The sequence below is a fragment of the Corythoichthys intestinalis genome, chromosome 3 (genome assembly GCF_030265065.1).
Source record: "Corythoichthys intestinalis isolate RoL2023-P3 chromosome 3, ASM3026506v1, whole genome shotgun sequence".
NCBI classification, from domain to species: Eukaryota; Metazoa; Chordata; class Actinopteri; order Syngnathiformes; family Syngnathidae; genus Corythoichthys; species Corythoichthys intestinalis.
The window spans coordinates 31,560,923-31,838,802 of record NC_080397.1 but is presented as its reverse complement, the minus strand read 5'-3'; the positions used below and the strand labels follow the sequence as shown (position 1 = coordinate 31,838,802).

General features: G+C 38.6%; 3 protein-coding genes and 1 long non-coding RNA gene across 6 annotated transcripts; all 4 read right to left on the bottom strand.

The window, feature by feature from the left end:
- Positions 1–29,619: 29,619 nt before the first annotated feature.
- On the bottom strand, positions 29,620–46,327 carry zbtb34 (zinc finger and BTB domain containing 34). 2 transcript variants are annotated; one of them, XM_057832879.1, is made up of 2 exons: positions 46,122–46,327; positions 29,620–32,702 (listed from the first exon to the last, which is right to left on the bottom strand). In XM_057832879.1, exons 1-2 carry the CDS (start codon positions 46,188–46,190, stop codon positions 31,140–31,142), a joined length of 1,632 nt encoding a protein of 543 aa, XP_057688862.1. In that variant the 5' UTR covers positions 46,191–46,327; the 3' UTR covers positions 29,620–31,139. The 2 variants fall into 2 exon arrangements, with proteins under 2 accessions (XP_057688862.1, XP_057688863.1); XM_057832880.1 differs by lacking the exon at positions 46,122–46,327 and adding an exon at positions 45,869–46,034.
- A 46,559-nt stretch (positions 46,328–92,886) lies between these two features.
- lmx1bb (LIM homeobox transcription factor 1, beta b) lies at positions 92,887–172,906 on the bottom strand. 2 transcript variants are annotated; one of them, XM_057832354.1, is made up of 9 exons: positions 172,753–172,906; positions 164,277–164,396; positions 163,829–164,015; positions 102,984–103,216; positions 100,003–100,181; positions 96,764–96,841; positions 96,335–96,401; positions 94,842–95,003; positions 92,887–93,918 (listed from the first exon to the last, which is right to left on the bottom strand). In XM_057832354.1, the coding sequence occupies exons 1-9, from the start codon at positions 172,832–172,834 to the stop codon at positions 93,761–93,763; spliced, it is 1,266 nt and encodes a 421-aa protein (XP_057688337.1). In that variant the 5' UTR covers positions 172,835–172,906; the 3' UTR covers positions 92,887–93,760. The 2 variants fall into 2 exon arrangements, with proteins under 2 accessions (XP_057688337.1, XP_057688338.1); XM_057832355.1 differs by lacking the exon at positions 172,753–172,906 and adding an exon at positions 164,605–164,761 and having other exon boundaries at positions 163,829–164,030.
- An 8,317-nt stretch (positions 172,907–181,223) lies between these two features.
- mvb12bb (multivesicular body subunit 12Bb) lies at positions 181,224–241,601 on the bottom strand. The gene is made up of 9 exons (XM_057833080.1): positions 241,509–241,601; positions 234,239–234,334; positions 227,443–227,533; positions 226,370–226,499; positions 225,430–225,540; positions 220,471–220,532; positions 191,158–191,213; positions 187,437–187,496; positions 181,224–181,717 (listed from the first exon to the last, which is right to left on the bottom strand). The coding sequence occupies exons 1-9, from the start codon at positions 241,599–241,601 to the stop codon at positions 181,661–181,663; spliced, it is 756 nt and encodes a 251-aa protein (XP_057689063.1). The 3' UTR covers positions 181,224–181,660.
- Positions 194,437–196,337, bottom strand: LOC130914030 (uncharacterized). The gene is made up of 3 exons (XR_009062838.1): positions 195,978–196,337; positions 195,862–195,912; positions 194,437–195,478 (listed from the first exon to the last, which is right to left on the bottom strand). It is a non-coding gene; the product is annotated as an uncharacterized LOC130914030 (long non-coding RNA).
- Positions 241,602–277,880: the final 36,279 nt, after the last annotated feature.

The following is a 277,880-nucleotide window of genomic DNA, read 5'->3' as shown; positions in this document are numbered from 1 at the left end:
AATCCCGGGCTTCGGCCTTCCTGTGTGGAGTTTGCATGTTCTCCCCGTGCCTGCGTGGGTTTCCTCCGGGAACTCCGGTTTCCTCCCACATCCCAAAAAACATGCATGGTAGGCTGATTGAACACTCTAAATTGTCCGTAGGTATGAGTGTGTGCGTGAATGGTTGTATGTCTCCTTGTGCCCTGCAATTGGCTGGCAACCAGTTCAGGGTGTCCCCTGCCTACTGCCCCGAGTTAGCTGGGATAGGCTCCAGCACCTCCGCGACCCTCGTGAGGAAAAGCGGCATGGAATATGAATGAATGAATATTCTGTAGCCACAAATATCATTCAAAATCTTTCCTTCTTCCAAGTTTTTGTTAGGATTAAGTATAATAATGTATTGCTTAGAACAAGGCTGTTAAGATTATTTTCAGCTAGCTATTTTTCTTCCAAGAAATCTGAGAGAAATACACTTGAAGAGATGGCAGCAGAGGTTGCGCTAGACTTTTTCGTTGTCTGTCATTTTGACTGACAGGGTCATAAAAATCCGGTCATAATCTATTTTTACCTGTCACTTAAATTTTTAAAATGTTAATAATGACATATTCAATAGTATTTAGTTTTCATTCATCTTTAATTAATATTCTGTCTGAACAAGCTTAACAGAGAATCCACACCGCGCCATCACACATCAAGCAGCTGTGCGTTATTAGCGCCTAGCTTGCCTTGAACACGGCTTTTTAGGAAGGGTCGGACTTGACAAGTCATAAAAAAAAAAAAAAAAAAAAATTAAATGATCTCTGTTCCATATAAGCAATATTCCAACATTGCTTACACGGCCAAGAGTCGGGGCAAACTGCTCGTATGTGTGTGTGACATGCACGAACAGTGCGTGCATGCTATCGATCCATATACTTTGAATATAAACCCGTACAGGGATTATTTATGCCTGTTATTTGTGTCCTCTTTTTAATAAGCAAAATATGATATCCCTGGAATGACGGATGACAGCCAGCATGTGTGATTGTATGGTCATTTGTTTTGATGCTTCTGAAAATGCGGGTCGTCTTGCTCAGCGCATGTCGGACTGCGAATTAGTGCGCATGCATAATACTTGAATGGTCTCAATGGACAAAGGCAGTCTGAACGGGCACGCCAAAAAAACAGATATGACAAAAAATCGGATTCGTGCATTAAGACCTGTAGTATGAACGTAGCCATGGGCTTGTTGCTGTTAAAAAGAGGACACAAATAACAGGCATATATTATCCCCGTTTAGGTTTATATTCAAAGTATATGGATCGATAGCATGCACGCACTGTTCGTGCATGTCACACACACATACGGGCAGTTTGCCCCGACTCTCGGCCGTGTAAGTAATGTTGAAATATTGCTTATATGGAGCAGAGAGAAAACCCTTCCTAAAAAGCCGTGTTCAAGGCAAGCTAGGCGCTAATAACGCACAGCTGCATCGCTACCGTAGCTACCGTAGCTACCGTACCGTATCTCGCTTTTGATGACGTAATTGCTGCATTAAATCCGATTTGTGGGACTGGACAGTACAGACCGCCGCGACAGTCTGGAAAAATGTGGCCCAGATCGGATTTAGACCACATACGAAAGTGACCCAGATCGGATTTGAAATGGTCCCGTTCTATGCGACTTGTCACGTTCAGACAGTCAAGTTAATGCCTCACTCGAGTCGGAAAAACCAAAAAAAATCGGATTCATGCATTAAGACCTGTAGTATGAACGTAGCCTTAGTTCGGACGCTCAGTTGCCTTGACATTTTTCCGAGTAAGGCCAACGACGTCATGCATCAAGAGAGACAATAGCTAATTAATACGCTCACTCGCCACCCTGTGGTCTGGGGTGTGAATTGTAACCTGTCAAAATGACAGATGGACTTCATTTTTTTCCGTCACCGTTTTAAAAAACCGGTCAATGATGGAAAATATTCGGTTAACGCGACCCCTGGATGGCAGATAATTTCACTTATTGCCAATAGATTTACACTTAAAACTGACTAGTTTTAAGGAGGTGTGTTTTGCAGTGTATTAATGTTATATATGTTAGGAATGGCTTACTTTTAAAGGCATTTTTGTGCAACTTAGGTATTTACACTTTAAGTAATTGTTGCCAAAAATTTACCATTACACAATGTCAGACAATCTGTCATTATTTAGATGTTTGAACTGACGACTTGTTCATATTTTATGTTGAAAAAAAGAGCAATAAATTATATTTTTGCACAGTAATATTTTCTTTGTGTATACTTTAAAATTTTACACAAATCTTTTAATAGAATTATCGGCTTGACATTATCGGTTATCAGTTGGAATGAGGAGGAAATTATCGGTTATCGATATCGGTTGAAAAATGTATTATCGTGCATCACTAACTGGAAGTCTCATTGGAGTGTATGTTAGATTAGGTGGTGGAGGTAGTGGTGGTGGTGGGGGGGTTGTTTACTGATCACGGGCCAAGAACAAACATTATCCCTTATAGCAATAATAAAATAGAGAACAAAAGGCTAAATGGGGATCTACTGACATAGTTATTCTGATAAATATAGCCAAAACAACAAAACATAACTTGTTTCCATAACCTCTACTATCACTACCAATTCATTAAAGGTTTTGATCCTCAGTATTATATTTGAACGACTTGTAGGTGCAGCGAAACTGGGGGGAAAAATGTGACTTATATTCCGAAAAATATGAAAAATGCAGTGAGACTGTGTAAAAGGTAGAAATTAATATTCAATGATAAGAAGAAACTATGAAATAGTTGTTAACACATCAATAGTCCTGTCCGAATGTGGGCTATACGTGGACTTGAAATGCTCTCCCCGTGCTTGTGCCGGTCTTCTATGGGTATTTTTTGGCTTTCTCCCATAAACTTTGAAATCCATCCCTCCGCAACCATGACAAGAATAAGCAGTGCTGAAAATGGATGGCTGGACTCTGATTATACACTTCATAATTAATATTAGGGCTGCAGCTATCGATTATTTTAGTAGTCAATTAATCGATGAACTAGTTAGTTCAAATAATCGAGTAATCGGATAAGGAACATGAATAATTAAAATACCTGAGCTCAGCCTCAGATGGTAATTAAAAAAAAAAAAATCTGTGTACAATAAAAGAACAATTGGCTAACTTACATATCAAAAGTCCACGAGCTTAAATGCTATAAAATGCTAATTATTTTTTACAATGCTTTTAACAAATGGTTCGGACACATATTCCCACAAAAATGGCTAACTATACCCATAAACTAAATTACAAATGCATTAAAAAAACATTAGCTCAAAGAAAAATTTAGCTTATGTTGATCTTAACATGGAGCAGCTGGTTTCAGCCACGTAAAATGAGGCAGACTAGAGGGCAGTGTATCCACCCAAAACAATAAAACTTATTGTAAATACTTTCAAAATAAACCATTACACCGCCAATTTAATTAAACGAATACTCGAAGCAGCAAAATTCAATTCGAATCTTTTTTTCTAATCGAATACTTGAGTTAATCGATTAATCGTTTCAGCACTAATCAATATAATAAATAATAGTGAAGTCTATGCTCTGATATATCCATAGTATGAAGGATTATTTGAGTAGTTTTTTTATGTGGTTACATGTTCTCTGTTACATTTACTTGGGCAACTTTTTGAGAAAAATGTACTTTTAAGAGTAGTTTTACTAAGCCATACTTTTTAATTTTACTTGAGTAGATTTGTGAAGAAGGAAAAGCGCTGCTCTTATTCCGCTCCTTCGGGCTACAAATGAGTCGTTACGTTTTTCCTCTTTATTCTACATGCAGTATTAGATTTTTTATGTTTTTTTGCCAGCGACGCCATTGCCAAGAGTAGTGCTACTAATTTCACCAATGAGACATCGCAACAATAATCAGATGACTCCATTACACACCAATCAGACGCAAGCTTGCCGTTCTAAGATCACGCCAGCCTGTTCAACCATGTTGCGTCTTTGAAGCACCATAAAAAATGATGTATTTGACAGAGTGCTGCCCTCAACATGACTCGAAAGCGCAGTTTTTATTTGGCACCGATTGACCACGGAAAACTGGAGATATGATTCTTTTAATTTCATAATAGTAACTATGAAGGAACTACAGTATTCACTATTTAAACTAGGAACTATTTTCTCCACTAGAGGGCACTCATGCTCTTTGGATAAATAATGCTTGATAATGCTGTCTTTTTTATTTTCTCTAGCCAGAATTCAATTTTTTTTTTTTTTTTTTTTTTTTGTATTTCTTTGGCTTGATGTGGTTATGTAATGGTTTGTTGTAAAGTATCATAATAACAACAGTTCATATAGATACGTTTGTGCTGAGAGAAAAAAAAAACATTGTTTAAAGAAAAAAAAAGTTAAACAAAAATAAGCGGTTACTCACAAAGTTACTCATTACTTGCGTATTCTTTTCACTAGATACTTTCTTACTTGTACTTGAGTACATTTGTTGGATGATAACTTTTACTCGAGTATTATTATTTTGAAGTAACGCTACTCTTACTTGAGTAAAATCTTTGGCTACTCTACCCACCTCTGACTGGCGAACTGCTCAGAATGTCCCCACGGCCAAAGTCAGCTCCAGCTTTTGTCTAAAGAGCTGAGGTAGTACAGAAAATTGATGGACAGAACACTGGTTACTGTCAACCCTCATTACAGAATTACAATGCTACTGTGCAAGGAAGTATAAAAAAAAAATAAAAAAAACGAAAAAAAAATTGTTCGCTAAGCCTTTTGAAAATATAATACACAAATACATTACAAAAACGAGATATCAAATATTCAAACCTACAGTAATTTTGGGACTACAAGGCGCACTTGACTATGAGCCGCCACCCACCAAATTTGACATGGAAATGGCATTTGTTGTGGATAAACTGCTCCGAACTATAAGATGTAGCTGTCCTCACTGTAATATGGGATATTTACACCAAAATATATTAACTGGTAACACTTTATCTGACAGCGGTGTCATAAGACTGTCATATTTATGACATGACACTGTCATGAGCATTACTGAATGCTTATGACCGATGTCATTTAGTGTAATGTGGCAAATTATCTCACTTTTGAATGGATTAAAAAGATCCGAGCTGGACATAAACGGAGTTAGTGACAAAATTTGCCGGATGACACTTAATGACATCCGTCATAAGCATTCATTAATGCCAATGACAGTGTCATGTCATAATTATGACACTTATAACACTCTGATGATGCCGCTGTCAAATAAAGTGTTACCTATTAACCCAAATAAATCAACAAATAAGCCACACTGGACTATAAACCGCAGGATTCAAAATGAGATTAAAAAAGTAGCGGTTTATAGCCTTTGATTAACAAACGTATTTCGTGTTTTGTTACGTTTCATACAACATGCCAATTTATTTGTAATTGGAAACCAGTATTCCACTTGAACCTTTCATGTATTCCCCAACAACCTCCAAGTATTGAAGAAAATTTGCAATGACTTCAAACTAACACACACGCATGCACATCCACGTACCGACATGAATGATTAGCTTCGCTTTTTACATGGAGTGGGAAGAGAGGTTTTGAAAGCTTTTTGAAATGCAGCATTTGTTCATTGTTGGCAAGGATTTGGCATCATGGCCACATCATTCCTAAACTATTACAGTCATTTTCCATTTATGAACTAGCCTTTGATATGCGGACTGAGGTTTAGGGATAGGGAGAAGGTTAATCCTAAGTAAATACTATATGCGTGGGCTAAAGAAAATCCTGGACAAGCCACACCTTTTGTGATTTGATTTGACCCACTTAGTGATGTCAGCGTTATTAAGTGCATTTAAAGAGAGCATAAAAAAGCCTGCTTCTGAGACTACTTCAGCTCAGGTGTTAAGTGCTTTGACGTCTACTGCACCAAAAAGGAAGAGATTTTTTTCCTCTTCGTCCTATTTTTCTATGCTTATGAACAAACTCCACAAGTTTAGATCTTGCACTAAATATACCAGTAATTGATGTTAGCAATTCACCCTTTTAGTACTTTTCAACTCCCGTGTCAAATCATTGTTGAAAGAAAGGCAGCATCTACATAATCCTAAACATATTTTTTAAAACAATTTAAACAGAAAGAACAATAAACACTTCACGCTAGGAGGTGAAAATTATGCGTTGCCTTTCATTCAAAGTCACCCTTTTGCTTCTGTAAAATGATTGCGATGCATATGGGAGTTATTAAGGATGCCTGAATTTGGAAAAACATAATAATGTGGTGAAGCGTCTCTTTGGAAGAATAGATACTTCATTGTTTGGTCGAACTTCAAAATTCCACTTTCTTTCCATTTTTCCAAAGGCTCAGCATTTGAGCTGATTTCCAAATGTGGATATGTGCAAAATTGTCTATAGTCTATCAACCTTTGACCATGGTTCCATGCTCCGTCTGATGCTGTTCCAAAGCATCACACAGTTCTAAACACAATCCTCTGCAGGAAACCAGAGGGAAATCTCTAAAGATGGTCAATTGATATTTTCCTTCGCAGTTTTATTCTTTAGAGGATTAAGTTAAAGTTACCATGATATTTTAGCCAAAGTTTCAACCATATCCGTTTAAAGAAATCAAAGAAATCATCAAAAATTGAAGTTACTGTAAATGCACAAATGTGTAAGGGCACAAATCTGTCATGGATTAATTTGGTTTATAATAAATGCTAATATTTAGAGTGAAGTCCAATCTACGTGATTACATCACATTTATATAAAATATTTATCACCGTTTAAAAATGCAAAGAAAAATAAAGTAAAAATCCATTCACAATTTTTTTCCCAAATGAATGTTTCTCACTGGCTGTTAATGTGGACAATTTAGTCTAACATATTTACAGCAGTACACCAACGGCCTCCAGACCATTTTTAGTCAATGAGTCAAAATTACAGGAAACATGGATTAGTTCCAGTACAGAACAAATAGGCTCTGTTTGAATAAAAGGAAAATATGAACAAGGACAAAACTCTTACATCAGCAAAATGATTCATTTCTTAGAATTTCACTGACAGTTATTGTGTCTCACACTCTTTACAGTATGTCATCAAACTTTCTGTTGGTATGTTAAAAAAATTGATGGTAAAGATTTTACAGGATTTTATCCTTTCCAGGAAGTTCAGAAAGAAGGCCGTGAATTCATAATCAAAAGTAAAGAGGAGTTCGGACAGCTACAGTTTTGGCACTTGAAATTTGATGTGTTTTTGCTAATACAACAGAAGCTCTTTTTTTTTTAAAGGTTGTATTTCAAGCAGCAGTGTTAGAAAATATGTTAACATTAAATATGTTTTACACACTCTATCAAACATTTTAGATTGAATTAAAAAAACGTACTATTTTCTATACTATACTATACTATACTATACTATACTATACTATACTATACTATACTATACTATACTATACTATTTTCATTGGTCACATGATATTTCAGTGGCCAAATATTACACAATCCGTTCAGTGGACTGTGTACAGTATAGTTGTAACTATTGAAAGTAGATCTTCCTTCCTTGCAAAGTCAACAGAATAACAAACATCACAAAATCAATCAATTTAATATAAGAAAAATCTTACATTACCTTGACTTCTGGCTGCTGCTATATTTCCTTTTTCCAATCTTTTTAGCCTCCATATGCAGAGCCCACCTGGGTCCAGCAGTCATGTCATGCTGGGGATATGGTCTCAGGCCAGGATGGGGGTACTTTACCAAATTGTCTCTTCTTCTCAATGAAATAATGTAGCACACAGCTCACAGGAAAAAGAGAAGTGTAAATCTATGTGAACACATATAGTACATAAAAGTACACCAATATGACTGTAGATAACTCAAAACATTTGTTTGTTTTAGAAGGAGAAATTTAATGAAAAATCAGAGTGATGAAATCAATATTTAATGTGTACGTTCCAGGTTGGTGGTGATTACTGTATAATTTAATTCAGGACTGGGTGTGAGTCTCAAATGACAGCACTAAAGGCATGGAAACCTGCAAGTGGAAGGCGTGGAATCCTGTCGTTCCTCCAGCAACTTAATTTCTTCGATCCCTGCAATGCTGAGGAAGGAAGCATGAGAGTTATGTCCACTGGCATGGTGTCAGCCCATTTTATGGCAGGATGCTACGAGAGCTTCCCAAAATGAGACACTCCACTTGTGCTGTGAAAAGAAGCATGGTTATGTAAATAACCGTTGAAGGATCTCATGTAGTGGCAAAGCTGTCAAAGCCAAACAAATGATCAGGGAGACTGCAAGGACACAAAGGTATTAGAGAATTTGTGTTGCAAAGATGTCATAAAGCACATCATCTGAGATCATCTAACGAGCCATTCAATAATTTATTAATTGCACATCAAAAGTGCTTTGTGCTATACAGGCTGAAGATATCTACTAATTTAAGAAAATGTCAGCAGAGAACACAACTGACCAGCCCAGAACTTTAATAGACATTTGGCACTTTATTGACTGACTTATTGTGAAATACCCATGCAGTCGTAATTTGGGAGGCAGCTGTAACACAGCTGTAACACTCAATAAATATATATATATTTAATGTGGTGCGTATAAGAGCAAAAACATGGCTGAGGCTTTGTCTGAACATGTAAGTTTAAAAAATGACCTGTTATGCGGCACATTAATTTTATTACCAGTCACCTGAGACCAGTACTTGTTATTTTGTTTTCTACATCTTAGCTTTGGCTGTGAATGGCCTACATTCCCTAAACATATATACGTAGTTCAGTGGAACCTCAAAACAAAGTAAGGATTTACTCATGTCAATAATGGGGCGTAAGAATTTGGAGTCTGTGAATCTTTATTCCACAGGTCAAAAAGTTAAGCTTCCAAGGTCAAATACTCTTTGGAAAGAGTGTTTCCCGTACAAATGTCGTGGACACAAATGATTTAAAGAGAATGTAAAGGTGACTACTAATTGGCTGCGAGTGGCTCGTTCAATGATCACACCCAAAGCAGCACAAAACACTTACTTTCAAATGCTCCTGCCTGTGTGTGACAACCAGTGAGCCAATATACAGTACATTTGCGCTAGTCACGAAAACAGAACCCTTGTTTTTTTTCATTAGTCGCTCAAAGCAAAGTTCTACAATGTGCTGGGATTTTCCACGTACATATTTGCAAGAAAAAGTATTTGAATTTTCAGAATGACAGTTTTTATATTTTTTACATCAATTGATAATTGAACGTGATCACATCTTAATGCAGACAATTACAATAAGCACACAGATTTATTAAATTATAACGGCAATGCCACAAACTCATTTCCGTGCAAACTAAGTGAAAAATTGTGTGAACCTTTGGATTTAATAGTAGGTGAGTATCTGCTGGAAACCATCATCTCAACTAAATGTTTCCTGTATTTGTAGATTTGCACATTGGTCAGCAGGAATTTTGGAGCATTCTTTTTAACAAACATTTTTCAACTCAGCTCTAATTTTAAGATGTCTGGCGTGAATTGCTCTTGAGGTAATCACAGATGCAACAGAATGTTGAGATCAGCAGTATAACCGCGCTACTCCAGGGAACATCTTTATTTTTCCTTTTTCATCCTTTCAGTTGTAGTATGCTTGTGAAATTGAATCGAGCGAGACTTTGTAATACTGGTAAATTGTATCCTTACAAAAGCAATCAATATCATATCATAATGACATTGGTGATTTAGGGGAAATTAATTTTCTATTGGTAACGTGACATTCGCATTGTCCATTACCACCTCGATTTCAGTCCACAACAGAAGGCGCAATTGGACAATATGGAAGCTCATTGAGATGGATAAAAAATTAAGAATTTATCTGATCGTTATTTCACACGCGCAATATTAATCAGAATGCCATTTTTTTTACTAGTTGTGACTCATACAACTATTTTACAATGAAATTGCCGATCACAAATGTTTTTGTTATTAGTTTAGGCGGACTGCTTATCAGTGTTTCAATTGTATAATAGTTACACATTTTATCCCTAACTTGTGCATCAGTGGACGTAAGCAGAGGCACGCATCTTTAAATCCTTTTCTAAATTGCTGCTCAGTGATTTGGAGGATGCCTTATGTCTGTGATTATTTATTTGGCGAAATTTAGCGAACTCCAGGTGTAGAATAGCACCACATTAAGAACCGGAGAAGATTGAACTGTAGTTCAGAATCTCGTGAGATTAAATACAAAGAGGCGGTGAAAATTAGTACAATTTCAACTAAACTGTGCACATCAGTGCTTCTGATAATTGCCAGCAAAAAAGGCTGTCTGTAAACTCAGTTTATTCTTATAAAGGGACTATGCAGTAGAAGAAGGGGTGAAAGTGGACCGGAACAAGCAGGAACGGAATTCCGCTATGAGTTTATTAGGCGGAACCGCCCAGAACGCCGCTTTGATCCCGCAAATATGATGGCAACTGTCCAAACAATGTTTAAGAAAAAAAACAACTCTCCCACGCTGCCACACACGCATCTCCAATAAGAATCTACTCACGTCAGATTTACATACACAAGTGTTAACAACAAGCCTAATAAAGAACTTGTGTAGCGTCATCCATTTCCACCGATATTATTCATTTATTTCCTCGACGTAGTTCTTCCCAGCGTCTCTCTCTCTGCCTCTGACAAGAGTCACGTCGCAGGCAGCAAAAAAATTTACTTAATACTTATTTTTTGTTAATGTACGTTACTTATATTTCCATTATTTAAAAAAGTCAATGTTTACATTATCTTCCATTTTAAACTACATCCTATGTTATTGAATAGTTAAAATTGACGGTTTTCTTTTAGATTTGAAGAAATGAAGGGAAAATAAAAATTAGATGGAGTTTTAGATGGAATTTTGTAAATCAGGGAAAAAATACAATTTTGAATGGAAATCATTTGCTCATTTATGCCTTGTTCCAGTGTAATGAAGTAGCATAATGCATTTGTTAAACCTTTAATTCATTCATTTTCTGAGCCGCTAATCCTCACGAGGGCCACGGGGGCGCTGGAGCCTATCCCAGCTAACTATGGGCAATATGCGGGGTACACGCTGAATCAGTTGCCAGCCAATCGTGGGGCACAAGGAGACGAACAACCATTAGCGCACACAGTCATACTTAGGGACAATTTACAGTGTTCGATCAGGCTACCATGCATACTTTTGTGATGTGGGGGGAAACCGGAGTAAACCCACACAGGCACAGGGAGAACATGCAAACTCCACACAGGAAGACCGGAGCCCGGGATTGAAACCTTGATTTTTTGCATTTTGGTGGTTTTAGGAGGTTTGACACCCCCACCACCCCGTTAAAAAAAAAGTAGAAGTCAACAATAATAAATTATTTGATTATATATTGTTATCAGGATCCCTGAATTAGAATACAAAAAAAAACTAGGCCTGCAAGCAGGACTGAACGGGCCCTCGCAATCTAGCGCAACTCGGACGTCACGCAACTCGGACTGTGTGCAGGTCAGGGTGGTGGCAGATCCTCCTCTCTAATCATCTCATTAGAACCTAACATGCTCGAAAGTCGCCTATTTACATTCCCACACCCAAGAGATAAAAACCCCTATTGGAGAGAGTACTACAAAAAAGGAGCCACTACTGAGCTGTGCAGCCAAGCCCTTATTCAAAACCAAAATTAATCTTCTAACTGGGCCAATTCGACCAAGTGTGCCAACTATTGTGGCTCTATAAGCTCCCTGAGTCTCTGAAAAAAAATATTTCCTTTAAATGGCGAACAAAGGGTCGTCACGGCAACAGACAGAGACACGTGGACATGGGCCGTAAAAAAGTATTTTAATAGGTCTTGAAACTACAATGACCAACATGAAAAGAACTGGACATGTTTTGGAAAAACGAGTGACTTTATATCGCCACTAGTTGGCGCTGTAGGGTTGATGCAAATGACCCCTACAAGGCCCTTCAGGGTATGACTCTCAACAAGCACGGGAAGTTTGGCGCAGATATCTTGTATATCTGCCGAGTTATGACTGTTCAAAGTTTTTGGAGAGAAAAATTGTTGACAGTCATTTTCACTTTCCTGTTTGGACCCCTCCGCTTCAACGAAACTTCAATATTTTTCATCAGGCACCTGAAGACAGGTCTTAAGGTTTCCCTTATGCAGGTTTGAAGTAGATTGATTTTTTCCCTTTAGAGGAGGAGTGTGTCCCGTAAAAAAGGGCATTTCCTGTTCCCACTAGGAGGCGCCAGGCACAAATGGTAAATTTTCAATCCAGTCCTGCTCAGGCTGGTATACCTCACACACATGCCAGATTTAAAATAGATTGAACGTTGTATGAGGGAGTTATCAGTCATTTTCCGAATTCGGTGTTTTGGCGAAAAAATGGAAGAATTTGGCGCCCCGCCCAGGTCAGGCCCGTGAATGAAAACACACCATTTTTATAACTTAAGATTTCATATGCCTCATGAACAGTCTCACCAATTTTGAGAATGATCAAACTAATTCCCTAGGTGCCAAGGTGTAAAATGTGCACACTGTAAATCGATAAAAAGTTCACATTCAATCCAAAATACCCGATTTCCTGTAGGATTTGGAATGTGTGTGCAAGAGACTTTTTGGAGCAGTTTTGCACAAAGTTTTGACTCTCCAAATTTCATCACTCTATGTTAGAAAAACCTAAATGGAGAGGCCTTTTTGAAAATTTCAAGGGGGCGCCACTGAGCCATTTTGTTAAATTGTTTCGTAACGTTGCAAGATTATCGAACGTTATCCAAAGCCGCATGTATGTGCAAATTTTGGTGAGTTTTTATGCATATTCAAGCCTCCAAATGTAAACTCTTACTGTGAACCCATGAAAATTTCACATTCGACCCAAAATACCCGATTTCCTGTTGGATTTGGAATATGGGTGCAAGAGACTTTTTGGAGCAGTTTTGCATAAGGTATCTACTCCCCAAATTTCCTTGCTCTATGTTGAAAAAACCCAATAGGAAAGGCCTTTTTTAAAACTTCTTTCTGTCGCCACTAGTTGGCACTGTAGAGTTGATGCAAATGACCCCTACAAGAACCTTCAGGGTATGACTCTCAACAAACACGGAAAGTTTGGCGCAGATATGTTGCATATCTGCCGAGTTATGACTGTTCAAAATTTTTGGCGAGACAAATTGTTGACGGTCATTTTCACTTCCAGTTTGGACCTCTCCGCTTCAACGAAACCTCAATATTTTTCATCAGGGACCTGAACACATGTCTTGAGGCTCCCCTGAAACAGGTTTGAGGTCAATAGATTTTTTTCCCTTGGAGGAGGAGCCTGTCTCGTAAAGAAGGCCATTTCCTGTTCCCACTAGGGGGCGCCAGGCCTAATGGGTAATATTTCAATGCAGTCGTGTTCAGGCTGGGATATCTCATATACATGCTAGAAATGAAAAAGATTGAACGTTGTATCACGGAGTTTTTAATCATTTTCTGAATTTGGTATTTTGCCCAAAAATGGCCGACTTTGGGACCACGCCCAGGTCAGACCCTTGAGTGAAAACTCACCATTTTGAAAACTTAAGATCTCATATGTCTCCTGAATAGTCTGACCAATTTTGAAGACGATCCAACTATTTTCTTCAGCGACAAGGTCTCAAATGTAAATCGATAAAATTTCACATTTGATCCAAAATTTCTGGCTTCCAGTTGGGTTTGGAATATGGGTGCAAGAGACTTTTTGGAGCAGTTTTGCACAATGTATCGACTCGCCAAATTTCATCGTTCTACGTTGAAAAAACCTAATAGGAAAGGCCTTTTTTAAAATTTCAAGGGGGCGCCACTGAGCCATTTTGTTAAATTTTTTTGTAGATTATCAAATTTTACGCAAAGTTGCATGTATGTGCAAATTTTGGTGAGTTTTCGTGCATGTTCAGGCCTCCAAATGTAAACTCAAACTGTGAACCGATAAAAATTTCACATTTGATCCAAAATATCCGATTTCCTGTTGGATTTGGAATATGGGTGCAAGAGGCTTTTTTGAACAGTTAGGCATAAGGTATCTACTCCCCAAATTTCATTGCTCTACGTTGAAAACCTGAGAGGAGAGGCCTTTTTGAAAATTTTAAGGGTCAAGGGGGCGCCACTGAGCCATTTTTTGACATTTTTTCAAAACGACACAAGATTATCGAAATTTACGCAAAGCCGCACGTTTGTGCAAATTTTGGTGACTTTTCGTGCATGTTCAGGCCTCCAAATTGGCCATTTTCATTTGCCCTGAAAAAAGAATAATAATAATAATAATAACTAGGCCTGCAAGCAGGACTGAACGGGCCCTCGCAATCTAGCGCAACTCGGACCTCACGCAACTCGGACTGTGTGCAGGTCAGGGTGGTGGCAGATCCTCCTCTATAATCATCTCATTAGAACCTAACATGCTCGAAAGTCGCCTATTTAAATTCCCACACCCAAGAGATAAAAACCCCTATTGGAGAGAGTACTACAAAAAAGGAGCCACTACTGAGCTGTGCAGCCAAGCCCTTATTCAAAACCAAAATTAATCTTCGAACTGGGCCAATTCGACCAAGTGTGCCAACTATTGTGGCTCCATAAGTTCCCTGAGTCTCTGAAAAAAAAAATTTCCTTTAAATGGCGAACAAAGGGTCGTCACGGCAACAGACAGAGACACGTGGACATGGGCCGTAAAAAAGTATTTTAATAGGTCTTGAAACTACAATGACCAACATGAAAAGAACTGGACATGTTTTGGAAAAACGAGTGACTTTCTATCGCCACTAGTTGGCGCTGTAGGGTTGATGCAAATGACCCCTACAAGGCCCTTCAGGGTATGACTCTCAACAAGCACGGGAAGTTTGGCGCAGATATCTTGTATATCTGCCGAGTTATGACTGTTCAAAGTTTTTGGAGAGAAAAATTGTTGACAGTCATTTTCACTTTCCTGTTTGGACCCCTCCGCTTCAACGAAACTTAAATATTTTTCATCAGGCACCTGAAGACAGGTCTTAAGGTTTCCCTTATGCAGGTTTGAGGTAGATTGATTTTTTCCCTTTAGAGGAGGAGTGTGTCCCGTAAAAAAGGGCATTTCCTGTTCCCACTAGGAGGCGCCAGGCACAAATGATAAATTTTCAATCCAGTCCTGCTCAGGCTGGTATACCTCACACACATGCCAGATTTCAAATAGATTGAACGTTGTATGAGGGAGTTATCAGTCATTTTCCGAATTCGGTGTTTTGGCGAAAAAATGGAAGAATTTGGCGCCCCGCCCAGGTGAGGCCCGTGAATGAAAACACGCCATTTTTATAACTTAAGATTTCATATGCCTCATGAACAGTCTCACCAATTTTGAGAATGATCAAACTAATTCCCTAGGTGCCAAGGTGTAAAATGTGCACACTGTAAATCGATAAAAAGTTCACATTCAATCCAAAATACCCGATTTCCTGTAGGATTTGGAATGTGTGTGCAAGAGACTTTTTGGAGCAGTTTTGCACAAAGTTTTGATTCTCCAAATTTCATCACTCTATGTTAGAAAAACCTAAATGGAGAGGCCTTTTTGAAAATTTCAAGGGGGCGCCACTGAGCCATTTTGTTAAATTGTTTCGTAACGTTGCAAGATTATCAAACGTTATCCAAAGCCGCATGTATGTGCAAATTTTGGTGAGTTTTTATGCATATTCAAGCCTCCAAATGTAAACTCTTACTGTGAACCCATGAAAATTTCACATTCGATCCAAAATACCCGATTTCCTGTTGGATTTGGAATATGGGTGCAAGAGACTTTTTGGAGCAGTTTTGCATAAGGTATCTACTCCCCAAATTTCCTTGCTCTATGTTGAAAAAACCCAATAGGAAAGGCCTTTTTTAAAACTTCTTTCTGTCGCCACTAGTGGGCACTGTAGAGTTGATGCAAATGACCCCTACAAGAACCTTCAGGGTATGACTCTCAACAAACACGGAAAGTTTGGCGCAGATATGTTGCATATCTGCCGAGTTATGACTGTTCAAAATTTTTGGCGAGACAAATTGTTGACGGTCATTTTCACTTCCAGTTTGGACCTCTCCGCTTCAACGAAACCTCAATATTTTTCATCAGGGACCTGAACACATGTCTTGAGGCTCCCCTGAAACAGGTTTGAGGTCAATAGATTTTTTTCCCTTGGAGGAGGAGCCTGTCTCGTAAAGAAGGCCATTTCCTGTTTCCACTAGGGGGCGCCAGGCCTAATGGGTAATATTTCAATGCAGTCGTGTTCAGGCTGGGATATCTCATATACATGCTAGAAATGAAAAAGATTGAACGTTGTATCACCGAGTTTTTAATCATATTCTGAATTTGGTATTTTGCCCAAAAATGGCTGACTTTGGGACCACGCCCAGGTCAGACCCTTGAGTGAAAACTCACCATTTTGAAAACTTAAGATCTCATATGTCTCCTGAATAGTCTGACCAATTTTGAAGACGATCCAACTATTTTCTTCAGCGACAAGGTCTCAAATGTAAATCGATAAAATTTCACATTTGATCCAAAATTTCCGGCTTCCTGTTGGGTTTGGAATATGGGTGCAAGAGACTTTTTGGAGCAGTTTTACACAATGTATCGACTCACCAAATTTCATCATTCTACGTTGAAAAAACCTAATAGGACAGGCCTTTTTGAAAATTTCAAGGGGGCGCCACTGAGCGATTTTGTTAAATTTTTTTGTAGATTATCAAAATTTACGCAAAGTTGCATGTATGTGCAAATTTTGGTGAGTTTTCGTGCATGTTCAGGCCTCCAAACGTAAACTCCAACTGTGAACCGAAAAAATTTCACATTTGATCCAAAATATCCGATTTCCTGTCGGATTTGGAATATGGGTGCAAGAGGCTTTTTTGAACAGTTAGGCATAAGGTATCTACTCCCCAAATTTCATCGCTCTACGTTGAAAACCTGAGAGGAGAGGCCTTTTTGAAAATTTTAAGGGTCAAGGGGGCGCCACTGAGCCATTTTTTGAAATTTTTTCAAAACGACGCTAGATTATCAAATTTTACGCGAATCTGCACGTATGTGCAAATTTTGGTGACTTTTCGTGCATGTTCAGGCCTCCAAATTGGCCATTTTCATTTGCCATGAAGAAAGAAGAATAATAATAATAATAATAATAATAATAATCCTTTGCATTACAATAGGGCCTTCGCACGCCTAGTGCTCGGGCCCTAACTAGGCCTGCAAGCAGGACTGAACGGGCCCTCGCGATCTAGCGCAACTCGGACGTCACGCAACTCGGACTGTGTACAGGTCAGGGCGGTGGCAGATCCTCCTCTCTAATCATCTCATTAGAACCTAACATGCTCGAAAGTCGCCTATTTACATTCCCACACCCAAGAGATAAAAACCCCTATTGGAGAGAGTACTACAAAAAAGGAGCCACTACTGAGCTGTGCAGCCAAGCCCTTATTCAAAACTAAAATTAATCTTCTAAGTGGGCCAATTCGACCAAGTGTGCCAACTATTAAGGCTCTATAAGCTGCCTGAGTCTCTGAAAAAAAATATTTCCTTTAAATGGCGAACAAAGGGTCGTCACGGCAACAGACAGAGACACGTGGACATGGGCCGTAAATAAGTATTTTAATAGGTCTTGAAACTACAATGACCAACCTGAAAAGAACTGGACATGTATTGGAAAAACGAGTGACTTTCTATCGCCACTAGTTGGCGCTGTAGGGTTGATGCAAATGACCCCTACAAGGCCCTTCAGGGTATGACTCTCAACAAGCACGGGAAGTTTGGCGCAGATATGTTGTATATCTGCCGAGTTATGACTGTTCAAAGTTTTTGGAGAGAAAAATTGTTGACAGTCATTTTCACTTTCCTGTTTGGACCCCTCCGCTTCAACGAAACTTCAATATTTTTCATCAGGCACCTGAAGACAGGTCTTAAGGCTTCCCTTATGCAGCTTTGAGGTAGATTGATTTTTTCCCTTTAGAGGAGGAGTGTGTCCCGTAAAAAAAGGGCATTTCCTGTTCCCACTAGGAGGCGCCAAGCACAAATGGTAAATTTTCAATCCAGTCCCGCTCAGGCTGGTATACCTCACACACATGCCAGATTTAAAATAGATTGAACGTTGTATGAGGGAGTTATCAGTCATTTTCCGAATTCGGTGTTTTGGCGAAAAAATGGCCGACTTTGGCACCCCGCCCAGGTCAGGCCCGTGAATGAAAACACACCATTTTGATAACTTAAGATTTCATATGCCTCATGAACAGTCTCGCCAATTTTGAGAATGATCAAACTAATTCCCTAGGTGCCAAGGTGTAAAATGTGCACACTGTAAATCGATAAAAATTTCACATTCAATCCAAAATACCCGATTTCCTGTTGGGTTTGGAATATGCATGCAAGAGACTTTTTGGAGCAGTTTTGTACAAGGTATCGACTCTCCGAATTTCATCCCTCTATGTTGAAAAAACCTAAATGGAGAGGCCTTTTTGAAAATTTCAAGGGGGCGCCACTGAGCCATTTTGTTACATGTTTTCGTAACGTTGCAAGATTATTGAACGTTATGCAAAGCCACATGTATGTCCAAATTTTTGTGAGTTTTCGTGCATGTTCAAGCCTCCAAATGTAAACTCCTACTGTGAACCGATAAAAATTTCACATTCGATCCAAAATACCCGATTTCCTGTTGGATTTGGAATACGGGTGCAAGAGACTTTTTGGAGCAGTTTTGCACAAGGTATCGACTCCCCAAATTTCATCACTCTCTGTCAAAAAAACCTAATAGGAAACGCCTTTTTGAAAAATTCAAGGGGGCGCCACTGAGGCATTTTGCTACATTTTTTCGTAACATTGCAAGATTATCGAACGTTATCTAAAGCCGCATGTATGTGCAAATTTTTACGAGTTTTTGTGCATATTCAAGCCTCCAAATGTAAACTCCTACTGTGAACCCATGAAAATTTCACATTCGATCCAAAATACCCGATTTCCTGTTGGATTTGGAAAATGGGTGCAAGAGACTTTTTGGAGCAGTTTTGCATAAGGTATCTACTCCCCAAATTTCCTTGCTCTATGTTGAAAAAACCCAATAGGAAAGGCCTTTTTTAAAACTTCTTTCTGTCGCCACTAGTTGGCACTGTAGAGTTGATGCAAATGACCCCTACAAGAACCTTCAGGGTATGACTCTCAACAAACACGGGAAGTTTGGCGCAGATATGTTGTATATCTGCCGAGTTATGACTGTTCAAAGTTTTTTGCGTGACAAATTGTTGACGTTCATTTTCACTTTCCTGTTTGGACCCCTCCGCCTCAACAAAACCTCAATATTTTTCATCAGGCACCTGAACACAGGTCTTAAGGCTCCCCTGATGCAGGTTTGAGGTCAACAGATTTTTTTCCCTTGGAGGAGGAACCTGTCTCGTAAAAAAAGGCATTTCCTGTTCTCACTAGGGGGCGCTAGACCTAATGGGTAATATTTCAATGCACTCGTGTTAAGGGTGGGATACCACACATACATGCCAAATATGAAAAAGATTGAACGTTGTGTCAAGGAACTATAAGTCATTTACTGAATTTGTCATTTTGCCGAAAAAATGGTCGACTTTGGCACCACGCCCAGGTCAGACCCGTGAATGAAAACGCACCATTTTCAAAACTTAAGATTTCATATGTCTCCTGAACAGTCTCACCAATTTTGAAGATGATCCAACTAACTCCCTCGGCGAAAAGGTCTCAAATGTGCACCCTGTAAATCGATAAAAATTTCATATTTGATCCAAAATAACCGATTTCCTGTTGGGTTTGGAATATGCGTGTAAATGCTTTTTTGGAGCGGTTTTGGACAAGGTATAGACCCCCCAAATTTCATTGCTCTACGCTGACAGACCCTAATGTTATAGGCCAATTTTAAAATTTCAAGGGGGCGCCACTGAGCCATTTTGTTATATTTTTTTGCAACGTTGCAAAATTATCGAAATTTACAATTTTCCGGACGTATGTGCAAATTTTGGTGACTTTTCGTGCATGTTCAGGCCTCCAAATTGGCCGTTTTCATTTGCCCTGAAAAAAAAAAAAAAAAAAAAAAATAAAAAAAAAAATAATCCTTTGCAAAACAATAGGGCCTTCGCACGCTTAGTGCTCGGGCCCTAATAATAATAACTAGGCCTGCAAGCAGGACTGAACGGGCCCTCGCGATCTAGCGCAACTCGGACGTCACGCAACTCGGACTGTGTGCAGGTCAGGGCGGTGGCAGATCCTCCTCTCTAATCATCTCATTAGAACCTAACATGCTCGAAAGTCGCCTATTTACATTCCCACACCCAAGAGATAAAAACCCCTATTGGAGAAAGTACTACAAAAAAGGAGCCACTACTGAGCTGTGCAGCCAAGCCCTTATTCAAAACTAAAATTAATCTTCTAACTGGGCCAATTCGACCAAGTGTGCCAACTATTGTGGCTCTATAAGCTGCCTGAGTCTCTGAAAAAAAATATTTCCTTTAAATGGCGAACAAAGGGTCGTCACGGCAACAGACAGAGACACGTGGACATGGGCCGTAAATAAGTATTTTAATAGGTCTTGAAACTACAATGACCAACCTGAAAAGAACTGGACATGTATTGGAAAAACGAGTGACTTTCTATTGCCACTAGTTGGCGCTGTAGGGTTGATGCAAATGACCCCTACAAGGCCCTTCAGGGTATGACTCTCAACAAGCACGGGAAGTTTGGCGCAGATATGTTGTATATCTGCCGAGTTATGACTGTTCAAAGTTTTTGGAGAGAAAAATTGTTGACAGTCATTTTCACTTTCCTGTTTGGACCCCTCCGCTTCAACGAAACTTCAATATTTTTCATCAGGCACCTGAACACAGGTCTTAAGGCTTCCCTTTTGCAGGTTTGAGGTAGATTGATTTTTTCCCTTTAGAGGAGGAGTGTGTCCCGTAAAAAAGGGCATTTCCTGTTCCCACTAGGAGGCGCCAGGCACAAATGGTAAATTTTCAATCCAGTCCTGCTCAGGCTAGTATACCTCACACACATGCCAGATTTAAAATAGATTGAACGTTGTATGAGGGAGTTATCAGTCATTTTCCGAATTCGGTGTTTTGGCGAAAAAATGGCCGACTTTGGCACCCCGCCCAGGTCAGGCCCGTGAATGAAAACACACCATTTTTATAACTTAAGATTTCATATGCCTCATGAACAGGCTCGCCAATTTTGAGAATGATCAAACTAATTCCCTAGGTGCCAAGGTGTAAAATGTGCACACTGTAAATCGATAAAAATTTCACATTCAATCCAAAATACCCGATTTCCTGTAGGATTTGGAATGTGTGTGCAAGAGACTTTTTGGAGCAGTTTTGCACAAAGTTTTGACTCTCCAAATTTCATCACTCTATGTTAGAAAAACCTAAATGGAGAGGCCTTTTTGAAAATTTCAAGGGGGCGCCACTGAGCCATTTTGTTAAATTTTTTCGTAACGTTGCAAGATTATCGAACGTTATCCAAAGCCGCATGTATGTGCAAATTTTGGTGAGTTTTTATGCATATTCAAGCCTCCAAATGTAAACTCTTACTGTGAACCCATGAAAATTTCACATTCGATCCAAAATACCCAATTTCCTGTTGGATTTGGAATATGGGTGCAAGAGACTTTTTGGAGCAGTTTTGCATAAGGTATCTACTCCCCAAATTTCCTTGCTCTATGTTGAAAAAACCCAATAGGAAAGGCCTTTTTTAAAACTTCTTTCTGTCGCCACTAGTTGGCACTGTAGAGTTGATGCAAATGACCCCTACAAGAACCTTCAGGGTATGACTCTCAACAAACACGGAAAGTTTGGCGCAGATATGTTGCATATCTGCCGAGTTATGACTGTTCAAAATTTTTGGCGAGACAAATTGTTGACGGTCATTTTCACTTCCAGTTTGGACCTCTCCGCTTCAACGAAACCTCAATATTTTTTATCAGGGACCTGAACACATGTCTTGAGGCTCCCCTGAAACAGGTTTGAGGTCAATAGATTTTTTTCCCTTGGAGGAGGAGCCTGTCTCGTAAAGAAGGCCATTTCCTGTTCCCACTAGGGGGCGCCAGGCCTAATGGGTAATATTTCAATGCAGTCGTGTTCAGGCTGGGATATCTCATATACATGCTAGAAATGAAAAAGATTGAACGTTGTATCACGGAGTTTTTAATCATTTTCTGAATTTGGTATTTTGCCCAAAAATGGCCGACTTTGGGACCACGCCCAGGCCCGACCCTTGAGTGAAAACACACCATTTTGAAAACTTAAGATCTCATATGTCTCCTGAATACTCTGACCAATTTTGAAGACGATCCAACTATTTTCTTCAGCGACAAGGTCTCAAATGTAAATCGATAAAATTTCACATTTGATCCAAAATTTCTGACTTCCTGTTGGATTTGGAATATGGGTGCAAGAGACTTTTTGGAGCAGGTTTGCACAATGTATCGACTCGCCAAATTTCATCGTTCTACGTTGAAAAAACCTAATAGGAAAGGCCTTTTTGAAAATTTCAAGGGGGCGCCACTGAGCGATTTTGTTAAATTTTTTTGTAGATTATCAAAATTTACGCAAAGTTGCATGTATGTGCAAATTTTGGTGAGTTTTCGTGCATGTTCAGGCCTCCAAATGTAAACCCCAACTGTGAACCGATAAAAATTTCACATTTGATCCAAAATATCCGATTTCCTGTTGGATTTGGAATATGGGTGCAAGAGGCTTTTTTGAACAGTTAGGCATAAGGTATCTACTCCCCAAATTTCATTGCTCTACGTTGAAAACCTGAGAGGAGAGGCCTTTTTGAAAATTTTAAGGGTAAAGGGGGCGCCACTGAGCCATTTTTTGACATTTTTTCAAAACGACACAAGATTATCGAAATTTACGCGAAGCGGCACGTATGTGCAAATTTTGGTGACTTTTCGTGCATGTTCAGGCCTCCAAATTGGCCATTTTCATTTGCCCTGAAAAAAGAAGAATAATAATAATAATAATAATAATAATAATCCTTTGCAAAACAATAGGGCCTTCGCACGTCTAGTGCTCGGGCCCTAATAATAATAATAATAATAATAATCCTTTGCAAAACAATAGGGCCTTCGCACGCTTAGTGCTCGGGCCCTAAAAATAAAAATTTAAAAAAAAAACTGCTATGTACCAAGGGTGTAACGGTACACAAAAATCTCGATTCGGTACGTACCTCGGTTTTGAAGTCACGGTTCGGTTCATTTTTGGTACAGTAAGAAAACAAAATGCAAAATATAAATGTACTAGTTGTTTATTACACACTTTTGTGCTTTCAACAAAAGGAACATTAAAGATAATCCAACAACAATTTGCCTTTCAGACCCCGCGTATTGGTCAGCTTTCTTTCTGAAAGAAAGAAGAAAAAAGAAGTGCTGCGCTAAAGAGAAAAGCAGTCCCAGTAACAAATATTTTAACATGTATTTTGCAAATGAAATGCATCAATGAATCGTTTTTTTTCTTCTTATGAACGGTTTTCAAAAGCTTTATTGGTGGATTTTTTTCAAGTTAAAGCGCCACACAGAAATTAATAAATTTGTGTAAGCAGGATCTGTGTATAATTCTTATTATTTAATTACAGATGTTTTAGCTCATTTCAGTTTATTTTATTTAAATGGGCTATTATTTATTTTATTATGTGTTTATATTTTACAAATGTGATGTAGTATTCATTTATATTGTATATTTTATGTTGTATAACTTTAGTTCCTATGTGAATATTAGTTCCTACTTGTTTTGTTGTAGTAGGAGGGTTTTGTATTGAACACGGGGCCGTGTTGGTTATTATTATAGCAGAGAAGACAGCAGTAAATCAACAAAGACAAGTCAACTGTGCCCCGATCTACCACTCAAGAGATCTGATGTCCTCATAAAGTGGGTTACGTTTGCATATTAGTTTGAAAATCGACTGGATCCACCGTATTTTTACACGAGTGACTTCCGGTCTGCCCAATCCTAGCTACCGGTAGTAGTATTGACGCAGAAGGGTCGCGTTTCGCGTCAAATAATAAACTCTGCTGTTCTTTTCACGTGCGTCGTGTTGAGCCACTTCTGGGACACATCTAACAGGTGGCCGCACTGCGACTGGTGTGCGATGGCTGATTGACTTTAACGCCCGCGTTTCACTGCGTTCTTGTGGCGGCCATGTTGTAGCGCCATTGACGTTTCTGGGTTTTACTGTCCTACCGTGTTGGTAGTAGAGAAGATGGAGTAAATATAATCTACACAAAGAAACTGTAACCCGATCGACTCACAGCCTCGAAAAGTAAGGGTTACATTACGTCAGAAACGCGTTCGGTACGCCTCCGTTCCGAACAGAGCACCACGTACCGAAACAGTTCAATACAAATACATGTACTGTTACACCCTTACTAAGTACATTAAAAAAGGCCGGCCAGTCAGGTCTCATACAGTGAAAGCGTGTCTGCTAGCTGTGCTCAAACTACGCTGCGATCAGGTAAATGTCTACTCGATACCAAACTTGTTACAACATGGATTATACTTTGAAGATATTTTTCCCATGTCTACAGAACTCTTTTACATGCCAGTTAGGAATTGTCAGCAGGGGCTATGCGAGAGTGAAACAGACAGCCATCGACGAACAGCGACCCAAAGAAGCCCACGAAGATTTAAGTTTGGGCAGTGGCACTTCATGGAATTGGTTTGACACCAGTGTGTTTGGGTAATCAGGGTTGTAACTTGCTGGCGTAGCTCGACAGCAGAATAATAATAAATGAGGAAGTAACAATTGTGCCGAATAGCCACCGAAGGCTCTTAGCGTTGTATAGTGGTAGGGGCAGTAGTGGAATGTAATGAAGTAAAAGTAGTTCGTTACTGTACTTAAGTACATTTTTGTGTATCTGTACGTTGAGTACAAATATGAAGTGGTACTTTTTACACTTACTTCACTACATTTTACAGCAGGGATACTTTTTACTCCACAACATTTATGTTACTTTTGCTTGTTTTCCTGTTTTCTCATTGTGAATTGATGGTTTTGTTTTCAAGCCTCCGGTGCAATAAATAAACCCCGTCCAAATATACCGTAACTGAGCAATAGAGCCAGCAACACAAGAGATTGGGCAGGTGAACAAGATATTGACCAATAAAAAAAACACCCGCACTCTTGTACAATAGCTGGCGGTCTGCACCTGATAGTTGCTTGCAATCTGCCATTAAGCTAAGTTTTGGAGTTTTTGAACTTGTCAGGCTTCTGTTTACAGTGCAGTCAAAGCAAGTGCTTTTGTACTTTTACTTGAGTAATTATTTTCTTAGATATTTGAATTTTTTTGCACCTTGAGTTGTACTTTTACTTAGGTAAAAAAAAAAAAAAAAGTGAGTACTTCATCCACCACACGGGAGGGGTGGGCCAGCGAGCGTAGTTCCTGGTGTAGAACACCCCCCCCCCCCCCCCCCCCCCGAAACCCTATCTGAGGGTTTGAAATAAAGAGTATCTTGTTACATAACTCACCACAACATTGCTCTCACCCTGTGCACGTTTTCAGCAATTACCTTCAAACATTCATTCATCTTGTGTTCCACTTATGCACACGAGGGTCGAGGGGGTACTGCAGCCTATCCCAGCTAACTGTGAGCAGGAAGCGTGGAACACCCTGAACTGGTTGCCAGCCATTCATACCCTTCAAAACATATTTCATGTATTTAGAAACAAATCAGCAAAATGACTGCACATTCCCTTTACATCTCTTTTGAAGACTCGCTTTTATCCAAGTTATATTTATCAAATATTTTACTTCTTTACCGGTCTTTTTTTCCTCACTATTGTTAGGCACGTTGCAATGTATTTTCTTTTTTTAAAAGTGCACAATTAGTATTATTAAACACCTTTGGATTTTAAATTACTGTGATCACAAACCGACAGGTCTTCGGCTATTTTTTTTGCATTACACTTGTTTAATCCTAACAACAAATATCAAAATTAAGGGTTACAAAGGTCACATAAAAGTGCACAGTGAGCAATGGTTTCCATTTAAGCGTCTGGATGACTTGTTCAATGATTAAAAACACATGGAAATGTGCTTGATCTAGAAATATGCTACAACTAATACAAACACATCACCAGTGCTTGCACTTTTAAATGGGATACACTGTTGTTCTCCATTTTTAAATTAGATAAAAAAATGATTGCATATGAGGTTTATTTAAATGGTTGCTTTTCCATTGTATTGAAAGAAAAAAAGGATAGTAATCGCTAACAAGTCATTTAGCTGCATGTCTAAAATGAATGACCTTGTAATTAGTGATATAAATTTGACTCCATGGCGCTATCTAGAGGATGAAATAATTACTTACAGATGGCTTCCAATCGCTTCAAAGACAAATATATAACATTACAGAAAATGTGATATTATTTATCTGAAATGTTAAAGGTGTTGCTTTCCATGATAGTGAGTTCTGGAACGTGGTGCATGACAAAACATTCTTTTGGTAACACTCAATAAAAAGACAAGATATTGCCAAATCAGCGTCTTTATTTTACAAACGCATTTTTCTCTTGACATTTTTTTCCTTAATAAAAAAGCAATTTACAAGCTTAAGAACCAAAATGAAGCTGCACAGAATGATTATGAGTAAAATATATCATTTGAATAAATATACTTTTATTTCATGCTATAAAATAAAACTCAAATAAATGGCAATAGATACGTCAGCTTGAGCTAGCTTCATTTACTTCATAGTTGTACAAAACAGTAGAGTTCTGAGGTTCACAGTTGGGTTGTGAGGTTGTGTGGAGAGTGGACAAAACAGGAGTTGGGGCACATGTGCTGTCATGATTCAAGTTTTCGTGGCCCTTCACTGGACCTCTAGCTTCAGCTCTGCATGTGGAACATAATGGACTCATTGAGAACTTGAGGCAGAATGTACGGAAACCACTGACTTGAGGACTTTTTCCCCCACCTGAAGAGAAGTGCACGATTACGGACAAAGGATGCTGCCCAATGAGACCATTTTTTAAAACACTATACACCCTGAGTTGAAAGTTCTAAGTTTTTTTTTTTTTTTTGCTTTGTCTCCAAATACATGCGCCAGAGACAGTATAGTGCGTTGAGGGAGTTGATGTTAACCATATGCAACCAGGTTTTTGCAACTGAGGAACCAGAAAAACCCACCAAACCAGAACATGACAACACACAGCCCACTCCCAAAACGTGGCTATACAGCCCCCAAATCCCTTTAGTTATTTTGACACAGCTGGAGGTGCAACTCTGCCCAATGCAGAGTAGATGACTGAGCCACTTGCTCTGGTCTTTTGTTGCAGTTCACAGACTACCACTAGATTTTGATCATCATGAACATTTTTTCTTAAATCCATAGTCAGCTCACAATTTTTATAAAGAGGAAGCCAACCTGTCCCATGTTTTTCAGCAAATACGTATATGTATATAAAAACGAATCAATATCAAATCATCCTGGTTCTATTTGAATTGAACAGCTCCCTGACATTCAGTTTGTTTGATATGACAGGCCAATATTTCAATAGGCTCGATGATCCAAATACACCACTTTTATAAAAGTTTATTGCTTTCTTTTAATAAAACACAGTGGACAGAAACTGACAAAAAAAAAAAGCTATGGAAGACTTAAGATTTTTCTAAGCCGATATCAGTGTTTGTAAACTACCTGAAGTGAGTTTAAGAAGAGGAGGATGAGCTGCAATTTCAAAAAGTAGTCTGACAGCCTTCCCTGTAAACACTTCCTTTTGATTACTTGTGGCCCATAATGCATCTCCGGCATTGAATGTGGAACTAAGAATTGACAAAATGTCAACTAGAGTCTGTGTCAAGGTCAGTTGGTTTTGTGTGTATACTATGACCTAAGTAAATATAGCTACATTAAAAAGCATTTAAACAATACCCCCGCCATTTACCTATACATGGACTTATATACTCATTTGATAAGAAAACAAAACCTTACTAGTCAACAAAAAGCATCTGTTAATGTGGAAAGGCCCCCGCCAAAAGCAAATGAGGCCATTATAGCTCAATAGATACGAATTCCAGATGGACTGTTATACTGTATGTACTATTGACGGAACTGTTAAGTGCACAATCAATGACAAAAATTCAAGAACTCAAGTTTTTAAAGTATCCATTGGCAATTGTATACAATTTTGTGGTTGAGAAACGTGCAATTCAACTATGCTATAGGGTACGCGCTTTTTTTTGTTGTTGTTTTGGAAATTTTATTTAAAATGCACACATACTTTACTAAATATTCAAGCAGCTGCTCCTCCAACAGTGTTGAAGCAGGAGAGGGAAGTAGATCTGCGCTATCCATGCATCTCTTCCTTCATTCATTCATTCATTGAAAGACTGAAAAAAGTACGGCACATAGATGGGATTGTCCTCACTGGCTAGAGTGGAGGGATAAACAAATCTCTCTCTGAGTACAGGGCAATAGCCTCATTTGATTGTTATCACTTGCTACCTCAGATAGTCATTTGTCCTATGACAATAAAATAAAATCGGAGGCAAAAAACGAAACAACAACAACAAAAAAATCATCTTTCATTTGATAAGAAACGAAAGGGTAGGCCGCGATTTGGAAAAGTACAAAATGAATGACACATTGGAGATATCCGATTTCATACTATTTAACAATACATGTGGCTATATTTCATCAAACTCTCGTAATTCAATTCATTTTAAAACAACTGAGGCACATTATTCTAAGTGCCGAACTCGAAAATGTAAAGCTTGTGGAAGGCACTAGGTTAAAATGCCACTTATGTGAAGTACTCTCTCATTTGTTAACATTGGCTTCACACAATTACATTACCTATTGCACATAATTTTACTATCAGCTATTTATGGCTTCAATGAAAGTTGCTAATTATGGTTTAGCCTTCATCTCACAAATTGTTCAGATTTGACAAAAATGATTGTTTTGAGTTGGGAGCGTACATTCCTTTCAAATAGCAATTAAATCGGCCTACAGACTAATAACCCATTCATCTTGAAAAGCATTCACCTATGATATACAGTCAAAAATGTACACACCTAGAAAATGTGCTAATCTTTGGTGTGAACCCATGGCACAAAAGAGTTGAAATTTGCACCTTTCACTTGCAAATCATTTGTGGGCAATCACTGACAGAATCAAGATGATGGAGAAAAAAATGTTAAAAAAAAAAAAAAAATGCAAATGATGTTGATGACAGAGGGAAAAAAAAAAATCATAAATGCATACACACACACACACACACACACACACAAAAACAACAACCCCAAAACAATAGAGTGACCAACACATTCTGCTCAACTGTCCACTGACTGCACGAGAAAATTAAAACTTTGCAACACAAAATGACATATTGCTGCTATACAGCAAAATTGCACCACAAAAAAGGCATGAACCTATTTGGATGGAAAATAAGACAACCATGTTGTTTTAAAGAAAGACCACGAGGTGAGCTTTAAATGACCAAATTTCTGTGAAAGGATAATCAAATAGGGCTTATAAGTGCCTTTTAAAAATCAACTATGAAATTACAATGGATATAAAACAGTCTTCGTATACTACCATACTACTATATGACCCACCGCCCCTTGGTTCAATAAAACAGATAAAATACAACAAAGTCATTTGCGTGATTTGTAGCCATTGCAGAGTCTAATCATATTGTCGTTACTGCTGTGAGGGTAGCTCTGTACTACTCTTGATACAAAAAAAAAAAAAAAAAAAAAAGATTACCAAACTGTCACGGGACATCAATCCCTCCAACTATGCAAAGTGCATCAATACTTTGTATCACGTTCTTTCACGACCTTTAATATTTATCTCTTGTTTTAGCCACGCATGTCAAAAAGTGGTATTGATTGCTGAAGACAACCTTGGTTTTTACATTTATATTTGACCTGCACCAATGCAGAGAACAATCAGGCAGGTAAGATAGAATAAACATGGACAAAAAGAGGAAAGAATTAAATGCAAGAGTCCTTGCAAAAAGAAAAACGAAAAAAAAAAAAAAAAAAAAAACAAATCGGAAGAAAAACCATGTCAAAATGGCTGAGTTTCCTTTGCTTCCTTTTGCATATTATTGGTATTAGAACTTTTGTTATACTGTGCGTGAACTGAACCGGAGTTGTTGCGACTGCTATGAATGAGTGAGTTTTAGCCTACCTAACCCAGCTCGAGTCAAACAAAGTAACACATTCTAATGTGAATTAGAAATCCCAGTGTGAGGGAATATGTTGGACTTCACATACAGAGCCTCCTTTCACAGTTAACAGTATGTAAAATCTATGGTTTATGGTACAGTATGCCACAAGAATTGGTGACATACAAATTCTGTGTTGGGGGGGGGGGGGGTGAGGAAAAACAAACGCGTTAGACAGCAAACTGATATAAATGGATAAGTACACTGGACCATCTATTCTCTCTCTCTTGTCCAATTGTTCCCATAACAAACCCACTAGCATACTAAATGAACTCAGTTTAGCATATCCACTTGGTGCAAGTCTGAACCAGACAATGAAGGAGTTTGACCGCTGTCTTTACATTTCGAGAATTTTCTTTCCATAGTTTGGCAAAATACTGTACATGGATTGTAAAATTGATTTCTTACAGTGAACTTGTTTGTGCCCGGTAGGTTATTGGCCATGAGGTAGAACCAAGTAAGTTCCATAGAAGTGAAAATACTGTTATGAGTGAGTATGTAGTTGTATCATGAGGTATTGAACGGATATGTCACAAAAAGCTTTGCAATTAAAAAATAAAACATAAGAGGAGGAAAAGAAAAGATTATTTCTAGTGAGTGAGTGACCTCCTGTGGCCGTATGTGCAAAAACAGGTCAGGTTAAAAGGTGATATGACAAGCATCTTACCAGAGCTTTCACATTTTCAATTATTGCAACATGCCTATATAACTCTGTAAATATGTTTTTAAAAACATGGAAAGATATAAAGAGAAATCATCTGGGAGCCAAAGAGGGCGAGGAGAAGGGGGGGGGGGGGGGTGTCTACCTAATTGGGACCTCAGCAAAAATAGTTAAGATGCAGCTTCCCAAGTAACTCGCTTTACTCTGTACTTGACACCTAGCGTTCACAAAATTGGCAGCACCCCTTAAAGTAAGAAATGTCTAGAGCAGAGAGAGCTGAAAAAAATCCTTAAATTGATTTGAAAAACATTTCTTAAAGCTTCTTTAACCTGAAGCAGATCCTAATAATCACATCTGGATGCCTGAGCCTCTTCTGGACTGCATTTGGAACTCTCTTCCATATCGTCGACTGGTGCCTCTTCTGCATATTGCGCCTCATATGCTATCCCCTCGGCGGTATCCTCTTGGTCTTTCTGACCCGAGTTTCCCTCCGTCCTCTCTGGAGAGTCCACGTGATTGTTGCCCTCCGATACTCCCATGTGCTTCTTCCTCAGGTGCTGGTTTAGGGTGCCCTGAAATGGGAAGCATTTTCCACAGATCTGGCAGTGGAACGGCTTGTTGTCCGTGTGGCCACGGATGTGATACTCCAATTGGTCTTTCCTTGTATACTTCTTGCCACAGAATTTACAAACAAACGGGGTGATGCCCATATGCAGGCGCATGTGACGGTCGAGGCTCCCTTTCTGATTGAAGGTCTTACCGCAGTAGACGCAAATGAGTCTTTCGTTGTATGGGTACCACTGACTCCTCAGACTACGCTCTCGCACGTCATTCTCCAATATTGTGGGTCCCACAGCGGATTCGGTATCATCCGTGCCCTGTTTGACGTGACTTAATACCGCTGCCGGGATGGCCAAAGGGCGCTTTGCTCTTGCTCTACCACCTCTGAAGCCACTGAGTATGGAACGGGATGGACTGGAGCTGTTGAGGTTAACAAAGCACGGGGAAGACAGCCCTGAGTAGGAGTAGGCAGCAGACTGGATAACTGGACCATAAGAACCCACACTAACAGCCAGAACTTGCTCTCCATCTACTAACTCTGTATGGTAGCCATCATCCCCAGCTGAGGAACTATCGGAATAAGTAGGCCTCTCAGTCTTCTCCACTTTCACATGCACATCTGTGACTTGCCCGTCTTTGCCAATTAACTCCACTTGTTCCATTTCTCCTTCCATTGGAGCATCATGTTCTGACACGCTATCAGTGCTGCCACGATCTGATTGGCCTTCCTCTTGTTGCTGTCGACCACGACCCAGGCCTTTGCCTGTGAGATCCAAGCGTGCTTCATGTCCTGCGTGACTCTGACGGGAGTAGTAAGGGGGGGATATCTGTGTGGGGTTGACAAAGAGGTTGCTGTCGTTGACCCCGTTGCGAGTGGTCTGCGAATCATCCTTCTCTGGGCTGCAGGTATTAACTGGGAGGCTTATTTTGGAGTGGATGCTCTCAAGGATATGAGTACACTTATCAATAATGACCTGCATCTGCAGAAAGCTGGCAGCAGTGAGGAAACTGATAATGTCCTTAAGCTGCAGGGACATATGACCTGTGTAGCAGAACGCAAGTAGCTGCTCAAACACCTCAGGGCTTTTGATGACAGAGATTGAAAGGCCACTCATGGTGCTGAGAGCAGAGTGGTCTCGAAAATAGGGTGAGCTAGCTGCCAGAACAGCCTTGTGGGCGCGAAATGGCTGACCCTGTATGTGAACAATGATGTCACATAACTTGCCCTGTAGTCGCAACTCATTGAGCTGAGTCAGGACAGTGTTGCTGAACTCCGGCACATCAAACTCGATGTAACTGCCGTCGTCCATTTCTTGAATATGTTTCTCCAGTTTGTCAACCACCTGTAAGACAAAAAAACAAAAAACATTAAAGTTGTATGTAATTTCTACAATTCAAACATTTTCACAAGTCAAGGTTTTCTTTATGCAATAATAAAATGTTCTTTTTTGCAGATAAGGGAAGCCGTTGTTGGACATGGGCAAGCAGAAGCCTATTGCAGCCAACTTTTACAGCTGGTGCTTTAGTGGATTACTTATCAGTGAAATAAAATGATGTCCTTAACAAACAATCCTTAACTCCTTCAGACAATTAAGACTTGAATAAACAAATTCAGGGGTGAAAGTGGCCGGAATGGTCCGGTACACTGTTCCGGTATAAAATTTGGGGGCGGAACGGTGCTTTGATCCCGAAAATATGAGGGCAACTGTTAAACCTTTATGTTAAAAAATACCTGCCAGGCTGCAACACACGAATCTCCAAGAAGAAAGCGATCTACTATTGTCAGATTTATATTATTTATTTATTCCACAGAGTTCTCCCAGTGTGTTCTGAGTCTATTGAGACGGTCGACTCGTGTCGATGTGTACGCAGCAAACCACCCTGCCTGGTCTCCAGTTGTCCGTTAAATTTGATGACATAGAGACGTGATCAGCATGGATAGTTAGCTGTGATTGGTTCAAATGCACATGTTGAACTTTTTGAATTAGCGAAATAAAGGACAATGCCACGGAAAATTGATCAGATCTTTAATAGAAAGAAAAGAGGTAAAGAGGGTTGTTTATTTTATTTGCTCTGATGGGGAAGTTCAGAACATCTTCCACATTAACCTATAATGCCTGACCCCTGAAATACTGAACAGAAAATTTATTTATTTATTTTTTTTTAATTTGAAAGCTTCATGTGGTCGTTAAACATAATTTTTAAAACATTTAAAATATATATATATATATTTTGAATGCATGTTCTCATAAATGCATCATAAATGACACATTAAGCATTATATGCTGTTCTCGTGGAAAACCAAATACAGGTAGTCCCCGGTTTACGAACGAGTTCCGTTCCTATGCTGGCAATGTAACCCAAACTTCCGAGTACATTGGAATTAACCCTTTCAGTACCCCTAATTACCCCCTACATCTCAAAATAACTGTCCAAAAACATGTATTATACGTCATTGTACTGTCCTCGCCAAGATGTTGGAGCTAATCTTTTCCCTCTCGCCGTCAATCAGCTGCGCGACTTCTTCGTGGTAGCAAATGCGGTCTTATCGTGTGTGTGCGCGTGTGATCTTATTGGGGTGTACATGTGCTTTTACTCGCCTGCAGTAATACTACCTTCTTTAGGCTTCTTGCACCAAAATAAAAGCATGCATCACAAAACAAATGTCAACATTATAATCAAATACACATTTTGCCAAAGGGCAAAACAGTCATATTAATAAAATAAAGTAAAAAATAAGATACTGTGAGGTACAATAAGGTATTGTTTACATGAAAAAAAAAAAACAAATAATAATAATAAATAAAAATTGGGAGAAAAAAATGGCGTCTTAAAGTCGAAATCAAGCAAGTCGGGTACATCGTAACCCAGGGACTACTTGTATAACAGATTAAACACAATGAGGTTTTAAACCCAAAAAAAAAAAAAAATTACTGCAATGAGGTCTATAAATGCTTGTCTCAAATATGATACACCTTGCAATATAGTTAATGTGCACTTTGGACTTATTTTTGTTCATTTACCTATGTTAAGCCACCCTTTTATTTCCTTATAATAATAAAAAGTTAATGATTGTGTTATCGTCAAAATATATTCCATTTCACTGCATAATATCAGTCCTTTGTACTTTTTTTGTGTACTTTTTGTTCATGTATGTTACTTTAAAAAAAAAAAAATATATATATATATATATACACAGTGGGGAGAACAAGTATTTGATACACTGCCAATTGGGTTTTCCCATTGACTGTAGTAATCGAGTAATCGACTGAAAATTCTATCGATTAATCGAGTACTCGGATAAAACACATTTTTTTTAGGTAAAGAGCAATTATAAATATACATGAGAAAACAAGACATTTAATCTAATATTGAACCATTTTCAGTCAATCAATGTCTTTATTTTCGATGTACATTGTTGAAAACAGCCAACAATTGCATCTCAGATGTGACTAGAATTAAAAAAAAAAAAGACTAATTTGCTGCTTTCACTCAAAAAAACTTTTAGATCTCATATATATCAAAATGTTAATTTCTATATATTAAAAATGCGATTATGCTTGATAACACACATCACTTAAAAGTTAGGTGTTTTTCCCACGTGTTTCAATTGATTTTCCATTTGTGTCAAGCTATTTTTAAGTTCTAGCTAAGTTTTAAGTTCGTCTAAACTGAAAGTCCAGATAGGATTTTGAGTTTTTGCAGTGTTCAAAATGAATGTATTGCAACATATCAGGTTATAATATGGCGGGGATATTTGCATGCGTTCCTGAATGCACCGCGTGACGTGCGGAGGTGAGGGAGGTGCGGGAGAGTGAGAAACGTGCCTTCCTGTTGTTGTCGCTCTGGCAGGTGCGTGTGCGTCAGCTGCGGCAGACTGCAGTCGTGTGTTGGTTGTTCCACAAGTTCCCAAAAAATAAATAATTGCAATCTAACGAAGTGGGTGACTCTTTATCAACGTCACAGTATGATACCTGCTGTATTGGAACACATTAGGGACCAGTGCTACTTGGTGTTTTATCCAGCAATGACTACTCAGCTAAAATTGACAGTTAGCAAGATTAAGTTTTTATTTTACACCCTCATCACTCTACAGCGCTGTGTTTTCACAGATTAAATAAAGCCTGCATGTAAGACATGTTAGCCACGCATTGACATTGGTCATAATTAATAGAAACCTTGCCCTCCGCAGGGCTAATGTTGCGTTAGCAAGTGAAAGTTATTTATTAGCACTGAGAAGTCTACTGCTTCAAGATGGCAGCTGTTTACAAACGCCGCTGACTCTGTCATTTCGCATCTAGTTCAACATACATGTTATATCTATAAGACGCATCAGACGCTACCTGCTAGTGCTACCACCGTAGCATCATGCGGGCTAGTTTTTAGCCACGTCCGCGTAGTTTGTACCGGCTGTTGGATGCTGTAAGGTATTCTTCTATTGCTTCTTCCTCTACGCACGTGACATCAACGCGTTGTCCCGCATTAAAAGTAGTCGGGGCAAAACGTGATGCTTAGAGCTGGAAAAATTAAACGATTCTTCGAGGTGAATAAAATTACTCGGATCAGTTTTTAAACTCGAGTTACTTGAGTATTCGTTTCAGCTCTAATATATATACACACACACACACTGGTAAGTCAATGTTCACTTTATCTTCAATTTTAATGTACTCTACACTAGAGGTGTGCAAAATTTCCGATTCTTAGATTATTCGCGATTCGGCCGTGGAAGATTCGAGAACGATTCACAAACATCCCAATTCCGATTACTGAAATATGCGAAGTAAAGCGGAAGTACACAACACTCAGCGTGCCGCGCGGTCTTCGGGACGGAACGGAGCGAGAGTATCTAAACATCATGCTTCCCATTACCCGGCCACTCGGGTAATGCCAATGCTCAACTCACGGCTCTAGCTCAACTCATGCAACGAGATAAAAAAACACAACAACATACCTGACTGCTGCCGATATAATGTTACTGTGGATATCATTTATATAGGACTAGATGCACTATAAATTTGGTAGTGTTAGCAGCACATCTACAAAAAGCTAGATGCTGGCGTTATAAATGGCCACCATCTTAAAGCAGTACACTTCCCTGCAAGGCTGTTGTAGCGAACCTTCCAAGCATGATACATGTTAACTTGATGTGTGTGGTTTAGCCTGAGAGTAATTTTGAACAATTTTGGAACTAATGTACAAAACATTTAAAAAAAAAAAAAAAACGAGAAAAAAAAAAGGAGGGGGGTGCATCAATAATCGTTTTATAATCGAATCGGAGCCTCTGAATCGTAATCGTAATCGAATCATTAGGTGCCCGAAGATTCCCAGCTCTATTCTACACCCCATGTTATCTAGTTAAAATTGAGGTTTTGCATTTAGATGAAAATATAAATTAGGAGATGGAGCCTGGCGTTACTGTATTGTGTTTTTGTTAACTGATATTTTGCACATCACTGAAATTTTTTTGAATGAAAGTCAGTTTCTTATGTATGTATTACTTTAAGTCTAATGCAGTAGCCTAATGCATTTGTAAAACCAGAAAATAAATAAATAAACAAACCAAAAAAATCTGGGTCCGTGGTGAGCTTTATGTCAGAGAGTTCCAGCAAGAAATTTTAGCCACTTTCACCCCCGCATAAGATGCAAGAAATTATCCTGTGTGAAGCAAGGAGCTAAAACCCACATATCCACATGATCATGCAATACTCAACCAATATAAAAATTATAGTTTTGGTGAGTAAGTTGTATGATAATTGATACCTTTTGGAACACTTTATCAAAGCTAGAAATTCCAGTACTGTCACCACAGTTGTTGTACTTTTTGCAGTGAAGCCAATCTGCCATGACTGCACAAACAAGTTCTTGTCTGGAACTTGGTGTTATTTAAGGCAAAGGCTCCCTGAAGCAATCAAATGGGTGTGTTTTGGAATTTTAAAGACAAAAATGGTTACCAGTATCCATAAAGCCTGACTATTTTCTGTGTCCACCATCTGAAATCCCCAAATGCAATCATGCATCTAACAGATATTAAAGTAAAAGACTGACAAGTTCACATCACTAAAATGCCCTTTATTGAATTGTATGCGTTTTCAGGACCTATACAAGAAAAATCATATTTTGCAGGTTTTAATAGGTCAAAATTAGACCGCAATATGGTACATATGGTATAAGATTGTCAATTTGTCATCTTTGCAGTTTACCAGTTGCAGTGTCAACTAGAGTCGTCTCTTGACAAAAACTCAGCATATAATGTACCTGTAATTAACTCTCACACAAAGTCAAGAATCGTACCCTAGCAACAAAGCAAAATTTGTGTTTGACAATGTATTCTCGAGCACGCATCGCTATACACAGAAACTCAGTGTTGTTGGACAATGAAACACTAAAATTGTTAGATTTATAATGTATTCAAAACAGTGATTTGTTATTGTGATGCTTCCTGACAATCAGCAAAATAAATGCAATGTTCACCAGCTGCAACAGGAAGGCATGATGATTTCTATCCTTTGAAAACAGAAATAAGCCATATCATTATTAAAGTCGCAGGGTTAAAGGAGAGAGAAAAAAGCGCCTCGTACTTCGAAAAATATGCTAATTAATAGTGCTAACATGTACAATGCTGAGAGGAATGACAGCTCTTGCACAGAAGTGGATTCTGGTTTTGGTCAGGGATGTCCCAAATTCCCAATGCCGATTTTTGACTTCCTATCAGATTTTTTTCAAGATACGTTTTGCCAATACTGATCTGATGCCAATCCAAAACCTGTATTTTTAAATCAGTAAAAGTAATTAAAAAACAATTGTATTAAACAGAGCTTTGCTGGTACCTCTTGAAAAATATTACACGATGCCCTGTTACTATCATTAGTTTGTAAAGAGCAGTGGTCTCACTCAGCAGACATATTTGCCGAGTGTTTGATTTACAGCAGCCCAAAAGCATGGGGGAACTGAAAACACAGAACTACTGGATCGGATCGGATTTTTTTCCCACCAAATCCGACACTGTTAGATAGGTGCCGATACCTAAGCCTGTCACGATATGCAATAATTCCATTTATCGCACGGTAAATTAAAATAAAGGCAGTAATTTTCCCGCGCGATTTATCGCCTCACGTGCGTGCATGTGCGGCGGACGTGCTGTTAAAAGTTCGGCTTCTTTTTTACCAACAGTGCAATATACTGTGACGAGGATTCACTTTGTTTTATTGACTTCTTGCTATGTTCGTTTTTATACATTTGAGTTTGCGTAACCATCATTCAATGGTGCTGTCGGCATGCAGCAATGAGCGAGCAGAGTGGGGAAGACAAAAATGGACGGAAAATACTGATTTCCAAGCCAAACACCACAGCCCCGGTGTGGGAATACTTTGATTTTAAACCAAATGAAAATGGCAAGGCAATGAAAAAGGATGAACCAGTCTGCAAAATGTGTTTGGAGGTTGTTTCAACAAAGAGGGCCAACACAACAAATCTACATGCTTATTTGAAACACAATCACCCACTTTAGTTTTCACTGCTTGGTAAGAAAACTGCATCGCAACAAGCGGAGCCTTCCTCGTCACGGCAATCGACAATTACAGAGGTAATCGCTTGATTTGAGAAATACAAACGAGATCGCGCAAAATGGCGTTCCCTCATGGAAAGTGTAGTCCGCTACATTACTGAAGAAATGAGACAGTTTTACCTCTGTTTAATGTTGTTTGACACTTTCTAGGTTCATACTGCTGGTCTTAATGCACGAATCCGATTTTTTCGTGTTTTTCCGGCTCAAGTGAAGCATTAACTTGACGTTCTGAACGTGACAAGTCGCATAGAAGTGGACCATTTCAAATCTGATCTGGGTCACTTTCGTATGTGGTCTAAATCTGATCTGGCCCACATTTTTCCAGAATGTGGTTGGCGGTCTGAACTGTCAAGTCTCCCGAATCGAAATTCATGCAGCAATGACGTCAGCAAAGTGAAAGCGGCAGGCAGGACGGGAGCGATGTAGCTGTGTATTAGCTTCTAGCTTGAACTCTGCTTTTATGCAGAAGCGGGCTTGACCACAGTCATAAAAAAATAAATGAAGAAAACAATAAGCTTGACAATTTTTGATTTTCATTCTAGGCGCCGAATGAGCAGTATTTCAGTATTGCTTACATGGCCGAGACGGGGCAAATTGACACACCCACGTCATGTCACGCACACAAGTCAAGGCTTATGTACGTGCGTGTATGCGTTCTATCAGTCCATGTAACATTTGAATAAAAGAATAAACGGGGATTATTGATGTCTATTATTTGTGTCCTCTTTTTGGAAATCAAAATCTGATCACCCTGGAATAACATACAGCTAGCATGTGTATTTTTTTTAATGCTTCTGCACATGCGGGTCACTTTGCTGACTCTCGGACTGCGAATTAGTGCGCATGCGTGATACTTGAACGGGGAGCCTGGACAAAGGCAGTCTGAACGGGCACGCCAAAAAACCAGACATGACACAAATTTGGATTCGTGCATTAAAAGACCTGCAGCATGAACCTAGTCTTAGTGAAGCCATTTTTTTTGTTATTGCTACTTAATTAATGTGTTTTTCACGTTGTTGAAGTGCAATTGTTTGTGTTACTACAACTTTATACTAGTGATGCACGATAATGCATTTTTCAGCCGATACCGATAACCGATAATTTCCTCCTCGTTCCAACCGATAACCGATAATGTCAAGCCGATAATTTTATTAAAGATTTATGTAAAATTTTAAAGGATACACAAGAGAAAATATTGCTGTGCAAAAATAATATTGCTCTTTTTTTTTCAACATCAAATGTGAACAAGTAGTAGTAGTAGTAAATTCCAACATCTAAATAAAGACAGATTGTCTGACATTGTGTAATGGTAAACTTTTGGCAACAGTTACTTACAGAGTAAATACATAAATTGCACAAAAATGGCTTTAAAAGTATGCCATTCCTAAAGTATAACATTACTACACAGCAAAAACACAGCTCCTTAAGACTAGTTAAAGTCCCTTGTTTTCAGTGTAAATCTATTGGAAATAAGTTAAATTAACTGCCAGCACTTCAAGTATATTTCACTCAGATTTCTTGAAGAAAAATGGCCAGCTGAAAATAAGATTAACAGCCTTATTTTAAGCAATAAATTATTATATATAATCCTAAAAAAAAAAAAAAAAACTTGTCAGATATGTTCTTTATTCAAGAATATGTATGGTTCAAAACATTATTTGAAAGCAATTTTTTCTTGATTTAGGTGAAAAATGACCTTAATGTTTTAGATGTTTGGGCTTAATAAGAACAAATTACAATATTTAGTTCAAGTAAGTGAAATAATCTGGCGCATTCAACTAGTCTTCAACACTCAAACAAGATGGGGAAAATTATTTGACTAGATTTAAGAAGAATGATCTGATTAAGACGTCATAAATTTAAAGCGTACTGAATGCATTACTGACTGGATGACTTCTTTGTGTCGTTTGGTGCATGTTACAATTATCAACTAACCACTGTGCCGTCATGATAAACATGGTTTGTTGACATCACCTGTGTAAATGTCCGTGGTAAAACTGATGTGATCGACATGTCTTTCACGAAGAATCGTGGTCGTATAAACTGCATTATTTTTTCATCCAGGGGTTTGGCTATCGGGTCATTTTGGGAATTTCCTCCCGCCTGTGCCCTTCAGTCCGCCCGGCTGCCAAATTAGCACCCGCGCCAGGCCTCTGTCTTGAACCGGAGTGGCGGCGGCAGCAAAGTTCGTACCGTATATCCGCCCGCCCCGGCCGGCTCGCTGCGGCGCATTCGGTGCATGGCTCTGCTCTCATGCTCTACCCGCCTAGGGCGAGGCGGCGGCCTGCCGGACCGGCGGGCTCCGTCGGAAGACAGCTACTTGTCAACTATCGATCTCGTGAGGTGTTTAGCCATAGATGGGAGTTTACCACTCGCTTTGGGCTGCATTCCCAAACACCCCGACTCCGGGAGGACCGCAGCGTCTCTGTATCGTCACAAGCCCCGTAGCTTCCTTTATAGTTTATTTGTTAACAATAGCTTTAGCATTCGTGCTAGCAGCAGCATATTCGTTCCAAAAATCATTGTGATGCAGTTTTAAATGGCTGCTGGGTCAGTGTTAATGGTGTTCAATGAGGACGCTTTCTTTAGGCCTTGAGGAACTGTTTTGTAGATGGCGAGAGCGTCGTTTATTTCATTTCACACACGGGAAAAGCAACGCACGCTAGTGAGAGCGCCTCAACACTGATGTGTAACACCGCCTCCTCTATGACGCTGTACTCCTAAACCCCTCCTCCCACAGGGGCTTCAGAGAGGGGAGGGGTTGAGCAGGCGGCAGTGAAGAAGTGGAGAAAACTGCTTGGTTGCGCACATTTGGAGGCTAAATCAAGTATATAATTATCGGATTGCATTATCGGTTGATTTTTTTATTATCTGTATTATCTGTGTGACGTCATAATTGCCATTATCGGCCGATAATTATCGGCAGCCGATATTATCATGTATCTTTACTTTATACCTATGTGCCTAAATGCTTAAGTTATTGAAGTGCAATTTTATTTTTTTCTTGAAAAAGACATTTTATTTATTCTGTGTTTCTGTGCGGTATTGTGTAAACTTTTATTGCCTTTGAGTGGGTGTACTTAATATTACTTAGTATTATTAATCTATACTGTATTCTTATTGTTATTGTGAATTGGTTAAAAAAAAAAAAAAAAAAATTGGGGGTGCAATAATATTGCATATCGTAATAATTTATGAGAGAATTTATCGCCCACTAAAATTTGTTAACGCGACAGGCCTACCGATACCTATAGGGAGCCGATGGTGCAATGATATATAAATATGGCTAAAGAACTTCAAGAAACATGGTGGATGGACTTTGATAAGTTGCATTCGTTTAGCCTGACAATACAAAAGGCAAATAACAATGCTAGTTCCTCAGGGTTGAAGCAATCATGTGGCATAAAAAGACCCATGGCGAGTTAGGTTGAGGCACACAGCACATTAGCAACTAGTCACAACATGCACTGTCACATGTCATTCATTGGAGCTCAGCTGTGGGAGAGCGCTGATGAAATATAAAAATGAATTAGTGTTCCCGCAAAAGGAACAACTGAAGACACAGCAAGGCTCAACAGAACACATGATATCACTGTATGCCGGAGCATCCACACAATGACAGAGACAATGACAACCAACGAGCAATGCCTAATTTGTCACTCTACAATCAAAGACACAAACGAAGAAAAAACTTACTATCGCAAAGTCATTATATGTTGACCCTAACCATGTAATTTTGTCTAGCAAAGATTTGCAAGCTTAATGCTAATGTATAACCCTGAATGTCAAAACCTAGTAAAAACTTGTATAGCTGTTATGCTGAACATTTAAAAAACTGCTACTTATTCACACATGGAACAGTAGCGCTCTATAGAGCCATATCTGGCTCTTTTGATGAGTGCATCTGGCTCTCCGTCAACCCATAATTAAAAATATGGAGCCGGCCGGGTCGTTTGACATGAACGAGCTGTGATGAAAATTTTCACCTTCAAATGTGCGTCGCAATAATATGCTTCAATTCAGTGCCCATTGGTGGTCCTCCCGTTGCAGATTGCACGGAGATGGGCGTTAGTAGTTAATTAGCTTGTTTTGGGCGTTAAGTCTCCGCTCAGCCAGCAGCAGAGCTGGCCCCTCCCAACTCAATGCCAAGCGAACTGGAGTATATAAAAAAATGCGTAGGAGAAAATTACACCAAGAAAGTTCACTGCGTGGTACCTCAAGTCACAGAGGCATGCGATCAGTTTCACTTTCATTAATTTTTCGCCTATCAAAATATTTGTCGCGACCTCCAGGAGAGCCTCTACCTGTCTCGGCCACTGTTATTTACAAGTTGCCTGGTTGCGGTTTCCGCTTTCAGGACATATACGCAGCGCCACACCATGTTTCTATTTGTTATTTTCCAAGTGGTGAGTGTGCAACGATTGTAACATCCCAAGTAATGAAGTCAGGCTTTTGTTGTTGTTTTCTAAATATTTATTTCAATCACATCTCTGACTGCTCGTATGCATGCAGTCACACTGGCTACCGCATAATGCATTCAAATGCACTGATACAGCATTTACTGCCCCCCCCCCCCCCAAAAAAAAGCATTATCTTCTTGCTTTTAATTTTACTGAATTTCTTTCAGTAGAGCACACTGCTGCCTGGTATGTACGAAAAATGACGCTGAACATTAAAGGTACGGAACACCTGTGATACTGTATACATTACATACACTGTCTGCAACACAGTGGAGGACATGAATTCAAAAACCTGTATAATGCATTTATTACAAAATCCATCATAATTAATATTTAGTTGATAGTTTGGAACAGTGCAAGGGGGCTCACCTCTAAGGGCGGAAAAGATGCACAATTATCAAACAAGATTCTAATAACATACCTGCCAAACAAGACGTTAAGTAAGTCAACTATCCTGTTTGTTTCCATATCACTTTAGTTAAATCACCATTTAGCCATCAAAGGCCAAACAGGTTTGTTAATTTAGCAGGATGGCTTGTGATAAAGTGGCAGCCATACCACAACCAAAGTCCACATTAAGTAAGTAGTACTGATGGTAGATATGGTCTACGCTAAAGTTGAATAATTGTGTTCATACCGACCGACCACCAAAGAAGAAAGATAAAATGAAGTCTAGTGGGAAAGTTCCAATCTCCACTGTATTAGTTGCCAGGAAAACAATTAAAAAAATAAAATACCAAAGCACAAGATAATAGATTATGATGTCACACAACACAAAAATTTTAATTAAGAAAATTGCTCAGGTATGATACAAAGAGCCACAGCAACAACGCAATTGACAGAATTATACTTTATGTCTGTCTGCAGAGATGAGTGACAAGAGAAACTTTTCACTATTACAAAGTACACACTGAGACATGGTTCACCGTTATACACATTTGCCAACTTTGGTGGAAATGTGTTATTGATTGATGAACGTACGATGAAGGCAGTAGCCACATTATGCTTTTGGTCAGTTTTACTCTAGCTGAAATAAGTGCATTTGTTATGGTGGAGGAGGTTATGAACATTTACATATGCTTAAAGCTGATAGTATCCATCTCAAACAATTTTAGTGTAGTTATATTGATCTATTTTGTTGTCGTTTTGCCCAAAACCCCCTTGCTAATGGGATTCTCATTATGGGAACAGTCTGAATTAAACAAGGGTTGTATTAAAAATAAACTGTATACACACTAAAAATAGATTCCACATTTTATTGCTAAAGTAGATTATATATGACTCACTGTGCTTTTAAATCACAAATACTGATGTGGGCGTGAATGTATTCTAGTAATTTAAGCTGATGTGGCAGGCAGGCTTCATATAAGTCTTGGGAAAACAATTTCAACCAAAAATGTCATAGGTGGACATTTAACGGCTATCCTATAAAGAAAAACAAGAGTTTTTCATAATGAAGTGTCCTTGTTGAACTCAGCTGTATACTGAATAACCTGAGTCTTCCATGCACTTTGGTCAATTCAGTCATAACACTGCAATGACAGGCATGGTAAAATAAAAAGACACTTTCTGCTTATGAAGTGTAACGTAAAGTAGGCTTTACCTCAGGACGTCAACTTAAAAAAAAAAAAAAAAGTAATTATAATTACTTATTTGTTATGTATTAACGATTATTCTAATGTCATCTCATCTGTGAGTCTGTGACGCCCATTGGGACCTTACTGTGATTAAAGGCTACATAAATACATGCAACTTTCCTTGTCTTAAAAAGTATGAATGGCTGTTTACTTAATAGGTCTGCACTGACCCAGACAGTTTGGAATTATGAAAGTGACTCGCGTACACATTACAAATTAATGAATGTCTCAAGTTGATCGATGAAATTCACTAAATCCTAGGACGCCGATTGTCGACCCAAAATGGAGCAAATGTGTGCCCTGTCAAACTTTTATTGTATTTTGTTAGACCCAAACGAGTAGACAGCGTAAGAGATAGGACGTCTGTCCATTAGCGGAACAAACGCCAGTTCAAAGTCGAATCCAATTGAGTAATGTCGGTCATTTCCACTGCTGGCATACTGAATTGTTTCACCATAGTCTATCTGCATCGCCTCACAGGGCCCAAGCAACATCCGAACATTTGCTAACTCCATTAGCTTAGCTTAGCATTTGGCCAGGATTTCGGCAATAGCACCGGACCTTACTCACACCTCGCTATTTTTACCCTGCAGGAAATAACTTGACAGTCGGGTAGCGTTGTACACCATGTACACACGATTGACAACGACACGTTCGAAAATATAAATTATTTCGTCTGCCTTCAAGATAGCTGTGCGGCTAGTCAGCAGACTTAGCAGTCAACCCATGTTAGCCTACGGCGGTTGCTAACACTAGATTTGAGCCGAGGAAGACCAAACACACGTTGACATGACGAACCGCGGCACGCCGTCACCACTCCACGCTACAATTAAAACGAGCAGACTCACCGTGCTGCAAGATTGACATTAAACGTTGTCCATTCCCCTTCTAGTTCGCTAACAGCCACAGCCAGGCCTCCCCCCCTCTCCAGTCCAGATGTGTCAGACAGTTGCTGCTGCAATTTTTGCATCAACAGGAAGTGTTCTTTTGGCTCTTTGCATTCATTCTATCGGTGAGTTTTGCAGCAGCCCCTCCCTTGCTCGTGCCAGTGCAATGTATAGAGACATAATGTTCCCGACACACTATGCAAGTCATACGCACCAGCACCATAGTAAACGAAGAAGATTTGGGATCCAGTTTGCAGTGACCATGCGAATGTTCTTGTCTCATTCACTGCACCCGTGGCGTGCAAAGATATACGACGTACTGTTGTCTGCTTTCATTCCACAATCCCAAGGAGTGCTGTGTGAAATTCTGTACCACACATGCGCACTTACGCAAAGATATAGCGCATTTTAAAGTGGTTTGGTGTTTCTGCTTGCTTATTTGTTCTGTAGTCACACTGAAATGTGGGCTTCAACCTACAGACACTATGTCAGCAATGATTCAAGTATGCAAACAGCTATAATACTTACAGCAGGAGGTGTACATTTTATTTTATTTAGTCTACTAACAGTTAAATTGCGATGTGTAATCCGTATTATACTTGAAAATGTTTAGCTTTTCTCGATTAAAAAAATATACATAAAAATATACATACGGATGTACTGTACTGTATCACCAACCCCAAAGAGAAGGTCTCATGTATACAAATTAAATAATATTCGTTTTGAACTCTCTCTCGAATTATCGTTGTGTACAGTACTTTGCATATATTGTTTCTTAGGAATCGGGTGAGCGCTACATAAACGAAAATGACACTTTGAAGTCTTCTGTAGACATACCACAAAGGGGCGCTAGAGACTAAATGTTGAACAAACTCATATGTACAATCAAAAACAGCTCTTGATTACAGGTCATTGATTTTCATGTAACCAACAAGGGATGGTTGTCTAACAAAAAAAAAAAAAAAATAAAAAAAAAAAAAAATTTAAATAAAAAAAATACTAATTGAACCTTTATGTTCATGATGATTTATGAATGTTGTGAAAATAACAGTCAAAAAACATACCAAAAAATTCTCTTTGTTTATTTTAGATTTATTGGGGGATAGTAAGTACCAACACTGATTAGTATAATTTAATACTGTACCTCCAAAATACACCACATTTCTGTTATGGTTGATAAACCTGTAATCTGCCAGAATACGATCTGCCTCCATCAATTTGTCATTAGCAGTAGTTAATAAAACGGGGGAAATTACTTATGTGTAATTTCTGAACATTTTTATGACATTTGTGTTTATTGATACTTTTGTGTCACTATCTGACGATTAGGATAAAAGAAACATATTAATGTATGGTAGGCAATTAATTTTGTTTAATTATTTCAGTAAAGTATTCCAGCCTAAATATTTAGTGACCTAATTGCTCTCTGTTATTGATTACTTGATTGAATAATTGATTAATTGATTCATCCATTCATGTAAAATATCATGCGCGGATACCACTCTCATCAAGTATGTAGTCAGGCTTCATGATGAGTTCTGACCCTATTTTAGTTGAAAGATTACATGTCCAAGATATATTTGTAATATTCCAGCTATTATTATTATATATGGCGGAAAACACTCAGGTGACTTGAAGTTCTGCTCTGAGACCCCCAATTTGGCCAACTTTCAAAACTGTCCGATATGCATGTGTGATACATCATTAGAAAGCTTACAATCTCAATTTTCTGGGGGAAGAAAAATTTTGAACACGAGGGCATTTTCTAAAAAAAAAATATTTTTTAAACAGCAAAACCCTATCTGGAGGTGAGAGCACGCGAGAGCAGAATTACAGACACCATGACTTTAACGAGATATTATCACGTACTTACCTTGTTTCGATCCAAAAACTCCATGTAGCATATATCACTGAGTGTCAACACTCATCTGTGAATGGCCACAGCTGGAGTTTTTGGGGATTTTATGGGTGAAACATGGTAATATAACAAGGGTCGCGATGCAGAAATCGCAGACATCAAGGAGTGGTCGAGATTTTCATTTTCATATACGTATTTACCCTTTTAAAAAAAAAAGATTCCCAATTTTTCCTTTCTACGTCTGTAAACGGGGGTTTTCAGGGTAAAACGGACAAATTAAAAATAGTTCGGAGGCCTAACGCGCCATGAATCTGCTATGGCAGCATATAGACATATTGTTCTATCAAACTCAACAGTTCTTTTGGCTTAAAATACAGCAGTTTATTTTAAAGAGGAGTGCAAGAGCAGAAACTGCTTTTTCAGTCTTGTCTGTGTTTTCCGCCACTTATATATGCATTTTTTTTTTTTTTTTGCTTGATTCAGTGTCATACACTTGATAGATATTTAACTCTCCATTACAATCACATAATGTTAACTTTACAGTCCAACATTTGCATGCAAGAATTACTGTCACTGCAGGTACTAAAATGTACGTCTTTTTTTTTTTTCTTATTTTTGTTTAAAGAAAGATAAAAGAAGTTGAAAACTCGAAGAGCTGTTTTTTTTAAATTACATGAAATGAAACAATCCTAACACACACACATATATTTTCTAATAATGCTCTGAATAACCCTCCTGACGATCGGCGTGTCTATGAGGATCGCTTGTCTAATTTACAATGTAACCCCACCCAGTCATCTTTTTTCCTTATGTATTTTTATAATATGCTCATCATAAGCTTTGAAATAGTTCTTGTTCTAAAATGTACTTCTTAATAAGTAGCACAGGTAAAATCCTAAAATGTGCTTTTTGATAAGTAGTACAGGTAAAATCTGGTCTGCTGCAGTGTACCCCGAGAGAAAAATGAATTTGTGCCTTTTGTGTGAGTGCGCGTGTGCATGCTTTGCACATTTGTATAATGTGAATGACAAGTTGGCAGCACAAGTGAATATCTGACCTAATCGTGTGCAGGTGGATGATCAACCCTAAGAAAGAATGGCTTTGTCGTCGCACGTTCTCCCTGGAAACGAGTTCCTCTTCTATGCTCAGCTCTGATTCTCCCCCTTCCCTTTCAAAGGATTGACACACAGCTGAAGCCACAGCCAAAGTTTGCTCATAAGAGATTGTTTGTCTGATTGGCAGGAATGATGATGGCATTGATAAGGGTTCAAACTAATTCTTTATCAAAGGGTTTCCTGTTTAAATTGTAATCTTTTTCTGAAATGAGGCCTTGTTAGCTTTTTGTCGTTTGCTTGATCAGGAATTATTTGGCAGTATGTTAATGGGGCTCCGTTTGGGTGGTGTGGCTCCAGGTCATAAGGGGGCTCCAGGTGGTGTGGCCTGGATCTCTTGATGTTTGGCTCCTTTTTAATCCCAGATGACATTGCAAAATCCCCAAACTCACTGCCCTGGCATATAGTGTATAGCAGTCGGGATGGTAGTGTTTAAAGCACACATATCATGTCAAAATGGAGGAATAAGAAGTCCTACAGCTAAATGCTAAGCCTGAAACCATAACATAACACATAACACATACCCCCCCCCCCCCCCCCCCACACACACACACACACAATTTTATGCATTGACAGTTGAAGCACCATACTACCATAGTAAATTAAGATTTGGGATCCATGAGCAAGGCTGTGCGTTTTTTTTTTTTTTTTTTTTCCATTAAATACTTCAACCTTAGTATATATGTTTGCGAAAACACAAATGTGATGTAATCAACTCATACAATCACTTTTTTGTTGCTAAATTGAATGACCAAGTTTATAAGTATAACATGATTAAAACACCAAATTGTTGCCAAGAGTCCCTTGGCTATCTTGGCTGTCATTGCTGTGGAGAACAATGGTCTCCCAGTGCTCCTGGCCAAAAATAGTCCATAGCTCACTGATGGAGAACATATTTCCCAGTAGCAGGTGTCTAAGTCCGTCAGTGCCTGATCCTTACCGTGACTGTATATGAAAGAGCCGCTTCGTCCAGGTGCAGCAGCGCCTCCTTGGCCCTATCAGGTTTCCTCTCGGTGGAAAAAAAAAACGTTACTTGTGACAATGGATAACCATACGTTTAAAGCATATTTCTTAGGGCTGTCAAACGATTACAAATTTTAATGGAGTTAATTACAGGTTAAAAATTAATCAATCGTAATTAATCGCAATTCAAACCATCTATAAAATATGCCATATTTTTCTGTAAATTATTGTTGGAATGGAAAGATAAGACACAAGACGGATATATACATTCAATATATACATTCATGGTACATAAGTACTGTATTTGTTTATTATAACAATAAATCAACAAGCTGGCATAAACATTATTAACATTAATATTAAGCTTAACATTAACGATCCATGGATAAAAAGACTTGTAGTTCTTAAAAGATAAATGTTAGTACAAGTTATAGAAATTTTATATCAACACCCCTCTTAATGTTTTCGTTTTAATAAAATTTATAAAATTTTCAATCAAAAAATAAACTAGTAGCTTGCCATTGTTGATGTCAATAATTACACAATGCTCATGTGGTGCTGAAACCCATAAAATCAGTCTCACCCAAGCGCCTGAAGAGGGCGACAAAACACCGAAAAACACAAGTAACAAGTGGACATTACACTGTGGGTCATTTTAATCTGTTTGAACGGGGCATGTGCTTTAAATGCGTCAAATATTTTAATGTGATTAATTTAAAAAAATAATTACTGCCCGTTAACGCGATAATTTTGACAGCCCTAATATATATTTTTTAAAATTAAATAAAGTTTATAATATATTCTTATAATAATTTTGTCACTGAAAATAGTGACATTTCGATTGTGTAATGGTGAAGAAAAACATAAATTCCATTGTGACATGGAGGCAAAAATGTTATCAATGCTGGTATTATTTTCATGTGGGTATAACTGATGTCACAAAACAGCTGCACTCGTAAGCCGTGTCATTTTACAGTGCCTTGCAAAAGTATTCGGCCCCCTTGAACCTTGCAACCTTTCGCCACATTTCAGGCTTCAAACATAAAGATATAAAATTTTAATTTTTTGTCAAGAATCAACAACAAGTGGGACACAATCGTGAAGTGGAACAAAATTTATTGGATAATTTAAACTTTTTTAACAAATAAAAAACTGAAAAGTGGGGCGTGCAATATTATTCGGCCCCCTTGTGTTAATACTTTGTAACGCCACCTTTTGCTCCAATTACAGCTGCAAGTCGCTTGGGGTATGTTTCTATCAGTTTTGCACATCGAGAGACTGACATTCTTGCCCATTCTTCCTTGCAAAACAGCTCGAGCTCAGTGAGGTTGGATGGAGAGTGTTTGTGAACAGCAGTCTTCAGCTCTTTCCAAAGATTCTCGATTGGATTCAGGTCTGGACTTTGACTTGGCCATTCTAACACCTGGATACGTTTATTTTTGAACCATTCCATTGTAGATTTGGCTTTATGTTTTGGATCATTGTCCTGTTGGAAGATAAATCTCTTTCCCAGTCTCAGGTCTTGTGCAGATACCAACAGGTTTTCTTCCAGAATGTTCCTGTATTTGGCTGCATCCATCTTCCCGTCAGTTTTAACCATCTTCCCTGTCCCTGCTGAAGAAAAGCAGGCCCAAACCATGACGCTGCCACCACCATGTTTGATAGTGGGGATGGTGTGTTCAGGGTGATGAGCTGTGTTGCTTTTACGCCAAACATATCGTTTTGCATTGTGGCCAAAAAGTTCAATTTTGGTTTCATCTGACCAGAACACCTTCTTTCACATGTTTGGTGTGTCTCCCAGGTGGCTTGTGGCAAACTTTAAACGAGACTTTTTATGGATATCTTTGAGAAATGGCTTTCTTCTTGCCACTCTTCCATAAAGGCCAGATTTGTGCAGTGTACGACTGATTGTTGTCCTATGGACAGACTCTCCCACCTCAGCTGTAGATCTCTGCAGTTCATCCAGAGTGATCATGGGCCTCTTGGCTGCATCTCTGATCAGTTTTCTCCTTGTTTGAGAAGAAAGTTTGGAAGGACGGCCGGGTCTTGGTAGATTTGCAGTGGTCTGATGCTCCTTCCATTTCAATATGATGGCTTGCACAGTGCTCCTTGAGATGTTTAAAGCTTGCGAAATCTTTTTGTATCCAAATCCAGCTTTAAACTTCTCCACAACAGTATCTCGGACCTGCCTGGTGTGTTCCTTGGTTTTCATAATGCTCTCTGCACTTTAAACAAAACCCTGAGACTATCACAGAGCAGGTGCATTTATACGGAGACTTGATTACACACAGGTGGATTCTGTTTATCATCATCGGTCATTTAGGACAACATTGGATCATTCAGAGATCCTCACTGAACTTCTGGAGTGAGTTTGCTGCACTGAAAGTAAAGGGGCCGAATAATATTGCACGCCCCACTTTTCAGTTTTTTATTTGTTAAAAAAGTTTAAATTATCCAATAAATGTTGTTCCACTTCATGATTGTGTCCCACTTGTTGTTGATTCTTGACAAAAAAATTAAATTTCATATCTTTATGTTTGAAGCCTGAAATGTGGCGAAAGGTTGCAAGATTCAAGGGGGCCGAATACTTTTGCAAGGCACTGTATGTATTACAGGTACATTGATTTGCATGAGGTGTTGTCTATTCTTTGAAGATGCTTTATAAAAAATATATTAATGCTCAGTTTTAATCCAAACTGTCGTGGAGTTATTAATCCAACATTTTTGCGTGATTATATATAAACGAACCAATATACTGCATGAATATTAAAAAAAAATAATAATAAAAAAAAATAGAAGTCACTACCCAACAACTACCTTACTGCAGTTAATTTGTTATGTCATTCAGCATAGACAACTACAGTATTATATTTACAGAGGTTGGGCATAACTTTGCTCAAGTGTTGGTTCTTGGATTACTACATGTTTATCTAATGAGGTGTCCCGTGAGTTTGCATGCATACACAAGGTGACCATAAATGACAGTGCTAGTTTTATGTTCATGTTTTGACAAAGAAATAATTAAAAACGATTAAAGAGAGCTCAGCACAATTACTATTACATATTGAGCTCCAACTGTTGCAGTAGGAACAAAACCCTGAAGCTAAAGAGAGTTTTAGCAGTTTGAAGCACTCACATTATAAGTATAATGACCTCTCTGATGTGTCATATATTTGCTGGAGAAATCAAGCCAATTTGTGCAAATGGTGGCCCGGGGTTGCGTGAATACAGAGTGGCTTGTAAAGATGAGTGATATCTGGCACAGCATGAAGAGAATGAGAGGTGTGCTGCCTGGTGCTTTGCTCAAATGAAAGCTCTGATTAGTGGAGCAAAGATCAAAATGACGGAGCGGTGGAAGCTTCAGCTGGGCCTTTGTTATTGATAAGTCTGTCATCTCTACTGATATTGGAGCAGTAATGGCAGCTGATGATTAGGCCACTCCTGAGCTATTAACTACATTTCTTATCCTTTTACTGAGGCCCAGGAGAGCCGCCTTGAGAGACAAAGGCCCCTATTATGAAGCTACCTTCTTAAACGACATCCACCTGATCTAAAAGGCACAACTGTTGGGACTTTCGACCTGGGCCAAAGTCTGGGCCCAGTCAGAGGTCGCAGGAACGCCTGTTTGAAATGAAGGGGTTCTGAGTGAGTAAGCTGTTGAAAGATACCTAAAAGAAAATTACAGAAAATTGTCTGTTTTGTCAACATTTCATCAGAAGATTTACAGAAAGCTGAACCTCACCTTTTCTCTCCCGCTCTTTCACGAGGCTAAGGAGATTGAGTGGCTGAACTGACTGACAAACAAATCTCCTCTTTATTTCTTTCTCGCTTTCACTTTCCTGCTCTTGCCTATGACATTCGATATGATCTCTTTTTAATCATCCTATGTGGCTTAAGTTACATGTGATCAACACATATTGTTGGTATTCCATCCCAGAGCACACTGCATGGTAGCACTGACATTTACAGTGATTTAATAGAAAAATAGATAAATTATTGTATAGGGGACCAGATAGATAGAAACCAGGTGTCCCATTTTTAAATTGAAATAAATCATTGCAATTTCTTGAAATGTATTTTTCTAATTAACTGAGTAGTTCAAATAAAAAAAAGAAACCAATCTGTTAAGATTTTAAGTAGATATAACTGTTATCTGTTAAGATTTTAAGTAGATATAACTGTTATTTGTTATTTCGATTATTTGTAACTCATTTGATCAAGTTTATATTATAAAACTTAAACCACAGATTTCACTCTCAGTTGACGAGACAGCTCCTAAAGACATTGCGCCACGACATCCCGTAGGGGGCCGGGCCAGGCAGAGCGTCGTTGCAGCCCTCTCTGCGTTAAACTCAAACATGCTGCATTCTAACGCCGGATTTAGGTGGAAACAGGACGAAGGTTTTAGTGCATACAAGCAGGCATAAGTGTCTCAAGAGTGATTCGGTCAAGGAGTCAATGTAATTATTCTATAAAATAGCACCATGCATGCACTTTGAAACGTTGTGAAATGAATAGAAAAAAAATAGTGTAAGTTTAGCTTGAAATATTTACGTAAAATGAATGATAATTGCCCTTTTTTTTTTTTTTTTTTTTTTTGCTTTTAACCAAGATTCTAGACTGTTTTATGTTAATATCTATAAATATCTATAAAAATTCCGGAATTTACACATTTCAATCTAAAAACGACAAGGGCCAGGTAGCCTGCAAGACAAGCTGAGGCAATAGTGATATCGGAATTCAACCTAAACTAGGCCTGCAAGCAGGACTGAACGGGCCCTCGCAATCTAGCGCAACTCGGACGTCACGCAACTCGGACTGTGTGCAGGTCAGGGTGGTGGCAGATCCTCCTCTCTAATCATCTCATTAGAACCTAAGATGCTCGAAAGTAGCAAAAACCCCTATTGGAGAGAGTACTACAAAAAAGGAGCCACTACTGAGCTGTGTAGCCAAGCCCTTATTCAAAACCCAAAACTAATCTTCTAAGTGGGCCAATTCGACCAAGTGTGCCAAATATTGTGGCTCTATAAGCTGCCTGAGTCTCTGAAAAAAAATATTTCCTTTAAATGGCGAACAAAGGGTCGTCACGGCAACAGACAGAGACACGTGGACATGGGCCGTAAATAAGTATTTTAATAGGTCTTGAAACTACAATGACCAACCTGAAAAGAACTGAACATGTATTGGAAAAACGAGTGACTTTCTATCGCCACTAGTTGGCGCTGTAGGTTTGATGCAAATGACCCCTACAAGGCCCTTCAGGGTATGACTCTCAACAAGCACGGGAAGTTTGGCGCAGATATGTTGTATATCTGCCGAGTTATGACTGTTCAAAGTTTTTGGAGAGAAAAATTGTTGACAGTCATTTTCACTTTCCTGTTTGGACCCCTCCGCTTCAACGAAACTTCAATATTTTTCATCAGGCACCTGAAGACAGGTCTTAAGGCTTCCCTTATGCAGCTTTGAGGTAGATTGATTTTTTCCCTTTAGAGGAGGAGTGTGTCCCGTAAAAAAAGGGCATTTCCTGTTCCCACTAGGAGGCGCCAAGCACAAATGGTAAATTTTCAATCCAGTCCTGCTCAGGCTGGTATACCTCACACACATGCCAGATTTAAAATAGATTGAACGTTGTATGAGGGAGTTATCAGTCATTTTCCGAATTCGGTGTTTTGGCGAAAAAATGGCCGACTTTGGCACCCCGCCCAGGTCAGGCCCGTGAATGAAAACACACCATTTTGATAACTTAAGATTTCATATGCCTCATGAACAGTCTCGCCAATTTTGAGAATGATCAAACTAATTCCCTAGGTGCCAAGGTGTAAAATGTGCACACTGTAAATCGATAAAAATTTCACATTCAATCCAAAATACCCGATTTCCTGTTGGGTTTGGAATATGCATGCAAGAGACTTTTTGGAGCAGTTTTGTACAAGGTATCGACTCTCCGAATTTCATCCCTCTACGTTGAAAAAACCTAAATGGAGAGGCCTTTTTGAAAATTTCAAGGGGGCGCCACTGAGCCATTTTGTTACATGTTTTCGTAACGTTGCAAGATTATTGAACGTTATGCAAAGCCACATGTATGTCCAAATTTTTGTGAGTTTTCGTGCATGTTCAAGCCTCCAAATGTAAACTCCTACTGTGAACCGATAAAAATTTCACATTCGATCCAAAATACCCGATTTCCTGTTGGATTTGGAATACGGGTGCAAGAGACTTTTTGGAGCAGTTTTGCACAAGGTATCGACTCCCCAAATTTCATCACTCTCTGTCAAAAAAACCTAATAGGAAACGCCTTTTTGAAAAATTCAAGGGGGCGCCACTGAGGCATTTTGCTACATTTTTTCGTAACATTGCAAGATTATCGAACGTTATCTAAAGCCGCATGTATGTGCAAATTTTTACGAGTTTTTGTGCATATTCAAGCCTCCAAATGTAAACTCCTACTGTGAACCCATGAAAATTTCACATTCGATCCAAAATACCCGATTTCCTGTTGGATTTGGAAAATGGGTGCAAGAGACTTTTTGGAGCAGTTTTGCATAAGGTATCTACTCCCCAAATTTCCTTGCTCTATGTTGAAAAAACCCAATAGGAAAGGCCTTTTTTAAAACTTCTTTCTGTCGCCACTAGTTGGCACTGTAGAGTTGATGCAAATGACCCCTACAAGAACCTTCAGGGTATGACTCTCAACAAACACGGGAAGTTTGGCGCAGATATGTTGTATATCTGCCGAGTTATGACTGTTCAAAGTTTTTTGCGTGACAAATTGTTGACGTTCATTTTCACTTTCCTGTTTGGACCCCTCCGCCTCAACAAAACCTCAATATTTTTCATCAGGCACCTGAACACAGGTCTTAAGGCTCCCCTGATGCAGGTTTGAGGTCAACAGATTTTTTTCCCTTGGAGGAGGAACCTGTCTCGTAAAAAAAGGCATTTCCTGTTCTCACTAGGGGGCGCTAGACCTAATGGGTAATATTTCAATGCACTCGTGTTAAGGGTGGGATACCACACATACATGCCAAATATGAAAAAGATTGAACGTTGTGTCAAGGAACTATAAGTCATTTACTGAATTTGTCATTTTGCCGAAAAAATGGTCGACTTTGGCACCACGCCCAGGTCAGACCCGTGAATGAAAACGCACCATTTTCAAAACTTAAGATTTCATATGTCTCCTGAACAGTCTCACCAATTTTGAAGATGATCCAACTAACTCCCTCGGCGAAAAGGTCTCAAATGTGCACCCTGTAAATCGATAAAAATTTCATATTTGATCCAAAATAACCGATTTCCTGTTGGGTTTGGAATATGCGTGTAAATGCTTTTTTGGAGCGGTTTTGGACAAGGTATAGACCCCCCAAATTTCATTGCTCTACGCTGACAGACCCTAATGTTATAGGCCAATTTTAAAATTTCAAGGGGGCGCCACTGAGCCATTTTGTTATATTTTTTTGCAACGTTGCAAAATTATCGAAATTTACAATTTTCCGGACGTATGTGCAAATTTTGGTGACTTTTCGTGCATGTTCAGGCCTCCAAATTGGCCGTTTTCATTTGCCCTGAAAAAAAAAAAAAAAAAAAAAAAAAAAATCCTTTGCAAAACAATAGGGCCTTCGCACGCTTAGTGCTCGGGCCCTAATAAGCTATGATTGTATATAGAAAAATGCTAAATTTTCTTTTGTTAAGTAAAATTAAGATGATTCTGCATGCTTTCCACAAGTATTAACTTTCTGACTTGAAAACTGTGTAATTTATTAGCTGTTGAAAGCATGTCAAAATTGCACTAAATAAAAAATAAAAAATTTAAGTTGCTATATCGGGCATAGACTTGTGTTATGTGTTACGTAATGTTAAATATTGCTATTGATCCTGAAAATATAGGTGATTATCTCTGCATTTGGTGATTTTTGTACATGTAGCGTAAAATCTGAGAATTCTATAGCCATTTTAAGTTTTGTTATACTAACATACAGGTAAACAATAATTAATTGGGATTTTATTTGTGAACGAATTTTTTTTTTATGCCGCTGCTCATGGAGACTCATATATGCCCAAGGGAGGTGCCTGTATTTGTTTTAGGTCGCTAGCGGCTTTTGAAAATATTTGATTTTTAAATTTTTGAAAGTAGGCCCCCTACGGAGCGGAACCATGCCCCGTTTCCTGTCAACTGATAATGAAGTCTATGCTTAAACTTTTTTAAGACTAATTAACATAAATTTGGCTTATTTAAATATTGACTTCAAACATTTTACCTGAAGTCCAGTTTGATGAAAAATATTGAGTTTTAACCGATAACTTTTTTTTCTGGCACTACTCTAGTTACTGCATGTACAGTAAATGAAGTGTGTCATGCTTGTTTTTATCATTTGTTTTTATTTCATCAGATATTTACTTTTTCGATTTGATCCAAACTTGTTTTAGGCAAAGCCTCTCCAACATCATCTCAATGTCTGACTTCATCCCAGCCTTTAGCTTTACCCGACAAAGGCCAACAGGAATCCAAGACTTGTTGGTTTAGCCCCCAGTGGCTACAGGCAAAGCATCTTTCATTAAGGTCTAAACCTCAAGAATGAGATTTTGTCATTCTGATAAGATCTGGTAATGCAGTAACATGGAATTATGGAAGAAGAAAATTGCCATTTTGTATATAAACACCTGTGATCTCCCATGAAAGCCCCCTGTTCCCCAGGTAGGGTGAGTCCCTAGAGAGGAGAGGGTCTTGGAACCCAATCCATCTAGCAGAGATTTTCATGCTGAAGGCCTGGTTTGATGGAGCGTCTGAAGTGGAAGGTCAGCTCTGAGAACCCCACAGTAATCCTCTGTGCCTGAAGAGAAGATTCATCTGCCCACAGGAGAAATATACTCTGGTTGTGGTCAGTAAATACTTTAAGGTCAATACAAAACCTTTATGAAACGCACCAGAGCTATTGCCACATTGATTAGTTTAGCTTATTTCCGGGAAAATTTGGGAGGTGCTTGGAAAAAATACATAACCTGTTGTTATGTGAGTAAGTTCCTGCCACCACATTCTGATAGGTGTTTGTTACTGGCTAAAACCTGCCAGAAACAATAGAATTATGTTTGACATGTTGAAGAATCTGTATAGCACGAAGGTCAAAATCTGTATCATTCACGGAGTGGAAGGAATGCAGGTGTTCAGCTTGCAGCAAGTCTTAAGAGAAAAAAATCCCTTTCTTTACCTGTGTACCTCCTTTTCACAGCTCAGTGCACATTGTAATATTTTTGATTTGTAATTTTGCAATCTAAAACAATCTTTCTGTTAAGGAATTATGTAGAAGAAGACAAATTTTTATATCATTTAAAGTTACTAAAGATGTAAATAGGGGCTTTTTAAATGGGGGCATCTGGTTATCCTATCTACACATTTATTTTCCCAACATATTAGGCCAGTAGTGCCAATTCTTAAATGTTTTCTGTCGAATTAAAACATTTAGGGAAATAAATTTGAATGTGTTCAAAACCTTTTCTAATCAAAACCTCTTCTAAGTGCTGCATAGTGAAAAATGAATTCTTTAGAACTTTTTGCCTTCAAGGTTATTGGATAAAACCAATTCACCAAGCAAATATTTATTCTTTATGCATTGCAGTTACGCAAAAAAAACAAAAAAAAAAACCACATTAATTCTTTCATGTCCTGAACTGCTTATCCTCACAAGGGTCGCAGGGGTGCTGGAGCCTATCCAAGCTAACAACCGGCAGGAGTCAGGGTACACCCTGAACTGGTTGCCAGCCAGTCGCAGGGCACATACTGTAAAAAACATTCACGCACACACTCACACCCTGAGACTATTTGGAGTGTTCAAACAGCCTGCCATGCATGTTTTTGGGATGTGGAAGGAATCATGGCTAGCCATAGAAAACCCATGCACGCATGGGAAGAACATGCAAACTCCACACAGGGAGGCTGGAGCCGGGATTGAGCAGACAATCTCAGAACTGTGAGGCGCACGTTAAACAAAACAAACAAGAAAAAAAATACTACATCAAAACTTAATTCCCCCTTGGCTGCTACAAAGCAATAAAACAATCAAGGTGCATGAGAAACGGCTTATTGTGGGTCTTCTCAGACCACGTGGGGCTCTATGCACACTGTAATATGCGCATGTAGGGAGAGATGGCTCTACAGGATCATGTATTATACATTATATAAACTATTTCTGTCCCCCAAAAAGAGGAGGTTGAGTTCAGAACAATATTTTGGAGGCTGGTCGACTGACAGTAATTAAATTAGACAGGAATCCTCGTTCTTTCTTTAGGTCAGAGTTATCCATGTTAATCAGGAGAGACCGGAGACATATAAGCTGCTGGTTTCCTGCTGGGTTTCTTCAGTCTGTGTGCACAGTTATAAGGGTATGCTTTTAGTATGAAAAGCAGTGTTAGTAAAAAATCACTCTAATGCATTCGCAACATAAAGAAATCATTCCTTCATAATGTTTAAACAATTTTTGTTGTTATTGTTATGTATTTGTGTGAATACAAAGAAGTATTCACAAATACTGTATGTTATTTACATTTAGAATGCTATAGTGTTGTACTAGTACTGTAATTTTTGGACTATAAGGCACACTTGACTGGAAGCCGCTACCCACCAAATTTGACACGAAAATGGCATTTGTTCATTGATAAGCTGCTACGGACTAAAAGCCGCTGCTGTCTTCACTGTACTATGGGATATTTATACCAAAATATATTAACGGGTTACACTTTATTTGACAGTGGCCTCACAAGACTGTCATAAGATTGTCACAAGTATGACATGACACCGTCATGAGCATTAATCAATGCTTGTGACAGATATCATTAAGTGTCTTCCGGCAATTTTTTTTCACTTTTGAATGGATGTAAAAGATCCGACCTGGACATAAATGGAGGTAGTGACAACATTTGCCGGATGATACTTAATGACAGCTATCATAAGCATTCTAAATGTCAATGACAGTGTCATGTCATAATTATGACGGTCTAATGATGCCGATGTCAAATAAAGTGTTATCTATTAACCCAAAAAAATCAACAAATAAGCCGCACTAGACTACAAGCCGCAAGATTCAAAATGAGGGAAAAAAGTAATGGCTTATGGCCCGAAAATGACAGTACTTCATCTGGTTATTATTCTTTATTATTAATATTTTTCAAATCTTTTCAAATGAGAGTTTAAACAGTTTATATATTTATTTATTTATCTATTCTTTAACCATATTTCAAGGTCCGAATAATCCATTTCTCCTTTGGCCTTGAAGACATGATATTCATGAGTTCCAAACATACAACATTTTCAGTGTTGCAATCTTCAATCATAGAACAATACAGCATCAGTCCATCTTGGATGAGCTCAGGTCCTTTGAGGCCAGTGGCATTTCAGGGTGTTGTTGATATATGGCTTTCTCTTTGCATTGTAGATTGTTAATTAATATTTGTAGATGTGGTGATGAACTGACAATACTGTAATGTTCAAGCAGTAGTTCACCAAAAAAGTGAAGCTAGAACCATGTGGCTTCTGACAACTTTAGCCTTTTATTTTTGTATATACCAGTAGACAAGGTTCCCACGTACTTCCGCTTTACTTCCTGCTTTCTGCTCGCGACTTCCGTTTTTACGTATATTTACATTTACAGCAATGGCGTTGGAGTGGCATCACTCACTAAAAACCTGAAAAAACATTATTTGGAAATACCGCATCCTTCTGCCATCTCGATATTTGAAGACAACATAAAGAATTGGTCGAGGGTGACCAAGTAAAATATTATCATATTTTATTGACTTGGATGGAAACGGCATCAGGAACCTGAAAAGCTCCGAGGCATCCCAGTATGTGCACAGCTACAAAGTTGGATGTGTCCTCATACTCGAACACGGGAATTTTGTCATAATGAAGGCGGATGTGGATCCAAGTCAGTGCCTCAATACTCCGTACCACAAAGCATGGGTGCTGGTAACAAAGGAGGGGGACGTCGAAACTGCAGGCTGTACATGTATCGCGGGTAGCGGGCGTTCGTGTTGTCATGCTGCGGCTGTGTATGGAAGGTATATTCTCCAAAAATACGAAACCTAAAATCTGGCGCATTGAATGACACATTGCCTTTGCGATTGATATTATGATGATGATTGCAATTCTGAAGTTTAATAATTTTTTACTACAACTACAGCTGCTGCTGTAGCTGCTAAGGCAACAACACAACTGAAGTTCCGGGAAAGGATTTTCTTCGGTGGGTTTCTTATCAATGAAGGAATAAGAACAAACATATAATCTTTTAGGTGGAGCTTTTAAGTTTAGAAAAGCGATCCACATTCTTGAACTATTGTCTTCTGGTTCTGGATGTTAGGTGTATGGAGGGGTATATCCACAGTGGCGCTTTGTAGCTGGTTGGTGATAAAAACATGCCCTTTCAAACCATATATTTAGGCACTTCCAGGAGTTTCCACGGCCACGTACAGCGCAGAAAGTCCCGGACCCACCTTTACGTTGTGCTAATTCAGTTTTCGAAGAACCAGTGGGTTCTTCTATTTTGACATCGTCAACACACTGCTAACTTTAACCGCAACTCATGATGTTTTGTCTAGACCGGAAGTTAGGAGCAGAAATTTTCCAACATGGCCACGCTCATATTCGCTCAGAAAACTTGTCTATAAGATTCAATATATTTTTGTGTCCTTTAACTGCACGTTAAAAATACATTTTGTTTCACTGAGGTCATGTGACAGTAAAGTGAGCTACCACAGCTGTGTGATTAGCTTTATGTTTGGCTGGGATTTTAAACACGTTACTGCAGCCCTTGTCCGACTCAAGTTAATGATACTGAAGCTTTATCAAGAGACACTTCAAGATTAACCAATATTGTTTTCCTACAGCTGTGACACACATGGTTTCAGTTATACTGTACAACTAAAACCCCCCTCCCTTCTTAAAAACAGGTGCATATAATCGACAAGCAGACAATTCGTCATACTATTTTCCAATGAAATAGGAATTACTGTATTATTTTGCATTATTTCCTTGGAATTCCAAAGCAATCAATGATAGAGAAGTGCAGGTTCAATTGAGTGTTGACGAGAGCTCTGAATTCATTGAGTTTTGATGTAGAAAATTAACCTAAATTCTGAACTGATTAAAACCACAAAATATATAGAGGCCTTTGAAGGAAAATGGATTGTGGATGCATGTGTGTGATGTCGTGCAGAAGCATGTGTGCACGTACATATCTTCTAGTGCGTGCGTCTCCTAGTGTTATGGCTGTGCAGGAATGTGCTTTTGTATTTCTTCTCCCATCGTGTCGAGCTGCGGTGGTCCCGCGGCACCAGTCATGTGTCCACAGACATGCTGACTAGGCTAGTCTGGGCTCAGGTATCTCCACTAACCTCTCCTTTGTCCTGCTGTAAAATAGCCTCTTTTGTCTGCTGTTTTCTGCAGGTCATTGTGAGGAGCGCCTCTTAGTGTCAGCTTTAATTCACATTGTAAACCGAGCCACGGTTCCTCCCAATGATCCGCGCCGCCTCCCTGGCTCTAAGTTGGTCCTTAGGGAGCTGAATCTGCATTACCCCCTAATATAACTGCACCCATGGGATGACTTTAAAAGTTTGTTGCTTAAATATTTAAATAGACCGTTAATTGACATCCATCAGGCCTTACCCACAGCACAATTTAACCATTGCTTTGCGTACATTAAGGGAAAATGGTGGTGAGAGTTAATTCCCCATGCAAGGTCTACATATGGAAATTCTTGGAATCTAACAGAATGTGCTTCTTTTTCCATAAACAAAGTGTCTGCTGAGGGACACAAATGTTTGCTGGATGCTGATCTTCATGCCAGTGCAAGGTCCACTATGCGTGTTTGCAATTTTGGCATAACAATCTACTTCAAGCTGATTTCGGTGAAAATAATTGATTTAATTTGAATTTTACTGAGCTCTGCAAACATTTGAATCTTTATTATGCTGTATTTAAGGTTATGTAGCAGTATGTGTTCTAATCAGACAGTACATAAATGCATACTGAAGATGTATTAAATTACATTTTAATTCAAATGGTAGACAGCTCTGTGGCATATAGTTACGTGCCGTATTTGTACAAATTTGTTACTGCAGTATATAGCAAATGTAGCCTAAAATGTTTCTCAAATTACAATGTATAGTATAGGATTTCGGGGCCGTTCATCAAGGTTCATGTCTTTGGTAATACCTTTGATGTATCCATCTGACTGTGAAGCAAATCAAGATGTACATTAAAGAGCCTGATTGTTGCACAGGTGTGCCTTGGACTGGTTACAATGAAAGGCCTCTCTCTAAAGTAAAGTTCAGTCATTCCGTACATGCCAGAGGTTTTTGAGTATGTGCAACTCACATTGTAACAACAGGAATGCTTACCTGAGCCCAGTAACCAGTACATTAAATCTTCGTAAACTTTTAAAATCATTCAACATACTTTGTAGTAGGGTTGTTCCGATCATGTTTTTTTGCTCCCGATCCGATCCCTATCTTTTTAGTTTGAGTATCTGCCGATCCCGATATTTCCCGATCCGATTGCCTTTTTATGCTCCCGATTCAATTCCAATCTTTCCCGATAATTTTTCCCGATCATATACATTTTGGCAATGCATTAAGAAAAAAATGAATAAAACTCGGACGAATATATACATTCAACATACAGTACATAAGTACTGTATTGGTTTAATATGACAATACATCCTCAAGATCGCATTTACATTATTAACATTCTTTCTCTGAGAGGGATCCACGGATAGAAAGACTTGCAATTCTTAAAGTACGAATGTGACTTTGTATATTGTGACTAAATATTGCCATCTAGTGTATTTGTTGAGCTTTCAGTAAATGATACTGTAGCCATGCCCAAATGCATGATGGGAAGTGGAACCGTGACTGTGCGTAGTACTTCCAATTGATATGTCTTCTCTGCGTAGGGAAATAACATAGGGTGTTAAGAAAAAGACCAATTACTACCTTGCTTCCCCACATTGCTTCCCACAATATTTCTAATCTTAGGGAGAGGGATTGTAAGGCTTTAGCCAATTAAAAAAAGGCTCCACTGGCTTCCAAAAGTCACTCTACTCATTTTACGCTGCCTTTTAGCTCTCTATATAGGTAAAACGGCGCCATTACAGATTGAGCGCGACAATGCGTGAGTGGGTCGTGCAGCGCATGCATTAATTGCGTTAAATATTGTAACGTGATGCATTTTTTAAAAAATTAAACCGCCATTATTGGGATAAATTTGATAACCCCACCTTAAGCCAAAACCAAAGACTCTGGATGAGTGTAACATATTATGTCTGTAACGTTAAATACAATTATAAAACGATTTAATTAAAAAATATATATACTGTATATTAGAAAAAAAACACATGTCCGGTATTTTTTTGCCGATTCCGATACTTTGAAAATGACGTGATCGGACCCGATCGATCGGCATCTCTACTTTGTAGTTTTGACAATGTGACCGAACATCCTAAAGGGTCAGAGCCCCTTGTGTCCTTATAGTGAAAAAATGGAAAACATTTGCGATTTTTGTATTTAGTAGCTGCGACACAATATGTAACGTCTAATGTTTCAAATGTGCAATGACTCATTTGCTACCCACTGTGAATCAGAGAATTGTGGGTGGCGGGTCTGAGCACATGTGCTGATATATGCTATTGTACAAACCTAGCCAGAGTAATATTTATTATAAATTCATTGAAAAAGAGCAAAATCAAAACAATTTAGTTTTGAGGATTATATATTTTATTAACTGCTATCCACACATTCCCTGTTTATTGTTTTTGAGTTCCGAAGTGCAGTAATGAGCATTGGCGGTGTTATTATGAATTCTGGAATTTTATGTACTATTATTGATGCCCGCAATACAACAACTGTGGTGAAAATCATCATATGTTTGGTGTGACATTTACCTGTAAAAGACAACGTTCACTATTTATCCCCCTGTCCCTTCTAAAATTAATCCAAGACCCCAGCTGGGGAGATACAACCCTAGGCTATGTCTGCCTGTCTCTGCATGAAGAAAAGAAACAACAGGAAAAAAGAGAGAAGAGGCCCATGTTAAAACAACAAACATCCTAACCTGATATCATACACAGTCGGGTCTGATGTACGACTTCTACACTCACTGCTTTTTTTCCAGAGACGTTAACATGAACAACATTTTTTAAAATTGAAGAGTATACTGTAAGGGGATGGGGAATTATCAAATACATTTTTATTCCAATAGTATAAGCAAAACTCCCTAAAAAGGATGTTATTTTTGGATGAATAAACAGACTTGTTGATCTATTCCTAGCACCACATCCACATTCACTAGCCTGGGTTCAGATTTAAAATGAAAGGCTTTTTGCAAGACATCTCAACATATTAATTCAGACAAGAAAATGTACTTGAACTTCCATTCAAGGATAAAAGGAATAATCATTTTTAATCATCAAAATAATATCTTTTCGAATGGTCCTTTATTTGGGTATTGCCTCTTTTGTGAGAAATACCTAATAAACGCAAATATTTAGTTTACCTACAATCTTGTTTACTATACCCTTGCCAAATAAGGCAAATAATGCATATACTGTATCCCCCGTGTCTGTTGTCATTCGCTAAACAACAAGATATAACACTATCATGAAGGAAGTGGTCAATTGATATTTCATATGGTTCCTTATTGTGCTCGGTGGTGAAATGCATGTTATATATTAGGTCCCAAATTCTCATACAGAGCCTGTGTACATGATCAAAAAATACCGAAGAAATAAGTAATGATGATTACAATGTTAATCTGTAAAAATAAAAAACAAATAGGCAACAAGAGCAATCATGATAAGTTTTTCAATGTACAGTAAATAAAATTCTATGAAAGGTTTCCTTTTATCTGATGGGCTGGTTGTCTTCTGGAATGGAGTGGAAGTTTCAGCTCGTCTCGGACCAGTTCCCCTCCTCAGCTCACATTCTCAGGGTGAACCCGTGTCCTAAGGCCAGTTGGGCAGCACAGTCTCATGTCTCAAGTCCTCACAGTTCACTGGGTCCTTTTAAGTGAGCACAGCCACTAGGGGCCCTTTGGACTACAAATACTCCAAACACTGGTTTTCTGTTTGAAACAGACAGTTGCATGCACACACGAGCATACGCAAACCAACTGTTACACCCCATTTATCTTGGAGGCAATAGAAGACAATGGCAAGAGCAAATATATCATCTGCATCAGTTGTTCGATTTCTCAAAATTTGCAGTTAACAGCCCTATTGGTTTTAATGTTGTTGTTTTTTTTTTAATTCATTCATTTTTTTCAAGAAAAGTGATATACATCCTTAGTTATGGGAGGGAACAAAACTGTCAGAGAACGGATTAGTTTTCAGACATGGCACACTCTGGTGAACATACTCACAAGATCAAAGCAGCCTCTCTGCCTACCGCAGTGCATCCCCAACAGATCTGACAAAGTGTCCCCATTGTGTGACCCTGAGCCATTACTGATAATGGATTGCCTTCAGAAACAACACCCAGCACCGCAACAACTTCTGCACCCAAAGGAGCACATTGACATTTTGATGTATGTCTGACTGCCATTCACAGACAGTTGGTATAAAATATAAAAAGGGAGAGACAACACCAAGAATAAATGACCTACACGTGAAAGACAGTTTCTCAAAGTATTTAAGTATGCAAATCACAAATTTGTTAGACCTCTGATAATGGAGAAATTTTTTTAAACACCAAAGCACGGTTTACGAGCGCATCTTTCTTCTGTACTTCTGTTTATTTCCGGCACACTCGATGCTTACTGGCACATTGCTTCCTTTCTCATTGTGGTCAAATCACGTAATGACATCTATATCCAATTTAACCGGGAGCTAACTAGAAAGTCAGCCAAAGCTCTTATCACTCCATCTTGCCCCTTCGTGGGCCACAACAAATCGTTCATAGTCACAGTGCTTTGCGGCAACAGCCCACTTTTTTTTAAAAAGCTCCTGTCTCTGTTCTCTGTACATTGGACAGTCCATCATACGAGCGCAGCCGTTATGTGACGTCAGTTATACACACGCACATACACACTAATAGAAGCACAGGTGCATGTGATGAATATTAATGACATCTCTAGCAAGGGTGGGCAGACTGCGATACTCACATTTGATTGGCTAAAATAATACCAGCATTGATTAAATGCCCATGTCTGACAGCCACTTCCTGGAAATGGCGTACCGCAAGCAACATGCTACTTCTGCTCATTAATATTCATGACGTTAGCTACTGTTGCTAAGTGGGGACACGCAACCGTTTGTCCCTAATAGGAAATGAATGGAAATCGTGTACAAAAAGATGTTTACAGAGCTAAACCTACCAATTTTCTCTGAAAATTATGTCCCTGGTGCCAAATTCACTGGCAAAGATGTTGGAAGAACATAAAAATGTTCCGTTAAAGAGATGGCTTGAGTGTTGAGGGCTGAAAAAGACGAAAAAAAACGAGCCGACCTAAGCATAGCCTTAGCTTTTTTATCGATGCAACTGACAATGACATTCTCCTGTTTCAACAAGCTATCCTTTACCACCAGCCCTGTCTTTCTTACATTTTATATCCTCTGGTTGTCTTACGTCTCTGTCTTTTCTTGGGGGTAATTTAGTTAGTTTTGTGTAGCGATCCCAAATGCTAGTCAGTGACAGCCAATGAACACTTAAAATTTTTCATTGACAACAAATCTTAACTCTATAATTTATTTACACTTTCCCCTTACTAAAGTTGTTGTTTTTTTTTCAACAGAAAAGGTAACTGGCAGTCATATACTATTTTAATTCTTCTCAGGTAATTCATTGTCGGACAGAAGCAGCACGGTACAACGTCACGCTAAAAAATAAGTTAAAAATATCAAAATGTCTTACCTCTTTGTCCTCTGAAAGACCATGCCAACCCAACAAAATGTTTACTGCATATGAAATGTGAACGGCTTCACCCTGGCTTTACCTAGCTGGCGTTAAAACATCTGCGCAAGTTGATTAATTCTTCACATTTTTCCTCCGAGTTTTGGTTTCGTGAAACGTATGAAGAAACATCCTTCATATCTCGTAATGTCTAGAGTCACTTATACATGTTCCAAAAAAGCAATGTGTGATCGGCATGTTAGTTTTTGAAAGATTTTCGGAGAAAAGTAGCAGAATTAACATTGTTTCTATGGGAGGGCGGGTCTACAATGTCCCACTGTTGCTTTACTTCCGCTTGACGATGCGACGTCACGGTCTAAAAATAGTACGCCATCGTGGCTTTTATTCACGTTTTCTCCACTAATATACATGATAATAATATACAAATGATATACAAATATACAAATGATATACATGATAAAGGCGTTGTTTGTCCCTTGAAATAAATAAATTGGTTATAATGACAATTCTGAATAACTTTATATTGTCCTAATTTAATTGTAGCTTTTGCATTTTTGTATTAATCAAATTGTGATAAAAAAAATTATATATATAAGTATTTGCTGTTGCAGTCACTTCTTTTCAAATTTATTGCTTTTGCTCAAAGTTTACAGTGCTTTTATGTATTTTTTTATGTAACCTTTTTTTTTGTGATTTTGTTTTCAGTTGTCTGCTATTATTAGTGTGATTTGAAGCTCTTAAAATTACCTTGAGCTGAATTGTGCTTTACAAATAAATCTGGCTTTCGTTGCTTTACAAGAGTAATGACAGGAGAACAACATTTTTTTAATGAACCTTTGTCATCTTTTCCAAAATTTAGGGCTGTCAAACGATTAAAAATTTTAATCGAGTTAATTACAGCTTAAAAATTAATTAATCGTAATTAATCGCAATTAATCGCAATTCAAACCATCTATAAAATATGCCATATTTTTCTGTAAATTATATATATATTCTGTAAAATAATTTGTTGGAATGGAAAGATAAGACACAAGATGGATATATACATTTAACATACGGTACATAAGGACTGTAGTGGGCATTTCACTCTACTGTCATTTAAATCTGTCTATGCTGTCCTCACTCCGAAGTGTCTACTTTTTCCAAAGCTAGACAGCTAGTGAACGACGCCTTAATAATCAGACTTCTTCCTTTTTCATCTGATTTATTAATAAAATGGCCTCAAACCATTGTCCTCTTTAGACCGTAGTGAAACTACAAAAAAAAGTACACAAGCATTGCACTAGCAACAACGTTAGCTTAGCACGCTATACAGGTTCACTACACATAAACAAAAAGCGTCTCATACAAAAAATATAACATTTCGCTTACTAACATAATATGTACATTCTTTACAACAACCATACTTACGGACAAATCTTGTCCAAGGATCATATAAGCACAACAACGTCGTGCAGCCATATTGAACTGGCAAGAAAGCAATAAACCATGTCGCAAAGCGACCACAAGAGTTCGCTGTTAGACAGCACAAAAAGCCTTGCTGTAAAACTTATCTAAAGGCAGAGTATTGTCTGAGCGGGACATGTGCGTTAATTGCGTCAAATATTTTAACATGATTAATTTAAAAAATTAATTACCGCCCGTTAACGCGATAATTTTGACAGCCCTACCAAAATTGTTTCCTAAGAAGCTCTGATCATAAAAGATAAGCCACAACATTACCCAACCATTCATTAAATTTTTGTCACTTTGACGTGAATCAAAGTGTGATTTTAGTGGCATCCGGGTGGGGCCTTTTTAGTCCAGACTCTCAGCCAAATCATATATATAAACAGTAACACACACAAGTACATGCACAAGCTGTACTCTGCCAGGTCAGTCGCCTTAGGCATGTTCTCAGCTCCTCCCTCCTCATAATTACTTTAGTGATCAAGGTTAGAGCAGTAGTAAAGCGCTCTAACCTTTTAACCTAATGCGAACCCTCCCATTAGTGCACCTTGGAAACTGATTCCTGGTGTCAAACGTTGTCGCCCGGGACAAGCCCTTGAGTTAGTCTTGGCATGAAACTTCGAGACAGGTCAGAGTGGCTCCAGAGGCCTCCCCGTGACTCAGACGCCGCATCAGAGACAGAGGAAGCGTGAGGGGGTAAAAAATGCAGCGTTAGCAGGCGCTCCCCTCCTTTACGGACCCCCGCTTGGGCTTACAGAAACACGACAGACTCCCACAACGCGCGCTGCCATTTTGCCAGCCCTAAGGGCTCCTCCAGACAGCTCAGGAATTCAGGAGAGGGATAGAACTGGGTCTGCAGCTGGGTGGAGAATTTCTACCATCCTCTGTTCCATGCTTTTACTGTCTGGACCTTCTATCCCACTACTCCCTGTCTGGCTCCCTTGTCTTCCCAGCTCAATGTTTTGATATTGTTTTTGCTCAAGGGCAAGGTTCACATGGGTTGTGACATCTGAGTTTGACGGGAAATGAATTGCAAACAGTGATCATAATAAAGGTGAGAATTAAGGCCACGGCTGACTCGGGTAGACAAATATTGAGCTAAATATTGCCTTTTTTTTAATGAGCAACATTGCTAATCATATTGCTCTCCCCCACAGTGATGAGCAATAATCATTACATTGAATAAGTACCTGATTAGTTTTCTGGCTGTAAATGTTACTAAGCAACACCACTAAAGAGTTTTTCAAACATTTTCTGATGTTACTGTTGCCAGTGTGAGCCCTCAGTGGAAGCATTGGCCGACTAAATGATTGGTCCAGGGGACTGTTGTCTTTTTACTCTCTGATGCTGTTAGTGAATTGCAGTACTAAAACTATTTCCGAGGGGGCAGTGTTGAACTGAGAGAAACAGACTACTCTGCCAGAGTCGCGTCATTGCGTTGACCTCACTGAAGGCAAATAATGATTCACTTGATACCCTTTTGACTGAATTTTTCACAATCATCGGAATAGGTAACACACCGATTAAATTAATTTAAAAATAATTTTGTGACAGTATGAAACAAGTAAGAAAAATGAACCAGTGGGTCATTCCAGAATTGGTGGACATTTTATGTCTTACCCTTCAGACTTGAGACAGTAAACATACGCAATACTAAAAGTGCTGAGTGTAGTGATTAGTAAATTTAGTTGTCCTGAGGCCAAATCTAAAAAAAAAAAAAAAAAAAAAAAAAAAATAGATCAAAACAACAAGAAAATAGTGCTTGGAAATATTTTTAAAATGCCATTTTTCCTGTCTAATCAGAAAATTTGCAATCTCAAATATAAAATTTCGAATTTTAAGTATTTTTTGGGGGGGGGGGTATTATTTGTTTTATTATCATCACTTGTAACTGTGGAAACATTTGTTTTAATGAACATAATATTTGAAATATGAATTATTATTTTATTTTTTTTATTATTATTATTATTATTCGAAAGTGTGTCCCAAAACATATACGCAACCCTCTTACCATAACCTTTTCATAATGGTAGAGGAACATGAAGCAGTGTGTCGCATGATATGCTGGATTTGACATCATCAGATAAAATGGCTCAAGAAATTTTGTTCTACCTTCTATTTTTCTCATTTTTATAATATAATTGGTTGATTGAATATGTCAACCTACATGTTATATGTACAATATATGACCGGAATAATGCAAATTTTTTATACAGTATTTTTTAAAAACTTGTTTTCTATTTGCAATTAAAAAAATGTAATTGATCTGTAAACAAAGGTAGCTTTTGATGGTTTATTACCTATACTTGCTGATATGTCGCAGAAAATCAGAAACGTGAAGGCTTGATTTTCAAGAATTTTGAAGCCAAGGTTAATGAATGAATGGATGAATGAATGAAATATTCTCCTACTGTGGACTGACTCACCTGCTTTTATAGGAAACATTTTGTTTGTGCAGTGAAGCATGCATGGTTTGATATCGAATTGAAAGGCATATAAAGGACATAACAGGTTGAAAAGAGAGTGCACATTTTTTTTTTTATAAACGACATGATATTCTCATCTGAAAAAGGGGGGTCCAATTTGTTGAATTTAGGTTCAAATATACATATTTTCCAAAACCTATAGAAGCATTAAAACAAAAGGAAAAATACCTCGAAACAGATACACCATGATAAAAAAAAATCAAATAAAAATAAAACAAATAAAAACAAAGATTGAATAAACATGAATGTCACGGCTTAATCTCAGAAATCAGCCTGGCAACAGCCCAGACAAAGTGAAAGGAGTGTTCACAGCTGAGGCCATGGTGTTACTATTGCGTAGACTTTAGGCAACATGATGGACAGAAGAGATGGACAGATATTAGCAGTGGGAGTCGGATGAGACCGGGATGCAGATGAGCCTTGTCAGAGCTGGTGTGAGGGGAGCAGGGTTAGTGGGGGTTGACATGTTAAGAGTGGGTGGACACATGCAGGCAGGGGTGGCGGTGACGGCGGGGGTGTTCATTTCCAGGGAGACTGGGCGAGTAGCAGTATGCAGGTGGTGGCTGGCTGGTGCTCCTCAGCTGGGCCCGCCGCCAGCTTGGCCCCTGGGTGCCCTGCATTGAATTCAGCCTTTTGTGCCGCCCCCAGGGAGGTCAGACAAATTCACGTCTCATCATACACACAGATAGCAATGATAAAGGCTAATGACTCAGCTGCAATTTCAACGCAGTCTCTCTGGCCACACAATACAGCTGATATCATTTGACTCAATCAGCAAATCCTGTATACACATTTGTAGATATTGTCATTATTATATTAATACACAATACTATGTGTGATTTAGATAAGGTTTAACTATCATCATTTTAGGTGATGTGATTTAATTTCTATACTTCTCAGGAAATTAAATAAATTTCACTTTAAATCCAGATGGGAAGGGCATCCTGATTCATTTCATTTAAACACCTTTCCCCCCCATAACACTACTGCTAATACTGCTCATTGGGGAATTGCTGGATCTCGTAAAGAGCTGTTCAATATGTAAAGTGCCATAAAATTACTTTTGTTAGGATCGAGTGCTGTGTGTATAATATTAAGGTACTTAGGACTTAAACAACATTAACATATTAATTTGTTGTCCATCCATTCATTCCATGTTTAATTATTTACTAGAACATCTTGTGTGCAGTATTGTGAAATTGTAAAATGTCCATCTCTTCTCAACTGATGTCACTTGACACAGAGCACAATAAAACCTGAATCTTCATTAATATTGTAATATTAACAAAATAATACCTCAATTATTGTCAATAAAACTCGATCTTAAAATATAAATACTAATAAAACCATTAATGATTGTTATTAGTATCATCATCATCAACATCATCATCACCAATCCATTATAGATTTGATCCTACCTATTTAGACGTAGTTGCACAAGTGGACAAGCTCTAATGAGAAGCAGCAGCCGTGAGGTGGCTCTAGGGAAGGGTCACATGGGTTAACTATCAAAGATGAGTGCAAACCTATCCCTGTGGAAAGTACTCAGAAGAAAACATCACCTAGTACATGTTAAGCTCCCCAAACTGGGAGTTCCTTAGCCTAATTAATCCAAGACACAGTCCCCTTCCAAACAAATTTTGCTGGTTTACTTCAAAGAGAAGTAAAAGCTAACACAATGACACGTCATTGAACATCACAACAATTTTTACAATTTGTATGGTTTCAAGTGGCGTTCTGTTATTGGGTTATCATCACTGAAAGAATGACAGGATATTTTATGGTTTTGTTCAAACAGATTATGATTTTTGTCTATTAGAATTTACACCCCTAAAATCTTAAAGAATTAAGAAAATGAATACAGATGTGGAGGTGTAACATTTGTCAAAAACACTGCCAGCAACAACACTTTCTGTTTGTTTGTTTGTTTGTTTGTTTTGGGGGGGGGGGGGTTGAAAATATTGTTTAGTAAAACATTAGTTGCAGAGAAAACTACCCTTTTTTCAATTAAAAGAATCCTGAATAATCCACTAATTCTATTATTTCTAATACTACTTTATCGTGTATTCTGTTGTTTTTTCCCCATACAATTAGAATCTGACAAAATGACATAATGTACTTGTAACAAATGGTAAATGGTAAAGGGTGTTATACTTATATAGCGCTTTTCCACCTTTCAAGGCGCTCAAAGCGCTTTACACCAGCAAACCTGTTTTATTCAGCACACAACCTCATACAAACCAATTGGTGTGAGGCAATCATTAATACTGCTAATGTTTTTGCAGATTTGGAATGTGAACAAATGAAAAAGTCAACATAATCTTAGTGAGCTTTGTAGATCACATGCCAACCAACAGCATTCAATTGTTGGGGATGAGTGTGTTGCAGACTTTGCAATCACTCACTTAAACATCAAACTGAACCTAATTCTTTTACCCACACAGAATGTGACTGACAAGCACTCATCATAGCAACACATTAATTTCCTTCCACTTGTCGAGACAAAGCTTTTAGTCGTAATGACCATATTACCCACAGGTCCTTTGGCATAGGCTCTACGATGGAAACTACATTTTAGAGCAGTCATTTTTGACTGATCATTTTTGTACATGGGCAGTGGCAACCCCAAATTGGTCACTACAAGTGAAAACTGGTAAAAACGAATTGCCCTGTAAGTAAGATGAATGCATGAGCCGGATACTAAAAGTATAAGGCAGGTCAACCCTCAAGATTGTCAGCTTTCGCTATCCCGCACATGTTGGCATGCTGTTGCACTTGCCTCGGAGGAAACAAAGCAGTCTGTTCAGACATGTACAATGCTATTTTGCACTTTCTTTCATATCAAAGAAATATAGTGGAACACACACGATGATGAGTCATCAATTTGATACAATATAGTATTGTAGACATGTTATGAGTATAGCGTAAAATACTGCAAAACATTACAATACAAAATATTGGGCTTATCACATGGTAAGCAACTGCTGTATAATATTGTTTTATTTTTTTTTAACCACCCGCAAAGATTATTAATCATTTCAGGTAGCATGCTATTACCCAAGCTCCCAGAAATCACATTAATCTAACAAGAAACACTAAAGATGGTTGGCACCTGTCCCTGCAGGTATCGGTTTATCGCAGAATCCTGGTGTACTTTGCATATTTATATTCTAATTTTATTGCAACCCACAAGGTGTATTAATGTTGCTCTCTCCAATTGTTAGAATGACACAAAGAACACCTCACATATTTTTCATTCAGACATAATACAGTGTGCATAGAATAGAATAGAATAGAATAGAATAGAATAGAATAGAATAGAATAGAATAGAATAGAATAGAAAGCCTTCATTGTCATTATACAGAGTACAACAAGATTTAAAGCTTCGCCATGAAGTCCACCACATAAAAACAAAAGTAAAATAAGGCTAATATAAAAACACAAGTTACAGGGCACACAAATATAATAAATAATAAAGAAATAAAGTGAATAAGTGACTAGCAGCACGTAGTAAGTTAGTACAAATATAAAAGTGTAATATAACAGTATAAAGTAATTTGAGATGTAACCTTTATAAGATTTTTTTTTTTTGCCAAATTAAACACCACCAACGCAACAATACACGTTTAAGAAATTACAATGATTGAAGCAATAATCAATCATTGAACATTTGATCCTATTTGAGGTGCTCACTGGAAGTTTATTTCTTGAGGAAATTTGGAAAATTATCTGCTTACATGTTGAAGAGGGGATGAATTAAGAGGGCAGGTAAATATAAAAAAAAAACAACACACACACACACACAAGGTTGTGAAAATTAAAGAGATAATTTTGATCCGAAAGAGTAACACAATGCAAGGTGTCTCCATTTTTTCAAAAGGATTCTGCACAGACATAAGGCCTGTGAGTATACGGAACACAAACAGTGATTTGATTCCTTATTTTCTCACATTTTCATTTTGTTTAGGTTAACACACTTTTCACAAGTCTTGGTTCCCATTGAAGTGGCATTGTCTGAATGATATAATGCTTTCAAAGCAAGAAATGTCAAGAGAAGACATGTACCTTTTAAAGGGCAGGCCACAGGCAATAGGTTCAGGCTAGCTGCTGTGTGCAATGACAGCTCTTTGTCAGGGCTTGCTTTTTGAACTTCCACCTACAAATACTGAGAGAGAGAAAAAAGCCATGGCCAATCATTATTTCTGTTTCTGTTGTTATTTAAATAAATAAATAAATAAAATAAGTTGAAGTTTTATTCGTATGTTGGAATTTTCCTTCCATCCAAATTAACATTATTTATGCTTATGCATGTTGCAACCTTGAAACTATATTTTATATACATTTTTTTTCCCACTCAAGCAATGAAGTTAATCAACTCAAATGTGCAGCAATGCTAATATTAGGTGCTGTGTGCTGCTAATCATTGTGGGAGTTGTCTTTTAATGGTTGTTTTCATTGCAATGTTCAATTTGAGTGTGATTTGCTGAAACAACCGCCGTGTTTTTGTGCAGTGAGAAAAACAATTGGTAGTATCTACAGACTTTCTAACCATGTGTTATTATTATATTATTATTATATGTTGGCTATTGCAATTGTCATTGGTCATTTTTTGGGAAATATATCCTCTCTAATATAATTCATCAATATATCAGAAAAAATAGAGCACTCTGTCAAAAATTAAGTTTATTTAACAACAATAAAATACACTAATAAATCATGCAGAAAGCTGTCAAAAACATCTTATTAATTAAAACCAAAAATGTATACACTACATAATGAATTTGACTATAACAATGTATTACTTATTCAACTGCAATGTTCCCCTTAGTGGTGTAGCGCTCAATGCCATGCAGTGTCGTGTCTGGCTTGTCAGCAGAGGAAGTTAACAGAAAACCTTTACTGAGGCAAGCGCAGCAAGCGTGATGACATACACGTAGGCCGGCGTGATGAACATGTGAACTCAGATACCGCCAAAGCATCCTGGGAGTCAGCCAGAAGAAAAAGCCAGAGGGAGCATCTTAACTTTGAGATTCAGGAGCCATATTCACACAAACTACAGTGAAGGTCTGACTTCTCAACGCAGGAGTTCACGGTAACTCGAACCTGCCGTATTGCCGCGCATGCTGATTTCCGTAGCAGAAAGAAATGCAAAGTCTGGAGCCGAGGAAGAGCCGAGGCAGGGATTAGGCTAGATATTACTCCTTTCAAAAATATCACAGTGCATGTCTGTGTTCCAGCGGTGGTTCCACCTAACTGGCTCACTGTAGTATAATCAATGTTTACTCATAACGGCCACTCTGGGAGGTCATGACGTTTGGTATTTGTGACGGTTGTAATGTAGAATTAGTGCTCAGACATTCACTAATAATGCCAGAGCAATCATTCAAAACAAATGGTTGTTAACCTACTGTATGTTGCAGTATTATTAAATAACAAAAAAAAATCTTTCCACACAATTTTATCAATCAGTTCTTTAATTAAACAACATTGTTTTCCAAAAGTATGATTTTAAAGGTCATGCTGTCTTTGCCATATCAACCATTTCATCTCTAAACCCATCTTCATTAAACATAGAAGAGGAACAATGGCCTTCCTTGCGCTTTCCACACTTAACCTCACCAAGAACAGCAATATTGTAAAAGAGCAAATCTCTTGCCAAATTGCCCCACAGTTAATAATTAAGCCATGACATTTGGGCCAGACACCAAAAATCCATATGGTGAAATTTACTAACCTTTTGGAGAACTCACCAGTGAAGGCTGCTCATGTGCAGTTTATTCGGGTCGCTCTAGTCTTCATAATAAAACTGTCAAAAGCACACTAAAAGGCCATGCTGTGCACAAAGAATGATTGTCTGCTGTTAACTGGAAGGGAGCATGAGGCTAATCAATGGGTTTCAAATCAAAGCGTCACTTTAAGGGCTTCATCTCTTGGGGAATTGGACAGAGCCACAGCTGATAAATGATATTCATATGTAACATTATGGATTATTAATTGTGCCTGATGAACTGATGATGAGGTAGGTACATGCTACAATCAAAAAGGTCAGTCAGGACAGAGCAGCACTGACCCGTGTCTTCAAAAAATATAATTATCATGTTGGAGTGGGCCAGCTAAGAGGTCAAATGTTACACAGAGGTCTTTAAATGATCTCAGAGCAATAGGTCCGCTCTAAGTACAGCACTGATAGCCCATGTGCCACTTGGAAAATTTTACAGTTTTATAAAGGTCTGTGGAATTCTTTCAACTGAATCTAATTTATTTAAACATACAGTATGAACATACAACATGACAGATGCGTAGTAGAGGTAGAGCCTTACTTTTAAAAGTGACCTTTAATTATTTAAAGATATATTTTTTTCTTAGCCTTTGGTAGTATTTTTTCAGATTTGCAAGAAAATTTGCATTGAAAATTTCAGCACCACTGCGACCCTTGTACGGATTAGAGGTACAGTAGATTATTGAATGCCCAAAATGTCTTTTCCATGCCATTTCAGTCAGTCATTTTGGCCTCACCTCTGCATACAGCCAGATTTTTTTAATGCGCGTCTGACTCTATGAAATGTTGAATATTTAATATTTTAAACGCTTCATTCTGGCCATTGGATGAGTGGACATGTAGGTGGCAGGTGTCCATCCTTTTTATAGATAAAGAAAAAAACTTGTGAGAGACAAAATCATGAAGGGCTCGTGTAACAAAAACTCTGTAGTAAACCACAACAAAAGAATATGTATACATCCATACACTGCATTTGTATGGCTTGTTGTGACTCAGCAACCCTCTGTCACAGAAACAGTAAATACATTGTTAGCGGTCAATCTTGAAGAAATGGCCTGAACATTTTCAGATAGCAAAATATAACTGGAGCGGACATGGGCCAGATGTACTGCAAATTTTGGCCCAACTTCGTAAAACGGATCCGCCTCAGTGTCTTGGTCCAAAGTAGCAGACACGATATTAATGTATGGCCCAGATATGGCACACATTTTACCCATTCTGGGCCAGATCTGTATCAAAACCGTTTTCAGTATTAAATGTGGAGTCCATTTTGTTCAATGTATCACACTGTAATGTGTTTATATTGCAAATTAAATTTCTCTATTAGAAGCAATAATGACAACACTTCTTTTTCATGCCATTTATTAATGCTAGCATGTTAATGCAACATACAACAACATAACATTGTTTTTTCACAAAATATTTTAATTGGAACAAGCAACTCAACATTAAAGATGACCCATTTTTAGACTGTAAACAACATATTGTATTTGTTAAGGTGCTGGGGTAACAGGGGACCTAATTCATTGACTGTGAGAGGGAGTGGTAGATTGTGTCCAAAGAATCCGTTAGGCAGTTTGGTGATTGAACAGGTAAATGTGCAGGCAGGCTTTTTGCCAGACAAGCAGTACAGGATCTAGGGGGTAAAAACACAAAAATAAGCTCAGTATCAGGATCACAAGATTCTTTGTTAGCTGAAAGTCATATACCTGTAGGTGAGTTGTTGATTTGGCGGTGATGTGAGCCCAAGGACCCGTTTAAGTAAGCTGCTGACGAAGTTTAGCGGCACCTGGTCCCAGGCTCACCCATCTGTGCAATCAAGGCGACAATTAAGGCATAACTATAATTGTGCTGAACCGGGCCGCATCTGGCGCATTGACGTTAAGCGGGAGTTTTAGCATGTCCAATGTGCACTGTCTGCCCTGGAATAGTGTGTAACCTATCATTTAGACTGTCGTAGAGCTGATCCGGGCCCCATCTGGTGCACTGACGTTAAGCGGGTGTGATCGCAATGCGGATCTGGCGAACTGAGGCCGGATCCAGCACCCAGTCGCCTGCTATTGGGGTTGGTTTTGATATGCTTAGTGATTCCTTCTGAAATTACTTGAAGCCATTTATACACTCATCTGAGTTTGGGTGACTTCATCTTTGAACACCATAAAAACAGTGGCGAGACACCTTGACTCTTCAGTACTCTCGAGATGAGTAGGCGTATAGACTACAGACAATGTGAAGTGGATGGGTACTTAAGACGCAGTGTGACGCCACACTGCTGCTCATTTAAAGCTGCTCGTTTACAAGGAAGGTAACTTACAAAAGTCACAACATCCAGGTCACAACCTGATTTTGACTTATCGATGAATAAAACATTACATAGTTTTGAATCCCATGAAGAGTTCAGGTAATAAATCCTTGATGTTCACAAGAAAGCTGCACCTCTCATTGCACTCATCAAGGGCTGATTGTAAACAAGGCAAACATGACAGGAAGTGGGCCCAATAGAGAATTCCAAACGGTTTGACTTAGCTGTTGACTTTCAGATTTACTGTCCACGCTTAACTTGCCGTGTACACTGACAGTAATTTATCTGCCTCACAGATGACTTCTGTCAAATCCTGGAGGGCTTAAATACACAGCTGAGGGCTTACTTTGTCCTTTTCAGTATTCCATGTCCAGAGTTAATGTTTTTAAGAGTTGCTGTGGACAGCAACTTTGCCCTCAAGTCATTCCTGAGCGAGGGCAGCGGTGGTTCCTCTCCTCTTAATCTAGGCAAGAAATGGGGAGTTGACGTGCTTCTAACAACTGAATTGTTGTTAAAAAAAGAGATCAAAAGTTCTTCCTTATTTTATTTGCAAACATGTTTTATGGAGAAAAAAAACACATAAAAGATGACTGGATCATTTGAAAATTGTCTGAGTAACCTGAACTGCACTCTGAACTTTTGTACAATTCTTTTGGAGAGGATGGCTGCCTTCATCTTGCTCACTGACAGCTTTAATACAGTACTAGTGTCCTTGGGCCGATGCACCTCTATGCATCATGTAGAGAGTCCAAAAATTTGCACGCCAAAATGTAACTGGAGTTGAGGTACATACAATTATGTGGGTTGGCTGTTTTAAACCTGCAGCTTCAATAATGCAATATTTACCCTGTGGACATTTATGAAACACGGTAAAGATGATCATACTACATTTTACTACCCTTCAAATTTTTAAATAATCTACAGAGTACTAAAACTACAAGTTTCTGCATACATTTACTTGTGCTTAAACCATCTCTAAATAAATAAATTTAAAAAATCAATAGTCCTAGTACTACTACTACTACTACTACTACTACTACTACTACTACTACTACTACTAATGATAATAATTATAATAATATTCCAGATGTCTTTTTTAGTACTGTTTGTTTCATTACTGTCTCTTAACTGTGGAAACATATGTTTCAATAAATATAATATTTCAAATATGAATTATTATCCATGGAACGCGTGTCCCACAACAGGAACGCAACCCTGTTACCACAACCTTTTTATACATTTCTTTTTATCACAGTAGAAGAAAAAAACAGAAAATCACACGAAACGCAAGACTTGACATTATTAGACAGTTGATGGACAGTGAGGAGCGGGGGAGGGAACAGCGCACCACACATTAGAAGAGGAGCTCACTAAAAGAGGCGGAGGTAGGTACCACCGAGCTTCTCAGCAGCCCTTACCAGCAGACAAGAGAGAGCCGCCGTTTTCTCAAAAATATGTAATTGGCTCAGACAACCTCTCCGACTATGTTTTTAACCAGGGGAATATATAGCATATAGCATGATTAAAAAAAAAAAAAAAATTGCATGCAACCTCCCCTTTAAATAAACTACTAGGCTTTAGGATAACAGTACAGATTTACAACTCTTTAAAAATATAACACGAGATTTCAGTAACAAACGCCAATATATTCAAAATATTGTAAATATCAAATATAATTAATGTTATAAAAAATTACCATTGGTCTGCAAGATGAGGTTTTCCAACCTTTCATAGTTTTTTACCTGCTACTGATGAATATTTACCAGAAACCCAGAGAAGTAATGAGCATTTTTCAATAATTTTGAAGACAAAATGTCTTCCAATTCTGAAACTGCCCATAGACATTTTTCTCCATATACTTAGGCTAGGTCTACACTAGGATGGATAATGGCATTAAACGTGTAATTTGTTGGACTATACGGCATGTCAGCTACACTAGTATGCCTATTATCCGGATTAAATGTTAGACGGATAATGTAGGCGGGTATTAACCGCTGCTTAATATGGACTGCTGTCTCCGTACAACAATCGGATCCTGAGGAAGTGACGTCATGCCGTCGCCATTTTTAGTGCGGCATGACGGCATTGTAAACAATGGAGGCGGATGAGCACGACGTGGCATTGCTGCTCCTCTTTTCTTTTCCACACGTTTCTTGAACCTTCAAAGTACATCTCAATAATATGCTTCAATTCAGTGCCCATTTGTGGTCCTCCCATCGCAGATGACGCAGAGATGAGCGTTTTTTAAAGCTCTGGTCTCCCGCGTTTTCTCCGATCAGCCAGCTGCGGGGCTGGCTCCTCCCAACTCAATGCCGACCGAACATGAGTATATAAAAATGCGTAGAGGAAAATTAAACTCCAAAAAGTGACCTGCATGGTATCCCCAGTCAAAGAGGCGCGTGATCAGTTTTTTTCCATGACATTTCTGGCTGTCAAAACTGTCGCCACTTCCAGAATCACCACTGTTATGCACAAGCACTCCTGGTTGTGGCTTTCAGGAAATATACGCAGCACTACACCATATGCTTTTATATGCTAATTTCCAAGCGGTGAGAATGCAACTGAGCATCGATTGTAACCAGTGTTGTTAATCTTACTGAAAAAAAGTAATTAATTATAGTTACAAATTACTTCTCCCAAAAAGTAATTGCGTTACTAACTCAATTACCTGAATGTAAGAGTAATTAGTTACTTGGCAAAGTAATTGGTGATAATTACTTTTTTTTTTTTTCCCTCCAAAAAAAAAAAAAAAAAAAAACATTGGCCACACTATGTGAAGTTTTTTGTGGAGGTTTTTGGTACAATTGGCCCGAGCCCAATTCTTTACCCTAATTTACCCTTTACCCTGAATCAACTGTTAAAAGTTGTTAAAATTGCTCCCATTATTGCATTAGTTCCCTTCTCTCTACTTTCGACATATGAAAGTTTTAAAACTGTTTCATCATTTAAAGATAGATTCAAGTCAAGATTTTGCCGATTTAGAAGTATTTTAGATAAAAAGTTACTTAGGTTCGCGAGGAAGGTTCTCTACAACAGAGCCGTCCTAAAAAGCCTACTGCTTTAAGATGGCGGCTGTCGTTTTGCATCTAGTTATATCTATATACAGTACATGTGATATCTACCATGTCTACCATATCTACCATAACATGCGGGCGTAGTTTGTCGGCTATCGGCTACAACATGTATTATTGGAGCTACCTAGCATCGCGTTTGCTCGGCGTTACAACTTTCTTGCCTCCTCCCCGCTCTGTCGTCTCGGTGAGTCCGTCTCCCTCAGACTTTTCGACCAATATAGTAACGCATAGTAACGCATGCCTTTCCGTCCTCAGTAACGGTAACGGCGTTGCCAAGATGAGAAAAGTAATTAATTAGATTACCCACTACTGAAAAAAATAACGCCGTTAGTAACGCCGTTATATTGTAACGCCGTTATTAACAACACTGATTGTAACATCCAAAGTAACGATGTCAGGCGTTCGTTGTTTTCAAAAGATTTATTTCAATAAAAACTCGGTGACTGCTCGTAAAAGCTGAGTGTGCTTTCCCTTCACTCTCGCTCCTGCATGATGTGTTCAATTGCGTTAAAAAAAAAAAAAAAAAAACAGTGATCACAAAACAATGACAGTCTAGAAGGTGTAGTAATTTCAAAAGTTGCCGATGGCGAATAACAAGTTTCCGTTCAGAGGTAATCCACGCGGGCGATGACGTAACATATGCGGCTGCTCTTTTTTCCGTATGCGTAGTTTGCGCAAATGCAGGCGTACCTTGCAGAAGCGGGGGGCCTTAAACACACCTTAAATGAAAGTGTGGACAGCCATAAAAATAGTCGGCAAAATACCCTGGAGAAAATTATCCGTCCTTGCGTAGACGTAACCTTATAGCTGTAGCTATAAGTTGTACGGAACTACTGTATACAAATACCGTACTTCAATTATTATGCACTGCTGTCGTTTCAGTAGAAAGAAAGTATGGCTTGTTACTCAAACCAACAAAGCCAGTGACATAATATTCCAGAGTATTTGGGAAAGCCACGGCTTCTAGGATAGGTGAAGGGTGGGACTCGGATTCCAACATCAAGAAAGGCTCCTTGAGGTTAAAAGTGCTGGCTTGTGTTAGACCCTAAGGTCATCATTCCTTCAACTTATGCCCCTGGCATCACCTTCTTCTTTCACTTCAAACACCATGGCTACATTCCTGGACCATGTACCAATAAGCGCTAATAATGCAGAAAAATGAAAACCAAAACAGATGGGCTCCAATAGTGAGGGGGATTACTGAGCCACTATCCAGGGCTCTATCTGCACCCTGGGCACTGAGAGGTGAATCCCACACCATCTTTTCTCAGGACATGGAAACTTTTTTGAGGTTAAAACATGGCAGCATATCAAATACAAAAGTTCAAATGGTCTTCTAGTCCTCAGCATGGAGGGATAAATAATGGAATCCACCTCTCTTATTTTCAGTAAGTACAAGATTTTTTCAAGGGCTCATGTTCTGGGTGTACCTGTGTTTCCTTATGTACATTATATCATACAAACAGCGCCTCACGCAGAGGCAGCAGTACAACTGCAGACTACCCTGATGAAGCAACGCGCCGCAAAGACGCACATGAAGACTCGGCAGAAAGCTCCGTTTCTTGGTCAAATGCAAACTATAGGCTGACATGCGATTACACACAGGCCCTCAAGGCACAAAGAATACCGGTATGTGTCAGCTGCTGGTTAAATATCTCCATTTAACAATTAACAACACACCATGGAAAATGCCCAATGAAAACACCCCAAAGCTCCCCCTTGCTCCCACTGGGGACTCACAGTGAACTCCTGTGAACTCTCTGAAATCATGAGACCTTAAGACTGTATCTACCCTGCAAAAATATAGTTTGGCTAGTGCTCCCTAATTGTAATGCTGACAAATACCCATCTGAAAACAGAACCGCTAATTCTGTTGAGTGATTACCAAATACTGAAAAGACTTTAGACAAATAGAAGTGTTGTCTGGTTTTGTTGTCTTGCTCATGCAGCAACTTTCAATCACCACTACAATAAAACAAGTCATGGGATGCATGTTTTCCATGAGCATGGTAAGAGATTCCCACAACTAAAAGTGGAAATGGACCACAACCCTCTAATTGTATTTCGAGAAGAAACTTTCAGGATTTTGACTATCTAGAGAAAATATTGTCACTAGATTCATTTCCTATGTGGTTCCAGGACAGCAGAAGAGTAAACGTGTGAGGAGTTTACTGAAGGGTGGCTCTTAACTCACCATGAGTTTGTGTGTGTGTGTGTGCGTATGAGGCTTGAGCTCAGGTTTCAGCTCCACTGTTTTCATATTGGGACCACACTTACCTCAACTTCTTAGAGACTTCTTTGGCTGATTCACACCCAACGAACAGTCACTGACGTTGATTGTAGTCATTCATTGGCTCTACTGTTTGCCAGAATAGAAGCTGAAGGAACAGGACGTGAAGGGAAAAACATCTTATGGTATAAGGAGCGCATGTGGAAACATAAAGAACATTTTCAGTGCAGTCTGGCTGATGATGAAGTTTAAACATTTTAAATTTTTGTTCAAGTAATAGTGCAATTATTTTTTTCGATAAATTTAAAAAATGAATTACGACTTCAAGTTAAGAAGTCAATGTAAATTGTCATACATTTTTTCGCCTTTATAACTGTATTGACCTGCTTTTTAACTCATTCACTCCCAGACATTTTCACCGGTGCAACCCACTTCGCTCCCGGCCGTTTTACTGGATTTTGACTGATTTTGCAAGGCCCACAGAAATTTCTGTTCTATTGCTATATAAACAAGGAACCCACCAAAAGAAAGATTAGACTCTCTTCTTTCAGCATTCTTTAGAAATCAGCATTAGAAAATAGCTTAGTTTGAGCAATTTTACAATTTCTGATGAAAAAACAGAGAAATTGAGCTTTTTGTAAACGTATACATTTCAAACATAACTTTGACTTTAACACAGCTATTTTTTTTTTGCTTTAGTTAGATCCCAAACATCTGAATACTGTTTTCCTTTTACAAAATAACATAAACAACAAGACAAATATAGCTTTTGATAGCAAAGTAACAATTTATTTACACATACAGTAACTAACTGAGAGATGACACTGTTGTGGACGCGATGGCCGGGGTAAAAACTTTTCACTCATTGCCGCCTGTCTCATAAAGATGGATTTTTTACATTTGCCCCTTTTTTACTTGCTGAATGTGCCATCCCAAGTTTTTTTTTTTACCTCAAACGCACGTTTGATCGGCTGATGACTTGATCCCCCTCCCCCTCCACACATACACATGCAACTCTCACAGTACAGAATTACGTTACGTGGGAGGGATATTAGAAGTTTTTTTTTTCGGCCAGCAGCCCGCTTTAAGTAGCTTACTAACGGAGTAGGACACTCTAGGAGAAGTGTCCTTTTGTATGTGTTTTCTACAGTGTTGTTACTGTAATCTGATTACTTTTTTCAGTAACGAGTAATCTAACGCGTTCATTTTTCCAAGCCAGTAATCTGATTAAAGTTAGTTTCCCTAGTGCCTGTGCGTTACTATTTTGTTTTTGCCTCATAATGTATATAGAATGAAGAATACTGTAGTCATGTACGAAGAGCATTTCTCATCGGGGAGAAAAAAAACGGGTCACGTGTATTACGATGCTGTTTGGGGCTGTCTGCCACGGCGGTCAACAACATAGCATTCTGACGGGGCAGCGAGGCTAACAGTGAAAGGCAGGATATATACCACAAATGGATGCCTTTGCTCACTGGAAATACAGCCATTACTTCACATTTCTGTCCAGTAATGATGACAAAAATATCCCCGTGCGTTGCAAACTTTACGCTAGCTGAAAAAGACTGTCGGCCGCTAAAAACTCTACATTCAATTCAACAAGGAAGCACTTGGAATTACAGGACAACGCGACAAAACTCCAAGCAAAGCCTACAGGTTACAAGACAGCACTTCTACAGTTTGTAACCAGCCTTTATGCACATTTTATTGTTAGTGTTTGTAGCCATAGGCGGAGTTTTACTTTTGTGGGGCTGGGGGCAAAGCATGTTGATGACTGAAACAAAAGCCAAAAGTTTGGACACACCTAAACATTTTTACGTTTTATATATTTTCCCTACTATTGTAAATCCTCTCTGAATACATCAAAACTATGAACGAACATGTGGAATGGCAAAAAAAAGTGAAATAACTGAAAACAAGTTTTATATTCTACAGTCTTCAAAGTATCCACCTTTGAGTTGTCACCAAACTTTTGGCCAATACTGTATGTATACATATATATAAAACTGTTCAAGCTCAGTTGTTGTTGGTTGCGTTTGAAAACTTAGGTTTACAGAAATTCTAAATACCCATCTTGCCTCCACAGGTGTAGTTTTGGCTTAGCAAGGCAAAAGCTAGTGTCTTAGGTGCTAGTCACATGATCTGCTCGAAAAATAATTTTGACCCATTATAAAATACGTTGTAGGATTCTTGTTCATTTCATTAATTTTTGGTGTTTTATTGCTTTACAACTTTTATAGACAATATTTTAACAGCTAGGTCTTTATTTTAAAGGGGAAGTTCAGAATTTTTGACATTAGGTTTTATCTTGGAGTTAGCCAGGGTTTATTATTTAGTCGTTGGAGTTGATTTGAACAAATTCCGTGCAGTTTGTCAGTTATTTGTTAGTTTTAGGGCTCCTCGGTAGCTAAGCTAGCGCGAGTCAATGGTGGTTGAAATCAACTCCATTGACTAATTAAATCCCAGCTAAGATGAAGCCTTAAGTGAAAATTCAATTACATGCGATGACATTATTTTGTTGTCATTTTTATTTTGAAGCAGCAAAAGGAGAAAAATTGGTAAAAAGTAACTGATAAGTTACTTTTAAAGTAACTTAGTTACTTTGATAGTAAAGTAATCGGTAAAGTAACTAGATTACTTTTTTGGGGTGTAATCAGTAATCAGTAATTAAATTACTTTTTTGAGTAATCCGTGACAACACTGGTTTTCTACTATGTTAACGTTAATTAAACTAACATAGTAAACTCTGCTCAGCTGTAAGAAATTTAGTGTACCAAGGTTTACACCCTTCTCCCCAGTTTTCATTTTTATTTTGCTTATGTGGTCTTATAGCAGCCCAAAGGAGCTTTCATTTTTTGTTGAGTTTGGCTGTGCTTGTGGACAAAAGCAGTAGTGTTTTTCCTAAAAGAAGGCTCCATTTTTATTTATTTTTGTTGTTCAAAAAAAGACAAAGTTTTTTTTTGTTTTTTTGTATTTAATGTATTTAAACAGACAATTTTGAGTGGTAGTAATACAAATGTTTATTATTGTTATTTTTGGCATTCCTGGATACTTAAGATATGTTTAACAAGTTTGTATTTCTTGTGTATGTTAATATAATTTGTGTTCAAATAATGCAATTTCAATTTCCTAATAAAATCTAGACATTTATTCTGGAATTTTTCAAAATGTTTCTTTAGCAGTTTTTGAAAACAAAGTTTTGAATTAAACAGTGTATCACCTGAACCAATACATATGCTTTGCAAAAACCCACTTCCTTAAAATTGAAGAAAAAAAAAAAAAAAAAAAAATTCCCTTGTTTTCAGTGTAAATCTAGAAATAAGTGAAATGATTTTTTTAGTGCTTCAAGTAAATTTTACTCAGATTTCTTGAAATATAAAATAACTAGCTGAAAATAAGCTTAGACTTATTTTAAATAAAAAAAAAAGTATATTTAATCTTTAAAAAATTGTGTTCTTTATTCAATAATAATAATAATAATAATAATAATAATAATAATAATAATAAATTCAATAATACAACTAGCTAATGATAGCACCGGCGTATTCATAGTTAATGTTGGTGTTTAATGTATATGTTGTTATTGTTTGTGCTTCTTCTGTCTCTCTCTCGCTTTCTTTTCTTCTGTTCCCCTCCTGTTCGCCGCTTTCTCCTCATAAATGAGGTACTTTGAATGATCACAATGGGAGTATGTCGTACTTCCATGAGATATATTAAAACTGTTTGGACCAGTCGGACACTCAGATCTCCATTCTCTGTGACGAGCAGCTGAACAGGACAGGTTAAAGAAAAAAAGAAATAAAAACAACAAAAAAAACGTTCTTAATTCAGGAATAGATATTGCTCAAAACATTGTTTGAAAGCATCTTCTTCTTGATTTAGGTGAAAAATGGCCGACTTTTAGATATACCAGTAAAGGCTTAATAAGAACAAATGATAATATTTAAAAGTAAGTAAAAGTAAGTGGAAGAATATAACGTTATACTGTAAATTTGCAGTGTGAAAGTTTTTTTTGCATCAATCATCAAGCCTATAAATTAATTAGGTTCTTATTAGAGAGAAATGTAGCCCTGACGGCTGTTTACCCAATATGTTTAGTTTTGTCCCGAGACTCCGTCCCCAGCAAAATGTGTACATGTAGGTTATGATTAAGGTTATATTGTCCCTACCAATATTGAGACCAAACCTACGCCCTTGGTATCTGAACTAAACATAGCACGGAGAGGAAATAAAAGAGCAATATATTGTATATTTTAGGGTACTATAAATACAACAAAATATTGAAAATATAGGTAAATCAAATCTGATTGTTGGAGATTATTTTGACATAAGAAGGGGAGAAAAACTATTTTTGAATTTTCAAAGGAAACACTGGTTCACAAGGCTGTAAAACACAGAGTAACTGGATTTGTGTGTCAACACAAAGATTGAGGCACTTTTTGGGAATTTGACCACTCTGCCCCGAAATCGGTCTACTGCTGTGAAGACGGTGTGCCATTAATGACATGACCACCAAATGTGAAATTTTGCTGGATGCAAGTACCACCGAAGAGTAGCCTACATTTCAAGGTAGGCTCAGGTGTTCTTTATTTATTCTTTATTGAAAAATCAACTTTGATACAACGTATTTGTAGTTTGATATTTCCCTTGATATCTAAAGTGATTTTGTAACCTGGCTTTGAGACCCTTTCACAGTGAGAAAATACTGTATTGAGATGGAGCAGACAATAATACTGGAGTGTTTTTGGAGTCTGTGCGCGTATGTGACTTTAAAATCGGTGTCTGGAAGCTTAGATGAGTGCAGCGATGAGCTGTCAGCGAGATGAAGGATGAAAGGCGCCCAGGTGGTACTTGCAAGCAGCCGCCAGACAAAGCCTCAGGACCTGGGCGAGGTTTACGCTCCACTGTGTTAGAGTGACACAGACACTCCTTCTTGCACTTCAAGAGTAATAAGATTTATTCATTTTTTTGCTTGTGTTCTACGAGTTCACCTGTTTCACCTGTTGCTGGTAAACAGTGGTTATAGCAGGGGTGTCAAACTCACGGTGCAGAGGACAATTGTGGCCTACGGGATAATTTGGCAGACCCTTACTAGACATCCATTTTAAGTGTTTGTGCAATCCTAATGTTATTGCCCAGGAATTTCTCTTTCTCTTTGTGTGTGTGTTTTTTTAATCACTTACAATACAATCTTGTATACTAGTTCAAAGTTCCACCAATTTTCAGCGGTGTTTGTCAAGCTGTTAGGCGTTAGCCCACGCCAGTTAGCAACAGTCACTTGAATAAAACATAGTTCCAAAGTGACACCAGATGAAAGAAAAATACTTTCTATCACCTAGTTATGTCTTTCTTCAAACCTTCCACTCAGATACAAGGAGAGGATGATGACCAACAAAGCTAATTCCAGGAAAAGTGAGAAACAGAAAAGCTATTAGTTGAGTACAAGAGCATCTCAAACTCCACGTGTTTTATTGTAAATATACAGAAAAAGTTGTGGCGCTCAAGAATTACAATATAAGACTCCATTACTTTATTGAATAATATGTAAAATAGAAGAGAGATGAGAGAGGGAAGCAGGTCAACAATCTTCATGTTTTGATGAATTGTTGTTCTGAACTGTTATTCATAAATATTGAAAATATTTGATTACTTATAATTTTTCTTTTCATACTTGAAGCTTTTTTTGTTGAACACGAGATGGATCACTCAACAAGCGCCCTATCGACACTTTATCTAATTACTTTCTGTTTTTAGCGTGCAATTTCTTTTTCCGAAATATACTGTATTTTTCGGACTATAAGTTGCAGTTATAACATAGTTTGGCTGGGGGTGCGACTGATACTCTGGAGCGACTTATGTGTGAAATTATTAACACGTTATTACAGTATATCCTTTCACATGTTATTTTGGTCTTTTGGAGTGACACTGATGGTATGGTAAACTTGTTACCATGTTCTTAATGCTATAGTTATCTGAATAACTCTTAATAGCTATGTTAAGTTAACATACCGGCCACGTTCGCATTTCATTGTTCATGCATCATGTAACATTATCACACTGTACATTTATTCAGCATGTTGTTGTTCTCTATTGTATTTTTATCTTAAATTGCCTTTCAAGATACCATATCTGTTCTGTGTTAAATTTTATCAAGTAAATTTCCCCCAAAAATGCGACTTATACTCCAGTGTGACATATATATGTTTTTTTTTTTTCCTGTTCGCTGGGCATTTTATGGCTGGTGCAACTTATACTCAGGTGCAACTTATAGTCCAAAAAATACAGTAGCTATACAGGTTGTAGCCAACTGCATAATTTTTCGTTTAAATTACACTGCACTATGCTTTACCACATACGCTTATAACTTCCGGGAGGTTTCCTCAGCAAATGCCAACATTCTTGAGTGCTAGAAAAAAATTAACATCCATCATTATTAAATCATTCTTATCATAATCCCTCTATTTAATGGTTAATTTGTCTCACTGTTGTTTTGCGGTTTACAGTAGCCGCATTGTCCCACCAGGAGTAAGGTTTATCACAAACAAGAGACTGATGTTTGGCCTCAAGAAGAGTGGAAGGTATCAGCCTTCTGTCAGTTTACAAGTCTAAGGGAGTGTCAAATGTTAAGAAGGATTTAGGCATTACTCAACGAACTCCCTCATTAAATACAAATTAGCATTATGCACGTTTGAAGCAATAGAAATATGGCAATAATAGGTTGTCGTTTTAATAATACGTGTAATGTTATTCAATATGTTTTAAACTGGTAACTCAGAATAAGGAGAATCAGGAGAAAGACATTGTTTATTCAACAAATCAGTCAACTTTGGTCAATTAGCAACTTTTAACATTTTGAGGATGCACATATGACAATGACAACAAAGGGTTTATGGTACGAAATAAATAGCACATTGCTCATTTACAGCTAGGCTGGGAAAAACGGTTAATCTTCATATTAGAATGGCACACAGAAAAAACAAGTTGTGAAACTTGCGAACTCACTAATTGTTCAACCAAAAAAGTTCTCCTTTTAAATAAAGCTTTTCATTTTTACTATGTACCTTCAAGAGCCTGTTATAGTTAAATAAATAGAATGCTTTCCATTTTTAACATGCACATCCAATTTGCCTTGGAAAAGTATTTACATTTCACTGATCTTACTAGTCCACCATATCACTGACCCTCTCTAAACTCCTCTAAATGCTTCTCTCTCACCAAAAACTCTCGAACATACACAAATGTACAGTCACTCTTGCAGACATGCTGCACCTATTTACTATTAACACAATACCTAGTACCTATCCATAGTGATCAAAATGCTACTGGTAAACATGGTAAACTATGTAGCGTCAGAAGAAACAATCTAAACACCACATCTTAACCGGGGGGGATGAATTAGAAAAGTTTAATATTGAACATGCACTTGTAAATTCACTGTTTATTTGGTTTGAGAGAGTGTCAGCGGCTTTCTTATCTACTGGTGAACAAAGAAAGAGTAATACAGTATCTCCTGGGAGGGTTAAACCATCCTAATGAACAATTTCTAACATGTAACAAATCCTTTTGTCCCAGGAGTCTTTGCTGTCTTACAAGTGGTTTCACAATCTTGGAGTAGGCACCCACAAAAACCCACGGGTGGCCATCCCAGACGGTTTCTTCTTTCGTATCCGTGCAGTTTATTCTGTGCTTTGTTTTTTTTCTTGTCTTTTCATGATGCAAAATATGAGTTTTGCATGGAGTATAGGCGGTCAATCGGGTTTCCCACACGAGCCTGCATGGAGCTGACCTCTGATGATGCCATGAAGCAGTCACTTAGGCTGGTTAACGATGTGTCACTGTCTATGTCATGGAATGCAGAATCGTTACCTGAGTGAAGATAAAAAGCAAAAAAGCTGTCACAGCCCAGTAAAAAAGTGGGAACAAAAACAAAAAAATCCACAAATCAAAGTAATCTAGCCCTTGATGATAGTACTGGGAAATTATTATAACTAATCGTCACTGTGAGGAATTGTGTTTTCGTGTCATCACAATTGTGAAAACTGTTTCCTTAGAAATCATCAAAGCTCACTTTTTGCTGCCCTCGCTGGGACAATTGTGTTCTGTGAAGGCGCATGTAAACAAGGGGCATCCTCCTAAAAGATCTGGCTAATAGCAACTGTTTACGCCTTTCATAAAACCTCAACATGTTATTTCTCTAAAGGGAATAGTTAACTTTATTACACTCTGGATCTTAATGATAGTGCACAAAATGGGGACAGTGTTTTGAGACGTATCCTTTAATGCCTTGCCAATATTGTTCTTTTCCCCAAACCAAAGGAGAGTGATGAGACCGGGGATTTTGGTTCTTACTATCAAGGAGAACTAAATGGAGGCAAATTATAAGGAAGTTATGAACTTGAGAAAATGGTCCCTCTGGGGATTGTTGAGGACATCACTCAGAAAAGTGTTATTCCAGTTACATCCTGTGGATTCAAACTTGATTGACTGATATTTTCCCCCTTCTCTCGTTTGGAATTTAATGTCTTTGCAAAATTTGCGAATAGTTGCGCTCCCTTCCTGATGTGCTGGCAGATTCGACTCCTGTTATTTGTTCTCCGCACTAACCGAACACGTTTTCAACGCTAACATCATCAGCAACCAAATGATGATCTCCAAAACACAAACGAATAGCCAATGGTAAATTGCCGATACTGTATGCGTACCTTGGTGACATAGCAAGTGGGAGGAGAAGTGATTGATCAAGGAAGGGGGACACATAGGCAGGGGTTATCGAGTTACTGGATGCTCACCATATGGGTTCATGTGGTCTCCGGGCATCTGTGGGGGAGTGAGTCCCTGTTGGAATGGGTCTGTGCTGTAGCCATTCTGATCCATGGCAACCAGCTGCTGTTGTGGTGGCGGCAGAGGAGTGAAGGAACTCATCATCCCTTCCATTCGATTTGACATTACTTCTGCAAGAAAGTGAGCTCAAATGAGGGCACATTTCACAATATTACAGACAGATAGGCTTGAACAGGTACACTTATTGTATTGCGATACAATACAGTCTTGCAGACTCCTGTAAGGATTTTTTTTTTTAACTTTCTTTCAGCACAACCTTTGAAATTATTTATTTTCTGAAATACAAATTTCAATCAATGAAAAGTTCTTTATCGTATATAGTGATGGGCAATATACCTATAGCTTGAGTCGATTGATATTTCATTAAAGGTGGTTGTGGAAAAATGTTAACCCTCTCTGTTAATCCACTGTGTTCATATCCTGATATATACTGAACATATACATATTTAGTATTCATGTTTATCCTAGAGGTGGGTAAAAGGTTTAAAATTTTGAAACAATTTATTTAATAATTTAAGTGCTAACAATGCAATGAAAAGTAAAGTGCAGTTCTTGTAAAATAGCGACATACCTCACTGGCTTGTATTCCTTTGTTAGCATTACCCAGGAAACGTCCTCAAACGCACTCAGTTTAGGTCCTATAGCCAATTCCCTCTACAAACACTGTCTTTAGCCAAGTGACTGATGAAGAAACACTGCGAAGGGGACTTGCTCCTTTTCAAGCCCAATCGCATCACTTTTTAATGAAATACTATTTATTCAACATGCTTTTTGACATTAACTTTTGATTTGAAATCCTATTCTTATCCTATTTCTTTTTAAAAAGAGAAATAGGTGTGTTTTGGTCACATATTTTTATTTAAATGTACTGTATATATTTAACTAATATATATATATATATATTTTCTTATGTGAATCAATAATTCTGAACTGTAAAAAATAGAGGAGGATAATTTTAAGATTCAGTGTTCAATTATATTTTAGTGCTACTTTATTGCTTTTCCTTTATATGCTCATTATGGCTTGATGTTCACGTAAAACACATCCCTCATGAAATATCTCTGTCATATGGATATGATTAAAATGTAAGATTTCAAGACAAGCAAATATTTATAAATTTCTTTCTTCATTAGTAACACTGTCACTTATAGTGTGATGTGTGTAGTGAAGTCTGACATAAAAATGTCAGTGCTTTTTGAATACCATATATATTACTGTGCTATGATTTTAATGAAGAAAAATATTAACACACTGTCAGATCCATGTAAATGAGTGTCTATTGAAGTGTCTATGACTATTGAAGGCAATAAAAGAAATCTCTATTTTTAAAAGGAACACAAACAATATCATAGGCTTATTACTCAAAATATATAATCTTATACAATACAGTAGAAATGCAGTTTTTGAGAGTGAAACCTGTTTGTGTGTACTTATTCGTTACCTTGCCCAAGTCTCTGGGAATTCTGCTGTTCTTGTTGTTGCTGCTGTCTTCTGGCCAACTTCTTCATCTAAACGAAAGAGTCAAAGTTGTGAGGAACTCCCAAAACTAACATGCGCTCTTTAATTTACAAAGGATGCTTCACACTTTTCACCCTGGCTTGAACTGCATAAAATCTGCATCAGAGTGCATTTCATTGTCAAATATCAAAGGATTTCACAAGATAGTTATCAGCCCGAGGGAGGGCGTAGACATTTAGTACATCAGTGTGCTAGATTTGCAACTTCAAGTGACATTGCTTTTCTTTTTGCATTCATGAAAGGAATGTAGTGATAACTTTAACACACATAGTTTTGGTGATTTATTGTCTGGGCTCTGTGTAAATTCAAGACTGAAAAGGGCTGTTTACACATATTACTTGGTTTCTCCCACCTTTGCTCTCTGGTTCTGGAACCACACCTGGACCACCCGAACACTGAGGCCTGTCTCTGCAGCCAACGTCTCCCTCACCTGAGGACAACGAGTTTTATCTTCATTAGCAACATCAAAATATATGTTACACCACCGTGCTTTAACACATGCTTGTTGCAGCATTTAATATGTTTTTAGAGATCAGTTGAAATAATGCATAATTTTTTTTTTTAGCTCTTGCTAGTCAGTGGCCGCTTCAAAACCTTCGATGTGAGTAGAGTCCTAGAAGGTGTCATTTGGTTCTGTGAAACATCTATAATACCAGCTTGAACACACTTTTTATCTTTATTTAGTTTCTTTTTAAAATGTGAAAATCTGATATTTTTTGATGTGGATGGCTGAGGGAGATTCCTGTTCATTCTTAACAAACTGGGTAAGTACAGAAATGACAAACTATGGCCACTGAATAGCAGCAATGGGGCTCTTTCGAAGAAAATGGCGAAGCTCTTTAAATTTGACCCTCAAAAAGCTCCTGCCCATCCTAAATATTTTGGCCACTAAAACTGCGTCTGATTTTCCCATATACTGTTAAGAGTTGATGTTCCACTTTGTCATAACTCGTCATAAAATGAGGCAACTCATCTTAAATCCCCCTGATCAATGCCATTGGCACACAATTGATCATTTTGTATTAAACACATTTTTTTGACAGAAGTTTGAAGTGTCACTAAACCTAAAATGAATAGAATATTGTTGAAGATTGTGATCTCAATGTTTTGCCTCAAATTGGTAAGGGTGCACAATGGAGGATTGATGGCCAAAAATTGTACAGCACTAGATGAAAATATTGACAATCGCAAAACGCCTCCCCCTTCGGGTTGCCAGAATACCGCTTCACATTGGAGAACCTGCAGTAAAAAAATGGCAAGCGACGAATCCTTTGAATAAGGTATTGTATTGGCCGGAATATAAGATGGTGTTTTTTGCATTAAAATAAGACTGAAAAGAGGGGGTCGTCTTATATTCGCGGTCTAGAAATTATATCCATTCACGACGGTAGATGGCGCCAGATATCATTGAAGTGATGTTCTGTCATGACAGATCTCACCTATTCTCCCCATTCACGACGCTAGATGGCGCCAGATATCATTGAAGCGATGTTCTGTCATGACAGATCTCAGCTACTCTTTTTAGTTTAACCGGTTTGCATTATTTTATTGCAGTGTTTTTCCTTATTCAGATTTGTTTCAAGACAACAGTTACAGTTGGACTTCACTTTGATGGTTATTGCAGTTATTGCAATTTTGTTGTTTTATCAAAATAGATAGGTTTATTTACATTTCAAAAACCAGAAGCCATTCATTTAAGAATGTGATTGCACTTTAGTGTACATATTTAAATGTTTAGATATTAAGATTTGAATGAGGCAAAATAACATGCTTTTTCTCTCAAATATATTGTTATAATTATTTGTTTCAGATGTACTGTAATTATTTTCTGTATAAAAATTAATGTGGTCTTCAAAAAGTCTTTTTTCCAAACTTGATTCTTGAAAAGGAGGGGGTCGTCTTATAATCAGGGTCGTCTTATATTCGGGCCAATACGGTATATCTCATTTTTAATTTAAATGCAAGATGTTTTCAATGAAATAATGCCAACATTTAGTAATAACGATTCGAAGAGCCGTTACACGAGGGGCAAGTTAATTTATGTCACTATGACCGAAGTAAGGAAGGGCTACTTTTCTAAATTTATAGGCATACGGGCAAACGAATATATAATTTGGTAATGCATTGACAGTATCCACAAAGACGATTTAATAGCTCCAACCATTTTTTAATTTTAATTACCGACTAAATATATACACTTGTAAAGACTTTATCTTTGCCCTAGTAAATGGATCCACATGCTATGTAATTTATCACCGACAGAACACCGATCAATGGATCCACATGCTAAATACCGTGGAACAACCACAAAATATGCATGCATATCCTTTTTTTTCTGCTCTTGTTGTCTTGAATCATTTTAGATTCGTAACAACTTTTTTTCGCTTGAGAGGGTAGACATAATTCAGACTGTGGTGGCTACCACTACCGCCACAATTTAGTGTTCCAAGATTTAGTTAATTATTCATGTGATTTTTTTTAGACATGTATTTTCTAATGGGTGCACATTTTAGTTAATATTTGTCTGAATACTTACTGGATTTTATTTGCCAATTTGAGGTAACGACCACAGCTGTGTAAGATCCGGCACCTACCATTCTGAAGGGGGGATAAATAAGTTGATTTAATTGTGACTGTTTGGAGTAAAGTTTTCACGGTTTAAATGCACATTAGTTAACTATTGTTCGAAGATATGTATATTTTCCACCTGCTGTCGTTTTATTAAGTTGACAATGTTTGGTTAATTTGTCATACCTCCTTCAGGTGGTCGTTAGTCGAGTCTGTCTTGATTTAAACGGCCACAGAGATATGTCAGAAGGTCAGTTTGGTTGACGCCTTTTGTTATGTTGGCCTCTTTTATGTTGGGCCCAAGATATTTTGTTAAACTGTTTCTTTTGTGACTTTCATTAAATTGAATTTTCACCTAAGTTGAAACACCAGTGTCCATGTGTATGTGTGGTCCACTACACAGACTGTTTGTCAAAGTTGGCGCAACTTTGGTATATGGGGCTTACAGAGCTATGGCAACCCGGACAAAGACTGGAAACTGGTATTGTGATTGGCTGATGATGAACACGGAAGCAAAACGGTGACAAGTTTGAGACGCGTAAATTTTTTAAAATGGGAATATCTCTGCTCAACCAATGAGATTTGTTTTAAAAGTATTGCCAAAAAACATGTTTCTTTAATGTCTATTGAAATATTATCGGGATTTCTTGAATAATTGAAGTGCAAATCTTATATTGTGCACCTTTAAGTTTAGTAGAATCAACCTATGTTGTCGTGAATAAATAATATAATAAATACATTAATAAATATTAATAGGTAGAACTTTTTTTTTTTTCCCCTGATCAAAGTATGGAGTCTAAATTTTTATTTTATAGTCGTTGATAGTGTTTATCTTGTGGGCTTTTCAATGTCAAAATCAATTTGTACTTTGTGAGAAAAATGGCTGGCACTGAAACTTGAAATGCAACTCAAATGTATGTCAGCCTTTACAAGTGACTATTAGCCCAGAGATTATCTAAATTGAAATCACAAATGCTGGCATGAACAATATTTACGAATTGCTTTTTGATGCCTGATACTTACCTTCCTGCAAGGTTTTGAAGAGACCTCAAAGGAGGCCTTAAAGGCTCGTCTCTGCTGAGTGGTCAAAATGGTCCGTGGTCTTTTGGGTCTCCTGGGATCCTTGCTGTCATCCCCTTTACCTTGGCCTCCTATGCTTCCTTTTTCTGGCTTGATGTCCAACTCCTCATCGTCACTTTTTTCTGCAAAAAAAGGTTTGCATCATCAGTATGTGTTTGAACCAACTCCACCCTTTTTGTCAGTGACAGTCGGCTGATTAATAATAGTTTTGTTCTTTGCTCATCCAGGAGATTCACACACCACAAATGCATAATCAAAGGAGACACATGTGTTTTGAATATGGTGTTATCAATTAGATTCAGAGGAAAACTGCCATATGCATGATTGCACTCACAGAAGTATCCAGCATATGCTTGGAGTGCACTGTAAAGTATGTCCATTTGTCACTAAAGTGGACATTGTGTCACCTTTAACATATTATTCTCAGCTTTAGTTGGTTTGCACAAAATCAATCTCTGATAAGAATACTACGTTGGGTGTAACAAAGGCAATGCTAAAGCATATGGGGAATTCATCTTCTAGCTTCAGAACTGAACTTATTTTTCAATCAACCAGAACAGGATATTTGACAAGGAAAAATTAAGTACAAAATACTTAAAAAAAAAAAAAAAAATCGCTAAATGTGAAATAACACCATATAATTTTGTTCCAAAAAATAATGACAGCAAAAAACTGACCTAAATAAGAATCAATATTTTTCATTAGAAGCACACATGATGTCTCTGTGATATGTAACTACATTTGTTGATCGCAAATATATATTCCGTCTCCCACATTCTAAGGTTAACCTCTGTTCATGTCAACATTTTCACCATCTTGAAATTTGGAGACATGCACAATAGCCTGTCCGATACCCTGGGACATGAGCGTACAATGATGAGGCAGAGCAAATATTCCCACAAGTTGACAAAAGTTGACATAGGCACAGATGTATTTGACAAATTCCCCGCTTTTGTGCATGTTTAAATGTGAGCCAGATGGTAGTGAACAGTGAGACTTGGCGAGATGCCTCATTGTGTGAGGAGGCTATAGGCGAGGAACACTAGAGCTGATAAGAGTCGAGATGCCGGCTCTCTGCAGGAAGGCCCCAAATCCCTCTGTCACTCACTATGATACAGTGATTTAATTCTTTCCAGCACCACAAACTACCCACGCAAGGAGAGCCATTATAACAGAGGGGCTTGGATGAGTCCTGGATCCACTTCCTACTGTATCATAAACTTGCTCCCTGCTCAAATTAGAAAGCTACAAAAACAACAGCTCAAGTAATGTTGGAAGCTTTCACAGCGAGTGATGTCGGCTAAATTGCAGCTGTTTAGGGATAAAAACATTGTTTCAGTCTCCCTTTCACACACACCTTTGTTATTCAGTATTTATTTAAACATTTTTGGTAGTGACTAAGTTAAATCAGATTTTCACAAAACTTTTGTGAGGGTGTGGACATAGTGGATGGCTTTTTTTAGTTTGGGAGAAATCTGTGTTACTTTATTAATCCGATGAGGGAAGATTAAGTGTAACAGCAACAACCCTCACAGCATACACTTGTAGTATTACTACATTAATAAAGAAAGCGCTGAGATTAAGATTAAAGAATTAAAATCATTAAACCAAAAAATTGAACACCACACGACAATGGCGTGTGACACACCTTCAAATTATCACACTAATTAGCATATTGTTAAATCAATACCATTCGGGCATGTCAATCTTTTATGTACAGTGGGGCAAATAAGTATTTAGTCAACCACCAATTGTGTAAATTCTCCTACTTGAAAATATTAAAGAGGCCTGTAATTGTCAACATGGGTAGACCTCAACCATGAGAGGCAGAATGTGAGAAAAAAAAACAGAAAATCATATTGTTTGATTTTAAAGAATTTATTTCCAAATTACAGTGGAAAATAAGTATTTGGTCACCTACAAACAAGCAAGATTTCTGGCTGTCAAAGAGGTCTAACTTCTTCTAACGAGGTCTAACGAGGCTCCACTCGTTACCTGTATTAATGGCACATGTTTCAACTCATTATCGGTATAAAAGACCATGACCTCATCACAAAACATCATGCTTTGGGGCTGTTTTTCTGCAAAGGGACCAGGGCAACTGATCCGTGTAAAGGAAAGAATGAATGGGGCCAAGTATCGAGAGATTTTGAGTGAAAATTTCCTTCCATCAGCAAGGGCATTGAAGATGAGACATGACTGGGTCTTTCAGCATGACAATGATCCCAAACACACCGTCAGGGCAACAAAGGAGTGGCTTCGTAACAAGCATTTCAAGGTCCTGGAGAGGCCTACCAGTCTCCAGATCTCAACCCTATAGAAAATCTGTGGAGGGAGTTGAAAGTCCGTGTTGCCCAACGACAGCCCCAAAACATCACTGCTCTAGAGGAGATCTGCATGGAGGAATGGGCCAAAATACCAGCCACGGTGTGTGAAAAGCTTGTGAAGAGATACAGAAAACATTTGGCCTCCGTTATTGCCAACAAAGGGTACATAACTAAGTATCGAGATGAACTTTTGGTGTTGACCAAATACTTATTTTCCTCAATGATTTGCAAATTGAAAATCAAACAATATGATTTTGTTTTTTTTCCACATTCTGTCTCTCATGGTTGAGGTTTACCCATGTTGACAATTGCAGGCCTCTCTAATATTTTCAAGTGGTAGAACTTGCACAATTAGTGGTTGACTAAATACTTATTTCCCCCACTGTATTATAATTTATGATACCAGATGTTTGAGTTTACCTCAAATTGTGGCCAATGGGTGTTTAGCAAGCAAACACTACTTGGCTCAAGTTAGACCTCTAAACTGGCTGTCAGCGCAAAGGAACGGCACGCACAAAACCCAACACCTCAGTGTGATGTGATGATCACATCAAGGTGCTGCTCTCACTCTGCTGTGAGAGGGTGCAGGGAACTCACCTGAGTCTGAGTCATCTGGGCTGACCGAGCTGAGTAAATCCTTCTCCCTCTCGTAGTCGACTTTGCACAGCAGCTGACCCTCCTTCAGGACAAACTCGTCACCTTTCCTTAGCTGGCGGTCGCACACGCAACAGCAGAAGCAGTTCAGGTGGTAGACGCACTCCAGAGCTCGCATCACAAACTCTGTCGGGGCAATTTTCTCCAAGCACCCGCTGCACTTGGTTGCAAACAACCTACGGACCAATAAAAGGACATTTGTAATTCCAAAATGCCGGCATGTAAAATTGTTTTCTTTCTTTCTGCAAAACCTTCTAGAGAGGAGGCTCAAGAGTTGAATATGTCCTATTAAAAATGTTTTTTTTCCTCTATATTTCCTACAAAATTGTATTGAATGTTATTGTTGTCTGTCTGTGACTTTGGTTAAAATGGGCCTGTTGGCAGTGTGTTCAGTGGACATGAAGATGGTGCTCTGGACAAGCAAACTCACGTGCATCCAAACACCCTCACTGATAAATGTTATAAGAGGCCAAAGAGTAATTACCCTAAATCATGTAAGGCAGCGATCAAGATTTTGCCATGAGATAATACATTTATTTCCTATCCCAAAAATTCAATACACATCACATAGCAAATCAGAATCCATGACTCATTGCTGACTGCTGGATGTCACACATCTTTATCTATCTGACATCATGCTACCTCAACCCTCCAACCCATTGTGGTCATTCAGCAAGATGTTTACATTATTTTATTAGTGACCGTAAGCCATTTAATTTGTGCTCGCTTGTTCAGAAGGAGCTACATAAAATAAAGCGAGAAGAACGAGAGCGTGGTTGATGTTGTCCAGCCGTTCAGCTGGATTTATTAGTGGCTTCTTTGTTTGCCTTGGTCAGGAAGACAGCTGGCAGCCGCCTATCTATCTATTTGTGGTGAACATCTATTTCATTGTGCGATCCAGGGAGGCAACGATAGGACTATTTAACATCATCGACTGTTTCGGGGCAGGGATGAGCGATGGTGATGAATATAATGTGTAAATATGAGTAGAGGGTGGTTTTGTTATGGTAATTTTGTTCTAGGTGCTGATTGAGTGCTGATAGGGTGCGTGTGTTTGTCTGTGTTAACACGTGTACAAGCAGCACCCGGCAGCTGTATGCTTGCTGGAAAGAAATGTGGTTTCTATTGTTGTCTATAGCATGCAGCTCTTTTCAAATGATTGCATCACTATTGATCAACAGCATTTTATGTTTTCTACACATCAATAGATGACATACTTTTCATTTATATCATAGAGATTGCTCATCAAGTGCAATCCCCATAAACACCTGTTTTTTCACAGCAAATTGGTTCATACGTCATTAACTTTTCCACCTTTACACAAAAGAAATCTAATCTGGCAAGGATAAAAAAAAAGACCTTTAATCTTCATTTATTACAATGAATTAAGAGGATTATTATTCAACTATGGAAAAACCTTAAGGATAATCTCATGAACAAAATGTTGGCAAGATTCTAAAATAATTAAAAAAAAAATTCCTTGTTTAAGTGTCAAATCGCCATGATTGTCCTCTAGATTAAAAGAACAAAAAGTAAGATTTTTAACTAAAAAAAAAAAAAAAGACTAAATTTAAACAAAGTGTGATCTCAACCCGATAAAACATATTCAGGGACTAGATTCACATTTTTAGAAGGATTAGTGTGTTACATGCTGGGATCAGTGGAAAGAAGTGATGAATCTGTCAAGACGAGTTCCCAGCTCTAATGTTTAGCTAATGATTGACGGCTTAGCCTAAGAAAGAGTGCAAAAAGTTGAGGAAATGACTTGTTAGCACAGTTTTGATATGTCCAGGATTCCACATTCACCTACACCCGCTCCCTTAAATCTTCTCATCTAGATGAAAACATTCTCATTCAGCCCCCTTTTCTTTCTTCTCTTCCGTCCACCGAGTCTAATCTTGTAAGCCATTATTTTTCTATTTCCCCTTCTCTGTCACTTTGCATTATTTTTGCTGCTGTAATTCCTATTTGTCCCTTCTGGAATCTTCCTGTCCTGCTTTGTCCTCGACTCTAATCCGGACTTTCTGCCTGTTTTCAGCCCCTGGTCCCAATTCTCTGCGGGGTTCAGATGGAATAGCCATGCATGACGCCCCTTCTATGGCAACCACACCTCCACAGGAAGGCAACGGCGACTTTTCGGATGGGCAGAGAGAGCCTTTGAGAAGCTGGCAGCAGAAGTAAATCCTTCTCTAAGGAACAAGGAGAATTAGCAGGGAGCACTGGACTAGGGATTTAACCCTACCCCTCTCCTTTGAAAGGCACAGTCAGGCCCACTCCTGCGGCTCGCCACAATCAAACAGAAGAGGAGTGGGGAGGTGGCAGTGGGGAGAGGAGAACACAAACTCCCTGAATGACACAAGCAGTGGATTGTGGAGGAGCCTAATCCCACTTTAATACCTTTCCAAGTTCAGCTGCTAAAGAATGCTCTTTAAAACAACACCGCTGTGTGAGCAGTGAGGGTTGACCAGGGGGAGGCATGCCATTCAACCTCCACAACATTACCTGATTAGTGGTTTGAGGTCCGGGGCCACTGGGCCAACATGCCAGCGGGAGGCAGGGGAGAGGACATAAAAAATGATTTCATGTCGACAAAAGGCATAACTGTGGTAACATTAGAAAAGTTCAAATCTGGACTGGGAAGTCTCGTTTCAAAAAAGAAGATATTAGCCCCGGGGCCTTACAAAACGTATTGATATGGCAATTTATGGTATATTCATACAATGACATTAGTTGATATAGACTATTGACCATGGCTCTTTATTACGCATGAGCTTTATATTATAGTACTCAAACAATCTAGATACTCATCACACAAAATTTTGGTTGTAGTCTATACATGCACTATATTCAATTTCAAAATTATTACGGATACATTCTTACAAATTGGAAGACGAGCTCCAAAATGTGGTTGTTTCTATCCGTCATTGCGTCATTGACAACCTCTGCGTGAACCATTGGCTGACTGTGTGGATCTGCAGCCCCCTGTGTAACACGACTCCCACTGTCACAGCTAGGACCACCAGCGTCAATTCCCATCCCGCCTTTCGCTTTCCTCCTCCCACACCTGAGCGCACAGATCAAGGGATGAGCACCTCCTCTGCAGATCAATGGCCGCATCTCAAGCAGAGAGCTGTCAATATTTATCCAGGCCTCTCGCCGGACTCATAAATGAAAGAAAAAGGGCCTATCTCAGCATATAGCTCGCTCCCAGAGGACTCATCACGTCCTTCTTTTTAATCCTGTGTCCACATACCTGTAATCCCTTGTCTGTTCTTTCTCAATTCATCCTTGATTGGGTTCATCGACTCTGACAGATTATCACAATGGTGGTGAGTCGCTGTTTTTAGTAAATATAAAAAGACACAGCCAAGAGTAAAAGTATTATATGGAAGACAAGGCCAACGGGGAGCGGCACTTATTTTGTCTGATGAACACTTCAAGCTGGCCAAGTGCAGCTGAGAGACTTCAGCATTTTTTCCCCTCTTCTTCTTCTCCCTTTTTACAGGCACTCTGGAGAACTATGCACTCTCCCTTTGAACAGATTATAGGCAACTTAAAGTGTGACAACATCTTAAGCTCTCACCACATGTTGCCAATGATTTCCCTTCTACAGACATTACATTTAATGCTTCTGCTGCAGTGATAAGCATCAGGAGAACTGGGCAGCATGAAAGAAAGGGAGAAGTATAAAGACTGAAGAGGGGAAATCGGGGGCGTTGACTATGCAGCCACTGATAGTTCTTCATCATGCTACATTGAGCAACACGTGCGACACACTCAGATTTTGCTGACCGGTACTCAGAAAAATACCATAAGAGTTTCGGGAACAATGCGCCTCAGCCTCTTATGTCAGCGAATCTCATCCGAGCCTGAGGGGATGAGGATTATCCCGGCAACAGCTGTAAACTATTACTTCTAAGATTGTTTTGGCTAGGCAACCTGTGGCCACGCCAATCATGATAGGGTGTGACATGATGATGGTGTGACGGGAAGGTCTCGTGACAAGACGGGTGACATGACATTAGTCGTCCCCCTTTAACCTTTAACTGACTATTTTGTTGAAGCTAAATTTTGAACAATTTTATAACACAAACAATAGAAAAATATCTTGATGATTTCACTCCAATAATACACAAACAGGGACAGGAAAAAAAAGGTATGTATATATATATATATATGTATACAGTGCCTTGCAAAAGCATTCGGCCCCCTTCAACCTTGCAACCTTTCGCCACATTTCAGGCTTCAAACATAAAGATATAAAATTTAAATTTTTTGTCAAGAATCAACAACAAGTGGGACACAATCGTGAAGTGGAACAAAATTTATTGGATAATTTAAACTTTTTTAACAAAAACAAAAAAGAAAAGTGGGGCATGCAATATTATTCGGCCCCCTTGCGTTAATACTTTGTAGCGCCACCTTTTGCTCCAATTACAGCTGCAAGTCGCTTGAGGTATGTTTCTATCAGTTTTGCCCATCGGGAGACTGACATTCTTGCCCATTCTTCCTTGCAAAACAGCTCGAGCTCAGTGAGGTTGGATGGAGAGTGTTTGTGAACAGCAGTCTTCAGCTCTTTCCACAGATTCTCGACTGGATTCAGGTTTGGACTTTGACTTGGCCATTCTAACACCTGGATACGTTTATTTTTGAACCATTCCGTTGTAGATTCGGCTTTATGTTTTGGATCATTGTCCTGTTGGAAGATAAATCTCCGTCCCAGTCTCAGGTCTTGTGCAGATACCAACAGGTTTTCTTCCAGAATGTTCCTGTATTTGGCTGCATCCATCTTCCCGTCAATTTTAACCATCTTCCCTGTCCCTGCTGAAGAAAAGCAGGCCCAAACCATGATGCTGCCACCACCATGTTTGACAGTGGGGATGGTGTGTTCAGGGTGATGAGCTGTGTTGCTTTTACGCCAAACATATCATTTTGCATTGTGGCCAAAAAGTTCAATTTTGGTTTCATCTGACCAGAGCACCTTCTTCCACATGTTTGGTGTGTCTCCCAGGTGGCTTGTGGCAAACTTTAAACGAGACTTTTTATGGATATCTTTGAGAAATGGCTTTCCTCTTGCCACTCTTCCATAAAGGCCAGATTTGTGCAGTGTACGACTGATTGTTGTCCTATGGACAGACTCTCCCACCTCAGCTGTAGATCGCTGCAGTTCATCCAGAGTGATCATGGGCCTCTTGGCTGCATCTCTGATCAGTTTTCTCCTTGTTTGAGAAGAAAGTTTGGAAGGACGGCCGGGTCTTGGTAGATTTGCAGTGGTCTGATGCTCCTTCCATTTCAATATGATGGCTTGCACAGTGCTCCTTGAGATGTTTAAAGCTTGGGAAATCTTTTTGTATCCAAATCCGGCTTTAAACTTCTCTACAACAGTATCTCGGACCTGCCTGGTGTGTTCCTTGGTTTTCATCATGCTCTCTGCACTTTAAACAGAACCCTGAGACTATCACAGAGCAGGTGCATTTATACGGAGACTTGATTACACACAGGTGGATTCTATTTATCATCATCGGTCATTTAGGACAACATTGGATCATTCAGAGATCCTCACTGAACTTCTGGAGTGAGTTTGCTGCACTGAAAGTAAAGGGGCCGAATAATATTGCACGCCCCACTTTTCAGTTTTTTATTTGTTAAAAAAGTTTAAATTATCCAATAAATGTTGTTCCGTTTCACGATTGTGTCCCACTTGTTGTTGATTCTTGACAAAAAAATTAAATTTCATATCTTTATGTTTGAAGCCTGAAATGTGGCGAAAGGTTGCAAGATTCAAGGGGGGCCGAATACTTTTGCAAGGCACTGCATATATATATATATATATATATATATATATATATATATATATATATATATATATATATATATATATATATATATATATATATATATATATATATATATATTAGGGCTGTCAAAATTAACGCGTTAACGCGCGGTAATTAATTTTTTAAATTAATCACGTTAAAATATTTGACGCAATTAACGCACATGTCCCGCTCAGACAGTATTCTGCCTTTTGGTAAGTTTTACAGCAAGGCTTTTTGTGCTAACAGCGAACTCTTGTGGTCGCTTTGCGACATGGTTTATTGTTTTTCTCCTCTCGTTCAATATGGCTGCACGACGTCTCTGTTGTGCTTATATGATCCTTGGACAAGATTTGTCCGTAAGTATGGTTGTTGTAAAGAATGTACATATTATGTTAATAAGCGAAATGTTATATTTTTTGTATGAGACGCTTTTTGTTTATGTTTAGTTAACCTGTATAGCGTGCTAAGCTAACGTTGTTGCTAATGCAATGCTTGTGTACTTTTTTTTTGTAGTTTTAAAGGGGACAATGGTTTGAGGCCAATTTATTAATAAATCAGATGAAAAAGGAAGAAGTCTGATTATTAAGGCGTCGTTCACTAGCTGTCTAGCGTTGGAAAAAGTAGACGCTTCGGAGTGAGGACAGCATAAACAGATTTAAATGACAGTAGAGTGAAATGTCCACTACAGTCCTTATGTACCGTATGTTGAATGTATATATATATATCCATCTTGTGTCTTATCTTTCCATTCCAACAATTTATTTTACAGAATATATATATAATTCACAGAAAAATATGGCATATTTTATAGATGGTTTGAATTGCGATTAATTGCGATTAATTACGATTAATTAATTTTTGAGCTGTATTTAACTCGATTAAAAATTGTAATCGTTTGACAGCCCTAATATATATATATATATATATATATATATATATATATATATATATATATATAAAATTATCGCGTTAACGGGCGTTAATTAATTTTTTAAATTAATCACGTTAAAATATTTGACGCAATTAACGCACTAGGCCTGCTCAGACAGATTTAAATGTCAGTACAGTGAAAGGCCAACTTGTTAATTGTGTTTTATGGAGTTTTTCCGCCCTCTGCTGGCGTTTGGGTGTGACTTGCATATGTGATGTGGCGTAATGTCGCCCTCTGCTGGCGATTCAGTGCAGCTGATTATTTGGGTTTCGGCGCGCTTTTCTGACGTGATTATATGTCGACGCGAACTCACACTAATAGACAGTGCTATTCAGACCAGCTAACGTCCGCATCCAGTATTCAGTGGCAGTTCTCATAGCCCCATCACACTGTTTGTGTCTAATACATGCATCGCTTGTGAGTTATATTCCTCCTTTGTTTATATTCATGAGCTTTAGATAGTTATTGATGATGTGTATTTGAATTTGTTCACATATATGGTGAAATGCAGTTACACTGTTAGATGCTTGTGAGCTAATTGGCTAGTGCTACTGCTCAAATGGACACGTGTGTGTACATTTTATGTTATTTTGTGATTCATGCAAGTTATTGACACAGAGAGATGACTTCAGTAAAGCCCATGCAACTTTGCCACACCGTCTGATTTCTTTTTGGAACTTATGTTCGCTATCTGTCAATTTGTGTACTCACACATATTGAGGACAGAATAGGGCTACTAGTTTATTTTTTGATTGAAAATTTTACAAATTTTATTAAAACGAAAACATTAAGAGGCGTTTTAATATAACATTTCTATAACTTGTACTAATATTCATCTTTTAAGAACAAGTCTTTCTATCCATGGATCACTTTAACAGAATGTCAATAATGTTAATGCCATCTTGTTGATTTATTGTTATAATAAACAAATACAGTCCTGTACCGTATGTTGAATGTATATATCCATCTTGTCTTATCTTTACATTCCAACAATAATTTAGAGAAAAATATGGCATATTTTATAGATGGTTTGAATTGCGATTAATTGCGATTAATTACGATTAATTAATTTTTAAGCTGTAATTAACTCGATTAAAAATTTTAATCGTTTGACAGCCCTAATATATATATATATATATATATATAGTATCACAAAAGTGAGTACACCCCTCAGATTTCTGCAGGTATTTAACTATGTCTTTTCATGGGACAAAACTCACAAAATGACACTTTGACAAAATGAAAAGTAGTCTGTGTGCAGCTTATACAATAGAGTTAATTTATTTTCCCCTCAAAATAACTCACAATATAGCCATTAATGTCTAAATCCCTGGCAACAAAAGTGAGTACACCCCTTAGTGAATACGTACATCCCTAAATGTTCAAATTGGGTAGTGCTTTTCATTTCCCCCCCAAAATGTCATGTGACTCGTTACAGTAGTGTTGTCGGCATTGCTGCAGAGACTGAAGAGGTGGGGGGTCAGTATGTTAGTTCTCAGAGCATACCTCACACTCAACATCAAATTGGTGTGCATGGCTGTCACCCCAAGAGGAAGCCTCTTTTGAAGACGGTACACAAGAAAGCCCGCCCGTCTCAACAGGCCATAGGACATGGTTCCAGTCATCCATGTGCTTTGTCTACACAGTAATTAATTTTTTAAATTAATCACGTTAAAATATTTGACGCAATTAACGCACATGTCCCGCTCAGACAGTATTCTGCCTTTTGGTAAGTTTTACAGCAAGGATTTTTGTGCTGTCTAACAGCGAACTCTTGTGGTCGCTTTGCGACATGGTTTATTGTTGTCTTGCCAGTTCAATATGGCTGCACGACGTCTCGGGCTGACACCTACGTTGTAATGTTGTGCCTATATGATCCTTGGACAAGATTTGTCCGTAAGTATGGTTGTTGTAAATAATATACATATTAATTTAGTAAGCGAAATGTTATATTTTTTGTATGAGACGCTTTTTGTTTATGTTTAGTGAACCTGTATAGCATGCTAAGCTAACGTTGTTGCTAATGCAATGCTTGTGTACTTTTTTTTGTAGTTTTACGACGGTCTAAAGAGGACAATGGTTTGAGGCCATTTATTAATAAATCAGATGAAAAAGAAAGAAGTCTGATTATTATGGCGTCGTTCACTAGCTGTCTAGCTTTGGAAAAAGTAGACGCTTCGGAGTGAGGACAGCATAGACAGAGTTAAATGACAGTAGAGTGAAATGCCCACTACAGTCCTTATGTACCGTATGGTGAATGTATATATCCATCTTGTGTCTTATCTTTCCATTCCAACAATTTATTTTACAGAATATATATATATAATTTACAGAAAAATATGGCATACTTTATTGATGGTTTGAATTGCGATTAATTGCGATTAATTACGATTAATTAATTTTTAAGCTGTAATTAACTCGATTAAAAATTTTAATGGTTTGACAGCCCTAATATATATATATATATATATATATATATATATATCTCGACCACTCCTTGATGTCTGCAATTTCTGCATCTCGACCGTTGTTATATTACTGTGTTTAACCCATAAAATCCCCTTTAAAATCTGGCTGTGGCCATTCACAGCTGTGTCGACACTCGGTGATACATGATACATGGAGTTTTTGGATCGAGAAGAGGAAAGTATGTGATAATATCTCGTTAAAATCGTGGCGTCTTTATGTATGTTCTCTCATGCTCTCGCCTCCAGTTAGGGTCTTGCTGTTTAAAAAAATATATATATATATTTTTTAAATCCCCTCCTTTTCCAATTTTTTCTTCCCCCAGAAAATTGAGATTTTAAGCTTTCCAATCATGTATCTCTCATGCATATCGGACAATTTGAAATTTGCTCAAATTGGGGTCTCAGAGCAGAATTTCAAGAAGTCTGTTTTCTGTCCATATACACACAAAATATGTTTATTTAGGAAAGAATATGGAAAATGAATGAATGAATGAATAATTAAAAGCTGGCTGGCCAAGACAAATGACCCCGAGTGCCCCAAGTGTCCTCGAGAAGATCTGCCCCGAACTCTCAACACATACACTTTTTGTTATTTCCAATGCGAATAGGCAGGCCACAATGTAAACCCATGGAGTGGCTCACAAGAAGTAGAATTTTACTAGGCAGCTGTGTAATCTGATAATGACCTTGCTTCAGCGTAGAATCTTATCCTGTACAAAATTATATGAAAATGAATGTACCAAGTACAGGTAGTCCCCGGGTTTCGACGGACTCGACTTACGCGATTTCGACTTTACGATGCCTGGGTCTCGTCTGTTTTTTTTTCTTTTAATGTTGACTTTTGTTTTGTGATGCATGCTTTTATTTTGGCGCAAGGTGCGTATAACAGAAAGCATGTACAGACACGCCCACCCAACCCACAGTCCACACACACACACACACACACACACGCACACACACACAGAGCAGCCGAGTGACAGCCTGCGAGCACATTTTATGCTTGTGAAGCTCCACAGGCGACGGCTGTATACAACTTTTTTTGTACTGTTTATTATGGGTTTTCAATTGTGATCAAATACTTAGTGCGAGTTTATGAGATTGTTTTTGAAGTATTTTTGATTATATGAGGACGCTAACTGATACATGCTAATCGTGTTATTGCTGTATTAACAACTACTTGTAAACGCAAATTTGAATTGCTGTTATTGAAGATGAGACTGATTTAATTTAATTTTATTTTATTTTTATCCTGCAAGTGTTGATGTCATGAGCTGCTGAATAAAGTCAGCAAACCACACGGACGTCTGACATCGTCATTTCAGAGTTTAGCTCACTGTCTAGCTAGGACAGTACAAAGACGTATAATACATATTTTTGGAGAGTTTAATGTTTTTTTAATTTCGAGGATGTTTTAAAGTATTTAAAGGGTTAATTCCGACTTACTCGGAAATCCGGGTAACATTGCCAGCACAGAAACGGAACTCGTTCGTAAAGCGGGGACTACTTGTACAATAAACAAACATGTGGCATCAAATATCTCGACAATACTTACTTTACCATTTGAAAAAAGCAACAACAAAAAAAAAGATTATTCTCAAATTTAAATCTTTAAAAATACCAAACAGAATGTGGTTGAATTTTGTCACTAACTCCATTTATGTCCACTCTGCATTTTTTATATCCGTTTAAAAGTAACATAATTTGCCGGATAACACTTAATGACACCTGTCATTAGCATTCATTAATGCTCATAACAGTGTCAAGTCATAAAAATGACGGTCTTACGACAGTCTTATGACGCCACTGTCAATGAAGTTTTGCCAAAATCATTACTAACCATCCTTCATTCAAATTAACTGATTTCTGACTCTTGATTTGATCATTTATGGAAAACTGTACTGGCCCCACCAGCCACCGTTTGTTTACAACTGAGGATATCTGATATATGGTTGAGGCCGACCAAAAAACATGCAACTTTGGTGTAATTTTTAACTATGTTGTCAATCCTCACAATATGTCTTCTTCCAACAGCACACTAAATTACAACTTTTGGGATGCCAACATTGAAGTGACAGTTTTTGAAGTGAGTTTATGAGTAAATCATCTTGAAAATATTTGCAAAAACGTTTTGATGAAATACACACATTGCACGAAAATCTCAGTGGAGCAGCTCACATTAATGATTTATTTAAAAAAAAAAAAAAGTTTATATATATATATATATATATATATATATATATATATATATATATATATATATATATATATATATATATATATATATATATATATATATATATATATATATATATATATATACTGGACTGTCTCAGAAAATTAGAATACACAATATTCTAATTTTCTGAGACAGTCCTGTATATTGTTCTATGTAAAGGACGTCAGCCAAGGTCGGCCCCCCACATTTTTACCACGCTTAATCTGGTCCCCTTTGCAAAAAGTTTGGACACCCCTGCTTTAAATGGTGGATTAATGTACAGGACTGTCTCAGAAAATTAGAATATTGTGTATTCTAATTTTCTGAGACAGTCCAGTATATATATATATATAAAGCAGTTTCTGCTCTTGCACTCCTCTTTAAAAGAAACTGCTGTATTTTAAGCCAAAAAAACTGTTGTGTTTCATATGTGATATGAACAATATGTCTATATGCTGCCATAGCAGATTCATGGCGCAGTAAGCCTTCGAACTATTTCTAATGTGTCCGTTTTATCCTGAAAACCCCCGTTTACAGACGTTGTGCTACCGCTTTTGTTTCAACCCAGCCATAAAACAAAGGTAATTAATTATATTTATATATATTAATTAATTATACTGATATATATTCATTACCATGTTGCATCCATAAAATCCCCCCAAAATCCAGCTGTGGCCATTCACAGCTGTGACACTCGGTGATACATGCTACATGGAGTTTTTGGATCGAAACAAGGTAAGTAAGCAGTGGCGCCTCCAGAAATTTTTCATAGGGGTGGCCGGATGGGGCCACTTAAAATCTTGGGGTGGCACACCAAAACTAAGGTGCCGTTTACATGGTGACTCTCCGAGAATACGAAACATTTCAAATTTGCATTTGAACAATGTCACAATTCCGCATGAAAACGATGTAGTATTCATGCCAGACCCTAGGGGGCAGTGCAGATTTACAGGGCGACAGAGAATGATGCACTTTGACCCCACCAAGCTCCCTCAGCCCGGAAAAAAATATGCCCGCCCACTCGAAGCAATGTCATTTTTTTTTTTTTTTGTTCAAAAAGGCAAAAAAATTTAAACGTTCAACAAATTTAATTTAAAAATATTATTAAAACAGTAAGATAAAGCTGACAGTCTGCCATTTTTGCTGTTTTTAATGTTTAGTAGCACCACTGCGCACGCCCAATGTGACGTGTACGAGTGCTGACGTTACGGCGCGGTGACGCACCCCAAGAGCCTTTGATATGCATGCCAAGGAAGCTCCCCCACAACCGGATTCTTCCACTTTGGAGGCAGGATTCAGAATTTTTCATCTTCGCCGACACCACATGCACGTGAGGCGAGTCTGCTACTCAGTCATTGCGTCTTTGTGTCGCAGAGTCGCCATGTAAACTACCTCTAAAATCCACATTTTCAGGTTTTCATTATATATTGCTGTTAGGGCCTCTGCCCCTCCTTCCTAATTACAGGTCAGACGGGTGGAGTGGCCGCAGCTGTGAGCAGTTACAATCAGCCAGCTTTAAAAGCCCAGCGGACGCACCACCACGTCGCCAGATCAACTTGTCTTTCTTCTCAGTCAGTTGTATCCCGCACCCCTATTGTACACATTGATTTTGACTCTCGGCTCATGACCTCTTTGTCTCGCTTCCAGGACCTGATCAGCGCGCCCCTCGTCGGATACCTCAGCTTATCTTCTGACCCGCTCAAGCCGACAGCCGCCGACATCTCACGTTGGCTTCAACTTGCAACAACTCCTCCTTCCGTCTGAGTAATCATCGTGTGTTCAATAAACTTGTCATCTCCCCACTCACGTTCCCTGTTGTCTGCGTTGGGATCCCCCACCACTTCCGCGATCCTTAACAATTGCAGTAAAAAGGTCAGGGGAAAACTATCAGAAAGACTTAAGGACACGGCTACTGATATACTTTGGTGTATTGTGTAATATTTGATGTTACTAATGATTTAATGTGCATAGTCCATAACTGTCCAGTCAACATTTTGAGTTCCACAACAATTCTGTCTTATTGTATTATGTATATATTAGGCATAAGGTGTAGATTTAACAAAACAAAATAATTACTGGGAAAAAAAGCAGGTGCTGGCAGATTTGCATTTGGGATGAAATGCATAACTGATGCTACAACAATCTAACGATATACTGGCAAGCGGGGTGGCCAGTGGGGTGGCCAACAAATTTATAGGGGTGGCCGCAGCCACCCCTGGCCACCCTCTGGGGGCGCTACTGTAAGTAAGCGATAATATCTCGTTAAAGTCATGGTGTCTGTAATTCTGCTCTCGTGTGGTCTCACCTCCAGATAGGGTTTTGCTGTTTAATTATTATTATTATTTTTTTTTTAATGCCCTCCTGTTCAAAAATGTTCTTACCCCAGAAAATTGAGATTTTAAGCTTTCTAATGATGTATCTCATATGCGTATGGGACCATTTTGAAATTTGGCCAAACTGGGGGTCTAAGAGCGGAACTTCAAGTCACCTGAGTGTGTCCCGCCATATATATATATATATATATATATATATATATATATATATATATATATATATATATATATATATATATATATATATATATATATATATATATATATATACATAAAGCAAACCTTCCATCCTTGTTTTATATCATCCACATTTCTCTTTGGACTTTACATTCATGGAGAGTAATGAAGCCAAATAAAAAGTGCCATCCTTCTGCTCCCTTGGGCTAGCTCCAGTCAGGTCTAAAAGCTGCTTAATCACCATCCCATGCTTACTACATTAGCATAATAATGGCCTTTAAATTGAGGCTCTTTGTTTTTTAATTAAACTCCCAGCAGGTAAAAGTAAAACACATTAACCAGAGACGTGTACGCCGTTAATGGCCCAACAGCGCCTTCTGCATCACATGACTCTGGCCACAGGGTTCTGCTAGTTCCTCTGCCTGAAGCGCAGCACCGAGTGCCTCCAAGGCTCACCGGGGAGGAATGAGACGACCTGATTGCACTTGGCATAGCCAACATAATAGCATAGACGTGTTGGAAGTGTCGGGGTGCACGTGTCTGCACCTGCCTCACAGCTCAAAAAGAGAACACTTAGGGAAAAAGCTACTCAACGGATCTTAACTGAATCTGTAAAAACACCCGGCCTACAGTTAGTTTGGGGCTAAGTGTTTTCCAGGATCATCTATCCCACAAGTCTGCTAGTGTGAAAATAAATATGGCCGCTTTAATTCTATGGCAGCATGAGCTCTCAAACTGAGGAATGTGCAGCTCCTGAGACGTCTCTCCAGCCAAACAGACATCTCAGTCTGATATCTACGCATGGCACAGCTGCACAAAGAAATCCTAAACCTTCATTCATTATTCAAATGATGTCACTTTGGCGGCTGCACATTTCAGATTGCACAAAGCCCTAAAACATGCAAATAGCTTTCATGGGTTAAATAAGCGAAGTGTCTTATGTCTTGGAAGTTGAGCGTGCATGTGATAATGTTACACACGAGGCTGCGTACGGCTCCAAAAGCGGTGTGCTGAGAATTGTCTTGCAGCATCAAGTGAGTGGCTGCTTCTCATTCACATCTATCTGCTAATGAGTCTGAGGGGAAAATAGGATCTCTTGCTTCTCTTTCTCCCTCTCGCTCTCTTAGGGTGGAAATAATCCTTCTCCCAGCCACACAGGTAGAACAAAGCTAACAGAGTGAAAGGGACAGTGTACTGGGCAGCAGAGGAGGCTAAGTACACATCTAAATACAAGAGTAAGCAGACAGGCACATAGGATGCTGTTTGGACAGCTGGTGTTCCTGAGTATGTAAAATGTGAGCAACATAACTTTTAAGCATTTTTTTTTACCACGTTAGAACAAACACTACCACATGAATTAAATTACCATTAAGACATTAATGACTGTAAAATTATCCGCAATATTTTTTATTGCCACCTTTTAACTAAACTCATTATCATCTCAATGTTTTCAATCTCAGTTAACTTTATATTACATATTATGTGATGATTATTAGATTTTTTAAAAATGTTTTTTTTTTGCCCCAAAAAACAATTGAAAAAGGAGGAAAACTGATTATCGCTTGTTGCCCCTTTGTACAATACAAATAAAATCCATTTATAATCAGATATCCAATTCGTCTTTTTTCCCCCCAAGTCTTTCAGATCTTAATTATTTTTACTCTTTTTTTTCATATCACTGCCTTAAAGAACCCATAACATTTTTAATGACATTACCTGACCTTGACTCTTGTTCATATGATGACAGATTAATACATAACTTCCACCACTTCCCTACTATACATTGTTTCATCATTATGGTTTTAAATCTTGGCATATTAAATGCAACCATTTTATGCAAGAGTTTTTATTCTTCATTTGTGAAATGTATTTGACTATTTTTAGGTGCAATATTTCTATAAGCCTTATAAATTTTAGTATTTTGTAGGGCTGTCAAAATTATCGCGTTAACGAGCGGTAATTAATTTTTTTAATTAATCACTCAATCAATTAAAATATTTGACGCAATTGACGCACATGCCCCGCTCAAACAGATTAAAATGACAGCAGTGTAATGTCCGCTTGTTACTTGGTTTTTGTTGTTTGGCGCCCTCTGCTGGCGCTTGGGTCCAAATGATTTTATGGGTTTGGGGAGTGAGCATGGTGTAATTATTGACATCAACAATGGAGAGCTACTAGTTTATTTTTTGATTGAAAATTTTACAAATTTTAATAAAACGAAAACATTAAGAGGGGTTTTAATACAAAATTTCTATAACTTGTACCAACATTTATCTTTTAAGAACTACAAGTTTTTCTATCCATGGATCGCTTTAAGAGAATGTTAATAATGTTAATGCCATCTTGTTGATTTATTGTTATAATAAACAAATACAGTATATATGTACCGTATGTTGAATGTATATATATACGTCTTGTGTCTTATCTTTTCATTCCATCAAAAATTTACAGAAAAATATGGCATATTTTATAGATGGTTTGAATTGCGATTAATTACGATTAATTCATTTTTAGGCTGTAATTAACTCGATTAAAAATTTTTATCGTTTGACAGCCCTACAGTAGTATTTTGTAATCTTGTGGAATTTCAACCCCTTATATTTTAGAAAGCATTCTGTAATATTGGAATTATAATAATAATGAAAAATAAAGAAAAAAAAAATATCATAGATGCAGTGTTTACCTACATGTATTCTGTATTTATAATCATTTTATCTCTTTGTCCTCTTGTTCCAAACTAATATGCATCAGCTAACAATTGAGGGCTTGGTCTGCTTGACGAACCACTGGGAGCAATTGCAGCTTCTGAAAGAGCTAGGAGAGTACAGAGAGTGATGGCTACAATAAGGTTAATGGCTATCACATGTTATAGAGCTCTAACTGACTATAACTGCACACAGAAACATGGTTCCCCCTTGTGCAACTTTCGGCAAATTCTGCCTTTACAACACAAGAGAGGCATTGATTTATCCTCATGTTTGTTTTGATATTGTGGTTCGCAGTGCTGTTAAAATGGGCTACCTTATATGAGAGGTGTTTAGTAATTTGACCACACCAGGATCTTTAAACACATGTACTCAAACACAAAAGCAGGCGCAGATAACCGACTCATAAAGTACATTTATTATCTATCTCACTTGAGGCTGCTGAACAAAAAGCAACTAACTTGGTTTGTCTAAATGACGCGTCTTGATTAGGAAGTTTGTAAGGTTACACATTGTGGCTCAATGATACTACAGTTAAAGGGATCCACGGAGAGATAGACGTGTAGTTCTTAAAACGTTATTTTGAGTTAAAATAATTTGATATTGAAACCCCTCTTGATGTTTTCGTTTTTACACAATTTGTAAAATTAGTTTAACTAGTAGGTCGCCATTGTTGTTGACGTCACAGGGCAGTGACGTCACATGGTTACGCTGCTGGGCTTCCAGAGTATGACTCTAGCGACGTAAACATGTCATCTGTTCAACCTTTTCAATTTGAACCCGATAGAAACATTAATGAGCATGACAGCACTGTCGATATTTCACAAGATGATCAGCAAAAGCAAAATGAACAGGAAAGACGGGATGAGATGACACAAGAGTAGGGAGAAAAAAACGGTGTTCTCCCAAAATATGCTATCCCGGCACTTTCAGCTTGTTTTGTTTAGAGGCATACAGACAAAACATACTGAAGATACCTTAAGAAAATACTTAGATTTGGTAATATCAAATAAGGGTGGTTTAAATACACTACATGTAACGTGACAAATGTGGTCAACAGATCAACAATCTGCTTTAAAACTACCACAAGAAAACACAATACTTAAAAACATGAGAGGGAAACACATGCAAAAAGTATTTTGAGGCCATGAAAAGGTAATAAAAGACTCAATAAAAACACAAATAGTAAGTACTCGCTGTTTTTAACTGATGTGCGCATGTGTTGGATGTCTTGCCACGAAGAAGGAATTGCAGTAAACCGGTAGTGTTCGTCTTGTGACAGTGACAAACTACAGTGGGGAGAACAAGTATTTGATACACTGCCAATGGGAAACCCACGAACACTACCGGGAAACCCATTGGCAGTGTATCAAATACTTGTTCTCCCCACTGTACGTCATCACCCCGAGCGTCCATTGCACGCATAAAACATGGCGCTCTCCGTAGATCAAAACATGTAACAAATATTATAGATTTTTAAATCAATGGCAATATTTTATGTGTTTCTAATAACATATTTTAGTAAAAGAGAACAATTGTGGCTTGTTAGAGCCTACAATTCTTTAAATCTGAGGTTCCCTTTAAGAATTCATGTCTAGTAATCAAAGTCAAAAGTAATTGGTTCAAATTCATCCTTTAAAAAAAAAAAAAAAAAAAAAGTATATTGTTTGTGAAAATAAACTTCCCGAGTCAGTGCCGGAACGGTTAAAAAACAACATTTGGATTGGAGGGCTTCATAATTACTATTGACCTGGAGGTTCTGGGTATAGGAAATAAAACAAACAGTAACATGAGGTGTTCTAAAGCACAAGTCTGCAAATATGCAAAGACGGGGTCTGGTGGAGAGCATCGCGCTTTGGCTTCTTTTCTTCACTCCTAATCTGGGGGTCTACACAATATTAAGACGGCTTTGGAGCCACTTGTGACCCAGCTGTGCACTAATGAAAAATTCCACAGTGCTGCGTAGAGGCCAATGGAGCTTGACCCCTTTCCACCACGAACCAAGCTATGTCCATCTTGAGGAGTTTACCAGAGCTGGAAGATACTGGATTAATCGGTATCAAAGAAGAATGGAAGACAATCTGGAAAGGATACGAAAAGCCCCTATGCATTCCCAGTCTTTTCTTTCCTTGGAATCTTCTGTTCTCCGGGTGTATTGGCGGATAATAAAGTGTTTGACCAGGTTTTAATGGGCTGGGATGATCTGGAGATCATTGTGAATGACACAGCTTCTATTAAGAGCTTTGTTTACTTAACAGAGGTTCAGTCTAAGAACAAAATTAGTTTGATGAGAGGGAATGTGAGGAGACCAGGAATTAAATGTTGTTCACAAGCTCAGTATCGGAGTTGTATGTGTCTAATAGTGTAGCCCTTGATACTATACAACCTCATATCAATGATATGAAGTGTACTGACGGCAGTGAGCAGCCACCGAGGAATGGTCAACATACAGTAATCTGAGTCAATGTCCAAAAGCTGAGCAATGCAGAACAGTTCAGTCGGCCAACTTTTTAAAATCAAGCAGAAATAATAGCTTTCTCAGAAAACCCAAACATTTATTTGCTTATTTTTTTCCCTCTTCTTTTAAATTTATTACTTTTTAAATTATTTGTAGAAACTTTATATTGTTGAATTCTTGTGAATTTGACTTATTTTCTCTTCGAATTTAAGCTTTGCTTGTTTTATCACTTTTGCAACGTTATAATTTAAATATGAATTTATTTTTACAAAAATAGATAAATAAATATAGCCTATATATATATATATACAGTGGGGAGAACAAGTATTTGATACACTGTCAATGGGTTTTCCCATAGGCAGTGTATCAAATACTTGTTCTCCCCATTGTATATATACATACACATATATTTAGCAGAAAACACAGACAAGGCTGAAGAAGCAGTTTCCGCTCTTGCACTCCTCCTTAAAATAAACTGCTGTATTTTAAGCCAAAAGAACTGTTGCGTTTGATAGAAAAATATGTCTATCTGCTGCCATAGCAGATTCATGGCGCATTAAGTCCCGGAACTATTTTTAATTTGTCCGCTTTACCCTGGAAACCCCGTTTGCAGATATCATGCAACCACTTTTGTTTCAACCCAGCCATAAAAAGAAGGTAAGTAATTACATTTATTATTCAAAATGTGTCATTTTTAGCTTAGAATCAATAATTGATGTCTAATATTTTGTTTAAAAAAAATAAAATAAAAAAAAAAGACTTAATAAAATTATTCACTCGCATATTTTAAACTTTTAAACAAATTACGTCACAATGAAAAAAATTGGCGTCTGTAAAAAAGTCATGGATTTCTACCTCATAATTATCTTTTAATTGTATTTTTTTCATTACTGTCGCATTTTCCCCAATATTTTAGATGATAAATAATCGATCAAAACAAAGAAAATTTGAAAAAAAAAAAAAAAAACCTTTAAAAGGATAAATATATGAAATTGAAAATCTCAACCACTCCTTGATTTCTGCCATTTCTGCATCGCGACCCTTGTTATATGACCATGTTTCACCCATAAAATCAGCAAATAAATCCAGCTGTGGCCATTCACATCTGTGTCTTGACACTCGATGATACATGCTACATGGAGTTTTGTTGTTAAAATCATGGCGTCTTTAATTCTGCTCTCGCATGCTCTCACCTCCAGTTAGGGTTTTGCTGTTTAAAGAATATATATATTTTTTAAATAACCTCTTGTTCAAAAACTCTGTTCCCCCAGAAAATTGATATTTTAATCTTTCCAATGATGTATCACACGTGCATATCAGCCATTTTAAAAAAAATTGGCCAAATTGGGGGTCTCAGAGCGGAACTTTTAAGTCACCTGTCTTCCGCCATACATACATACATACATACATACATACATACATACATACATACATGCATACATACATACATACATGCATGCATACATACATACATACATACATACATACATACATACATACATACATATATATAGTACAGTATATATATTAAGGGTGTAACGGTACATGCATTTGTATTGAACCGTTTCGGTACGTGGTGCTCTGTTCGGAATGGTGGCGTACCGAACGAGTTTCTGACGTAATGTAACCATTACTTTTCGAGGCTGTGAGTCGATTGGGTTACAGTTTCTTTGTGTAGATTATATTTACTCCGTCTTCTCTACTATAATGAGGACCAACACGATAGGACAGATTAACCCAGAAACATCAACGGCGCAACAATGTGGCCGCCGCGAGAATGCAGTGAAACGCAGGTGTTGAAGTCAATCAGCCAATGCACACCAGTCGTAGTGCGGCCTTGTGTTACACGTGTCCCAGAAGCGGCTCAACATGACGCACGTGAATAGAACAGCAGAGTTTATTATTTGACGCGAGATGCCACCCTCCTGCATCAATACTACTACCGGTAGCTAGGATCGGGTAGACTGAAAGTCACTCGTATAAAAATACGGTGGTCGATTTACAAACTAATATGCAATCGTAACCCACTTTTTGAGTCTATCAGTTCTCTTGAGTGGTAGATCGGGGCACAGTTGACTTGTCTTTGTTGATTTACTGCTGTCTTCTCTGTTATAATAATAACCAACACGGCCCCGTGTTCAATACAAAACCCTCCTACCACAACAAAACAAGTAGGAACTAATATTAACATAGGAACTAAAGTTATACAACATAAAATATACAATATTAATGAATACTACAACACATTTGTAAAATATAAACACATAATAAAATAAATAATAGCCCATTTAAATAAAATAAATTGAAATTAGCTAAAACACCTGTGATTAAATAATAAGAATTATACACAGATCCTGCTTACACAATTAAATTTATTAATTTCTGTGTGGCGCTTTAACTTGAGAAAATCCACCAATAAAGCTTTTGAAAACCATTCATAAGAAAAAAAAAATGATTCATTGAGGCATTACATTTGTAAAATACATGTTAAAATGTTTGTCATTGGGATTACTTTTCTCTTTAGCACAGGACTTCTTTTTTATTCTTTCTTTCAGAAAGAAAGCTGACCAATACGCGGGGCCTGAAAGTCAAATTGTTGTTGGATTATCTTTAAACACCCGCTACTTTTTGAGCAGAATTCTAGCTTTGTATAGGCTAATGTTCCTATTGTTGAAAGCACAAAGGTGTGTAATAAACAACTAACACATTTATATTTTGCATTTTGTTTTCTTACTGTACCGAAAATGAACCGTACCGTGACCTCAAAACCGAGGTATGTACCGAACCGAGATTTTTGTGTACCGTTACACCCCTAATATATACTAGTTTATAATATATATATTATTTTTGTTTGCGGACACCAAAAATTATCATCTAAATTCACGACTGTTCGTAGGGTACAGTGAAAAAAGTATACTGGCTCCATTTAAAAAATATCTGTTAATCAATCACATCTCAAATTTTACTGCTAATACAAAGTAAACACATTAATTTATTTGCAAACAAATCAATTTATTTACATTGTATTAACAGTAAAAGTTTACTAAAATTAATGTATTTACAAATACATTTATTAACATTGTATTAACAGTAAAAGTTGTGGTTGATAAGCCAATATTTTTTAAATATTTACTTTTTCAGTGTATCATATACCACAGAAAATTAGATTCTGAGCGTGAGAAGTGTTCTGATGACCTCACACCTTTTAATATCATTACATTTATTTACTCGTATTGACATAAAATACCGCTGAATCTACTACATTTCCTACAATGATCCATTAAAAAAACATAATTGCACAGACAATTGGAGAAAATTATACAGGAAAAGTGAATGGGTAAAAATATACAGTATATCTTCCTGATAAAATGGGGTATTTGCGTCCAAAAATACTAACATCAAATTTAGTTTTAGTAAATTGACTAATTTAAGCATTAAAATGATCTGGTGACACACTCTTAAAAGTCTTATTGTATCCTCAAGGGAAGAGATCATCCTGAAAGTTGCGAGCTGGAAGCATAGGCTGGAGAAAATGAAAAAAGGGCTCGTAAATGAAAAATAAACATTTCTTGAAAGACAGGATGCTTTAAAACCCAGGGGCTGGGGATTAACATTCAGATTAGCATTCAATTAATATATTTGAATTTCTGATCAGCAATCCTCTTCAAAGCACAAAATCCCAAGATTAGCAGGTGTTATTCTAAAAAGCCGTGCTTTTTTGTCAGAACGTAGCTACACTAGCCAAACAAATATGTCTGAAGAGCTGACGTGGATGTATGGCTGTAACCGTGGTGACCAAATGGTAGTTAGGAGCCTTGGAGAAGGGTGTAGTGTTGGAATGTGTCAAACAGACAGAGGGGTTCGCATACACACACAGCAAACCAAAAACCTGCTGTTTCACTAAAGAGTATCAGCCACATTATTAAGACCACCTACAAGGTCCAAGGGTCTCTGAGCTGAGAGATGGAAAGGATATTCCCTGACATCATTACATTTTGTCTGTAATAAATGCAGAACCTACCAAACTCTATAAAACCCTCTCGTACGTACGTAAATACAGTAAGGATGCTGACTAAAATATTGCATGTTCTAGTTTCCACTTTTGGAAAGATATATAAAATGCCATGAAATATTGTTCAACTAATCAGTTATTGAGTACTTCAGTTTTGAACATCTTAGAGGTGGTCGTAAGAAGGAGTAATGCCACATCATCAATGACAAAACTCTTTTCAAAACTTTTTTTGTTACATTTCCAAATATCTGCACATCACCGTGCATTAATGTTTCTTAGGTGCTCTATAAAAAAAGTTGTGGTCATTTAATACCACAAACTAAGGTCGAGCTACAATAAATCAAACCTTTCATGGGTTCTACACCATTGCTGACTTGGCTAAAAATATTAGTTTTAATAATATGTTCCTCTACTTGCAGCACTTGCAATTTCATCACTTCAATGTTGTTATTTTGTTCATTTGCACTGTCCTTGTACAGTGTATCACAAAAGTGAGTACATCCCTCACATTTCTGTAGATATATAAGTATATCTTTTAATGGGACAACACTGACAAAATGACACTTTGACACAATGAAAAGTAGTCTATGTGCAGCTTATATAATAGAGTTAATTTATTTTCCCCTCAAAATAACTCAAAATATAGCCATTAATATCTAAACCCCTGGTAACAAAAGTGAGTACACCCCATAGAAACTACGTACAACCCTAAATGTCCAAATTGAGTACTGCTTGTCATTTTCCCTCCAAAATATCACGCGACTCATTACAGGAGTGCTGTCAGCATTGCTGCAGAGATTCACAAGTACACAAGAAAGCCCGCCTGTCTCATCAGACCATATGACACACTGTAAAAAATGTCTGTAGAATTAACAGGGAAATACTGTGAATTCATGACATTAAAACAATGTAAATGGGAAAAATATTTTTCATATTCAAACTTACAGTTATATTCTGCAAATACAGAATCAAGCACAAGTGTTTATTTAAGGATATTTATATGTAAAAATAACTATACTTGTTTGTATAATGTACAGTGTACTATAAATTAAACGCTAAATAAACATAATAAAATAAGCAATACAATACAGTAAAATTTACAATGTAAAGATGCTGAAAATATGTTTTTTGGCATAGATTTTTCCAATAGGCTTTCCAAAAGAAAAAAAAAACAAAACAAATCAATGTATTAGATTTAATAAATTCATTTGTTGCATTTTACAGATGAGAATATATATACTGTATATATACTGCGGTTTCGTTTGCTCTCGCGTAGTTATGACACGTCATTCACGATCAGGTAATGACGTAATGCATTGCATGCAGAAAGGCAACCACGACTGTGATTGGTGGCTGTCCATGTTATATTATGTGTGCCGTCTCATTCAAGAGCGGCGATCCTTGGGGTCGACCAATGTGGAAGGCACAGCGCAGCATGAATGAAGTAAAAGCGAATTATATGCTATTCTTCCACACATCGCTTGATAGATAAACTTAGCAAAGCAATGATATTTTGAAACTGAGGAAATATCTTTTTTTTTTTTTTTGTTAAAGCTATATGATTCTGGATTTACAGTAAATCGCAATTTTTCAATGAAATTAAATGAGATTTGATGTGAAATAAACAAAATATATTTAAATTTTATTGAGCTATTTTGTTTTAAAAGCAGCACGTTCATGCTGATTTAGCAACAAAAAGTTGTAGGATTTACTGGTTAAAAATGTTTTTTTTGTTGTTGTTTTTTTTTTTTTACAGATTTTTACTGTTAAATATACACATTCTTCTGTAATTGTATTTACAGTTGAACTATATTTTAATACGGATTTTCTCTGGCAACCACAGCTGCCAGGTTTTTTCCGTAAAATTTACAGGATTTTTTTTTTCAGTGCCTGGTTCCAGTAATCCATGAGCTTTGTTGACATGTCTTCAGCAAACTGTTTGCGGGATTTCTTGCATCCCGTCTTCAGAAGAGGCTTCCTCCGTGGGAGACAGCCATGCACACTAATTTGATGTAGAGTGTGGCGTGTGGTCTGAGCACTAACAGGCTGACCCCCCACCTCTTCGATCTCTGCAGCAATGCTGAACGGCACTCCTGTAACGAGTCACGTGACATTTTGGAGGGAAAATGACAAGCACTACTCAATTTGGACATTTAGGGATGTACGTAGTTTCTATGGGGTGTACTCACTTTTGTTGCCAGGGGTTTAGATATTAATGGCTATATTTTGAGTTATTTTGAGGGGGAAATAAAATTTAACTCTATTATATAAGCTCCACACAGACTACTTTTCATTATGTCAAAGTGTAATTTTGTCAGTGTTGTCCCATGAAAAGATATACTTAAATATCTGCAAAAATACAAGGGATGTACTCACTTTTGTGATACACTGTATGCCACTGCATCAATTTTGTTGCACTTCTGCTCAATGACAATAAATGCATTCAGAATCTGATTCTATTGGCTGATGCGATATTGCAAAGGTGTTCGCTGACAATTTTGGAATGCAGCAAAACCAACAGTCGACTTTTTGCAGGCCTGAATCAGGCCTTTATTTCAACTGCACGTGGCACACAGCTGTTTTTTGGTGACATTTTCTCCATAAAGTATGAAATTTTGCCAAGGACAAGAACTGTAAACACTTGTCACATTGAGATATTTGTTAAAACCGTCATTGTATTATCAGATATTTGAGTATGGAAATCAAATGTTTCTTCTTTCCATGACATCAGCTAAAGTTTTTGTGAAACTATTTTGCTCTCCTTGTCTTAAAGTAATCAAGCATGCATTTGACCTCCGGCATGTCTAAGAAGTTGTCTGACGTTCTCCCTGTTTTTTCTCTTTACTTTCTTTCACAAACCCTACCCTGAACTCTCCCAATCACACAAACCACACACCAACTAGAACACTTCTCTGTCATGTGTTTGGCGGGGTGTAAAATATCATCCCTCCAGCTGGGAGAGAACAGGTTCGACAAAATTCTCTAACCTCAACGTGGAGCCTCGGAGGCAAAGAGTGGAATGGCAAAAGCATGGCACGGCACGTCTGCTCACTCTACTAACCAACTGACAATGTTTCTGTGTGGCCTCGAGGTGCTGACTTGGAATCAGCTAAGTTGTCTGAGCGCTGCTCCTGAATTGACTACATTATGACCCTTAACACAGCAGGGATTTCCCCCCACACCTCTCCCTCAGACGTTACAAACTAAGCTTATTATACAGTAGTTACCAAAAATATACAAAATAACCAACTAAAATTGAAAAAAAAGATTGAACAAAAAAATGTTTAAAAAAATGAAATAAACAACAAACAATAACACAAATTTGTATAAATATATACAAAAATATACTTCACGTTGGCCTTTGTCAGTTCATTTCATATTTGAGCTTTCAGGGTTCATTTTAAAAGTTGTACAAAAGATTGCATTGTTATTTTTTCCAGACAGGTGATGTTCGGGTTGCTAATTCAGGAGTGATTCTTGGCACGTGACAGTCAAGCAAGTGAGGAAAAGAAAGGGGAGAGTGGTGACTTAGTAGGATTTTAAGTAGGATTCTTTGGTTGCGTTTTTATTACACAATAGTTACTATAACAGTTTTTTTAACCTTGCTCACAAGAAATAACCTGTAAAACAACAACAACAACAACATTTCAAACTAAAAATAAAAGTGATGACAAAGTAAAATTTCACCTTGTGAAAAACAATGTAATAAATACTAATGATGAATGACAACAGAAGTCAAAACAAAGTCAGAAATATTACTAATGACGATTATGATTGTAATCCTCGTATACTGTATGCTTAATGGTTTAATGTATGAAATGGAGGTGTTGCTGTTTATTTTTTTTCTTTCTATTTTTAAGACAAGCCTAAACCCTTCAAGAAAAGAAGATTGACAATGATGACCTCAACTCCTTCAAACACCATTATAAATAACTAGACCTAAGAACATCACAATTGTTCCTCTGGATTATGGACAAGAAATCCAACACACGATAAAATGGAAGCTGACAAAGCTGCAAAGCTACAAACTCCCAACTTCTCAACCTTTATTTTCTGCAATTTTCAAAGGCCTTGTCTTGTAATACTTTGGCCCATACCTGTATTACATATATGGGGTGTAGTTCAATGACCCGTTATGAATTCTTAAGAGAGGTCAGCAGCTGTAGTTATGGATATTTGGAGGTCATTTTTAGACTCATTGTTCACATTATCGGACTGCTATGGATCCTTGTTTGTCTTCAGATGTGATGACAAAGTCTCCCACTGTGGTGACGCCCCCGTTCAACCCTCTCAGCAAGGAAAAAGGTTTGCATTCACGCACAAATTTTACACCCTCTTTAGAGCCACGCGCATCATTGTGTGCTGGAGGGCAGCCTATTCTCTGTGGCTGTCTGAAAAAGCAGCTGTTTCTATAATGCTGTGGCAGCACATTATGTTGTGGTGTGATAAATGAAGGCAAAGGAGGAGAGATGCAGCTGAAACACACACAACCAGAAACAAAAGCATAGGCGTGTCCGTGCATCGTGAGGTTATGTCATTTCTCTTCGAGTACATTCAGTCTTACAGGTTAGACTTCAGAAGATCACTCGTTGCTAAAGGTTATGAGTGTGTGTTGATGCAAGGAGGGGTTAATAGATGAACACGGGCCACCAGCTCCAGTGCAGACCCAGGGGAACGTGAGGTTGAGCTGGCTGTCCCACAGGGACCTGTCGCTCCTCTGTCCTCAGGGCAGTCATTTTCCTTTCCACCACCAACCTAATGACATAGCCCCCAGGCCGAGTCACCTCCACAGGCCTCCTCTCGCCTCCCAGATTCTCTCTTCCCGTTGTCAAACCCAGGTGCCTGTCAGAGGGGTGTCTGTTCCGCAACTGGTGTAACAGTCCACATAAAGGCAGAAATCACCCCTCCCTCTTATCATAGCCCCCTCCCAAAGGCCTCAGGCCCTGCCTTTCATTTTGAAGTGGCGCGGGCCAGCTCAGACCATCCGCCTGCAGCCTCCTCTATTGTTTTGCCTCAGAGAAAGACTATTATTTCAACTCAATTTACTGTGAGTAAACACTGAATGATAAGGCGCCCTGTCCAATCCCTCACACACACGAATACCCCCCCCCCCATACACACACAGACCATCACCACACACACCACAAGCTGTAGTATACGCAGGCAACAAATCACCGCTCGCAGCCCATTGCTATCAGCGGGTTAAGAATGGAGCTCACTAATTCACTTTCCAACACAGGGCAGAGGACAGACCTCATGTGTTTGAGAATATGGCACCACCACCAAGTGGCATTAAAAGGGCTTGTGGCCCTATGGTTGATTGCTATAAATTGTATGCAACAGCACTCCCAAATCTTTAACACATGCAAAAACAAGCAAAGGTCGTGGTAATATGCAAATCACTTAACTGTGATTCCAGTTTCTGTCTCTTGGCTCAAATTCAGTCAAAGGATTCATGACGCACAGAAACAGTAACAACACATTGCAGCCAGGTGTATAATTTTTTTTTCTTGTGCACTTGCTTTCTTGTGGGCAAACCAAGTAAATGATATATCACTAAAATACGATTGCTGCTATTCAACAGATGAAGCCGCCGCACTGCTGCTTTTGTTTGGAGAAGAAAAGCTTGTGCTTTTTTTTTTCCTGTGGAAGCTGTGCTATGTCATAATAATACCGAATTATCAACCATCTTTAAATAGCTGTCATTTGTACTGCTGCTGCCTTATGAGCTAATGTAATTATTCGGCGACTACTTTATCTTAGGTAGAAGGAGGCTGACACAGTAGCACACGCTAATGCGATAAAAGCTTTGCATATCAGGGCTTGATTCAGGGATTCTAAAGGTGAGTGTTTATGACAAGGTAATAATGCCTCATGCAAAAAGCTGGTCTGTGAATTGGTTAGTTAGGGTATGATGGATGAGGGCAAGCCTAACCTTATTTCCAATAAAGGCTCTTGATTTCCAGAGCTGAGGATAATGAATTTGAAGTAATTAGGACATCACTCATGTAATTAAGAATGGGAGAAACCTGACCCCGTGTGTTGACTTGAAGTGGGCAGTGGAGTAATGGCTTATCAGACCCGTGCCGTCCATAAGGCGAGCTAGGCAAATGCCTAGGGGCGCCGCAGCGTCCAAAAGGGCGTCAAGAAAAAAATTCAAATAATATTTGATGATAGCAGTATTAAAAAAATTATACAAAAAAATAAAACAAAGAACAACAAAACCTATCGTAATAAGTCTTTATATAATAATGAAATCCATTTTCTAGTGTGCCTTCTGCCCGTTTCACTTTTTCCTGTGATGCGATAATTTCACCACAGACCCCAGTCTCACCACCCAGCAGATCAGCGAGCTACCTGAAGGTGCTATTTTTAGCCTCCGCAATTGAGCGACGTTACAGTGACGAGTCAACTTCATGAAAAGACAAAAGCCCTCTGGGTCGCATTTTAGAGAGAAGAAAGAGAAAGAGGAGAGCATAAATGTGAAGAAAGACAGAGGTTTCTTGTGATGATTTTTTTCAACAGCATAAGCATATATTCTTAGCGCAACTGCAAGCTAGCGGTTATTTACATAGCGTTTATATGACTTACTGCTAAAGCAAAATTATTTAGAAATGTTTTCAGTATTCAGCCAGCTGTGGATTAGTTTCAGTTAAATTTACTCCTCCTCACATTTTAGAGAAATTTGGACAAAGTGTATGGGGGACTAAAATTGTCTTGCTTATTTTCATGTGATGTGAACCACTTTTGTGTTAAATTGTGCTTTTCAAATAAATTTGCCTTGCCTAAAAGTGCCAAGGTTAATTACATAAATACACCATTAAATATGCAATTAATAATTTCAAAGTTCTGTGATATGGTGGACTAAAAGTGTCACGGATTTAAATGCAAACATATATTAAATGTGTCATTAGTTCATTAAAATGGCGATCACGTTCATGTAAAAAAATATTCAATGTATTTTTTTTTGCTATAATATACTATTTAATTTATTATTATTGGATAGTCCTGTGTAGATGCAGTGCTTCAAGAATTTAATTTCTTTTAACTACGCCCATCAAAGATAATGGCTGGATCCAGTAGACAGGTACAGTAGACTGCAAGAATTTAGGCGCTACGTATTATGGTTATGTCATGCTGGTTTCACAATCAACAGCTATTTGACTAATATAATGTAACATTCCACTTTCGTCTCTTTGTAGATGCTCTTCTGAAATATTTTTCTTCTACCTCTGTACATCCTGGGCCATCTTTTAAAGCAAACTTATCCACATCAGCACCAAGTCCAGGAAAGAAGTGCACCTTCCAAAACAACTGTCATATGAAAGTGCAATAGATGCTTTTGCATCAGTGAAGACAAGGCGAGTAAGGTTAAGGTGAAAAGAAAAGTAGCATTTTAAAGTGTTCTATGTGTCTTCATATAGGTTTGTGTGTGTGGGTGTTAAGCATATTGATTTTTTTTTTTTTTTTTTTTTTTAATGTTTTTTATGTTTTTGAATAGTTATTAGAGCATTTTTCTTTTAATTTTTGCACGTGTTCGCTGTTGTCTTTTTTAAAATATAATAAATATATGTGGTGAATTTAGGGGGGGTAACAAATATGTTGCCTAGAGTACCAAATTGGTCAGGAATGACCCTGTGGCTTATGCACAGTTTTTAGTTATTCATTAATTGTATTTATTATATTAACCATTGTAAAGGAAAGCAATGCTTCTTTCAGCAAATATTTTGCACTTATCCAACTCATCAATCATAACGTAAGGAGGAAAAGCACAATGAATAAGTAGGGTATTGCATGAAAGAAATGCAGGCCACTGACCCATTTAAAAATATATATAACCAGATTTATAGCTATGAACAACCAATTAAAGCAGTGATTCATCATCAGATTATTAATGAAGTATGTATGGCTCCTATCCATTATTGGTAATGGGCTACCTTCTCCTAAGTCCTATGGGTGGAGTTGCTCCTTACACTGCTGCAGTCATCTCTTTAAAGTCCAAAGAGATCCAGTGAGCAGCCCCCTCCAAAGGCACCCGCCGATTCTCTCTCAGTGCGTCACCTCGCAGGCTTGACACCTCTCATTATAGCTCCAACTTTTCCACCTTGGAGGAAAACTCTCTAAACTTGATCACTGTGGCAGCCCCCGGTGTTATATTTGTCATCCTCCGACTAACTGGACACATTTGCACTCTGATGTAGAGTATATTTTTTCACACATATGGGGAGAGGCTGTGATCCACCTCAGGCTGTGTTGACATATGTGGGTGGCTAAAATGCGTCAAATCAGCCATTATTACTGCTCATACTCACAGGAGTTACAATACTTATCATTGCCAGTTCATCCTATTACGGTCCTTGAAACCTAGAGAAAAAAAAAAAAACAATACACAACTCGTAGATGCTTAGGTAGCATCCACACCACGTATCCAATTACCTGTAATACACAGTTGAGTTTATCTCACTCCCAGTCATTATCTAAATTGCCGACATATTATTAAAGCACCTGCTTGAGACGTGTATCTTTTTCTCTCCTAATAGAGCCCAAAGGGAGCATTGTTTTGGATGCAACCCTCTGTAGACTCCAAAGGAATGGGCTTCACAACCATTTTCCAAAATAGAGGTATGCGAGAGAGCACAACACCTCACCATTATGCATGGAACAAAAACGTATCTGTCATGACCCAGTGAGTGGTACAATCGGGAGATTAATTATGTGATTGTAGGGAAAAAAAGAGCTCAGCCCTCCGTCTGAGTGGTGCCTTATTGCATTACCTTAGCCTCTGGAGAAGGCCAATTGACTTTAGAGACACATATAGCTCCTCTGCAATGAGCCATCCACACAGCAACATCTACACTGATTGAGAGAGGTGACAACATTTAAAGGTGCACCACATTTACTGCTTCGCCACAATTCCCACAGTATCATATCAAACTGCTTAGGTTAAATGCATCATTTGGCTGCAACATGGGAGTTAATTAATGTTTTGGACGATATTTATTTATGCCTGTCTGACAAAAAGTAACTTGGTCTAAGGAGTATAGTTATAAAAATGCAAGGATAATCTAAAAGCATTAGATCTGAAATGAATAATGTCTGACAAATACAGTATTGCATTTGTACCAAATAGTTGCTCTTTGGGTACCCACCTACTTAATTTCTTTGACAAAGTAATTGTCAATGATTTGATAAAAGATCATATCAATTTAAAAAAAACAAACATTTTATTGTTTTACAAGTATTAAATTTTTGGTTTAAGAGGTTTCGTATTGAAATCTTAGCTTTGACCATCCTGTTTGGATGTCCTTCCCATGCTGGTATGGGTTTTCTCTCTGTGTTCTGAAGTTTACCCACATTTCTTAATAAATAGATTAGGTGAATTAAAGACTAGAAAATTGCCCGTAAGTATGAAAGTGAGGACCAGCTATACAGAAGATGTCTGTTTGGATAGTATTTTTGGGATTTCAACCAACAAAATATTGCGACTACAAAAATAAAAATTTAAATTAAACATTGCTTATATACAGACATTCAAAAAAAAAAAAGCAAGCAATGAATATAAAAAGAAATATACATACCAAATCTAATCAAATAGAAGTATTATTTATATTTAGGAGTAAAGAATAAAATAAATTGAAAAAAAAATCTCAATTTAAAATGGGACAAATAGCACTTTAAATGCATGTACTTAAATGCATTAAAAATGCACGGATTTTTCTTAATATAATTTTTTTATTATTTTATTACTCTGTTACGTTGTTTATCAGTTTTCTTTTGAAAATCTACAATTAACTACTGATGGACACGCAGTCACATTCACAAATTATTGTATATTTTTATGTTGTCACTTCCCAATTGTAAGAAAAATGTAGGTCACTCATAGTGTAGTGGTAGATCTACCTGACTTCCATCCAGGCACTGTAAGTTCAGTACCTACTCAATGACAGAGTGAACGTGAGTGTGAATGATTGTCTGTCTCTAGGCTGAAAAGTACATCGTGCCAGTGTCTCCCTTTCGCACATATGAGAGAATTCCAGTAAGCAAATAAAATGTGTTACTACCGTCTTAATACTAATGCAAGAAAATAGTTCATTATTGTAAAGAGAGACGAAGGCAAAAAAAGAGTGAGAGAGATTGTGTGTCCCTCATGTTCTCTTGCATTTTCACTCTTTCCTTGGTATCCAGAACTATTTAATCTGAGGTCCAGAGTGATCGAAGTCCCAAGACCACCACAATACACAGAAGCCAGAGTGAAGGCCGATCGCACCTTGCATCATTCAAATCAAGTCCATGCAATTGAGACAAGCTCATGACACTGCCCACCCCTTGGAGAACCATATATGCAATTGAAGCCTGGCTGAAAGGCTGAAAATGTCTCATCCATAGGGACCCTCACAAGCAATAACACAATATGAAAGACAGACAGCTAGATTGAATAGAGCGACAGCTAGACAGGCAGAGATCAAGTCCAATCCCGCTCCCGTCATGAGGCTGGATGTTCGGCGGTCAGGCTTAGCTAATCTAATTCCTGTGCTTTCCCACAAAAAAGCCAAGTGCCACTCAGGAGAAGTGGCAGGGAAAAAGAGGCCTTGGGAAGTGAATGTGGAGAGGACAGGGGCGATAGCGCTGGTGGTAAGCTTGAATAATTATGAATCAGGGAGCTTAACCTTCAGGGGAGTTAATTTGAGGAGCACTGGGGATAGGGGAGTGGGACCCTTTATTTCCCTCGGGTGCCTCTAATGCCATTGTGAGGGAATGGAGAGATCAGGACACGCCGCAATATTGTGTCTGTTAGCCACCATATGACGAGCTGACCCCCCTAGCTGCGCTCACAATCACACCTGCCGTCATCGCGGCTAATTTGTTAAACATATCAATAGCATGCTGCCGTCGGCCTTTTCATGGCTGTGCCGGGCCATTGATTCAGCCACTGCTGAGTGACAATACCTGACCCCTATATCCCTCCAATCCTGTCCGACCCAACCTGCCTAGTGCTGTCGCCAGACTAATCAAATCCTTTCGATACTGCGGCTTACAATTTGCACTTTATTTGGCTTTAGAAATGTTCAAGGACTTGCAAGAGAAAATAATAACCAAAATCAATCACTGTAACATCACTTGACACTTGTTCAACCATTTTATATCAATGTTTTGATTTGATTTTCACTACCTTTAATCTTTTTTGCACCCCCACCTGAAGGCTTAGAAACAAAGTGAATGCCAAGCATATACAAAAAGCAGAAAGAGACTCAAAGCCAGAGTTTGATAAATCACATTATCAGGACCTGGCTGTGTGTGAAATGGAATTCTATTATTTGGAAAGGGGCCTCTTGTCATGTTTGTAGCATGAAAGCTGAAAGATGGTGTGGGCGCCTGGTAGAAAGACCCCGTTGTGTGGCAGCAGTCGTCTTTGGCAGCACACAACTCGACATCTGGATCCAGTTTACAGGGAGCACACGCAGACACGCCTGACTCTGCCAACTGGGAATCTCAGTCCTTTGATTCCAACTCCCATGGTCTGCTCTAATTGTCATCCCTCATTATTTAGTCAAAGGTGGAGGGATGAATCATAAACTATTACAGAGCAGTGACATTTCCTGATCCTCCCTAACCTTGCTCCCCTGCTCGTCTCAGCTGATAAGAGCGATGAATCTCATCCACAGTCGGCGTAAAAACATCTCTTGAATCATTGGGGGGCGGGGGTGGGCGGCTTTGCGTTCTTCTAAATCCCACTGATGCAAGAGAGGAAAGGCTGTCGTTGCAGCTCAACTGATGACAGTGTTCAATTAGAGGAGGGCTATCTGCTGTCTAAAATGTCTGTAGATGAAAGTCTGTGTTCAAATTGGGCCTTAACAGCAGCAATTGCAGGGATTACTGCAAATAAAAGCAGCATGTTTTCTGTGATAGTGTAAGGAAAACAACCCCCAAGGGAGCGGCTCAAATACTATTTTGTGAGTGAATACTCAGGGATGTAAATATACTTGGAACAAATTTTAATTCCAGGATCTAATTAAGAGGCTTTGGTGTAGTTTAACACACCAGCACTTTACTAAAACAAGCTGCACAGTCACTGGTCACAACAGTAGACTCATCTGTTCAAGCCATTTAAAAGCTGTATCAAAAATAAAATATTTCATTGTATATAATAATAATAGGGCTGTCAAACGATTAAAATTTTTAATCGAGTTAATCACAGCTTAAAAATTAATTAATCGTAATTAATCACAATTCAAACCATCTATTAAGTATGCCATATTTTTCTGTAAATTATTGTTGGAATGGAAAGATAAGACACAAGACGGATATAAACATTCAACATACTGTACATAAGTACTGTATTTGTTTATTATAACAATAAATCAACAAGATGGCATTAACATTACTAACATTCTGTTAAAGCGATCCATGGATAGAAAGACTTGTAGTTCTTAAAAGATAAACGTTAGTACAAGTTATAGAAATTTTATATTAAAACCCCTCATAATGTTTTCGTTTTAATAAAATTTGTGAAATTTTCAAACAAAAAATAAACTAGTACCTCGCCATTGTTGATGTCAAGAATTACACAATGCTCATGATGCTAAAACCCATAAAATCAGTCGCACCAAAGCGCCAGCAAAGGGCGACAAAACACCAAAAAACACAAGTAACAATTGGACATGACACTGTGCTGTTATTTTAATATGTTTGAGCGGGCATGGGTGTTAAATGTCTCAAATATTTTAACGCGATTAATTAAAAAAGTTAATGACCGCCTGGAAACGCGATAGTTTTGACAGCCCTAAATAATAATAATATTAACCTTATAAGTTCATTGCTATTTTTTGTCTTTGTCTTTTTCTGTCTTGTCAGAAAAAAAATAACACTCCCTCACCTCAGTGTGATGTAGTGTAATACATGGAAAACGTACTTTAATGAAGATACGTACAGTATTCGTAAGTGAATCTGTTTTCAGCTTATTTTGTAATACAGTGAGAATTAATTGACTTAATTCCAGTACCTTGAATACATATATAATATCCAATTATCAAATGATGGAAAAAATAAACAGCAGTACATTAAATCTAATTAAAAATGAGCTAGGTAATTAAAAGGATTCATGTGTCATGAAATAAACATGAAGAGAAATTATGAAGGTTATAGTTGGATCAGCAGGACCAAACAAGGCTACACAGAGATATAACTATTGTTAATGATATTTGTAAAGGTGCAATTCTCTAATCATTCGTTTTTAACTATTTACAGTAATTATGACTTCTAAAATGACAGCTGTTTGGGCATGCAGCACTCGCCAAGTGAGAACAAGTTTTGCTGATGTAAAGTCGATTGCCGACATGGTGAAGCTTTGATGTATCTGCTGTTTGTTTTGGAGACTATCAAGTGCTGGTATGCTCTTTGCATAATTGTCCCACTTTGATTGAGTGATGTGCCCTATTTAGTACCTCTAAAGTGACACACATGGTATGACATGCCATATTTTTTTTTTTTGGACAGCAATACAGGCGGCAGTATACGGTGGTGTCGACTTATTTTAATCAGTTTCACACTCATTTTAATTTATATTAAATATTTTGATTTGTTTGGTAAACAAAATATAAATGCAGGGAGCATGTTAATATTAGTTTTGATAAAACAATTTGGATATTTGTGGAATTGCTTGCTACATTTAGCATAAAATGAATAAACAATAAAGGGTAAGTGAAGAGGTAACATAAATGATCTAAAGTCACTAATTTGAAAAAAAAAAAAAAAAAACATTCATTATTTTATTAAAATTGTTCATCTACATAAGCCAATGTCAAAATTGTAAAAAGCAAAAATATTAAAACTGTACTCTTCAGTTAGATGGAAGACGGTACCAAATTAACTTGTATGTGTTGTGACATTTTTGTAAAGTGGTACGCTCAGAGCTTTTTTTTTTCCAATGTTAAATATGACTTGGCTAAATGATCTATGGTACAGTAACGTCCATGTGGTCACCAAATATGGAGCAACACATGTCATATCTTTTAATCATGTTACATGTATAATGTACAGTTTCACGTAATGTTAATATCTGTAATAGCGTAAGCATTAATATATCTCCCACCTTGCTTTGACTCATTTTTTTAAGTCCCGCTCATCAATCGGCGAGCCATTTTTCCTATTAAATATTGAGCCCATAGCAGCCAGACTCTGATTTCAGTGTTAATTGCATACGTCCACTTAAGGAGTTGACAGCCTGGAGAATGAGGAAGCTTGGAGGCTTGTGCAAGACGACATTCATCCATCACAGCCTAACCGATTGCATCCCTCGGTAGGCTCAACACGCTAACACCATTAGCTCTACTGCTGGGCATCTAACTAGCACATCACTCACACGGCTACATGCTAACAGCATTACAGCTAATGCTGCCCCTCTAAGTAACACATTCGTCAAAGGACTACAAATCCTACAGCACTACCGAATCACAAAGTGTATGTGGGAGACAATCAGCCGCATTATTTCACCACTGTTATTTGTGTCCCTCTGTTGTTAGTATCCTTTGTGTCTGAACGTCACTGATTAGATACCACATTTGTGGTCGTACGGTTGGATAAACTTGTCCTTTCCACGGGCATAATTCACACACGATTACGATCGCCAATTTCACAATGACAATCCACCTCTTGGATGATTTTTAATTAGAACAAGAATCAGTGAAATAATGGCGTATGACGACCGTAAAACGGGGGAATCATCCATCCATGGGATGATTCTCTTGCTTTATTTAAGATCTGTGCCAATGTGCTAACAACATTAATGAAGTTATAAAGAATTATGAGAGGAAATCAAATTTGCCTCGCCACTTGAGCGCCACTAAAATGCCAAACAATAAACTACCAGATTGCAAATTAGATCAGTAAAAATATCAAACACATTGCAGTGCAGGAAAATCCATAATTGCATTTAGAGCTTTGCCGCTCCTGAGGGAAGAGACACTAAAGATCATCAGCAGGCTACATGGGGGCCGCTATTGACAGAGTGGTAAAAATCGACAGGCTAACTAAATAAACACTGCAGGCTCCATTAAATATTCAACTGCTGAGATTTGACAGTCGAGTGTGCCTGCCTCTCCCCATTGCCTCCATTGGTTTCCCCCTGCAGCAGTCTCCCCTTCTCCAGCACACACACACGCAAACGCCCACCACCAGCACACGTATTCTTACTCCCCCCACTCCTATGTGGCTCCTGACAGCAATAAATGATGCAGTGCCTGAGGGTGCTGTACCAGTGGGAAACCTGAAAGGATAGAGCAGGAGTGCAAAAGAAATAAAGGGGAGCCAGCCTATGACCAATGGCCATTAACCAAGGACTGAGACAGGGCCCTATGACATCCAGTGATATCAACAGCCTCAATACACACTGTTCTCGCTGGCAAAAACACACACAGATACGCTGTACATCCACATACACTGTCAACTTTACAGGAGAAACAATTGTTAAAAAATCAGACTAAAGATTTGTTATTTTGGTATGTTATTCAGTTTGGTATGTTAAACAAATCTACAGGAATATCGTGGAGTAGTGGGTCACAGATACTAGGTATATACTGTAGAGTATAAAGGGCATAATCAGAACAATGACCCAAATGTGTTGTAACTCTCAAGAGCACAGTTTGAATGTCTTAGTCTTTTTTCGGTCTTGACTGTCACAAGTCTTTGTCTTGAACTGGCCAACAGGGCAGAACCATCACTGACCTTCACTATACAACTTCATTAATGTGATATCAAGGAAAGCACCGGGTAAAACAAATACATAAATACATTCGAGAAATACTACATTCAATTCTTGTTGAACTGACATCCCACCACCCCTGTGAATGAATGCAACTTTAAATACAGTATTTCTTTTCTTCCTAATGTCTTTTCTTTTTTTCTTGGGAAACAACGTATGAAATATGCAATTCATCCCTACTAATTCGGTATTTTTTTAAGAATTAACTGATTTCCTAACTCATCGGCAGTGCTGTTAATCTTACTTTAAAAAAGTAATTAGTTACAGTCACAAATTACTTCTCCCAAAAATTAATTTTGTAACTCAGTTACCTCATTATAAGAGTCATTATTTACTGAGCAAAAGTAACTGACGTAACTTTTCATGTGATTTTTCTCACACACCCCCAAAAAAATGCCACATTTGATTTTTTTTCACCTATATAATATTGTAACAATATAGTGTATCACAAAAGTGAGTACACCCCTCGCAGTTCTGCAGATATTTAATTATATCTTTTCATGGGACAACACTGACAAAATGACACTTTAACACAATAAAAAGTAGTCTGTGTGCAGCTTATATAATGGAGTTTTTTTAGTTTCCCCCTCAAGACGGTACACAAGAAACCGTCTTCATAAGAGCCTTCCTCCTGGGGTGACAGCCATGCACACCAATTTGATGTAGAGTGCGGCGTATGGTCTGAACACTAACAGGCTGACCCCCGACCTCTTCAATATCTGCAGCAATGCTGACAGCACTCATGTACCGAATCACGTGACATTTTGGAGGGAAAATGACAAGCAGTACTCAATTTGGACATTTAAGGATGTACGTAGTTTCTAAGGGGTGTACTCACTTTTGTTGCAGGGGGTTTAGACATTAATGGCTATATTTTGAGTTATTTTGAGGGGAATATAAATTAACTCTGTTATACAAGCTGCACACAGGCTACTTTTCATTGTGTCAAAGTGTCATTTTGTCAGTGTTGCCCCATGAAGATATACTTAAATATCTGCAGAATTGCGAGTGTTGTACTCATGTTTGTGATACACTGCATACAAACTTTAACTTTCAAATGTGTGAGAAAAAAACCTTTTTGTTTTTCCTATTGTACTGAACACGCACCGAACCGTGACCCCTGTCAATATGCAGGTGAGGCTCTGAATCTCCTTCTTCTCCTGACTCTGCTCTAGTTGTTTTGATTAAAAAACATCACACAAGGTTCATGGATATATCATTCAAGAAAGGTTTAGGGCAAGTGACTATTTTGGTGATTAAATGGTGATAACTCAGCAGGAAAACAGTACATTATTTTCAATTAATTGTACCCACCTGGATGCCACGAAGTGTATGTAAAAAGGTTGCCCGACAGTTTAGGATGACGCTCGCCATGCTAAATGCTAATGCTAACGAGAACGCAAATGCTATGCTAACGCTCCGAGCACCTAGCTAATCATCATCGTGTCTGCAACGGCGTTACCACCCCCTTCCTTACTCCCCCCTCCCACTCTGCACTCTCCAGGGCACGCAGGCAGGCGGATGTGTGACAAAATCGGACAACTTGCGCTTCATTCAACCAAATTGTTGTAAGGCACCCTATCACATCCTCATTAACGGTAATGGCGTTGCAAAGATAAGAAAAGTAATTAATTAGATTACTCACTCTTGAAAAAAATAACACCTTTATACTCTCACGCCGTTATTAACAACACTGCTCATTGGGTTCAGTTCTCAAGAACTGTCATGGAATGATTAAGTGACCATTTGAATATTGAGTTTGCAAAGTTTCGGAGGGCCAGAGGGGCACTTTAGTCACGGCAGAAGTGGGCCCAACACCTTTCCTTTTGTGCTTGACTTGTTAGATTTATAGACCCCAGAAGTGTTATTATTTTTTTCCTGTGAAGATGCGTAAAAGATCTTCAAGCATTTATGTTAAACAGGATGACCATGAAATTGAATAGTAACACCTATTGCTATTCATTGTGAAGATCCTATAGATTATGAAGTGGATCTTTATGAGCTGATATGCCTGTGGTACTATAAATTCTCTTATCACATTGATGTTGCCCGTGCTGCAGGTGGTGGCCACATTGAACACTTTTAAGACAGGAAATAAAAGTTGATGGTAAGTATGTGAGCAGACTGTAACTTAAGTGAAGTTTCCTGTTTCTTTTCTTTACTAAAATAATGTGTAATGAAATCAGTTATTAATTAATCACCGATAATCTTAAAATGACTTAATATGTCTTGTTGAAACTTGTTGAAGCACATGTTGTTCCAGTTTATGTTCTGTTAAGCAAAGAGTATCAAATGTTGTTCATAAATAGCAGTTATGGAAATGGGTTGCACCCAGGGTTTCCAACTGTCCCTTGAAAAACGGAATCATTCCGTATTCAGAAACAAAAGTACGCGTCATATATTGAGCTTCCAAGCGACGCGATTTGTCCCGTATTATGAAACTCAGAAATACTTTCTTATTTGTAGAACGACGGACTACTCATATAGTCTTTTCAAGAATTTGCAGGGAAACGCATTCCTCCACTTTTCCTGCTTTTTGACCTATGAGCTGATGGAACAGTGACAATACGACAATCTCATTGGTCGCGGCACTGTCGCTTGCCATGATTATAACGTAAGACAACATAAGAGTGTGGGAGATAAGAGGTTTCTGTGAAGCCTGAGTAAATAGCATGTTCAAAATTATTATGATTTCTTTTCTTGTTCTTCTCTGTGTACTTTATTTTCACCAATTGTGTTATATTTTTGTGTTCTGTCAATTTCATTTGTCTTTCAACATTATATTTGCGGTGATTATTTGCAAAAATGTTATTGCTGAAGGGACGCACCTAAATTGTCTTATTGGTCTTAACAGTGTTAATGTATCACATGGGAGTAAATAATACTCCCATTGTGATTATTCATTTTGTTTCGTTTATTGGGAAAAAGCAGCGTGCAGGAAGGGGTTATGGGGGGACAGAAAGAAAAATAGAAAATGAGAGAGAGACAGAAGAGAACAACAAACAACAACAAGAAATACATTCCACGCTTACACTAACTATGAAAAGAGTAGTGCTACCCTTAGCTAATTGTATATCCGGTTTCCACCATGTGGGGAGCCTGATGACCAAGGAGAAAAAGGAGGGCGGGGAGTCAGAAAGAGATGTGATTAGGTGGAGTGGAGCATACACAATTCAGCAATGTAGAACATGTAGAACCCAGTATTATGTGAATCACTTGTAAGTGTGGATATATTGACATCCTATTCTATGCTGCCTGATCGCTAATCCTTGCATGATAGTGTCTTTACTTGAGTGTGTCTAATTGCACCTAGTCATGCGTGAATCTCATCAGACGTGTGATAGTCCTGCAGACAAGTGGAAATGCTGAGTGGGGGCAGCCCCTCCTCAGCCAATCAGGGAGGGTGAGCCAGCAGAGCCCATCGCTCCTCCGGCTCTCCAGCAAGGGGGCCGCCGTCATCCCCCCGGGATCCAGGACAGTCTCTTGGACCATCCGTGCCCCTATTAATGGCTTTCAGGGAAGGGGTAAGAGGACACACCACCGCCCCCCACATCCGGCCACTCGGCCCACCAGCCACTAACCCCCACCCCCCAACTGACACGGCATATACCACGGGACCAGGACAAGGTTCCCACCCTGCCGACCCGCCGCCATTCAGTCAGCAACCCGCGCTGGAGCTCAACGAGGATACCTGGCAGAAAAGAGAGGGAAAGACAGAAGCAGGAGAGCAATAAAAACCCCCACCCCCTGGAACTGGCAGCCCAGATGAAGAGGAGGCCATGCCCCTGGAGCCTTGCCATAGAGAAAGAGTGTGGCACCCAGCTACCGCCCTATTACTGTGGTCGCCAGGTCCCCGAGTGGAAGCCATTACCCAGCACCATGATGGGATTGTGTGGTGAGGGTAGTGCAGTGTATGCATTAAAATAGGAGAGCCTGGCTGAAAAAAGTATTTAAAGAAAAAATCATATTCAGTTTTAAATCTAGCAGGACAGATGTTAATTATTCTATTATTTTTTTGTATTAAAATACATTAGTGATAATTATTGTTTTTCCATGTGCTTACAGTATATCACTGAAATAAGTCACAAATTAATTAAAATTGGCGTAAAATTCTTATAATGTTATAATTCTAAATAAAAAAAGCAATTAAAAAAAAAAAAAAAAAAAACTTTTCACATACAACAAAATAATTCAAGAGTGACGGTTGCCGGGCCGGCCAGCTCTACCAATGAGGTGTCCCTCTTTTTTTTCAGGGAGTTGGCAACAATAGTCGCAAATCTTTCCAAATTGTTGCTTACCTCAACATTTGACTCGTATGAAACAAATGCCATACCTAAAAGGAGGTTAGCCCCTCCCTTTAAAGACAACTACACACCACATGCCACCTACTCTTATGGCTTCTGGACAAGATCTAACGCATTCATCAGTTGTGGCGAGGCGAGTGACTTTATGCAAATGAGAGATGACAGTGTTATTGCACAAGGAATATCAATGGAGTAATTACTGTTCCATGTCGGGCTGTTGGCTCAGTGCTGCCGCGCCCAGCCACTGCGCTTCATTTCTCAGCCTTCCTCTCAGGGGAGAGATGAGCGGTGGGCTCCTGAGAGCAGAGTTAATAATGGCAGCTCGGATACAGGCATGGCTTAGACGAGCCCCGGGGTCCTGTGCTGCAGACTGCTAAACGTTGCTGGAGTCTCAAGAGAGCCCCACAGCAAAGATGAAATGATTAAAAAACAGCCTAACCTGACTGACAAGCTGACCAGCTACAGTACGTATCTATAGGTCTTGTGCAGTGGGTCAAACCATCAGTGTGCCCTTCACTCATCAGTGGGTGACCTTTTAAGCATTACGATTGAATACGAAGAACAATATTAATGCATGATATGAAATTTAGATGATTAAAGATGCCAGCCCTAATTGGGCAAGGCAGTTAAGTACACTAAACAACACTAATATGGGGTAAAGACATATTTTGTAAATAATGACATAGGATAGGAACAGCACACTTTGTTTATATAATTTACATTACTAGTATTTTCATATTTATCAAAAGCATAAGGTAAGTGGTAAATAAGTATTACAATCAGTGATGGCATCATCTTTAAGGGTAACTACTGTATATAGCAATTAAGAAAATACGGCAAAGTGTGCAATCATAATAATTGTGTCTCTTTGCTATGATCCATGTGGAAAACTGCTTTGGCAAGTGGTGTCATCCAAATTTGTTTGGGGGCTAAACATAGGATTCTTTTCAACAAGCGATACCAGTGGCTGCCTGTAACATGTCAGTTTCTTCATCTTTACATGTGAGGGAATATGTCGTAAATAAAAGCTTTCTGGGGCAGAAAGTTCACCTAGTGTGAAGAAGGCAATAAGGGGAGAGACGTCAAAGAACAAAGGCGGGGATAGGCCCTGGAGCTCAGAGATTGTAAGCTCAAGGAATGTTTCTCCCACACACCTTAAAGGACAGAAAACCTTCAAAATGTACTACTACAGATTTAAGATATTTTTTTCTTTTGAGCTCAAGGTTAAACTTTATGCATCTCCCAATATTTCTGCACAATTTCAAACATTTCAATTTGTAACAAACAACTGTCAGATGAAAAGGGAGATCTTTGTGCTGCACTTGTGCCTTCACACCAAATAATTTCCAGGTCAGGTGCATCTGTCACACTTTCCAGACACCTCATACATCTTGCAGGAAAGAACCAGCTTATCTTCATACTTATCTCACCAGCAATAATTCCTACTTAAAGCTGTAGCCGCTAGCAAATGGCTGAACATGATGGGAATCGCAGACCTGCGTGGTACAGCACTCCCACTCAAGCAGTTACATAGTGGAATATGCCATTGAAACACGTTTGACTAAAATTTGAGCAAAAATTTGAACAATGGAAACATACAGTATATAAAGAGTTTTCATGAATGTTGACCAGTAAACTCTCCGCACGTGTGCAGCAAAACTCTAAGTCACTGGCTTAAAAATGGAAAAAGATTTTTGGATAGATTGACTTTATAATTTTTCCTGTTGAGTCTAAGGTAATTTCCTGACTTTGTCGCGTCATAGTAAAAACAAATAGAAGGAATACGTCACTGGTTTACTATCTCAGAGCAAAATAGCCAACTGAAGTTGCCGCCACGGTACTTTGACAACTGACGCTGCAGCAGTAGGATGCTCGAGGGTGGATCACTAAAACTAGAAGTGAGAAGGTAACTGATGCCACTGGTATGTGGATAATGAAGAATTTTCACACAATTAACATAGTTGAAGATGACAAACTCACTGAGAATATTCACGTTGTGGTGGGAGATCCCTAGCCTGACGAACTGTAGAGTCCCGAATGCACACTTTGTATGATGATGATGGTTTGGCAGAAGTTTGAGGAAGCAGTGGACAGCGGTATCATATTTCTTTCATCCTAATATTTTCTTCATAACTATTCCTTTATGTTGATTCTACATTAACTCATTAACTCACCCAAAAACATAAATACGTTCTATTTTTAATTGCTTCAGTGTACCAAAAACGTATTTATATGTCTTTTTTTTTTTTTTTGTGACAACAGGCATCTATAGGTTCCTATGTATCTAAGATACAATGCATAAAGCTCAAAACCCATTTTAAAACAATAAAACTGGCCACTGGAGTTCAGTAGCGCATTTGGTAAGAACTCATCTAGGGCCAAGAAAGGAAGTGAAGGAAAATAGTCAGGAAACGGAAGTTGGAGGGATCTTGTGAAGGCGCGTGAGAATTTGAGAAAAATGTGGAGAATTATCGAAAAAAAAGGCAAATGACACTGGAGGAGTGTTTTGAAAAGAAAACGAAACCATCGTCAAAGAAGAATTCAAAAAAATCTATCTTGATGTGACAGACGGTGACGTCCACAACAGCGTCAGGTTCCACACACGTTCTGCGGAGCTCACGTTGCGTTACTCCTTAGCCCAAGGTTGAAACCAACAATGATGAGGATGAAGATGATGAAAAAAGTGAGACCGATCTTGATCCGGACTCATCAGATTAGCCACGGGAGAAGCCGAGAGCCTTCCCATAGTTCCATAGTTTAGTTATGTGTAAATAAATTGTTCCTTTGCGATCAAAAGCTCTATTTGTCTTGTTGTTTTGTTATTTTGGAGAACAAAACCATTATTTAGATGTTTGGGATGTCACATAAATGAAAAATAGCTGCGTTAAAGTCAAAGTTATGTTTGAAATGTATGCTTTCACCAAAAGCTACATTTCTCTGTTTTTTTCAACAGAAATTGGAAAATTGCTCAAACTAAGCTATTTTCTAATGGTGATTTCTAAAGAATGGAAATAGATATGAACTTACTTAAATTCTGCTGAAAGAAGAGAGTCTAATCTTTCTTTTGGTGGGTGCCATGTTTATATAGCAATAGAACAGTATTTTCTGTGGGCCTTGCAAAATCAGTCAAAATCTAGTAAAACGGCCGGGAGCGAATGGCCTTGCTCCGGTGAAAATGGCTGGGAGTGAATGAGTTAATATCTGCTTTGGCCTGAAGAAAATAAATATAATAGCACATAAAGAAATTACATAAAATTAATCACAACAACTCACGATTATCTCCAGAAAAATTCTGCAAATGAATCCGTCAATTATCCACTCTCCTTTTTTCCTACCCATTTCCTCTTTGCATTATAATAGGCCATTCACTTTTTCCCCCTAAAATTGTCATGTTGTATGTGGCATAATTGAAAATAATACAATTTGGTTTGCGTGGAGACTGAAAATATTCCCTCAAAGAACAACAGAAGTCTTAATTTTTCTGTTGCAGTGAGCTATTGTGTGTGTGAACATAAATTGCCTTGCTATGTAAGTACTCTCCATTTACCATTTATAAATCGTTGACTAATGTATTCTTGAGTGTCCAGTTGAGTCGCATGTGAGCAGTGGGCCTTTGACACCCTCTATAGCTGCTGAAAAGGCTGCAGCAAAAGCGTATATCGTCTACTTAAATATTGCACAGAATATATACAGTATAAGAGACTATCACATGTCTTATGGGATTCACGCATGACTTGGTGCAATATGACACACTCAAGCAGTAAAACCTAGTGTCAGGATTGGCGATCAGATAGCATAGAATAGGAAGCCCGGATACTAACACTCACAAGGGATTCACACAAATACTGGGTTCTGCACCTCACATGGCTGATTTGTGTACACTCCAACCTTTTCCAATCGCTCATCTTTCTAACCCCCCCCGTTCATTTTTCCTTGGTCATCAGGCCCCCACATGTTGTCAACTGGAAATACAACTGGCTACAGATAGCGTCAACATATTCATAGTTAGTGTAGGCGTTCAATGTATTTCTTGTTGTTGTTTGGACTTATTATGTCTCTCTCTCCTTTTCTTCTTTCCCCTCATAATTCCTTCCTGTTCGCTGCTTTTTACTAATAAACAAGCCATGTTGAATGATCACAATGGGAGTCTGTCATACTCCCATGTGATACATCAAAAATGTTCTGACCAGACACTCAGATTTCCATTCTCCGTGTCAAGCACCTCAACAGGACAGGTAAAAAAAATAAAATAAAATAAAAAATAAAATATTGCACAGAAAACAAAAGGCCCTCTATCATATTGTTTTTTGCAACCAACTGAATTTCTTTAAACTTATAGGCTGCATTTTCCACAACAGTACAGAACAGCAGGAAAGATGTTTACATCTCCCCATCATTTTTTCTACATGTCATACATCAGTGTATGACCAACTGGCTGCTTTGTTTATGATTGCTACTATTTGCTTTACATCCTCTCCACACAGCTTTGATCCTGCTAACCTAATGTGTGTTCACCATAAACATGTACCTTCTGCAGACATTTTAATCACTGCGAAGCTCAATGGCAGGCATGCATGTGGAAGTCTAGCAACAGATAAAGTTGCCAGTTACCAGCAAAGGCACCCAGCCTGAAACACAATATTGTGCTATTTGGTTCTGGATATTTAATTCATCCACATCTATTTGGTTGTTTAGCATATACAGTGCTATAAGAATCCATGATTACTAACTTATTCTTACCTTTGCCAAGGCTTTTGTGTGTCTATTTAATAAACAGCAGTTTTGAATTATAATGACATTTTTTGAGGGAGCAAAGGAATAACCCCAAAATGAAAGTGCAAAGTGTTTTGTTTTTATACCCAATTTTGCATTAATTGATAGACTTTTGTCTTTTTAAATAGATAACAACCATATATTGCTAAAATATACCTATAGATGGATTGTTGGAGATATTTTTTTTTCTCCAGGGAACCTAAATGTTGCAACTTTATATGTCCTGATTTAATTATAACAAGAAGCAGATTAATTTAATGCACAGGGTAGTCTGTTTGTTCAGGTATAATTAAAGAGCGTGTACTTAAAAGACATTTGGGTTGATATAATAAATACAGCAATCGGAGGAATTAAGGGAATGTACATTTGCTGGGCAAAGTAAGAGTTTCCATGAGTGTTTGCCAAAATACCATTAAATGTTATGGGCACACACAGCATGTTGGTCAGCACAGTGGGAGAATGACATCTTACACTGAGCAGGGCCTCTTTCTGAACCATGCAGACGGCTTCAAAAAGAACTTTAACCATCCGGGAAAAACAGCCTGTCAGTAACCAAATTAAAAAAAAAAAAAAAAAACTACTACAATATAAAAAGAATGTCCAACATTTTGTTTTACAGATATCTATGCAACATTCCTTTAATATAAACAGCAACACGCTGATACTAATAAGGCGGCAAGGCCAAAGGCTGTTAAAGAGAATTAGGCAAAATTCTATAAAACTAATGACGCGTAGCGGTGAAATAGTGACAGACGTGACAAAGCCATTCTAACACTTGTCAACAAAGTTTATTACTTCCTTGAAATATCTGTAAAGGAGGAACCATTGACCAAAGGAAAACTGTTTTAAAGCTGGTTGTGTAAATCTCGTTTAATGCTGCTGAACCCTGCGTTATAGGGCTACTTCCAGAAACTGCTTGCTGTTTCTCCTTCCCCATGGTTCCCTCATTACATATCGTCTCGAAGAAATGGCTACCTTTTCATTTCGCCCTCTCAAATATTGCAAACTGTAAGCACTTTCTAAAGTTGTAACTGCCGCCATTGTGTCTGCCAAGATTCTGTCAATTGTAGTTAAGTTTTTTTGCTTTTTATTCCAGTGGCTGTTGTTAAAGGAGGCCACAACTCAAAGTCGAAGTTGTGATACACAGAGGCATGCTGTTTAAGTACAAACTTGATATGAATATTTGTGATCGCATACCGTATCATGCAGCAGTTTGTGGTGGCTACTGAGCGACTAAGTCAACTTCACTCAAAGTATCAACACTTCGATCAAGCATTGGGTGTTTTCTTTTTGTGCATAGAGGAAGGATTTAGACATGAGTCCTGAAGCCCTCCTCTAGCTCACCCCCAGGATAGGTTAGTTCCTAGTGGGATGTTTTTGTGTGGAGAGGCCAACTCTCTTTCTTATCTTCCTGTCATCTCTGTGGGACAGCGGGGCATGACTCCTTCTCTGGCTCCAGAGCCACAGGCTTCCCCTGGACACCAAACTGCTGTGCCTCACTCCATACTATTTTTGTGAGAGTGGTTGTTTAGGGTGTGTCAGAGCCTATTAGCGCCAGAATGTGTGAAAAAAGCAGAGCTGGGTAAAGCAGATTTTGTGAATACGTTTTTATGGCTCATTTTGCTCGTATTGCGTGCCAGCAGATCTGGCTTTACCACATAAGGTCCTGCAGGCGGAAAGAAATTTTTGGACAACCATGAAAGCGTATGACTGACTGTTTGGGATCTGGAGCTTACCTAAGACCATCTGAATTTTTCAGTGTTGGTAAACCACACCACACTGATATTTCAATCAGACCAATTAAAGGGCACTAATGAAAATTCAACAAACCGTTAACATGAATTATTGGCCAGGAAATGTCACTTTAATTTCGATACACAGCATAAATAGGTTTTTGGAGCACTGAGAATGTAAGCATCCAACTACACTATTTGAGTTTTGAATGTGTTGCCAAGACAAACTGGTATACAACGAATGTTAAAACCTTGTTTTGCTCATCACTGTCACATTTTTGTAATAAAAAAAAAAAAAAAAAAAAAAAAAAAGGTGTATCCATTGACTTGACAGGGCGTGGGGCTGATTAATAGGGGGCCTATCTCCGTCAAAGCTGGAGTTGAGCTGTGTCAGAGCTTTTTATCTTGAAAATTCTTGTGAATAAATGCTTAAATCCCTAAATTCTCAATTATTGGTTAAAAAAAAAAAAAAAAAAGGCAGTTAGCATTTATTTTACGTAAATATGTTGAATGTGATGCTAGTCTGTTAGCCAATGTGGGGTCCCCCTTAGTACAACAAAGAGCTTTTTGCGATGAAAAGTCTTGTGAATAAATGCTTAAATCCCTGAATTCTTTATAGATATGGACGTAAAACAGTCTCAATTCTTGGTTAAAAGAAAAAAATTAAAAGGGCAGTTAGCATTTACGGTATTTTACGTAAATATGTTGAATGTGATGTTAGTCTGTGAGCCAATGTGGGGGCCCCCTTGGTACAACAAAGAGCTTTTTGCATTGAAAATTCTTGTGAATAAATGGTAAAATCCCTGAATTCTTTATAGATATGGACGTAAAACAGTTTCGATTATTGGTTAAAAGCAAAAATAAAAAACAGGCAGTTAGCATTTATTTCACGTAAATATGTCGAATGTGATGCTAGTCTGCTTGCCAATGTGGCGGCCCTCTTTGTACAACAAAGAGCTTTTTGCGTTGAAAATTCTTGTGAATACGTAAATGCTTAAATCCCTGAATTATTTATAGATATGGATGCAAAACAGTATCGATTCTTGGTTAAAAGCAAAAAAACAAAAACAAAACAGGCAGTTGGCAGTTATTTTACATAAATATTGTGAACTATGACACCAATGCTGTAGCGGCTAATTTCGCCCATTGATTTATCACAACGTTTCAAAATGCATGCATTGAACAAAAAATATAATATTTACCTTGAATCCTTGAACAAATCACTCCTGAGACAATCCTTGCTGTTTGTATGTGGTACAGCTTTTGTACTTTTTCAACCTAAATCTGGCATTAGATAGCTGCGTGCATGTGTTTGAGAATAACTCCTCCCTACTTGAAGGCGAGGCGCAGTGTATGACAGTTGTGACCCGTCTATATCATTATGAAGTCTATGGTGTATCAAATAAATAAATAATTTGGTCATCTCCGTTAAAGAATACAATATTGGAGGTGGTAAAAGTTTTGAGTTTCAAAATGAGAGCATAAAGCGCAAGTATAGGATACTTGGACAGCTGAGTTCACCCCCACAGATACAGTAGATACTTAGCCACACACAAAACAAGTGTTCTTTCGCAATGAGTAAATGAAACAGATAGTTTAGCTTTAGAAGTGTTGATGTGGTAAATGCCCTGGACATTTTTTACATGAGATAATGACTTAAACAATTTGTGAGAATCAAATAATATATTAGGGTTTTTTTGGTCAAAATTAACTTTTATGACTTAATTTTCTTTAACGATTGTTTAAAACTTAAACGAATTGTTGAATTTGTTACCTCAACCCCTTTACGTTGAACTAATTTATTAGAGTTTGCAGTGTGGATCTCTCTATATACCATGCTATGGTACTTTTGACCTGGAACCTGCAGCCCTGGCTTCTGGTTAGTGTAAGCAGCATGCTACCAGGTTTCCTTCATGTGATGTTTCCAGTCAAAGATGGGACAATTAATCTGATTATAGCAGCAAATCCTCTGACATGTGAAGGCCCTTGTGCAGCCATGTGCAGTGCAGATGTGTGAGACAATATGTACCTGTGTTTATCACAGCGAAGGTATGGCCCCATGTGTGGGCTACAAATATACTCTATGTTCGCCACGATTTATGACAAACTTCAAATGATATTTTGCAAATATGGATAAATCTGATAGATGGGCATTGGATTGCTGATATGAGAGCTATATGAAGTTGTAACTAGATACAAGTAAAAGGGTAACTGGTATTTAGAAGGCCAAATTGAAATATATGGTAAAATAGTAAAGTGTTTGTCAAAGACTTCAGTCCATTTAAAAATGCAATATTCAGTGAATGGCTTTAAGCCTTCACGTTTTATTGGCACAGTTGTACGCAAAGGGCCAATCTTAATGTCAATTATGAGATTCGAGTCAGTCACAGCTCTATTTCTCGGCAGAAATCGGCGTATGTTTGGACCAGTAACTGCAGCCATCAGTATGGGGTGCTGAGGAAGTGGAATGGGGAGCTGACAGACAGACCCTGATACTGCACTTCAACTTAGGTCCAAACCCCGGTGCTGACAGCCAGGATATAGCACTCATCCACCGGCCACAGCCCAAGCACTGGGGCCCAGGCAAGGAGAGAAGGGAGAGCAGGGAGAGAGCCATTTGGCTGATGATAGAGACAAGAGGGTTGCAGGGGTAAAAGGGGGGCGGTGTACGGGATGGCGGTTTGGTGGCACGCACTGCTTACCGCCGCCGAAGCAACATGACCTGGAGGAGAATCCACAGACTACGACGCTTGCCAACAGCATGTCCAATCCTTGGCCAATTGACAGACCCACTTCACAAACACGCAAGCGGCAGAGCTCCTCACGCAGTCACTTGGTTACACACACGCGAACCATTTCACACAGGAATTCAAAACACATGATCAAATGCAGAGATAAACACACTATTAGAAAAAAAAACTGCAAAGACACATTCAGGGCAAAGAGTTTTTAAGTGGCACTTTTCCTATAACTATATTTCACGGTTATTTAACAGACTTAAGTTTGCGGGGGAAAACTGTTGAATACAGACATAACAGATAGTGGCCTCACAGTAGTAGTAGTAGCACTATGTCATTACTGACATTAAAATTCACACAGGACATTCATCTAAAAAAACTTGAACATTTTGGGTCACTGAACATCTCGAGCCAGATGAGTCGATAAACATGACCTCATCAAAACTTCAGCCCTCTGGTATTTGTTGCAAGGCGGATCTTTAGAAGTGACTGCAAGTCAATAAATAATGTTGCCTCAGTGCGTGCAGTGCAGAAGCACTATGAAGTGATGGAGGTTGAGAGGCCACTGGTGACCTCTGCAGCATGCTGCGAGAGAGCTCCACTCAGAGCCAGAGATGTCTCTCCAGCTGGGATCACAGCATAATTTCGGATCTCTGGTTTCAGGGTCCAGCTCCGGCCCAGTCTGAGATGGCGCACCCCTGTGTGCTTATGCTTATAGGGCTAACGTGAGGCAGACAGATACTCAGGGGGTCAGTGTGCTTACTCAGCCCACCTACTCTCAGGAGGAGGCAATGACATGTATTGAGGCCAAAGACTGATTGGGGGCTTATTGAGATGGCGTAATATATTTTGCCTTTTTAAACTGCTGTGGTGGAGTTTTTTTTTTCTTTTTCTCCAAGCCTAAGCCAACTGCGGCTATTTTGGTTGGGATATTTATCTGGCCATATCCTGGGGAATGGTTCTACAAATGTTCTTCCTCTAACAAATAGAAATGTATGTCCAAGAGGGTAAAGAGATACCTATTAGTTAATTAATTACCTTGTATTTATCCTGAATCTGAACTATTCATCGTGACAAGTTCTTTTGAAGAATTTTATGCTTTCAGTTTTTGGGAAAGAACCTGACATAACCCTGGATCTTTTGATTCATTTACAATGAACAAGAACAAAAATAAAAATAATAAACCAGCCATGAGTTCATACTCTATGTAAATCTCACATCCATAGACTACTAGTTCACCGAACGAGCCGTGAGATCACATGTGATCAATGAACACTTTGAAAATGCTTCAGGTTTTATCCATCGAGTCTCTCAGAGGCACAAGATCAGTTTGCAGGAGTTGTGGAATTCCCAACAAGATGCATCTGAAGCAGCTTTCAGAGAAACATTAATACGCAGCTAGCAGAAAAAGAAAGGTAAAGGAGCAAGAGGCAGTGTGTACAGCAGGGGAGCGGGGCGCACAAGATCAGTATCATTTGTACACTGGGATGAAATTTCTTTTGGATTTTTCTTGCCTCTCATGCATAACATTAGTCTTACAGTGGTAGTTTCCTGGATAAGACTCGAGAAGGGACACTTATCTTCTCGACACCCTACTCCCAACTCCCCCATTTTCAAGGCTTTAATGCAGACTCTTCACATCTGCCTTGCCTTTACATCAGCTCCTACCAAGTCCCCATCATCTTTGCCTCCCTCCCACTTCTTCACTCCCCCATCAGGATCATCCAAATATTTCCCCTGGCTGCTTTTTGAAGCTTCCATGGGTCACGGGACCTAATGCACAAATCATGCTGGCTAGCTGCGGGGGTGCTGGTCACAAGAAGCGAAATGAGTCAGACTCAAAGAAACTCAATCTGTACTCTTTTCTTGCCAAGACAGCCATCGACACTCAGTAGGTTGGTGCTAACCAGTGTATTTTGAGAGCTGTCACTGTAGATGCCATCCTGGCAGCAGATTGCAGCCATATTCCCCAGCCACACCAGGCGGACAGACAGAGTGTAAATTCAGTGAGTCTGACAGCCTGCAATGGTTTAACATGGGGTTTAGCCCCAAATACATGCTGTGGTTTTATGTTGATGGATGGATAACCAAATCCGTCTCAATGTTGGCAAGAAAACATAGATGTTGGTTTTTACACTGACACCAGGCAGATAGGATGCGGAACAACGATCGACTGAGAAAGGGTCTCAAAACAAATATAAACATAAAGAATGTGTGTTTCCGTGAGCTCCTCATTGACAATTTCTAATCAAACTTTAAGACTTATAGGAACACATTAAATTCCAGGCTGTAGAAAAGATGAGCCAGCATAAAGCGTTCCTCCAAGTTGCAGAGCTCTGGTTGAGTAGGAGATGCTGGGTAGGAATCTGCAGTGCCAGTTAAAGTAATCACATTGGTCTCACTGCATCTGATCTGCAGTCTAACAGACTTCCAAACAGTTGAATGAGTAAATAAAGTGCCCCGGGGGACTCCCGCGGGAGATGGATTACCACAAGGGTGCACGCACAAAGGAGCTGATGCCCCACAACCCGATGTGAGCTCAAGATAAAAGCTGGCGTTGGACCTTGACCAGCGAACCAGCAAACTTTATTAATCTCACCCTAGACGGAATTGCATGGTTCTGCAAGTCAGAGCTGAGTAAAACCCTTGGAAATTATGTTAGTACATGTGCGGATGCAAACACAAGACAAAGACACCACGTTTAAGCCGATATTTCACTATTACTATTGTGCTTATGTTGATGCGTACACGTCCACTCGTGTGCATAGACCACATAAGATGCATCTCATGCTCACTTGTCTGTGGAGGCCAGGTCTCAGGGGGACTAAGGGCTGTGGCACTCTATGGCCTGGCCCCATTCTTCCCTCTTTTTGGGTCGGACACAAATAAAAGGATTAGGAGCCCCCGTTTCCGTCAGACCCTCTTTTCAAGACAAAGCTCTGACCAGCTTAGTGTCACACTTAATGATAAAAGTGCAAATCTCTGTCAGTCACTTCGGAGCTGGAATACCGGTTTTGGGGGACTAATCTCATTTGATGAAGATTAAAAGTAGTAAGGAAAGAAAGACAAAGAAATGTGTTTTGTTGTATCTGTACAAATATCTAAATAGCTGAAATTTAGAATGACTTAAAGCCTGCGAGATAAGCAGCTAAAAATGGGGTGAACGTGGACCGTAGGAAGGATCTTAGATTAAAGACAAAGAGACAAGGAAAGAGAGCAAGAGGAAGCAACTGCACGCACACATTTGCCCACACCCTCACCAAATGTGGAGAGCACGTTGGCAAACGCACTACTCTGCCCATTGCCATGTAGAGCTAGAATGTGTGACATGAGTGTGAGAGTAAGCCTTGAGCACACAACAGTCTGAATGCAGCACTTGCCACTGTGATGCCAGTCCTCTCTAGTGTATCTGTGAAAAGCCTACGTGTTGGAAAAACATTCCAGACTGGGATCACATATATTCGGCTGGGGCCAACAGTGACACTGTTAGGCAGCAGCAGAGGCTAGGTCTCTATGTTTCACCAGGCTGCCTGAAATAAAATAAAAAAAACAAGTGGGGGCTCCCCTCAAACAAATATGCGTCGCACATGAGCAAAATGAAGCAAACTGATGTGAAATGTTATAACAAATGTGGCAAAAATTTGAAACAGCACGCCCATTATATATGAAACATTTCAATCAGTAAAGTTCTGTTTTAACATCTTAATTCTCTGTATACCAATGTGTAATATGGCAAATTATAATTGAAAACATTTGCTCAGAACGATGCAGTGGCAGTATTTCACACATTTAGACACAATATAATTTGTAAATTGCTTTAATGGTTGTGGTTGCTTTCCCTTTTGTTATGAAAAGTTGTCATGCTGTGAAAATAAACCTGGAGGCCTGAGGACTTGGAGCCAGTAATGAAAATGACTCTGTTGCCAAGCCGAGGACTTTCTCTCTCCAGTGTCACTGATTAGCTTCCCCGATTGACTGACATGTCCCACTGGCTGCCGAACAGCCGGCTTCAGGAGATGAGGTTAAATTGTGGCTACCAACAAATTGCATGCTTGAGTTCCTCTGCACCACTCTGCTATCATGCAGTGTAATGTGAGCACACCGGGCAGATCCCTAGCCAGATCCTTCTCCTTCCCTTCACCACTGCATCCACACACCCAACACACGCATAGTCCCCATTTCAACATCCTTCGCCACCAGTCTGGCCTCTAAAGTGGTGATGGCATTACCGTGGCTGAGCCTCTGTGGCTTCACAAAGCATCCTGCAAAGTGCTTTGCTCTGTGTGTGTGCGCACACCCCCACCACACACACACGCAAACAAATACATCTTCAGCATTTATGTCCACTGAAAAACACCTCAACATATGAAATGCTACTTTGAAAATAAACCTAAAGTAAAAAAAAAAAAAAAATGATTTAAACAATGCAAGTATTCTTTCTAATCTTTTTATATCACTCTTTAAACACCCATTTCACACAGCAAATTATACATGTTTAAGAATATGACACTATTCTATTATTTACGTCATGATATCTCAAAATTGTTGAATTCGTAGAACGTCACATATAATACCGCCCTGGGCAAATGGAGGTAAAATTTATTTTGATTTTTTACAAGTATAACAGAAACCGTTAAAGTGGGAAGACAAAAGATGCATCCGAGTGTGCTGCTTGAACAGTCCAGGCCATGTTGACACAGAACCCAATACTTCCTTACAGAGGAACAGGGTCAGTTCAAGCTAGCTGCTTGCCGAGCACTAAAAATCCCAGCAAGCTGAAGCAATATTATGCAGCTTAGCGTTTCTAACATTAGAGCTCTCTCCTTTTTATTTACACAAGAACAATGCTTAAGACACACTTTTATCCTTTTTAGGGTAAATTTTGAAAAATCGATAGTGGGAAAAGGTCATCCTTCAAAGCACAAAGATCATTTAAGAAAAATGCTTAGTTGGTTGAGCGAAGAACATTTCGTCTTTAATTAAATATAAAATGAGGCTACTGGGTTGACAACATCAACAAGATCTATTTTTTGTTTGTTTATCTTTAGTTTTTTTGTTTGTTTGTTTCTTTTTTTAAAAAAATATGTTTTGTTTTTTGTCTATATGGGCAAGACTGTCGGCATGAGAATGTCCTGGACTGAGTTAAAAAAAAAAAAAAAAAGACACACACACACTCACTTTAGGCCAGCGAATACAGAAAGCCAGCGGTCAGCATCTACCCTACGCGCTGCTGTAGCGTCACAAGCTCAGCTAATTAAAAAACAACAAGTTCACAGGAGGGTACTCCAAACAGCTCCAAAAAGGCAGCTCTCAGCACACTTGGGGATCGTCCAGCATGCATGGGAGGTGAGACCCATTGGGAGCTCCATTTTTATGGCTTCTTCACTGCTGTTTTGATCTAGTCCTCATCCTACTTGGCATGACCTGATTTTAAAATGTGCTTACTACATGTGCTAAAAAAAAAAAAAAAAAAAAAAAACTAAATGCAAGAGTTGTTCATTTGTTGTTGCGACTTTCGGTTAGTACGATCAGGAGTCATTACGGCAGATAAAATATTCTGAAGTACAGTCTGACAATGAACTGTTATTGTGCATTTTACTCCACCCAAAGTTACTGGTTGTATGTTATGTAGTAACATTTTCAGTGTAGTATACCATGGCACTTTCTAACGAGGCAGTCTATTACTGGGGTGCCCAGCACCTTGGCCCTGTGATGGCCTCACTTCATGGACGCCTGCTTTAAGGGAAGGTCCCTGTAGGGAAAAGATCTTTTTTTTTTTTTCTAATGAAGCACAATGGAACTGCGAACACCATTTTGCAAAGGCAAACTCTCTCAGGATGGTGTAATTCCACTTGGCCTCCTACATAGTGTCTGTCTCGTCTGAGCTTGTTTCTCCCGAGTACTCCGACTGCCACCCACCCAAAAGATCTGAACACGGTCACACAGTTTCCCTTGTTTAAGCAACCTTTAGTTTAAAAAAGTCCTAATTTTTCCAAAAGACATTACATTTCAATTTGTCAATTTTGAAAAAAAAAAAATAAAAGCTGTCAAACATATTTCACCTTCACATAAATTCCAATTTCCTTAAATTTAGGTCAAGGCGGCCACAATAAATTCAGGTCAGCTGCTCAAGTGTTTTTTAGGGGTAAAAAAGAAAAACATAAGTGCTAAAAGGATAATAAAATCCAATCTTGTTACTATATAATTGCACTATATGGAGTAAGAGTATAGTTGAACTGTGTTGGTGGGAGTTTTAATAACATGGTACACAATTGTTTTCCCCTGTCTACAGTTAAAGCTGTACCAAAGGTGTGAAAAAAGACTGCTTGCCAATTCCTTGATTTATTATAGCTGGTGAGAGCTGATTACGGAGCATGAATCAGTTGGTGTAGGAATGTAATTAGGCAAGAGAACCTAGAATGCTAGGAGCTCTCTTCACAGCCCCAAGCAGTTTGTGGGCTGACAAATGCATCTTAAATGGGTGTCATAAAAGTCAAAAAGGTGCCAATTACATCCTTAAATATCCCATCACTGCAAGTGGAATAAATAAGAAGAGGGGACACTGTCTGTCTGTATATGTGTGTGGAAGAGTGGCCCTCCGCTTTAGCTTTGACCATAAATGTAAAGGAGTAGGGGGTTGCACAGTGGAAGAAGAATTAAAAGATGTGTTTGAATAACAGCCTGTGAAAGCAGGATGGCACACAGCAGGTTGTTGCTGTTGTGCTCGGCTCTGATTTGATGTGCCACACAAGTTGACACCATTCCATTACCCATTGCAAGCAAGGACAAAAGAAGTCGAGTTCTTAGTAGAAAGATCTCATACACCCCAGTACAACTCACTCTCATTTCTTTACAAACAAACCACTGCAACTACAAGTCGGCCTTGGTTTGTTTTATTTTTTAATGAAGGTCTGTGGAAGAGTTCTTTCTCTCTCAGCTTCCATCATAGTCTAAACGCCAGGACTGTGGTATCCCATAGATACCGCTATGATTTTTACCCCCATTGTTATTCTGCAACTACAATGTCACAAAGCTGATGACTAGCACACACAGCGATGCATGTAACTCTTTGTTGCTAGCAAGGTGTCTAGCAGGGCCACCACCATGTCCCAATAATGGAAGGGGAATTTTTTAAAAGGGCCAAACAAAAAGCTGAACAATTTGATGACACGCATGAAAAGCGAAATAGCAATGAGAAACATACACCCTAGGGTCCTCAAGGCCCAAACAACACTTTGATGCTAAACCACAATATTTGCCTCACCATTATGTGATAATCTTGGTGATGTCACAACAGTAATAGAAAATATAAGAACGTATTAAATGTATTATATATTATTATTATTATTATTATTATTATTATTATTCAACATTTTTTCTGATTCATCCTTTATATAGCTGTATTTAGACTGGGTTTGCATTCTGAACAAATTATATTTATGCAAATTTATGGTTACAATTATGACAACAAAATAATAATAATAATAATAATAATAATAGTAATAATAATAAAAATAAAATAATTGCCATTGCTTTCGTTTTATTAATTTAAGTAGCGACCGTTGCAGAAGCGAAGACTGTTAAATCACGCGTGCGACTGTGTGTAAATAAGAGGCATATACGTTTGCTTTATGGAGTGGACGCGAATGGAATTCTAATAATTCCCTTAAATCAAGAAAACGTGTCAACATGTCCACGCAAATTATAATCGGCGCGGTGTAGACTTAAATGACGCACGTGCACTCATTGGCTATGTTGATGAGGAAGAGAAACAATTACATCTAAACATTTTTGAAATGCAAAACGCGTTAATGTAAAATGTAATACAAAACATTGAGGAGTATATGGAAATAATTATTATTGGTATTATGGACTCAAATGAAATATTATTTAAAAAATATATTTAGAAATAATATAGATACGGAAAGAGTAATTAAAACATGCTTTTTCTAATGTAAGGCCGTAAGTCACGATCGCCCTTTTTTGTTTATACAATAACAACAACAATAATAATAATTATAATAATACAACGCCCGAAATACATTTTGTTTAACCAAAAATCATGAAGCGTTAGTTAGTTTTCTAGGGGGCGTTTTCACTACGAAGCATTAATTTCTTGCAATTGTTATTTATTCATTTTTAAAAATAATAATTACAATACATCTATTAAAATGTCAAATATGGCTTATCACACTTCAATCAATCATCGTGCACACAATCGGCTAGTGAGCAGGCCAAAAACACCACCAAGTATCCTCCAAAACATGCTTACAAGTAAAAAATAAATTAATTAATTTAAAAATATAAGAAGAAAAAGAAAAATAAGAAAAGAAAAAAGAAATCGAAGTTAAATCGCAATTCTTACTGTTGGTAGTCGTGCTTGCAGTAAAGTTTCCTTTCTCTGAAGTAGCAGCTGGTGATGAGAGGCTGTTGACACACTGTGCATTGCAAACACTCCTCATGCCACGACGACTCGTTGACCCTCATCAAGAAGCGGTCAGAGATGGGACGGTGGCAGCCTTCACACACGGTCTGGTGGTGACAGTCCGTCCCTTGAAGGAAAAATTCTAATTCAAGTCAACAAGTGCATCAATACACAATATATATTTAAATTAAAATAAAACAAACAAACAAACAAACAAATAACAGAGGCCTTGAATTCACGCAATTAAATGTCAGGGTGAGCATGCAATTCACGCAGATAAAAATAACTACAGTAGGATAATTAGTCCATTTGCAAAATCAAATAATGCACGTGCACAAAATTTAAATCGTGGATTATTTATTCTTTAACCTTTCCCCCCCCGACTCACCGAGCATGACACCCAGCGCTTGTCCCGATCGCAGCGGATGCTCTTCTATTTTTATCCCGTCCAACATGATGCACGTGTCAGATTGTTCCCCCGCAGAAAGCCGTTCTGGTGACAGCGGACCTGTTGGAAGATCCATAAGAACACACATACACACGAGTGCAGTCAGAGCAGAGAACGGCCCGACAACCCGAATCGCAAAGCGGCTGTGTACGAAACCTGTTGATCAGCCACCAACGGGACTTTGAGCGACACATAAAAACAAATCACTTTGGTCGCGTGTAGAAGGGTCAAGGAACATAAATTGACAAAGTAGAGAGTTCGCTGTCACCTGTAAAACTCAGAACCGAGGACGCGCTTGCTTGTTGTTCGAGCGACGAGTGCGTCAGGGCTGATTTGCAATGCAATCAGAGTTCGTCCAAGAAGAAGACAGCAGACATCAGGTCCAAAGACAAGAGAGTGGAGATGTCCCGGCACCAACTCATGCGGGAGGTTGCTTACTTGCTTGCTTGTGCTCGTGTCGCTGTTCAAGTCTCACATCGTGATTGAGGCGAGTGGATCCTCCCACTCGTGCAGGCATGGCTGCACTTTTTTTCACTCCCCACTCACAAGCATTGGGATGCTATTGGAGTACATTGCAGTGGGATCCACACAGCCCCATTGCAACACAATAACACAACAACAATAATCCTGCACAAAAGAATGATCAAGACAAATATACTACATACCTTAAATCATGCTTGAATTTAGAAAAAAATGTACCATTTACAAAATACATAAATTAAATATTTGAGCAATAGAAAAAAAATGCATGTACAATATAGGGAATCTGTGAGCAAGAGATCATCGCGTGTTTCGTGGCTCTTTTTGTACGCATTGTTTCCATTAGAAGTATGTCCTTCAGCGGATGCACCTGATGATCGGAAGAGATAACAGATAGAAAAGGCCTTGGCTGACCCAAAAAGAAAAAGCAGCATAAGACCAATAAAAATCATCATCATAATTAATATGTTTATTATTGCAATTACATAACGGCAAGGACAGTTATTGCTATTATAATTCGAATGAAAGGAGCATAACAGCATGATCTTCAATAAGTCCTGCCAACCTTATATCTATTTTTCAATGGTTGACAGCGGTGTCTAAACACAAAAATATGTAAAACATTTCATCCACAAATAAAATTTAAGTCAAGCTTCGATGATAAGATTACAATAATAATAATAATAATAATAATAATAATAATAAAAACAAAGAGTAGGCGAGGGAGGCAAAATGCAGGTACGTGCATGAACAAGAAAAATAATTGTCAGACTGGTGGTGTATATGTATTTTGCCTGGATGTTTGTTGCTTGGTCTGCAAAAACGTGATATGGCACTGAATCCACATTCTGCTATTGCAAGCAAACAACAACACAACTACCAATAATTAAAATACAATAATATCATAATCCAAGTACAGGAATAGTCATAATTAATACACATCAGTGTATCTTGATTTATCAGCCAGCAAGCTGCGTATTTAAAATAAGCTTCTGTGAGGAAGCAGACCTCATTTCAATATGAAGACTACAGCGTGTATTGTTTTTTCGAGGCCTTTGTAGAGAATGCAGACGGTGACCTGCATCCCTTTGGTAACAAACAGCAGCAAATTGGTGGGCGCGCTCTCTGCTGTTCATCACAAAAATTGCACAACTCATCTGCTATGACTCGAAACGCGCTACTATTGTGCAATAATCTAATATGGATGTAGGGCACAGATGCTTCTCCAAAAGTACACCGAAAGACAGTCATAAAGTCGAGTCATTTATTTCTAACACTTTTGTCAGCATGATGGGGTCGATTCCAACCTTAGACTATATTTGATTATGTGCAACTTCCACAGCATTATGAGCTGAGCATTATCAATACTTTTAATCAATACACTTGAAAAACAACAGCAGTTCATATACACACAAACTCCCAGCCATTCAAATTTGCAGGTCATATGGTGAATGAGATCGTTAATCCAATAAATCAATCAACCAACTTTAGCCGCGGTATGGTGTTTTAATGACCCCCTGCAAGACAAGGCCACGCTCACTTTAAACAAGGCAGGGGGAAAACACAAATAGCGGCATCAGCAGCAGGTGTGGGAAACGAACACTACACGGAGTTCTCGCTAAAGTTGAACCAGAACGTCCTGTGTCATGTGGAAGGTAAGAGAACGTGGGTGTAACTATATAAGGACGTTCATATCCAGACTCAAAGTAGGTTTGATGCATAATTTAACAGCTAAATGCAGGCACTTGTATGCATGCTTGTATAATTAAAAACGAACGTTTTTATTGTTTATTTATTTATTTATTTATTTATTTTTAATCCTGTGGTTATATGAACAATGAACATCTCAAGCCCTTCATTGTTTTATGAAAACGTGTCGACTTGTCCATAATTTTCAGAGTAACTAATTGAAGAAGTGACTTTCTTCATTCGCCACTCAAAGGTGGTTTTAATAATTACATTACAATAAAGTTTTAACTGCGAGTAACGGATCCACTTATTGATGAAGCAATACTGCAGTGGGAGTCGACAAACAAAAGGCTATCCAATGCAAGTTTTTTTTTTTTTTTTTTTTTTTTTTTTTTTTTTAAGGGCGAAGGGGGTTTCGTTTTTAATTGTTACTCCAACACTTAAAGGTAAATGGATCAGATATTGTGAAACACTTTGCAGGGCAATGTCGAATAGTAGCGACATTTCAAGGTAAAATATGACTGAAAATACAACTTTAAAAGCCTGTTAAAGAAAAACATGCAGACATCATTCAATTGTTTGGCATGTTGGACATTTTTTTTTTCAAAACAGATTTTTGTTTTTCGCCTATAGTGCATGCACTGTACAAATGTTTTTTGCTTATCTAAGCAAACGATTCCAAATGAGGATACTTTCCCAGAATTATTTTAAGTAATTCCTGCAGCTGTGCTGGCTTCCACGGGTCTTATCTCGTTGCAGATCAGCACTGCTGCTGATTGGAGAAATGGGAGGCAGTAATTTGTGACGAATCGGATGTAACTGGATTAGTCTATTGCGCACAACTCACGAAACCTGCAATTTCTCCAGTTATTTACCTTCAGCTATATGGAATGTATAGAAAATGACCACGTCTGCATGCCATAAAGGCCCAACGGGCCATTTAGGAACCTACAGTATAGTTCTGGTTAAGTGAAGGCTTATTTGGAAAATGCTTCATTCACAAATATGGTTCGTTTGAGTTGATCCAATACTATATTGAAAACGTTTTTGTTTTAAATGAACGGCTCGTTTGCCATTTTAGGGCACGTGAAACAGGAATCTTGATGTCCTCTCTCAGTCTTGAAACAAATGATCCTTCTGTTAAAACGAGACACACACAAAATTTATCTCCGGTTTGCGGATTAGACAAAATCAACCTATATGCACTTCTACTGTATTTGTTAGATCTTCGGGATTTATTTGGTGATTAATGGGCAGGGTTTTTGACAGATGGCTCGTTTAGAATCCTGGAGGAAGGAAGCAAACTTGACGCCTTTTATGAGTCCAACACATTTTATTTAGCAGTTTAGCCGAGCTTCATGTGTTGTAATTAAAACTAATAATCTAATATGTAATTCCATTTACAAACACGAGCAAATGTTATTATTGTTATTAAATCGATACCATATGCCCTATTTAAGAATATAGATCCAAATGATTTTGAATGAAGTTATAATATTCTGAAAATATTTCTATATTTAAACTAATGTTTTTTTTGTGTGTGTCAATGTCCGTTCTCATAACAATTAAATTTATAACGAATGGAAGTCTAAATATAGCCAGAAAATATTCCTCAAACATTAATGAAAAATATACATACATATTGCTTTGAATCTATAAATTATTTTGTCGGAAATGTTTTGCTTGAAAGTGTATAATAGATGTTGAAAAAAAAGGGATTATTGTAATGTGTTGCATTAAGTGTGTTTTGTTTTATATCCAATAATTTCATTTAGTTTTTCTCTAAAAAAATATTTAATTATTTATGATTTATTACGTGTGTGTGTGTGTGTTTCTGATGTTATGATGATGAGATTGATGATAGTTACTGTCTTTTTATAATCCATTTGATTTGCCAACGTTTTTTGAAGCAAATCTGACTTCTGAATTACAACATTGCCTCCTGCTGGTTAAAAGTGGACAATACATCAGATTGTGCAATTAGTGAAGTTAGCTGGAGAAGACGTGTGAAAATAATCGTTGATAAACATAGCGTCAAATAATAGGTTTAGGACCAAAATTAGGCATATTATGAAAATGTATGATTTGATCGAATTCACCTGCAACACTTACATTTTTTTGTTAGGAAAAAAAGGTAAACAATGTAAAAAAGAGTTAATACACAAGTAGTTGCATTAAAAATGAATAAAATCAAGAGTATGGCCAACACTACTAACGCTTTGTATTAATCTAATAGTTTATCTTCCAAATGTTCTGTTACATTATTTAGCAAATGGGTCTTGTTTGCATGTGGTTTAAATGACTTGATTATTATCATTAGTTAACTTTCATATTACTGTACCTTACATCATGGCACTATAAAAATACAAAGGGTACAAATATTTCAATGTGCATTAAAAGTGTTCCCCTTGGTGCACACATACAGTATATACAATTGTATTTAATCACATGACCATATTTTAAAGTCAACAATGCCATTTTCAAAATTGATTAATTGCTGAAATAATTTTTGGTTTGTTGATTGATATATATTATCAAAATGTCAAGTTAAAACATGATTGATCATAGAGAAATATTGCAATAAGTATTCATGCTGACTTTAGACTGATGGCCAAAAGTATTGGCAACCCTGCAATTCTGTCAGATAATGCTCAGTTTCTCCCAGAAAATGACTGACATTACAAATGCTTTGGTAGTAACATCTTCATTTATTTTGCATGCAATGAAAAAACGCAAACGAGAATATTATTATTATTATTTTTTAAATCATTATCATTTTACACAAAACTCAAAAAATCTGCCGGCCAAAAGTATTGGCACCCTCAGCCTAATACTTGGTAGCGCAACCTTTAGACAAAATAACTGCGAACAACCGCTTCCGGTATCCATCAAGAGTTTCTTACACGGCTCGGCTAGAATTTTTGACCATTCTTCTCTGGCCAACTGCCATTTTCAGATCTCTCTACAGGTGTTCTATGGGATTCAGGTCTGGACTCATTGCTGGCCACTTTAGAAGTGTCCAGTGCTTTCTCTCAAACCATTTTCTAGTGCTTTTTGAAGTGTGTTTTGGGTCATTGTCCTGCTGGAAGAGCCATGACCTCTGAGGGAGACCCAGCTTTCTCACACTGTGCCCTACATAATTCTGCAAAATTTGTTGGTATAGTCTTCAGACTTCATAATGCCATGCACACGGTCAAGCAGTCCAGTGCCAGAGGCAGCAAAGTAACTCCAAAACATCAGGGGACTGTTTTCTTTTCTTTGAATGACTATGTTGACGCCTTTTCCCAAAAAGCTCTACTTTTGTCTCATCTTACCAGAGAAAATACTTCCAAAACGTTTTTGACTTTCTCATGTATGTGTTGGCAAACCCCACCCTGGCTTTTTTTATGTCTCTGAGTGGGGTCTTCCTGGGTATCCTGCCATAGAGTCTCTTTTCATTCAGACGCCGACGGATAGTACGGGTTGACACTGTTGTACCCTCGGACCGCAGGACAGCTTGAACTTGTTTGGATGGTAGACAAGTTTTTTTATCCAGCATCCGCACAATCTTTCGTTGAAATCTCTTGTCAATTTTTCTTTTCCATCCACATCTAGGGAGGTTAGTCACAGTGCCATGGGCTTTACACTTATTGATGACACTGCGCACGGTAGACACAGGAACATTCAGGTCTTTGGAGATGGACTTGTCGCCTTGAGATTGCCCATGCTTCCTCATAATTTTGCTTCTCAAGTCGTCAGACAGTTCTTTGGTCTTCTTTCTTTTCTCCATGCTCATTGTGGTACACACAAGGAGACATGACAGAGGTTGAGTCAACTTTAATCCATTTTAACTGGCTGCAAATGTGATTTAGTTATTGCCATCACCTGTTATGTGCCAAGGGTAAGTAGCAGGTGCTGTTAATTACACACATTAGAGAAGCATCACATAATTTTTCAGAAGGTGCCAATACTTTTGTGCGGTCCATTTTTAGGAGTTTTGGGTAAAATGATAATGATTTAATTTTTTCCCCATCCTACTTTGTGTTTTTTCATTTCAAGCAAAATAAATGAAGATATTACTACCAAAGCATTTGTAATTGTAATCATTTTATGGGAAAAATTGAGCATTATCTGCAAGAATTGCATGGGTGCTAATACTTTTGGCCAGCAGTGTACATCAAATTGTTTTGCATATTTTTTGCAAAAAAACTGGATTTCCTCCCAAAAAGTTTGATTAAAAAATGTACAGTAAATCTTTGTCAGGATGCTAAATTGGAATGCATTAATTCTGGTGTGCATCAAAGTGTAGGCATCAATACACTAGAATGAATCCAACTGTGTCTTAAAAAGGTAGAAATCATCCAGATGTTTCACAGCTGCCTGTATCTGATGGTGAAGATGTAGACAGCATCTGTCAAAAGCTCAGGGCATTTCTAATCTGTCCAGAACATTAGGCAGAAAGCACTAAAAACCCATCACGAGCTAAGAATGCTGCTCAACTAACAATATGCTTGCCACAGGGCTGGCTTGCAAGTGAAAAATAAGAACAAGAGAAGAGTTGTATCAGTTTGAGATATACATTAAATATAGGACTATTTTAAGCACACAATTTCTCTTTCAAACTCATTCTGGCAAAGCAAGGGGTGATGGCTTTCAGAACAAAAACAAAGGCTAGCTGAAGTTATGAGGGCAGAGCGCCTCGGGCAAGAGACTGCAGCTTTGAACTAGAGGTCCAGCACAGCTTATTGAGGTCAAAATCTGGCAAACGCCAAGCAGAACCATAATCCCAGTGTAGACAACAGTTAGAGTCCTAGGTGCTTTTATGAAATTAAGTCAGTATGAAAGGGCAACAACATGTCTAGATGTTATCGAGTCAGGTCACATTTATTTTAAATATAGCCGTTAATCACAACAAGTTGACCAACAGTTACAACATCCACAAATCTGAACCTATCATGACAAATTGGTGAAAACATTTTGTATGTACTGCCAGGGAATAAATAGTTACTGTATTGTCAAACTGTGGTATTCTTGGAATAACACAAGAATCAGAGAGCCTCATAACTGCGAAAAATCCACAGATTGGCAAAATGGATGAATTTTCTTAAAACATATCATAAACATGGTGGGTATGTTGATCATTAATTTGCGGGTTAGAAATAAAGCATTTGTTTCCATAGCATTGGAACGTTTTTTTTGAGTACTTTTTCCCACAAAATGCTAATTCGATTGAGATCACTATCGTTTAAAAAAGAGCCCCATCCTATCATGAGAACAAGATACCATACGCAGGAGGAAGCAAATCTCAAATTCCTATCTCACCATGACCGCTGCCAAATTTCAGTTGACACGGCTTTGACACGACATCACCTCATAGATGTGTTTAGCTAACGTTCTAAGTTTAGGAATGCCGCTGGATTTTTCCCTTACTGGGTTCATGCGCCTAGTTACCAGTCGGTCAACCTCGTGGCCCCTTGAACTGACCCTGTCCTCCTCCATGGTTTGAAAGGAAAAGAAACCCAACTCTCAGGGGAGAGCACCGACTAACAAGAAAACTGCTGGCCTGAATCTCTCAGAAGTGCTGTGTTTTCCCACTGGACCACTTTCAGCTTAATAAACATCTTAACTAGCCAGAGGTCCCACGGGAGCTGCTGGGAAATCCTCTGGGCAGCCAGAGCTCAGGAGCTCGGCCTTTATTGCATCCAGGTGGCTGTTAAAAAATACTGGACTGCCATTATAGTCAAATAAAATGCAAGCGGCACCTTCGAGGGTGGACAGGGTCAGTGCACCTGTCCATGGACGAAAGCTACACTCGCACCTCATACCCCCATGTCCAAACAGTTTGATGTCACAGTCTTGCTGTGCTTTGTCACAACAAGTTCAACGCCTAATGCCATGGCACATTTTGTTCTGCCTCTGCCAACTACTCATAGCTAGCTGTTGAATCAAGAGATACTTGTTGAAATTATACTCATTAGGGTACTTCCTATTTGTTTCTGCCCACTCCAGACCTACTGTATGTAAACGGTGGCCGAGCAAACAGGGCTAATTGTCCAGCAGCTTGTGGAAAGACCTGCATGGTGATCAGGCGCTTTGATCAGACTTGAAAGGAGTTAATTGATTTCTGTGTTACAGGCAAAAGGGGTGGGGCTAAAGATGCTTGCTGGCCACTTGACAAATATCTTTGAGGGGGATGCAGGGCGGGAAGAAGAGAGAGATCACCTCACACCCGACTACATCTCAGCTCAATTATAATAATTTGACTCACATGTGCTGGCCGCAGCACGGCAGGCAGAGTGTGGAGGCTGTATTGAGGAGGAGGGGGATCCCTGCTCTGGGAGATCGCTCATGTAACCTCACATTTGATGTGCAGCCAAGACTCTTGTCGAGGTGGCGGAGGAGCAGCAACCACACGGCTAACCTCTCACTTGAAGTCTCTGTGGGACCTGCTGACGCTCGATGATGTCACAGAGCAAACGAGGAAGTAAAAGTGTTTTATTTTTATTTTTTATTTATTTATTTTATTATTAACAACAACACGACAGAATAAACAGCAATACAAACACAAAAATAGACAGAAAATAATCAATAATACAAACCAAAAAACAAAAGAACAAATATGCCAGGGGGTAAAAACATACCAAACATTGCACATCAGAAGAAAAAATGAATAATACTATAAGCAACTATTCACAAAAAAGTCGCAGCTTTTCACAAACATCGATTAATTTTTCTGCTTTCCTATTCTTTGATTTTTTTTTTTAACAGATTGATGTAGCATACCGTTTATTGTGGAAGTGAGAAAAAGATGGTAACAGCTTGCTGAACTTACATTTGTGGATGTAGAATTTCGACAACAAAAGAAGTAGATTAATCATAAAAATATCTTCATTTCTGATTCTTTTATAAAAACAAAAAATGAGGAAGTAAAAGTGTGGGGAAAAAAAACAGTCACACATTACGTGTATATACTGTATCATCAAAATTGTGTGAATGCTAAGAAATGCATCCCCACCTCAAATCCTGATAAGAAGAATAGATATTATTCTTCTATGAATTTGTTCAGCACAATATAATTTTTCACACTTGAATTATGATCATTATTAATCGGCCAAAGACAAATGATAAAGGAAAAATACCATCATTTCAAATCATTTGCTCAACTCAAACCACATGATTCTCGCACTCTCTTAATAGCAAGGTATGTATTTTATCCCAAATTTTAGGGTAAAAATCAGAAAAAGATGGATGAAAGGATTTTCTTAATGATTAATGAATATGAATGAATATGAAAATGAAGCTGTGAAAGCTTCTTGGAGACAATTTTTCAACTTTGTTTTTACAGGCTGAAAGTAATTTACCAGGCTAAAAGTGAGAGCCAGTAATACATTTTCAATGTTACACACTATACTGTATATTGTTGGCACCTATAAACAGAACAATTTAAATTTCTAATGTTAAATATGTCTAAATGGTAGGCAGTTGTTCATCCAGAGCTGAAGGAAGACATTTGAAATTCTGCTGGGAGAAAATGTACAAACAACAACTACTTGTACTTTCTTACTACTGTCAGGCTGCGCACTAGCACCATCCCAACCGTCCCAGCTTAAGCGGTTTATTGTGTTAGCATTTCCTTTCATGCTCTAAGATGAGATAAACTATAAAACACAAGCTCAACTGTACAGTGTCAGTGGCATCCGTGTGATTTGCTGCATCACCTGCTTGTGTTTGTTAGCTGTGGGTCCAGGTCTGGTCTTGACCTGTTTTGACAGGCGCTCTGCCTTTGCTCCTTCAACTCTATCTGTCTCTGGTCACCCAAGTGCAGGGGGAAACAGGGTTGTCAGAGGGAGAGTGGCAGGCTAAGCCCGTCTTAACACAGCATCTCAAACCACCTCATAAATACGGGCTTCCTTTTCCAATTTCCAAGCAGCCCATCCACCCCGTTACATGCTTACACACCGCTTCGTGTCATGTGCTCGGGTGTGAGTGTAAAAATGACCACGGGACATCTGGCATACTCACAGAGGGTGGAGCTTTGATGTGCTACTCACCAGGTCAGCTCAGCTTCAGCCGGCCGGACCCCGTGAAGCAACCCTGCAACTCTTACACAAGTCGGCCTGATTGGTTAAAGGATGCTTGGAAACAGATATAGCTGTGAAACACACATACATCCTTACAATACAATGACTATATTTTAATTATTGAAGCTGTTCCACATACAGAACATCTTTTACTGCAATTCAGCATCAATATTTGTTAAATTACATGATGGAACCAAAAAATACTACTACTGATTGGGTCTTGCAAGAATTGGAAGCCATTTTGGCTTCAAAATTATTGAAAAATAACCCTTCATTTCACTTGGGTTTTTTGCAACATTAACTGTACACGAATAACAGGTAATAAACTATTAAAGATTTGATTAGCTCAATTCATCAAGTATGTATTAATTTGTAAATGTATATAACTGTCACAGTCACAGCAATATTATATATATGGTGTTGTAGTGGTTACTCCAGACTTATTTGGGTTTTTAAAAAATATTTTCAGGCATTTTTTTTCACTTAGTGTTATTTACCTCATGTTTTTTCTCTTGGAGTTGGTATCAGAATAATCAAATTTACACATAAACCTGAAGGGATTGATGCAAAATGTTCGGGAATGACCTAAATATATTTCGTTTGCCACTTAAAGTCTGTATTGCAGTGGTGGAGGCCCAACTGGCAGCATTGTTAGCTGTTAGCCCAGGAAAACCAAGCTGTTTGAAAATCTGTTGGAAATTTCAATATACACGCTCAATTGAATATGGTACTATGAACTTAGCAAAACGGCAACTGACGACTTTCATCCCCATTGGCTCGCGTCAGACATCAGGCCTCATATGTACAGTATATAATATCTATAGATCCATTGCCACTGGAGTTAATCAAACTAGTCGCTAAAGTAGTCCGGTCAAAGATTTAGGTTCAGGATTTTGTTCCATATAACTAGCCAAGAGAACAGAGGTGTTCCAGGGATGTCCCACCAGCGGGAGGCCCCAGGGACGACCCAGTACATGCTGAAAGTGTCCAACGCGCGTCATTCCCGGGATATCTCTACATACGTGAAAGCAATGAGTAAATCCCACGTCACCGCTTACATGGGAATTTACCGGGATATGTTTGTGAAACGGGCTTAAGTCTTTTGGCTGACCTAGGAACGCTTTGGGATCCCGCCGGATGAGCTTGTTGAAGTGGCTGGGCAGAGGGAAGTCTGGGCTTCCTTGCTAAAGCTGCTGCCCTCGTGACCCGACCGCTGATTAAGCGGTAGATGATGGATGGATGAATAAGCAGCCAAGAGAACTATCAACAACAGATTCAAAACACCTAGGAGTTGTTAATAACGGCGTTAGTGTAAAACGTTTTTTTTTTGCAGCGTTTTTTTTTCAGTAGAGAGTAATCTAAATATTTACTTTTCCTATCTTTTCAACGGCATTGCTGTTACTGAAGATGTGAAGGGGCGTGTTACTACAATTTGGTTGAATGAACGCGAGTTGTCTGATTTTGTCACAGCCAGAGAGAGAGCAGATTGGCGGGGGTTGGGGGGTAAGATTAGGTAAGGGGTGGTGACGCCGTTGCAAACGCGATGATTATTGGCTTGGTGGCTCGGAGCGTAGGCATAGCCTTCACATTCTTGTTAGCATTAGCATTTAGTGTGGCGAGCCTCATCTTAAACTCTCTTGCAACTTTTTTTTCCACATACATAAATACGGAGAATATTTACCTCATAAAAATCACTTAATCATATGTTTTTGTTACATTTTCTCCGATTTGTTAGATCAGGGGTCCCCAAACTACGGCCCGTGGGCCGGATACGGCCCACCTCCCCATTTGGTCCGGCCCCCTGAACAATACCAGAGAGCATTTTGATTTTTTTTTTTTTTTTTTTTCAATTGTGTTATTTATTTCCTGGCTTTTTTCTGTGAAGAACCCAGAGAGGGTTATTTGGTTATTATCTATTTAATTAATATTGTTATTTTTATATTATATTATATTATATTATATTATATTATATTATATTATATTATATTATATTATTTTATATTAATTTTTATTTTATTTACTTTTGTTCCGTGAAGAATCCAGAAAGGGTTATTTGATTGTGGCTTTCTGAAAAACAATAATTTTGTACATTTAGGCACTCCTGCAATCGTCACACTTTTTCTGTTACAAAGTGACCCCGGCCCCTCATCAGAGAAGGGAAAAGTTATATGGCCCTCACAGGAAAAAGTTTGTGGACCCCTGTGTTATATGATAAATAATCGATCCAAACAAAGAAAAATTGAAAAAAAAAAATGTTTAAAAGGGTAAACATATGAAAAAGAAAATCTCGACCACTCCTTGATGTCTGCGATTTCTGCATAGCGACCCTTGTTATATTACCATGTTTCACACATAAAATCCCCCAAAAATCCAGCTATGGCCATTCACAGCTGTGTCTTGACACTCAGTGATACATGCTACATGTTTTGGATCGAAACAAGGTAAGTACGCGATAATATCTCGTTAAAGTCATGGCGTCTGTAATTCTGCTCTCGCGTGCTCTTACCTCCAGATAAGGTTTTGCTGTTAAAAAAAAAAAAAAAAAAAATTAAAAAATGCCCTCCCGTTCAAAATTTTTCTTCCCCCAGAAAATTGAGATTTTAAGCTTTCCAATGATGTATCACACTTGCATATCGGACAATTTTGAAAGTTGGCCAAATTGGGGTCTCAGAGCGGAACTTCAAGTCACCTGAGTGTTTTCCGCCATATAACACAGTGGGCTTTTTTTCTCACAGCATTTGAAAGTAAAAAGTTTGTATACCATTACACTCTTATATTTTTGGAATGAAAAACTTAAGTTCAATTCAATCACTTACTTTGTTGTGAAAGATCTTATAGTATTGTATAATGTAAATTACGTGTAGAACATGAAAAGTCACGACAGTTACTTTGATTAGTAACTAATTACTCTTACAATGAGGTAAATGAGTTACTAACTCAATTACTTTTTGGGCGAAGTAATTCGTAACTTTAATTACTTTTTTAAAGATTAACAACACTGTTCCCGTCACGTATGAATGGTCTGCTAAGCAATCGAGGACATAGCCATAGTCTGGTTATTAGGCATATAGGTGAACTGGGAGGTTCCCCAGCGTGCCATCTCGCGGAGGAGGCGCCAATTTGAATCATTGCACAATACACAGCGAGTCCTCGGGTTATGAGGACTTCGACCTACGATGGTTGGACTTTATGCCGCCAGTTCCTCATCAGTCATTTAGTCCCCAATGTTCCTGCCTGTTTGTCAATGTTTCTGTCTATGTTTTTTCGCCCAGAGTATTTTGGCCTTTTTCGCCCTCCGTTTTTCATATTGTACCCCCAAAAAAGAAAGTGGGGTCTTATAGGTCAAAATAAAAAAAAAAAAAAAAAGAAAATCATGTACCATGGAAATGAACTTTCACGTCATAGAAAGAATGGAGAGAGGAGAATCACCCAAGAACATGTCATAGATATGCGGTCAGACCAGAGTTAAACTGTTGTGCGAAAACGCCTTGCCCGTCACCAAATTAAGTTTTGTGTTCACACAGACCTTACGTCGTCAACATTCAAAGTCCGTGAAACCAGACTACTTCCGGTTCACATAACGTAAAAATAAGAACAGTCATATAATGAATCGAATTGCATGTACAGTGTACTTCAGCTTGGAATGTGGATGTGTCAAATGTTGTGTTTTCTGAGCCGTCCCCAAAGGCACCATATGCCTGACTGGAGTGAGAGAGAGGCGTGGACAAGATGGCGGGTAGGTTTCGCTTTCGTCTTGTCGTAGGTTACGGCCTACCATAGTCAAGTTCTGTGCTTTCGTTTGCAAATAAACAATTGAAAACCCTAACAAATTTGGCGTTGTCCTCATAGAGGCAACAGTTATATAACAACTTTAATCTCGTGAACTAATCCCGTGAGCTAAATGCCAGCTAATCAAAGGGAATGTTTTTAGGCAACAATGGCACTGCTAATTAAATCGTGTTCATTGAGCTGTACTTTTCTTTTTTTTCCGATAACAAAATACTCATCTATATATATACTTATATATAAACAGAACCTTGTCTGTTTTGTGTCTGTATGTATGCGTCTGTGTGTTCGTTCCCTATGGACTCCGAAATGGCTGGGCGAATTTTGACGGAATTCTATACAGTTGAACTCTGTTTCTGGGGGTGTCTCAAGATTATTTTTTATCTCCGTATACCTCCATTTAGTGCGGTAAATTAATTCGAAACTCAAAACATTAGCATCGAAAATTCCTGATTGCGGAGGCAAAAGCGCCATCTTTTGGACAAAAGACGCATCTCTTGCGATTGCAAAGTCACAGTTGGCTTTCAAAACTTAAGTTTCATGCACACATTTAAATGTCCTGTGAGGATATGTTGTGGCTTTGAGTACTTTACAACAAGACGCCGGATTAAAATTTTAAAAACGTACAATTTTCTGGAATATTACGAATGAATTTATTTCGGCTGGATATCTTATAATAGCTATAAAGGCGAGTTTATCTGTATGGCTGTCTTTGTGCTCATGATATATGGACACAGAAACGGCTGGGCGTATTTTGACAAAATTTTACACAGTTGTACTTTATGTGTCTTAAGAGTGGTTTTAGATGTGTTTGATCTCTGTATGCCTCCATTTAGTTTGGTAAAGTCATTCAAATTCCAAAAATTTGCATAGAAAATGCTATTTTCACATTTTCACCCAAGCAATGCCGGGCCATACTGCTAGTTGCATTATAAAGTTTACCATGTTGTGATACAGTGGTACATACATTGTGTTTTACTTACATATTGTCTTAATATCTGTTATGAATTAGTTTAGTTCAAGTTCACACAAGGAAGGAAGGGAAGGGTTCAGTAGATATTTACATTAAAAATCAATTTAAAGCTCTCTAGTTTTTATTTTAAGTACACCAGAGGTGGAATGTACCGCAACTCCCACAGTCTGCACTTGAATGTGATGCATATGGCATGGGGTATATGCATGAGCAGGAAAGCCTTTGTGAGCCCGTCAGTGTGCTCTAGGGCATCACTGACATGAATTTCACCTCAGTGCGGAAGAGTGAAAACGGTTCCCTTCACAGAGGAAGATTCCACACACTGACTCCGTCCGGGCAGCAGAGCTGAAGAGGTAAGATAAATCCTCGTCATAGGATCCTCTAAAGTTGAATCAAGGGTGCTGGATTCTTCTTGGTTGATGCAGTTGCTGCAATTACACTCTTTTGAATTACCATGACTTGCATGACTGAAGGAATTCAAACACTCATCAAATTATATCATTATGAAATGCCTGCCTCACTTGACAGCAATGGTCATCAATAGTTATAGGACACCAATAGTCATCAGGGATGCTGGTTATGAAAGGCAGATACAGTATTTTTAGCTGGAAAACTATAGGTCTGGAAATTTGGCCAACATATAACTCACCCAATATATGTTAAGTATCTTATCTTCATTGGGGTCTTGTGTGAACGGAAGCCAACACACTATTCAGTACTGTGTCCAAAATAGCGCAAGTAAATAAGGCGGAAAACAAACAAGATTGAAAAAGCAGTTTCTGTTATTCCACTCCTCTTTAAAAGAAACTGCTGTATTTTAAGACAAAACAATTGTTGTGTTTGATAAAACAATATGTCTGTATGGTGCCATAGCAGATTCATGGCGCATTAAGCCCCCAAACTATTTTGAATTAGTCCATTTTACCCTGGAAACCCCATTTACAGACTTCGCACAACTGCTTTTGTTTCAACCCAGCCATAAAACGAAGGTAATTAATTATATTTATTATTCAAAATGTTTGTCATTTTCATCTTAGAAGCATTCATTGTTGTCTAATATTGCGTTTAAAAAAAAAAAAAAAAGGCTTCAAAAAATTATTCACTCACATATTTTAAACTTTTAAACAAATGACGTCACAATGAAAAAAATGATGTCTGTAAAAAAAGTCACGAATATCTACCTCATAACTACCGCTAACTATGTATTTTTTTGTTACTGTCGGATTTTCTCCGATATGTTTGATGTTAGATAATCAAGCAAAACAAAGAAAACTTGAGAAAAAAAAACAAAAAAAAGGTTAAAAGGGTAAACATATGAAAAAGAAAATCTCAACCACCCCTTGATGTCTGCGATTTCTGCATCGCGACCCTTGTTATATTACCATTTTTCACCCATAAAATCCCCCCAAAATCCAGCTGTGGCCAGTCATAGCTGTGTCTTGACACTCAGTGATACATGCTACATGGAGTTTTTGGATTGAAACAAGGTAAGTACGCGATAATATCTCGTTAAAGTTATGGTGTCTGTAATTCTGCTTTCGCGTGCTGTCACCTCCAGATAGAGTTTTGTTGTTTAAATTTTTTTATTAATATTATTTTTTAAATGCCCTCCTGTTCAAAGGTTTTCCTCCCCCAAAAATTGAGATTTCAAGCTGTCCAATGATGTATTACACATGCATATCGGACAATTTTGAAATTTGGCCAAATTGGGGGTCTCAGAGCAGAACTTCTAGTCACCTGAGTGTTTTCAGCCATAAGTAATTTGATATCTGTGTAATTATCGTCTATTAACAGTTTAGCAATTTCTATTTCTGTTGGAAAAGGGATTCTTTGGATCAGAACTGAGATGTTTAATATTTGAGTGATTTTCTGTAAGACCTGACACAGTTGATATGCCACTATAGGGAGGTATGGGTGTCTAGGGTAAAGGCTCAATGCTTCATAGCTCTTTCTGCTCATTCTATACACTACATTGCATGATGAATTTTGTGACACTAGAACATGCACATCAGAGAAAACTGTCTGTTTGTGGCATTTTCATCCCTTGTTGACAATCAACTGACATCAAACGTCACGAATCAGCCAACTTGAATATAAGCACAATCAGTAATAATTAGGGTATTTATTTATTTATTTTTAGCATTTTACATATTCTCAAAAAATACACAACTTTTTTTTTTTTTTTTTTTTTACAAAGTGAGTCGCATATAATTGTGACGGAACATTTTTGAAACATTGTACTGTACCATATTTAAAAAAAAAAAAAAAAAAAACTACTGTATGTCTTCTCTTTTGTTACTTGATGATGCAAAAATCTGGGTTTCTCGTACAGTCCATCATGTTGAGGGATGTTGTGCATTAATGCTTCGCTCTATGCTGAAATTGTAGTGAAACTGCATGAGGAAGAAATATACACTGTTAGTGAACAGACATTACTGCAAAAGGTGTACAAGTCGATTGTAGCAGACATACATACAGTACAGGCCAAACGTTTGGACAAGTATACTCGTTCGTGCTCTATTTTTATGACTATTTACATTGTAAATTCTCACTGAAGGTAATAAAACTCAATGAACATGTGTGGAATTATATACTTAGCACAAAAAGGTGAATTATCTAAAAACATGTATAATATTCTAGAATCTTCAAAGTAGCCACCCCTTTGCTCTGATTACTTTTTTGAACACTCTTGCCATTATCTTGATTAGCTTCCAGAGGGAGTCACCTAAAATGGTTTTTGACCTCACAGGTATGCCTTTTCAGGGTTAATTAGTGGAATGTATTGCTTTATCAATGGGGTTGGGACCTTCATTTGTGTTGCATTGAATGAGGTGTGTCCAAACGTTTGGCCTATAGGCTGTATATCTAAAATAATGTGTTGCATTTGAAATAAAATACCTGTGTTTGTAAGTGAATGTAGTGGTTTTCTGTAGTCATGATACTGTATCTTCAGAATGAAAGGTCTTATGATGACTAACAAGTGTGGATGTAAACATTTTTATATAGACTTACAGTACTTTGACGCATTATAGTAGGACAGTACAACGTTCTAAACTAAAGTGGGAATGGAAGGAAAAGAAAGTTATACTGCCCTCTTCTGGTCGTTATATGACTCATTGTGCAGCGTTACCCAAATCAGCATGTTTAATTAATTTAGAAGAAAATCAATCTCACGCCACAAAACAAAAAATAGACCAACGTATACTTAAAATAATAATAATAATATTAGCCTCAAACTTTACTTTTATGAAACCTGCATGAGTTTGTTTAGTTGAATAGGAGTCATAATTTGCGTGGCAATAGGTGGAAACAAAGGTTTCTTGCACATTATACCATTATACGTTACTGTCATACACAGATGAACAAATAAACACTATTTAATGTAAATCAATAATACTTTTTGAAACAATTATATGAAATTGAGTCGTTTCTTGCTGCATACCAAAAGGTCTCTCATGGCACACTTAGGATGTTCAGGGGATGTTTTTTATTTTTCGATATTATAGATGCAAAGCAACCAAAATTGTAATTTATAGTAAAATATTACACTGAAAACACATTCTTGGAACACGTTCAGGTAAACGTTCAAGACGAGGGCCATAAAGTTGTACTACTGAAGCAAAACGCTAGAGGATGCTGTAAGATCACTGTAGTAAACGTTCTGGATCTCACGCCAAAACAAATGTGCTTGCTGTATAATTGAATTAGAAGTTCTTCAATCAAAAAAAAAAAAAAAAAAAAAAAAAGTAAGTAAATAAATAATTAATGTTCTGATTTTCGTCAACTTGATGGAACCTGTCACACATCACTACACTGCAAGTGAGAATACAATGCACGTTCAACAGTTGGTACACAAAATAACTAATTCAAAGATTGAAGGATGTATGTATGTATGTATGTATGTATGTATGTATGTATGTATGTATGTATGTATGAACGTAGGCCTACGAATGTACAGTATGCATATATTTATCCCCATCCCATGTATTTAAATGTGGGTGAGTGTGTGTGGATGATGGATGGGGGAATGGGGTGTTATCGGGGCGAGCATGTATCAATGTCTGCCACTTTTACACACAGGCTGACAGGACAGTGACACACTAGAACATGGGCGGCAGTCACCCAGACGAGCCCAGCTTCATTTCCTGTTCCTGCTCCACTGCCAAAAATATGTGACATGTTGTCTTCATTAATTCCACCTCTATTTGGAGCTCCCCTCTCACACCATGCACACGTTGTGTACCTCAGTGCTTCCATAAAATCACACATAGGAAGAAATGTACACAAATGCACACGCTAACTCCCAAAGCAAATCTGAGAAGCCATCATGCATAGGTGCTAATGAAAATCCTGTCATGTGTACACACACTTTTCCACCCTCACGTTTTCTAAACTAAAATCATTAAGCTAGCTGCCGCCAACATCTTTCAGCAGACCAAACCACATAAAGACGTCACTTTAAATCGTGTACTAATTAACACTTAAAGAGACACATATTAGATATGCGTGGCTAAGAGCAATTATAATATCCGCAAGTTTTGCGAGTCATTTGGGAAATGAAAAGAATGCTTAATTGCTGGAACCAACATCATTGCAAGCATAGTTTAAGTGATGCCTGTTAGAAAATTGTCCAGTCTGCAGCAGCAGTGGTCTCAATGATGTCAGAAAGCACATCATATATGAGCATCCATATTTCTAAAAACAGTAAAAAGCTCTGGACAAACCAGAAGTGGTTGTTTTTCAATCAAATATGGTAATGGAGGTTTTTCTTTATGAGCCAACATGTTCTCTGACGCCAAATGTCAAATATAGAGTACATTACCATTTGGTTATTAACACAAACACTTCCACCAAGAGTTTTTTTTGCCTGAAAACAAGAATATGCAAAACATTATTTAGCCAATTTTCATGAACCTTACTGGAAAGGGGGAGAATTGGTCAATGCAGCTAAATGTTGACCTATTGTTTCAATTAGAGGATTCTATTATATTTAAACGTAATTTCACTGTGAATAATGGATGCATTTTATTGAAGCAAATCAGGCATATAAAGAATATGGTTATATGAAGGAGCTGATCCAAAGAAGAATTGTTTGGCCTTAGTGAAGGGAAGCACTCTTCTGATGCTATTCTGGTTTCCCATGAAAAGCACCACTTGTGTTATGTTTGTAAAAGTCTCTCTAATTATGTTTCTCTTCTGCTTCTGTAGATATCATCCAGGGATAATAACAAGAGGAGAGAGAAGTAAAAATAACACAATTGTGAGGGATGTTTCCACTTGGAAACTAATTATCAAGCTAAGCTGCGACTTCATCCTCATCAGCCAGGCCCTGCCATTAATCTTGTGCTGTCGTCCACTTCACTAAATCCAGCGTGTTACACTATCTCACATTTACTTCATCAGCTCCAGTGCGGCTGTAATTAATGATTTCTCATGCCCTTCCCTTCCCCAGCTCAGCTCACCATGTGTCCGCCTGCTAATCACACCCAGTGAAAAAGAAAAGGAGGCGAGGGAGCGACGGGTAGAGTAAGAAGAGGAGAGAGCAGATAGGATGAGCAACCTGGTTGTGTTCACGCACACGCACACACCCACACATGCACCGTTAATGCCTACTTTGACAGTGAGCTTCAATCAGATGACCGTATGACAGCACAGCGACTGTGTGATTTGGATAGTTTGTGACAGAAGACAGAGGCAAGAGTGCAGAACAGACGCTTGGTTTGATGAGAGAGTGTTTTCTCTGCAACACATCTCAAACCCAACAGCACCTGTTCTTTTACAGTGGTCTGTCACTTCCTGGCAGTTCAGATACCAAGGTATCGTGCTAATGAGAGAGAAGGGGGGGAGGGTTGTCCCTCCATTTAAAGCATCCCCATATGCAGTACAACACACACGACGTCCTAATTCTTGCAGGCTTCAGTTTGGAGATGGAATTGTTAGTGGTGTCAACAATAATCGATGCGGCGATGCATCCCTATGCAAGGCATGGACGATTCGATTCGATGCGGGCAACAAGCCGAATCGATTCAGCGCATTTTAAAATATATAAGTACGTTCAGAAATCTTCCCTGCGCAATTCCGGTGATGCAACGGATTTGGTTTCCCCATTTGTATTATTATTCTCATGTTTCATTTTTTACACACCGCATAACTCTGGTCAAGTTTCCCACTAACCTCGTAGATGCCAAAATGTCTCCAGATGTCTGCTTTCAATGTCTTAGGTGCATCAATAATCTTTCTCCCTCCCTCTTTCTCCGCTTCAGCCATTGTCATGTTATGTCCTATCTCTTAGAGGTTATATCTTGTGCCCGAACCCGATTAACATGTTAAGTATTCACGTTCGGGTCGGGTCGGGCCGTCGCGCCATACTAATAAATTATACCAAAAAAAAAATGGGATAAAACCGAGAGCAAGCTCTCTGTATTGTGCATTTGCTTGTGCACACACATGAATGCCGTGGCCCGCATGTTTTTTTTTATATTAAACTTTCCCAGCGTTATTTCGTTGTGTAAATGCTTTTAATACTATTTAAACATTAAGAAAACTTATTTCTTTCTTTTTTTTTTTTTTTTCTGCCAACTGAGAATTCGTTACGAAAGACACTTTTATTTATGCACACATAGGCAACACAAATGTGATCCCTTTGAATCTTCTCCTCTGTGTGTCTGCAAAACCGCATTTTTTTTTTTTTTTTCAATCTTAAACTTTCACGGCATTATTTGGTTGTGTAAATGCTTTTATAATGATCATAAAAATATGTAGACTATTTAAACATTAAGAAAACTTGCGTTTTTTTTCTGCCAACTGAGAATTCGTTACGAAGGACACTTTTATTTATGCACACAAAGGCAACAGAAATGTGATCCTTTTGAATCTTCTCTTCTGTGTGTCTGCAAAACCCAAGGGTTGTTTTTTTTTATATTTTTTTTTATATGTTTTTTCTGCCAACTCGAAGAAATGAAAATAAATTGCTGCTGCTGCGGTTTTTTCCCCCGCGTCACTCCCCCCCCCCAAAAAAAAAAAAAAAAATCGGGTTTTTCAGGCTGGGCCTGCAAATCTAGTTAATTGATTGGGCTCGGGCCGGGTCGGGCTTCAATACCAGCGGGCCGTGTCAGGTCAGGCTGGATTTTTTAGGCCCGATCTAACCTCTATTGCACATACATATATAGTGGGCTAGGCCAACATTTTACTCGTGTTCTACATTGCAATTTAGTTGATGTTTTGTTTGCAACTGAACTGATCCCTGGATTGATATTGCGATAAAGATGCTGCTGCACAACAATATTGTCTTTGTCGTTTTCTTTAATATTTACTTGAATATTTTTATTGATGGATCGTTGTGACTAAAATACATTGACTGTTATTACTGATTTTGCACAGGAGTTCAGATGTTGCACTGTGTGAAAGGCTGCTACTGTGTGTAAAAAAAAAAGAGAAAGCCCTGGTCTCATTCAAATCACTAATTAAATGCTGTGATCTGTTTTTTTTTTTAAATATATATATCTGAAAGTATTTTCATTTGACTTCAACCAGGATTGACACAAGAGCCAATAAAAAGTTGTTTAATGTCTGACCGCTTGTGCTGCCTCATGATTCACGAAAAATATGCTTTGCTTTAGAATTTTAATGCATCCCAGGCTTTAATGCATCGCGATGCATTGCCGAATCGAACCGAATCGAATTGTGACCCTCTGAATTGAATCGAATCGAATCGTGGCCCTCCGAATCGTAATCGAATTGAATCGTGAGGGCAGTGCCAATGCACACCTCTAGGAATTGTGTATGTTCTCAGTGCAAGCGCTTGTTCTTTGTGGCGCTGATTAGGAACTTAAAGAAGATCGGAACCTCAAGAACCTAAAACATTCTAAGGGATGCTTGATTGAACTGTTTGGGAGAAGAATTGGGGAGTAAAAGTCAAGGGATTTGGAATAGTAGACAAGGCTTTAAAGAAGGAGTGGCTGCCTAGCCAGGGCATGCTTTTATTCAATTGGGGCTTAGTGGAGCCAACAGGGTCTCGCTGTCTCAGACACTTAATTACAAGCCCAAGACTGTTTGCTTTGCATTCTGGGCCAGCGGCGGCAGCTGCAGCCGAGCGTTGCAGCCTCTACTCACTTCCTCCTCGATCTCTGCCAGGGATTTGATCGTAATGCCCATTAAATTGACTTGCTGCATCTGAAATCAAAAGCACAGAAAGGAGGGAGAAGGAGGAAAGGAAAAAAACACAAGGAACATGGCGGTTAGGCTCATGGCTAAGTAAGCATGCTTAAAATCTTTAATCCTCTCCCTCTGTGTCAATACGAACCGGCTATGGTGACAACCGCCGCCAGCCAGCCAAATGGACTGCATTGAGCCAGCGCTGCCTGAGTGCATGCATTCATCACTCAGGGTGAGGGTAAGGAAAGGATAGCAGATAAAGTGGTAATAGAAGAAAGGAATGGGAGAGAAAGGGGTACGGATGAGAAGTTTTGGAGGGACTGTGGAGGAATGTTGGAGAAACGAAAGACGGAAAAATACAGAAAGATCATACTTTGTGAAAAAAAAAGCAAAGTTGAGTGATAAAAGGGCTCAAAGGAAAGGTAAAGCACAGTTAAGAGGAGAGTGGTTTCGTGACAAGTAATAGTGCAGTATGAGTTCAACTGGAATCAGTGTGACCACGACTAACTGGCAGCTAGCTCCTACTGACCTCTCAGTCATGACCAGTGTTGTCTTGATTACTTGAAAAAGTAATTGAATTACTGATGAATGATTATACCTCAAAAAAGTAATCTAGTTATTTTAATGATTACTTTATTATCAAAGTTACTAAGTTACTTTAAAAGTAATTTATCAGTTACTTTTTACCATTTTTTTCTCCCTTTGCCACCTCAATATATATACAGTGGGGCAAATAAGTGTTTAGTCAACCACCAATTGTGTAAGTTCTCCTACTTGAAAAGATAAGAGAGGTCTGTAATTGTCAACATGGGTAAACCTCAACTATGAGAGACAGAATGTGAAAAAAAAACAGAAAATCACATTGTTTGATTTTTAAAGAATTTATTTCTGAATTAGAGTGGAAAATACGTATTTGGTCACCTACAAACAAGCAAGATTTCTGGCTGTCAAAGCAGTCTAACTTCTTCTAACGAGGTCTAACGAGGCTCCACTCGTTACCTGTATTAATGGCACCTGTTTTAACCATTATCGGTTTAAAAGACACCTGTCCACAATCTCAGTCAGTCACACTCCAAACTCCACTATGGCCATGACCAAAGAGCTGTCGAAGGACACCAGAGACAAAATTGTAGACCTGCACCAGGCTGGGAAGACTGAATCTGCAATAGGTAAACGCTTGGTGTAAAGAAATCAACTGTGGGAGCAATTATTAGAAAATGGAAGACATACAAGACCACTGATAATCTCCCTCGATCTGGGGCTCCATGGAAGATCTCACCCCGTGGCGTCAAAATGATAACAAGAACGGTGAGCAAAAATCCCAGAACCACACGGGGAGACCCAGTGAATGACCTAGAGAGAGCTGGGACCACAGTAACAAAGGCTACTATCAGTAACACAATACGCCGCCAGGGACTCAAATCCTGCACTGCCAGACGGGTCTCCCTGCTGAAGCCAATACACGTCCAGGCCCGTCTGCGGTTTGCTAGAGAGCATTTGGATGATTCAGAAGAGGACTGTGTTTTGGTCAGATGAAACCAAAATAGAACTTTTTGGTAGAAACACAGGTTCTCGTGTTTGGAGGAGAAAGAATACTGAGTTTCACCCGAAGAACACCATACCCACTGTGAAATTTGGGCGTGGAAACATCATGCTTTGGGGCTGTTTTTCTGCAAAAGGGACCAGGACTATGGAGTCACAGGAGTGCCAAAACTAAAAATAAATAAATAAATAAATAAATAAATAAATATAAAGAGCAATAAATATATAAATATATAAATAAATAAAGGAATAGGTAAATAAATGAACGAATAAATAAATATAAAGAGAAATAAATATATAAATAAATAGAAATATAACGGTATACTTTGTCATTGACATTTACTTTTGGTCGTTAACAACCACAAATGGAAAAAACAATGACAATATTTTTCATTGACTTTTACTTTCTGTCATTGAACACCACAAACGGAAAAAACAATGACAATTGTATTTTTTGCCTTTGCCTTTTCTGTTTGGCTTTTACATTGTCATTGTCATTTATCGATCGCCTTTCCTCTTCGGGAATGTAAATGGCAAATGCGCAGAGAAACGGTCTGTCAATCAAATGACGTTGGGCGGGGCTTTCCAACCAGAAATAGTAGTCGATAACTGATTATTCCTAGTTTACCTGAAGGAAAGTGACATTGGTTATCGAGTTGCACGTGCGGTTTTTATGGATAGGATAGAGTGGATAGATATGGATATGGATAGACTTTTTACGTGATAGATTCAACGATAGAAATACATTTTTTTAGACCGGTAAAAAAATATATTATAGAATATATTATTCGACACACATGCCAGACCATTAAAAGAATAATTATTTTCTATGTCCGAATCTTCGCGTTTATAATCATGACGACATTGGAGGAAGTGGCTTAGTGCAGTCACACAAAACAGCCGCGGTCGCGCTTGGGTAGCCGTACGGCGCATGTGCGGAAAGTTAAACCAGGAATAATCAGTTATCGACTACTATTCCTGATTGGAAAGCCCCTCCCAACGTCATTTGAGTGACAGACCGTTTCTCTGCGCATTTGCCATTTACATTCCCCAAAGAGGAAAGGCGATCGACAAATGACAATGACAATGTAAAAGCCAAACAGAAAAGGCAAAGGCAAAAAATACAAATGTCATTGTTTTTTCCGTTTGTGGTGTTCAATGACAGAAAGTAAAAGTCAATGAAAAATATTGTCATTGTTTTTTCCGTTTGTGGTTGTTAATGACCAAAAGTAAATGTCAATGACAAAGTATACCGTTATGCTTTTATTTATTTATATATTTATTTATCTTTATATTTATTTATTCATTCATTTATTTACCTATTCATTTATTTATTTATATTTTTATTTCTCTTTATATTTATTTATTCATTCATTTATTTATTTATTCATTTATTTATTTTTAATTTTGGCACTCCTGTGACTCCATACAGGACGACTGATCTGTGTAAAGGAAAGAATGAATGGGGCCATGTATTGAGAGATTTTGAGTGAATATATCCTTCCATCAGCAAGGGCATTGAAGATGAGATGTGGCTGGGTCTTTCAGCATGACAATGATCCCAAACACACAGCCAGGGCAACAAAGGAGTGGCTTCGTAAGAAGCATTTCAGTGTCCTGGAGTGGCCTAGCCAGTCTCCAGATCTCAACCCTATAGAAAATCTGTGGAGGGAGTTGAAAGTCGGTGTTGCCCAACGACAGCCCCAAAACATCACTGCTCTAGAGGAGATCTGCATGGAGGAATGGGCCAAAATACCAGCAACAGTGTGTGAAAAGCTTGTGAAGAGTTACAGAAAACGTTTGGCCTCCATTATTGCCAACAAAGGGGACATAACAAAGTACTGAGACGAACTTTTGGTATTGACCAAATACTTATTTTCCACAATGATTTGCAAATAAATTCTTTAAAAATCAAACAATGTGATTTTCTGTTTTTTTTTTTTTTCCACATTCTGTCACTCATGGTTGAGGTTTACACATGTTGACAATTACAGGCCTCTCTAATATTTTCAAGTGGGAGAACTTGCACAATTAGTGGTTGACTAAATACTTATTTGCCCCACTGTTTATATATATTTCTTTTTACTTTATTATTATTATTTTAATTTTTTACTGTAAGTGCTCAGTATGATTTTACCTCTTTCGGGGTGTCATAGAATCGCTGCGCAATCCCAAAGGGCACATCATCCATGGCTGTAAAGGAAAAAATATATATTTTGAGATGTTGAATGTTTGAAATGAGTTTCACTACTACTACCACCAAAATTGACCTTTTTCATCCTGATTTTGAGAGCTTGAACAAAAAACATGTGGCATAATGAAGCAACAAAGCTATCAACATCTCCAGGCTCCCCGACACTTCCCTCCCAGCCATCTATGGAGACAAGATGAAAGCCTTTTCTTATTCTTTGCCTCTCTCCTCCAATGCAGCCCTTCCCAACACTCTTCCATTTTAATTACTCTTGATTATTCCTGATTTTGTCTTGTCAGAGAGATGTTCACCTCGCAAACAAAGCAACACTTACACCCAAAACTGAAAGAAGAAAGACAAAACATTTGCCGGATATCAAATTTGCATGAAAATAAACCACAGTGTTCAGCCCACAAAAAAAGGTAGATTAAAATGAGGACTTGCCAAAAGCACGGTGGTATAATTAGCATTTGACCAAACAAACGAGCTTCAACAGAGCTATAATTAAGCAGGCCTGTAATTAAGTGTATGCCCTTTATCATAATGATCGTGGTTAAAATGGTGTGATGGCTGCCAGTTGATTATTAATGGTGTAACCCAATGCTGCCTGTATCCTGCACTGGAATCAAGGTGTCACCACTGTCAGGCTAGAGTGCAGCTCTTTGTTTATTTAAAAAAAAAAAAAAAAAAACATTAGGGCACAAATTAACAAGACTTGACAAGAGATACAAAGCCTCTCGTTTGCAGGCTGAAGAGAAAACTGCAGCTGCTTGGCCTCATTAAAAAAAAAAAAAAAATCTGGAGCGCCGACACTTACCGCAATGCGCTCTGACAGGGGCCCCAGATATCAGGGGGCCAAGTTTCCAACTGGTGTTGTTTAGGCGGTTGGCAAGGAAAGATACAATTAGACGTGTAAATGGAATGTTTCGGAATCATGGATATGGAGTTAGTGGTTGTTTTTTTATGTTATGTTTCTTTATGGCAGTTAAATGACTTGCTTTGCATCTTTTTTCTGGAACAATGCAATATAATCTAAGAATGACCCTGTCACCTTAGACTACAGGTGTCAAACTCATTTTGGTTCACATGGTACGTGCATGACAAATGCTGAAGATCTCAATGAGTCGGATTAATGTATTTTTGGAGTGATAAGCTATACATAACAATTTATTTTCCCACCTATTTTCATGATAAATAAATATGTATAATACGTTCAATATTCATGTGAATAAATATTCACATTTACTGATTATTATCTTGCTGCAAATATATTTTTTAATTTCCAAAAAAAACTTCTAGCAATCAGTGTTTTCATTTACATATGTGCAAATTAGTGATGCACGATAATATATTTTTCAACCGATATCGATAACCGATAATTTCCTGCCCCTTCCACCCGATAACCGATAATGTCACGCCGATAATTTTATTCAAATATATAAGTAAAATTTTAAAGTATACAAAGATCAAATGTTACTGTGCAAAAATGTAATTTAGTGCTATTTTTTTCCACATCAAATGTGAACAAGTAGTAAATTCCAACATCTAAACAATGGCAATGACATTGTGTAATGGTAAGCTTTTGGCAACAATTACTTCGAGAGTAAACACCCAAGTTGCACAAAAATGCCTTAAAACTAAGCCATCCCTAACATATATCACATTACTACACTGCAAAAACATCTACTTAAAACTAGCAGAATTGGACAAAACTGTTGATTGCGCACATTTGGAGGCTAAATCAAATTGTTGCTCCTCTGGGGTTCAGAGGGGCAAATTAGGTGAACCAATTGGACTTGTAGTGTGACTGTGATGACAGAGTAGAGGACATGAGTTGAGCTACAAGCTGTTTTTACTCCACAGCAAAGGAAAAGTAATTTCTTTTACTAACATATATGTACACAACAGAAGTTAACAAAAGAAATGGCCTCCAAAAGTCCAAAAAGTCCAAATGGCCATTAAAAATTTCAACCATTAGCATACACATTTTTTAAATATATAAATACACAATAAAATGTGTACCTTGCTTTTAAATTCAACATATGAAGCATATTTATACATTGGAGAATGGATATTCTTAATACATCTGTATGCAACAATCATTTTTAACATGTACCGACTGGTTTCCGCTAGGGTATGCTACATCATCATCTTCCTACGCTAGGCCGTTAGCTCCGCAGGTTAGCATACAACACCATCCCGTTTGACTCCAAAACGCTCAACAAACATCGTTTTTTTTGCTTTTCACACCGTATATTATTATCCCAAACCCTTTCTAACATTAATAATATATGCTAAACAGATGGATGCAGAGTTTTAACCAACCTGTGATGACAGAGTAGAGGACATGAGTTGAGCTACAAGCTGTTTTTACTCCACAGCAAAGGAAAAGTAATTTCTTCCTCTGTGGCGCCTCCACTCTTCGCCGTCAGAACGCAACATGCGCTATCCGCAGGCCAAAGTAGGAATTACATTTAACTCAAAAGCGCTTATGTTAGAATCAATTAAAATATTTCAAAGTATATAATTATCGGATTGCATTATCGGTTGAATTTGGTTTTATCTGGATTATCTGTGCGACGTCATAATTGCCATTATCGGCCGATAATTATCGGTGACCAATATTATCGTGCATCTCTAGTGCAAATGTAAGTGTATCACTGTTATAAAACAAATTGCTCCATCTGATTTGTTTCTCATTTAATTCACATTCATAGTAATTCTTATTCTTTGTAATATATATTCAAGATATATTCAGATTAAATGGACAGTTTTTGTTATGTGATTTGTATGTAAGTGAAATATTTGGTAACACTTTAACACTTTATTTAAAGAGGAACTGAAGACCTTTCCGGATTTTGGTGTAATTTTATGAATATAAACTTGGGACAAGTTCGTCAAAACAACCATGACATTATCAACACGTAATTGTAAGGATAATTTGCGTTTTTTTATTTTTTTTGCACTCCGTTAATGGTCCCTTCGCAAACCCGGAAGTGTGACGTAGGCAACAGAAGACTACCCACAGCTAACATAGCAGCAACAACGATGTCAGTGATATTTCCACCAAAGGTAACCATTCAGGATCGCTCTTTCGTGACGCTACCGATGGCAAAGGCTCCCAGGAAAGATGAACTACAATTAATCCCTACATGTTTGAACCTGGGGCGTCAGATGACGGCGATTTACTTGACACAGCAGGTGGCGTCATGACGCCAATTGACAGCTCGACACTTCACGAACGGGAGAGTGAGTGGTTAGTCCAGCATCGTGATTTTTTTTATTAGAATGCGATTACATGGTTGTATATTTTTCCATGCTCTACACATAGCTAAAACTGGATATTAGGTAATGGGACAGCGCCTACCGATCTAAATATGGTAAAGCTAGCCCAAATGTGGCTAAATGAATGAAATGTTATTGATATTTCAAAATAAATGACAAAACCATTTTATTTTCCAGGTGATGCTGTAAACCATCAAGTAATTACCCTTCCAAGAGTATGCCTGTGTCATCAGGAGATCCCAGACGTGAGAGCCAAACTTGCAGAGGCTGAAGCACTGACAGGGGCATGAATTTCATTAAAAAAAAATAAAACCATAAATTGTTAACAACATTGACACATTTTGTTGACTGTTTAATGTATTCTTTTGTTATATAAAATATTGTAATTATATTACATTCTGAAAAAATATTCAATAGGCCGCAATAATGATACCAGGTTTATGTTGAATCAGCATTAGCTTTCGTTGTCAGATTGTGACACAACATGTTATACCAAGCACACAACGGCACACATCAAAGAGCATAATTTTAGTAAGCAACACAAAGTTAGGATAGCAACGGACTAGCGCAACATTGAAAAATGATAATGGCAGTGGGAAATATGTATTTACTCTTTTCTGTAGCATGAAGTGTTCTCTATACAAAGATAATGCATTATCATTAAAATATGAAGGTAACTTGATTTTTCTTTTAAAAAATGTGTACTGTACATATGACTAGTTTATGATTTCATGTCATCAAAATTTGCTACATTTATTTCTCCTAAATCATCGTCATCTGATGTCGCAGACAGAAGAAATTCAGCATCTGGCAGGCCTCATAGGATCTCTTCAGTCATCATCGCTGGACACCGCATCACTTCGGTCATCATATGACTCGACCCACTCTCTCTTGATTTTGGGAAACTGGGTGGCAACTGACTTGCAACGCTTTTTTCATCGTGTTGAGGGTTTCCGCCACTTAATTTTTTATGTTTGGCTTCCTGGAGGTAAAAAAAAATCACAGCAGCATGAAAATATTGGATGAATCCTAATTTTAATTTAATAATAATTTCTTGGTGATCAAATAATAATGCCCCAGTCATACCAGCATCTATTTGATGCTATTGTTCCCTCTTCAAATAGGCAGACCTTGATGTTGAAATATAAAAAACGAGCCAAAGACCTATTTGGTGCTGGGGACATTTGAATTTACATAACACCTATTGATATAGTAATAAAATCTCATGAGTAGACGACATGTCAGCCAACCTATCTACTTATGACAGGCCAACAGCAAAAAAAAAAAAAAAATGTCGCACTTCAACAAACTGGCAGTAGGAGTCCCCCTAGTATATATAAAAAAAGCCATTAATGTTTTACTTACGTCTTTGGAAAACCAAGGTTGCATTGTTGTAGGTTTTCAAAGCTGTCGTGGCTGAAATGATGAAAACAATGAGCCGATTGGGGACCTGTATGCATGCTAACAAAAACGGTCCAAACCTTTGCAGGAGAAGTTTTTTTTTTTTGGACCACTCCTAGAGTCTCGAGTCTTCCTGTGAGTAATTCATATCGCTACACATCGAGATGGCATGACGAATCCCGCGAGTAAAACCCAGAAAATGTTTGCAATATATGGCGAGGATAGCGTGGTGCTATATTTCCGTGTTCAGAGTGGTGGCGAGGCTTCCTGGAAGTTACGTCACGAGGTAGGGGTCGGCAGGACGGCGCGTCCCTCGTTGCTATGGTGTTGCTATGGCCTTAACTCAAAAACTACGCGGTCAATTATTATTATTATTTTTTTAAGTGACTTTTTGAGAGAGCGAATGACGCATTTAATACAATTCAACTGAGTAAAACACTTAAGAGCGAAATCTGAAAACCTCTTCAGTTCCCCTTTAACAGCGGCGTCATAAGACTGTCATAATTATGACATGACACTGTCATGATCATTAATGAATGCTTTGAATGGATGTATAAGATCAAGACTGGACATAAATGGAGATAAAGGAAAAAATTGCCGGATTACATCTTATGACAGCTGTCATAAGCATTCATTAATGCTCATGACAGTGTCATGTCATACTTATAACAGTCTTACGACGCCACTGTCAAATAAAGTGTTACCAATTTTTTTTACTGAAAAAAAATCAGTATACGGTATCAGTATATATATATATTTATTAGGGCTGTCAAACGATTAAACTTTTTAATCGAGTTAATTACAGCTTAAAAATTAATTTATCGTAATTAATCGCAATTAATCGCAATTCAAACCATCTATAAAATATGCCATATTTTTCTGTAAATTATTGTTGGAATGGAAAGATAAGACAAGATGGATATATACATTCAACATACGGTACATAAGGACTGTATTTGTTTATTATAACAATAAATCAACAAGATGGCATTAACATTATTAACATTCTGTTAAAGTGATCCATGGATAGAAAGACTTGTAGTTCTTAAAAGATGAATATTAGTACAAGTTATAGAAATGTTATATTAAAACGCCTCTTAATGTTTTCGTTTTAATAAAATTTGTAAAATTTTCAATCAAAAAATAAACTAGTAGCCCTATTCTGTCCTCAATGTGTGTGAGTACACAAATTGACAGATAGCGAACATAAGTTCCAAAAAGAAATCAGACGGTGTGGCAAAGTTGCATGGGCTTTACTGAAGTCATCTCTTTTTGACAGGAGCACGTTTCTTGTATTTTTGTAAAACTGAAAATAACAAGGCAATGTGTCAATAACTTGCATAAATCACAAAATAACATAAAATGTACACACACGTGTCCATTTGAGCAGTAGCACTAGCCAATTAGCTCACAAGCATCTAACAATGTAACTGCATTTCACCATATATGTGAACAAATTCAAATACACATCATCAATAACTATCTAATGCTCATGAATATAAACAAAGGAGGAATATAACTCACAAGCGATGCATGTATTAGACACAAACAGTGTGATGGGGCTATGAGAACTGCCACTGAATACTGGATGCGGACGTTAGCTGGTCTGAATAGCACTGTCTATTAGTGTGAGTTCGCGTCGACATATAATCACGTCAGAAAAGTGCGCCGAAACCCAAATAATCAGCTGCACTGAATCGCCAGCAGAGGGCGACATTCAGCCACATAACATATGCAAGTCACACCCAAGCGCCAGCAGAGGGCGGAAAAACTCCATAAAACACAATTAACAAGTTGGCCTTTCACTGTACTGACATTTAAATCTGTCTGAGTGGGCCTAGTGCGTTAATTGCGTCAAACATTTTAACGTGATTAATTAAAAAAATTAATTAACGGCCGTTAACGCGATCATTTTGACAGCCCTAATATATATATATATATATGTATATAAATCCGTATATGGCATCAGTACAAATAAAATGGAAAAATAAATAAATAAATAAATAAATAAATAAATACAATTAAATGTATTATATGTGTGAGTGTGTACAGTATATATATATATATATATATATATATATATATATATATATATATATATATATATATATATATACAGGGGTGCACATAAGTATATATATATATATATATATATATATATATATATATATATATATATATATATATATATATATATATATATATATATATATATACAGGGGTGCACATAAGTGCTCCGCATGCGCGCATGCGTACCGGACATAGACAAACGCGCTGGCCCTCAACGGCTTCAATACGCTTTTGCGTACCAATGGCTGACAACTGTATTTGCGGCGGACACGAGAAAATCACTTTCTCTCGGCCCCACTGAGTAATTATTTCCGTGATCCCCCACCCCCGTCAAAAGACAGACAGACGACAGAGACATCACCGGAGCTACCGAAAAAAAGGACTTTTGCTGAAAAGTGGCTGCAGGAGGTACCATGGCTAGAAGCAAATGATGCTCGCACGGAAATGTGGTGCAACATTTGCCGTGAGAATCCCAATGTCGCTAATAAGAGCAGCGCATTTTATGTAGGGTCAAAGAATTTTAGCCATCCAAACTTTGAAAAGCACGAAAAAAACAGAGCACGTGGCAATTAAGCAAACTATCTATGTCAGATAGGACCCCACTCGCCCTATGGACAAGTGGCGGAATAAAGTTATTGTAGAACAGCGCCATGCGCTGACAAACGTGTTTTTGCTCGCATTTCACAAAGCTAAACATGCACGTTCAATGAGCTCGTATGAGGAGGATATCCCATTTTTACAAAGGCTTGGAGTTAATGTGAGAGCCGCATATGAATGCCCTTTATTTTGAATTGGTGCTTTTATGTTTATTTCTTTACATTTCACCTCAAAGTAATGGCAATTTTGTTGTGCCAGTTGATGTTAATCAAGCGTTAATTGTTTATATAATTAATTAAAGGTAATTGGCTCTAAGTAAAGCTTGTCATAATTTTATCGAAGTATTCGGCCCCCTTGAATCTTGCAACCTTTCGCCACATTTCAGGCTTCAAACATAAAGATATGAAATTTAATTTTTCTGTCAAGAATCAACAACAAGTGGGACACAATCGTGAAGTGGAACAACATTGATTGGATAATTTAAACTTTTATATATATATATATATATATATATTGTATGAAGTTATAGGTATCCCCCAATCTTACTGGTATGATGGCTTATGTTCACAAAAAAGAATACAAAAACAAGACAATATACTTGCACTATTACTTTCACTGGGAGCAAAGAGAGAGAGAAGGAATACATTTGAATCAATAGACGGCCATGGAGTACTGAGATTGCACCAGCTGATGGATCTGTGTGGCGTGGACAGATGGCTGCACTGCACTGAAGGCCTGGGACTTTCCTTATTACATTTAAACCAGGTCTCACTTTGTATTCTACCACCATCCATACTCGTGAGGCTATATTCCATCTAGATGAATGGAAAGGTGCTGAAGATGACTTGGTGTTAGGAAATGGATATCTGCACCATGGTACAATCTAACGCAAAGGGCAAAAGTAATGTAAATACAATCTTCTGGCCAGGAACTCCATTATAAAACATGCTGGAGCTGCTCAAATGGCCAGGCTGTGGTCCATTACCTCTTGTGTATCACCGTATGGAGGGATTGGGTAGTTACTTGGCATGTGGAGTATTTGAGAGCAGTCAATAGGAAAACATCACCTCCGATTTTTGGCGCGGTGGCTGTGATGATGGCGGTGATGACGGTGAGTGCAGAGGTGGCGTTAAGTAAGGAGGACCCCGTGGCTTGAGTGATTGTAGTGTAAAGAACGGAGTCAGCACAGGCGCCGTGTGGATCATTGCCTTATTAATGGGTCCGTCAGGTGCGATGAGCAATGGCTGCATTGTCATCTCCAATCCCTGGGCACAGATGAATGGCTGTTTCAGGGCGGGAAGGGCTCCCTCATACGCTGGGTTGAGAACTAATCCCTCACCCTTCCGTTGTTGGATGCACTGTCACCTAGGACTTTAGCAACGCTATACATTGCCTCTCCAGGGCTCCAGTAGAGCCAGCCCTGGATATAGTGTAGGCATGCACACACGCACACACAGTTCATAGTGTTGCACCCAAACACTGAGTGATGGGAAAAATGTGAGGTTGATCGAGCATGACTCATATTACCTGAACCATCTTCCGAGTAAAGCTTTAGGAATGTTGATGAACTTTTACTTTACACTTCACTAATCCAGCAAAACTACATTGCTCTTTGTCTCGTTGAATTTCCTGGGAGATTTTGATCTGCACAGGAATTAGATACAGTGGGGCAAATAAGTATTTAGTCAACCAATAATTGTGCAAGTTCTCCCACTTGAAAATATTAGAGAGGCCTGTAATTGTCAACATGGGTAAACCTCAACCATGAGAGACAATGTGGAAAAAAACCCCCAGAAAATCACATTGTTTGATTTTTAAATAATTTATTTGCAAATCTTGGTGGAAAATAAGAATTTGGTCAATACCAAAAGTTCATCTCAATACTTTGTTATGTACCCTTTGTTGGCAATAACGGAGGCCAAACTCATCACAAGCTTTGACACACTGTTGCTGGTATTTTGGCCCATTTCTCCATGCAGATCTCCTCTCGAGCAGTGTTGTTATGGGGCTGTCGTTGGGCAACACGGCTTTCAACTCCCTCCACAGATTTTCTATGGGGTTGAGATCTGGAGACTGGCTAGGCCACTCCAGGACCTTGAAATGCTTCTTACGAAGCCACACCTTTGTTGCCCTGGCTGTGTGTTTGGGATCATTGTCATGCTGAAAGACCCAGCCACGTCTCATCTTCAATGCCCTTGCTGATGGAATGAGATTTTAACTCAAAATCTCTCGATACGTGGCCCCATTCATTCTTTCCTTTACACAGATCAGTCGTCCTGGTCAGTTTGCAGAAAAACAGCCCCAAAGCATGATGTTTCCACCCCCATGCTTCACAGTGGGTATGGTGTTCTTCGGTATTCTTTCTCCTCCAAACATGAGAACCTGTGTTTCTACCAAAAAGTTCTATTTTGGTTTCATCTGACCATAACACATTCTCCTAGTCCTCTTCTGGATCATCCAAATGCTCTCTAGCGAACTGGAGACAGGCCTGGACGTGTACTTTCTTCAGCAGGGGTACAAGTCTGGCAGTGCAGGATTTGAGTCCCTGGCGGCGCATTGTGTTACTGATAGTCGCCTTTGTTACTGTGGTCCCAGCTCTCTCTTGGTCAGGGGTGTCCAAACGTTTAGCAAAGGGGGCCAGATTTGGTGTGGGGGGGCCAACCTTGGATGACGTCCTTTATGTAGAACAATATATTTTAGCAAGCCATTCTGTGTGTCACATTTGCTTTATTATATATATATTTTTATTAATAATTTCAACAATCTCGCAAGTAACCTTTGTGGCGTTCTCTTTCGACTCTTGGGCTCTTGCGGAATACAGCTACTGTGAAATTGAACTAACTTCAAGTTGCTTCAATTTCTCGCTTCTTATCTTCCGTGTAATCTTGTCGTACATGTCAGCGTGTCTTGTTTGGTAATATCGCCTCACATTGAACTCTTTAAAAACAGCGACTGTCTCTTTGCAAATGAGGCAGACACAGTTGCGTATTTTAGTGAAGTAATAGTCCAATTTCTACCTATGCTTGAAGCATTGGTCGTCGCAGTCAACTTTTATATTTTTGTTGATTGTCGCCATTTTAGAAAATTGGGATTAAAGGGACACACGAGGTAATGTTGCTTAGAGTGCTGCTGCCTTTTAGTGGGTAAATGAGGAGCAGCATTTATTGTGTAAGCTACTTCATATGCTGGTAGCAGGACTGCTGACCAATTTATTAAGTCTGTGTGCGGGCCAGACGTTATTGATTTTATGACAAAGGCTGGGGGCCGGATTAAATTTGAACACGGGCCGCATTTGACCCCCGGGCCGTACTTTGGACATGTCTGCTCTAGGTCATTCACTAGGTCCCCCCGTGTGGTTCTGGGATTTTTGCCCACCGTTCTTGTTATCATTTTGACGCCACGGGGTGAGATCTTGCATGGAGCCCCAGATCGAGGGAGATTATCAGTGGTCTTGTATGTCTTCCATTTTCTAATAATTGCTCCCAGAGTTAATTTCTTTATACCAAGCGTTTTACCTAATGCAGATTCTGTCTTCCCAGCCTGGTGTAGGTCTACAATTTTACAATTTTTGGTGTCCTTTGACAGCTCTTTGGCCTTGGCCATAGTGGAGTTTGGAGTGTGACTGAATGAGGTTGTGGACAGATGTCTATTATACCGATAATGAGCTAAAACAAGTGCCATTAATACAGGCAACGAGTGGAGCCTCGTAAACCTCGTTAGTCCTTGTTAGAAGAATTTAGACCTCTTTGACAGCCGGAAATCTTGCTTGTTTGTAAGTGACCAAATACTTATTTTCCACTCTAATTTGGAAATAAATTATTTAAAAATCAAACAATGTGATTTTCTGTTTTTTCCACATTCTGTCTCTCATGGTTGAGGTTTACCCATGTTGACAATTACAGGCCTCTCTAATCTTTTCAAGTAGGAGAACTTGCACAATTGGTGGTTGACGAAATACTTATTTGCCCCACTGTAAATAAGTAAAGGATATTTTTTGTTCTCATGAGCTGAAACCACAAGAATATGAAATGAAACAAACATGAAATCAGCACTCCCCTACACCCAACTCAGGTTTGCACTGTATTGGGCAACAAGTGTATTGTGAGTGGATGTTAAAAAATGTATCTCACAGCAGCAGGCTGTTGAATAGTGTGCTTCTTCCCAGTTGGGAAAGAAGTAATTATAAAAAACATTGGTGTCTTTAAATAGTTAGTAAGTTCTGTGACTGTGTTTGTAATTCAAAACTCTTATATGTAAAACCATACTTCCCCATTTAGATAAAATAAATGCCATCAGTCTGTAAAAAAACGTTCTGAGGTTTTTATGTGGGAAAGATTGTTTCTAGAAACTACGATGTTATAGAATACAAAATTAACATAATAATCAAATACAATTAAAAATACCGGTAATTAAACTTTTTTCCTCACATTTTCTTTTTCAGTCCACACATAGTGCTGCTTATTCTGGTGTGTGCGTCTTGGCCACCTGGGAGCAGTATAAGACAGACATATGGTGCTGACTCTTCAGTAAGCTATTATGGCAGAGTCAGCACCTGTCTCAAAATCTCAGTGTTGCATTCATGTTAGTCATTCCTTGCAGAAGATAAACAATATACACCTGTGAGTATTGTTATGTTAGCTTTCTGCATGTGTTTGTATTCAGATATCTGTAATAATAACACCACTATATTCTAATTATTAGTCCTGCCCGATATTTCTCATTGCATGTAAAATTCATGACGTGTATAGGTACTTTTTTTTTTTTGTCTTTTCAAAATAAATAAAAAAAAAAACATATGAAGTGAGTTTTAAAAAAACCTTTCTATTTGTGCTTGAAAAAGTTTGAAAGTGATTAATTTAAAAAACTCAGGGTTGGAAAAAATCCAATATTGTGACGCAGACTGCTTCCCATGTGTAGCCTCGCTAGACATTGCACTACCTCTCATGTCACAGTGACTCTCAATTTGAGGGGGATTCTTTATGCAGACCATGGAAATGCTATTCTAGTTTCAGAGGCTCTCTGTCACCTCAGCAGATAATGGTGAGTAGAAGCAAAGTAAGCTGGAAGAGGTCCCCCCTATGCCCACTCACAGCCCTTAGCCGCACTCTTGACATGAAAAATAGTGCCCAGGCCTGACAGCATCTCAGAGACATATTGTAGTTTATTTTGTCGCACGGGCATGCCATCTGTGCCATTCCAATGGAGGGTGTAGGCTCAGGCTGCTGAGAGAGGGAGAGGGTGCCAGGCTCTGCGTCCCTCAGTAACTCCGCAGCTACGGCAGGTCATTAGTCAAATTGCCTAATGAGAGAGAATACAAATGGCCCCCTAGCCTGACAGTAGAAATTTTGGAGGTGTCAGGGCTCCTGACCCATACTACGAGAACAGATGATAGCTAGTTGCTATTTTCAGATACTTTTAATGGCTACAGCTCCAGGAAATCCATTATTTTTTATTTTATTGTTCCACTGTTTTCTTCTAGGTAGAATAGTGGGGACATTTCAGTCACTGAAAAGTCTCTTTCAAAACTGGAAGCATATCTAGTAGAGTAAATTCATTGTATTATTTATTTGTTTATTCGCACATCTGTGTTCAAGTAATTACATGTATTTTTTGTGTTTTTCTTCACAAAGGGAAAATAATGTTTTTGACATTTTTTGTCAAGAGGGATGTATGTGCTTCTGCATGATAACTATACTCTGGTTTTGAATCTTATAACATCATCAAATACAAAACACACATAGTTTTAATTTGCATATATTCATACAAAGCAGTGTTCGGAGGTTCAACTAATTTAGCTTAGTGGTAAAAATGTACATGTACATTACTCTTTTGATATTCAGCACTTAATCTACACATTCAGTTTCCTAATATTAAAATGCTCCTTACCAGAGGAATACAAAGAGCAACCTTATGTAGAATGACCCATTTACTTCTTCATCTGAGACACACATTTCTAAAAATCTAGATGTAGGGAAGGAGCCAGGAGGCAATTCCAGTTGGACTCTGGTCCATCAATCTTCCAAAAAGAGCCAGCAATACCAACAGAGATATTAATGCTCTATACTCAGAGGATTTGGTAACTTGGAAAATTTGAAAACTGCAATACTAATTGTTTAAATAAAAAAGAGTTTAAGGGAACCTTGGACTTATAGACTTGTAGGCTCTAATAAGAAAGTTATTCTCTGTTACTAAAATATGTTATTATGAAAACATAAAATATTGCCATTGATTTAAAAATGTATAATATTCAGTACATGTTTTGACCTACAGAGGGCGCCATGTGCGCAATGGATGCTCGGGGTGATAACGTAGATTGTCACTGTAACTAGATGAATACTACCGGGTTACTGCAATTCCTTCTACATGGTGAGACGTCAAACACATGCGCTCATCGGTTAAAAGCGGCGAGTACTTACAAATTGTGTTTTTACTGTGTCTTTTATTACCTTTTCATTACCTCAAAATAATTTTTGCATGTGTTTCCCCCTCATACTTTTAAGCATTGTGTTTTCTTGTAGCTTTAAAGCAGATTGTTGATCTGTTGACCACATTAGTTACATACCATATTTAAACCACTCTTATTTGATATTACTACTTTTAAGTATTTTCTTAAGGCATCGTTAGTATGTTCTGTCTGTATGCATCTTAACAAAACAAGTGGAAAGCGCATCATATCATAGTACTTTAAGTGTCATATTAGCCTCTTGTAGACGTTTCGCCGGTGTATGACATTTTGGCAGAACAGCGTTTTTTCCCTACTCTTGTCTCATCCCGTCTTTCCTGTTCATTTTGCTTTTGCTGCTCATTTTGTGAAATATCGAATATGCTGTCATGCTCATCAATGTTCCTCTCAGGTTCAAATTGAAAGAGTTGAACGGATGACATGTTTATGTTGCTAGAGTCATACTCTGGAAGTAATCAAAGTAACCGTGTGACTTCATCGGCTTGCGACATCAACAACAATGGTAACCCACTAGTTAAACTAATTTTACAAATTGTATAAAAACAAAAACATCAAGAGGGGTTTCAATATCAAATTCTTTAACTCATAATAACGTTTTTCTTTCAAGAACTGCAAGTCTTTCTATCCGTGGATCCCTTTAAAACACATTAATTTCAAAAGAATAAAAACAGAACTAACCGCTTTTAACCATTATTCAAGCTGAGTGATCCCTTGTCCCTGGCTTGCTGTTGAGGAATTAAACGGACTATCAGACTTTAATCAGCAACCAGCAACACTGTCTTTTCCAACACTGCCATGGCACGGCACCGATCCCCAGCTGTGGTTGCTGGTAAATGTGCAGTTGAATGTCTGTATAAATGGGCAGTGCCTCTCTGGACAAGTGTAAAAGCTGGCAGAGGGCTGACAGTAAATTGCATGTGCCGGATGGGACACAGCAGAAGGCACAATTACACAAATCCCCTCTTAATTAGCAGTTCGAGGGGCAAACTAACCGGTAATGATGCAAGAAATGTGGCAAGCTCCAGAAAGTCTGATAGTAATGGCTGACCAATGCCGATACACTTGCTCACGTGGTTCTGGTTCCTTTGGATTAGTGACTAATGGGTGAGCCCTTTTATAAGTGGAGATATCCACATTGGCCTGGTCTCCATAACCCTGAAACCTCAGCGAGCAACTTGCCCTCTGTACTGTGGAACAGCAGGACCCACATGCTTATGGTTGGCATTATTAAGTTCTCCATGCTCACAGTACCAGGCAATGTAAAGTGGCATCTCATGCAGTGAGTAATGAACAGTGCCAGAGTGGAAGCAGGAGGGATGACAGCCAAAGAGGCCTTCTTGGCAGCCCCTAACCTGGGCATGCACCAATTTATCATCCCCTTCACCCAATCCACCAATGCAGTGCTGCCATTTATCATTAATTGTGCTAATAAGAACATGATTTTTCTTCTGAATAAACACACAATGCTTATTAGCGTTGTGATACACAATTAAAACATTGTTAATTAAAAAAGCTAAAACCTATAAACTATACGTGAATATGAATACAATTGTTCAAACTTCTCAACAACAGACTTTTATGCTTGCCTAATAACTGCAACATCTCTTCTGAGACTCTTAATGTCGCTTTTACCAATGCAACTTCTTCCTGATGCTCTCCTTGTGTTTCCCAAATCACAAGTATGTATTGGAAAGCCATTAATTATCAACTTAGGTCAGCAGAGCCATTAAAATATCTTAATAGAATGGGTGATCATAAATCTACTTAAACTATGTATATTTAATGACTGGAATTTGGGATTTAAAAAAAAAAAACTATGTATATTTAATGACTGGAATTTGGGATTAAAAAAAAAAAAAAAATCTAATCAGATGTGTAAATGACAAACCGTGTTGTACATGAGGCAAATGAGAGCGTCATGACAAGCCCATTTATTGAGGCTGTCTATGTCTGGACACTGGAACTAATGGAGCTCTGCTTCTATCTCAGGGATGGCCAGAAAGCAATGAGGGATGAGGCTCTGGAGTCAGGAGGTCTGCAACCTTAGAGTCTCTTATGTGACTGTTTAATAAAAAGGACCAATACACTTGAGGCTATGGTCCATTACTCAGATGATTGCTGCAAAAAAATCTTATTGGCACCTTCAGACTAACATTGATGAGAAAAATGTGTTAAAAATTGTGTTGAAAATTAACTAGACTTGATTAACACATTTTCAAGGCTCTCAACAGAATTAATTATTAAGTACTTATGATTTTACACAATCAGTTCTGTAGTTTGCACATCTGGCTCAGAGTTTTGAGGTTCAGGTTTGGATGATCTCGCTGTGCTTGTGTAGGTATTCTTCAGGTATTCTTACTACCTACATGCAAGTTAGGATAAATAGGGACATTATACTTCATACATGCAAGTTAGGATAATTGGGGACATTATGATCAAAATTCGGATTCATCCATTTCCATACCGCTTGTCACAGCTGTATACCTTGTTCTACTTGCATGTCAATCAAAGGGGTGTGGGCACTTTATTTTCTAAAGGAGTGTCATGAAACTCAAATGTCAACATTGTAATGTCAATTGTTTTCTTTATTTTCAGTAATTTAGTTAGGTCAGAGGTGGTAAAGGTGGTTTTCTTTTGACCAAACAAAAATACAATGCACGTTAAATAAAAATAAATTCACAAAACATTTTCTTGGCTTAAAATAATAATTAAAAAAACAAAACAAAAAACAAACAAAAACATGAAAGTACAATGTTTACACATATACACTAAATAACTACAAGATCTGTCATTAAAGTGTAAACAATAACTATTGACAGTACATTTTGTAACTGTAAAACACTGCTGGACAAAATAGAAAACGCAAAGCAAATAGTAGTACATTACATGTTCACATGTACAGAACATAAATGACAAGCTCTGTCAAGATAATAATTATTGACAGTAACTTTAACTCTGCTCAATGAGAGAAATGGCATTTGGGGGTCACAAAGCTGTTTACCCAAATCATCAGCCAGTACTTCAGTGTGTCTTGTGGTTGATGAATCTGAGAGTGAGATTTGTTTGATTTTTGTTGTCATTTCCTCCTTTTCTTTTCCTTCGAACATTGCTGCCATCACTTCAGTCATACACTCTTTTATTATTTCTCCATCAGAGAACGGCTTCATATGTCTAATATGACTGCTTCAACCTGTTAATTTCCTGCCTTCTTAACTCTGATTTAGTAGGAAACATCTTCAAAAGAGCTCTGCTCTTTAATATGATGGCATTTTACATTTTCACTTTTTATCAAAGCAACTGACTTGAAGCATGTTAAGCACATAGGTTTGGTACTTGCAGTTGGTAAAATGGGCGGATATTTGTCAGTCCATTCCTCATTGAAACGACAATTTTCGTTGTCCACTTTTCTTCTCTTGGTCAACTTTGAGCATGCGATTTTTCAAGATTCGGTCTTCTACTGGGATTGCAAAGTGCCGGGTGCGACTCGTGTTTCACACTGCTGCGGTCCGTCCACTCTTGCTAGCACCATGCAGGCTCTCTCAGCCAATCAGCGCATCCATGCACGCTCTGTCAGCCAATCAGCGTATCGTTGTCATATAGATGACAACAGAAGTGGTAACATGGAAGGTATTTGACAAGGATAAGCGGTTTTGAAAATGGATGGGTGGATGGAATTTTTAAACAAATAACTATAGTAATTTCTTGAAATTACATATTAATGTTACAATATATCTAAATTAAATTCTATATTAGTAAAAATTACATTAAAGCATTTTAAAATGATCATGGATAATATCAACACCGGTTTTCCATTGCCGGTTTTAGACCAATATGCATGTTGCGTTTAAAGTGAATGCAGAAGCCTTCTCCCTTTGTACAAGGGCTGGTCACAGCTTAGCACAGCAGTTATGGTTATTGACCATTAGATGTCTCTAAACTAGGATGGCTGGGATTTGTTATGTGAGCAGAACAATTGCATTCAGAGTGCAAAAAATTAAATGAACAATAGAGTTTTGAAAAATAATGAATATGTTAAGTCCACGACCGTATATATCTGTATCGCTTTGATATCGGTATGAGATTTTTGGGGTTAGAAAATATCGGGATATTGCTTAGTGGTTAAGAAGTCATTATCGGGCAACTCTTGTAATAATCGTTTCTACAATGAGCTGGTTTATTATTATTCTCATTATTTTTCATTATTAATCTTTTGTTGTATTTTCTTTTAACATTTTAAAATAATACATTTATTTTCCAAGGTATTTAAAACTCTTGCAGACTGTATTATTGTTATTATTATTATTATTATTATTATTATTATTATTATTGTCATTATTGTTTTTGTTTGTTTGTTTTTTTTCTTTTTTTTTTTTTTTTTACAAAACTGCAACTTATGGCAGAGAAACAAGCAATGGGTGTATATTTCATTCTGAATGTATTGTCATGAAATGAAGAAATGACTACACTTTTCTTCATTTTAGTGAGAATCCAATTTTATCAAATCATTGATCACAAATAACTGGACTTGGGGATGATCACATAAAAATTGGCATCAGAGATGCTATATTCTCATCATTACAAAGGATTCGAGAAACATTTTCACATTGTAATGTATACAGACCAATGAGTCCCCATGTTTTTTGTTTTCTGATATGTTAGTGTTGTGTGTAAATATTCATTAGATGAAAGCTCTTTTTTCCTACTGAACGAGCCTCCGCATTGCCTTTTGCTGACCAGGGAAATTAAGAGGCTAAACTTAGATTTTAAGTGTGTTCTTTTCATGTCTTGATGTAAGCTTTGGCATTACTTCACACATCAAGATTGGCTTCATAGAAATCCCACTCCATCTAAACGAAAAGCGCAGCAGTAAATCTGCCTATACCTCCCCCATAACACTTCCATAAATGATTCATTCAGTTCAGTTTAACTGATGCAAAACAGAATGTCAGTGAGCTGTAGCTGACTGACTCGAGTTGCAAGTGGAGTACAATCCCATGCAGAGAAGATGATGAGAAAAGACAGAAAAGAGTGACATTCACTAATAATGGGTTTTGTGTCCCTAGCCAGAGGTTGCATTTTTTAATCCTTCAGACTAAATAAATGTGTTAGTCTAAAAAATTGGCCCAGCAGTGCAGAAACAGTTGAGATCCATCACAGAGTGAGATAAGGACTCAAATGATCCTCAGCCACCTCCTTGCACAGCCAGGCTTAGAACTACACATCAAGAATAAGATGGAACTTTTGTTTGAAACCTGATGAGAAACCTCTTTGTGAAAGTGCTACGACAAAATAATCTTTTTTCACCAAGTTAGTCAATCAAGCAATGGTGTAGTTTGAGGGGGAAAGAAGAGAAAGGAAGTAATTTTGCTTAATCAGTGAGCACCATCTGGAACAATTAACCAAATTCCACAGAACACAGAGGATCAGTCATATTGACTCATTAAAGATTCGGAATTATACAAGTTCTAAATCCTTGAAAAAACGAAGCAAACTCATGCCTGTCATGAGTATTCTAACTTCAAATACATTGAAATACTTGATAAGGCTGAAAAGAGATTAATATATGCAAATTATATTGAACATTTAAAAGCCCCCCAACAACTGTCTTTCTTTTTTCCGTCTCTTATTACAGGGCTTTATGTTTTATTCATACTCCAACTTACCTGTCATTTCATAAGCTGTAATATTACGAGGGTATTATTAAACAGCATAAAGTGGCGCTTTAATTGGAAAGCGCCATTGCAGTTTCCAATTATTTGCTGCAAATTAAATGAAGATGCACACAGTTTAATAAGAATTCTAATATTGTTTCCCGAGACTCAAAAATCACTGTCATCCTGTCAAGATATTTTGCAAACCCAAGTTAATTTTGAGCTTTCTATTTTTTCCCCTTCTCCTTCCTCTGAAGGATGAATTGTCTTATGTCTGTTAATTGAACTTCCTCTAATGGATCGGGAAATAATTGCACTCCATATTACTCTAGATGAGGGCCAATGTCAGGATTTATATTTGATTAATGGGACAGATATGCAAATGTATGAGTTTTTATTAGATTCACTTTTTCTTTTTATTTTTTTTTTCTTCTTTTTTTTTTTTTTAATTTGGTCATTTATCCCTTTGCTGAATATTGTGCAGAGGACTTACTTCCCTTGTTATCCCAGTTTTCTACATTTCCATTTTATTCAATATATTTTTCTTTGTCATATTGCAAAAATGCAGGTTGGGTTGTTTCATTATATTTTTCCATCATAACACACCTAATTGGGAAGACAAGGATCAAAGTGATGATAGCTGTGTAGAAAAGCATACAATTGCTATGAAAACTTGATAACTCCTCAAATGAACTTGAACTGTCAAGTGAGAGGGGATAAAAAAAACTGCATGTGAATACATTTTAATATTCTGGTAATAAATGTCAAAGTGCCTGCACATCACATCTGTACATAATGTGACTGTTGATGACACATTTCCCAGACATGTTACCTCTCCTCCTCTCAACTAGCTTTTCTTTCGTGTGTTGGGATTTTTGTTTAGTTGGGAAGTGACGGAGGGTTTAATCAAGAAAGCAGGCAATTCATCAATCCTAAAGAAGGCGCCTGTACGAGCCTGACAGAGCGCACATGGTTTTAGAGCAACTCGAACCTGGCCAGCTGTCAGCCCGCACACACAGACACCCACGCATAAACACACACACAGCCAGCAGAGCTACCATCACACAAACAGTTAACAATTAAATAGGTTATTGTCTAGAAGGTCACACTAGGTCTGCAGGCAATCGCAATGTTAATGAAGCTAAGTTTTTGCATTCACAATTTGATGCTGTGTGGCAAACAAAAGATGTGCTTCTTTTTGTCCAAAGATAAATGATGGCTGTGGCAAACAAGTGTACAGTTTGTGCCAGTTGTTCACTGTCACTCACATCCCTTTGCAGCTGGTTTCTTCTCATTCTGAGGCCCCACAATTTCAATTAAATCATATTTTGGGTTCACATCAAGGCATTTTGTCAGTTGAAATGGGCTCCTTGCTTCTCCGTGAATCATGAACATAACACAGTGTGTGTCAAAAATTGATTAATGTTTGGTATTGAATTTATGAAAATAAATATTTCTCATACCCAATTATTATTAATTGAAATATCTGAATGAGATTTGACTTTATTACCAACAACTTGGATGTGCCTGTGCTAGAGCAGCAGGAAGAATCTTCACCACATGGTGTCTCTCTCCTGCTAGATAAAAAAAAAAAGAAAAACCTGCCTGCTTCATTCATCTCATGTCGTCACACAATCTTGCAGACTGGAGCGCAGATTCCATTTGGAGGTTTCATGTCTTAAAACTATTCCTCCATAATGTAAAAGCCTCACCTCGATTTAAGCCATCGTGACTTTTTGCCAATTAATGGAAAGTAAGGAAAATTATTTTCAAGTGATTACAATTTTAGGACATAAAGTAAAGTTTTTTAGCTGCAAAGCAGGTATAATGGAGCCTTAAATTTGAGGGCTTTTTGATTCCACTGATGTTCCTGACTTACAAACAGTTTCCAGTCTGGTGCATTTCTAAGGGAACCTCAGACTTAAAAGACTTTGGTCGAATAAGCCACAATTGTGCTCTTTTACTATATTATGTTATTAGAAACACATACAGTGTATCACAAAAGTGAGTACACCCCTTGCATTTCTGCAGATATTTAAAGACCAAATATGAGGTATGGTTGGCCAACCATGTTTTTGAATAATATCGATGGCTAAACAATTATAAGCATATTTTCGTTATTTTTTTTAACGCAACCCTTCCAGATTCTTTAACCCATAGCAACGCCCTTGACAACGAAAATGTTTTTCTTCGACAATCTTCGGAAATCTTCGGAAATTACGTCACACCGAGAACTGCGAGGGAAGTCCGCCAGAGAACAGTATTGTTGCATTGCTTCTCAGTAAGATGCCCCAGCGGTGTGTGGCAATGTATTGTTTTCAAGTTAAAGAAAAGTTGTATGAGTGGCCAAAGGATAGCAGGGCACGTAAATGGACATCTTACGTTCGCACGAAACAAATGAATTTCAAGTCATCATTGAGTAGTGTTCTCTGCCACAAACACTTCGAAGATGCATGCTTCCTCAACTGGTCTGCTTATGATCAAGGATTTGCAAAAAAGTAAGTGTGATTTTTGGGTAGATGACTGATGACTTTGTCAAAGCAGAGCTGCCAGCTGTTGTGGAATGAACAGCAGAAGGTAGCGACGCTAGCTGAAAGGTAACTCGAGGCAAAACCCCGATCGTGTTGTGGAATAAACAGCAGAAGCAAACTCGTGGCAATCCCCGATCATAGTTGTATTGAGTTCATTTTGCCTACACTTAAAAATTTGTCGAAACTTTTCTTTTATCCCAGGCAATAGTAGGTGGTTTATTTACCTGACATGCTTCGGCGAACACCCCCCTCCCTGTCAGAGGGTCCGAAAGCGGAAGTGTCCGCCGAAACACATCAGTCAAACAAAAGCTAACGTCGCTAGCCCCTACCGTTCATTCCAAAACACGATAGGGGATTCGTCAAAACTTTTCTTTTATCCCAGGCAATAGTAGGTGGTTTATTTATTTGCTGTCATCGCTGTTCTCGGTGTGACGTGTCACTTCCGGGTTCGTCCCCTTTCAGGCTCAAACTTCGGAAATGCGATTATTTTGTCAAATATATAACATATAAATTATTTTTTCATGCTTTATTTGTTGGACAATGTTTAATTACTTTAATTGTGACCCTATTTGGCATTTTATGAAATTACTTCACATTTGGTCTTTAAGTATATCTTTTAATGGGACAACACTGACAAAATGACACTTTGACACAATGAAAATTAGTCTGTGTGCAGCTTATATAACAGAGTTAATTTATTTTCCCCTCAAAATATAGCCATTCATATATACAGTGCCTTGCAAAAGTATTCGGCCCCCTTGAATCTTGCAACCTTTCGCCACATTTCAGGCTTCAAACATAAAGATATGAAATTTAATTTTTTTGTCAAGAATCAACAACAAGTGGGACACAATCGTGAAGTGGAACAAAATTTATTGGATAATTTAAACTTTTTTAACAAATAAAAAACTGAAAAATGGGGCGTGCAATATTATTCGGCCCCTTTACTTTCAGTGCAGCAAACTCACTCCAGAAGTTCAGTGAGGATCTCTGAATGATCCAATGTTGTCCTAAATGACCGATGATGATAAATAGAATACACCTGTGTGTAATCAAGTCTCCGTATAAATGCACCTGCTCTGTGATAGTCTCAGGGTTCTGTTTAAAGTGCAGAGAGCATCATGAAAACCAAGGAACACACCAGGCAGGTCCAAGATACTGTTGGAGAGAAGTTTAAAGCTGGATTTGGATACAAAAAGATTTCTCAAGCTTTTAACATCTCAAGGAGCACTGTGCAAGCCATCATATTGAAATGGAAGGAGCATCAGACCACTGCAAATCTACCAAGACCCGGCCGTCCTTCCAAACTTTCTTCTCAAACAAGGAGAAAACTGATCAGAGATGCAGCCAAGAGGCCCATGATCACTCTGGATGAACTGCAGAGATCTACAGCTGAGGTGGGAGAGTCTGTCCATAGGACAACAATCAGTCGTACACTGCACAAATCTGGCCTTTATGGAAGAGGGGCAAGAAGAAAGCCATTTCTCAAAGATATCCATAAAAAGTCTCATTTAAAGTTAGCCACAAGCAACCTGGGAGACACACCAAACATGTGGAAGAAGGTGCTCTGGTCAGATGAAACCAAAATTGAACTTTATGGCCACAATGCAAAACGATATGTTTGGCGTAAAAGCAACACAGCTCATCACCCTGAACCAGGGGCGGACTGGGACTAAAAAGCAGCCCTGGACTTTGACTCAGCCCAGCCCACAAGATACGCTATATGAAGGGAAACAGACCCCGTAGGGGTGTCCGGGGGCATACCGCCAAACCCTCGGGGAGAATTTTTTTTATTTATTTACATTTTATTGTAAAATGCATCAATTTCTTGCACTTTAAGAGAAAATGAAGAAAATATGTCTAGACTGTCACTGTCTGACTTGGGGCGCTCAAAGTACTGCAAGGCTGAACTGGAGTTGGGTTCATTTTCTGTACTAGCTCTATGATAGACCTGAATAAACAAATGAAAATGTATTCTTCAAAGCAAGTTTTATGTATTTGGGCAAATTCCACATTCTGAAACTGTCAATGATTATGATGATGATGACAATAAATTCATTCATTCATGTATCCAATTGATTATAATATATCTCTATATATCTCTGTCTATAAAACGATTTCATTGTTTATGCCATAATTCAGTGGTCTCCAAACTATTCCACATAGAGCCGCAGCGGGCACAGGATTTCATTCCAACAAAACAAGACAACACCTCTGCACCAATCCTGGTGTCTTACAAGTGTAATCAGTTGATTGCAGTCAGGTGCTGCTTGTTTTAGCAGAAACTTCATTGGTTAAACTGTCGGTACTCGATCGGTTGAAAGAAAAACCAGGCCCCGCAGTGGCCCTTGAGGACCGGTTTGGAGACCCCTGCCATAATTAATCTTGCCATACAAATAATAAATTTCAATGAAAATATAAAAAACATTTCAAGACAAATCCTGTATACATAACCTTCATTGGAAAGTATTAACCAGAAAACAAAACGATATATAAATGATTAAAAATATATATCAATTTAACTACCTAAACTTTAAAGTAAAACCATTCATTTTATTAATATTTTGTTATATTTCTTCTGAATTAATATTGCTGCTGTGTGTGCATACGTTGTTTTACAGCTATAATATTTTTTCTTAGGAGAGTGATAGTAGGACGAGCATATTATAACTTGACACGATTGCAAACGGGTACATCGACTAGCTGGCACTAACCCTTTAATTGTCATTTATTTCATTTAAAATGTACCTACCTTGTGGATAACAATTGCCAGTATACCGAGCAAGTGACCCTCTTCATCCCTTTTTACTTGCTCTGCGCTTGTCTGGGGAACTTCCCTCTCGAACTTCCACCAGCTTATCATTACCTCCTCCCTCTATTTTTCTCCCTCCCTGCACCGGCTGCACGTCAGAGCGGCTGCCCCCTCTCACCATCGCCGGGGCTGGGCTGCTGTTACCCAACGTGGCCGTTGCAGCCAGACTGCTGCTTGCGAAAATATTTGTCAATTTATGACATTTTAATGCTTTGCTCTCCAGTTTCTTTAATTTTTTTCTTCCTAACCTTCTCCGCGCCACCCTTCTCTTTTCTTTTTTTGCCACCACCATCCATATTGGGCATTAACGCTCGTCGCCATTTTGCTTCCACAAGGAACCAATGAAGGCAACTTTGTGCTTCTTTCGTTCTTCTATCGGACTGGCGATGAACAGCCAGGCGCATTTCTGCCACCTGTCGGATTGGATGCAAACTGTAGATAATCAGAGGCTAGGGGGGACAAAAACAGTGATCTATAATGAATGGCGGCCGCCGGCCGTCCAGGGCACCGGCCGTTCTGTGATCCTCCAGAACCCACAGATTACCAGTCCGCCCCTGCCCTGAACACACCATCCCCACTGTCAAACATGGTGGTGGCAGCATCATGGTTTGGGCCTGCTTTTCTTCAGCAGGGACAGGGAAGATGGTTAAAATTGACGGGAAGATGGATGCAGCCAAATACAGGAACATTCTGGAAGAAAACCTGTTGGTATCTGCACAAGACCTCAGATTGGGACGGAGATTTATCTTCCAACAGGACAATGATCCAAAACATAAAGCCAAATCTACAATGGAATGGTTCAAAAATAAACGTATCCAGGTGTTAGAATGGCCAAGTCAAAGTCCAGACCTGAATCCAATGGAGAATCTGTGGAAAGAGTTGAAGACTGCTGTTCACAAACACTCTCCATCCAACCTCACTGAGCTCGAGCTGTTTTGCAAGGAAGAATGGGCAAGAATGTCAGTCTCTCGATGTGCAAAACTGATAGAAACATACCCCAAGCGACTTGCAGCTGTAATTGGAGCAAAAGGTGGCGCTACAAAGTATTAACGCATGGGGGCCGAATAATATTGCACGCCCCACTTTTCAGTTTTTTATTTGTTAAAAAAGTTTAAATTATGCAATAAATTTTGTTCCACTTCACGATTGTGTCCCACTTGTTGTTGATTCTTGACAAAAAATTAAAATTGTAAATCTTTATGTTTGAAGCCTGAAATGTGGCGAAAGGTTGCAAGGTTCAAGGGGGCCGAATACTTTTGCAAGGCACTGTAAACCCCTGGCAACAAAAGTGAGTACACCGCATGGGAACTACGTACATCCCTAAATGTCCAAATTGAGTACTGCTTGTCATTTTCCCTCCAAAATGTCATGCGACTCGCTACAGGAGTGCTGTCAGCATTGCTGCAGAGATTGAAGAGGTATACGCCATACTCTACATCAAACTGGTGTGCATGGCTGTCACCCCAGGAGGAAGCCTCTTCTGAAGACGGTACACAAGAAATCCAGCAAACAGTTTGCTGAAGACATGTCAACAAAGCACATGGATTACTAGAACCATGTTCTATGGTCTGATGAGACGAAGATTAATTTGTTTGGTTCCGATGGTCTCAAGCATGTGTGGCAGCGACCAGGTGACGAGTACAAAGATAAGTGTGTCATGCCTACAGTCAAGCATGGTGGTGGGAATGACCATCCACCTCTTCAATATCTGCAGCAATGCTGACAGCACTCCTGTAACGAGTTTTTGGAGGGAAAATGACAAGCAGTACTCAATTTGGACATTTAGGGATGTACGTAGTTCCCATGTGGTGTACTCACTTTTGTTGCCAGGGCTTTATATATTAATGGCTATATTTTGAGTTATTTTGAGGGGAAAATAAATCACCTCTGTTATATAAGCTGCACACAGACTACTTTTCATTGTGTCAATGTGTCATTTTGTCAGTGTTGTCCCATGAAAAGATACTTCAATATCTGCAGAAATGCGAGGGGTGTACTCACTTTTGTGATACACTGTAAAATATTGCCATTGATGTAACACTCCATAATATTTAGTTCATGTTTTGACCTACGGGAGGCGTCGCGTTTTATACGGCCAAAGGACGCTCGTGTGATGATGTAACTTATCACTGTCACTAGACGAACACGACTGGTGTTCTACAATTCCTTCTACGCGACGAGACGTCTAACACATGCGCACATCGATTAAAAGCCGCGGGTACTTACTATTTGTGTTTTTATTTAGTCTTTTACTACTTTTTCATTTCCTCAAAATACTTTTTGCATGCGTTTCCCTCTCATACTTTTAAGCATTGTGTTTTCTTATGGTACAGTAGCTTTAAAGCAGATTGTTGATCTGTTGACCACATTGGTCACGTAGCGTATTTAAACTACCCTTATTTGATATTACAACATTTAAGTATTTTCTTTAGGCATCTTTAGTATGTTCTGTCTGTATGCATCTGAACAAAAGAAGTTGAAAGCGCCTGGTAGTACTTTGGGTGTCAAATTCACCTCTTCTAGCACGTTTCGCCGGTGTAGCACATTTTGGTAGAACACCTTTTTTTCCCCCCAACTCTCGTCTCATCCCCTCTTTCTTGTTCATTTTGCTTTTGCTGCTCGTTTTGTGAAATATAAACAGTGCTGTCATGCTCATTAATGTTCCTCTCAGGTTCAAATTAAAAGGGCTGAATAGATGACATGTTTATGTCGCTAGAGTCATGCTCTGGAAGCCTGGCAGCGTAGCCCAGTGATGTCAACGCCCTGCGACGTCAACAACAATGGCGAGCTACTAGTTAAACTAATTTTACAAATTGTATAAAACAGAAAACATCAAGAGGGTTTTAATATCAAATTATTTTAACTCATAATAAAGATTATCTTTTAAGAACTATAAGTCTTTCTATCCGTGTTTCCTTTTAAGGCATTTATTCTTGCAGTGGCAACCTTTGTTACGCCACAGTGTCTCTTTTCACTAATAGCAAATCTATGCCAAGTAACAATGATGAAAATGTTAAAACTAGCTGGGCAAGTAACAAATTAACCCTGAGTTAGTACACTGATTAAGGTAATGTGTACATTTAATAATTATTTTATACAGCTAATTATTAATTTATGAATAATCTTACATTAACATCACAGCCACCAAAGCAGAAGTTAAACTCTTTTGTTTGATTCATATTAGTCTGATACTGAACAGATTCAATTAAGAGAGTGGAGCAGCACCCAGCGTCAGTTCAGAGTCCTTTCCATTAGACTGGTGGTCCAAACATGCTGGCTCAAATAGCTTAACTCAGATGCACAGAAGTACTTCGCTACACCTACAACCCTTTTTTTCTTGCTTGTAGTTGCGAATGTGGTAGTTAATTGTTTCTGATTTTACGTCAAAATTGTCATTACATTTTTTGAGGAATACACATTTCATCATAGCAGTGTACCGTAATGGACCGAATATAAGACGGTGTTTTTTGCATTGAAATAAGACTGAAAAAGAGGGGGTCGTCTTATATTCGTGGTCTTGACATTATACCCATTCACGACGCTAGATGGCGCCAGATATCATTGAAGCGAAGTTCTGTCGTGACAGATCTCAGCTACTCTCCCCATTCACGATGCTAGGTGGCGCCAGATATCATTGAAGTGATGTTCTGTCATGACAGATCTCAGCTACTCCTCAAGTTTAACCAGTTTGCATTATTTTATTGAAGTTAGACTTCAATTTGATGGTTAATGCAGTTATTGCAATTTTGGTGCTTTATCACAATAGATTGGTTTATTTACATTTCAAAAACCATAAGCCATTCATTTACGAATGTGATTGCACTTTAGTTTATATATTTAAATGTTCAGATATTAAGATTTGAATGAGGCAAAATAACATGCTTTTTCTCTCAAATATATTGTTAAAATCATTTGTTTCGGATGTACTGTAATTATTGTCTGTGTAAAAATTAATTTGGTGTTCAAAAAGTCTTTTTTAAAACTTGAGTCTTGAAAAAGAGGGGGTCGTCTTATAATCAGGGCCGTCTTATATTCGGGCCAATACGGTATTTAAAATAAATGGATTGTGTACATAACAAAGTGAAATGGCACGATTAATTGCATGGATCCCAAATGTTTAACTGTTATTGACAATTACTTTTTCTAGTCCTAGTTAAAACATTTGCACATTGCTTTACAACTACATATATATATATATATATATATATATATATATATATATATATATATATATATATATATTACATCTTTAGTACATATGCACTGGTAAATAAAATATGCCATTCCCACTATGCAACCAGACACAATTTTGAATTGTCGTCCATTTTATTAAAAAAATATATTTACTATTGTCTGCTACTAGTCTGAGTATCCATTAAAGTTCTTTGTTTACTACAGTGACATTAAACTCATTTACATTTTAAGTCTGAAATGTGAGCGAGGCTGTACCTGTCAAGGTGTAGCTGCTACTGCTCTGGTGCTTAATGTCCGGTCTGCTGATGGCCCTCTTGCTGTCAGAGAGAAATGAATAATAAATGATATCAGTCTCTCAATAAGACTGTTTGCTTAGCATTAAGTACGAGTAGATTGTTGCCATGTTTGTGAAATTCATACTCCATTATTGGCACAAGTTTACAGTATATGTGGCAAAGGACGCCTGTGGGCTTGCACAGACCTTCAACGCGGCTTTAGAGAACAATCTTGTTAAGGCTGGAGGAGCCACGGGGTTCCATTATTCAGGGGAAGTCTGCTTTTACCATTTCACGGCCGTGTATTACAGAAAACAGCACTGAATGCACTTTGTGGGCAGTTGAAGTTAACAAACCATATAAGATTGAAATCCTCATCAATCAAGCTATCACAAATTACACTCCCTGCCTCACCCCTACGGATCGATAAATCCACATCTAGTGAGGAGGGGAAAACTGCTTCAAGAGCGCTGCAAAACATGACGTGCCTCGGAGGTAGCTAAAGGATCCAGCAGCTATAAAATAAATGATCTCATAATGATGATGCAAAGTAGTCAGTAATATCATTAAAAGGGGAATTGCTATGATTAGAACACGTAGGCATAAGATGCTATGTAAGATCAGATGAGCAAGATTCCGCAAAAGTCACTGTTGTGCTATAAAATAAAAAAAATAGGCTGATTATGTAGCTGAGAAAGCTTCCATATATATATATATATATATATATATATGTGTGTGTGTGTATATTTAATATACATGTACTATGTATGTTTTATGTGTGGATGTCTTCCTTATGCTTATTGGGAGGGATATAAAATTGAAATTCTTTCTCTAAAAGGTTGAGGCTCTACACAAATGGCACATTTGGAAGGCTTACTTCACCAAGGAGAAAAATAAATATAATAATTTCTATCAAGGGCAATAAAACAAGACTTTGGACTGAATGTGATATTCATGAGCTGAAGCCCTCAACTCAGATTTCATTGCAATGAAAGGGTCGACTTTTCCTCCTCATTTACATTAGCATTTGGCCATGTTGAATGCAGACCAATGGTGAATTTTTAAAAGGTTGGCATCAATCTTGTGGGGACGATTGCCATATCCGTTGCAGATTTCTTTTACCTTGTAAAGGTTGATTCTGGAGCTGAACGGAAAGATACACATCTGTCAAATCGCACAGACATCCAGCACACTGATGAAGTGGTGGTGAAAGGTTTAAATGTCTTTTTCAGGATCCCGTGTTTGTTTTAGACAATCCATGCCCAAGAGTGAGAAAACTATTTACTTATCTTCAGACCAAGCTATCTAAACTCACCGTGGAAACATTCATGTGTTCTTATGAAGCATTTCTAAAGTAAATCCCAAGGGCTGTTTGCCATCTGCTCATATCACAAGGCCAGCTCATTCCAAATTGTAATTTTCTAAATACAATTTTAGGTACATTGGAGAGCCCGGCATATGGCAAATCAATTAGACAACTAATACCCGAAACAAAAACATGGCAAGTGCATTTGCTAATCAACAGCAGTGTCGGGACTTATATTATGTAAGCCACTGGAGTTTTGACAACAATTAATCCTCATTTCACTTAAGTAGAGCCATATTGACACATATTGCAAATTAATTTGAATATTCAATAGTGTAGTTCCTCATTAAATTAGAGTAAAACCAGGAACACAGCCTAGAAGATTTATACAATTACAACACCGATCAAGACATATGCTCCAATGAAATCTGCTCGGGTTTGAGTGAAATCATAGCTGTTATGTTCACTTCACAGTAGTTTTCCTGCCATTCAAATCTTTTGGACAATGTTGTTTTTGTTGTTGTATTGTCAGTGTCAAAAACATAAAGACAGAGGAATGGATCTGAAAGACAGTGGCCACAGAAGTGGAAGGCACCATAGAAGGAATATGATGAAGAAATTGGTATGAGTGAAAACTCAAGAGTTATAATACAGAAAGCAGAAAGCTCTTGTTTTGACACTCATCCAGCCTCTCCTGTGACAAAACTTCCACACCTTCCACTATGTGCTGACAGTGTTGCTTCATAGGGGCCGCTGCCTCAGCCATCATTATGCTACTTTAAGGTCAATGTCAGAGGCTGAAAAGTGCCTCCATCAGATTTTGGTGGCAAATCGGTGAATTGCATGACTGTATTAGATCTCGGCCAATCATTCCATCATCAGTGTTCAGAAAACTATTGCATTGATCGGAGGCATTTGCAACTCAGAATGCAACATAGTGGGGAAGGATTAAATAAATCCGGAATTCAACACTTTCAATAGACGTTCTGTCTGGAAACACACATAGACTGACAGTCAGGACAATCTTTTTCTCTCAACAGTAAGGTGTATTAGGAAGTCTTGACTAACCAGCATGCAACACAAGCTGATGCATACCCCTGCAGAGGTTCTTCAATGTGAGTGTAACAGCCAGAAGGCAGCCTGATCCAGAATGTACTTAGATGGCAAGTCTGACATGGACGACTCTTTCATGCATAGCAAATTCAGCTTCACAATGAAAAGAATGGGATGTTCAGCCTTGACATTTTTTATCATTCTGTAGTTTGATTTCAAACGTACCTGTGTACATTGAGTTAAAAGCTTAATAGAAATGTCAAAAAACTCCCATCGCTGGGAAGCAGAATCAATGGTAATATTATGATAAGGCTAATTTATATTAGCACTGATTATTGGGGGACGACACTAACCTTTCAATGACAGTTCTATCAGAACAAGCAGAAATGTAGCCATAAAAAAGAAAGAAGATGAATCATTTTATTTGGACATATCACATATTCTCACATAGTATGGTCGGAAATCAAATTGTTGTTTGACAAAGTGTTTCACCTCTAGAAGAAATGGTCTATTCGAAGCAAAGGGATCGTTTTTAATATATACTAATAGAAATAAAATTTCATCTCATATAGTTAGAGCTATTCAATTTCAACATGAACATTACAGAGATGACCTTACCACCTAACTTTCCGATAACTTTCCTCTCATAATTTTGAGAATTTACTTTTGTCTCCAATATTCGCTTACTTGTTTTGAATGTCAATTACTGATGTACTTTACAGTGCATTTATCAGACCCAAAATGGTATGGTAAAATTTATATTCTGATATCATTATTTGATTTACCAATGAAAAATATACAAAAAACTAATATGCGTGTGAAAAAAGAACAACTATGGATTAAAAAAAAAACAAAAATCTTTGTCACGAAGTGTTATCAGGCTCCGTTGGTCTTTCACAGAAAGATACGAACGATGTTTTTATAAGCAACAATGCATGTACACTAGTAGTGATGTCCCAATACCAGTCTCAGAAGGGGACCAGATGCAAAAAATGCTATTGTTGATGTCGGCAAGTACTGACAAATAATGCGCCAATGCCATTTTTACTCGTCGAGATTTTGTATCCAACCTCTATAAAACAACAGAAGAAGAAAAAAAAACTTCTGCTGGCATGAAGAGTTGGGTACCGAGTTTCCAACTAGACCGGTAGTAAGCAAACCAAATAAAAACTTGCTCAGAACAGGTTTTGTGTTGGTTTTCTCCTAGTGTGACTTGTCTCTGTGATTGCCCATTGGATTTCACCTGTTGTGCCTTCTCCTAGTGTCCTGCAATCTGCATCCTACTGGTTACCCAGCTGTTCCTCGTTGTCTCGTTACCCCTTGTCTGCGTGTGTGTGTACATAAGCACCCTGTTTTAAAAAAAAAAAAATATATATATATATGTGGAGTGGGGAGCGCAATTTAATAAACTTGTAAACACTACCCAAATTGCATCTGCATTTGTAAAGCAGTAAGCCCAACAACTTTACATCCTGAACATTTTAGTGGCTCAATGAGAACTATTATCGTTTATCTTCCAATTCACTTGAACTTCTTGTATTAACTGGTGAGATAGAGAATATAACTTAAGAAATTGAACTACCCAGCATTTGTGCTTATGGAAGTCTGACAAAGATTTGACACTGTTTAAACATAACTGAGGGCTTTACTTCAACAATCAATGAATCTTGTGCAGCAGCTCAATGCTAAATCAATCAATATGTAACTTGATAAAGACCATAGTCATATAAACAGTAAAAAGGGCTTGGTTGTATACAGTAATTTACCCACAACTCTGTTCTCGTGTCAGTCGTGTGTCAGTGAATTATAGATGAAATTACTCCCAAAAGAAGACTGTGTGTAGAATGAACTTGAATGTTAATACAAAACCAGCAGCTTGTGATCTCAGCAGGCATCGGAGGGTGTGCGAGTTGCTTCGAGGTGCAATTCATCCCAACCTCTGATCCTCACTAACTTGAAAGTAGGCTTCAAAAGAGCATAGTATCCCAGGTAAGCGTTATAAATGCTCACAGGCCTGTTTATCGGCTCTGAATTTGTGGCTTTTTATTCAAGTATTTATTTTTTCTCATTTAAATATATGACCGTGTGAGCCATCTATGACACTTTGAAGCTTTTATGTGGCTTTTACTCAGCTCAGCTCAAATGATGGCAAAGCAAAAGAAATCATGCTCTGGCAAACATGCCAGTATCCTCTGCCAAGCTCACTGTGACAACGTCTCAACTGTTTATTTACAATTTGCAGTGGAAATCCCCAGGTCTTCGTTGCGATAAATAATTGAGCTTATCTGCCTTAGTGCTCGTAGTGAGGCCCGAGGCAGAGGATGCTGCGGCAGAGAGCGGACACGCACACGCCAGCATGCCAAAGATCTTGGAGCTTTCCTCCCTTCCTCTGCAGCTGTTGCTCCTTCTCTGGAATACTTCTCCCGCTATTTGTGTGCACAGCATTGCTGTCGCGGAAGACAGAAATTGGCCTGTGGGAACTCCCATAATAGTAAATGCTTAGCCCTTGTTGAAACCATCCTACGTTTTGAGTTGACTCTCACAACACTAAATTGAAGAAAATTTTTGACACATGATTACCTCTCAATGTCAACGGAGGCTTCACTGTTAACTGTGCTTGATCTCTCCTGCAAAGGCTGGAGATGAGGAACTGCTCCCATTCGATACCATATGCCCATGTTATTGATCTCTCTGTACAACAAAGAGAAAATCATATGTCTTGAACAAATCTCAATGTTTGCAATTTTATAACACAAAAAGTTCAATCGTGGCTGAGTTGTTGCAACTTGCTCTAAATGTACTGTCATTGTCTTATCAGTGTGACCAAGTCAGGTTGTTGTCTTCGTGACGGTTAGCCGAAAATTTTAATTTATCACTGTGGTGTTGCATAATAGGGAAATAGGAAAAAGAAATCGGGGTTGACTTAGGAAGCCTCTTTTACAGACCAAGCCATGGGGAGCCAGGTGATTAAATAAAGTTTCTCCTTCAACTATTTTGTTTAGCTATAAAGATATAGTCAATGCAGATGTGATTATTAATGTAATTTTATTGTGTATTCCTACAGCAACTGTATTCTACATGTAACTGTCACAGCCTGACTTTGGTCTTACGATAATCCAAATTTCAATAAATGTTCCCCATTTTTACAACTATTGGTTTAAAGCTACACAAAGATTCTGGATAGGCTAACTTGCATACTTCAGAGCATACCATGTACGCTCAAAGCGTGATGAAACAATGTTAGTCAATGCAATTAGTAATACTAACAATGGTAGTTAAATGCATATACATCAGCTTTTGACATACAACTTTCAAGCCATGATAGCCACTGTAAAATGCAACTAAAATAAAGTACGTGAACTGAGCCCTTGATGACACCTGAATGGTTTGTAATTTTCATATTATTCATGAGGAATATTTCAGCTAATGCTTTTTACCTTAGCCCATTTCTATCATACTGATATCTGTTCAATATTCATTTTATTTTAAATTCCTCGAATTAGCAGCGGACAGAACATACCCCAGGCAGGTGTAGTGAACAAGATGATACTTGGATTTGGCAGCAATCTTGATGTCAAATAATGCCGTCTCTGCAGACATACGTGGGCTGATTTTGACACAAAGCCTCCTTTTCCTCATGGCAGTCTCTTCTGATCAGGCAGACATAAAGGTATTAGGCAGTAATTCTCACCATGCATTCACTATTTTTCATACAAAAATATCCTAATTTATTTTCCACCCCTTCAAACTCATATTTTATTCAGTGACTTACTTTCTTATCCAATATTTTTTGTGTGACAGTGGCAAAATCAACCAAATTAATATTGTCTCATTGACAACTCTATGAGTACATTACATTATCCGATTGTGTGTTTTAAAAAATGATGCACAAATATAATTTCCGAAACAAAAACAACACAATAGAATCCTCCCTTAACATGAGTACAGACAGAGGTTGCATCTGAACAGAAACTCATATATTATGCGACATGACCAGTAGATTAAACACGGATCCACATAAAGTAATTAAATATTAAATTACACCACATACAAACAGAATGCTATGTCTCCGTTCTCACACACAAAAAAATGCCATCCTTCTGTATATTGCTTCTGTGCTTTTCTCATTTATTTCCCCAGCAACACAGTGAGTGCAGCATAAATGGAATGATAATAAAAATAATAAACAAGCTGTCCTTGCTCCACACACCAAAATATTATTACATTTCCAAGGCATGGATAGTGAAGGGGAAATACATAGCACTCAAAAAGCACTAAAGCATTGGGGAATGCATTTCATTAATATTAGATAACCCCCATCCACTCGTCCTCTTCCCAAATAAATACATAAATAAATAAGGCGCTCATAAAGAAAAGCACAGCTCCAGCTTAGATAAACAATGACTCATGATTCTCTTCTGTTGTACCTCTGGGGCAAAATGTTTATTTTATTCCCACAGTCTACTATAAACTAAGCTAACCTGCACCCATAAAACATTTACCATCTCAAGCAAAGCTGCCCCCTCCATTTGAGCTGGTCAGGGAACAAGAAGGGGTGAACTAGGCTATGCTCTGCATTGTATGTTTTCTTACTTGTGTCCATTGTTTCTTGGACTGCAATGAAGCCCTCTGGCAATGCATCCTTAATGTCAGTCAGCTTCACATCCACAACAACATCGGGGCCCTAACAAACAGGAGCAAAAGTCAACTTCCATACGGATGCAGTGGAAGGAAATGAAAATGTTGAATTCTGGAATTATCATATAGAGCTAAAGGTTCACGAAAACTGAAGTGCCTCAACACAGGAGTTAACGCATAATGAAATAATTACTAGGAGTGTAATCCTACATCATAACGAATATAATGATACGCTTTTCCATTGTTCTGATTTGATACAAAAATTGTATTCGGCCCAATTAGAGCAATACAATTCAATTAAAGAACTACAAATATACCCAGTATTCATTTGTCTCTTAGTTTTTAATTGTTTTTTTGGAAAAATAATTAAAAATACAGAACCCATGTGAATGTGTGAAACATATACTTTGATGTGCAGATTGAGGTGTTTATTTTCCCTTGAAAAATAGAATTAGAGGTGAATTATTAATAGAGTGATAAATGCCAAATACAATGCAATCTTATTTGCTCACACCACCCTCTCCCTAACCATTCATTTGCTCCTGCCCAATGTCAATGCAATGTTGAAGAGGCATGTCAAGCTAAACCGCCACCTGACATCCAGAAAAGAATGCTGCCTAGGCACAAACAACATTTAGGACCCATCTAAGGCTACCCTCTCATCTACTGAGGTGCCTTATCTCCAGAGTGAAAGAAAGTACAAGCCTCTCATAAGGACACTGTACTCATTGAATTTTTGTAGATTTGTACTCTTAATATCCCTCAGTATATACAGTGGGGCAAATAAGTATTTAGTCAGCCACCAATTGTGCAAGTTCTCCTACTTGAAAAGATTAGAGAGGCCTGTAATTGTCAACATGGATAAACCTCAACCATGAGAGAGAGAATGTGGGGAAAAAAAACAGAAAATCAAATTTTTTGATTTTTAAATAATTTATTTCCAAATTAGAGTGGAAAATAAGTATTTGGTCACCTACAAACAAGCAATATTTCTGTCTGTCAAAGAGGTCTAACTTCTTCTGACGAGGTCTAACGAGGTCCAACGAGGCTCCACTCGTTACCTGTATTAATAGCACCTGTTTTAACCCATTATCGGTATAAGACACCTGTCCACAATCTCAGTCAGTCACACTCCAAACTCCACTACGGTCAAGACCAAAGAGCTGTCGAAGGACACCAGAGACAAAATTGTAGACCTACACCAGGCTGGGAAGACTGAATTTGCAATAGGTAAAACGCTTGGTGCAAAGAAATAAACTGTGGGAGCAATTATTAGAAAATGGAAGACATACAAGACCACTGATAATCTCCCTCGATCTGGGGCTCCATGCAAGATCTCACCCAGTGACGTTAAAATGATAGCAAGAACGGTGAGCAAAAATCCCAGAACCACACAGGGGGACCTAGTGAATGACCTACAGAGAGCTGGGACCACAGTAACAAAGGCTACTATCAGTAACACAATACGCCGCCAGGGACTCAAATCCTGCACTGCCAGACGTGTCCCCCTGCTGAAGCCAGTACACGTCCAGGCCTGTCTGCGGTTCGCTAGAGAGCATTTGGATGATCCAGAAGAGGACTGGGAGAATGTGTTATGGTCAGATGAAACCAAAATAGAACTTTTTGGTAGAAACACAGGTTCTCGTGTTTTGAGGAGAAAGAATACTGAATTGCATCCGAAGAACACCATGCCCACTGTGAAGCATGGGGGTGGAAACATCATGCTTTTGGGCTGTTTTTCTGCAAAGGGACCAGGATGACTGATCTCTGTAAAGGAAAGAATGAATGGGGCTATGTATTGAGACATTTTGAGTGAAAATCTCCTTCCATCAGCAAGGGCATTGAAGATGAGACGTGGCTGGGTCTTTCAGCATGAAAATGATCCCAAACGAACAGCCAGGGCAACAAAGGAGTGGGTTCGTAAGAAGCATTTAAAGGTCCTGGAGTGGCTTAGCCAGTCTCCAGATCTCAACCCCATAGAAAATCTGTGGAGGGAGTTGAAAGTCCGTGTTGCCCAACGACAGAGCCAAAACATCACTGCTCTAGAGGAGATCTGCATGGAGGAATGGGCCAAAATACCAGCAAAAGTATGTGAAAACTTTTGAAGAGTTACAGGAAATGTTTGGCCTCCATTATTGCCAACAAGGGGTACATAACAAAGTATTAAGATGAACTTTTGGTATTGACCAAATACTTATTTTCCACCATGATTTGCAAATAAATTATTTAAAAATAAAACAATGTGATTTTCTAGGGTTTTTTCCCCACATTCTGTCTCTCATGACTGAGGTTTACCCATGTTGACAATTACAGGCCTCTCTAATATTTTCAAGTGGGAGAACTTGCACAATTAGTGGTTGACTAAATACTTTTATTTGCCCCACTGTATATAGGATATATACATATAATTTGCAAATGGATGTTATAGTGAAACAAATGAACAGTATTTCCCGCCCAAGAACAGCTTTTATAGACTTGGTGGAGTGACGGATTGATTAATGACGTAATTTTAACACCCGTAGTAATGCTTTTGTTTTAGCCTTTGTATTACCCTATATTGCCAAATGTATCAAATTTGATACAATCATTTCTGGACCTCAATGGAGTTAAAAACTTTGTTTAAAACCTTATTGTGCTCAATCTCACTTTAGTGATTTTTGCTTTGCCATGAGAACTGCAGAGAATGCTTAAAGTGCCTGTGACACAAAAAACATGTTTATTTCATATTACACGTGGTATTTTATGCTCCTGAATGAAATGGACTACTTCGATGTGTGCAGAAGCGATCGATATACTTATTCAATGTTTTTAATCCCGTGCAACGAAAATGAGAGACTTCCGGCCACGGTCTCGGAGTGAGAAGAAGAAGGCGAATGTGACATTAACTGGAGACATCATCTTCACAGTACAGTTAACTATAATATGGCAAAGGACTGCGCATCCAGCCGATTTTGAGGATTAAAAAGTCTATTTTTCGCGTCACGCCAGCCCAATGTGCTGCAGGCTTTTGTTGTTACACCAGGGAGAGTGGTGTGAGCCTTTCTGGGTTTCAAAAAAATCCTGTTCACCAGAATTGGCAAAAGAAGTATGACAATGGAGCGACCATTGGACGGAGGAGGAAGTGAGTAAAGCCTGATTTATGCTTCTGCGCTGCAGTGACGGAGTAGCAACGGCGTAAACTCTACGTCGTCAAAGAGCATTTGAAGTTTTGCTTCATGGGAAGGCGTTGCTCTATAATTCACTGCCAAGCCACTAGAGGGGTGATGCGTTGTGTTTGTGCGGTTTTGGGGGACTTTTGTTGAATTCCTTGATTTTTCTCTCGGTTAGACAACAATGTCAACGGAGATGAAACACTTGAATGTGAATCTTCAGCTCATCAACATTGACAAATGTTGATCATACAAATGTTGAGGCACAGGCGACGCAGGAGACGGTTGTGGAGGTTGTCTGTCTGACTGTTGATGCTGCACAGAGACTGGCAGTCACATTACGAATTCTAGAATCGGGTGGAAGCCAGCAAGCTGTGGCGGGTAGCAACAAACTGGCGTAGAGCAATGTGTCCTGCGTTTTGTCTGATTTCTTTGCCGTGTCCAACAACCAGCCAGTGGGAAGCCATAGTAGATTTCTGGCGGCTATGGAACTTCTCAAACTGCGTAGAGCCTTGATGGTAAGCACATTATCATAAAACCACCGAGGGACTCTCAATCAGTGAGGACGTATCAACTGTCTGTTGTTGAAAGTTAAACATCAAAACAACTCTTTTGACACCAACCCTGTGCTTTATTCTTCATGTACTTGAAGTGTAAAATGTAAATAAGTCACTCAGTGACTCAAAGTGACTCAAAGCAAACGTATGTACAAAATAAATGATAAAGTGTACCAAACAAAGATACGACATAAAGTGATAAAAACTGGCAGTTTTTGGCCATTTGGGTCACCGCTTCGTGTGGCTATTCGCTTCCTAACACACGCATACTTGTCTCAGAGTATCTTCCATTTTTTTATGCATTCGCTACCCTCTAGCACTGCATTTTCAGCAATCTCCTTCAACGAATTGCTTGCCATTTGGCAATCTTTATAATGCCTTGACAAAACATTGTGCTGGTGGTCGTACATGCGGACCTGCTCGATGATCCTCTCATTTGATTGGTCCATTTTTGAGTGTAGCGTAAGAATGTTCGTAAATGCCTGTGATTTTGCGCTGAACCGGAAACAACAGTCTGAGCGGACCAATCACAGTCAATTTGTGTCATGTCAACGCATGGTGACGTGGCGCACGTAGTCATGATTTTGTGGAGGTACACGTCAGGCTACAGCGGAGGGTCGTAAATAGGGTCTGCCTTGATGCCATAGGTCCGCCACAGAAGCATAAGCCAGCCTTAAACTACGTGTTATATAATGTCAAATACTGGGATCATGGCACATGTTAAGGAGGTGGCTTGCATTTTGTGGGTGACAATGCTCCCTGTCCACCGAGAAGATGCGATTGTGTCGAGACTTCCACACAATTGTTGCACATTTTAGTGAAGTAATAGTTCAATTTCCACCTATTCTTGAAACCTCGGCCGTCGCAGTCAACTTTCTTTTTTTTGTTGCTTGTCGCCATTTTATAAAATTGGATGTAAAGAGTCACACGGGGTAATGTTGCTTAGAGTGCTGCTGCCTTTTAGTGGGTAAATGAGGAGCAGCATTTAGTGTGTAAGCTACTTCATATGCTGGTAGCAGTACTGATGACCAATTTATTAAGTCTGTGTGCGGGCCAGACGTTATTGATTTTATGACAGAGGCTGGGGGCCGCATGAAATTTGACCACAGGCCGCATTTGGCCCCCGGACCGGACTTTGGACATGTCTGGTTTACACTTTCTTTCCAACTCCCTGCCAGGAAATGACAAGAGCTGGACCGACTCCGAAATACCATTCGGGAGGTTTAAGAAGTTGGCAGTCTTGACCATTATGCAGTAAATTAGCCCTGTCGTACTAAATAAATGCATTTTTAATATTTCATATTCTATTTAGCGCAAAACTGTTATTTGTCATGACCATACAATTTATTTAGCAATCGGGGAAAAATACTTGCATACAGGAAATATCCTGAAAAAATATTGGAGTAGAAAGAAAAAAACAATTTTATAGTATGCCCCAATCATCAGCCTCGTGTTTGTTATCATTTTGAATCTTCCTCCTCCTGCAAATACGACTCAAACATATATGGCTGTATGCCACAGGCTTCCTCTTGATTGACAATATTACTTGAAAGATCCACACTTGAACCAGAATCGCTAAAAACGTTTCTTCCTCCATTGGGCTGAAATCTGAAATCACTACTCTGCCGACATCATCACCTAGATGGAGGCGCCAGAGAGGAGGGCAGATGAATGGCAGATTATAAAACTAATTTCTTGTCATCTGCGCTTTGCCAAATTGCTGAATATAGTCGAATTGTCTCAAAATATAATTTCCCCTCCAATAATAATGCTATTTAAGATTTTTTATGGTGTCACAGGCACTTTAATGTATCATTTATGATACAGATTAGAGAACATAAATGCATATTTAAAAAAAAAAATCGATTATGTTAATGAACCACATACACACACTTACAAATTAAAAAAAAAAAAAAAAATCTGTTCAATATTTCTGGGGTCGTCAGAAACGTGGGTAAAGAGAAGGGACTGCTGCCTATTAAAGGATGTCAGTATCAAACATTCGGGGACCGTGTTAGCTGACATTTTCAAGCATGACTCCTTTACATTTTCATTTTTGAGTATAATAAATTGCAATAATACACCACTGCAGAAGAAAGTGGGCTGAACCAGGCGTGACTTAATGGCTGAGTTCCTCTACTGTAGTAGCATGACAGTCATTGCCATTAGATATATTTTTATTCATAGTTTTTACACTGACTTAAGGAGGAATATGGATGAATGTTATTACTATGCATGGGTGCTTTTTTATGTTTGCCTCTATTTCTGGGGATTTTTTTTCTCATCAGAATGTGACGGAGTGGGTTCATCTCGTTTTAACCAGAGTATGATGAATCACAAACTATTTATTTCTCACCCAAATAATTCAAGGGATAATTTTACAGAATCTGTTTTTGTCATAGTCAATTACAGTGGGAGCCCCTTTGACTGACAGACAAAATAGCCTTTGTTGATAGCTCCGTCGTGTTTTATCTGTGTCAAAGTCTTTAAAACAATGCAGACACACATTTTATGATAATAAACAGGAGCAAAAGCAGGGCTATTTTGTATGCTATACACTAGCCGGTAGTCCAGATTGAACTTGAGCATGAAGCAGCCGCTGCCAAGTTGTGTTGATCTTAGAGGACATTCTGTAAATATAAGAATCCTGTCAAAACAGCAGTAGCTCGCAGTTTTGAATATGTTGGTGGAGTCCTTTACTATAAGATACAGATAGAATTGTACCCAATTCAAAACAATAAATATAAAATAATTAAATACCTACAGCACAAATATATCAACAGCTTTACATGGATGACATTAATGTCATATTTTCTTTAATAAAATCAAACTGAGTTATTATTACGAATAATAATGCTATTTATTTCAAAGCACCTTTCAGAACAATCAAGGTTGCTGTACAAGAAAAACAAAATAGGTCTAATCAGAGGGCAAAGCATGTTCAAACATTTTTGCTGTAGAACTTCCTAAAGTAACAGAAAGGACTGTGCTACAGTTTTCTGCACCATGTACAAGAAAAGTGTTACTTTACATTCCAGCACTTACAGGTTTTCTGGTGAAACAGAGGTAGCGAGTGACCTTGGATTTGAATAGGCCGTCCTTCCACAGGTCGGCATCAGAGCCATCTGTTGTTTGTGCTACCTACATCAGAAAAAAACAAGGAGGAAGAAAAAATTCAGGAGGTGGGATAAAGTTAATGTATGTATGCCATGAGCGTGTTTCCATTGTCTCTTCCTTGCATATTCTCCTTAATTAATGCTTGCCTGCACTGGCGCTCCATCTCATTAGAGCGCTGCATGGGTAAAGAAGTCTTAGCCTCCAAAAAGCTGGCTAAAAATATCATCCCTCGGGAGAAGGCTGATTAAAGATGCCCTGACAACAATCCACTCTAATAAGGCAACAATATTATGTGTGCTTCCATGGCAAAATAAGGATTATGTATACTATATGTACATATCTATTTTTTTCCTTTTTAACATAGTATCTGCACCTTTAAGTGTGACTTCTCTTCACCTTTTGGGATTCATTCTAGTATTTAACGAGACAAATATTCGAACGGCAAACTGCTGAGGATGGAATGCAATTTAACGAGTGTGCAGAAATGAGGCTACACCCCAATAAAGGAGCACCTTTCCCTTGTATAATAGGCTCATTCGTAGTTATAAAAGATTGACGCCTGCGGTAAGAATTATAAATTGCGTCATATTGACAGCATTTGGGTGCCACAAGCCAAGGTCCTAAACAACATAACAGAGTAAAGTATAACCTGCAGACTCTTCTATCTTTGAAGCAAATATGCTTGGTTGAGGCGTCATGTTCCATTGGCTACAATGTGAGAATCACCTAAATAACTGCCAGGGTTATTTTCTAAAGGGATCCTTTACAAAGAAAAGTCAATCTAATGAGGTTCATTCAAATGAAGAAGTCATAGATCTCTGCACCCACCCACACGCATTACCCCCCTTGACAATAATGATGAATGACCCCAGTGACTGGGTGGGGGGAAACATGGCACAAGGAGATTCATGCAAAACCACCACAGACAAGATGGGGTGGGAGGGGGTGGGTGACTTGATGCAGGGAGCAAAGATAGTGAGGTGAGAAAGACAGAGCGAGCTTTAGATGAGCAGCGAGTTCTTCTCTGGCTGGGCGTCACCAAGAGCACTTCAACTAAAAGTCCCAGAAGGAGCCAATACATCACAGACCCTTCCTCTTCTTTACAAGACAAGCCGTCTTGGCCACTTTTTCCAGGTCAGTAGTCACAGCATTCTGTCAGCATAACCAAAGGTCTAGTTTTGTGAAACCTAAAGTCAAGTTGAAGAGTAATGAGGGCACAGTCCTCTTAGGAGGCACCTCAGGCATCATCCTGCCACAGGCGGGGGCAGCTCGAGAACAACGCAGCTTGAATGTGAAAGGCCAACTGCTTCGCTGTGGCACAAACAATGTTGAATAGTTCTCCAATGCTTTCTTCCGTCTGCTCTTTGTACCTACAAAGAGCTCGGTCAAAGAAGTATTACGTGTCAGCCAACAGATGTCAAAGCGCTGACACTGAAGCTTCTTGATTTAAAAAGCAATGACAGATTCAACTGCTTCCCCATCCCCCCCAAAAATATCGCAAAACATGGAAGACACTTGTAAACACGTGCCGAATTTTCTGATAAAAGGATCTCAGCAGACCGACTTAGACACTGTTGAAATGCACAGATGTACATAAAAAAATACTCTGGAAACAGAATCAACCCAGTGGCCTATACTATGAAGCTGGTTTTCTGGCTTAGCAGGGTAACTTCGAGAGTAACTTCATCATGTGCCGCCTATTTTACCGGCTAACCGGGACTACGAAAGGTGGATATGTTGGAACCGGGATGTGTTGCCACACGCCACACGTCAAACCTGGTCGTCTCAGAGTTAGATCTTGCTTAACACCAGGATTCCGATTAACCACGCTCTATTCAAACAGCACTCTTCCGCGGACGTGTCCTCTTGACAATGAAAGCGTACCTGGACGACCCGTACGACATTGACGAGCGGATTGTGAGGGGCTCTCTTTGAAGGGCACGGGTTTTTGGAGACCGCCAAAATCCACTGGCGTACCTGGAAGATGTTCTCCATGAAAGATATAGATTTTCAGCTGAGGGAATTCGTTACCTGTGCCAGCTTATCGATGCGGACGTCACTAATGTAACCCACCGAAGTCAGGCCCTCACAACCGCGTAGATTGTGTGCCTGCATGTCCTTGCGCTCTTTCGCCAGGGACAGTATATGCATTCCATCAGTGATGCTGAATATCTGAGTAAGAACACTGTATGCCGTGCGATTCGGAGTGTATAGAAACGCTTCAAATTGATTGTTGAAATCGCTGAATATAAACGAATGTGAAGCTTTGCTCTCATACAAGAAATATATTTAACAAATTTTTCCAGCATTATTTCGTTGTGTAAATGCATTTATAATAATCATAAAAATATGTAGACTATTTAAACATTGAGAAAACTTACGTTTGTTTCTGCCAACTCGAAGAGATTCAAATAAATGTCAAATCCACTGATAGGACAGACACACAAATATATTATTATTATTGAATATGCATCTTATACTCTTCTTTAACAGTGAGAATTCATTACAAAAGACGGGCTTTAATTTACAAAACCACGCATGGCATCTCCGCATTTCTTTCTTCTCCTGAGTCCTCACAAATATTACATAAAATTTCAGGGGGGGGTTTGGGCTCGGGCCTGCAAATCAAGTGAATTGATCGTGCTCGGGCCTGTTTGGGCTGGATTTTTTTAGGCCCCATCTTATAGGGGAAAAAAAAAAACAGTCAATGGGACTAAACATACAATCATCATCATCATATTTCTTTTCATGGACATTAGTAAACTGGCATATTGACGCATTCACAAATCACACGATCTGTAAATTTGCTGCCAACAGAGCAGTCGCGCTCAGTGGCGGACTTGGCAATTTGGGGCCTAAAGCGAACATTTGGAACAGGCACCCTCTTCATGGTTCAGGGGTTAAAAAGGTGAGAAGGGTGTGGAGGAAATATGTTCAGTTACACTACGGCTGTCCTACACGACAATTTTTCTTCTGATTAGTCAGCCGACTAGTTTTAAGATTAATCGACTAATCTAATAATTTTCTTTTTTTACTAATTTATCAATAAAATTTTTGTTGACGTTTATTAATTCACAAAACTATTTTGGAACATTTAAATTTTTTATTAAAGTACAAATAATCATGTAAATAACAATAATTAATCACGAATAAACAATGAGGTTAAATTCTGATAGCATTTACTAGTGCAAATGAATGGAAAGTAAACAGATTCAGAACACTGACTTTGCCTTTCCAACATTATTCAAAACGATTCTTTAAAAAAAAATCTATCAATATTATTATAGTATACTACTATTTAAATATGTATAACTATATACTATATATGATAGTAGTATAATAGTATTCTTAGTATAATAGCTATTCTTAGAGTAGAATCTGTATTATGTAGTATTTACTCAGCATATTATAATATCAATTCTGAAATATGTGGGATTAACTCCAGAAATCATTATTTATATGACGAACATGACGTGCTTTTGCTGTTAACCAGCTGTTGAGTGTTATTGTATGACTGATTGGAACTGTACTACATTGTTTAGCCACAGGGTGTGCTGTCGTGTATTTTATGTTCGGTGTGAAGAAGACGAAGAAAGTTAAAAGAGTCATTAGAGGCCTGTTCTCAACTTCTCCCTCACTGCACTTTGGCTCTCATAGAGAGCATGTTCGCTCATGTGTTCGAAATAAACGATAGCCGACGTGAAAAGTAGCGAGTGAGCTGTAAAAATAGCAAGCTTACTCAGTTTAGTGGCGTGAAAACTGCGGGAGAGCTAGGTGAAGCTAACGAACAGCTAAGCGGAGCCAAGCGATGCTAAACGGTGCTAAATAAAGCTAAGTAACTGATACTCAGTCCGTTGTCGTGGAACAGTCCATTGTAGTGAGGGGGAGAGATAATATACATTCAGCATTCAAATGGCTTTCTTTTTTGGTTTGTTATTTGTTTGTTTGGTATGCTGACATAATTATACATGACGAATAGTTGGGGGTGCTGCTGGCTCCGGTGGTCTAAGCCGTTGCTCGTTGGGGCAAGGGCAGCTGGTTAGGGGCCCTCTACTGGTTGGGGGCCTAAGGCGATCGTCTACTTCGTCTGAATAGTAGATGCGCCTATGGTCGCGCTCTACTCGCCGAAGCAGTGTTGGATTACGCGGTGAGGGTGGATTTTAATTCCTCATAACTCCGCATGATTATCGCGCATTCCTCCTACGTGAAGTTAGGTGCCCGTGCCATCGTCACAAGTAGTGTTTGACTCTGGTCTCCGCCCCCTTTTATGTGAACGCGCAGTAACTCTGACTGGGTTGACGCAGGTTTGACTAATCAACCTCATAATCAGCGTCGTAGAAGTGATTGACCACAAACTAGATAACCAGATTTTGTCAACTCCGGTTACCCGCAGGTAAACTGGATTACTTCTGGGGAGGTCGAACTCCGTTCGTAGTACAGGCCACAGGGGAAACGAAAAGGAAAAACATTGGAAATTCAAGTCCTAATAAGACCTTATAAGTAGAAAGCAGAAGCCTGTGCCTCAATTCTGATATAAAGATTGATGAATAGGGTCACTGATAGTGATATATTTGCCTGAATTCAGTTCAGGCAGCGTGTCATTAGACAAACAGTGCTAATAATGGATGAAAGATTAAAGAATATAAGTGATGCTGAAATAAGTATTTTCCCTGTGACTGGATGCATAGTCATTCACTAGCACAACAATACCAATCATTAGTTATATTTGAAACATGTTCCCATCTTGCACGCTTAGGACAAGTCAAAACTTTAACATGGGCCAGAAAAAAGGAAGGTTTGAAAATGTATACAATAAAAAAAAAAAAGTATGCTATTCTCAAGTTCTAAAGAATAAATGACGGATACTGTATGCTGAATACCAAAACTATTTCTAAATGCACATTCTTCCTAAAAAACTGACTGGCAGTTTGGGTTTCTTATCCCAAATGTCCCAGTAAATGATGCATCGTAAACTAAATGCAAATTTTTGTAATGAGTTTATGTGAGTAACAAGTCAAATGCTTGCGAATTTGAAATGCCTCTCAGCCCCCTCTTTGCAAACCCTTGCAAAGAGTCAAGTACGCCTGAGTGTGTGCATGGCGTTTGATGTTGGGTGGCTGCTCGTACTTCAGCAAAGCTGCAGATCCCAGTGGAACAGCGTTTGATGTGGGCTCATGCTCTCGTGTTGGAACGATCTGCTCAAGTTCAGAGATGAGAATGCACAGTGCAGCACAGCATCAGAGAGCAAAAGAGTTAATAAGCCCTTTGATTTGCTGTATAAAGAGTAAGGTAACAAGTGGTGAGAAGTTGTGGTTTTAAAAGAAGCCTTTCACGGAAGGCCAAAAATCAATAGATTGTTATATTACTAGACTTCTTTCTTTTCACTAGATTAATTGTTGATCACTTAAATTCCAAGTAGCAGAGGCTCTATTGCTTGTGCAGGTCTCATTAAACAGTCATTCTCAAATTGTGGTATACATTCATATGAAATTCTTGTTTTCCTAATTTGCATTGGCTCTGCTTTTTTGGTTTTATTATCTGTGTATGCAAAATGTAACATGATAGACTTCTTTTTGCGTGAGCCATCAAATTTGCGCCCTTTTTCGCACAGGCACTCATTTACTAAACCAGTTAGTTTATGTCCAATCCTCCAATCACCTGTTTTTGTACAGTTTATCAATATTAGGGAGCCATTGCCAATCCAAAGGGACTCTGGGCAGACAAACTCAACAACAACAACATTGTCACCCTCCCGTGACTGAGATTCAAAACCAGAGCCATTGACTAAAAGGCACCCATATGACTTCACTATCAGTTGACGAGACAGCTCCTACAGACATTGCACCACGGCTTCTCGTAGGGGGCCGGGCCAGGGAGAGCATTGTGACGGCTTTCACTGCGATAAACATATGCCGAATTGAGGTGAAAAGAGGACAAATGTTTTTGGGCATACTACCAGGCAGGAGTGTCTCGAGAGAGATTTGGTCAAAGATTGAAAGTAATTATTATATACAATAGCACCATGCATAAACTTTGAAACCTTGTGGAAAACACTGAAATGAATGGGAAAATTAGCATAGCTATAGCGTGAAATTTTTACGGAAAACGAATGATAACTGCCCGGTGTTTTGCTTTTCACCTTGAATCTAGACGGTTTTAGGTTCATATCTATAGAAATTGTGGGATTTACCCAATGATTTACAAGAATCTTCAACTTAAAAAGCTTTTTGTTTTGTGACGACCGCCACGTTGGATTTTGTATCAATACACAATTGCGTAACTTTAGATTCAAATAATCAGGTAAATTTTCGCCCAACTGGCCGCTTTTGCAAAAAAAAAAAAAAAAAAAAAAAAAAAATTATATATATATATATATATATATATATATATATATATATATATATATATATATATATATATATATATATATATATATATATATATATATATATATATATATATATAACATTTCTATCTATGTCCATTCAAAAATTTTTTGGGGCTTTTATGTGCTGCATTTTATGTAACATTTCAATCTAAAAATGATGAGGACCAGATAGCCGGCAAGATGTGCTAACTGAGGCAATAGTGACATTGGAATTTAGTCTAAATAAATTGTGATTGTATCTAGAAAAATGCAAATGTTGCTTTTGTTGGGTAAAATTAAGATGATTATGCATGCTTTCATCTAGTATTAAGTTTCTGATGTGAAAATTGAGTGATTTATTTGCTGTTAAAACTTACTTCAAACTTGCACTAAATAACATAACATTTAAGTCGCTATTTTGGGTAAAAAGTTATATATTAAATATTGCTATTGATCCAAGGAATATAGGTGATTATCTCTGCATTTGGTGATGTTTGTGCATTTAGTGTAAAATCTGAGAATTTTATAGCCATTTAAGTTTTTGTTATACGTACTTATACGAAAAAATAATTAATCGGGATTTTTATTAGGGAACGACTTTGAATTTTTTTATGCCGCTGCTCACGGAGACTCATATATGCCTAAAGAAGGTGCTTGTTTTGGTTTTAGGTCGCTAGTGACTTTAGTTTGGTAAATATTTGAATTTGATGTTTTTGAAAATAGGACCCCTACGGAACAGCCCTGCGCCCCGTTTCGCGTCAACTGGTAGAGAAGTCTATAGAGTAAGGTACAAATATCTTGATACCACGAGAGATAGGAATAAGTACTTACAACATAGTAGTCATGTGGAGCCTTGTTGTGTGAAGAAAGGACTCCGATTGCAGAGATAGGCTCTGTTGGGATCTGGTCGCTCACCCCAGACATGACAATGTTCTGGTAAAAATGGGAAATCAGACAAAAGCAATGTTTTTCCCCCAAATATGTGCTTTGCATATGATTACCTATTTAGTTGAAATATTTACAATTTACAAAAACTAAAACTTGACCACATAAAAACAAACAGTTGAGGTTTGCATCATTAAACTTTATTACAAAGTGGATGGACAAAGCTCTTCCTGGCTGAAAGGTCCAGAATGTCACAGTATTGACTTCTCAATAAGGTTTATTGGGATGTTAAAGAAAAAGCGTCTTTCTAAGTGAAGATCAAATGACAACTCTGACCAAAACACCATTTGGAGACCACCCAATTACTTCAACAAGTCACAAATTATACTGAGAAATCACATATTTTCAAGGAAAGTCCTAATCAATTGCTATCTATCCCTGTCTGAGAGAATTTTGGCCTAATGGGTATGCAAGCCTTTTACAGGGTAAGTGGCTTTGCAAAGGTTTCTGATGCAACTTTATTCAATTAGGTCTAAAGCATTGTTGCACTCACTGGTAAAGTTAAGGCATTCAATCTTGATGTTTACAGAATCTATCCCAATTACATTGATCAAATTAAATGATTCACTCAAGAAACAGCTGTCCGCTAACAAATGTTAGATTGCTGCAGTTATTCAAATGAAACAGGATGGAGAATTGACTAATTGAAAGACAGATCTCTTTGTAACATGAATTTGAGACTGAGACTCAGAAACTCGACTTCTTAGAATTGTATTTCAACCGAACATCTTAGAACAGAAATAGAAAAGGTATGTGCCACCAAGAATATTAAAGGGTATTACAACACCTGGGGAAATGCTAATATTCCATCATTTATCCATAAACGCATGCCTTTTGGATTCATATCATGCCACTTTGTGTAATTACACACATCGCAACACCAAGAAAATGATAGAAATTTGGATCGATTGTCAAGCTAAAACGACCGGCGCCCAAGATCCCGGAAATCTAGCATATTGTGTACATGACGTCACAGCAAGGAAACACCTGGCTCAGTGCTTAGTACTGAATGGCGGTGATGATGGCGGACAATTTTGTTTCTAGTTGCAGCGATGAATCCGACGTAACGAACATTCTTCTAATGGTGACGAGGAGAGTTATGAACCTTTCTTTGGTGTTTTGGGTCATCAATTTGAGCCCAAACGAAAGCCAATGCAGCCTAATGAAAGGATCATTGAGGGGAGCAATCACACTGATGAAACACCGGCAACAAATCATGTGGGAAACACCGAATGGTTTGTTTTGCATTTCTTTTTGTGAAGCTGATACACCGTGACCGCAAAATAATGTATAGAATAATTATCATTTATTGTGCTATCATAGGTCTTCGCTCTGCCAACAGACACAAATATGAATGGGATTAGAGGATTTGTTCTATGTATTTTACGAGCGATAATTTATACATGTGTCCAGTCCTATATCCAATGCGTGATATATTTTTTTATTATAAAAGAGTACTCACTCTGGCCATTTCGAGCTTGGCTGCTCCGCTCCTTTGGTTAGCCTGGGGTGGTGGGGTGGTCTCATCAGAGCCAGTCATGATCTTCTTTCTTGATATCTCGGGACATTTAAGTGGCTGCACGTGTATGGTGGGCACCACATCTGCTTTCAGCAGCAATTTCTAAGCAAAACCTGATATCCTTTGTCCATAGTTCGAATAGCTTTCAGGTGTAAAATGCGCACCACACAAAACTGTGCCGGAGGCTGGGTCTGCAAAATTAGCCCTCTTAGCACGGACGAACTTTACTCATTGTCTGGGTAGTCCAGCTCTTTTTCTCACGTTCGGGAACTCATGGGTACTACATTGCGACAAATGGCTATTTGTTCACCACATAGCATGACAGGTTTGAACCATTTTAGCGATTTTTTGATAAAACAAGAAAGCAACACTCTCATCGATAAACGACGATGGCACCTGCCTCGACCTTTTGTTTCTTTGTTGTGACGTCTCTGCCTCATTCGGCTTTTTCCGGAATACTTTCGGAAATGTTCGTAATTTTCGATTTATTTTCGATAATTGCTCATGAATGTGATTTATTTTTTTGTTAACTTTATTAATATTTGTTATCTTGCCACATGACGGTTCTATTGATATCTCAGAGCCCCTTAGTATTATAATACCCTTTAAATATTCAGGGTCCCTGTCCCCATAATTGCGTACCTTTACTTTAGCAAACGTGAAATGAACGGTGATCTTGAAAACTTTGTGTTGTATCGCAGCTAGTCCGGCCGAAAAAATGAGTTGGTCACATCCATCCATTTTCTAAGGCGAAGAGCTCTGGTTTTCTGGAATCTATCTCAACTGACGATAGATTTGGCGGTAGATAGACAAAACCCTGGATGGTGCCAGAAAACCATTCATACTCGCATTCAAACTGGTACTGCTGATTATGAACTGAAACCGCACTATCAGCGAGTAAGTCAGATGAGTGTTAAATAAATAAAAGTCCATCATTATGAATGATCCAAGATAGAGTAAGGACAATTGAAATATGCTGTCAGGAATTGTGTTTTGTTTACCTGACTGAAGCGTTAACCTCAGCGTCGTCTGTTTGGACTTTGTGCCCTCAACCTGCAGGAAGTCACCGCCTAAAGGACCAACAAAGAAATCATTAAACAAAAATACCATTGTGTTTTCATCCAGTCGTTGCAATCTTACAAAGTCTGTATTGTTATTATTTTTTTTTTTTTAAATCACATATCGATTTTGGAAACAAAGAGTAAAAAATAAATAAATAAATAAAATCAACATTAATAGTTGTGACTAAAGTACGGAAGCATATTGCTGCCACCAAAAAAACAAACAAACAAAAAAAAAGGCAGGTAAGAAATGTTAACACGATAATTATAATCTTTTTACTCGATAATTTTGACATTTTTGCAGTTTCCACAGTTTCACTTGTTAATATCACATTATTACGTTATATTAACATGTAAAAAGATGATAACTATCATCATGTAAAAACTTGATGCTTGACTTTTTTTTTTTGGGTGTGGCAGAACACGTTTCCATACTAAAGTGCAGTGTAAATTACGTAAATATGGTCACAGATTTTGTGGATATACAGCTCTCATGTTGTAATCTAAAGATTTGTCATATGTAACTTGGTCATACTGAATGCATTTTATTATTGTGTATTATTTTGTATTATCCTAATTTATTAAAATGTAACTTTTTTCTCGTTTCTTGCCTCTGATAATCACATGTACTCAATTGTTCGTGATGTGATCAGATATGATCACACAAGACCACGTATTGTGCATTACAAGAAATTATTTTTATAATTGGAGGGAAAAAGCAAAGCGGCAAACTGCCAACTGCAAAGATCCCCCCAGTATGGGTTCGCGGCATAGTTCTCCAAACAAGACATTAAGAATGTGGTTAGGCACGATATTAATTTTAGCTCATTAGCACCCACCCTGCCTATCATCATCATGCCACTCGTCTCAAACACTGACAAACTTCACAACCCATTATTTTCCTTCAACATGATGCTATCCTTTAAAAACTGGTGTGCTCATTTGAAACCCCTTGTGGCAAAGTTGCAATCATGAAGTTCAAGGTGATGAGATAGGCGTACAAAACGTGCTGAGAGAAGTTACACCAGGTAAATGTGCGTCTACTTATAGAAATGGTGATAAAATAGTCTTGTCTATAAATGAAGACAGTGTCAGGGTTCTGTGAGGAGCAGCTGTTAATGGATTCACAGCACTGCAGCTTGCAATTCACAAGGTGAGACCCTAGTTCATATTTGTACAATTAATAATGGCTTATCTAAAATAACACTGATCCGAAACCCACATAATTCTTCTGAATGTAAAAGGTTACAAGTATTTACGTAATACATATTTTGCGTAAAAGATAGCAGATGACCCTGCACCATGCTCATTGAATGACTGCGCACCAAAGTGATTTTAAAACAGTTCCTCTTTCATGCTTAAAGGTCAATTGCTCTGTTTTGCAATTTGCTGACATTCATTTGGGAACTGAAGATGGAGATTTCTGTGTTGCCACCTCGAGAGTAATAATATCCTTATATCAGCTTGGGAAATCTACTATGCCCCCAATGTCCCTGTCACCTGTATGAACCTATTATAGACTGTGTAGAAATGTGCAGGGCTCATTTCAGATATGACCCTCACTCCCTCCTCCTCTCTTTTCTGTCTACGCATATAAACCCCAGTGTCTCCTGAATAGCTTATAATAACATGTTTTAAGAAGTCTTTCCTTAGTGCCCCCATAGGATAAAACCTTGCAAGGCTTTATAATATCATGTTTTTCTCTAATTAAAGGTCAGTTTGGTCTCGTTTTTCGCCTTTGGTTTTGTACACTTTGCTGAGGATTCTGTTGGGAAGAATATGCTGCCTTTGCTCAATGTGATTTAACTGTCATTGACAACTGATTCTCACACTTTTGCGGTTAATTATACAGGGGCACCTCTACATACGAAGTTAATTCGTTCCAGGACCTTGTTTGTAAGTCGAAATGGTCGAATGACGAGCATGATTTGATTTAATTAATTCGTTCCACAGCCCGAAAAACCTACACTAAATCCTTAATAAATACTGCTGTTACTATTGTAAATAGCAATTACAAACTACAAAACAAATGGCGGAAAACACTCAGGTGACTTGAAGTTCTGCGCTGAGACCCTCAATTTGGACAAATTTCAAAATTGTCCGATATGCATGTGTGATACATCATTGGAAAGCTTAAAATCTCAATTTTGGGGGGGGAGAAAAATTTTGAACAGGAGGGCATTTTTTAAAGAAATGTTTTTTAAACAGCAAAACCCTATCTGGAGTTGAGAACACGTGAGAACAGAATTACAGACGCCATGGCTTTAACGAGATATTATCGCGTACTTACCTTGTTTCGATACAAAAACTCCATGGAGCATGTATCACTGAGTGTCAAGCCATAACTGTGAATGGCCACAACTGGATTTTTGGGGGATTTTATGGGTGAAACATGGTAATATAACAAAGGTCGCAATGCAGAAATCGCAAACATCAAGGAGTGGTCGAGATGTTCGTTTTCATACGTACATTTACCCTTTTAAATGTTTTTTTTTTTTTTTTTCAAATTTTCTTTGTTTGGATCAATTATTTATCATCTAACATATTGGAGAAAATGTGACAGTAAAAAAAAGATACAGTTAAGCGCTAGTTAGGAGGTAAATATCCATTTTTCATTGTGACATCGTTTGTTTAAAAGTTTAAAATATGCGAGTGAAAAATGTTTTAAATTGTTTTTTTTTTTTTAAATGAAATATCAGACATCAATTAATGATTCTAAGCTAAAAATGACAGACCTTTTGAATGATAAATATACTTAATTACCTTCGTTTTATGGCTGGGTTGAAACATAAGCGGTTGCGCGACGTCTGTAAACAGGGGTTTCCAGGGTAAAACGGACAAATTAAAAATAGTTCGGGGGCTTAATGTGCCATGAATCTGCTATGGCAGCATATAGACATATTGTTCTATCAAACACAGCAGTTGCTTTGGCTTAGAATACAGCAGTTTCTTTTAAAGAGGAGTGCAAGAGCAGAAACTGCTTTTTCAGCCTTGTCTGTTTTTTTCCGCCAAATACACTATAAATAAAAATTGGAATAATAACATAATAATAGCAATAATAATAATACCTGTAATAATGAGCGGCTGTCCATTTGGATCCATTTGGTAGCCGGAGTTGTTCTTGGACCGAAGGGTCAGCTTTTCAATTCCCGGCTATGACTGCCCACTGTCGAAGTCCCCTTGGGCAAGGCACTAAACCCTAATTTGCCCCCAATGGGTTGGCAGCGCCTTGCATGGCAGCAGCACCATTGGTGTGTGAATGTGTGCGTGAAAGGGTAAATGTGTGCTAATGTAAAGCGCTTTGGGCATGGTAACCATGTAGATAAATGCGCTGTATAAGTACTGTCCATTTACCATTACCATTTACCATAATGTGACAAATCAGGTTCTAATGTGGCAGTTGTACCTGAACGCACTGCGGGGTTGACGACAGAGCTAGAGAGTGTAGTTAAGACATTACTTTCACTATTAACGTCCTGTTGTTGCTGGCAGTTGCTGTGTTTTGTTGCACAAGTTCTGAAATAAATGATTAAAAACCTGAAGATTATGGCGTTCTCTTCGGCAATGGTTGTCACCTTAACTTATAAACACTGGCAAATGGAATTCGGAGGAGTATTGTCAAGCAGTTCACAGACGCCCACCCCACGCTCATATTTTTCCATTAGTAAGCCTCACCTTTTTTCTTTTTCACCACCTTTGACATTCTTGGAACCCATGTTGATTTCTCTCACAAGAAAATCCTCCGTGTGCCAGTTTTGCGGGAAAACAATGAAATCACTTCGACACATGATCGTTTCAACATCCGACGTAAAATTTGACTCGCCATTTGTTTCTACATCCAAGGAAATGCTCGAAATAGAACGATTTATGACAGCGTCTCAATTTCATCGTTCTCCCGCAAAACGGACGCACGGTGAAATTTCTTGTGAGAGAAATCAACATGGGTTCCAAGAATGTTAAAGCAGGTGGTGAAAAAAAAGCAAAGAAAAAAAATGAAGATTGAAATGATAGAAAAATATGAGCGTGAACCGCTTGACAATACTCCTCCAACCTCTGCTCGCCAGTCTATAGACCCTACCCACCGACGTCACAAAACCACGTGCTCGCTGTATGGTTCCGCCCACTTGTCGGTCATTTTGTCTCTGTATTAGCATTGGTTTCAATTGATCGAGGAATTTAAAATGCATTTCATGGAAGACCCGGTGCTTTCTGATGCCGTAAACTCACTGGATGTGTTGCATAAAAGGCCTTATGTGGAAAAGCTTTGTTCTATACAGTCGCCAGATCCATATTTGATGCCCAAATCGATGTTTTTCGACCCACTGTCTTCGCCCTGTCTGCCTGACATCTGCTACGCTGATATTTACAGTTATCTTGTCCACACAAAATCAGCCTATTCTCACGAAAGTTTGAAAAACTTTAAGAGCTTGGAGGCTTATAAATACTTCGTTGCTGGTTGGGTGAAACAGGTCCTCGTCCACGAAAATTCGGCAGGAATCTATCTTGTGCTTGGAAAGGTAAGTTACGAAATTTTCAATTCAAAATCTTTTGTTCTTGCTAACATCCACTGTCAAGTCTAATGTATTTCATGTCATTTTTTCAATGGAGCTAGGGCTTTTAATGTTTATATGGTTTAGCGATAGCACTCTCACTACATACATACGTGTATGTTGTCGGCGATTAGCCTAGCAATGATCTTAATTGTGGTTGTCAGCCCAAAAGCCTCTAAATATATATTAAATGCATCTTACCAGATATAAAATGACTTCTACATAATCTGTGGTAATCGTTTGGAGCCCAGTTTTCTCGTCGAATTGCAGCAGCCCATCTCGCTCTCTCCTCTCCGTGTCTCTCGGAATCCGGTAGAACTTCAAGTCTCTCCGTCTATCTTCTCTGTTATTGCAACCGACCGCCACACACGCCTTCACCATTTTGATTATTAATGTTAACGAGCAGAAAAACACGCCGTAAATAGGAGGAATGTACGTAGCCGTAACAGGTCAACACGATGTGTTGACGGACAATTGGGCGGCACCAGTCAGGAGAGCGGAGTTGTGACGTCACGTGGGTAGGGTCTATATATGTTAAGGCGACAATTATTATTGTAGTACCATCGCCAAAGAGATCGCCAGCTTCGTCAGGTTTTTATTATTGTTATTTATTTCAGACTTGTAAAACACAACACGCCAACTGTCCGCAGCAACAACAGGAAGTTAAAAGAGAACGAAATATTGCAACTGCACTCTCTCTCTGTCGTCAGCCAAGTGGTGCGTTCAGGTATACCATGCAAAACACATTCGCCACATTAGAACCCGATTTGGTGCATTATTACAGGAATTATTATTATTATTGTATTGTATTGTTATTCCGATTTTTATTTAAAAATTTCTTTGTTTTGCTATGTGTAATTGCCATTTGCAATAGTACCAGCGGTATTCATTAAGGATTTAGTGTAGGTTTTTCGGGTTGTGGAACGAATTAATGGAATTATTAATGTATTGTTATGGGAAAATCCTGCTCGACATTCGACCATTTCGCCTTACACACAGGGTTCTGGAACGAATTAACTTCGTATGTAGAAGTACGACTGTATTGATAACACTGTACTTAGTAATTTATCCATCCATCCATCCATCCATCCATCCATCCATCCATCCATCCATCCATCCATCCATCCATCCATCCATCCATCCATCCATCCATCCATCCATCCATCCATCCATCCATTTATCCATCCATCCATCCATCCATCCATCCATCTTCAACAGCTTATTTAAGTCGCGTCGTGAGCGCTAATAAAAAACAAAAAACAAAAACAAAAAAACATGTATCCAACATAGACTGATGAAACAATAACGTGGACTGAGCATGGTCCCCAAGTTTGACGATCATTTCGAGCATCTACCTTGAAGAAGAGCATTCATAGCTGCTTACAGCTGTATTTAAGTTATTATTGCAACCTGAGGTTCAGCATCATGCATATACTGTATTACTTAAAGAGCATATGACACGAGAAAAAAAGTCTAAAATGTCATTATTATGTGAATTAGAATCATATTTTGAGACGATTCGACTATATACAACAATTTAGCAAAGCACAGATGACGAGAAATTAGTCTTTTAATCTGCCGGTTAGCCACGCCTACCATTATAGGGCTTTAGCGTCCCCAACAGGTGGATGACGTCAGCGGTAGACTTGGCTCATCGATTTTACTATTCAGCCCATTGAGGGGAAATTTTTCAGAACGAGGAAAACGCGACGAAGAAAGCCGCAAAATGTCATTGTTTCAGTCCCTCTACTCCAATATTTTTACAGGATATTCTTTTTACCCAAGTATTTTTCCCCAATAGCTATATAAATGGCTTGAGAAGGACCAGTCAGCCCATTGAGGGGGAACTATTCACAACGAGGAAAACGCGACGAAGAGAGCGGCAAAATGTCATTGTTTCTGTCTCTTTACTTCAATATTTTTACAGGATACTCTTTTTATCCAAGTATTTTCCCCAATTGCTAAATAAATGGCATGGTCATGACAAATAACAGTCTTGTGCTGAATGGAATATGAAATAATAAAAATGCATTTATTCAGGACGACATGGCAAAATTACTCCATAATGGTCAAAACTGTCGACTTCACCTTTACTGTCGCACCTCCCGAACGATATTTTCCATCCGTCCATCCATTATCTTCCGCTTAGTCCGGGGTCGGGTCGCGGGGGCAGCAGCTTTAGCAGGGAAGCCCAGACTTCCCTCTCCCCAGCCACTTCAGCCAGCTCCTCCGGCGGGATTCCAAGGCGTTCCCAGGCCAGCCGAGCGACATAGTCTCTCCAGCGTGTCCTGGGTCGACCCCGGGGCCTCCTACCGGTGGGACATGCCCGGAACACCCCTCCAGGGAGGCGTCCAGGAGGCATCCGAACCAAATGCCCGAGCCACCTCAACTGGCTCCTCTCAACGCGGAGGAGTAGCGGCTCGACACCAAGCCCCTCCCGGATGACCGAGCTTCTCACCCTATCTCTAAGGGAGAGCCCGGACACCCTGCGGAGGAAACTCATTTCGGCCGCTTGTATCCGGGATCTTGTTCTTTCGGTCACGACCCACAGCTCGTGACCATAGGTGAGGGTAGGAACGTAGATCGACTGGTAAATTGAGAGCTTCGCCTTTTGGCTCAGCTCCTTCTTCACCACAACGGACCGGTGCAGAGTCCGCATCACTGCAGACGCTGCACCGATCTGCCTGTCAATCTCCCGCTCCCTCCTACCCTCACTCGTGAACAAGACCCCAAGATACTTGAACTCCTCCACTTGGGGCAGGATCTCATCCCCGACCCGGAGAGGGCACTCCACCCTTTTCCGGCTGAGGACCATGGTCTCGGATTTGGAGGTGCTGATCTTCATCCCAACCGCTTCACACTCGGCCACGAACCGCCCCAGTGAGAGTTGGAGGTCACGGCTTGATGAAGCCAACAGCACCACATCATCTGCAAAAAGCAGAGATGCAATGCTGAGGCCACCAAACCGGACACCCTCAACGCTTCGGCTGCGCCTAGAAATTCTGTCCATAAAAATTATGAACAGAATCGGTGACAAAGGGCAGCCTTGGCGGAGTCCAATCCTCACTGGGAACGAATTCGACTTACTGCCGGCAATGCGGACCAGACTCTGACACCGGTCGTACAGGGACCGAACAGCCCTTACCAGTGGGCTCGGTACCCCGTACTCCCGGAGCACCCTCCACAGGACTCCCCTAGGCACACGGTCGAACGCCTTCTCCACATCCACAAAACACATGTGGACTGGTTGGGCGAACTCCCATGCACCCTCGAGGACCCTGCCGAGGGTGTAGAGCTGGTCCACTGTTCCACGGCCGGGACGAAAACCACACTGCTCCTCCTGAATCCGAGATTCGACTTCCCGACGGACCCTCCTCTCCAGCACCCCTGAATAGACTTTACCGGGGAGGCTGAGGAGTGTGATCCCTCTATAATTGGAACACACCCTCGGGTCCCCCTTTTTAAAAAGGGGGACCACCACCCCGGTCTGCCAATCCAGAGGCACTGTCCCCGATGTCCACGCAATGTTGTAGAGGCGTGTCAGCCATGACAGCCCCACAACATCCAGAGCCTTTAGGAACTCCGGGCGGATCTCATCTACCTCTGGGGCCCTGCCACCGAGGAGCTTACCAACCGCCTCAGTGACTTCAACCCCAGAGATCGAAGAGCCCACCTCAGAGTCCCCAGACTCTGCTCCCTCAAAGGAAGGCGTGTCGGTGGAATTGAGGAGGGCTTCGAAGTATTCTCCCCACCTACTCACGACGTCCCGAGTCGAGGTCAGCAGTACACCATCTTCACTATACACAGTGTTAATGATGCACTGCTTTCCTCTCCTCAGACGCCGGATGGTGGACCAGAATTTCCTCGAAGCTGTCCGGAAGTCGTTTTCCATGGCCTCGCCGAACTCCTCCCATGTCCGAGTTTTTGCCTCGGCGACCGCCGAAGCCGCAGTCCGCTTGGCCAGCCGGTACCTGTCAGCTGCCTCCGGAGTCCCACAGGCCAAAAAGGCCTGATAGGCCTCCTTCTTCAGCTTGACGGCATCCCTTACCGCTGGTGTCCACCAGCGGGTTCGGGGATTGCCGCCACGACAGGCACCAACCACCTTACGGCCACAGCTCCGATCGGCCGCCTCAACAATGGAGGTGCGGAACATGGCCCACTCGGACTCAATGTCCCTCACCTCCCCCGGGACAAGGGAGAAGTTCTGCCGGAGGTGGGTGTTGAAACTCTTTCTGACAGGGGATTCTGCCAAACGTTCCCAGCAGACCCTCACAATACGTTTGGGCCTGCCAGGTCTGGCCAGCAACTTCCCCCACCATCGGAGCCAACACACCACCAGGTGGTGATCAGTTGACAGCTCCGCCCCTCTCTTCACCCGAGTGTCCAAAACATGTGGCCGCAAGTCCGATGACACGATTACAAAGTCGATCATTGAACTGCGGCCTAGGGTGTCCTGGTGCCAAGTGCACATGTGGACACCCCTATGTTTGAACATGGTGTTCGTTATGGACAAACCGTGACGAGCACAGAAGTCCAATAACAGAACACCACTCGGGTTCTGATCGGGGAGGCCGCGAACGATATTTTATGACACCTAAATCGGACATATGTCATTTCCCTTCCCCGGCTTCGGAGAATGTAAACAAACCAGAAGGCGTGACAGCTAGCCGACATGCTAACCCGAACTGAGTGATGTTTCAAAGTCTTCAAAGCGGAAAATCACACATAGCTATCCTGGATTATTTGACATGACGACCCGGTTGTCGAATGTCTTAGCGGATCGGCAAACCGCCCGGCGGAGAGCAATTTACAGTTCGTTCCCCGGAGGAGGGTGGCTGGAGCTAACGCAGCTAACGTGCTGCTGCTAATGCATTAGGAGAGTTTTTTACATGCCTATCAATGATCAAACGTAAGTAGTCCTTCATTTAAAGGAAGTTTGTAGTGTTTACTTTGTAATCGCTGTATTCGTATTTGACATAATACAGAACAAGATGTTTACTCACTTCATTGTAAGTCCAATGGTCCCACAGTAAATATCCACGGTGAATGGGAACCTTTTGAAACTCCAAAAAGGCGCATACGCCTCTCCCTCATACAGAATGATTTTTCTGCAGCCGTTTGGCTGGCGTGATGCGAAAAATAAACGTATTAATCCGCAAAATCAGCTGAATCCTTCGTCCTCATACACAACAGTACACTGTAGCGTGAAGAGGACGTCTTCTACCGTACACGTCACAGCGCCCTCCTCCTTAATGCAAGACCGAAGCCGGAAGTCACTCATTTTCCTGGCGCGGGATTCAAAAAACTAAATAAATATAGCGATCGCTTCCACACACATCCAAGCGGTCCATATCATTCAGGAGCATAAAATACCGCGTATATTATGAAATAAACATGCTTTTTCGTGTCACAGGCACTTTAACAGAGCGCATCAGGCTGTATACATTAAATTAATCTCTAATCACCTTCTCCCCCTTTCTTGTTGCCTCTGTGAAGGCAGAATTGGATTGCTCATTGCAAATCTAATTCTGTAGCCAATGAGAGTAATGCTTACAAAAACACTCAAATTGTGCATATTTGAAGGAATCACATGCAATTAGAAATGATTATTTTTTTTCACAATAATTCTGTTGTTTTCTAATCATACGCGCTTCTCAAATACAGTACCTCATCTCATCATCGACACTATATCCACACAGGCATGCACACCACACCACTTCCCACCACACATATTCTCCGACACATGCATACTTCTTTCCGTCTGGTGGGGAGTCTGGACTGCTCCGACTGACTGCGCCTCACTGCCCTTGTGCAGTGGTGTGCCAGTTGTGCCTTCCCCTATTGCTGTGAATGCCACCATCTGGTGTGCCACGTGGACATCATAATCTCCCTTTAATTACATTAGCAGTGCAATCAGTTACTGCATTACAAGGCCGGGCAAGAGCTTTTAAATCTTGGAGGAAATCATAAATAATTGCACTAAGTACCTAGTGCCAGATGTGTGTGCCAACTTGGCTTCCATGAGATCAATTGTAACTTCAACAATGGTGTTTCAAATGGACAAAAATATAAATATTTTGGGGGTTACTGGTCTTTACTACTCGCCTCTGTTCCTATGCATTCATTCTGCATTTCTTTATTTTGTTTGCTCCTTCCCACAGAGATGTTTAGATTTATTGGTTGTTAAGTCATTTACCTGTTGCTACAGCTCCTCTACACAGGAGTTGTGACTGATGACATCCAGGAGACAATATCTACATGCTGTTTCTTACCATTTTGTCTATTACTCCACCTCTCAGTCATACTGAGGTCATGTAATTAGATGTCAAAAATCCAAATGCAACTATTTTTCTCCATAGCTGGATTAAAGTGTGTGAGTGCATGTAGGAAGTGTAACAAGACATTGCACATTATGAGATACTATCACTGCTTCTCCTTGGAGGGCTTGTCGTCTTGTATTGCTTGCTACTTTTCACTCATCTTCCTGTCATGTTTTCAGCTCCCAGAGCTGCACTCACTGACACACATCTTAGTCAGCCCGTTGCCAGCTTAGAGCACTTCGTCATACCACTATGAAGTGGCACAGCTCTTTAATATCATATTGATACAACAATGTATTGTCTGTAAACCATCTGTGTTACAGACATTTCTTCATTCGACTAACTGTAAGAGGCATTTTATTTTCCGTTGCAGAGGATACCTGTCTTTGCCTTTCCCGAACCACATATGTCTTCATAACTAGAGTCTTAAACCGTAAATACACAACGATATTCCTGTTTCGTTGATTCTTATGAAATTTAAATCTCTATGTGAAATGGGACAATGCAGAAAATGCATGTTAATTTGTGTATTAATTGGGCCTGAAATTACTATAGCTAATTAGCAGCAAAACCATCTTGTCACAGAGATATATAAAAAATGACGCTGCACAATCAATTAATGATCCAAATCTGTTTGCCAATGCAGCAATCAAATTTACCAAAATTGTGTTAAACAGCATGTTCTGATATTTATACAGTGGTATGAAAAAGTATCTGAACCTTTTGGAATCTCTCACATTTCTGCATAAAATCACCATCAAATGGGATATGTTTTTGTCAAAATCACACGGATGAAGAAACAGTGTTTGCTTTAACTAAAACCACCCAAACATTTATAGGTTTTCATATTTTAAAGAGGATAGCATGCAAACAGTGACAGAAGGGGGAAAATAAGTAATTGAACCCTCTGCCTAAGAGCAATTGAAACCTTTTATTGCCAAACAATTTAAGTCAGGTGTGCGCCCAATCACTGATGAGTGGTTTAAAGCTGCCCTGCCCACTAGAAAGCACACACTTCCCTGAGTGGCATCCATTTACTTTTGTCTAAATAAGATATGAAATCACAAAACTACACTTTGACCATTTATCTCAGAGGGTGTGATATTGATATTAAAATGTGCAATGCCTGTTTCAATTTGATCACAATCTGGCCTTCCAAGTGCTATTTAAATGAGTGGGTGTCATTCCAGTTTCACATTGCGAGCCAACAAACAGCAAAGTGATGAAAGAGAACTGCGATATTGACTAAATATGTCTTATCATTTATCATAATTTATCCATCCACTTTGTCACTGCTTCAACACTTAAGGAAGATAAATGATACAAGATGTTGTCCTCGCTTTCATACTTCCGTGCTCTGGGAAGTGTGTCCAATATGGACTCACTTTATTCTTTACAACCAATGTTACCGTGCGTTTGTCATGTTTGTCTCCTGATGTTAACACCCCCCCACCCCTTCCTACACACACAGAATATTATGAGACATTTGGCATTTAACCTGTATGATAAAATGTTTACATAGTTAATCAGCCAAATCTTATACGATTAACCATTTGTTTGTTTTGTTCGAAGGGACCTTCGTGTGATTTTAAGAGACAAAAAAGTGTGGTATTTGCTTGTTTCATGTTGCCGTGCACTTGATGTTCCGGGATGCTAGAATCCGTTGGGGTCATATAGTATATATCCAGGAGTGAATATTCCACTTGCAGTTGGTTGGATGAGGTTATGCTCCAGTACTGGTACCTCAAATGATAGAGGAAACTTGCTGACATCTTCATGAGCTTGCTCGCTGCTGATGCCATCTGCTCCCCTGCCAACTAACGCAAACTAACAAGACTGTAAATTTTTAATTCCAAAATTAATCTAATCACACTTATAAAATAGAAATGTGCAAATATAACAGGGAACTGTGAAGAGTTATTGGTTTAATAAGATCCAGTCATCGTCCCAGCCTATAACAATGTGTCTCTTTGCTATTTGTCTATCCCCCCCTTCAAAACTATTATTCACAGAGGACTTTGTCACTCAACTCTCTCATGTACGGTATGTGAATGAACTGTTCGTCGGTTGTGGTGATTTACTGGAAATATTTTATCAATGCTAGCCAAGCAAACCCAGTCTACCAGGGAGTCAGGCATTTTATATGGGTATAAATAATCAATGACAATGCATCCGGAGTGGCCCGGCAGTTTGGTAACCTCACCCCACCCCCACATACTATAGTGTGTTTGTTGGTCAGACAATGGAAAAAAATATGTGGTTAATTGATGTGACAGTCTCTCTTTGTGTTTATTGTTTGCATGGTTTTGCAGAACTACCAGCCAAAATAATGGGTAGAGATTTTTATATAGAGCATGTATATGGCGTTAAACACAGACAAGACTGAAAAAGCAGTTTCTGCTCTTGCACTCCTCTTTAAAATAAACTGCTGCATTTTAAGCCAAAAGAACTGTTGTGTTTGAGAGAACAATATGTCTATATGCTGCCATAGCAGTTTCGTGGTGCATTAAGCCCCCGAACTATTTTTAATGTGTCCGTTTTACCCCGGAAATCCCCGTTTACAGATGTCGCGCAACCGCTTTTTTTTAACCCAGCCATAAAATGATGGTAATTAATGATATATATTATTCAAAATGTATGTCGTTTTTAGCTTAGAATCATTAATTAATATCTAATATTTAGTAAAAAAAAAAAAAAAAAAAAAAAACGAAAAATTATTCACTCACATATTTTAAACTTTAAAACAAATTAGGTCACAATAAAAACAATGGTTTCTGCAAAAAAGTCACGGATATCTACCTCATAACTATCGCTTCATTGTTTTTTTTTTGTTTTTTTTTTTTTGGTTCCTGTCTCATTTCCTCCGATATGTTAGATGATAAATAATCGATCCAAACAAAGAAAATTTGATAGAAACGTTTAAAAGGGTAAATATATGAAAATCTCGACCACTCCTTGATGTCCCTAGTTATATTACCATGTTTCACCCATAAAATCCCCCAAAAATCCAGCGGCGGCCATTCACAGCTGTGTCTTGACACTCAGTGATACATGCTACATGGAGTTTTTGGATCGAAAAGAGGTAAGTGCGCGATAATATCTCGTAAAAGTCATGGCGTCTTTAATTCTGCTCTTTCATGCTTTCACTTTAAAATAGGGTTTCGCTGTTTATTGATTTATTTATTTTTAAATGCCCTCCTGTTCAAAATTTTTCTTCCGCCAGAAAATTGAGATTTTAAGCTTTCTAATGATGTATCACACATGCATATCGGACAATTTTGAAAGTTGGCCAAATTGGGGGTCTCAGAGCGGAACTTCTAGTCATCTGAGTGTTTTCCGCCATATACTGGTATATGAAGAAAGCCTGTTTAAAGCAACCGTGGTGCCCATGGTCATAGGAGCACTGTGGGCCGTGTCCCCAACACTGGAGAAGTGGTTCCAGCAAATACCTGGAAAAACATCAGACATCTCTGCCCAGAAGAGTGCAGTCCTAGGAACAGCAAAGATATTGTGCAGGACCCTCAAGCACCAGGCCTCTGGTAAATAACCCGAGCTTGAGATGAACAGCCACTAGGGGAGATGCGGAAGGTTGAGGAAAGAGTTTTTATATACTGTATATATATGTATAAATATGTATATCCCCAATGGTCCAAGGCTATGCCATCCTTAGTTTTTAAAAATTATGCATTTGTAAAACTGCAGTGATTGAAGTTCATTGTTAAAGGCTAGAATATAATTTTACAATGTGGTTAAAAGAGGAGAATTGGGAGAACCCGGTGAAAAGCAGTGTATTAGGGATTTCATCCTCATGCCATACACACATGTCGAAGTGTTTGTGGCAGCAGATGTAGCCCTTATGTGACCAAAGTCATAAAAACATTACTATAAAAAGGCTTACTCAGGATTTGGATGACTTTTATGAAATTGCAGTGGTGAAAAGGGGTAGACGTCTTACCATAAAAGTTCAAATAAACTATAAGTTTTCTCACTGACAAGCCAATTATTTCAAAGTAAATGCACTTGTAACTCTGTACTTTCACTGCACCTTAGCTTCCTCTGAAACAGGGGTTATATTGATTATCACAAATATTCACCTGCTGCATATACCTTGCAATAATATAACCGTTCTTGAACTAGATCTCACTTTATTAAGCAGATGCACATAATCTTTTTGTCACTTTTAATTGTACGTTATGCCTTACCTTAAACCGTAGTTTCCCCCAAAAAAGACAAAACATATTATCTACATCATGATACTGTTCCATAGATTTAAAATCAGCCACATAAGAAAGGAGCACAGGTGATCTCATTATGATAATATCACTCGCAGTAAATGTATGTAGCATCACAGTTCTTCATTAATAAAAGATGCTATCCAACCTCGGTGAACATGCAGGCAGCAGCTGTCTCTGTGTATCTGCGATATTGGTTTCTCCCACTTTCTGTAATTAGCAATGATCAAGAGGAATTATAAACGGTGGTTAGCAGCACCGGACTCCTCAATGACCCTGATAGATGGTCAATTATAGTGATCAGGTCATGCCGTTTATTGGATTTAAAGTGGCAGTGATGGGCCCTTTTGGCATTGTGTGGGTAATTATCACATTTCTGCATGATTTAAGATGACAGTCAACCATAAGAAAGACTTAACTAAAATTTAATCATTTTCTTATTTGTGCATTTATGCAAGAGTTGTCAAATGGTAGCCATAAATGGAAAAACACTGCACAGCTATATTACACAACCACTGAAAGACACACGTACTCAAATTGCCGGATAACCTGTCGTATATACATAAATCTGGGTTAATTGAAAAGTTAAAACTTGCCATTTTGGAAAGTTATTCTTTTTCTTAACATGTTCCTTGGATTGTGAATAATACTGTATATCAGTACATTATTATTAGAAGCAGTAGTAGGAGCATTTTGTACTCTCCTGCTTGTCAAAGATATATCACAACATACCTTTACAGAAACGCAAAAATTGTGTTGTAGCACTTTCTTGTTTTGTTGGAATGAAAAAAAAAAAACATATTGAAGATCTTAACCAATCCAAAGGCGAGTAAACACAACAATTAATTTGGCAATAATATTTCCCCTGCCTTACTCCTGAAATGATCTCGCCATGCCTCCTGCTAAAGAATCCAGAGCCCCTTCCAAACACCCGGAAATGTTCAAATTCAAACCTGCTGCCCACCTGAACTAGTAAACATGGGAATACATCTGTGCCTTGTTTATGTTCTTATTCAACATGGCAGAAAAGGTCAGGGTCTGAGGATTATACCACAGGCCCAAATGATACTCAATAAAAACCAAGCATTTTTAACAACATCATCCATGTTTTAAACAGTTTGCGCCAAACAGGGGAAGGCTTCCACAAGGGTGCAAAATGTTGTACTTCTCAATATTTTCCACAAACCACATCAGGTGTACATTCCAAATAGAACAATTATACATTCCATACAACTTGCATCAATATTTAATCATCAAATAGGAAATCTTTCCCATGCTTAAACCAATAACCTCATACTTAAATCTGGTGGGCAGTAGTCCACATATTTATTTGGTTTTAAATGCAGATGTTCTTAAAGGATGTGTGTGCAGTTGTTTTCTGTCTGGGTTTGTTTTCCCTCTATGGACTCATTAAAGTCAGTGCAGCACAGTCTGTGCGCTATAATCCTGATGTATTATTAATCATGTCCTCCCAACTCCCAAAGAAATGTACATTTTAGATTTGTGAAAATACACACAATTTGAATCTGAGGCTACTCCAGCATGACAGGATGCTTTATTTTTCTTCCTGTTACACAATCCCAAGTGGGTAAACAACACTGGCTGTGTTGATTGTGGTTGGACATCCAGTGGTTACAGCTCCGTGTCTGCCTTGACAATACACTGTATTGTATGTGCACAGAGTTTTGGCATCTGCTCTTGTAAGATCACAAGCACACCTTGATATGTTGATGACCAAAAATTTTGTGCAAGAATAACAAATGCAAGTCCTGGGTTTTTACTGTAGCTCTATTTTTTTTTTTTTTTTTTTTTTTTTTTTTTGGTCCATGAATAAAAACCTCTCATTGAGGTACCACTGAGTTGTATTTGTGTTTGCACATTTTTATCATACAGTATGTCCAAATGCAGAATGTAACATGAAGAACTTTATGTAAATGTTTGCCCCCACCTCACTCAAACTCAAATTCTACACTCAGAGCCCATCATCATCTTCACATACTGTACTGTCCTATCATGGTATAGGCTCATGACATTTTCCCTTCACTTTATTTGAGCTCCGCTTGGGTAAAATGATAATCCAAGTCTAGTCCACTGACAGACTGCAACATGATTCACTTGGACAGTGACTGACTGCACATCCAATTTGTTTCAACTCCAGAGCAGAGGCTTATTATCTGAAATGCATGAGATGTCTGTGCATGAGAGGCGTGATCAGTTGGGGCGTGCGCCAGGGCTGCTGGGAAAGTAATCAATAAGAGATTGTCTCTTGTAGTTTAGGTCGACATATTATATGACAGAGCTGAAAATTAAACGGGCAGATATTAATAATAATGGAAATACAGAGTCATGGGTGAGAATGACGGAGGAGTAAAACTTCAAATAAGTACTGTATCCTGTTTGAGGCATGCAACAGGACAGGCAAGCTGGGCAATGAATGTGGACTGGACATTGTCCAATATGAATGGAAATGCTGCAACGCCACTGCAATGATGTATTACTGTCTGGAACCCTCGAATTTATATGTATATTTCGTGTGAAATTGTTAACTCTTGAGTATGCAGCTTAATTAATAGTAGTTTATAATGTTTATTAAGGCTACAACAACTAATCGATTAAGTCGATAGCGATCGATTAATAAATTAGTTGGCAACTAATTTGATTATTGGTTTTTGCTCCGTTTGTGTCCGTGTTTGTGTGGAATGTGAGGCTGCGCGTGCCAATGATTAGAACAAGAGAGAGAGAGAGTGTACTGCTGCAACTCCTGCTTCGACTACTGCTGCTGCTGTTGCGTTGCCGAATCAAAAATATTACTAAGTGTCGAGAGTTATATTGTCTTTTGTGTTGTTAGATCCATTGTGCCTGCGTCAGAGGTGAGTAAATGAAGCCAATTGTATTGTTTGTTAATTGATTGTGTTAATCGGTGTCTTAAGTGTCCATGTGTATTGCGTTTTGGAAAAGCATTGTAGCACTTGAGTTATTGTGAAATAGTAAAGTTGTCTCATTTCTTTTTATAAAGAACCCACACACATAAGTCCATGAATGTAACAGCTTAGTCTTCTTTCAACACAAGCTCACATTGAAACTGCAAATTGTCAAACAAGTAAGTGTGCTTTGAAATTGGATTTGGATTGTATTTATGAATAACTGTTTGATATAGAAAATTGATTCATTACAGTCCGCCTCCTCCTTATTCAATTTTGTTTTTTAGTTCTTATTATCACGTGGAGTCAGCATGGAGGACCCAAATGCAGGAAAACAAAAACAGGGAGGCGAGGCAGGGTGGCGGTGAACTCAAAAAATGATTTTATGATAACTACAAAAACACAAAGTACAAACAAAAAGCACCAAAACCTATATAAACAGAGGATGCAGGAACACGAGGGCTATGGACAGCGGAATCAACATGAAGAAGACCGACCAAGACCAACAGCACATGCGGAACTTACATACAGACACGGGGTAATGAGACAATGAGACACAGGTGGTTAATACATGAGGCAGCGGATTGGTCAAGACACAAGGAGCAGGCCACAACAGGGAAATCAATGCGTAATCACATGGACAAGAAACACTAGGGCAAAATCCTAACAAAACTCAACTCAAGACATAACACTTAAGAAATGAGTCATTGACACAATTTATATCAGCGCTTTGCCCACACGGCCAAAAAAAAAAAAATTATATATATATATTTACTTATTTTTAGTTGTCTACATTGTTACCTACAACATGCCGAAAACAACTTCAAGTTAAATTGTGAAGGTAATTGAAAAAGTGACATTTATTGATTAATCGTTTAATTGTCTGGACAATCGGTTATAAAAATAATATACACTCACCGGCCACTTTATTAGGTACACCATGCTAGTAACAGGTTGGACCCCCTTTGCCCTCAGAACTGCCTCAATTCCTCGTGGCATGGATTCAACAAGGTGCTGGATGCATTCCTCAGAGAGTTTGGTCCATATTGACATGATGGCATCACACAGTTGGTGCAGATTTGTCAGCTGCACATCCATGATGTGAATCCCCCATTCCACCACAACCCAAAGATGCTCTGTTGGATTGAGATCTGGTGACTGTGGAGGCCTTTCGAGTACAGTAAACTCATTGTCATGTTCAGGAAACCAGTCTGAGATGATTCCAGCTTTATGACATGGTGCATTATCCTGCTGAAAGTAGCCATCAGAAGTTGGGTACATTGTGGACATAAAGGGATGGACATGGTCAGCAACAATACTCAGGTAGGCTGTGGCGTTCCAGCGATGCTCAATTGGTACCAAGGGGTCCAAAGAGTGCCAAGACAATATTCCCCACACCATTACACCACCACCACCAGCCTGAACCGTTGATACAAGGCAGGATGGATCCACGGTTCAATTCAATTCAATTCAATTCAATTCAATTCAATTCAATTCAATTCAATTCAATTCAATTCAATTCAATTCAATTCCTTTATTGTCATTGCAAGACAAGCAAACAACGAAATTGGAAAGCTACTCTGTGGGACCATAAAACACAAGACAGTAAAATAACATACAACTTAAACATAATACTAAATAAAAGACAAAGAATAAATTATTGTACAAAAGTCGCTACATAGCAGCATCATGAACAATTAGTGCTGTTCAGTGTTGAGAACGCGGCTAGCCCTGAGTCTAGTTGTACGTGATCTCATCGCCCTGTATCTCCTGCCAGAGGGCAACAGTTCAAACAGGTGATGACCAGGATGGGAAGAGTCTTTAATAATGCTCTTTTAAGGTGTCGCGCAGCAGCAATGTCCTCCAGAGGTGGCAGAGAAGAGCCAATAATTTTCTCCGCCGCTTTCACCACCCTCTGCAGTGATTTTTTTTGTCCGCTACCGAGCAGGTTCCATACCACGTTGAGATGCAGTAGGTGAGGATGGACTCAATAGCTGCTCGGTAGAAGGCAATCATTAGTTCCTTGCCCGTGTTGCTCCTCCTGAGGCCCCTCAGAAAGTGGAGTCTCTGGCGAGCTTTCCTCACCACGGCTGAGGAGTTAGCTGACCAGCAGAGGTCATCAGATAGGTGTACGCCGAGGAATTTGAAGGTCTTTACACGCTCCACACATACTCCGTTTACCCAGAGAGGTGCCAGTTCCGAGGCAGGCACCTTCCTGTAGTCCACTATTAATTCCTTGGTCTTGGTGGAATTCAGAACCAAGTTGTTCTCCAAGCACTATGCTGACAGTCGCTGTACCTCATCTCTGTAGGCAGATTTTTTTCTTCCCGGGATGAGACCAACAACAGTTGTGTCGTCAGCAAATTTTATGATGGTGTTTGATGAATGGACAGCTGTGCAGTCATGAGTATACAAGGAATAGAGAAGCGGGCTCAGCACGCAGCCTTGATGGGCTCCAGTGCTCAGTTTGATGGTAGGGGATGTATAGTGGCCGAGTTGAACATACTGTGTTAATCAGAAATTCCTTGACCCAGGAACAAATGGAGGGGAGGAGGCCCAAGTTAAGCAGTTTCATGTTGTTGACGCCAAATTCTGACCCTACCATCCGAATGTTGCAGCAGAACTCGAGACTCATCAGACCAGGCAACGTTTTTCCAATCTTCTATTGTCCAATTTCGATGAGCTTGTGCAAATTGTAGCCTCAGTTTCCTGTTCTTAGCTGAAAGGAGTGGCACCCGGTGTGGTCTTCTGCTGCTGTAGCCCATCTGCCTCAAAGTTCAACGTACTGTGCATTCAGAGATGCTCTTCTGCCTACCTTTGTTGTAACGGGTGGTTATTTGAGTCACTGTTGCCTTTCTATCAGCTCGAACCAGTCTGGCCATTCTCCTCTGACCTCTGGCATCAACAAGGCATTTCCGCCCACAGAACTGCCGCTCACTGGATATTTTTTCTTTTTCGGACCATTCTCTGTAAACCCTAGAGATGGTTGTGAGTGAAAATCCCAGTAGATCAGCAGTTTCGGAAATACTCATATATACAACATAAAGACTACTGTATACGGTATACGATATATATATATATGTGTGTGTGTGTGTGTGTGTATATATATGTGTATATATATATATATATATATATATATATATATATATATATATATATATATATATATATATATACATATATATATATATATATATCAGTATTGGCAGAAAATGATTGCAATTACAAATGCTTCGGTAATATTATCTTCATTTAATTTGCTTGCAATGAAAAAACACAAACGAGAATGGGGGAAAATAATTAAATCATTATCATTTTACACAAAACTCCCAAAATGGGCCGGACAAAAGTATTGGCCCCTTTTGAAAAATCATGTGACAGCACCTGTTCCTTACCTGTGGCACATAACAAGTGGTGGCAATAACTAAATCACACTTGCAACCAGTTAAAATGGATTAAGGTTGACTCAACATCTGTCCTGTGTCATTGTGTGTGCCACATTAAGCATAGAGAAAAGTAAGAAGTAGATCAAAGAACTGTCTGAGGACTTGAGAAGCAAAATTTTGAGGAAGCATGGGCAATCTCAAGCTTACAAGTCCATTTTCAAAGACCTGAATGTTGCTGTGTCTACCGTGCGCAGTGTCATCAATAAGTGTAAAGCCAATGGCACGGTGGCTAACTTCCTTAGATGTGGATGAAAAAGAAAAATTGACGAGAGATTTCAACTAAAGATTGTGCGGATGCTGGTTAAAGAATCTCGACTAACATCCAAACAAGTTCAAGCTGTCCTGCAATCCGAGGGTACAACAGTGTCAACCCGTGCTATCCGTCAGCGTTTGAATGAAAAGGGACTCTATGGTAGGATACCCAGGAAGACCCCACTTCTGACCAAGAGACATAAAAAAAGCCAGGGTGGAGTTTGCCAAAACCTACCTGAGACAGCCAAAAACGTTTTAGAAGAATGTTTTCTGGTCAGATGAGACAAAAGTAGAGCTTTTTAGGAAAAGGCATCATCAACATGGAGTTTACAGGAATAAAAGCAAGGCCTTCAAAGAAAAGAACACGGTCCCCACAGTCAAACATGGTGGTTTTGGGGTTGCTTTGGTGCCTCTGGCACTGGAATGCTTGACCGTTTTATGAAGTCTGAAGACTACCAACAAATTTTGAAATGTAGGGCCCAGTGTGAGAAAGCTGGGTCTTCCACTGGACAATGACCCAAAGCACACTTCAAAAAGCACTAGAAAAATGTTTGAGAGAAAGCACTAGAGACTTCTAAACTGGCCAGCAATGAGTACAGACCTGAATCCCATACAACACCCGTGGAGAGATCTGAAAATGGCAGTTTGCAGAAGGTACCCTTCAAATCTCAGAGACCAGGAGCAGCTGGCCAAAGAAGAATGGTCCATATAATTCCAGCAGAGCATTGTAAGAAACTCTTGATGGACACTGGAAGCGGTTGTTCGCAGTTTATTTCGTCTAAAGGTTGTGCTACCAAGTATTAGGCTGAGGGTGCCAATACTTTTGTCCGGCCCATTTTTGGAGTTTTGTGTAAAATGATGATAATCTAATTTTGTTTTCATTCTTTTTTATGTTTTTTTTCATTGCAAGCAAAATAAATGAAGATATTATTACCAAAGCATTTGTGATTGCAATCATTTTCTGGGAGAAATTGAGCATTATCTGACAGAATTGCAGGGGTGCCAATACTTTTGGCCAGCAATGTATGTATATATCATTTATATTAACATCCTATTCAGATGGTTTGTTTTAGTGACAGAAAGTGTTTGAGAATGGGCAGGAAAATCAAAGGAGGCATGACAATGTTGCCCCAGATGGAAAAATAAAGACAATAAGACAAAGACATTGAGCGACCGGTCAAGAGTCTCTCTTGAGATGACTGATAATTGCAACCACATTACAAAGCAAAGCTTAAACCCTTGGAGGCCTTTGGAATGTGGAAACCTACTTCTGTTGTCTTTATAGTACAGAACCAACGTACCATTTTTCCTCACACTGAACATTTCTCACATCGCCATTCCCTGAAGCTTGAAAGCATAACATTTTTCAGCTGGCTACTCCCACTGGGATGAGAGTTCAGAAGATGGAAATGCAAAGATAGTTATATTGCATGGTTGCAGACAAATAAATCTTAATATGTATGTTAGTCGTATTTGTGTGCCAACTGCAACCCAAGGGGACTGAAGTTGGTGGTGTCATTCATAAGATTGTGATGTTATGAGCTCAAATGTTAACAAACATTATTTTCTTGAAAAAAAAAGTTACCAGAGGAAAAAATATAAACAACAATTCTGTGAATATTTAAAGTTACATTACTTTTTTAAGCATCCTTATACATGGTGAAAAAACCGTGGATGTGAGTCATGGTTATGCTCTGGGCTGGCAACCAAAGCACAAATCAACTTGTACAGAAGTTGCAATGGTGGATGGCGATGGTCACCCTGGATGGAATGTAGGTTCACTGATGTGCGTGAAAGAAAGTCAATGTGACATGTCAATACGAGAGCATAAGGTCTATGATTGACATGGCCCAACCTACAGGGTTGTGTGGGATGTCAACACTGTGCAGCACACATAACATTACTTCTTAGAAGCACAGTGAATTATGGCTAAAAACTGATTATGTGACACCGCCCCCATGTACGTAAATATATTAGGGTGGGACAAAAAAAACAAACACACAAATTAATTAGATGCTCTATAGTCAATTGATCTTGATTAATCACATTTTAATCACATGGCAATATTTATCCAAAGTGTTTTTTTTTTTTTTTTAAATTAGAAAATATTTCATTGGATGAATGAATCAAATAGTATAGACAATTTCAATTAATTTGCATTCCCATACAAAACAATAGAAAAAGAATTACCTAGGCAAAAAGCTAATAGATCTGAAGTTGAAGCGTCACATTTTAAGACATTTAAATGGTGAAAAATATATACAGTGGGACAAATAAATATTTAGTCAACTATTAATTGTGCAAGTTCTCCCACTTGAAAATATTAGAGAGGCCTGTAATTGTCAACATGGGTAAACCTCAACCATGAGAGACAGAATGTAAAAAAAAAAAAAAAAAAAAAAAAAAAAAATCACATTGTTTGATTTTTAAAGAATTTATTTGCAAATCATGGTGGAAAATAAGTATTTGGTCAATATCAAAAGTTCATCTCAATACTTTGTTATGTACCCTTTGATGGTAATGACGGAGGCCAAACGTTTTCTGTAACTCTTCACAAGCTTTTAACACACTGTTGCTGATATTTTGGCTCATTCTTCCATGCAGATCTCCTCTAGAGCAGTGATGTTTTGGGGCTGTCGTTGGGCAACACGGACTTTCAACTCCCTCCACAGATTTTCTATGGGGTTGAGATCTGGAGACTGGTTAGGTCACTCCAGGACCTTGAAATGCTTCTTACGAAGCCACTCCTTTGTTGCCCTGGCTGTGCGTTTGGGATCATTTTCATGCTGAAAGACCCAGCCACGTCTCATCTTCAATGCCCTTGCTGATGGAAGGAGATTTTCACTCAAAATCTGTCAATACAAGGCCCCATTCATTCTTTCCTTTACACAGATCAGTCGTCCTGGTCCCTTTGCAGAAAAACAGCCCCAAAGCATGATGTTTCCACTCCCATTCTTTACAGTGGTTATGGTGCTCTTCGGATGCAATTCAGTATTCTTTCTTCTCCAAACACGAGAACCTGTGTTTCTACCAAAAAGTTCTATTTTGGTTTCATCTGACCATAACACATTCTCCCAGTCCTCTTCTGGATCATCCAAATGCTCTCGAGCGAAACGCAGACGGGCCTGGACGTGTACTTTCTTCAGCAGGGGGACAAATCTGGCAGTGCAGGATTTGAGTCCCTGGCGGCGCATTGTGTTACTGATAGTAGCCTTTGTTACTGTGGTCCCAGCTCTCTGTAGGACATTCACTAGGTCCCCCCGTGTGGTTCTGGTATTTTTGCTCACCGTACTTGTTATCATTTTGACGCCACCGGGTGAGATCTTGCATGGAGCCCCAGATCGAGGGAGATTACAGTGGTCTTGTATGTCTTCCATTTTCTAATAATTGCTCCCACAGTTGATTTCTTTACACCAAGCGTTTTACCTATTACAGATTCAGTCTTCCCAGGGTGGTGCAGGTCTACAATTTTGTCTCTGGTGTCCTTCGACAGCTCTTTAGTCTTGGCCATAGTGGAGTTTGGAGTGTAACTGACTGAGATTTTGGACAGGTGTCTTTTACACTGATAATGAGTTAAAACAGGTGCCATTAATACAGGTAACGAGTGGAGCCTTGTTAGAAGAAGTTAGACCTCTTTGACAGCCAGAAATCTTGCTTGTTTATAGGTGACCAAATACTTATTTTCCACCCTAATTTGGAAATAAATTCTTTAAAAATCAAACAATGTGATTTTCTGTTTTTTTCCACATTCTGTCTTTCATGGTTGAGGTTTACCCATGTTGACAATTACAGGCCTCTCTAATCTTTTCAAGTAGGAGAACTTGCACAATTGGTGGTTGACTAAATATTTATTTGCCCCACTGTATGGCATAAAGGGCATATCTTTTCTTCTAAGAAGCCTAAATTAAATTTAGCAAAAATTATTTTGTACTTTTCGGTCTTTTTTTTTTTTTTTTTTTTTTCTTTTAATTTAATAAGGTATCTTTTTATTTTTTGATGAAATACGCAATTTCAATCATATTTCTGTATTTCTGTAGCTATCAGCTGAGCTATTCTTTGTGTCAGTGTAACAGTTCATTCATTCATTTTCCAAGCCGCTAATCCTCATGAGAGTTGTGGGGGTGCATGAGCTAACCCTGCTAACTGTGGACAGTAGGCAGGGCAGACCCAAAATCAATTGCCAGCATGGCACAAGGATACAAACAACCATTCACGCACACACTCATACCTAGAGACAATTTAGAATGTTTGATCAGCCTACCGTGCATGTTTTGGGATGTAGGAGGAAACCGGACTACCTGGAGAAAATGTGTGAAGGCACGGGTAGCGCATACAAACTCCACACAGGTAGGCCGGAGCCCAGGATTGAACACCAGATCTCAGTGCGGTTATGCTGATATTCCAACCGCTCTTCCGCTGTGCCCCCGTACTAAAGGACACCAGATCACGGTAGCCAAACAGGGTCAGGCGTGGTTAGTACTTGGATGGAAGACCGCCTGGGAATGGCTCATGAACCCCCAAGTCCCTATTGCTGATCCTTGAATTCAGCAGATCCTGGGATTGGGCGCTGTAAATTTAACATTTGTTCTGTAAAATTGTATATTGTCCGTGTTTTTTTGGGTTCCTAGATTGGAACACAGCTCGCTATTAAAATGCTTTGCTACATTTCTCATGATGCATTATTATTTTTTAAACTATATATATACACTCAGGTGACTTGAAGTTCCGCTCTCAGACCCCCAATTGGGCCAATTTTCAAAATTTTCGGATATGCATGTGTAAGATGTGCTTTAATGCTTTTGCACGCTAAGGTTAATAATGTGTGTTTAAAACTAATAGCTATAACTACAGTCTTACTAAAGAGCCGTTAAGGCCTTACAAAAGAAAGAATGTGTTGTGTAAGGTCACATCCAACTGAAGAACAGATGTCAGCATGACCCAGTGGGGCACATTTCCTGTTTTTGGTTTCTATTGCTGACCATAAAGTTTCAACACAATGAGACAAATAACTGCCCGCACCCATTTCTCAAGATAACAGCTATTTCTCAAGATGTGAAACTCACACATGAGTGTTGAAACTCTCCCACTTTGTCAATAAAAGGCGCAACCCCAGGGAGGGGGCTGAGCGAGACTTACTGACTTTGCGAGTAAGCGCACAGCACTGTCAGCTCTCTCCCTGGTGGCCGCCGGTGAAAACGTATCTCCGTTTCTGGTCTGATCTTCTCCCGTCCTTCTCTAGGTCTTTAATTAATTACAAAAGTGAGTTTAGACCTAACAGCATGTGTGATACATCATTAGAAAGCTTGAAATCTCAATTTTCTGGGGGAAAATTTTTTTGAACAGGACGGCATTTAAAAAATAAATAAATAAAAAAATAAACTGCAAAACCCTAACTAGAGGCGAGAGCAGAATTAAAGACGCCACTATTTTACATTATACAAGATATTATCGCGTACCTACCTCGTTTCGATCCAAAAACTCCATGTAGCATGTATCACCGAGTGTCAATACACAGCTGTGAATGGCCACAGGCGGATTTATGGAGAATTTGAAGGGTGAAACATGGTAATACAACAAGGGTCACGATGCAGAAATCACAGACATCAAGGAGTGGTCGAGATTTTCTTTTTCATATATTTACCCTTTTAAACGTTTTTTTTTCTTTGTTGGGATCGATTATCATCTAAAATATTGGGGAAAATGCGACAGTAACGAAAAAAATACAATTAAGCGATAGTTATGAGGTAGATATCTGTGACTTTTTTACAGACACCAATTTTTTCATTGTGACATAATTTGTTTAAAAGTTTAAAATGTGTGCGTGACTAATTCCTTTTTTTTTTTTTTTTTTTTTTTTTTTAAGCCAAATATTAGACAACAATTAATGATTCTAAGCTAAAAATGACAGACATTTCAATTAATAAATACGATTACTTACCTTCTTTTTATGGCTAGGTTGAAACCAAAGCGGTTGCGCGACGTCTGTAAACAGGGGTTTCCTGGGTAAAACGTACAAATTAAAAATAGTTCGGGGCCGTATCGCGCCATGAATCTGCTATGCCAGCATATAGACACATTGTTCTATCAAACACAACAGTTGCCATATACTGTATATGGCGGAAAACGGAAACGGCTGAAAAAGCAGTTTCTGCTCTTGCACCCCTCTTTAAATAAACTGCTGTATTTTAAGACTGTTGTGTTTGATAGAACAATGTGTCTATATGCTGGCATAGTAGGTTCATGGCGCGATACGCCCCCAAACTACTATTAATTTGTCCGTTTTACCCTGGAGACCCCCGTTTACAAACACCACGCAACCACTTTTCTTTCAACCCAGCCATACAAAAGGAGGTAAATAATTATATTTATTTTTCTAAATGTCTATCATTTTTAGCTTAGAATCATTAATTGATGTGTAATATTTAGCTTTAAAAAAAATGACTTTATGAAATTATTCACTCGCATATTTAGATTTTTAAACAAATTACGTCACATTAGAAAAAATAGTGTCTTTAAATAGGACACAGTATATCTACCTCATAACTATCGCTTAATTTTATTTTATTTTTTTGCTGCAGTTGCATTTTCACCGATATTTTAGATGACAATCGATCCAAACAAAGAAAAATTGAAAAAAAAAAAAAACTTTAATATGGTAAATATTTGAAAAGAAAATCTCAACTGCATTGCGAGAATTTGCAACCCTTGTTATATTAGCGTGTTTCACCCATAAAACCCCAGAAAAAGTCCAGCTCTGGCCATTCACAGTTGTGACTTGGAACTCGGTGAAACATGCTACACGTCGTTTTTTGATCAAAACAAGGTAGGTATGTGATAATATCTCGTTAAAATCATGGTGTCTTTAATTATGCTCTCTCATGCGCTCACCTTGATTTAGGGTTTAGGGGTTTAATTTTTTTTTTTTTTAAATGCCCTCCTGTTCATAATTTTTCTTCCCCAGAAAAATTGAGATTTTAGGCTTTCCGATGATGTATCACACATGCATATAGGACAATTTTGAAATTTGGCCAAATTGGGCGTCTCAGAGCAGAAAATCAAGTCACCTGAGTGTTTTCTGCCATATATAAATATTTTTTTTCCCGCAAAAATTAATATTAATGTCAAACTAATTGTAACATAACGATGCGGAGAAAAAAATAAATTTATCAGTGTTCCATTGTGTCTGTAGAGGCAAGGAATATAAAGTAAATAAAAACTGGCAGTTCATGGCAAACCGCACTTCAGAGAATCCAACTTTTTTTCTCCCTATTCTTTCTGCTACGTGTGACAAGTGAGCTATGCATCCTTGCAGGGTAATACATCTGTGTCTAATTATTTCTTTTCAAATCCCTACAATAAAAAGACTTCATGTGTGCCTCTTGCCAGAGTTGGGACAGCAATGGGTGTGCCCTTGCAAAAAATTCTCTCTCAAGCCTTTGACATGCATATCTGTCTGCATGTCAGCATTGCAATTTTGTAGACACATTTTGTTTTAATGAATGCTACTTGTAAACTACACAAGCAAGTTATTGTGATGACACATTGCACTTTCACTATGTGCAAATTATCTATCAAATTATTAATGTGTGAAATTGCATTGAAATAAGTTGATGTGCCCTTCATTTCAAAATAGGCGATACAACACAGACGTATATGACCACACAACTAATGTATTTATTTATTTACTTATTTTTTCAATTACTGTAAATGCAAGCAAACATTTAATCTATGGAATATTTTGTGTAAATTTCTATATGTATGGACGTGGACCTTTTACTCATGTTTTAAATAATTGCAACAAGCCTTTTTGTATTGAAATTCATCTGCTGCACTGCGGTCACAAGGGGGTAGCATTGACACGGTTGTATCAGGCGTTCTGCAGGAAGCTCAGCAGCAGGACAAACTGCTTTTGATGTAATTGAGGTCTTGGGCCTCTTAGAAATAGCACAATATTGGTTTGTTTGTGGAAATGCTCAAGGAACAATGGATTTCCATAAGTGGTTAAAAATCCTATTTGGAGGATCTTTGGCATGTTAACCGCACTCTAAACATGAGGGAAATGGCTTTTTCAAGATGGGACAGGTTATTTGAGGCATTTGGCCTCAAATAATAGTATGCAGCAGTAAGATTTAATTTGTAACCATAACATTCAAACTGGACTACTTAATGTCAGTGCAATTTTAGCTATGTTCGACTATGTGAGGGAATGAAACATGCATTCCAATTCAAGTCAGCAAGCACAATAAAAAAACATCATTGTCAACCTTATTATTTTTTTATTTTTATTTTTTTTTAAATCATCATTTAGAATTACAAATAGAAATACATGAATGTATGTATCCGAGAAAAAGCTGTCAGGACAAAAAGATAATTATGACCTCCATCCAATATATTAATATATTGAGCTGCTAATTATCAATCATTCCAGTGCCACCCGAGTATTCCCCTAACTAACATTTTTGTCTATCCATCTTGTGATCGAAAAAAAATACTTAAGAGTATGAATCTGGCAGGAACCCATAAATATAGGTTACCTATTTACATATTCAGTTTATCATGAATATTGCATACTCTGTACATAAAAATTCAAATGCAGCATTTATGAAATATGATCATGCTGCAAATGTGAGACGACGGAGCGCCACCCATTTATGCATTGAGGGGATTTAAATCTTCCCTGGATAATTAATAAGAATAAATAAATACAAGGATATCAGACAAAACAGAATGTGACTCATGTTTGAAAACGTTTTTGTTTTTCTGTCAACTACAGGAACTTATTGCCAATGTTTGCCTTTTTCAAAAATATTTTCCAAGATTATATTTGACTTAATTTGAAGACTCATTAATTAAAAGTGCATCAGTTTCTTGTCCCTGAGTGGTCAGTTATTCTTTGAGTGATCTTGTATAACCCAAAAATAAACAACAACAAATGGTATTATGCTTCTTTGTGTTTTATAATATTACAGTAAACAAATGCCTGGGTGACAACAACAACATTAACATTAAGTAACTACTGCAACATCTATGCAGACACTTGCATGCGTGACAATATCTTCTTAGGTGCGTATTTCAAGTAGCTGAGAGGAATAACGCCATAAACGGTGCAAACACCACAGCAAGTGTCTCATCTCCTCTTGTGAACTAGTTAACCTGAAAGAATAGCACCGACAAATGTGCTTCAGCAAAAGCAAATTACCTGGGTTTTGTGGAGGGGAACTAATCTCTCCAAGCATGACAGTGGACAGGAAAGGCCTCTTACTGTTATTATGATGTGTCGGCTTGTGTTAGATAGAGGGTCTTGATGGCCGCATCAGGAAGGTGTATCGAAGCCCTTCCACCATGACAGCCTTCTGATGGATGTATGGGTGGCGGACGGAGGTTGGAAGACTGGTGATGAGGAGAAGGAGGAAGATGATGTGAGGTGCAGTGGGGGTTAAATGCAATTCTAAATACATTCACATTCCTGCGTATAGCAGCTCAAAATGCAAGGTCCAATGAATCAATTCAGTTTATTCTTAGAGTTAAAGGTTTTGTTGATAAACATTGAAGAAAGACATTCGGACTTTGAAAATCACAATTAGAAAAATACATCAAATTTGTAACCACAAACAACATTAGAACGCTTCAGTCAGTATCATTTTTAACTGTGAAAAGGACAGCATTGTGCACAGGCACTTGTTGTTATGTCATGATTCTTTCACCCATCGGAAAATTGCCATAGGTGAGGGATCTTGCGTGGTCTCCGTACTAAAATATTAATGGCCAGTTTTTCCTCCATGTCAGCAGATTGTAATTTGGTTCCCAGTGAAGAAATGCAGCTTGAGATGGCAAAATTCCTTTTGAACACCAACCCAGAACATTGCTCCTCATCTTGCCTCTTAGTCCCAGGAGACAATCAGTTGGGGGAAGTGTTATGGAGAGAGATGGTGCTCCTCCTTGGCCTGGTAAAGATTGGGAGGGGGTGACACACAGTAGGACAGGTGTTGTGAGCTTAACACAGGGGAGTCTCACCAGGCTGCTGTTGCTGGCCTACATCCATCTCTGTACCAAGGGAGATAAATAGAAAAATGTGACCCAAACAGTCTAACATCCTGACTAAGGCAGGATTGTGTTCCAACAATGGTGGGGTGAGGAGGGCTCCCCATATCATGACTAAAAACGAGGCCCACTGCAATTAATTCCAACTCTAAATTAATGTCTCCTGCATGCAGAATAGCTCTCTGTGGCCACAGGAATATATTAAAAGTGCAGAATAGAAAAAAAAAAAAAAAATGGAATTCACTACATGGTGCTGATAAAATGGACATCAATGCGGGCTCATTTCCAGATCAACATTTTTTTTTTGTCATTTTGCAAACCTTAATTTTTCAGCCTTTATTGTATAAAATGGTGTGATCTTTCAACTGCCCTTTGTCTTGGAAGAAAAATTAATTCTCATTTGCATTACCACGTCTAAATGTCAGCCGCCGATATTTTGTTAGACATTAGTAAAGCTGGCAGCTAGAGTCACAGGATAATTGCACTCAGCCGAGCAGAGGGATTTACATAATTTCAGATAGCAATTAAAGAATCCTTGGGAATTTTCTTCCCAACTGCTCTCTTTCTCCCTCACTCTCTGCAGCTCACTTCAACAAAAGAAGCATTCGTTTACATTAAGCTCCATGCTCCTAGCTGTTCATTTGCATGAAATTAAAGGTTTTCATGATCTTGAACAGTGGGGTAACATTTAAAATGCTGCTTTAAAGCCCCCACCTTGGAATAATGAAACACTTCTTTTTTTTAGAAGTCAGTGGGAGTTTATTGACTGCCACAGCAAAAGTTTCTTTGAAGAAACTATGGAGCAATATCGCCAAAAATAAAGTAAAAGTCAAACTTTTTACCCCTTTTAACCTTGTATAATTCCAGCTGCAGTAGACACGAGACACTGGTCAGAAAACAACATAAACAATGTAATGCATTTAAATAATAAATAAATATGCCCTAAAAATCCTTCCGTCTCTTTCTCTAGGATAAACTGTTGAGGAGACATTTGCCAGTGCTGTGAAGATAAACCTCATACATACAGTATCTTTAATTGGGTCCCTGTGGGTCCCAGTGTTATCTGCCATGCAGATTAGAATAAACATTAACTTGCCAGAGCCCTGACTGTGATAATATTCACTGGTGTGTGGTATAAAAGACAACATACGGTTTTCCCACTTTGAAAAAAGGGGGTTTTCAGTTATCAAAAATACTATTTTCAAAGCAGAAAGCAAATCCATATTGGTTTAAATCCTTCAACCCTATGGTGTGGTCTGTCTGACACATTTGATATGAGTCTGGATCATAAGGATTAGGTAAACCAAACCCTTCTCATGGGAGGTCTGTATAGCTCACAGTCCAATGTGCATAATGTAGCTACTGTAGTTCGGATTTAACGTCTCGCACTTTCATATCTTGTTGGTTCCATCTTTTGTATTTAATCTCTACTATGCATTCTCCAAATCAGACAAAAAATGCCGGAACAAATTATTGGGGGGGGAAAAACTGTGATTAATAGTAGTGCTTTGCGATAAGACAATAAAGCTCTGTCACAAAGCTAAGAAACAAATAAAAAACCTCAGCAGAGCAATACCCTTCACACTTCTTCCTTGATTCCCTCTCCTTTCTTAACGGCATCACAGAACATTTTCACACTAGTCGTCCCACCGCTGTAAAATAAATTGTGACAGTAACTCAATATGAAGTGAAATAGCTGAGAAAGCCTTGAGTTCACTTACGCTGACAGTGCTGTTTAATTCCATCTTGTGCCAGCCTGACATTTCTGCTGCCACTAAATATTAAACATGTGTACCCGTTTCATTTGCATCTGGTAATGAGGTGGGAGACAGCACCCAACTGGTCAAGCCTCTCCCTCAGTCTCTCCCTCTCCCATGGTTTTGCATCTTTGCTGCCTTCAACACAGTGCCATGGAT

What these genes read in the sequence shown, in the direction of transcription:
- zbtb34 (XM_057832879.1), bottom strand. Translation starts at nt 46,190, where the DNA reads ATGAGACAAGAACATTCGCATGGTCACTGCAAACTGGATCCCAAATCT. An exon ending in CTTCGTTTACTATGGTGCTG is followed by an intron (nt 32,703 to 46,121) that starts GTGCGTATGACT and finishes TTTGTCTTACAG; the next exon opens with GTGGTTGACAAACTGGAGAA.
- lmx1bb (XM_057832354.1), bottom strand. Translation starts at nt 172,834, where the DNA reads ATGAGCGATCTCCCAGAGCAGGGATCCCCCTCCTCCTCAATACAGCCT. An exon ending in CCGTGCTGCGGCCAGCACAT is followed by an intron (nt 164,397 to 172,752) that starts GTGAGTCAAATT and finishes ATCTTCCAACAG; the next exon opens with GTCCGCTGTCACCAGAACGG. An exon ending in TCCAGAACCAGAGAGCAAAG is followed by an intron (nt 96,402 to 96,763) that starts GTGGGAGAAACC and finishes TCTTTCGTTTAG; the next exon opens with ATGAAGAAGTTGGCCAGAAG.
- mvb12bb (XM_057833080.1), bottom strand. Translation starts at nt 241,601, where the DNA reads ATGTCTGGGGTGAGCGACCAGATCCCAACAGAGCCTATCTCTGCAATC. An exon ending in TCTATGACACCCCGAAAGAG is followed by an intron (nt 187,497 to 191,157) that starts GTAAAATCATAC and finishes TTTTGATTTCAG; the next exon opens with ATGCAGCAAGTCAATTTAAT. An exon ending in TGGCAGAGATCGAGGAGGAA is followed by an intron (nt 181,718 to 187,436) that starts GTGAGTAGAGGC and finishes TTCCTCATGCAG; the next exon opens with TTTCACTACAATTTCAGCAT.